Below are 288,358 nucleotides of genomic sequence, written 5' to 3'. Positions count from 1 at the left end.
TTTGGATCCCACCATCAGAATTCTCAGCTCACTAAAAAGATATAGCAAGTAATCCAGCAAAAACAAGTGGAGAGCTGTCAGGCTGAACCCAGAGTCTGGCAGGTGACAGAATGAGGCCAGGGAGGAAAACAAAATAAGGTGCAAGCAGGCTGGATAAAAACTTTCCCATTTTGGTGCTGTACAGATGTAAGACTATCTTAGCAGTAATATGCAACTTCATCTTGAGGGGAGGAAGATTACAGGAATTAAGACAGAATGCTCATATAAGGATTTTGGCAGTTTGGGCACAAAGGAGGAAACTTGCAAATATGCATAAAATTAATGCATGATTGGTGTACACCTTCAAGAGGGACAGAAGCTTAAAGATCCTTACTAGCTTTTAGACTCCCATAACAAGGTTGACAGTAGTTATACAAACAACAGCAGATCAGTTTTGACTCTCAAATTTCCATAGCAATAACAGACTAAGGAAGGAAGAACTTGGGGTAACTGATAAAAAGGTGATTAGCGAAAGCCATGATTAGTACAGGCAAAGGAAAGATGATTATGAGGCAATCAGGAACTAGTCCTTCTGACTGCTTTTCCATTGACAAGGTAACTTCAGCACCTCAGTTGGAAACCAGAGGAAATCTGGGACATGAAACTACAATGGACAAGATTTCAACAATACGTCCGTGGGTTGCAGGTGTGTTTTTTAAATATGAATCTTACACATATTGATCAAAAGTATTCCTACATCTGTCGATAATCTCGAGCAAAGGAGGTGTGCACCTGCATATTTGTTTACTACTTATCCTGAAACCTAAAAACACCAGTGTATATCAAAGTTATTAATTATTTCACAGGTGATCATTCAGACAAGGTTGTGAAAAACCTGAAACCCATAAGCCAGTCACAACCTGTAACAACACCTTTCTGGCATTTTCTCTGTTATTGCCACATGACACTAAATATGTATATTGCATAGCCCTTGGATTTAAAGAGAAGCCACCAGCTGCCAAATGTAGCTTCAAGCTGCAAACTGTTTCCTGCAGTAGTCTAGGTCCCCAAACTGAGTTTCCCTTAAGCAATATCCTGCATATATCAACTAGTACTCATCAGCTTTTGGTTACCTACATACATCAATGCAGCAGACTTGAAAAAAACCCTACGATCTAGAAACAATATGGTACAAGTTCTGTGAAAATAAGCAATCTGGCTGCCAACTGTGCTTACCTTCAAAATAATCACAAATCTTTTAATCTAAATATTTACAATCATTCTTTGCAGAGCATCAGGATCACCAGATCAGCTGAACTGCAGGCTTCAGGGTCTCTGCTGAAGAAGTCCCCATTATCTGAAGCAACACGACTGCAGTGGGAGCAGGTGAATTACAGCACCCTCTGCTTTCCGTTTGTATTTGATAGAAGATTTTATGACTTCTGAGGCTTCAAAGTGAAGCATAAGCAGAATGACACTATCTGAAAGAATTCAAGTACTGAATATTTTTGAGTAATCACTGAATCTATACTCCCTAACAGCAGATAGGTTTTATGGGTGTTTGTTTGTCTGACTATAATCAAAGAGGTCTGATCTCCCACATGAAGGTTGCCCTGCTACACTTCATCTGCTCTAAGTTTTCCTTATTTGTTTACTGTAGTGCTTTCAGGGATTGTTTTTGTGTTGCTTTGTTTTTTTAAACACAGAGTACATCTTGGTTTGGGTTTTTTTTGGGTTCTCCCATCTCCTCTCTCCAGTAGTGAAAGATTGGACGAAAGGAAATAGGCTCAAGTTGCTCCAGAGGAGGTTTAGATTGGACATTAGGAAGAACTTTTTCACCGGGAGGCTTAATAAGAATTAGGACAGGCTGCCCAGGGAGGTGGTGGAGTCATCATCCCTGGAGATAGCTGAGGGACATAGTTTAGCTTACTGATGGGCTTGGCAGTGTGAGGTTACTGGTTAGACTCAATGATCTTAAAGGTCTCTTCCAACGACAATGATACTATGATTCTATGAATTCTGTTCCCTGTATGAAGTCAGACAACACTCACCACCTTTCTGAAAGAATGAAATGTCTAACTTGACCAGTCCAAATTCTGGAAGGGTCAGTCCCAGATGCTGTCCCATATCAAACTTGTGCTGGTGAGGAATGTGTGCTTTGCAAGCCAGTGAGCAGCATGCACTTCAGGTAGAAACACACTCGACTGCAAGATATGGATCAGAAAAGCCCAGTGTCCCTGGACTAGATTGTATCACTTCAGCCTCAAGAAATACTAGAAATCTCAATGATGATTCTACTCAGATTTTAGAGGCCTGCTTAAGCAAGGTAGTGATTTTTTTTTTTTAATGTTTGGGGTTTTTTTTAATTGTTTGGACTGAGCTTGAGTGTCAGCCTTTTGACCCGTGTGGTAGGAAGAGAAATATGGCACAAAATCAGTGGGTGGGTGAAGAGGAGGAATTACAGTGAGGGTTCAGTGGACTGAACAATTTCACTTCTTGGACATAAATCCATTTTTGCTATTGCAACTTGTCTGATGTATGGAAAACAACAAAATTTTTAGTAACTAAGAGCTCTGCAGGATACAGGCAGGCCTCACAAAGTGATCATGGTATCAGTTAAATCTCTGGGTACTATGGCCACACTCCTCTCTGTGTAACTCAAAGAGGGGAAAAGAGTATGAAGTGAGATCTATAGGATATGTGGCATTTATGACAGGTCTCATTGCCTGCTATTTTAAAAAATCAGGAAAAAGAACACTGCAAAAGTTATGAAGATGAATTGAAACTTTCCAGTAGAGTGACTCAAACTGCTGTTGCTGGAGGATTGCTTTGGAAAAAAGGGTAATTTTTTTCACTCCTAAAAAATATGAATTAATTCAAAGCCGTTTTTTTCAGTAATACATTCTGCTGACTTAAAAACTATGTTGTGTGTCTATTTTTGAAAGAAAAAGACAAGTCAGATCTTCTCTAAAGATAATTTTAGGATCTATAGATAATTGTCTCAGTACCTTCAGTCTTCTCTTTTCTAAGTTAAACATTCACAGATATCTCATTTCCATCACCTGAAAGCCATATATTCCTGCTGGGAGGACACTGAAGAAGCATTGCTACAGGAAGCAGCTCTTGGTTCTCGATAGCAGGGGCCTGTTGCCACAGGCTGCTGGTCTTGCTATATGTCAGCACAACAATGCAGGAGCCAGCCCCAGTTTTCACCTTGGCTTTCTGCTGTCACACTGAAAGCATTTTATTTTGAAGATTAATCATCTCACCCTACACATTCACTACTAACGCAGGAATCTACTTCTGTCCAGATAGAAATTGTTCTCCATCAGGAAAGAACAAATAAACACTTCCTTTCCAGGACAGCGGTTTGGTTTTCAGATGTTGCTGCCCTACTTTTCCTGACTTCCAGACCAAGTAATATAACATTAACTGTGGGAGTAAGTGTAAAGAAGCACTAGCATGTAATAACATAAGACTTTAGTGCACAGACACTATTCTGAAGCTTTTCTTACATGGGGGGAAACTACTCAAGGAATTAGTTATCATTGATAGATTAATATCTGCTACCACCAAGGACAATGGCTCATTGCACACTTTGAGGACAACTTTTAACTCACAACAAGTATATGCTTGGTTTGGCTTTTTGTGGTTTGTTTCTGTCTGATTTATGTCATAGTTATGCTGCCTAAGCATTTATACTCTGTGTACAAAAGCCCATGAGAAAAACAGTGCTTTTTCCAAGGTTTCATTTTCAAATGCCCATACAATCTTCATCTTCTTCAGTGACAGAGTAAAGAAAATGTAGCTGTACCCTCTCAAAAAAGGATATGCAGGTAGAGCTGAGATTGCACAACCACATAGTGATCTTGTCATAGGATTCCTGCTGCACTGAATGTTTATTGACTCACTCAATAGCTATTCCCAAGCCTTTCTTACAGTGCACCACTCAGCCTTTGCACCAGGGGCAACATCAGCCATTTCTTTCTGAAAATTTTATTAATCTGAGTACTGTTTTTCTTGATAACTGAGTTGAGCAGATACCATTTTTCTATTTTATAGAAAGTATGTGAAGCAGGGAAAGATGAAAGCCATGATTGCTGAGTTTAGTAGATTTTTAGATTTCTGACTGGAGATTCTGAGCATTTGAGCATCTTGTTAGTGAATTTTGCACTTTGTAGAGCATTTCTATGTCCAAAATATACATCCCAGGGACTGCAGTGCCTTCTGTGAGTACCCAGCAAGTATTGCAACTGTATTGCAAGTTCCACATTCAGAAACAGTTGTTTTTTGAGGCAGTTGTCCAGCATTATACAATTGTAGTCGCATAACAACAGTCGCACAGCATATTCAGAAATATCAAAATCAGGTCTTTGAACTTAGCTCTTCCCATTGTGAAAACAGATTTACAATACTGATTTGACAGATTGTTTCTTCATCCTGAGCGGGGCTACCAGCCCTCACTTTCCACAAACCTATGGCTATCTCTATACTCCACCACCCTGCTTTCCTCATGGAGACAGCAGCAAGAGTTCTCCTAGGCAGGACAGAAAGCTGAAGGTTGTTGATGTACACATTGCTTTTGGCAGATACACAGCTGGTCAGCTGGGCATTAGGTTCACTCTCACCTGCCTCATAGTCATTAATCCAGTTTGACATAAAGGGGAAAGAGAGGGAGAGTTCCTCTCATCAGAGCAGATAAAAGTAAAATGTGCCATACAAGTGAACTTTCCTTTGGATGGGGAATAGAAAAGAAAGAAGTGCCTCTAGGTAACAACCTTCCTAATTAGATCCTATACTCATGGCAGATTTGCATCAGCCCCTGTATCTAGAGCTGCTGATCATAAAAGCAAAGAACCTTTGTTTACTCCTAGTTGTTTAGCTATCTGCACTTCTTCATGATTAATGGCATTTCTATCACCCGAGGGTTAAAAATTGCCCTCAGAAAACTGAGGAACAATAAATGTACAACTTTCAAGCATTTCGCTATTGTCTAAAATTAACAACTCAAAATACTTATTGAATTTGTTACACCCATTGTCATTCTTTACACAATGAAAATTTTGCATGTTATATGCCACTAATTCAAGGCATTATATGCAATGCCAGTGCATTCTTGGAGCTGCTGCTCATCAGCTTTTAGGACACACTCTTAATTATTAAATACCAAAAGTCTTCTGGGATCATTTAAAATCATTTTAAAAAACCAGAAACTTACTTTGGAAAGCAGGATGAAAGTCTGACCTCAGCAAGTTAAATTTACTTTTGCATCCTCTAAAGTACAAAAACAGATCTCCCAGAAGTGCTTTGGCATGGACGGGAAGGGGGAGGCTTTTTTTTAAATGAGTTTTGTTCCCCTGAGATGACTATCTCATTTTAAAAATAAATATGATTAAAGCCAACAAAACAATCACTATTACAACATGACAGGAAAATAAAACATGGTTCTCTGCTATGAGATACATGCAAAGTTGCTCTATTAAAAAAGCTACCAACTTAAGGAAGATTAAATAGCTTTCTGGAGGAGAATGAACACTTTAAGAGTGGTTGCAGAAGTCAGCACTAAGGTGCATCTAACCCAGCCTCATGTCTCCTTAAGCATTAGCCCAGATCAGAGTGTAAAGAACAGTGCAAGAACATATTCTACTTCTGCCAATACTCTCCCTGTCTCCAGACACATTCAGGGGCTTTTTGGACTGGATGTGGCCTCTTCAATATTAGAAGCCCTTAACAGATTTCCATGAACTCATCCAGTCTCTTTGATCCACAGGAACTTTTAGAAGTCACAATATCCCTTAGGCAAAGAGTCTAACCATTCAATTACCCATTCAATGAAAATCCTCTTCATTTTGTTATTTACTGTTTTTAGCCTGTTTTTTACTAGTTTCATTTGATGTTTCATAATTCCTTTATGAAGAGAGCTAATATAATTCCTACTTCTCATTTCCATACAGGTATTACTTTTACCATGTTCTTCTCTGCTCCCACCTCTTCTCAAAATTTCTCTCTGGAAAACTGTCCTTCCCATTCCAGAGCCATAGGCACATACAATATGGTGGCCCTCTACCACAGGAAAACTTGGTTGGACAGGTTCTCAAAGTGCAGTTACATTGCATCTGACATGGGGGGTATCCATTTTTCTTTAACAACTGGCCCTTTAAAAGATCATAGAATCATAGAATGGTAGGGGTTGGAAGGGACCTTTAGAGATCATCTAGTCCAACCCCCTTGCAGAAGCAGGTCAACCTAGATCAGGTCGCATAGGAACACGCTCAGGCGGGTTTATCAACACAACCTCAATCTAATTGCATTATTCTATTAGCTCAAAGAACAGAGATTTATCTTGCAGTAATCACAGCACCAACAGTCTGGGCTTCATGAAGGATTATTGACTTTAGGTCTGTGAGGAATAGGTTTTCTATCAGCCCAGCATACTCTCCCTAGACACCCAACCTCCATGACCAAAGTTAATCACAGTACACGCCCTCTCTTCTTACAGTATTCTGAGTAACTGATTTCCCACAGCTGCTTCTGCATCTTGTTTAAACCCTAAACATCCCTGAAATCAGGGTAAAAAAATTGCAAGGTGTTTTCCTGACAAGTTTTGGGCCCAGCCTTGTTTCCCCTGTGTAGCATTCCTCATGGCCAAGCTCCTAGCACAGCACTCATCTACATAAAAGCAGGTATCTACATGTAACCTGATCACTCAAAACTCCTCTCACTGTTGGTAGAGATCCAGCCAGCAGCATCAATTGCATCTCTGAAGCATTTCTTCTCTGAAAGGAGACAGAACAGCTCAGAGGAAACCACATAGTACCTACTTTTTCCTATTGACTATACAAGAACAGGAGTGGCTCAGGTGCAAACATTTGTTCTTCACACTTCTAAAGTTGTCTCATAACATCAAAAAAGGATTATATATGCTGCTAAAATAATGGAAATTTTATCCAGATAAAAGGATCTATTAAATCAAATCCAAAACACGAAGTTTCAAAGTTTGTTATTAAGTACAAAACCACTTATAAAGTGCCTACTCCATAAAACAAAACCTAAATCATAATACTAGAAGGGCCTTGCTTTCAGTAGAGATTTAGAAAACAACTGAGTGCTATAAAACAACTGCAACTATTCTGCAGCTCATTTAGCAAGACACAAACAACTGTAATTTTATTTAAGACAAATAATCTAATTTAATGTTGATCCTGTTGTATTTAACATCTGTAAAGGACAAAGAACAAAGCCCCTTGGTGTTCTGTGGATGTTCCGCCCAGGCACCTCAGTCAACAGAAATTAGAAACAGTAGAGGTCTTCTAGTTCACTGAACTCTGCACTTCCCAAATGCCTCTCTGAGTTGTACTTCTTATTACTTCATATGTTCTAGTTTTAAGTATCCCAAAATGTTTGGATGCTGTTTCACAGTTTGTTAGAAATCACTGTGAGGAAGGTTTTCCTCACATTCATCTTGAAATTTCTTTAGGTCCACGCAACCATCCCTTAGTGTACATTTTTTTTATACCACTAGATTATCTCCTCCAAATATTTTTAAGTCAAAGCATATCCCTTGAAACCAACAGATGCTCAAAGAGATCATCCACACTCCTATAGCTCTTCTATCAGACTGCTTTGGGCTCAGGTGCCAATCCCTTATGTTATTGCAGCTGACAGTCATCCAGGAGAGCCACACCATGCATCAAGGGAGGCCTTCCCCAGCAAGGCTGCACTATGGGGAGGAAATCCTACCAAAGAGCAAAGACAGGGAAAGAGCTTTGTCTTGCATTAATGTTGTGTTATCAATAGTTCCAGAAAGAGGATGGGTTCAGATACCACCATAGAGTCTTCATCCACAGCAAGAACTAGCATACTTGTTTTCTGGGGGGATTTTTTTGCATGCTGGCAGCCGATACTAGAGGCCATGCCTGACTCATTATGACCATCTCCAGCTGCCAGGGCTGCCACTATGGCTTTTTTCTGCAAAAAGAAACACCTTGAGGAGTAAAGACACTCAGGAGTTGCCACCATGCTCCAGGTCACCAACAGGTACCTGGCAGATCAAGGTAATTCATGTTGTAGTAACTGGTAGATTTTTCTTATAAAATTTTTGTCATTTGCCTAATAAGTTTTTCGATTGACACCTGTAGGCCAATTTCACTCATCTACTAATGTGTTTCCTTTTGGCCTGGCAAATCTAATGGTATTCATTCTGTCATTCAGCTTCATTCTCTCTATTTCCCCTTCAGCACCTCTAAAATAGATTTTCATTTTCTCATGCAATTTTATGCATGTTTATTTCATTATGTTTTCTGAGTATAATCACTGGCTTCAGCCTCATGAACTAGATGCAATTTACTCACAATTAAAGCCATTCCTCACCTGTAAGGCTGCATACATGGCCCTGTAAAACAGATTAACATTTACTGGAACAACCTGAAATGTAAACTATGCTGTCCCACCTCGTATTCTCAGACAGCTTCATATAACTTCAACAACCTACTCTCATACTGGGAGACCTATTATTATTAGTGTTACAATTATTGCTGAAAGGCATTGCAAGTGCCATTGAATAACTGCTAATAAAAGAAGCCAGAAGTTGAGGTTGCACTTCTTCAGAGTTTTAGATCTGTTTCTAAAAGCTTGCATTAATGCTAGCACAGATTAGGCTCTAGTGAAGATGCACATACCATTGCCTGTTGGTAGTGCTGAATGCACACATGTACAGGCAGCCAGTGCAGGCAAACCAGAAGTACAGAAGGGTATGCTGATTCAGCTGAACCCATAGCACAGACAGAGGTGCAACACTAAAAAAGTGTATTTGGGTGGAAAGGTTCTGTGGATCAGGGTTGTGAAGAAAGATGAGCACGAAGTTTCTTAAGAATCTGAAGGGGAAAGAAAGAAAATACATGACTGGAGTGGGGTAGAGTGCAAGGAACTGGCAGGTAGCTAGGATCAGCAGTCTTGTGGAAGAAGGCTTCTGTCTTATTTTCCCACCTGCCCAGCTTGCTGAGAAGTGGGTGATAGACTACTGTGGTGGGCACCTGGCATCCAGCCAGGGTCAAACCACGACATGTGGCCAACACACTCGTCAGCTAACATAGACCTACAAGGAGCCCTGAAATATTGCTTTTGATTTGTTACAGCTTCCAACTAATATCAAAGCATCCAACTAGAACAGGCTGTTCTCTTGTCAGTTCCCTGTGCCACCCCAGTCTAAGGCTTTGCCGGTTTCATGTTTGCGTGTGTTTTAGTTTTAATAATCATGTAAGAGGATTTCAGATATTTTTCTCCTGGTCCTTTCACTCCATTTAGCACTGTGAAAATCTCTTCTGCTTTGTAGCTCTGCCTAAGGTTTGTATTTTGCACACTCTGATTGAATGAGGGCACTAATCCAACCATGGAGTTGCCCATGAAAATTTCTTTGAGACCTTTACTGCATGTTATCAAGAAAAAAAAAGATCTCAGCTTCTCACAGAGATTAAATTTATTAGGCCAAAGTTTGTTCAAAACTAAAATGTCATGCCATATTATTAAGCTAAATCCAACAGGGACAATAACTGTGATCTTAAAAGTTCATACACAGAGGCACCTTATTTATTTGATTTTCAGATGTTCCAGATAGGTAGTGTCTCATCTCTGTGCATGCCCAGAACTGCCTCAGCCTCAGCACGGCTGTACAGCTCAGCACTGCAGCCTGAACAGGCTCCAGAATCTGCTCAAGTTCCCTAAGGGGCTCAGTCTGAGAGTTGTTTTCAGAGCACAAAAGATTAGGCACCCTACAAAGTGTATTGATAGCAGATACTTCATTTTAAAATAGAGCCACAGGAAGCCAGCAACATTCTCACCTACTCCTTTTACATAATAGCCTGGTGGTCAGAATTTACACCCTGAAGGAGAAGACTTGAGCTCAGATCCCCACATTGAGCCTGGGGTAATTCAAATCAGCCTCTTGGAGACATGTTGCTAAAGGTTACTCTGGGAGTGAGCCCTCTCTGCTCCCGTTACTAAAGCCCACAGGAGCCCACAGGAACTTGGGACCCCACCAGGCCGGACAGAAAAGCACACTCCTATTTCTTGCCTAACTGGGGCAAGCCTTGGCTTCTGCTCCCAGATTCATCTCCACAGTACACCCACTACAGTGCATACCCAAAATTGCTTTGTTCCACAACATGTTCCTGGATTAGTTCAAGAACTGTTTCAAGCAGAGCAGAAGACGTCAACTGGAAGGCAAAGTGTGCATCCAGGCTTGAGCACTCCTACACAACCAACCAGCTCACCAAACTAGGATCCCTTCTTCAAATCATATATATTAAACTCCTATCAGCACAGGACATTAGCTTCCACGGGACAAGTATAAAGTATTTCCTACTAAGTTTACTGCATCTGTTGAGGGCATTTTTCTGAGAAGTACTTAGCATCTATATACAATATCTTTGTTAACACTTCTTTTTTTTTCAAGGAAGGCAAATGAATATGTGTGGTTTGACCTCAATCAGAATGCAGACTCCACATTTCACATCTCATTCATGTGCAGTAATGGTGAAAAAGTACAAAGTCCAAGTAAAAATAAGTAAAGCTTAAAAAAAGCGCCAATCTACAGTAAAAAACTATAGCTAATAATTGTTCTGACATAATAATTACTGTTATCTAAAAAAACTTGGATAATTAACTGGCCATAGGCAACTCCAGAACTTCCTTTAGATATCTCAACTTTGCCCTAGTTGGACTACGCTACTGAATGTTTTGAAGAAACAGAGATGGGTTTCTTATTGAATTTGAAAAAACATGACTAAATGGATTTTATTTTTAATTCATTTCAAAAGTTAACTTATTTTCTACTTAAGATCTTGAGGATTAATGTTCTATGAACCCAAATATTACTAGACAGTATTAAAGTCATATTTCTTCTCCTCAGCAAAACAAAAAGAAGTTTGCAAAATATATAGCTGATGTTCTACCTGAAGGTTATTAGTCCTTAACCTTACACACAAAAGGCTCACAATGTCAGAGGTACATTGTCTAACCACACTCGATTCGACATCTCCTTCACACAAGCAGGAAACCTGTAGCTAAGTTGATTTTGTGTGGATACTGGTAAATATGCTTTCCTATGTCAACATTCAAAACTCTGGAAGCTATTTCAGCCAGATTGAGTTGAAAAAGTAGATAATTCAATGAAAACAAGTACTCTGTAACAGAAATGGCTAAAATCTTTACATTATCTCACCATAAATTTGTTCTATGTACTCTAACCAGATTATGAGATGCAGGCATTTAAAACATTTCTTTCTTAAGATTTCCCTCTGCCACAAAAATAGGAAAAAAACAGCCCAAACCCATAAAGACATTAAAGGGAAACAGCTTCCTGACAGAAGGCATTAAGGAGTCCAGTGCTAGCCTCCTAATAACAGGATTTATCATATCCATTTTCTACTGTCACACCTACTTCCCTCTATGACAATTACTTGAAGTCTATTTCAAATGGTAAGACAGGTACAGATTCCCTAGCTCCATTCCCAGTCTGTTCTTCTGCTTCCAGGCTTCTCCCATTCTGCCCACTTGGGACTCACATACAGCACTGCTAACCCGTTTCAAGAAGTGTGGCTGCACCTGCAACTCTCATTGCTTTTACTATTTCTAGCTTCTTCCTCAAATCAAGTTTAGATCCCACATTTTACTCACATGCATTCTCCTCAAATGAGAAATCTTTATTTTCACCAAGGCTTTAAGAACTCCTACCATCAAGATATTCTACACAAAACTCAAAAGAAGAAGATTTGGAGCTGAAGAAGCAGCTGACAGGAATTCAAGGAGAAAAAATATTAAGGGAGTAGTAAATTATGAGGAATCAAACATGAAGTTTCTCATTTTAACTGTGGTTGTGCTAACAAGCTGATTAACTGCAGAACTGTAGGTGAGGGTTTTCTCCTGCTCTACATAAAACTGATGTACCATACATCAAAACACAGTACGTATTTCCATACTGCTAGCTGTATATCTGGTTTTCTGCTATTTCATACACCCTTAACCCACCACAAACTGTTTCTTATCCCACTTTCATAGAGCCATTCTACTATAACAGTTATTTGGCTGCTGAACAGCTTTACACTCATCTTGTTTTGCAGTCTTTCTCTCTCTGTCTTGGAAAAAGGATGATCAATATCTTTCAAAAGCTGCAATGTCCTCTTCCTATGAGAACAATGGTCATCTTCAGCCTGAAAGATTCTGGTGGAAAAATGAGATATATTTTTTTCTGCAAGATGTAGTGTCGTTACTCAGAGAAGGTAGTTTATTGGGATGAAAACCACCTCCCTGTTTTACCCTCCCACTCAAATGTGTTAAAAGGTTGCAGCTGTCTCAGCAGAAAGGCATTCCACCAGGGTCCTAACCTTCAATCTCAGCCCCAAAATTTTAAGAGCAAGGCACCAGCTGGATCCTCTCTTCTCAGCTCCCAAGAGTGTGCATGTAAGGTTCAATTTGTTTCTTATGTCTTATGCCCTCTAAGCTCTCCTGTTCTTGCAGGTCCCCATAACTAGCTCATCTTGCTTAAGAATCTGCTAAGCACTGACTCCACAGTGGAGAACATTTCCTGTCCTGAAACGTATTGTTAAGATGAAGAGACGTGCTGCTGTAGAAAACTGGCTTTGAAACCAGCTGAATCCCAGCAGCCAGGAGCAAGTGACAGAGGACCTGGTGAGGGCAGGGAGGACAGGCAGGGCTGAGGAAGCCTCCCTCTGCCCAGTTCAGCTCCCGTAGCTACCTCTGCTGGCAGAAGGCTGCAGTGGGGCCTCCGCTCCAAGATAGGCTCATGCATCCAAAATACCTTCATGCTAACAAAGGAAAAACAATGCATTTTAATTTAATATTTGTTTTCCCAATATGGCATTTTTTCAGTGGAATGTGCTGTCACACTGCTCTCCCCACAGTCACCAGGGCTGGCAAGTCTCTAACAACAGCAGAGATTCTGCTGTAACAATACATTTGAAGGAAAGCATCCACATTATCACACAGTTACAACTGAATCAAGAGAGTAATGCTGCTGCAGAGCTAGTAGGAGAATCACATTGTCCTTGTGGCACCAGGAAGGATAAGAACAGGTTGCTGACAGTAACTACCCCAAGCAGGTTTGATAGGTTCCTGCCACCTTCCCCAAATTTTCCCAATCAGTCAATGACTCACTTGAGGAAAGAAATCAGCAATTCCATTGTGTGAAACAAGAACAGTGGAAGGATCTCTCCCTTCTGTGCTGCAACTTTTCTTACAAATAGGGATTTCAGAGCAGTTGTTATTGAACATAACTACTCTAAAATCTCTGAAAGCCTTTGTAGCTTCCATGGACACAAAAATGTCTGGTCCATCACTGCAGATGATGGCTTGAAAAGGAGTTTGCATTTATGTTATCCACACACTAGCTAGTATGTAGCTAAGTGAAAGTTTTCACATTTTACACAGAAATTAACAAAACAACCCCTGAAGGATTTCTAAAAACAAAAAGTTATTTCAAAATATTACTCTCTAGCACGTAAAGCACTAGTTGATGATTTGCAGTGGTCTGTAGAAGGGGTATCAAAACTCTAGTTTTGGACAGGATCATGGACAGGATTTATTAGGATTTTTAGTTTTATAATTGGTGTTAAAGACAGCCAAGACCCTTGGCAAACTGAATGAAACCTGGTTTAAGTATCTCAGAGCTCTCATGAGCATGACAGTAATAAAATCATGTTCTGAGGAAGGTTAGGTCAAATTGCTTGTTACAGAAGCAGACATAGGAATAGAAACTTATTATGTACTTTCGTAAGCACAGATTAAAAAAAGAAGTTTTAAGGTGCTATGTATATACAAAATGTACTCGCTAGACAACAGAGCCTAAAAGGGTATGGTAAGAAAGAGGAGCTCAATGCAGTGAGAAGGTGCACATGTCAAGAACCACACCTGGAAAGAGACAACTTTCTTTTGTCTGGACCAACCACTGCCTCAGGTGTGGAACAATACAATGGCCATTTTAGACAGCGTGGAGAAAATTGTGGAAGATGCAAAGCCCAGAGCATGCGTGAGCAGAATGTCTGAATTAAACATCTCACAAAATCCCCTCGAAAATAAACTTCCTGAAGATCTACTTTCCAAAGTCTGTATTGTATTTTACAAAGTGACTTATAAACCAAGAAAAAAATGAAAAAGCAAATCTGTGCATAAAGCAGCAACTTCTAATATTTTCACTCTTGTCATTGCCTATGACGCATTTACCCTACAGCTTCCTCAGCCACCTCGGATAAAAAACTATTAAGAACTTTATCCCATGCTTCTTGGCATTTTTATACACACAAGTTTATGAACTTTGTCCCTGTATTACAATGAAGTGCAGACAGCTGACACTCTACATGGCCACTTGTGTCTCCTCACGCCTCCTTGCTCCCAACTCTTCCTCCCCTGCGCACAGGCAAAGTGCTGCCTTTCCCTACCAACCAGCTGGCAAAGCAAGGCTTGTCCAGGCACGTAGCCCCTTGCACTCACGGGAGCTGCACAGGGAAGGAGTAGATATTCCAGCTCTGCCTGTCAAGTCTGCATTTCAAAGGTTGTGCCTGGGTGTGGGAAAGAATAAAGAGGGTCTGTAAGTCCACATGCAAACCCCCACACTCCGACTCCAACCACCAGGCTCTCGCTCAGGACCTGAATGCATGTTCCCACTTGCCCCACTGAGTTAATACTAGCCTCAGTCAGTGACACAAGCTCCATTTTTCTTCCATCCTATCTTGTCAAATGATATACATGTTTTCTAAAACACATATTTTAAGAACTAAATGCCCAGTGGGAGGGAATCGAAACCTGGCAAGGTTACTGACTTGAGGAAGGAGGGCTGAGGAGCAGCTAGTGAAATTTTTCAATTACCTTACTCAAAAATAGATGACAGGTATTAATTTGTGAAGTCTTCTCAATGGTTAAAAGTTTCTTAAGGCTAGAGTCTACTTTTGTGCAGATGGAAGGTTTCCTTAGCTCAAAGCAAGACTTACTGTTGTTCTCAACAGGAATGTAACACCTTCCCAAATCTCTTTCACCAGCTTCAACGGGCACATCTCTGATTCACAGCCATGAGTCAGATTCTAAGCACTGTATGCTTTGTGGGTGTAAATCTATTCCCTTCAATTTGTGGCTATGGTAAGGCTTAGATATACCATTACCAGTACACTCAAATGTGTGGCAGCAGACACCCACTCAGGGATGGGAGAGAGAATTTGACCTAGAATCGCTGAGATGAGGTTGCAGGTGAGACTCACATGACTCATTGTGATGGCTTCAGATGGCTGTCAGGCAGAACATGTGTGCAAATCCAAAAAGGTAATGGTGAAAGTCTCATTTCCATGTCTTTCTGAGGCCCCAGATGGTGAGATGGCCCCTAAACTTAAATGTCCACATAATGATTCATTACCAGTAATGAGATTTCTAGCTATCATTGAAGTTTATTATAGTTATCAACACAGAGCATGAAGTTTGCAAACAGAATTTTGGCTGCTGGTGCTTTCTTCGTGCACTGAGAGGCAGATGGCTCATCTTTAGCATACTAAGACATTGATTGAAACCCATATCCACACCCGCAGCCCCAGCTCCCACCAGAACACCCTCATGACCAAGTTACAGATTCCTTGTCCCAGTTGACGATTTTTAGTTGCTCTAGTGTTGCAATGAAAAGTACACAAAAAGCCTTGGGAAGCAGGTAAGAGTTCATCTCTTTCGACTGACTCACCTTCAAGATAATTTAAGCTTGTGCACATCCAAGAGAGGGAATAGGCCTTGCTTGCCTTATTGGTTAAGACTGGGGCACTTTTCTGCTAGAGGAAAGAATGGTCACAGACTAATCAAAGAAATCAGGCCTTCTGTCTATTGAATGCCCACTGCTAACAGTGCTTATTCCCTCTAAACCAGAACAAAACCCTTAGGGGAATGTGTAGTGTGCTAAATCCTGTGCACACAGACACACCAGATATCTTCTAAAGTGTAAGAGCCCATAAACCACTCATGCCCTTCCACTGACAGTTGTGGTTAGTTCTAGGCAGCACCTCCCTCCGTGTACCTTACCACTTTCTATGAGCCAAAGACATTGCTTAAAACAAAGCCCATAAAATATTCTGAGCTGGCTTCCAATGTACAGATGACTACATAATATCATGGGCTTCAGATATATTTTTTTATTCTCTCAGACTCAAGTTTTGACAACTAGGAACTCTATCAAGCTGGTGGCCAGAAAGAAAGGGAAATGGACCCATGCATAGAGTTTAAGAAAACAGCCCAAGTACATCTTATCAAACTGTTCAATACAATGTGAAAAACAACCTGAGAAGTGTTACATTTCTTATCATATCTACCTAATAAGCTGTAGATTATATGATCAGGACCAAAAGATAGGCAACAGTAACAGTTCCAAAACTGTCTTCAATTCTCTCCTCTTTAGTAACCGTTGGCAACTATGCTGCTACTGTTCACAGCTGCTTGACACACATCAGAACCACCAGCTTCCCTCAAAAGGTGATGCAGTTTACCATTCAGTGATTATGCTAAGAACAAGGCCTCTTTAAGATGAAAACAAGCCTAACAATCTCCTTATGTACCTACAGTAATATATCAAACAGGAGGCTGGAAAGAGTTGATGCCTTGGCTATACAGACCATTTCATTCATCCCACTTTACTTTCTCAAGTCCCAAAATAAGTGATTCTCTGTTCTCAGTATATACCACTACATGAGTCAAGATTAGGAGAGCAGTATTTATAGAAACATCAGTGTATGGGGTTTGTTTTCCTCTCAGTTGAAGAATGGAAGGAAGGACACACAAAGTTAGCACAGCCCTCCCCAGCACAAAAATACCAGAGGAGATTTCTAGCTAGTCCAGAAGCTCTAGAAAGGGCTCATACATAGCCAGTTCGAGTTTTTACTTTGTACTGTAATAGACTAGTAATGCACACACCTAATGCTTTCCCTGGCTGAGGAGGAGGAACTTAGTAGGTGTTCATTACTCCAGTCAAAGCAACTAAACCAGTGAGCATTTCAGTTCTGCTTAAATCCCCTTTGACAGGTTTCAAGAGTCATAAAGAGCATGTGGAAACAAACGGTGGAAGGAACTCCCTAAACTACTAGAACTGTTTTAGAAGTGACTAACAATACATTTTCACTTGCTTCATATACTTCTCAGGCTTAGAAAAGTTCTTTACTTCTCAGATATACATATGCAAGACTGGACTTACTGGGGAGACTAAGGGAGCTTTCAGGTCTTGTGCTGCATGCTCCTAGGACAGTTGTTAGTGCTGCTCCAACCATATGTCTATGTCAAATGCATTGTTGCTTTGAATACCCTAGCACAATTCTTCCTCAAATGCCTGACAAGTAATCTTCAATACAGAACCAAATTGTAATATTGTTAATGAATATATGCATGTTTTAAACTATTCAAAGATAAATAACACAAAAATACAACTTCAGTACTAGCCAACAGGCTGGCCTCCTCACCTATCTCTTTTTGCTGCCTGCTCTTTTCTTCCCTTAGTGATGCAATTGTAAATTCCACAGAACGGAGACAAGAAGAAAAGCACATCCAAGCTACACAACTCTGGTTACTTTCACCAGACATATTTGTTCATCCTCCCTCTTTAAAAACCACCCACACATACACAAATGTGTTTAGCAAAGTCGTACACTGTTTTTAAATTATTATAGCCAATGTTTTGATCCTTCCACTTGCCTGAGAATGTGCAAAAGTCAGTTGTTTTCAGCTAGGAAGGGTAGTACAACTTAACATAAGCACCTAAGGACAACTTCAGATTTGTAGTAACAGAAAATACTCAGTGCAAGAAACAATTGTTCCTGTCTAGTATGTTTTGGTAGACTCTAATAGATTAATTAATTGCAGGTACTTACCACATTTGTAAAGAACGGACAGGCCTAACATATTTGCCCTAGGGTACAAAGAATTTTTTCTGCTCAAGAATCAATACTCTGTTTTAAAACTTGATTTTAAAATTACCTTTTTTTAAGGATAAGCAATGGCATTCTAAGCATAGCTGAGAGATACCGGCTCATAAAATGTAGTTATGCTTTGAGCAATTCCTGTACTCTGCTTCTCATTTGGAAAGGTGATGTACTCACTGAAAAGTTTCTTAAAAAATAACTCTGCTTTGAGAACTGTTTCTCATGTTAATGGTACTTCAACTATCTTTCATAGCTTCAGCATTTCTACATGCATGAAAACACTGAAATACAAGTACATATTTTTCTTTCCTAGAGTAATAAAATCAATCTGAAGACAAACTAAAACACCCTAGAAATACACTTTCAGTTAGCATAAGAATTACCAATAATATTCAATACTAGAAGTAAAATGCATTTTGATATTAGAAACGAGACATATGAAATCACCGTTTCCAGACTCAGCTGTACAGCTCCCAGTAAACTCCCAATAGCAGGTTACACATGTCAACAGGTTTGTAATTAAAAAAACCCCAAAACTGTACAACTAAACAGCTTCTTTTAGTGAAAAATTAAAACTATACGGCATTTTTGGTCTCCTTTTTTTAGAATTTCCCCCTCCTGTTAATATCAGTTAGCACTTACAATTTGATGCTTGCCACATTGCAGCTCTACACTACAAGCTGCATCCTTGTAAACCCTAAACCAGCTGAATCTTTGCATTAGTTTTTTCCTTAGAGTGAAGGTATGAGTTATAAAATATAATTTAGGGTGGTGATCAATGGTGCCAAGTTGGAGGCCTGTGGCCAGTGGCGTTTCACAGGGATCAGTTCTGGGGCAAGTTGTATTCAATATCTTCATCAACGACCTGTATGAGGGGACAGAGTGTACCCTCAGCAAGTTCCCTGATGACACCAAACTGGGAGGACTGGCTGATTCCCCAGAAGGCTGTGCTGCCATTCAGCAGGACCTCAACCTGCTTGAGAATTAGGCAGAGAGGAACCTCACGAGGTTCAACAAGGACAAGTGCAGAGTCCTGCATCTGGGAAGGAACAACCCCATGCACCAGTACAGGCTGGGAATTGATTTGCTGGAGAGCAGCTCTGCAGAGAAGGAACAACCCCATGCACCAGTACAGGCTGGCGATTGACTTGTTGGAGAGCAGCTCTGCAGAGAGACCTAGGAGTCCTGGTTGATAATAAACTAACCATGAGCCAGCAACGTGCCCTCGTGGGCAAGAAGGCCAATGGCATCCTGGGATGCATCAAGAATAGTGTATCAAGCAGGTCAAGGGAGGTTCTACTCTGCCTTGGTGAGGCCTCATCTGGAGTGCTGGTTCCCCTGCTCAAGAAACAGGGAACTTCTTGAGAGTCCTCTGCAGGGCCACCAAGATGATCAGGGGACTGGAACATCTTTCTTATGAGGAAAGGCTGCGGGAACTGGGGCTGTTGAGCCTGGAGGAGACTGAGGGGTGATCTCATTAATACTTACGAGTATTTAAAGGGTGTATGTCACAGGGCAACAATTTTTTCTATAGAGTCCAGTGACAGAACAAGGGGTACAGGGCTAAAGCTGGAACACAAAAAGTTACACTTAAAGAAAAACTTACTTAGTGTGAGGGTGAGGAAGCCCTGGCACAGGCTGCCCACGAAGGGTGTGGAGGCTCCTTCTCTGGAAGTTTTCAAAACTCACCTGGTCACGTTCCTGTGTGACCTGATCTAGGTGGATCTGCTTTAGTAGGGAGGTTGGACTAGATGATCTCTAGAGGTCCCTTTCGAACCCTACCATTCTGTGATTCTGTGATTCTGTGAATTCAAAATGTTTCCCAAATATAGTAACGTTTCCCAAGAGGCACTGAAAAGATGACTGAATTTGTGTAATTGTAAAAGACATTGTCTGGGGTTGCCAGCCATGCTGAAATATATGAATGTTTTTAACTTGCTAGACATGTCTCAACTCAGCAGCATGCTTATCTAAAAAGAAAAAAAAATACTTTTGATGGCTTAGGTATGCAAAAATTCAGAGATAAGGTAATGCTAAAATCTTACACGTTTGGGCTAGAGCAGTTAAGTTCTTGTTTTGTCTATGAAACAATTCTGAAAATAAATTTATTAAGGCTTTTTAAATGTCATCTTATAATTTTTCTACCGCAATATATATTTAAATAAAGCTTTTATTAACCCTTTTATGGAGAAACAAGCTTAAAATCTGTTGAGTCACACACAGGTTACAAGATAAAACACATTTGCTTCCAGAAGCTTTGGTGTCACTGTTAAGTTTGTTTTCTGGAGAAAGGATCTGATACGTCAATGTACAGGCAATATTTTTTGGAATTTTTCTATCGTGTCATGGAATAGTCCTTCTATGCTATATTTTGTCATAGGTAATGAATTGCTTTATAAAAAGCACAGAAACATTTTACACAAAGAGATTAAGTAAAAATCTATGCTAATGTGTCTCCTATGTACTATACCTAGTGACACTGTAAGCACCTTTGCTGTCTTCCAACATGCACATACAACTCTGAACTACCACTTTAGACAAGAACTTACTGCATCATACTACACTCCATTAAAAATCCCACATCTTTAAGACATAAATCCATTTTAAAAAATCTAGATCTTAGTGTAGTGGGATAAAATACAACAAATGTGGAAGAAATGTTTAGTGCCCTTCATTGTTTATTGTCCTCTATTCAGCCACAGCAAAATCCACACAAGGAAAACATATTACTACTTCTTGATGCATTTCCTAGTTAACTATAGAAAGTTTACTATACCCTCCAGATAGCTTATGACTGTGATGCCACTTAAGAGACAGTAATAACCTCAGAGTTGGAGAGAAGTCTTTCATATAGCAAAGAACTGGGAAACGAATAAAGAAGGAAAAAGCTCATCCCAAAAGTTTCTTTTCCTTTAAAATTAATTTTTGATCTGTGGACTTTTAGTAGGTAATGAAATATCACACAATCTAAAAAAATATTGCAAATAACAGATTTCTATATTTTTATATGCACACAAATATGATTTGGCAAAAATAGAACATTTAAAATTAACTTAATATTTATCCTGTCAATGATAATTGCAGATATAGCCATAAGGAAGCTCTTTCTGCAGTAGGCATTCAGTATGTTCACACTCTTAGTGCTCTTAAACACCATTCACTTCCAATGGTAGCGTTAGTACCTTTTAAAATTATACTTTATGTGAGAGTGAACAGTCACCATGCCACCCCCTGATGAACAATGCAAGACATGAGATAGGACAGGGATTTCCTGTCCTGCTAGAAATCTAATGGGGGCAAAGGAAAACAAAATATAATCCAACCATTTGAGTCAGGAGGGAAACTAAGAAAAAAAAAAGGGCTTACATGGAAGCCAAAGGTACCTATTGATGTTGTGTTTTTACCCAATGGTGTAGTGAAACAACATTGTTCAGTTATCAGTCTGCTATATTCTTTCACATTACGAGGGTGGTTTCATAAGCCACTTACCTATATCTTTGATGTTCACGGTAACCATTCCTAACTTTGTGAACTACACTACTTAAATCCCCTCAAACGTCTGTTTATCTTCTCTTGTAATGTATTCCTACAGTGTGAGATTAACAGACACAGAGTAGGCCTTCAGGCACTAAGAATGTAAGTCCACCTAATCTCAAGAAAACAAGATGTGCACTTAACCATAAATATTTTTGTATAATCACATCAAACGTAACATACTTGGCATTTAGTTTTATATAAATTAGTTCTTACATCAGATCTACTTCTGAGGTTATCCAAAACCCAAACACATAACATTATTTTTACTCTTCCAGGTCTGAATAATATTTACAGACATTAATGCTATATTCATTTCTACAATCATTCAAGACACATTATATAACTTTATTTTTTTATTTGACAAGCAGCAGTATCATGTTCATTTTTTTTACATTTTAATGTAGATACAATTATTAGGTTATCTGTCATATTACAATATTTAGGTTTTTTGTTTGGTTGTGGTTTGTTTTTTTTAAGTCTGTCTTAAGATACATTAAAAAACATCAACTGCAAACGTGAAAGGGGAGGGGGGGGGGGGGGGAGTTGGAAAAAGCATGGTACCCAACCAATTTTCCACATTTCAGCAATACTTCACTCATTCTTTTAGTAAAGTTTTAAGAAATGTCAAAATGACATGAGCTTGAAATATCTATAGGCATTTTCATTGACGCTCATGACATGGCACTGGTGATGTTGTAAACAGCAGAAAAACAGGGGCTGCCAAGTGACCAATTACGGAGGCACAGGCCTGCCTCTTCCCACAGGAACACACCAAACAGTGACAGCAATGATCTCCTTACAATCATACCTGCAGGATTGCAACATCATGCCACATAACTGTATTCATCTGCAGAGGCCTGGCTTCGCTCTATGTACTGTTTGTCTATAAGAACTTCAATACACTTCTTAATCATGCTGATACTTGGGTTAAATCTAGCTCTTGATTGGCTAATTACCTGCAAAAGAAAGACATGGTTTCTGTGTTATTTTTATTTATGACAGTTAAAATTGCTATAGAAACACCCACTATGGGCTTTAAGGCAAATTCAGTATATTTATCTTTTCAAGTCAGGATTAAATCAACCTGGAATAGTTCATTTATAACAATCAACACAGCAACTCTATACAGTAACATCAGGACAGTTAAACTGACTGCTCAGCTCATTGGTTCAGTTTTGTCTGCACGTTAACTAGATCTTTTCAGTCCTCTTGCAATCTTCATCAGGTTAAAAAAAGAAGTCACTATTATTAAAGTTTAAGCAAAGAGAAAAATCTGTAAAACCATAGGTGTCTTTCCATGCTGGCTTTGCTAACAGACTTCCCTTTCTAGACTAGGTCTCTTTTACTTCTCTATCTACTTTCACCGTTCTGGAATATTTTATTTCTGGACTGGCAAAGTCATAGTAGTCTTAATTGGAAATTAAATGCCTGAGAAATGTGTTAATCTTTGTTTAATAATAGTTTAGACAATTCTGAATGCTTAAATTTCACTTGATTGTATGTATCCGAACTACCTCTGAACACAATTTTCTTCTCATCCATCACCACTTTTGTTATGATAAAATGATACTTTTTAAATAAAGATTTGTGAAATCTGCATTTTCTTTATGGCATTAAAAAGACATTTAAAAGACATGTAAGAAGGTATACCACAAGTTACCAAAAACTCTGTCTATAATAAGAACTTACTCATTGAAGCACAGTTTAAATATACCAAAAATGCAACCTATTTTCATCAGAGATTCTACTGCATTAGAGACCTAAATTTGCAAGAAAAAAAAAATTTCTTTATTGGGAAATTTGCTGAAAAGCCCTAGATGACACTTTTCATCACAAAAGACCCAGCTCAAGTAGCAATCATTCTGTAAAGTAACACTACTTCATTGCTGCTGTAGCTGCCAGGGTATGAGATGTGAGCTGGATTTGCTGCATTTGATCTAAGTTCCAGCCCATGTAGTGCTGTATTACCTGGTCCCACAAGGCACTGAAACTGCTCAGCTGCCTGGAAGGTGTAAATGGAGTCCTACCACTGAGCTCTTTTCCTATACAGCTTATGACAATCAGGATGAACCTCTCCTTCTTCAGTTACGAATACAAACCTATGATTTGGTGAGTTCCATCAGGCTATGCTGGAACTTTGCAATACATACAGTAGAAAATTTAACGTAAAAACAAATCTATATGTATATTGTGGAAGAAACTGCCACTGCAGACAAAACTTGACATGTCTCTTAATAGTTCTGTTTTGCCCATTCTCTTGTAGAAAAAAAGAGAAGGAACTGTGGTAACAGAAATCTGAATATCTGTTAACTTGGAAAATTTTTCAAACAAAAGATCTTACTATTCAAGTATCCCAATATATTTTGCCTCTAGTTTCTCATTTGTTCTGTAAAGAAAGTGATTTTTACTTTATCTGAATTTCCTGTTTTCTCTACAGCTTTTCATGGCTGGCTTGGTCCCAGGTCTACAGATTGTTGGAGCCAAACAGAACTCAGCAGGTAGAACTCACCCAGCAAACCAAACAAAAAGCTCAAAAGACCGAGTTTTGTTGGGCTAGCAGCCAAGGGTCTGACACATTCTCCACAGCAGTACAAATGAGAACAAACCTGGTGCTAAGAAACTAATAGATGTGCTCAGATTTCACCTAACTTCAGTCCTGCCCTCAAACTGATTGTCTTCATCATCATCCTCAATGTATTTACTTAGGGCAGGGAGTTTGTTTTGTTTTGGTTTTTTTTTTCAAAGATAAGACAAATAAGAATGATGGATAGAAATAACTCATGGTCAGGATAAAAAATGTTCTAGGAATGACTGCATTACCTTTCCCCTCCCCTACTCCCACTGGCATTGTTCATTTTAAGTGAAAAATCTACCTCTTTCTGCAGGTGACTGCAGCATGGAGCTAAAACTATCAGGGCACATCCAACACAATGAACAATTTAGCAAAGATCACATGCTGACATATACAGGTCTACCAAGGACCCCGAGTATTTTCTTGGACACCTCACCCTAAATGAAATGTGTGGTGCTGCAGTATAACTGTTAGAACTAGAGCTAACTAAATTAAGGCTAGGAGTCTTTCAATCATCTCCCTAACAATATTATAATCCTGCCTTTCCATCTCAGAAAAAGATGTTAATGAGGTGAGAAAATATTAACCATTCATAGTAAACAGACCCTCCAAAAGACCCATTCTTACTCGTCAAGAAGTTAGACTAGAATTTTGCAGTGAATACATTGCATATAAAAATTCTAACAACAGTAAAAATGTCACCATAATTATGAAAAATGTTACAAATGTACGTTTTAAGAAATAAAAAGGCTTTCAATCAAATCTTACTACAAAATTAAAAGGGAAAAAAAGAAGTTGAACAGCCAAGAACTTCATTATGCATACCCTCAAAGTTTAACAGAAGTGATGGTTATTTACTTTTTAATAAAGGTCAGTCAAAGGTCAGCTTTTTTAATAAAGGTCACACAAAGCTGAACAGGTCGAATTCAGAACCCCATGGCAGTTTGGCCTTGTTGATACAACATCAAGGAAAGCCAGTTACTAAGCTCAGTGCAGACATAACTAGGTAAAATTTCCACTTAACATGAGATTCTCATTTTTATGTTTCAGCATTAACTATACAAAAACCATATCTCTAAACAATTTGCTCTAAAATCTGGCAATAATTTATGAGGTGCCAGTATATCACAGACTGATATCTGATTTCACTGACTGAACAGACATCCAACATTTTTAAAGAATCAAGTTCAGGTCCCAGTAACAGTTTAGCTGAGACAGCACAGAGACTGGCATAAATGAATTCAGAGTATAAAAAAGAAGGAAAAATTAACCCTATTGGATTTTCGTAATGCTTCACATTACTACTTCAGGTTTTGCAATTGCTCATTTAAGGCTACATTACATTCCCACACTATCCTGCAGCATAGATACAAATTCTTAAAAAGTCTTCAGTTTAAAACGCTCTAATCCATCTAAAACATTAGTATTTACAACTGAGAACTACAGACTAAATGACAGAGAATATGATCTTAAAAAATGCCATAAATTTACTTAAAAGTTAAGGTAAAAAACCAAAACAGGTGGATGTAGCTGACGATAGATAAATATAACACCAACATTACTCTCTACCTAGTTTTTAACTGAGTAATAATCAAAATATCCACCTTTCTTGCAAAACATGAAAAAGCTCCTTATATTAATACACCACAGTATTCTGCAAGAGCAAAATGCTGCAGAGGTGTGTCAGATAGTGTCTCCTGAGTTCAAGGAAGAAGCAACGAAAAAGGATTTTTTATTTCTGAAGCAGGGCTTGCCTACTATTTTCTAATTTGAACGGTAAATTATGAAAGGATTTCATCATACTTGCATGAATGATTTAAGTAATGGGAAACCAAATAATCAAAGATTTTGAGAATAACCTACACTGCCTCATCTTTTAAATATCTTAAATCAGATAATTCTTAAACTTGTTTTCAGAGCATTTGTGTACAGGCACTATTTCAATATCCAAAACCTTTAAAATGTCTCATGTTGTACGTTTTGGGCTTACAAGCTCTCCATAGCTGCTTTTCATTTCCTAAAAAATAAATACAAAGTGCTGGGTGTGGTACACGGTTTCCTCCATCACCACAAGACACCAAACACACAACAGATCTCAAAATGACTGAATGCCTCTCTGACTCATGTTCAAATTGGTTATATAATGCAAGAGTCTCTCCCACCAGTGTGCTCTGAGACTATCCAGCGAGGCTCAGGAGACAAGAATGAGTTAAGGCTGAAGAATTAACATCTTGGAAAGCTGAGAAAACTAAAACTGAACTGGTTGGTAGGCAGAAAGGTTAGAATAAGAAATATATTCAGGCAGGCAACTAGCACAGGTGAGAAAGTGGGAGATAAGTGAAGGAAATAGCACTTCCTTCCTTCCTAGATAGTGTGTGAAAGTTCACAAATGATAATCTAGAATCTCAAAAATCTAGACAACTGTACCACTTAATGAAAAAGAGAGATTAAGAAGTACAAGTCTACATATTTAAGATAACTTTTAAAATTTGAGCTTTGATCTAGAATAGAATTACATAAGTCAAAATTGCCTAGGTGGTTCTGTGCAAACTCCATAGCTTTGGCAATTACTCTTACAGGATGCAACATCCCTCAGCATAGAACCTGTGCCCACAGAAAAGAGCAAGCACAGGTTCATGCTTTAGTGCTAAGACATATTTACAAGACTGAGAGATCACAGTTAGTGCTCCAGTACTGTAGTTCAAAGTAGATGCTAATGACAAAGAAGAGGATTTTATCTTACCTCCTGAATAAGAGCATTATGTCGCAACACTTTACGTGCCTTCATGATACGGACTATAGCAGCTTGAAGATACATTTTTCTGTCTTCATCTACAGCACTTCTGGTCTGCTCCATCTCCTGCAACACAGAAACAACAAAAAAGCTTTGAAATATAGTAAGACCAATAAACACTTCATAAAAGTATCTTGAATCTATACTTTTTACTTTATTAAAAGTGGTCAATTAAAAAATAAAATAGGTGCAGTTCAATTCCAGACAAAGTACTTCCATAAATCAAGAATATCAGGTTTCATGAAATGCAGCAGGAAGGTAGGAGAGAGACATTTAAACCAGTGTTTTTTCTGAAGAGAAAAACAGACAGAATTTACTGTGGCAGCATATATGTCCTTTGTACAAAATCCTATGTCTTAGGAGATAGAGAGGGAACAACGATTCAACACTGGAGTTAACTTTAGTTGCCAAAGGACACAAAACCACAGGAAAACAGAGTTGATTTGTTCTGCTGATCCTGGAATAAGTTTTTTTCATAAACGTCACCAACAAAACAGTCTTAGGTAAGACAAGCTAAATGTCGATTCGCTTGGGTACAAGAGGAATAGCTCTTGCCTCTCTTTACCTTCCACTTTCTCATTCTCTATTCCATCTTCTTCTGCCTATATTTTAAATACAAAAAACATCTACAGTGCTTAAGTTTTGAACTTAAAACAATTTCTTCACAGTGATGCAGATCTTACACAGTAACTCTTGCATCTACTTACACCAAAATAATACAATAAATTCAATTTTAGAACAAATAAGTTTCCTGAGCTGTTCAAGACAGAAACACCAACGAATACTTGCCTGTGGTGTGTCTTTCTGCATTGATGTAGTAATTTTAAATTTTGTTCGTTTACTGCTGAAGTTCATATTTAATGAAAATGTAGACTCTGTCTCTATATCTTCCTGCAATAAAAAAATCTTCTTTAAAAAATCAGAAATGGAACCAAAAACTGTCAACTTTGAAAAAAGTCACTGTTAGGGGTTTGCACACAGACAAACAATTTCTGATTTGTAGTTTGAAATACTAAAATGGCACTTGAACCAGGTAATTTTTGAAGCTACAGTTTAACTAAGTTAGAAATAAAGTCTTTTTTAGGAAACACTATAACAAATATATATATGAATCTTGTTAGTGAGTCAGTAGGATTAATGAGTTTCATTAACAAGTCAGTTCAATATTCAACAGATTATTTAGCTGCAACCACTCTCCATACAAACTCTTTTTCTCCCTTATAGGTGGCAGGATTTGCATTTACTTATGGTAAAACCTCAAGACAGAGCTGTTGTTTTCACAGCTATCACTAATATTGCCGTCTGGAACTTCACAAAAAGCATCTAAGCTTTTGTTTTTTAATAGCAGAAACAGTTGACAAACTGCAACTTCCACAGTTCCACATCTATGTGTACATTTCTAATATTGTTCCTGATAGACGCAATTCTTTTCCACACATAATAGTCCAATTATTTGACTAAATGGTAACTATTCCCTGCAGTCCAAACACCTCCACATTCCAATAACAGGTTGACCTGACTGATCTTTGTAATTTCCAGAGTCTGTACAAGTATTACCAATTACCAGCAGAATGAAGTTACCGGGTTTCTTACATTTTGGAATCTTGACAAACCATGGTTGTCTCAGGTGCAAACACTTTGATAAACATAGTTAGTATTTATCTAAATACATACTCAAAGCAGGGTTAATTCTCATTATATATTCTGCAACAAAAATGATCTTTTATAATATCCAGGCATAGTATAGAAAATTTAACATGCAATATCAAGAGCTTAAAAAATATAAGCTAACTTTAAATGTTTGCATTATTCTGCTTACATGGTTGAGCATAAACCAAAATCAATTGTGTTATATGCATGAACTCAAAAAGCATGGTTATAATGGACCAATAAACATTTTGCTAAAAGTTTATTTTTCTCTTTTTTTATCATTTAAAAAAAAAATCAAATAAGCAAAAGCAAGCTACATTATTTAATATGCTGTATTTTCCTGTGTGGCTCAGGTACACGTAAAGAGAAGTTAGTGTATTAATTTCACTGCTTAAGCCACTGAAGTTCACTGGCTTATTTATTAAGTAAGCTGATAGATTGGCTACAGATCTGCTTTCACATTGCTGGATGGACTGCAAACAAAACAGAGATATCTGAATAGAATAGCCTGGAAGTTAAAGAAGCAGAAAATGCATTGGTAAAGATTAAAAGGGTTGGAAAGTTGTACCATTCACTCCTCAACGACATATGCTTCAAGAAACCGGGAAAAACCTTACATAACAAACAAAAAAATGGAAATCCTTTAAATAATGGGAAATCTAAGATTATGAAAAGTCTCACTGTTTTCTGTGATAGCTCCCTGAGTTAAATTTCACCTATGGTTTAGCAGGCATCTTCCCAGCCATTGTTCCAACCTGAGCTCATTTCTAGATATTGGAAGCATGTCCTGTGCTTCACCCAAGCATCAGATCTTGCTTGTGATTTCACTTTCCATTTTCTAATATTTTACTGGTTAAAACAAACAAAAAATCAGCTATCAGAGCAGCTTTGGACTTCTCTTAAGTGAACAGCCTAACTCAGTTTCTTCTGCCTGATACTGTCTGAATAACAGTTTGTGAGTTAGCTGAAGCACATCCTAAGGTTTCTATGGTATACATAAGCACTTCCTAAGTGTTTCTTAGGTAACAGACATGGGCTTGGCAGTGTTAAGGGAGTGGTTCGACTTGATAATCTTAAAGGTCTTTTGCAATTGAAATGATTCCCCGGTCTGTACTCTTCACTGTATGGAAAGAAAGGGTAATTGGTTTCATGTGAGTTGTACAGAAGTATGAGGTAGAGACAGAAACAGAGTTTCTATCAACCATTGCCTTAACCACAAACAAAGCTCAAGATATTACTGGAATTCCATAAAACTCATGAAATGGTTAAGTTCGGCAAATTGCACCACAAATCCTTTCAACAAGCTCTCCTTGCTCTCTCTTCTCCTCCTTCTTCCTCCTCTTGTAATCTTGTCAGCAAGGAAAAACACAGTTGCTGTTACTTTTGGTCTCTTAATCCCACAAATATTTTTTCTTAGGATCCCCGTAAGACTCTTTGGTTTACTGCTTGGGCTCCTTCCCACGACTGAGTACAACTTTAAAAGTGGTGTATTAAAAGAGTATCCCCCTACAACAATTGCAGTGAGTCTAAAGCCATATGGATGAAGTGCAATAGGAAAAGTAAACAGTCCTAGCGTTGTTACTTTTACAGCATACCATGCTACTACAGATAGAGAAAGCCTATATGACATAGTCTGCTTCCTCCTGTCTCTTAAAATATTTAGGAAGAAAAAAAGCAAACAGCAGATTCTTTTATGTTAAAAAAAGTCTTCAACTTCTATTAGAATCACACGACTGAAAACATGAAACTTTTAAAATATCAGGATTGCATACCTTGTCTGAGTCATGGTTGATCATTTTGACATCAAGTAAAGATTTGATGGTTTTTGTCAATTCCTTCTCGTTCATTTGTGTACTGTCCTGAAGCTCTCTGTAACTTACAGTTTCGCTGTTGTTGAAGGCAAGCAACACTGCCATTTGGTATGTTGTGACCATGGCTACATAAGGTTTGCACAAATAATTCATTTTTACTTCACCTGTAATGATACAAGTAGTATTTTATAAACTGGTGGAATGTGCTGAAAAGTCATCTGAAACCTAACTCCTAGTGCTCTTTGAACATTTCCAAACATTCAATTCACACCATTTAACACTTGGAACCGGAAGATGAAAACCAATGTCTTGATTTCTACATACATACTGGGATCTGCAACAAAAACTCCTCTGATTAACTGCAACTACTAGCACAATAGTGTTTTTAATATAAAAGGAAACCTACAGAGTTGAATTTGAATAATACAATATAATGTATAGCAATAAATATTTAAATAGTCATAATGGTAATTAAATAAATAAATAGTAAAAAAAAATCAGTGCACTGCAGTGCATAAACTTCAATTACTAATAGCTCACACAGAATCACACAACACTGACTAGAGGAAAACTGTTCTAACAAGATTTATGAACAAAGTAGAAGATTTGTTCATTATTTTTTTTTTCACAATATTCCTAAAAGCTTTCAATTCCTCTGAAATTAAAAAAGCCAATAAAAACTCCACAAAAAAACACTCAACAACAAATCCAAAAAAAAAAAGGAATTAAAAAAAAACCTAAAAAAAAAGACTGAAGAAATCTATATGCTGGTTTGCTTTTCATCTCCATGTAATATGTTGTGGTGCTTAGCTGTTGAAGCCTGATACTGAAAGCACCTGAAATAACATACAATGGACTGATATCAAACTAAGCTACAATTTAGGTATCTCTTCTGGTTTTTAACACATATGTCTATATAGTAAATATAAATGTAATTAATTATTTATATGTATTTAATTAGATACCTCTGAGTAAAATAGCATAATATGCACTCTTAAAATTACTTAATTTTCAGGAAAGGGACATCTGAAAAGACTACAGAAATCATTTCAGAGCAATTGTTACTAATTCAGCAGTTCTGCAGTGCCATTTTGTAGTTAAAGTACAACTCTAGTTTTACTTGGATTTAATAAATCACAGGCAACATATGGAAGTTTACAGAACAGAAATATTGGAAATACTAAGCAGAAACTATTAAATTATAATACAAAATAAGTCTATTGACTTTACACATGACAATGTTCCAACTCTGAAATCTGTTGCCATTCAAAAAGGACTTTTAATGAACAACTGTCAGCTGTATAGAACAGATGTTTAGCAAAACACTTATTTTACCTGTACAAAGATAATGTAACCACGTAAGCTTCCTTCCACTAAAATGCTGACTGTAAAATAATTCAAACTGCAAAACAAAATGAACTTCAATTAGTCACACATATAACTACTTACAACAGGTTATTATCACACTAGCACCCTAGTGAAGAAACGCTGGGTTTATAGTCACCATACTGGATGCAAACACTGCAGATCAATTTATGACAGCATTGTCTTTTTGAAAATGGGTGATGACTAAACATCAGTCATTTACAGAATTACTTGAGCATGTTAATATTAACTTATTGCCCGATAACTACACCAAAAATATTGTTGATACATTCATACTCTCAAAGTATAAAAAACTGTAGCTAAACAGTGTTCCAAAGAAGTATCGACTCGACTAAAATTAAAATAATTTCTAGAAGGTTTTGGCAATTGATCTTGTTAAGTCTTATTGTTCTGTTCCTTCCAATTCCATGTAAAAACAAATGTATTCTCTTAATTTTTTCACCTTCGTGACATAAAAGTCATATTCCGTGACTTCGATATCCTATGTAAAATCAATTAAAAAAAAAATCAATTGTATAGATTTGGGTTTTTTTAACAACAGCCTTCAAAACCCACAAATTTTTAGTCAATATTATTTCCCACAGTCAGCTACACATTGACTTTCACAACGAATTTCATGTTACATTGCTGAATATAATTTTAGAGTGAATTCCAAAACAATGAACTTGAAAATGGGTCCAGTTTTTGGCACTCTCCGATCTGGATTTCGGGGTAGATGCAACTAGATAGTTAGCAAATCTCAGAATCAAAACATGTATACAGATCCTCACATTTCTGTTAAAACCTTCAAAAACCTACTTTCACAAAGCGGCACATATTTACGATTTGGGAAGCAACATTTCAAAGATGTGCTAACATCCAGAACTGAAGCATTCCCTCAAAATCAGTATTTAAAAAACTTTATATGCAAAATTAGCAGTAGTAGTAAGGCTAATTCCTTCTTTTTTTGATTTTTACATGAATTTCTTGTCATTGAGATGTGCTAAATCAATCATTCTGGAAAACATTTTTCCTGATACTTAAATTACATAAAGACATATAAATACACAGCAGAATATGAGCAAAAAAATTACCTTTAAGCAAGAAAATGCCTTAAACTTTAAAATTGCTCTCCTTTTTAATAAAGAAACAAAGATTTTAGGTATGTGCAAGTGAAAATTAGCTATGCAGTTAGAAAACTGGCACTGAACCCCATGAATCTGGCTACTGTAAATTAGATCACTTTCCAAAACTCTAGATATGCTATTCCTAGAAGACTCTTTCAAAGCTGTATTTATGTACCATTTAAGGTCATTTCCACTAACAGAGAATAAGAGATAGGCAGGTATAAATGACCTTTAAACACCAAATTTAAATTGAAGCAGCAAAATCATCTTATTCTTGTATCAGTCATCAATCCTGTCATTCCTGGGAACTAGAAAGCCAAGGAGAATCTTACTTATTCCATGGGCTAAAATGATGTAGAAAAGTTTCTCTGATAGGAAGGGAAAAAAACAAGATTTTCTCCAAAGTCTAATGTGAAAGTTTATGGCAAGGCTATGTGAGCGTGATAATTTTGCTTGTAAGGTGAAATATAAAAATGTGAATTTCTGGTAGCATTTTAGTGGCTAGGGCATTCTCTTGGATGTCCTCTGAAAATAACTGAAATTTGGCTGGAGATTAAAATTGAAATCTGACCTTCATCATATACATTAATCCTGTAGCCAAGAGGAACAAATCAGACTGTATGTAATGGCAAATGCCTGATAAACATCAGATTTAGTAATTAAGCTTTCTTTTTTCTTTACAAAAATAGTAAATAAATCAGAAATTCTGCTCTCATACTTCCTATCTGAAAGAAACAAAGCTTGCAAACTAATCCTAATCTAAGGCCTAACTGCCTTCTGATAGTGACAAAAACTTAAGCAGATTCAAAGAACCTTTCCTTAAAATGCGATCAAACCTCCTTAAATCCCATGTAGCCAACACTGCACATCAATTTGGCTTACTCTTGATTTGGTCTGGCAAGTCTGGTTAACACTGAAGTAAAATATAAAAAAGTGGACTTTTGACCTCTTTTTCTTCACCCGTAAGATCACATTGTATGAAAACAAGTATATCTATAGCATTCAAATATTAGAATTCACCAGCAGTTCTCTAAATTATTTGTCCAGTTACAGAAGTACTCCTATACTTTGGAGTGCAACTGCAAAATATAGGGTTTTTCTCTCTGAATCCTGGTCAGACTTCAAAGAGAAATGTCTCTCCACAGGTCAAATCATCAAATTTTACTGTAAAGATCTGCATCGTCAGTTTTTCAAAGACACCTCCAAGGTCATGTTCTGTCTCCTCACTGAACTAAGTATTACTTAGAGCACTAATTCTAGACAGGTGACACATCAATAAGTTTGCTCATTTAAACTGGCAGAACAGTGAAGTTAGGCAAGCAGACTCTGAACTGCCTCTGACATGCAAGTCAATAACAAATTTCCAACTGAGGAACAAGTGACTACACTCTGATTTTAAGCCCATAAAGAACATCAAAATGTCATTCATCATCTTCTGTGGATCCAATAGTATCGCTTGGAAACTATTATATTCCTAAAGTCAGGCATCACTTAACTCAGCAGAAATAAAAGCAGAACAAATAGTTCTAACACTTGGTAGTAACACATGGAAAAGCTCCTTCAACACGAAAACAGGTATTTGCCATTATAATTTCTGTAAGATAGTAATTTAAGGTATAAAATCTGCTTAAAATATATCTTATATACAAAAACATTAAATCTTTATTGCCTATAATGTACTTCACCATTAAATACACTTTAGCAAAGATCAATACACATATTCTGTATTTTATCACAAACATTGTATGTGTAATATTGTGGTTACATTATTGTGTTCTAGAAGTAATAAAATATTCCACCTCTACAAAGCAGGAAAAAATCACATAAAATGAGAACATTTGGTCAAAGTAAAATCTTTACTGCTCTGAGAAATCTTAAAATTAGCTTTAAAGAAATTGGCATGAAGTTTGATTTTGAATGGCTCCTATGAAATACAGGACAAGAAACCTGTATCTGCATTTTGGTCTGCTATTAAATCTGTTCAGATTTAACATTAGAAAGAAAATATTTTATCTAAATATTAGGAATTGTTATTAAAGCTAAGAATCAACTCAGTTGATTTGACTGTATTTATCATTATCTCCCTCATCAATCACAAGGTAGAGAAGAGAGATGTGAAAAATAAAGCTAAGCTATGCAAATATGTAAATGCAGTATGTCATTCGGGTGATCCTTCCAAATTTCACATAGGTAAGAAACAGGATAGCCATGATTTACAAACACAATGAAGTAGCTCAGGTTTTTCTCTGCTAGAATGATCATCTTTCATTTGGAGTTATTTTACATTTTCCACATTTACAAGAAGCCTCCTAGTAACCTACCATCTGTACACTTTTTTCCAGTTCCTGAGGAATTGCAAAGGTAGAAGAAGGAGCCTGAGTTAGAGGCCATGCACCAGCCTAAAGGTATCAAGAAAAATAAAAGCATTAACATTTTCATACAACAGATACAGATTAAGAAACAATAATACTATTAAACAGATCTACAGTGTGTACTATGCTCTAAGACAATCAATTTATACCACAAGTTAAACAAATGTACTTCTTTCTTTGAGAAGAAAAGAGGTTTTACTGCTCAGTTTGATGGCTCATGATGCACGCCCCACTGAGGTATTCATTCAAGACAAGAACACAGGGCATTTTACATCAGTGTTGTTCAGTGTGCAAGTAGGCTACATTTGAAAATAAGGAAAACAAATTGCTCCACAATGACCACGAGGTGTCAGTTTCTGTATGAGAAGCATTTGTAGTTACATAAACTGCCAACTTGTTACCAAAACATAAAAATTAAGTACAAATAACTCAATAGTAATAAACATACATTAGTACCTGTAGAACGTATATCTGAAAACTAATTCCCAAATCTATAATTGTGTCCTGGTTTTTGATAAAGTTGTTGAATTTATTGTTGAGATCAGCGCTGACACTCATGTCAGTATACATTCGATGGAGCTTGCTGGTAAATTCATAACCACAGGCTTGCTGTGAAGAAATATATTAACAAGTTTCACGGTAAAAACAGTACTTATTATATAAGTTATGCACATTCACTACTAAAATATGAAAACCTAGTCAGCAGAAGTGGTGTTGCAATATTTACAGAGAACACTAGTTACAATGGAAAACATTATAAAAGAAAATGATCAGATTTCTCTTAGTTTCACTTTCTATACATTGATTTATATGAACATTATTTTATAAAACTGAAAGACGGAGCTAGTTTATGAAAGTCCATGATACTTTTGTATTGCAAATATGAATCACTTGAACAAACTTAGCAGAAATCTCATTAAAATCTCAAATGTTAGGTGATACATGGCCACCTATCTTTCTTAGACTACCGAAACATTCTTTCCTTTCAGCTCCTGGGAACAGGAGATCTGTGGATTGCTAAGTTATCTCTGGCACCCTCTGCTGCTCCCTCCCAACATTACATAATCTTATCCTAATGCAGAACAAACAATTACCTTCAGTTTATTAATCATGGCTTCTTCAGAATCCATAGACATAGACAAACCATGAATTAATCTTTTTGCCAACATTCTAGCATAGAACTGCATTTAAAAAAAAAATCAGATATGAGGATTTTAAAAAGCATAATCACATTCTTCAAAGACATTTTAAATTTAACATTTTAACATTTATTGAATATCAAGTTACCTTTTGGAATACATCTTTGTCATCAATGTATTTGAAAACAGTAATGAAACTTGTAAGTTTGTCTTCTACTTCATTCTCTGTCATTCCTTTTGCTGATTTCTTCAACAAGTTGTCACAGTACTTGGCCAGCTCAAGTTAAAAAAAGAAAAAACAAACCCAAACCTACTTGTCAAGCTTCAGAACAAACGTATGCCAAGGTATTCCAAACTTCTACACAAAAGCTAAAGCATTAAATAAGCCAAAGTCTATAGTCACACATTCTATTACAAGGACTGTATTAATAGGTAGCTAATACACACTACCTCCACAGAAAACACAAGTTCTATATACAAAATTACAACTGCGCTAATTTTGCACACCCACAAATACTGTGTGTAGGTTATTTATTACTCCTGACCTACACACCTGAGGCTGACTCAGTGTGAGAAACAGATATTCATGTGATTAAATTCATTTGACAGTTACGAAAAAGTATTATTACTTTCTACAATAATATATATATATCACTTACCAACTCAGGTGCTTTGCAGATTGACTTGGGTTCCCTATAGTTAACTACTGATGTCAAAGCCTACATAGGAACAAAGAGCAAAGAGAAAAAAATGTAAATAACTTAAAACTTTTTCTTTCCTGGAGTTTGAAAAAATGGAAAAAAGCCTGTCCAGGGCAAAGGGATCAAAAAAGAAACTACAATAAAAGGAGTTGAATTACTGCTCTGTCAGAATTTGTGCTGAACTTCTGTAAGTTGAGATTTAAGTGAAAGTGGAAAGAGTAGAAGAACACAATATCAAGGAAAGCAAGAGAAGAAATTGAGTTCTGATTAGAAACTTAAATGCAAAAGAATGAAGATTTTGGTATACAGCAATATGTATGTCCAAAAGTTTGGATGGAAAGAAACTGAGGAATAGTTGTAGATAAAGCACATTTGAACAGCAGCACATAAACAGCAGTGTACATCAACAGCATCTACCCTTAGCTGAAATACATACATGATGTGTTAATGCCAGTAAGAGCAGAAATATCTTTTGCTTGTTGGATTTTTTGATAGACTGAAGAGGAGAAAGAATTTTGAAAAGCAGAAATTTAAAGCAGTAAAATAAGGTAGTAAAAAATAAGGTAGATGAAGGAAATCAGAAAAGGATAGAGATAATGGCAATTTAGAATTGGAAACTGTAAACAAAGATATTAGAACCATCAAGATTAGTTTCTAAACTATGTATCACATTTGTATTAACATTTTTAGCTAGCATTGTATCAGACACATTGCATGACCACAGTTCCTAGGAATTATAGTTCCTTCTAGGGAAACAAAGTATCATTATTATTATTATTATTATAAAGAAGAATTGACAAACAACTTATTTGTACAATACTTTAACATTACAATATTTGATAACAGAATCCCTGTGAGAAACAAATGCACAACTTGACTATACATCTTCAGTTCTTTGAAGTTTAGAGTACTTTTGCAATAATACTGGAGGTATCAATAGCAGTTTTGATACCCATCATGGAAAACTGACAGCAGATTAAGATTTGAAATATTTACTGCAATAAAGATCACTGAAGTGAAGAACTGATGTATTTATGGAAAAACTACACTGTCTATGTGCCAGCAAATGTAGTTCTCAAGTCTCCTACCACTCCACCTTCTGGTACATGACATTAATTGCAATTGAGACAGAAATTTATTAGGAGACTGATAAAAGAATTTGTTTTAAAATACTAAATAATTATTTACTCAGTGTTACAAATACAGAAGGCTAACTACCATTGGTATTATTATTGGTACCTTCATCATTATGTCTTCCCAGATGAACTTTAGCTGAAATTTATCAAAGCTTAGACTATGACCCTAACTACAAACTGCAATTACTGTAAACAACACAACAGAGTAATGAAATGCATGTATGCATACTATGGCAAGAAATTATAAAAAAGAAAGTACTAAATGTACTGTCTCGCAAAAAGATACAAGAATACATGGGAAAGAGTGGGAAGTTCACAAATGGATTAGATAAAACATACTTCTTTGAGAAGCAGTCACTCAGTCCCTCAAGAGCCCGGGCATGTTTTGCAGAATTTAACAACAACAATAATATTAAAAAATATTTTATTATCGTCTACATATTAATTTTACTCTAATTAAAATTTATAACAATTACAATTGTTATCTTGAAAACCTTCATGGCTATGAATTTCCAAGAAAAGAGCAGCAAGCCTATTGTCCAAAACAGGGTTAACTTCAAGTGTAGTCTCTCCTGGAAGAAGTTAGCTATTGTGACAGTGACTGAAATAGCATAAGTTTCCAGATAATTCTTTGTAATCAACTTGAACAACATAATACTATCAGAGTTTAACCATTATAGCAGTAAGCAAATTCAAGTTCAAATGCATGTAAGACTCACAAAACTTGCCAAACCCTACAATTTGTCTATTATCTGCACTGAAATTTACATTAAATGGGTCAGCTCCATTTCTGTGTTTTGAACTATGATGAAAAGAAACATCTGTCTTTTGGAAAACACTGTAGTATTGACGTGGTTTCCTTTGTACATATCTTTTTCCCCCAACATTGGATTCAACTGCATTTCTAAACTAGAAAAACTGAAGAACTCTAGCTTTCAGCATGTGTTGATGCCTTGAAAAATGTTGGTGAGCCTGAAAAAGGGTCCCACATTTTGTTTTCCAATCTTTTTTTTTTACTTAAGTAGAAGTTACCTTGTCAAGGGCACTCATAAAATGCTGATCACCACTCAAAACAGTGTTGATGAGTTGAACAAATTTACTATGTACTTCCAAAACTGACTCCACAAACTGAGTTGGCATCTAAAAAGAGACAACATGTAAAACAAGTTAATGAGAAAAGTAGTATTATCTACACATAAATATTTTTACATTAGCTGTAAATTTTTCCTAATTATTCTTTTTGATAAAATTTAAAATCATAGTGATTATGCCTTTGAGAGGACTGATTCTGCATTGTTGTATTCTTACACTACTGTACTTGAGCATGTGCTGGAAATAGAAGAGTCTATGGCTACATTTACAGTCTAGCTATCAAACATAAATTTGAGTCTATACTGCTTTAATGTAATCTAAACTCTTCCATCATACCATAAAATACTTTATTAGCCCTGGAAAAAAAGTCATTAATGCTAACACGTAAATACAGCGATCAAGCCAAAAAATTAAACTGCTGCTGCTGCTCCTATAAAGAGACTTGAAAGACAGAAAATCCAGATGAAGCCTTTGAATTTTCCTATATAGGACAGTTACCAATCAAATGTAGTGCATCACATTTCAGCATAACATTTTGTATAGAAATATGAATTAGAAGAGTCCCTACACAGAGAAGCTGATAAGTAGCAATAAAGAGTCTGAAATAAACTGTCTATATCACATGACGCTATAAATGCACTCTCAGGTCATACATTAAAGATGTTCTGATGACTAAGTACTTGATCCACACAGTAGATCAAATATTTCACATTTTGAGTTTGTTTACATAAGGCTGTGAATTTATATAATCCTTCATGGCTCTGCATTCATTTCCCTGTGTAGACACTATTACTTTGAAAGAACAAGCTCAATAAACTTACAAATAATTTGAAATCAAACCATACTACTAAAGACTTCAGCCCATTTTCTGTATACATATAAGTCATAAAGGAGAAAGCACTCCTGTGCAGTCAATAAAAGAACAAATTTACAACAGTTCAGATCTATGTGTTATAGACAAAAACACTGAATGGCTAAAGTTACCATCCTAAAGTGAGCACAGATCTAGACAGCAAGATGTATACATGTACAAACACAATGCCAAATGAAAGCTCATTTGTTTGTTTCTGAACAAGCAAGGCTAGAAGAACAAAAATGGAAATTATTAATGAAATATATGGAACTGAAAAAATGTCACCACACTTTAGTAAAATTTTGGAAACTTTATGAAAATATGAGACTACAAAGCTAGGAGTGAAAACCACCACACTGGAATCAGGACAAGATGTCAAGTCTTTACAAATAACATATAATTCAACTAAATGGAATCATTGGTTCCTAACATACCAGTCAGCAAATGTCATTGATGTGGAGAAATTGAGGAAAAAAAAATACATACATGGAACAAAAAGGATCTACTTGCCATAATAGCATTAAACAAACAACAATGAGAAATAACTAGCTGTAGTTGATTCTGGTTAGATCACAACAATCAACTCTCAGGATAGATATGTGTCGCACCACTAAGGGTGCTGATTAGAAGTTACAATTTATCCGTAATGTTCCAAACCAATTTCATATAGACAAAATTAAAAAACCAGAAGAGACTAAAGAAAAGGGTAAACATTACATCAGGATTGTTAATCAACTAAGTAATTTCAGCTGCCTGAGGAAACTCACATTTTCCTGAGAAAGATTGCTGGTTGCTCTAAGGCCCTCATCATGGATATGGTTTTGTAGTTCCTGAATCATATGAGGTAAACCACTTGACACAGCACGAAGTAGAGTATACATATTTGCCATGTCTGTAACAGAGATACATTTTTATAGAATATGCTTAGAAACACTAAAAATCAACACTTAATATAGTATCATAATTTCACACAGAACTTTTGAAAGACTGAAACAAGACCAACTGTTTTGAAAAAAAAAAATTAACATACACTGGATCACTGACAAAAGAAAAAGAGGAAAGAGTAGAGCTAACATCAGTATGTACTGAGTACTGCCATTGTGACAACTCACTTTTCCAACAGTGCTTACTTATGAGAGACTCCAAGAGGAGAGGTGGGCTAGTAAAGTATCATGCCAGCTTACTTTAATACTTAGCCTCCCTCCCTGTATCTGTCTTAGCAGCATTTGACTAAAATCAGTTTAGATACCTTGATTTGTTCCTCCAGGGGTGGCTTGAAATTTTTCTCAGGTGAGAAAAGCTATGAATAAACAACTACTAGTTTAATAATTTTTTTCCTTCAAAACCAGGATTCAAGCTCTGATCAAATTTACAAAACTCTCTGGAAACTAACACCACTAGCAGATACAATTTGAGTTTAACTGTGAAAAAGAATTTGTTTCACTTAATAGATACCATCTTCCATGCAAGAATAAGCATTCTTTCAATTTTAAGAGGCATGTAGTCATCAGGAAGCATTTTTTTTTTAGTCAGGCAGGGAATACACTAAAAAAGCATCATCTTCTATAAAAAAAGTATTTTGGGAAGAGAAGTCAAAAGAGACCCAGGACAATAAAGTGGCTATGAAAAGAAGCCAAAATATTTTATAATCCTGACCTGTCAAATGATGATGAAGAAATCTGTAAAGACAGACCTATTGGTTTACAAATGAAAACACAAGCATAAAATGTGATCAGTTCTACAGGACACAGGACTTCAGTGTGGTTTTAAGCCGACTAAGACAAGGAAAGAGGAAGATTATTGGTCAAAAGAAGGGTTGTTCAAAAATCAAAAGAAGGGTTTGATTATATATTTGGAAGAATGAAAATGAATTACATGGTAGAAGAAAGATGTCGTATAGGGTTTAATTGGACTTTCAAGGTAAGTAACATATTACCTGAAAATGCATCAGCCCATAGAACATCATAAAGATAGTAAATTGCACTGCTAATTTAATAAAACAAAAACTACTTCACACTTTTTGTGACCACTGAGACTTACCACTTCTTTTCTCTTGTCTGATAATATTGTGACATTCTGCATGTAGAAACTGCAAATGATCAGCTACCATTCTCTGTTGGCATTCATGAATCACTTTGCCATATGAGCTGGGATGCAAGTATTTCCGACACCGCATTTCTTCATCCTTTAGTCTCCCTAAAACCTACAGACAAGTTTTTAAACTGAGAGCTATGAAATGCTAACAACTAATACAGAATCATGAATATACAACAGTACTTGTAAGCAGAATGAGAGATACAAAATTAAGCATCGAAGTTAAAAAAAGAAAAGGATTGGGATACTGAAAAATTACATTTGCTTTTTTGAATCAGGCTGTTGCTGAATAAATATGATCTTCTATTCTGAGTATTGACTAGGCTAAGTCACTACTAGATGTCTAAGAGCACCTAGTAGTTCCTCAAAATTGCTTCTTTCTTTCAATCTTGTTACCAATTTCTTCCCCAATTTCTGCTACAACACTTAGTTTTTCTAAGAAAGTTTTACCACATAACTAATTATATGACTGTAAGAATCACTTTAGTGTTCCAAATTAATCTGCTTGGATGTCAGTGTCTAACTGCTCAACAGTACAGAGGTACATCTGAGCTACTAATAAAAAACTTTCTTTATAATTTCAATGAAGGAAAAAGGCATTATTATAAGTCACACGAATACTGACAAAAAAGGTACTTATATCCAGAGACTGTAAGTGGAACCTAGGGAGAGTAGTACAGCTGCTGAATGCAAATGCCAAACAAATCTGCATTTCTGTTGGTTTAATTGAAGTCCTGGTCAGTCCTCAACTTTCATATCAGGTGTGCAACCATAAACTTACGCTCCTTATGGTTAAAAGCAATCACACAGCCTTCTCCTCAACTCTTGTATCTTGTTACTGTGGATAGTATAGCAACCAGCACTGCCTCCTAGCCTTGTATTAATCTTTGCTGTCTCAGGCAAGGTATAAGATAATTACTTCATATATCATAAAGCAAAAGAAAAGAAAATCTACTGCAGTGTAGGTGATTTTTAACAATGCTCTGTAATAAATCTAGCAAATAGTGTTCTCTAACCATCATACTGTTAAAACTCCCAACATATGCTACTACAAACGAAAGGAAGAAAATGAAGTGAGGAAGCAATACTGAACAACCTGAAACATGTTTCTGTTTTTGTCTTTCCCTCCCACACACACTTATCATGTGATTGATTTATCATTTATTATTAAATACCATGAAGCTGACAGCCCATCCATAGAAAAGTTTTGTAGTTTATATTCAGATTAATCATTGCACCAAAAATTATAGTTTAAGCTGCATTGAAGCATACAACAAAGAACAACTACACGAACTGTACAGGAAAATGTGTATTTCAATTGCCGGTAATTTGATATTATTAGATCTTAGTTATTGTATGTGTACAGAAGACTCTCTTACCTTCTCCATGTATTGTGAGCAATTTGACTCTTGCAATAAATTTGAAGCTTCTTGTTTATAATACTCCCCTGTTTCATTCAGAAAAGGACACTCAAAAATTTCCTGATAAAACTAAAAGAAAGATTTTTTTTTTTGAAGGACAAATAATACAAACACTAGATTAACATTCCAAAACCAAAAAAACCCCAGAAATGTTGGTCTACCTTTAGGGGGAATTTTTTCTTATACTGTTCAACATGAACAAAGGAGTTAATAACCCCATGGATTACTTTCTGGTTTGGGTCTTCTCCACAGCGATCACTGAAATAGACAAAGCAAACATTCATGAGAATGAAAGTATCTAGTGTAACTCACCAGATAGTGGAATGAAGTAATACTGGATGAAAACATTTTCCAGTACATTTCCCTGCTTAGTTTGGCAAAATTGAAAAAGATAAATCTCAGAATAAAAATGCACTCTTCTTTCTCTCCTATAGACATTTAAATTGTTGAGATAACAGCTCAAACTATTAAAAAGCATTTGTAGGTCATGATGTTTCCAAGCGTTTGCTAACGACATAAGTATTCCAAACTACATACTCTAAGCAAGTACATTAAAAGTTACAATAAATTCCATCTCGCATCTGTAGTCTTTATCAAATAGACTACCACTACTCACACTCCTGTCCCTGCCAAAACAACCTACCATTTTTGCCAACACTGAATCAAAAGGCAGGCTATTTTATTTCCCAAATATCCCCTGTTCAACGTGTAGATGCCAATTGGAGTGTAGATCACTCTTGTGCATTGTCACAATTTTTATCAATACACTGTAAAAGGAAAATCTTATGTTTTCAAGTCAAGTTCGTAGCTTCAAATGTGTGAGTTCAAGTGAAGAAAATATTACCTTTAGCCTCATTAAGTTGAAAAAAATGGAATTAAAACAAGCATTTTGCATGCTTTTTAAAAACATTATTGTTCACTCCTTTGCAAAGACTGGAAATAACAGAGCAGCAGAGACTTTCTTAAAACAGTTTCGGATACACTTTACGAGAAAGTAAAAAATATTCCTTAACTCCTCTAAGGTGTTAAACAGAACTAAGACATGATTTATAGAAATACATTGTCACTTAAGCATCAGCAGTTGTTGGTGTAGGAAAATCATTTCCACAAGAGACTTCGAAGAACTTAGAGAAAAAAAAGCCAGCAAAAAGACTTCAAACACAAAGATTAACCATATATCCATCTAGACTGGGGTAGAACAAAGGAGAAACAATTTTGCTTATTTCATTCATTTTGGTTTGGAATTGATAACAACTCCAGAGGATGCCCATGAACTGGAAGGTTTAGCAGGACAGCCACAGTAGCAGTCATAATATTACACCAAATCATATTAATGTGTTCACAACACCGTTAATGATGTGTACCACATTTAAATACTGCTGTGCTCTAAGACCTGAAAACTTCAGCTGATAACAGGTGGAAAGAACTAGCTCTCTAACATATGACTAATGATTACATGGTTCATGCAGCTTGGTCAGCTGTTACAAACCAAATGACCTAACGGGTAACTGCTCTAGCAGGGATGGTCTGATGTTTATTTCCCTGAGCAACAGGAAGGTTTCCTTTGGTTCTCGCAGCTAAACCAATGGACTAAAACTGGATTTGGGTACATGTAATCCCACCCTGCACTCTTGCCAATGTCCTTTCCTCCCAGAGAGACCCAGGAAGATGGTATGCTGCAGGATGCATGCAGCATGGAAATGTAGAGCCATCTTATGAAGCGCAGGAAGCTACATAACTGAAAGTTAAACAGAGTACAAAGCAAAGCTCTCTCCAGAGACAATCCAGTCAACAATCCAGTTCTTGATCTGGAAAGATATTGGTGACACAAATGCAAGAAGCATTGCTGTAATAACAAACAAAGACTCAGCTCCTCTCTGCCCAGTTCATAGATCAGTTCGGGCCTTAATCCACATAGATTCAGGAGGAGAGGAGGCTGCAAAGGTCAGGCCCAGGGGATTTAAAGGTCAACATATAATTACAAAAAAGCTGTAAAAGCACAGGAGGCAGATGCTCCATGGAAGAGCTGCAAATGAGAAAACAGGTTTTCAAAGCAGAGGCCAGACTGCATGAAGGCAATAGATGAAAAGGAACACAATACACAATCAGCTGTCCCTGTCTGCAGAGGGCTGGTATTACACAACAAAAAGAAAGAATTTAAATCCCCCCCCCGCCTTTTTTTTTTAAACAGTTACCCACACCTCATGTTTTCCCCTCACATTTGCAGCATTTTTATTAGCTTAACACAAGTTTCCTCAGTGGTATTACACATATACAGCAAAGTTGCCACAAATTTTATTGACAGCACTGTGTTAGGTTCATGAACAAGTTCATACCTGAAAAGCTACTGTACTTAAATAGCATATGTCACAAAGCTGTCACAAAAACTATCATACTTTTCACTTTGGCAGCATCTTCAGGTTTTTATTTCCATCAATGGCACTATGCTCCCAAGAATATGTTAAACATATGGCTAGTTTAAACAATATTTAACAGAAGTTTCAGAAGTTACAGTTTCAAGAGTGACTTTCAGGAAAGTTGTATTAATAACAGTATCTGCCAAACTGAGAGGAATTGGTAAGCCCATCAAGGTGAAAGCCTATTAGCTGTGTATTTTTCTTCCTGGCAGGAGGTAGTAAGCAATATGGATACACACAGCTACAGAGCAGCGGCTGCACAGTTTGAAGTAGGGATGTCACAGGACATCTTGGAAGGATAGAAGAAAGTGACGGTGGTTGATGAGGTATCTGGTCAAAAAGATAAAGCACTAGAAATACAAGTTCCACTAACTCTGATGATGAAGAGTTTCCTTTTTTCAAAAGAAACAGAGAAAACTACAAACATCAGGCTCAAGGATGTTCATCTGTTTCATATCAACTCCATTCTGTTCCTATCTGTAGACTAAGGCTAACAGTGGAAGTGTAACATATACTTCACGGTGTACTACTCTAGCCTCATATTTAAACATTAGAGAACAACAATGAACACTGTATTTATTAAAAGAAGATTCCATCATTCAAAATAAGTGCTATGCTCTGCCACACCAACAGCCTGTCATGATCAATTAACTAAAGAATGCACTGAGAACTAGAGAAGCCTGTTTCAAATACCTTAAGAAGTCAACTTTGAATAGCTTTTCTATCAAACAAATAGTATGAACAACATATTGGCTTAGACAGGACTAAGTTAAGTTCAGTTAGAAAGTGTTAGTTATCTTCAGTAGAGAAGCCTCTCCTGGTTAGTTTTTACTAATCACACTGTCATTTGAGATAGCACCTGAATAACTTCCAAATTATTTCTGTTTAAGAATTTCATAGACGAATTTTCTCACAATTTGAGATCTTCTTGACTTCCTGTTGTGTTGAAACAAAAATGCGCAAGTTGATATTCAGCTTGCCTTGCAGGAGGAGTGCTTGGGCTAGAGGGAGGGGGAAGAAAGTGTGTTATATTCAGAACTCTATATTGAGAGGAGTGCAGTCAGACAAGACAAGCTTAAGTGAGTCAACAATTCTCTGCTGTTCTAAGGGACTAAATCACACTCTCTTTTGCTCAGTCAAAGGCCTTTGTATCTCTTGCGTTGCTTTGGAACTCATCTAATTCTTTGCTGAACTACCTCATCAAGCCAATCCAGAGAACTATTAGCCAAGACAGTTTTCCGTTGTACTAGCATTTGAATTGGTTCACTGAAGGACTCAGTGAGCACTAAATTCAGCACAAGGAAGGTTGTAGAGCGGAGTCTGCTCCTTTTTGGCATCAGCAAACTCTTAGATCAGTTTAGTCATCTTATTCAGCTGAACCACAAGTCATTATTTGCATGTATTTATTTTTCATGTGCCAAAGAAGTTTGTTGTTCATTTTAATATAGACTGTATTGTACAAGCTTAAAGATTCTAAAAGTAGATATGCTCAAGATTTTAGTCAAAAATCTCTTTAAAATTCCAGTTAAGTACATCAATAAAACAAACCCCAAAAGCACAATTTGTGGCTCTATTACTCCTACTTTTTCCAGTAGAATGAAAAACTGTATTTTTATATGCAACCAGTTGACTACAATGTTGATTATGAACTCTGCATATACTATGGATAATCTTCTGGTTATAAGAAATTCAACTGCCTGATCTATTTAAACTTTCTTTCTTTTTGCAAAGTGTTTTATTAAATTGAACTATACATACACTTACTATACTTAAGAAGGTATCTGTGAGGTTTGTAAGTGCATACATATATTAGTAATTGGATTAAATTTTTTAGATAATAAACTTCCCATGCATATTCTTGCTCCTCTGATAGATGTAACTTCTTGATATCCATTTCTTCAAAGACATTTTTTAATCCCTGATTACTGAGCTCAATGCTAAAAGTTATTTAATAGCTGTTTGCAGCACAATCTTTAAAATTGCCTCTTACAAACGGTACTGACCACTGGAATCATAGCCTCCAGTTACATGCAAAGGCCATCCTCAGAATACCTATAATAAGTCCTAAATTTCACAATACCAGGAAGAATAGCAATAATCAGCTCTCTCTTATATACTTCATTACATTATAAGCAGATCACAAAGTGGCTAGAACAAATTTAAATTTTTAGATGTATATGTTGAGAAACATACTTGAATTAACTTCTTTGAGATCACATAGAAGAATCTCTTAAATTGCAGGGGGGTATGGGGCATATACAGACACAACAACAACATACAAAGACTTAAGTTTTATTTAAAACTTTCCAAATGATTTAAAAACTAGTAACATCAACTTCTTACAGGCTCAAGATATGTTGTCTAATGGAGCGAATGATAATCTGTACCTAAATAATCCTGTAAGGTTTCTAGTCCATCTCAATACATACCATTACTTTTAAGAGGAATTTTCTGTTTAAGAATGTTTTAAAGCAGCTTTCCATTCCTAGCCACCAGTGAAATATAAAGATTGACTAAAATGAGTCTTTGTTGCCACTGTGCTTAATGTAACAAAGTAGAATTTTCTTCATCATGAATTTGAGATTCTTCTTTTAGTAAAAATTGTTATAGTAAACATATGGATAAAGTACTATAAGCACTCGTTAAAAAAGAAGCTTCATTCCACAGCTGAAAGCAAATAAATACTTCCTGGCTTCAGAAATGTCATGTCAGAGGGACATCGTGTCAGTTACGCAGTCGTCAAAAATTTAATTCAGGAAGGAAAAATAAAGTTACAATATTAAAATTATGTTTTTAATGTCTTGTAAGCACAGTTTTTTGGCTGACCACATGCACGTCCAAGGCATCTCAATCAGATACATTACTTCACTCTTGCAGTTTTTCTACATTAGCCTGGATCACCCAAATCAGGCACACAATCACTTAGAAAACTCCGCTGTCATTAGGCAACTCCAGAGCTACTCTGTACAGTAGTAAAAGTGTAGAAATTGACAGAACTTACAACTGCTTACAACATCTGCAGTATATTTCAAAAATTCTGTTTATTCATAAATAAAAAGATCTGTAGGTGGAAAATAGTTTAAAGGCTTTGAATAAAAACTTGGAAAAAACCCACAAGTCCTGTAATTACCAGGGCCTTTCTTTAAAAGTAACACAGATATTCAGAAAGAAAATAATAAATTCCCATTTGAACACCAGAAACCCAGATGTTTAGTCTTCCTTGCAAACAGGCAGGAACTGGTTTGGATCCCATGCAAAGCAACATCGCTTTTCTGGCTTCCAACAAATCCTTGCTTAAGTTCTGGTCTTTATGTTTATGCACAGCACAGGAAACCATAAGCAGTCAGCAGCTGGAGAACACTAAAAGCATTCTATGAGACCTGCGGAATTATCCTAGTTACTTCTCAATCTCACTGGTAAGAAGGGTTGCTGAAACAGAAAATATCACTACCCTTGGGTTCGAATGAATTGTTTTCTTTTCAGAATCTTTTTCTACACATGCAAAACTAAAATGAGACAAGCTAATAGAACATCATCATTCGTTAAGATAAACCCCATGAAATAATTTGGTCAAAGTCTCAAGATTTTTCAAAGTAAAAAAAGTACAATACCTTCACATAGTATACAAACAAAACAAAACAGAATCAAGAACTCACTTTTTTATTTCTCGGAGGAGCATCCGAATAAGTATTGACTGCAGTGGCTCAATCATTAATTTTCTCCACATATCAAGAGCTAGCTGTCAGGATACAAAAGTTAACATCAATAAAAATGAAAGATAAAAATAAGCTCATAACAATACCAAAGATGGCACAATTCCCCATCCAGGATTTTTTAAAGTAAATTGTTAGATCCCCTCTTCTTTCTTCTTTTAAAATTCTTTTGTTTGCTTCCCATCCCCCCTCCCCACATTTGTCAACATATTAATACTTTCAAATTTTTTTTCTAGAGCATCTGACTGTATTTGGATGAAGAACACACAGATCTGTGCACTAGCGGTGTCAGACACAAAATTTCTAGTCAGACCATGGCTGGACACATGCTTCCCAGTCTGTGTGCCTCCTACAAAGCTAATCAGACTGATTTATTCCTTGGTTCCACTCTATCAGGGATTCTCAAATGCATGTAAGTATCCTAAGCAAGCTGATTATGAGGGCAAGTTTTGAGTGTACATATAAACAAAACACCTGCACAGTAATAGGTAACTAACAAGTGCTTGAATGTGTACAGACACCAATATTTCTAAAAATGATAGCAAAATAAGCCTCAGCTGACAAAAGGGAATGTCTCTTGTCCAATTTGTCAGAGGTCAAAGATACAGGAGCTTGATATCCAACACACAGCATCTCCAAACTAAGATACATACGGCTTAGACAAAGTCACTGGCAAGCTAATATTTGACTTAAATAGAATTCAAAACATTTTCAGATTAGGAATACGTCACCTCTTGCCTAATAGATCATTACAGGGACCAGTCAAATGAACTCACATATCTTAAACTCTAGTGGATAAAGTAATTGCTCCGAAAAAATACCCTTTATAAAAACACAACTACAATAACTCAAAGGAGTTTTTACAAAGTCAAAACTAGACTTTAAGTCTCAAGAGGATAATACGATCCCTTACATGGGGGAAATATATACATTTGAGACCTTTAAAAACACCTACCATTGAGTGGCTGTGGAAAAAAAACCAACCCCAAACCAATGAATATTGCTGCTAAGAAAGCTTTGACAGTACTAACAGCTTCTTAGCTGTAACAAAATATTGATCAGGTATGTCTTCACTGAAAGCAGGCATTTAGCTATCAACTAAATATTCAATCTGATCCACTTGGTGAAATAAATCTTCGTTCTGCACCTATGCTGCAACACCAGCTGCAGAAGTCTAGGAGTTAGAGCTAATCCAACTGTATTATAAGTAGGTTTGAAGAAGAGGTAAAGGTTTGCTTATAAATCCAAAGACATAAAATGAAAGTTGTCTTAGGAGTGATTTTCACTGTCTTGCCTTGTGAAGAGTAGTAGAACAGTTAGAACAAAACACTTTTGCCAATACATTGGGAACTCATTCAGCAGAAAATACTGAAAGAAGCTAGTTCTGGAGAAAAATGAAAGAACTGACACAAGGTAAAGGAGATGAACCTCAGGTGACTCTATTTTGCAATGTGGTCTCTGAAATGTGGTCTACAACGTGGTCCCTCTCACATCTGGATTGGTAGGTCATAACAGCTTCGAGTTGCCTGTTGGAATTTTCTTGTAAACTACAGACACTTCAATCTAACAACTTGATGTATTAGTTCACAAGACTTTTTCCTCCTTTGCGACAGACGTTACTAGACTGACACCATTAAACATGCCAATTTCCTCTGTCTTCCAGAACCTGTTGCCCCATGATGGGGAAAAAACACAAGGCACATCATAATTACCTTCCATCTCCAGGTTCCCACAGAGTCAACTCAAAACTCAGAAGTCTGAAATTGGTGATAGGTGCTTAACTCAGACAACTAGTATCCTTCACCATGAATTCATAACAGACAGAAAAAAAAATTGTCTCTTGCAAGCACTGGCAAACTACTTGCATCAACTGATGTCATCCTGTATTTTTCCTAGTACAACAATTACTGAATGTCTGGAACCCTTATCAGGATGCTAAATTGTTTGAATCCATGCCCATACACATCATATACGTCTCCAGTCTCTTGTAGGTACCTACTGATACACACCCTAGAAGAACTAAGCAAGCATATACTTGTTCAAAATTTCTGAAAAGCTCCCAAACTTTCATTAGCACACAGGAGTGATGTTGAGATAGAAACTTTAGTACATAGAGAGTATAGTTCTGCTTCTACAAATACTAGGCATTTTTTCTCTAACTTCATGCTGAGACTGAAGAGAACTATATAAAATAAGCATGTTTGCTTTTGTGTATATAAAGGACAGATGACCTCAGACATCTAAAGGAGGATAAATATAAATTCTTTCCAGTCTAAAGCAATGAACAACTGGAAGGCTTTTATCAAAGCCCCTAGTGCAATCCAAAGAATAAAAGAGAGAATCCTAAACAGGAATAATAAAACACTTTCGAAACAAACTTTTGATGAACTTGGAGTGCCTTGTAGGTCAAGAAATGTGAGCTACTTTTATTTCTCAGGAAAATAATTGACAAAAAACAGTGCTGCCATTTAACGCATTACACTAGTTGAGTGTAGGACTCAAGTTTCCCTTCCCTTTCAGGGCATAGGAGTAACTGCCATAAACCTAATCCTACATCAGTAACAAACAGAGTTTAACTTTATTGTCTCAAGATCCAAAATTTACCTCCCCCTACTACAGATTACACATTATTTTTTATAAAGAGAAATTGGAAGGAGTCTTGAAGAGTGAGATAATGAAAAACTCATTAGTAGAATTCTAGACACCACCATCCAAAGATCTTCAACAAAACACAAAGGCTGCTTGCTGGCTACAGTTTAAGCATCTTGACCCTACCTAAATGATGAGCTAGGAACATAACATCCTAGGAACAACTGTTGGGAAGCTTGAAGAAAGTGTGCATCATTGTTCTGCCCTACTTATGAACACATAAATATAAGGAAAATAGAATACTCAAAAAAACCCTCAAATTATCAGGTCTGCTGTTTGTTCTCTGGTAAACATATCCTAGGAGAGAAAGCAATAGGCAAAAGTTTCCACTACCATCCTTTGTGTGATACCACATTGAAGAAAGGAAAAAAAAAAAAAAAAAATCAATACACCATTACAGACAATGATAGAATAAAATTCATTCTCTACCTACGGTGTGTTTACATACAGATACAAAGCAAACATACACAGAAAAGCATTCAAAAGTTTCTATTCAAATGTATTTCAGGATTGTGGTTTTGTTAGGATTCAGACTGAAAAAGTGTTTTCAAAACCTTTAAGACCTACTGGAACACCTTGTTTTTAAATATTTGAAAGATTTTTTTTTTCCGTAAAATTGTTATTTTAATTCTTTATATGATGTAAAGAGTAGCCATGAAGTGACAGAAATGACGTATATTCCACTTCTGAAAAGCTGAAGTACACAAGGTGCTGTCAGAATGTAGCCCTACTGTTGACCTTTTTTTCCTCTTAGAGATTTTAAAAAATTACTCTCTGCCTCTCCAATTTACATTATTAACTGTGTCAACACCCACGTGCTTGTCCCAAAGTACTTCTTTTTAAAATACAAGCCTTTTGTGCACAGAATGTCTACTACAACAGAAATACAAACAGGGTTGCACTGGAAAATACGATGTACAGAAGACTAATCTCAAAAAAGATGTTATGCTTGTGATAGAAGAACAAGAAATAGAAGCCTAAAAGTAATATTTCAAGGGTTTCCAAAACCAAAGTATTGCTTCTTCAAAGTATTTTCTTGATAGTAGTGTCATACAATAAACAAAAGGTTTTTTGCAAAGTGTTATCACATTTCAAATTGATACTACCACTTTTCATATTGCCTTTTTCCCCTAGATTACTTTTTTTTTTACAAAACAGTAAACTCATTTTACAAAGGGCTCACTGCTTACATCTTCTACCATATTTAACTATTCAGATTCTGTGATGCACTGAAGTCAAAATTTAACAGGACAAAGCTGAACTTGTAGCACTTCTGAATACAGTTTACAGCCACTCCCACTTGCAGAGATACCTACCTCTCCTATTTCCATCAATGGCTCATTCATATCCACTCCTCCATAACCATACTGAAGATCAGCTTCAGTCAATTTGTTCTTCTTAATAAACTGCGTGTTGAGATACCTAGAGAAATAAAGATACCCTAATCAAAGTGAGCAAAAGTTAAGCTTTTGGTTTTTTTTACATCAATTTTGAACTGTGGTATGTCTTCCACATCACAAAAGATAACCTCATTTAACCAGTGTCATTGCTCTGTAGAAAGTTCTTAAAATACAAATTACTTCAATTTAAAAGATCTTATGACATATTAAAACAGTACAGTGTTAGTAACTGAGATATCTAATGGCAGCCTGATATATTACTGTCAGCATTTTCTTAGTGTACAATAGACTTGTGTAAGAATCCAACCTTTCAACATATGCTGCCATACTATTCAGACCTGTATATACAAAATAGCTGCTGATTTCTGAGCAGCTGACTGGTATTTGACTGAGAGTAGCTTATTTTTAATAACATAAAAACATTCTGAAGTATCAGATGTTTTAAAATAAAATTTATTTTCTTCTGTTTGTACTGCTTGTTATTTTGCACTTAGACTAAAACATAAAACATTATCAGCTTTTACAGGGCTGGCTTTTGACAGTTATCATCCCTTGAGTCATGATAAATAGCAAACAGCTGTATTATAAATTTCAAAGATAAGAAAAGATTTTTCATAAGTCGTTTTAATTAACAGCTGCAAAGAAAAAATGTTACAAATACTTTTTCTGAATTTTTATATGTAGCATTTACTATTGTATGTATAGCTTTTATAAAGAACAGAATATACTTTGTAAGACTTGATAAAATGTCCTTTTTAATTCTCAGTATTCCCCTAAAAGAAATACAATAACATTTTTAAACAGAACTATTCTCCACTTCTTTCCCAGATAACTGGGAAAAATTCTAGTATCTTCTGTAACTACACTAAGAATTTCTGTTACATTAGTGGTTAAAAAGAGCTAATTATGATTTTTCTTTTTAAATTCCAATCCAGCTAGCAGTTTTAAGATGCCCAGTTTCAGATACTGAAAAGAGACAGATTACTGAAGTACTTAAAAAAATTCAGGCTTCAGTGGCTGCACCAGACCAGTACTGTCTGAACACTTTGATCAGGAAGGCAAATGACAAGCAAAGAAGAAAAGGAGAAACACACTATGGAAACCTGTGAACTTGAAAGAATTTATGATACCACCAAGTCCAAAGAAGGAAGGCTCGTGATTAGTGCAGTGGTTACAAACTAGAATACTGTGGCCTAACCTACTTTCAGACTCCAGAGTCTTGCAGAATACTGTAAGCTTCCAAGCTACCACCAGCAACCATCATAAATTAAAATTGCAAGACTGTGTAGAAGGCTACAGGCTCGTCATTTCATATAAAACTTCTGTGGATACCCAGAACAGTTAGAGCACAAGCCTTAAGCAAGCATGCTGCTCAATGTTTCCTCCTCAAGCACTGAACAAAGGCAGTAGCTGCTATTCTGCTTTTACCTGTTAAGCTTGCTAAAATGGAAATTCCTGTGCTCTCTTCCTTCAATACATGCCTTCAATAAATCCAGACTGGGCACCTGGCCCATCTTGAAACTAATGTAGCCACACATAAACGAAGTTTAATCTAGATCAAGTAGCCCTGGAAAGACTTGCCTTATTCAAGCAAAAAGGGGGTGGCAAGAAGAGGGTAGGCAGTGACCACTCCTGGCAAGAGTGTACCCACACTCTGCCTCAAAACTAAACCCAAATTTGCTCACATCTCTCTCCTTCCTCTACTTTTACCATCAACTTCCAGAACCAAGCACAAGCAAATACCTGCAAAGGATGTGCAAACCATATGATCTCAAATCAACTTCTCCACTGGTCATAAACTATTTTTCACCTTAAATAACTATTTCAAATACTTAACCTGTATGGATTATCTTCTACAAGTAAGAAATAAGGTTCACCTGTAACTTACTGCAAAGGCAGTCATTGATTGGTAATAGCCACAGACTCTTGCTGCTATTGAGATAAAACTTCCAGGTGAAAATTTGCAATACCTGATCACATAGATTAGGTTCAATTACTTGAGAGTGTACATGTGCAGGCTTATGCTATCCTCCACTATCCGATGGAGAAAATGGTAAACAAGATGAGAAAAATCAAGATTTGTTTCCTTTTAGAGTATTATCAAGGCAATATGCTTTTTGGTACCCAAACCTCAAAACATACTCACCAAGCTTCCACATCAGAAAGAGGTTAAAAAGTTGGGAAATAAGAGTTACAAGCCTCATTCAGACAAAATCCCACTTTCCAGTGAAATACTGGAAAACAGTATTCCATCTAAATTGGCTCTATCAGGAAAAAGTTTAGTTGATTAATATTTTTGTGGGCAATTTTAATTACCACGTCCTTTATATAAGCAAACAAAATAAACTGCAAAACTAATTTAGCAATTATCAAAGTAGCTAATTATTGGGACATGTTAACTATTAACTTTCAGGTATTTGGTACTTTTATATCTACCAAGGATAATATTTTGATGACAGATTACAATTCTAGACATAGCAATCACATTTCCAGAGCAATGCTTCCACATCTCAATAGGCCACAGTGTCCTGTCAGAAGGAGAACACACAGACCTTGCAAAGCCTTGTCAAAAGGCTTAGATGTACATTTTCTCTTTAACTGTTTTATTTGGTTTTAATAATTTGAATGACACACTCCTGAATAAGAAATAAATATTAGCATTGACAAAATAGGCACTGTGGAATTTAGTTTGAATGTAATAAACCTAAGAGAGTACCTGCTCAAGCCAGCTCCTGGTTATTTTCTTATGTTTTCTATGATAAAGTCAAAATAATTTACCTCCTTTGGGTCTTTATCCATCCATGACATGACACCACAAAACAACACATGTGATTATATACTTATCTAGAAGTACCATACTGTTCTAAGTAAAAAGAGCAGATAGCATTATTCACACTTTTTTCTCCTCTGAAAGCTCTTCAAAGATAAAGATTTTTTTTTTCCCCCTGCTCCTTCCTCTCTTCTAGACAGGAGAGCTGTGTTTTTGCTAAAGTACATGGATAAGCTTTGAAACCATGCTGGTTCAACTAGACACTTCAGTACAATGTCATCCTTGTAGAAGAACACCCAGGATTATGAGCTACTTCACCGAAGGGTTGATTAGCACTAATATCTTGGGTGCTGCATCACCAGAAACAATAGAGGTGCAATATATTAGTAGTGAAAGAATAGAAGGAATACTCTTAGATAACCACTTCAGCAGTAAGGAGTAGTGCATAAAAAAAACTCTGTTGGAATATTCTTTCTTTCTCATGTTCTACTACCATAACTATATTCTCTCCAGACTTACCTGGGGTATATTCTAAGCAACGTTCTTAGACTCAAGTGGAAAATTATTGTAATAATTTCTGAAGTGCAAAAAATCATTTGCAAAGCTTACCTGTATAAACAGTCCATATAGTCTGCCCCTTTGCTATACTCTTCCCAGTACCTGTGATACATAACCAGCACTTGCTCTTCAGCTTCCAGAACTCTCTGTGAAGGAAGACCCACCACTAAAATCAGTATGAAAATAGTATGCATACACAGAAAGCTATAACAAGATTATCAGTTTGAAATAACAATCACATAATCATAATTAAGACCATGCAGATCTAAGCTTTAGATCATCTAAAAATAACACTGCTGCAATGACCAGAAAACTAACAAATATTTTTACTATGAAGTTTCGGAAAGCCAGCTACAACACCCTTATTTTACCTTCAAATAGAAAAATCTCTATAATTACTTATTTTCTATCTGTCTTTACAATAGTACTTGTTTGAATAAGCATGGTTCATGTTCTCACATCATACTGGTGGGATAATTCCCATAACTATTCCCTCACTGACACAGATGAATTTTAAATTCACACAGCCACATGCACCCCGGAGGAAATGCCTAACTATAACCACTTAAAATCAGTATGCCTTACTGGTTTGACAAGCCCTTATATTTTTCAAGAATCCTCGAATAAAGCACAAAGCGCAGATATGTGCAAACTTAAAACTTGTCTGAAGTTCCGCAAACTTAGGTCCAAATCTTTTAGAATTTAAGCAAACTGTCATCTAAAAAGTGGCTGATGTACTGAACTTCTCAAAATATATTCATACTTCAAAGGACTAAGTTCTACAATTTAAAATAATTAATATGATTTGTGAATGAGGATGAGATCCTAGGAATTCAAGTATAATTCTCTCTAGAGTATGTAATTTTCATCTCCTGATCAAGCAGTAAAGAAGTCTATGCAAAACCAATGTAAAGAGGAATGCCAGTAGACGAAATAGAACTGAGTACTTTACACTGCAGTATGAATTTGTTGAGGGTGTTCCAACATTATTTCAAAGACAAATGGTGGATAGCCAATGGTAAAAAAGAGATGTATGCTTTCTGCTGCTTCCCACAACTTCTGCTGTGCTGGCACCTGTCCGATTATCCTAAGCGAACTCATTCAGCTCACTAGATAAACAAGGAAGAACTTTTTTTGCTGAGTTGTCTCCCAGAGGTATCCTCTCTGCCACCAGCGGAATTACCCATTAAGATATCCAGCCAACCTTGTCAAATAAACAGGTACCTTAGCTTAAAAAAATAGCACCAAGCCATTTAGCAATACCAGCGAGAATTTGCAATTCTTTATTTCCTATACAGAGACCAAAGGCATCTTACTTAAATCTACTTTTCTTTTTTCTGAAGTACAAGCAGACACTGTTCATCCATCTTATACATTCAACATGATAAATCATGGTTCTATTGAAATTAGCTGTCTTACCCAATGAGACAGAAGTTAATTCACAGCTATATAGGTGTACAAGTATTGTTATTTGTCATAATAAATAATTTGTCATTATTTTTCAAAGGCATTTCTGTTATTTCCCAAAAAAATCAGAAATTGTGTTTAGTAGAGTATATACAACCCGTTTCCAAGACACTAGAGTTTATATTTCTATGTGGTAACGGAAGGCTAATAAGAAATTGTAGCTTATTTGGAAAATGAAGATATTTCTGTAACTTGTTTGGTTATAAGCATTCAATTAAAAATAAAGAACCAAGGCAATGAATATTTTATGTTGTAGCTGATAGGGTTAGGGCCAGTCAATTCTAACATAATACTTGGCTTAAAAAGAAAGTTCTCTCTTCTGAGTTGCATATAGTCAGATATCTATAGATCTGTCTGTATCATGTTGTGTGATGCGTGCTGCATATATCAGATATCTCAAGCTATATATATTCTGTCTCTGGAATTCTGTCATCTGTGATTTAGTCTCATAAGATCTGCATACCTTCTGCATACACACAAAATCCCTCCCTGAAGTCAAAAACCAGCAAGCAATACCTACGTGTACATCAGTAACTGTACAGCTTACCTTGTGCAAATGGCGTACATGATTTTCCAAAAAAATTTTAGTTTCCGTATAAAGTCTCTCTCCAAGAGGTTCAGGATAGGCCACACACAAAGCATAAATGTCTCTGGGCTCAGAGTCAAGGTCGGTATCTGCTTAAAGCGTGAAAACTCATCAACAAAATTTAATATTTACAGAACATTTTTTTCCTCCTACAAAAGCATTTTAGATTTTATTTTTTTTTACTGTTGAGCCACAAAAGAGAAAACGGATAATTTTCTGAAATTAGTTTAAGTCCCAATTTGTGAAGAATCTAGGTTTTCAGCATGAATAATAAATTTTAAGTCATGGAAGGTGTGGAAATGTTAGAACCAAGATCCTGGAATTTGATAGCCCCATGTTGACATAGCTTCTACCACTTGTTTACCATTTATGAATAATATATGATTATCTCAAAGTGAAAAAGGAGCTTTCATCCAAAATTCTGCCTCTGTATTTACAGCCAGTCTGAAACTAAGACTCTTTTTGGCTACTGGAAAGAAGCACTAATTAAGTTAAGAATGTGATTAGTCAAGCATGAAGCAGAGTAAACAAGAAGTGAAACTGTCTCAAGTCTTCCTCCCCCAAGTCCAAAACTGACCCTGCGTATTTGCCCCAATACCAAAGGTAAAAGAAATTTGCAGGACACTGGAAATCAAGTCATTATTATATTGTTGTGGATGCAAATCCTTTTATTTTTAACCATTATTATAATTTCATTAATTCTGTTTAGACCACAGTCACACAAAATAAGCTGTACACTTAAATAGGCAGCAGCAACAGGTTGTTTTTGTCTCTGAAGTATCTTCCAGAGCTACCTTCAGTTTGTAAGGTTCGTATTGAGTTTTTTAAAAGTTACCCAGTACTTTGTCAGGAAAAGACTCCATGATTACAAACTTTGTTTTCAGACAAGTTAAGTAAAGATTAAGTCAAGCTTCAGGGGAACAACTGTAAGAAATGAACTAGTTTTGCAAAAGTTATTTAAAAACATCATGCTTATCAATTAAGTCCAGGCACTTTATAAAACCAGTCACGCCAGAAATAATGATTAAGCATAGATTATTTAAAGAGTTTACATTAAAAAGTAAAGGAAGACACAAGACCTCATTCCTTTAGTCTACCTTAAAAAAAGACATGTCTGTGTAAGAGGAGGTAGAAAGCATAAGGACACTTAAAAAGTCACCTGCTTAAGCTACAGAACGGTGTCAAGTTTTCATCACACAGTTTTTCCCAAAAGTATATTTCATTTTTTAAAATAGAACTACTACTCAAAACTGAGGAAATGCTGATGTAGGACAACTAAAAGGAAAAAAAAAAAGTTTTCTTTTGCATCTGGAATCTCAAAGAGACTAATCAGAGTCTAACCTCAAGCCATTTCATCCATATAGATCATCTTTACCAGAGTTCTCCTTGGAACCGCAAGAAGCATTAAAAACCTGACCAAAAAAAAGGCAAAAATCACTGCTTTGTGGCAGTAGCTAGCATCACATTACACCAACTTATGAAGTTATGATCGATAAAATATCAAAACAATGAAATCAGTAGTGAAGAATGAAAGGTTTTCATAAACAGATTGTAAAGTACAACTGGGGTTTTTTTACATATCTAACAAAATTTGGCAGTCTAAGAATGGTCTGTAGTTAAGCACACTGTTGGTATCACATAGATCACAAGCCTCCTCAAAAAGCCTCCTGAAAAAGCAAATTCTACAATTAGAAATCTCCGTAAGCTACTCACAAGCAAAGGTGACAGACTTTTTTTCCTCTTTACATTCACAACATCACTATCTGAATCACTAAAGCTATTACAGATACCTGCTACAAGAAGAAGTTACTTCAAAGTTAGAGGAAACAGGCAGCCTTCACCATAACAGCACAAGAAAATAATGAGAGCATTTTATCTAACAAAAGTAGCAAACAAATATCTCTGAAATTATCGAGCCTCTATGCCCTAGGCTTCAGTTCAGAGTTCAGTCGACCATTGTAAACAAGTTTTAGCTGTAATACACTTATTTTTAAATGAAAACAGTACCTGTACTCCTTCATGAAAATGCACATCTTCCAAACATACCTTTCGTTCTTCTAGGACAGTCATATTTGCTTGCAAATGAAAATAAGTTGAGCCTAGTATTCTTCTTTGACATATGACACTCAGTTGACACTAACAGCTTAATTACAGAACCTCTTCCACAGGCACTTTGCCCGTTTTCCTGTGTCAACCAAATTATTAAAGTCAACAACAAATTCTACTTGCTGGATACTAAATATCTCTGGATTTCTACAAAAGAGAGCTACCATTAGTCTCAAAAACACATTGCGGAGTAGTTTTGCTACAGAAAGTTCAAATTCTTGCTTAATTTATACTAGTTCATCTACCCAACTATATCCTTCCATCCAGAACTCCAATTTTATTATAGTGTTCAAAATGTTGTGAATCTCTTAACAAAACAAACCAAACCCACACTTTTGAAGTAAGATTAAGCATTAATCATCACTGGTACTTTACTCCATGTGCTGTGCTGTTGTCTCTTAGAATATCAGGAAGAAGCCTGTACTATCCAGTAGTTTATCCTTAATGGTGAAAGCCCTCTGTCCTTCCAGTTTGGCATGCAGTTTTGCAGGCTGAGAATAGTCTAAGGAAGCTGAAGTCAAAATGCTGCTTAGAGGCCTTCGTGTTGAGAACAAGAACATCAAAAGCTTTGCGCAACTGAAGTGCTCCAGTGGTTGCTATTTGAGGGACACTACCCAGCAATGGGAAACCAAAGCAATTCCTAACTAAGGTAACAAAATAATTACCACCAACAAGAAAATACTGTATACAAGACTGTAAAAGTTCAGAAATATTGTCCTCAGGGTTAAAAAAAAAACCCATCTAGTTAAGACCATACATTAACAGAAAGTTTTGGATATATCTTCTCTAAAAGAACAAAGCAGAGCTTTGGAAAAAAAATTCTGTGATTTTCAGTCTTCCTCTGTAACAGAATCAAAGTTGAGAGAAGACTTGAGGAGTCACAGTTAGAATTATGATCATATTACTTCTCTTACGGCTGTTTCTTATGTCAAAGATATATGTTTCAAGTTTCTGGTTCATCATAACATTGTAGTAAAAGGGGGGATTAGAGGAGAGAGAACAAACATGTAGAAAAATGGGAAAAAGCAGGTGGCCATGTTGCACACTTGCAAAATAATTCTGTTTGCAGTACAGTTTCCCTCCTCCCTAGGTACTGGTCATCCTATTTACCTGCTTAGTGTGAAACCCAAGACAACAACAGAAAGATCCTGATAACTTATTCAAAAAGTTTTACTTTTGAATGGTAGTTATCAAAGTATATACTACCTTCCTCCCTCTAATCAGGTTTGATAAGTCTCTTTAACTTATAGAGCACTCCCTAGCCTACAGAACAGTTAGAAGTCAAGTCCTGAAAGTTATACAAAGCATTCATAATAACCAGATAAGTCATCTCAAACATAGACAGAATTGTCACTCATTTACCAGACAATGAAATCAACTCCAGAAATGCTTCTTTCTGCAGAGAACCTTAAAGTAAATCTGAAGGTCAAACATGGCTCAAGATGACTCATAGTTTAAATAAAGTGACATATGGTCTTTAGCAATCTTTCCAGAAGGTTTTAACTCTTAAATCTTATACAATTGTGGTTTTCAGCTCATTGCCATTCTAGCATTTCCAGTTTGAGCTATAAACATAGTTTACTTTTAAAGATAGTTGAAAAATAAAATTACTATCAGGGTTACAAAGAAAACACTATATTTAAGACAAATAATTTCTGGAGAAGTAGTGAGGCAAAAATTACTTCTAGAAGTAGAATATATGCTGTACAAGCCTCTCACCTCTACCATTCCATCTCAGCTGTCTCAAGCAGCACAAGAGAAAGAAAACACTTCTTAGAATACTGCTGCTTTGGACTGAAATCATGATTCTTTGCTGTATCTTGTCTTTTGTTTCCACAGTCCTGTTTTGACTATAGACTACAAAGACCAATAATCATTGTAATAATCTGTATGAATTCCATTAACACACAGTTCAAATAATGTCACCTTTTTATTGTGCTTATTAAGCAGCAAGAAAAACAGAGTTAATAAGACATTTCCTTTAAAATCCCTGTAGATGTTTAGAAACAAATTACTCCAATTAAAAAGAATTTAACAAAGAAAAACTAACAAAGAAATAAAGTATGTATTTTTAAATGCCACATGTTCCTGTAATTTCATTAATATTTCGTTTTCTTTATATATATAAAACTTAGAAAAAGCTTTTACATCTTCTGTATAGAACTACTAGTTTCACCAAGTTGTTGAATACTCAGTGAGCAGTTTCAGCTAAAGTACAGAAATATGTTAAAATACAAAATATATCAAACGTACTAACAAATCTACATTTAAACTGGAAATTACAAGTCACACAAGCTCCTTACGCCATTCAGCCATAGCAAACAAGCCAAAAGACTGTTTCCTGTGCCAGATCAGGCACTATCAGTGACATTTCACTCTTCAAGGAACGTGATTAAGAGATGACAGTAAGGTCGTAAGAATTACATGCCAAATGATTCTTCGAGGGCTGCTTCCCAAGTCTGCTATTCAAAAGTGTTCCTTTTCTGATATTCAATAAACTAGACTAAATCCCAAAACAAGATTAACACCAGACTTATATACAAGGCTTCCTCCTAAGAAGTTCTAAGTGAAAGGACACTACATGAGAAATCAATTCAACACCTCCTTCAACTTTCTTTCAGATGTAAATTTATTTTACGTGCCCTTGATTTAATACTTAAGACGTTTAAGCTACAGATGTTAACTGCTTGTTGAAGACTGAAATACTCAATTCTCAAAAACTGCTTAGAAAGAATGACTACAGCATAATTTGTCAGCACATAAGTGCACAACAAATTGATTTCAGAAGTCTGTAAATTTTGGAGTAATTTGAACGTGACTCCAAGAAAAAGTGAAAAGTCATTTGCCCAGAAATTAGTTACAAAATTTAAGATGAAAGGGATCCTTAAAGATTAATGCATCATTGAACAGAGCTCCATAAGGCCTACAAGCAACTAATTTTTCTTTTACTTATTTATACACATGCACATAGGGAAAACAAAAACACAGGCACATGGGAAAGCAATTCTGAGAACAGTAACATGGTCAGAAAGAGAAGAGACTTTAGAGCCTAGCTGAAGCACACAGAAAAAGCTTATCTTGGAAAAATTGATGTATAAGAACTCTCTCAGGAGCTTCTTTTGTCACCTGGAAGAATTAACAAATTAATAAATAAATCTGAAGTCCAGTAAGTCCAAACTATTCTTTCCCTCTATAATTAAACTGAACTCTGTCAAATTACTGCAAAACAGCTGCAAAGCCTCCTGAAACTCTAATCATTCACCACACTATAAGGGCTAATGAATGGATACACACAGTAAAACTGGTTAGAACAGTCACACTTCTTTTACAACAAATTCACTGAAATTTAAATCTTGTATAAAATTACATTTTCCATGCAAAATTATCTTTCACTACAACAATGTCAAGTTGTGACTTGAACAGAAAGACCACCTGATCACAGACAGAAAGAGTAATTATTTTTAAACATAGCTTAACTGTTGGGAATGCAGTAACAATGGAGGGAAATTAAGGTTTTTTTTATAAATCCATGCTGCATTTCAGCACACTTAGAAGCAAAGAGACATCTTTAAACAGAATATCACCACAACTCACATCCCCAAATATCTGTCTTAGTTCTTTCTCCTGCTACAAACACACTTAAGCACACAAGAAAAACATGGGGAAAATCAAAGCAGGTACTTCTGTGACCAGGTAGAGCATAAGCTAAGTATTAAAGCTACTAAGAGCAAGCAAAACTCAGATAATTTTACTTTTTGTTACCATGGTTATTTCCATATAGACTATTTCCCAAATATACAGAATTTCCCATCCCTTTCAACATAGCCACTGACCCATGGGCCTAATAACAGATATAACACTACAGCAATCTTCTAATTAAGACCACAGAAAATGTTCCGTAACACAGTTCTACTCTGTGCTAAACACATAATACAAATACATTGTCAGATTTTCACTTAAAGGATACGAGAAGCGATCATTCCACGTTGCTCTTTCAACATAATCCAACATAACAACAGCTTTAATTGTTGTCAGAAGTTTGTTCCATGTTTCATCGAAGTCAACTACTCGTGGTTTCAAGGACATTGTGGGGCTTTAGTGTTAATCTGTAGAACAATCCAACGTTTATGTCAGACAAGTTTGAATAATTTTTTAAAAATGTTTCCTTTGAATTTTTAATTGAAACTTTGTACACTGTTGCACCACCATGATACACCAACACCCTCGCTTCCTCAGCCTCCAAAATCAAGCTCACAAGTCTTTAATTTTATGGAATGGAACATTAGTGTTTCATGAACAGCCTATAACATTACACTAATTAATCCAACGATATCATGCCTGAGGAAGTTTGTCACCTTACCAAGCTGCTCATTTAACAGTGCCAACATCCATATAAATTTTTATTACTTCTTTGCAAAGGCCGTTTCAGCTGTATTAGAGAGAATTTTGGGCAGAAACACACTGAACATACTACCAGAGTGTTTGAAATTACTATTGTCAGCTTGTAGCTTGTGTTCACCTCAAGCTTTCATGAGACATTTTTGGTGTTATACTGAAAAAGCCACAAACCCCAAAAGCATTGATCAGAGTAACAAAAAGAAAACGCATTTAAACATATAACATTATGCAGAGCTTGTGCAGGTTACTGCACTGTGCAGAAAGATAAATGGAATTCTTTCAAATATGACCCAGCTTGAAAATACAGCAGCTGCGTTTGTAATTTCGTATTAAAAAATACTGGAAGAGATTTATTGAAAGGAAAACGTTACTCAGATAAAATATGAAAAAAGCTAATTAAAAAAAAAAAGAGGTCCTGAGAGCCACAACTGTGAAGGCCTCTTTTTTGTTTCTATTTATCTCTGTCCTGTGTACCTAATCTAGAAAGGACCTGATGTGTGACATTCCATGCACAAAGCAAGTCTAGTTCATGCTCAGAGACATGACATTGTAAGGCTAAAACAAAAAGTGGAAAGAATACTTCTAGTTCCATTTAATATAAATGGACAAGTGACTTTTAACTTGTCTTCTCAAAGTCAGAAGAAGAAAAAAGAAACCTGGTGACCAGGTCTTAGCACAAGAGGCACACCTCCATGAGGGACAAAAAAAAAACCCAAACTATCAAACCTCATGCTAAAAAACTAGGAACCAGTTTGCTACCTTTTAGTCACTACTTGCTTTTTATTTGGCTTGAGCAGATCAGTTCTCTCAAACTGTAGGATATACAGCTTCTCAGTTCAGAGAAGGAAGAAAAAAAGATATAATAATAATTAAAAAATCAGATGCAACTTTTATACCATATTTATGTAAAATGCCATTCTGACTAACAAAGCTCCTGAACTGTTGTGAATTCTGTAATCGTGGAGGTTTGTTTTCCTGTAGCTGCAACACAACAGTTTCCAGTTAAAATGTCATCAATGTATTGCCCAACCCACTTTTGCTTTGACTTCATACAGAAACTGACTAGCAATTATGTAATATCACAGAAGTGGTACTATCCTAGTTTTTATGAACAGGAAACTTTTTGAAGAACAACTACAGCTCAGTAAGTGGTGTATAAATATCTCCAGTTCAGTTGAAACATTTAAGTTATTATATTTGTAATATGGTTATTACCACTTTTGGAAACAAAATTCTTAAATCCACATATGTCAGCAGCAGCTTACTACACAGAAAATGGGCAACAAGAAAACAAACAGATATCCATCAAAGAACAGAAGTTTAAAAACGCAAACTGATTTACGTTTCAAAGAAATACAAGCCTCAGTAAACAACAACAGAGTTCACTTCCAGGAGAAGGGGAAAACAAAAGCAGCAGTCTTCTAAAAGCTCTAATGTTCCTCTTCTGGAAAACACAAAAGTATTTTGATCTGACCCCAAGAAAAAAAAATAATCACTGTCCCAAAAGATTTTAACAACTGTAAAACACTCTTATAGTAATGAAGTTACACTTAGTTGAGTGTTACGCTACAGGTTTCTCTCCGAAACACATTTGATACCTCCAAAGTAAAAGAACCACTCCTTCACAGATAAGCAAAACTGAGGAAGAATGAAGAAAATTGAGGGAGGATGAAGAAAAAAAGTCCTCCTCACAATACACCCACAGAATGAGCAACATTGTGTTTAGTTTCTCCAAAATCTAATAGTACATAAAGTATTATGTATCCAATATACTCATAGATATTCTGGAGAGAAATAGTTTAAGAGAGAGATAACTGTTAACTTGACATTCTCTTACAGCTTCCATGTCAATGTAACTTTAAACTTGTTTTATAGACATGTCAACAAATGCAGCATAACTTCTTCTGTAAGACAGTACAGCTTGGGGAGTTTGCTGTGTTTAGGTGTCTGCAGCATACAAGCTTACCAGCTTAGGAGTATGACATGTCCTTGTACTGATGTAAGTAAACTCCATGGTAAAAATTAAACCAAAGCAGAATATCTACCCTAAGGTTGATACTGGTCAGGCAGTGGGAAACCATATCTGTTTGACAAGCCCTAAGGTAAGCTGATATTGTTGAAACATTTTACACAAGTGGACAATGAAATGATGTTGTTTCCATTTTTTAAAACATAGTGTCGTCATATCAAATATATTGTTCACACAAATAAATGTAAGGTTTTGACTCGTATCAAAATATTGTCCAAATTTCCAGTGTGCGTAACCAATTCGAGAAATATTACAAGCTAGAGACGAATGAACAGGCAAGGGCAGAAGTATCTGCGTCAAACATGTAAAAAACGTTGCCTGCCACTGCCCCGCCGTACCCCCGAAACCCCCGCTCCATCCTGCAGCGGCGGGTGGACCCCGCTCTCCACAGCGCCCTCCAGCAGGCCACGGTCTGGGGACCTGTGCTCCCCCCAAAACAAAAGTGAAACTGGCTGAGACAGGGAGCACAGATGACCTGTCCCGCCGCACCCTCCCCGCCGGGCAAGGGCAGGTCTCAGGGCAAGACCCGGCCCGGCCCGCGCCACCTCCCGGCGTCCCGTGGGGTCAGGCGCTGGCACACAAACACCGCCGAGGGACTTGTGCTGGGGTCGGGCCCGCCGGAGCGGCAGACCTCGGCGGGCACGGGACCGAGAGACAGGGCCTCGGCACCCCCACACGCCGCCGGCCCGGCCCGGCCGCCCACAGTGTGCAGGGACGGGGACCACCGCCTCCCCCTCGAGCGCGAAGCTGCCTTTCCTCAGCCCCGCGGCGGTCCCGGCCGGGCCGGGCGAGGGGCGTTACCTGGCGGCAAGGGGCCCGAGTCAGCGACGGCCACTCGCCGGCCTCGCTCGCTCCCTGCCCAGCGGCCGCGGTCCCTGTCCCGCTCCGTCTCACAGCGCTGCCATTACCCAAGCCGCTCGCCCCTCGCGCCCCGCCCCTCCGCCGGCGCTGCCACTGCCGGGGGCGAGTGACGGCTCGGTCCCGCGCCCTCCACGCTGTCGCCTCACCGCTTCCTCACCCGCCGCGCTGCACGCCGCGCCCCGCTGCGTCCAGGTTCTCCCCGCGGCGACAGGATGGGCGGGAGCCGACAGGTCCTGAGCGCACCGTCACTTTCCGACCCCCCCCCCCCCCGCCTGAGGAGATGAGCTTGGTACAGCCCACTCTACGGCAAGCACGGGCAGCCGCAATTCCCCGCAGCGAGTCGGCCCTGGGCCGCATGGCGCATGTCCCATTGGACCCCCGCGCACGCGTTGCTCCTCGATTGGTGACGGTTTCCCTTCCGCGCATGCGCGCTGCCCCCCGCGGGGCTCGAAATGGAGTCGCGGGTGGGCGGTTGCGCGGGTGTGTTGTCCTTCTGAGCCCCTCAGTAGGCGGTGGGGAGGGGAAGCCTTGTGTGGCGCCCTGAGGCGGGAGCCTCAGGGGCTTCTCTGAGGAGATTTGTCCTTCCACAGGATATCATGGTGGTTCTGTCACAGTGCGGCGAGAGCAGGGGGTCGCCTGCCCTGCGTTCCCAGCAGGGCCTTCCGGCCGTTAGCAAGCCACTTCCAGCACCAGCTGAGCTGAGAGGGTCCCTGTGCTGCCGAGGTGCTGAGGCCTTCCGGGCCTTGGCCGCCTGCTCGTGGCTGGGCGTTTGCTGCTGGCTGTGCCGTCTTTGGCAAGCAACAAAAGAGTTTTTACCTCGAAATCAGTAAAATCCCAGTGGGGATTGCCGTAGTGGAAATGGCAGTAGTTTAATGCCTTAACATCCTCTAAGTGTAGGTGTTTTCCGTGTCATGAGATGGCCTATATCTCATGATGCAGACACCTGAGGGACTGAAGAGCAATCTGTTGCTCAGTGTTCACAACTCCCTCCCTTCTCTTTGCTTGCAGTAATAAAATGAAAATGTGGGCCTGTTTCCCAATGCTTGTCCCAGAGAGAAAAGGAAAAAAAACCAGATTCTAAAGCAGTCTCTTGGTGGGACTGATCAACAAGAGAGAATGGTTCAGAATTGCACCAGAAAACGTGTGAAACCATCAAAAGTTAGGTGCAAAAGTATAACTTCTATTATTGATTTACCAGGGCTTTACAAGCTGTTTATCAGAGGGATAACTATTGTAATTTCTAGGAGCATGAGAAAGACCTGAATCCCGAAGCCCGTTTCTTCTACCCCTCTCCAAATGAACCATAAGTTTAATACACAGCACAACAGAAATTCATGCTTGTGGCAGTTTCTCTTTCTTCTGAAAATCTGTTTTTCATCTAATGCTCTGAATCCATCTAGTCTTACTTAAACAAAAGTATTTTTTTAGTAACTGTATCCCACCTATGGGTGAAGACTGCTCTTAAGAGACCCTGAAAAAGACAATTACTAGATTATACGGAAATATGTAGTATCTCTTTAAGCTATTATATAAACTCTGTACTGTTTTTCCCTTATGTACATGTGTACTATTATATCATACAAAATATTTTAAGTAGGTGTTTTTAATTTCCATTACAAAAGGTATCTGTGTTCTGAAAATCTTAAAAATAGTTCACTATAAATTTAACTATTTTGATTTGGTTAATTTTTTTCTTAGGAATGCAGGTATGAGAAGTAGAAGGACAATATGAAAATTAACTGTTATTCAGAGAAAATACCAAATTCAGTGTAGTAATGACTAAGATGATTGCTGCGTCACTCAATTTAACACATTTATTAATAAATTATTATTATCGTTATTATTAATAATAATAATAATAATGCGGGGGGGTCCTGTTATTTGGAGTCTCTCCTGACAGAGGGCGATCTGTGTTTGATTTCAGCTCACATGTTCATTTAATTACAGAAATGTCACATAACTGCTTTTATTATGCAAGAAATTGTTTATTATTTCCTACCTGCATCCTCCTTTACATACTGTTCACTATTCAAATACTCCCTTTTTTCCTTTCCAACTGAAAATGGCAACATTGGAAATAAGACAGCTGGTACAGTGAGGTTTTGTTCTGAAAAGCGACTCGAAATTCCTCTACAGTTCTCCTCAGTTCGAGAACAAACTTCTTCAGGCCTAGATCATAGCCAGAGATCTATTTTTACGTGTGTATGTATAAAAACACTGACTTTAAATTCTTAAATATATTTTTTACCTTTGTTTTGGAAAAATATTACTTAGGCAGCTTTTTTATAAGTCAAGTTCCTCAGTTATGCCAAAGCAAGCTTAAATATGATTTGAATAAAGAGGCACTTTGTTATAAAATGGAAAATTGAGTTCTGAAGATGTGTGATGAGTGTTAACTCTATAATCTACATTGAATAAGAGACTGATGTGCATATTTCTGCATCTTTGTAAAACCAAATGAAGGCATCAGGTTTACATAATTGTGGTACTCCAAAATATCTTAATTCTGTGTATATTCAAAAAGTATCACATCTAACTGACCTTACATTTTCAAAATTAGGAGTATTTTAGGCTCTCAGTTTGGCAGTGGTCTTCATATGGACACTTGTTAAAAAATATGTAATAATCAGTCAGTTACATCAGCAGGTGGTCCAGCTGATCAGCTGTTAGTGTTCATGAGATCAAAAGTCTGAAGTCACACTGCTGAAAGCCATACAGTGTGGATATCAAGTCTTCAGCACCAACAGTTCTTTTCTACAGATATGTTGTTACAGAGTGTAGATACAGCCAGAGAGCATCAAAATATAAAAATGTTTATAATGTGATAAACACCCAGATCATTCCATCTATTCATTGCAGAGGTTATTCAGTGTGCTTCAGTATGCTTGCTTTCAAGTAGTGAGCAATATTATGATGACTTTTTTTTTGAAGGTGCAGCAAGGAGATTCTAAAATAGGTTAATTCTGCCTCTACAAAGTAGATTCCTAGAGCTGAGCTGGTCATTTTAGATCCCCCTTTTATATTGAGAGAAACAGGCAAGTCATTTACCTCATTTAGATTTCTCCATTAGGATGGAATAAATAGCATCCAAGGCTCTGTTATAAAGGAAACCTAGTGAGACTGGGTCAGATAAACTGTACCTTAAGTGCCTTGTTTTAAAACATGTATAGTGTCAACTTTAAATTTGACTACAGATGGCCACTGTGAATATATTTCTTAATACTGGACAGATTTTAGGACCCTTTAGTACCTGCTGCTAAATATAGCTGCTCCAACTTTGTTCTTCTCAAAGTGGAATAGAATCTTATGCTTCATCTTTGAAAATTTGAATTTCAAATTTTAAAGTATTGGGGACAGTTTTTCTGGCAGTGCCTAAGTGACACAGAAAAACTGCTCTTGGATTTGAATGTGTTTAGGGAATAACAATTTCTAAATCCCCAAACTTTGTAAAGTCTGGATACTTTTCTCATCAAGTTTCTTTGTCAAGGCTGGCCAGAGAACCACCACCTGAAAATACACAGTGGGGTGTTGCAGGAGTCTGAGATGCACAAGCTGTGAGCCCTACTGCATGTGCTGCTAAATTTATCCCATGACTCCCACAGTGCCTGCATATCCAAAGGAAAGGAGGGCTTCTCCTACAGTCCATTAAAAAATCACTCTAATGCATCTGCACAGAACAAGGCTAAAACTTGTGTGTAGGCACCAGTGCTTTACATAAGTGGTACCTGATTTATGCATCAGCAAGTTTAATTCACTGTTAACTCTACAGTGAGGCTGCTCCTACTTCCCGAAACCCAAATGTTCATCAGGTGAATTCAGTCTACTGTGCAAACATCTCCAAGAATGCCAGCTAAGAAACCTGCCATTTGACAAAGCTTAACCAATTCATGCAGTGTTCAGCAACCTTAGCTGCATCTTGCTATATTTCTTGATGACAACCAATATTCAGACCTGCTTTAAATTCTGCTTTAGCTGGGCTCGATGTTCTTTTGGCAGCTATAGTTAGTGGAGTCACAGATAGAAATTCTGCAAGTTTTCATAGGACTGTCATTTGGAAAAGTCAGTTTGGTAATCAGTTTGTTATCAGTTGATTACAGTAGTGAGCTACAGAGGTTAATTTGTAGCACATGCATATGCCACCTTTAAACTTTGCCACCATGTATACAAATTTAATGTTTCTATGATTACATCAGCTATCCAGTCTGTTCATAATTCTAACGAGTACTGCATTATTTCCTGAACTCCCTCTGTTGTTTATATGCATTTGTTTTCACTTATCTAATACTTCTGTTGCTCTGTTTGTATTCACTTGTGTTCTTTTATATAATGAATTCATTTGGCAGGAGGTGTCTATGTTTATGCTACATGTAACACTGTGTTATTCTCGTGCAAAATTAGGAATCCCACAAGCCTAGGATAATACAGACACTGTTATGAAATATGCCACTATATTACCTACTGCTTTATTTAAACATTGTTTTACAGATTGCAACCTGAACTGACAGTAAATAGTCCACATTCCCCCTCCTCCACCATTTCAATTGCAGATGCCTTCCATCTTAATATCTGCTCTTTTTACCTCCCATTTCAAATCTCATTTAATAGGTCCTTTAGCTTTTTTCATGTGGAAAAAGAGAATATTCACTAATTTCTGAGCAAGTTACTTATCTCTTCTTCAGCTGCAACCACATTTTTTAGTTTGTGCACAAGGTTTAGGGTGGATTATTGATGTTATATTAATTTTTCACTAAATGAGTTAGTCTGTGTTATTGGGGCAGTTATATTTTTTTTCTAAAAACAAAATCGTTGAAAGCATGAATGAACCTTTATTTTCTTACAACTATTTTTGATCTAGACTTTTACTATGGCTGTTGTTGATGCGGTGACATACAAAATATGAGTATTTTAAGTGTATTAAGTATACCTTTTGTGATTATAAAAATTAAAAGTATTAAAGTATTATTCTTGTGGCTTTCATTTTTTAAAGTTTTTGAAGACTTTTAACTATGTGATTATTTTATCTGCTCAATTCCCTTTAATTCTTGGTAAGAAACAGAAGCTTACTGCAATCACGTCCACTAGATGTCAGTGGTGTATACATTAAAAATAGTAGTTGAGTTTAAACGTGCACAACTGATGCTAAGACAAAAAATAATCTGTATTAAAAAAAAAAAAACAAACAGAAGTTGAACTCTCCCAAACATTTGTTAGTTAGCCGTCAACTGCTTAGTTCAAATCCCAGATTTGTTCTGTCCTGAGACTGCTTGATGTAATTTTCTTCCTTCATTATTAGAAGGAAGAACTTACCAACTTACTTTCATGTCATTGTAGCTAACCAGTTACGTTATCTGTATTTATAAGCAACTCTACATAGGTTTCCTTTCTTATATTTTTTACCCCCAAAAAAACTTAAAAATATGTTCTCTAACAAGTAAAATGCATATTTAGAACTTATATTTAAAGACCTTTGAGTTATAAAACTTTTGTTAGTGGTAACTCTGCAATGTAAATGATTCTGCTTAGAGGACTTTTCAGGTGTGAAATAGTGTCATGGTAAACCAGGACAAATATCTTTATACGTGAGGCATCAAAGTAGCAAAAGCTTCTGGAGCTCTCATTTGTTCCATTACAAGGTTGTGTATCTTTCCCGTTCAGTGATCAAATGCAGACAGCTTAGCTACTTGATATGGACTGGGTGGAAATAGCTATAATAATTTGCTAACAAACAATCTATCATTTAAAAGGTTTAAGTATTCCTATTCATCACATTGCTAATCTAAGAAAACTTGGAAAAGGAATAAAGGAGTTTCCAATGAAGTTCTTCTGTGACTTTTTATCTGACCTGCTGAAAATGGAGGAGTCCTGTCTGGGTCATTACTTGGCTAGGTTTTAATTATTGGGATTTTGCTTTTGTAGTTTTAATTTGAATATGAAATTACCCTTGAAGCTTACTATGGTTATAGTTATTGTTTGTAGTTTTAGTGCTTTAGCTTACATGCACAAAATCACAAAAATACTTTGTGTTACAAACGTGCAGTAATGGAGTTGAGTATACAGAACGGTTAAAACATTCTATATCATCTCTATCTGTTGCAGTAAGCAAATGAAGAAGCCATATGAGGGCACAGCACACAACAGGAGGGAAGTTGACAATTTCCACAGTAAGCTCTTGTACCTCTACTCATTCACAATTAAAAAATACTTTTGTTTACAGTCTAAGCATTGAAGCCAACAAAACAGTATGCCCAGGCCAATATTATCAGAATCTCCTTCTCCATTAATTCAGAAATTGTTTGATTGCCTTCAGAAAGTGAATCAACCCCCTTTTTTAGTGGTTATGACTACTTTTCTTAGGAAGATGCGTAAAGCACGTGCGCCATAGTAAAAGTAATTATTAAATTATTAAAGTAATCCTCACAAGGAGATGCTTGTAACACAATGAAAAAACATTGCTCAGCAGCTAACCTGAAAGAGGTACACTTCTTTTTGTTTGCTAGGCACAACATGTTGGAGAAAAAAGTCATGTAAATAAGTGGTTCCAGCACTATACTAAAACAGTAAACCCCAGCATAGTGCTTTTTGACATCTGTGTGATGCACAGATTGTTGATTGTACAACCTTGAGTGATGATGACTTTTAGACAATCCAGTTTAGTTTTGAGACAAGGTTGAATTTGCATAGTTGTTGTTTCTAGGAAAAAAAAAAAGAGCAAGCTATATCTGTCTTCACTAAAATATGATACATAGGAAAGATCTAGTGCCCATTTCTAAAACATTATTTTTCAAATTAAACTAGACACTCCACTGACACTCTCTGTAGGTTTTTTGAGGAATTATTTTATAAATATATATATTTGTCTCTCAAATAGTTCAGTAAAACACATTTTTCGTACTTAACGGAGACTGAAGCCTCCTGTAATATCCAAAAATGGTAGATAAATAGAATGAGAAAAAAACAGTCCATAAATATGTCGGCTGGTTAGATAGTGTCATCAAAGAGATCGATTAGTTGGGCTAGCATTACAGAAAAGATACCTCTTCAGGAAAAATATATTGCTTTAACCATTGATTCTATTGCTGGCAGATTAAAAGCTAACGGCTCTTGACATGAAAGAAATACAAAAGCTCTGTCACATAAACTACACTGTAAATAGCCTGTTAATCTCCTCTTACACTGAATACTATCTCCTATAATTATTTTTCACTTATATCTCTTCCTTCTCTTTATAGTTCCTGGACACCTTTACTTTGCATCTTGTCAAATTGATTTATTCATCTGCTTTTGCTTTTCATTTTTTATTCTTCATTCTTCCTCATCAATGTCATTTACAACGACTTACTATTAACAAAAAAATCTGCTCTTCCATCAAAATCAACCTACAGGTGCTAGAAAATCTGGTCTACAGATATACTACTAACCAAACACAAACACTTCTTAGTATTTTTTTCATATGAGATCTCTATATGTGTTTATCTTTTACTGCATTATCTGTGTGGTTGATGTTATTCACCTTTGTGTGAAGTAATCTCTCAGTGTCTTTTTAGTGGCATTGGCTTACCTTCTTTACAGGATAAATCTTTTGCAAAGCAGGGTTATATGCAAACAATTTGTGGTATGCACATTCCTGTGGTACAGTATATTCATATACCTGAGCCTTTTCAAACATTTGAGGAGACTTCATACTGGCCAACTCTGTTTTCTGTGTCCTTTTAACACAGCCTGTTCAGAAGAATTTTAATAGTAGAGTTCATATGTTTAATTTTTAAAAAGAACTCAAGCAGTTGTTTAGAAATTCTAAGAGTCTCTACAAACAATAATAAATTATAAATGGTTAAGAGTAATGTGAGCTACACATTATGTTCATGTTATAAGGAAACTATTATATAGGGAAAATTCATTATTACAGATCTCAGTCTTTTTTTCTGCTGCAGCATAAATACCATCATGCATGTAATTTGAACTCGCCAGTCAATTCTTTAAACATTTCAGCCACCTTACACTGTTACCTAGTCTGAATATTATTTTTCCACTATAACAATTTCTCTCATGAAATGAGTGACAAATGAGTACACAGCAATTCATAGAATTCATCAGTTATTTGCCAAACTATAGGTTTCCCCATTTTTCCATTCATTCTGGCTGCAATGTGCCAGCAGACAATAGTGCTGGAAACCTGATCTAGGAATGGTAGACAAGAAAACAGACACCATGAATCATATAAATTCTTCTCATAAAGGTTTTCTTTCCAACACCATACCAAATATCTAACTACATGTTCATGAATCATTGTAGTTTTTCCAATTGCTGTTCAAGCAGTGATTAATAATGTGCCCACAGTTTAGTTGCAAGTGTACTCTGGCTTACTTTGACGTGTCTTGGTGCATCAGCTAGTCTCCCTCCTTTCAAGCTACAGCACATACCAGATAGTAAGATATCACTTTTGATCCCTGTTTAATATGTATAAAATTAGATTTCTGATGACAAAGCCTAAAAAAAGTTAAAAACACCTGAAACCCCCAAACCAACCACACTGAAATGTCATATTTTAGACTGTACATCTGTGCTCTGGAGTGTAAAATATTGTAGCGTTACTGAAAGTTGTTATCCAAAATCATTACAAACCCAGGAAAATCTAAATAATATTTTTAAACAATAGAACCAGATTGATACTTGATACCTCTTTCAACAATAATAACCTCCAAACCTTCCAAATAAAGAAATCCTGTAATTCACCAGTCAGTGTTGAGCTAGCTGAGGTACTGTAAAGTGTCACAGGTGTTAGGCCAGACTTCTCATTAAGCCATACCTGGGACTCCTCAAGGTTATTGCTTCTTGTGCTTTTGTCTTATGCAATCCACTAAACTCAAGGCAGTACCTTAGCACGGCACTAATTTAGGCAGTGATGGGCAGTAGCAAAAATAAGAATTAAAAAATCAGTAATTTGCTCATATTAGTCACACAGTCACTCAAGTCTTACTTCGTCTTAATATAGTTTATGAAAGGAAACATAACTAATTACTGTTGAGGGCTCATCTGGAGTCCTGTGTCCAGTTTTGGGCTCCCCAGGTCAAGACGGACAGGGAACTTATAGAGAGAGTCCAGCAGAGATGGTCAGGGATGGTCAAAGATGATCAAGGGACTGGAATATCTTATGAGGAAAAGCTGCGGGAACTGGGGCTGTTCAGCCTAGAAGAGACTGAGGGGGGACCTCATTAATACTTAAAAGTATTTAAAAGGTGCATATCAAAAGGATGAGGCAACACAATTTTCTGTTGTCTCAAGTAACAGGACAAGGGACAAAAGCTGGAACACAAAACATTCTGCTAAGGAAAAACTTCTTTACTGTGAGGGTGAGGGAGCCCTGGCATGGGCTGCCCAGGGAGGGTGTGGAGTGTCCTCTGGAGATTTTCAAAACCCGCCTGGATTTGTTCCTGTGTGATCTTCTAGGTGGACCTGCTTTGGCAGAGGGGTTGGACTAGATTATCTTTAGACATCCCTTCCAACCTCCACCATTCTATAATTCTGTTTTTTAAAACCTGTATACATGTGGGAAAAAAAACAGTTTGCAAAGCTTTAAACTTTTACAATATTGTTCAATATTTACCTTTTTAAAGGCCTGCCATTGCTGTTCCTATTTGTAAGCCAACAGAAATGCACATTTTTCTTGTATTGCTAGCAGTTTATAAAAAAATAGGCAAAGGAAATTAGTAGTTTTATATTCTAATGTTAATTACAGTATTTTATATTTTATATGTATTACAGTATTCTTCTAGGCTAATCTTGTCTCTATTTCAGATAGATCACAATTCTGTTGCAGCATGAAGATATTGGTTACTTCTGACTTACAAAGTAAGTTGTGAAAACAGTGGCTGTATGTTGACTTCACTTTCCTGTGACTGCTCTGCAAATTGTGCACTTGTTCTGTGTCTTTAGAGGCAATGAAAGAGTAGAGGTAGTTATTGAAGGACGATCTAAAACTTGAGTGGTCTGCGAAGAGATCTGTGGTGCAATTATTTTACATTAATCCAGTCTCTTCTAGGTGCATATATACAATGAAGAATTAATTTGACCTATGGCAAAAATTATAAAGATGCAATCTTTAAGGAGACAAAGATGTAGAAATCGAACATCCGATTGCATAAGTGATGCTGTTAGAAAACAGCATCATTTTCTAATAGGATGCTATTGGAAAAGCTTAATAGTGAGCTTTACAAAGTGTTACATGAGACTACATTTACAGAATATCTTTTAGCTAAGCATTTAGTGGGAATTATTTCTAGCATAATAAACTATCTATAGGTTATATTTATATATAATTTATAGAAATAAAATTTAGATCCTTTCAGACATAATTTGAATAAGGTTTTTTCTTTAATCTAAAAGTTATATCTCATTATTCCTAAATGTTTAAGATATGTAGTTGTGGAATGGGCTGAAAGGAGATACAGATATCATATCAAATGGCATAAGATGAAAAAAAAAATTACACAGCAAACACATATCAGTCAAGATGGCAAGGTGGACCTGCTTTAGCAGTGGGGTTGGACTAGATGACCTCTAAAGGTTTCTTCCAACCCCTACCATTCTATGATGGCAAAATTATTATCTAACAGTACTATTTCAAATAGAACACCAGCCTATTTTTCTGTCAATCTAACCTATATTATCTTGAAATGTCTGAATTCTAATTAAAAAGATATTCACACACAATAAGTAGCATCTCCCTTTTTCTGTCTTATGCCATGATAATCTAGGCACTTTTTTAAAAAAGAAATATACATGTGATTCATAAGATAACTGAAATGCACCAAGTTATTTTCAGTCTATTTCTCTAAAAAGAAAAAAAATCTATTAAAAAGATAGGTTTGAAGACTCAATATGTAAAATAAGTTTTCTGAAGATTATAGAGATTGCATTCATATTGATGTAATATGTATCGGTGAAGTATTTCTGTTCTCTGCAAGTGCATCTTATTTCTTTCAATGTCAGTGCAAACTGAAGTTGCTCCAACTGCTTCCCTTGGCTGAGGTAGGACTTCTCTCTGTGTGGTGGTGCAGGAAAACAGACTTAGGAATTGCTCCAGATTTAAAGAAACTTTCTGCCTTGATATGTTGTATCTTACTCAAATGACTTCCTCTGACAGCATTCTGGGTTGCCTGAGCAGCAGTATCAATGTAACTGAGTGGGTGGGAATATGATACCAGAGGCAACTGTGCGCCATTTAAATTGAGGTTGTTCTTTGAGTTACACTTGTAACTTCTCATAACAGAACTTGTGACTTTGCCACCACAGAGGAAAAAAAAAATTAAAAGTAATTGCTACCGAATCCTTGGTACTTCCATAAATCTGCAGGACATCAGGTTGGACACTTCAGGTTACAGAGAAAAGGTGGCCCAGGCAGTCACACTTCTGAAGGCAGCAAAGTGCCTGGATTTCAAACTTGTGTTCAGAAATGTCTTACTTAAATAATGGCAATCATAAAGAATCTTGACCTGTTTGGTCCTCTTATGGATTGCTTTTGGTCTTAGCATTTCAGATTCAATTGCTTCATAACAGGGATTGATACCAATTTAATTAGATTTAGTTTAGTTAAAGTGACTCACAGTTGTGGCAAAGGTCATTTTGGTCTCAGTTAACAAAGGCCATATCCCAACCCTGCCACAGTAAGAATGAAATATTTCCTCTTCCAGCCCACCTACTTCAGTAAGTCGTGTCAAGAACTGAAGCTGGTTAGTCGCCTCTATATCACCAAAGACTGAATCCTTTTAGCAGTTTACTCACTGCTCTGATACACTTCATTAAATTATCAGAGAGAAGAGATCTAAATAGGAATAAATTATTAGTTAAACATTTCAAAGCTGCTTATGACTTACTTGAAAGCTAATAGAAAATGACTGCTTTTCCAAATCCACACTGGAAGAGTTCCATGGAAAGTCTCAGCTTGTTTATAAATAACTCACTCCAGTGGTTTCCGTTAACACACTCATTCAAAATTTCTTCCTGTTTATAATCAGACCTCTACCTTAAAAGCATTTTTGAGGTGCTACTACTATCACAACAGCTCCTTTTAGCTTTTTAAGTATACTGAGCAAAGACAGAAGTTCTTCCAAAGGCTTCAGTAGAGTTATTCTCAGTGGTTTTACATTTGCCTGCTCCTTTGATTATCTTGTTAATCTATCAAATATGTTCTAATTGACCAGAGGTTTTCTAGTAAAGCACACCTTTTCATGAATGGGCATAACAATTTTGTACCTAATGGATTAGCTGTCAAACCAAAAGTTTATTAATTGTGAGGAGTGAAACTCCTATTTAAAACTCTCAAAAGACACATAAAATATATGTAACAAACAAAAAGAGGGAAACAGAACTCAAAACAGGAAAGGGGTGTTGTTCAATATTTCAACAAAGGAAACGTAGGATGAAAACCAAAGACTTGCATAAGCAATAGGGGCATGAAAATTTTTGTATCCTTTACACTAGATTGTGATTTTGATAGTTGTGTTAAATAACTTCTGTGAGTTATTTAAACTTTTGTTTAAGGCAAAAACCTTTGCAATTAAGTCACCTTTTACAAAGATAGAAGATACTTGTTTGTTTGGGTTTTTTTAAACACAGGAAATCAATATCTATGTTCTCCTCACTCTGTGAATACGACTGAATAGTTGACCTGTGCAGACTTATTACCAATCTTGACACACACATCCTTCAATTCTTCTATCTCAATGAGTCACATGAAATAACTTAGGTTTTTCATTCTTATTTAGCACACTACTGAACAGTTTCTCCTAGTCAAAAAAAAAAGTGTAAATATGTGACATAACTTAAGAATATAAGTGGAGTCATGTATAGGTATGTAATTTAAAATATACTGTGATATAATCCCTTCTGACGCTTCCTTGTAAAATACCAAACAGCAGTAAGACATGCTGATGTTAAAACAATACTAGTAACAGAGTTTAAGACCTAAACGTTTATGGCATTTAAATATTACTAGAACTGAGAATGTGACCCTTATACTTCCTGGAACAAGAAATACTCAAACATACAGTACCAACCAAACATGACTCATGACATTTGAATGTATCCTGTGGCAGCCAATGAGAAAACATGCACCTAACTCCTGTTCGTTATCTCATGGCAATTTCTGATTTCTTTAGCAGACTAAATACAAAATAGGTCATACTTGAATGGAAAACCATGCAATATTAGGAATAACTAATGTGAGGGATGTACTTTCAGTAAATAGAACTTAAAAGCAAGCTGTGGGCACTATCTCTGCTGCTGGCTGTGCCACCGGCCAGCTGCCCGCCGGTCCCTCAGCAAGATTTCTTGTACCTCACTACTCCGGCACCGCCAAGGGGACAACCGGCCGGGGACAGCGCGGAGGCTGCTACAGCCTCGCCTCAGCTGGGCTCTGCAGAGCCAGGCCGCTCCGCCGAGGGAGAGGACGGCCCAGCCAACCACTCTTATCGGCAGAGGCCGGCCGGCACGGCGAGATGGCCGGCACCGCGCCCTTGCTATCGCACACTTGTGAGTGCGGGCCCGAGCCCACGGCCGGGGCCAGCAGCGCGGCCGACGGCTACAGACCCGCGCCACACGCTCCGCAAAAGCCACGCGCCAAACCACCCCCAAACCCCCCTGGCCAAGGGGAGGTGCATCGCTGCCGCCCACCAGACGGCTCGTCCTGCCCCCCAGCCAATGAGAGGCGCTGCCGCTAGCCTCGCCACGGTGGTTGGCCAGTGCGCCAAGCGGTGGGCACCCCGTAGCCAATCAGTGAGTCCGCCCGAGCCCCGGCTCCTCCTCCTTCCGCGGCCGCTGGGGCTGGGAGTTGCTGCAGACGCCATTTCCTCAGCGCCCCCGCGGCGGCGCGGCTGCATCAGCGCTGACGTGAGACCGACGTGCGGCTCCGCCCGGCCCAGTCCCCCCCACCCCCTGTGACGGGGGCAGCACGTACAGGGCGGCGGGTGAGTGCGGGAGGGGGCGGGGATACGTGTGCGCGCAGCCCGACCCTCTGCGGGCCGGGAGCGGGGGAGTGCAGAGGGCAGCGGTCGGCTCTGTTAGCGTGGAGGGCAGAGCAGGAGAGGACAGCGGAGGGGAGGGGAGAGGAGGGGAGGATAGGGCAGTGCAGTGCAGGGGGCGCTGTGCCGCTCGGCTGAGCCCCTGCCACCGGGAGCGCGCAGGAGCGGGCTTAGGCGAGTCCTCGCTGGCGGCCGGGAGCGCGCCGTGCTCAGGAAGGGACTCAGAGGACCCGCCTGCCTCGCTCTGGAGTCTCTGAAGCTTCTCTGCAGCCTGGAAAGGGGCGTGCGGAGCTGCCTACTCCGTTGCAGTCCGGCAGCCGAGGTGCCCGACGAGCCCTGGCAGGCTGCGGTTCGGGCCATTTCTGCGAGCGGGGCCCGGGAGGGAGACTGGCTCGAGTCGCCTGTCGGCCATTTGGCAAGGGACAGAAGGAAGCAGCGTGCCTTCCCGCTGCAGGGAGGTGGTCCCGGGATGCCAAGTCCCCGAGGCCTCCGGGATGCTGCTCAGGCTGCTGGAGGGAGCGCAGACAGGGGGGAAAGCGAGTAGGCCCTGGTGCCTGGTAGCTTTTCACTCCGTTAGTCTGATAGGTCTGATTATAACCTTGCATCCACCACTGTGATGTCAGCATCTTGCTTGGTGCTGAGTGCAGTAGCTTGTCTTGTAGCCGTTAGACGATTCCACAGATATTGGCATTTAAATGATCCTTTTACCTATTTAGGGACTGATTGGACTCTGCTAAACAGGGAGCAGTGGTCCTCTTCACAGCAGACTCAGCACTGTCTTGTCTGGATTATTGAAGTGGCAGATACAGAGTGACCAGTAGCATGCTTCAGCTTACAGTAATGGCAGGTCGTTTTTTGAATGTTTTTTGAGATTTTGTTAAGATACTCTAGGAAGAAAAAGATGAAGAAGACAGGAGGGAACACATTAGATTTTAGCAGACACGAGAAACTTAGAATTCTGCTGATACTGAAAACTTAACAGAAAGATTGCACTGTCTGCATCTGCTCCATTGGACTGTTGTTCACTTTACATGGCTGGATGCTGTCACTACCTTGCCTAGATGGTGTGCTTCATGAAGCAGTGTAGTAAAAGAAATTCTAGACTTTATATCTGAAAACACACAATGCTCTTCTGAAACTAGTGCATTCTGACAATTTCTACACTCACCACGCGGTCATCAATAAATGAGAAATAGGTGTTTGTAAGTGCACATTCTTGCTTTCTAATCATTCCCTGCAAATACAAGCCTTCAAAGAGGTGTGGAGCAAGAGGTCAAACATATTCTCAGCCCCTCAATTTCTTTTGTAAGAAAGCAGCTCTGTAAACTCTCTCTAACGTATAAAGTATTGTTGAAATAAAATTCTCTCCAAAATGTGTCTTGATTATTTAATTAGGCAGTCACACATTTTCCATTCTGTGAAATACTGTACCACTTTATTTATGCAGTTTAAATTCAGTCAGAAATTAAATATTTATATTAATATTCATTTATGTAATTGTAAAGCAAACATCATTATTGGGGGAAAGCAAAAGGATTTTTTTTTGTGCTCTTGATTACACAAGAACTTGATAGGGATGCTATCCTTCACTTATGGGCAAAAAGATGAAAGAGTCACACCTTTAGCTGGAAATGAATTTCCATTTCCTAGGTCACTTGGGCAATATTTTCCTGCAGCTGATGCTGTCTATCAGTATTGTCCTGTTAGGGATGCTCCTACCGTCAGCTGAAGAAGCTTTTGATGTGCACTGTATACAACTTCCTGAATCAGTGTTTACCTGCTACTGACCTACTGTACGTTAATCTTAGTGACTGTAATAAAAATGTGCTAATAGATACTGAAATGTTAGCTAACCTTCTGCCAGATCCTGAAGATTTCTTTGCTATTTTGTAGGAAGAAGCAGGTATCTCTGCCTACATCATGGAAAGCTATTTTCTTCCCCTTTTTATGAGAGGGAAGAGGTGTAACTTAAGTATTAGTCTGGGGTTTTAAATTAGTAAAATTATTGTTCAGTCATGGTAAGTAACCAAGGTGGAAAATGTAAGAAATGAGCATATTAATACTGTATAGAAAACTAAAGCTTGTGTGTAATTCATCATGCAGTGAAGAAAAAGTTACATAATTTAAAATGGGATCTAAGACTTTAAAACTCTTTGCTTGATTTTCCTTTAAGGAAGATAATGTAAACCTTAAAGTGTGAAGTGTGCTACTACTGATACACTTTTATAAAGGACTTTTAAGTGCTTGTAAATTTTTTTTCTTACTGTGAAAAGTAAAAGCAATAAGTATGTTACAATTTCCTTGCAGTGTAGACTGTGTGTGATACATGTGGAAACTATGTTGGTAGTTTCTGGATTGGATTAAGAACTGTTTCTTAACACAGTCCAGTGGTTTAGAAAAAAAAACACACCATAGTTATGATCTTGCTGTGTATCTTTATATGTCTTTATTAAAAACAGATTTATGTATTAATGTTAAAATGGTATATGATACAGGAAATACAAAGCCTGTACAATTCAGGATATAGGAGTCAGAGAGTTTAAGAGAGTGCACTAAAGATAGTGATAACCTGGACTGGACTGTCACATTCAGGAGTTTCCTAGTATGTGTGGTCTTGAGCTATGCACAAGCCCCCTTGAAGTGACATGGCCCTATGTGGCGATACTACTTCTAACCCAGTGGGCTCAAATGGCTGCAAATGACCTTCACCTGCAAGTTTAGTCTACAGTTATGTCTACTGAAGATTCATAACCTTGTACCATGTCTGAATTACTACACCAATGTGCTATATTTTGTCCTTAGTCATCTTTCTCATTTAAGTTTTATGCTAAGATAACTAGTATGTCTTTTTAAATTACTTACTTTAAATTACTTTTGTTACTTTTGTTTTGCTTTTATAGGCTATAGTTAGGTCTCTACATTTGAACAGCATTTTTAGTCATGGTTTGTTTATAAACATACTAGAATTATCACATTGTCAAAAATAAGTGTATTTTAGCTTACCTAGAAAGGATATTTTTCTGTGTTCTAGGATAAAAGTTGCATTTTATGGCAGTAAAAAAAAAAAAAAGTGCTACTTAAAAGCAGTAGCAAAGTGGAGTCAAAATCTGAGAATTTATCTAAAGATTTCAGAGGCAATCATTTTTGTTAAGAGTAAGAATATACACAATCATAAATGGAAAATTTTTTAGTGCTTGAGTTTTTCATGTATGTCATGAATCTTGAAATGACATATATGTAATTTCATTGGCATGTGTTATACTTGTTTTTCTGTATTGTTAACATAGGAAATATAAAAATACGATGCTTTTTACCGTATCTTGTAAAATACTATGAGTAACTTCTTGTTAGATTTTCTGATGGGCTGATGCTCTTTTTATGGCTATTTCTTAATTCAGTTGCTGGAGCACAGCAGATGAAAAAACTTTGGCATACAAACCCTGATAATCAAAGTAGTATAATAAATAATTTTTAAATAGTATTCTACAATCTGTGAGGTATTTGGAGGTGAAACCCTATTTTTTTTACAACACAAAGAATGCCTCATTACAGGTACAACTTCTGTGGGATGCATTCAGTGGGAATAAAAGTACTTGTGCTTATTTTAGTTGTCTGCTTTTTTGTTTGGGTTTTTTTTCCCAGTAGTGGATTATCTGTGATAAGATAGCCTTGGATAAGAAAATACTTAAGGGTCAGTATAAAGTGGATTGTTACTGACTGTATCTGCATATTTAGGAAGAGATTGCAATGAATATGTTGTCAGCACCAAGGTGTTATTTCATCTTCCTTGACATGTGAGTTCTGTTATGAAGCTTATGGAGGTAGTCTTACATGAATCAGATAGAGTTTACATGTTTGAGACCCTATGGATGTTCCTGATTTACTGAGGATTTCTTTTTCCCTCCTACTACTTTATTATATTGAATGCCTATGTAAAACTGTAATGATTTGATAAGATAAACATCTATGGTGGAAAGCTTGGTGAAAACATTTCTCTCAGAGGTAATGAACTGTGGTTGATTTTGATAGATCTTTAATTAGATTGTACTGTGTCTAGTTTTGGGCTTCCCAGCTCAAGAGGGTCTGAGAACTTCTGGAGAGTCCAGTGCAGGGCCACCAAGATGATCAGGGGACTGGAGCATCTTCTTTATGAGGGAAAGGCTGCGGGAACTGGGGCTGTTTAGTCTAGAGAAGACTGAGGGGGGATCTCATTAATAAGTATATAAATGGTGGACGTCAGGAGATTGAGGCATCCCTTTTTTCTTTTGTATCTCGTGACAGGACGAGGGATAATGGGATGAAAGTGGAACACAAAAAGTTCCATTTAAACATAAGAAAAAAAACATTTTACAGTGAGAGTGAGTGAGCCCTGGTACAGGCTGCCCAGGGACGGTGTGGAGTTTCCTTCTGTGGAGGTTTTAAAGACCCTCCTGAACATGTTCCTATGCGACTTGATCTAGGTTGACCTGCTTCTGCAGGGGGTTTGAACTGGATGATCTCTAGAGGTCCCTTCCAACCCTACCATTCTATGATTCTGTGACCTGATCTAGGTGAACCAGGGGGGTTGGACTAGATGATCTCTAAAGGTCCCTTCTAACCCCTACCATTCTATAATTCTATGAGGGTAACTAGTGGTGACAGGACAGGAATGTAGAAAGAAGGCAAGTGTAAAATGTCTCCTAACGAATGTCATCTGAATTGATACTGGCATAGAGTACATAACTTCTATTGGGAGAATTACTAATGTTGCCCATGAAGTCATGAATTGTGTAAAGCTTGGCTACCACTAGCTATAGTACTGTTAAATCTGGTCAGTAGAATACCATTGGAAGAATGTAAGATAGAAATATGCCTCTTAACATAATTTAACTGGAATCCTTTTTGTATTTTTGTGTACTTAGGCAAAAAGGGTGATTTAAGAAAAAATATCTTCTCAGAGATTGTTGAACATTCTGTTAAATAGTGTGCAAAAGGAGTTTTCTTTACATTTAATATGATTTAATGTAGTTAACTTTTAACGTGTGGGACTAAATTCAGGAGTCTCAGGAGTCTGGCATATAGCAGACTTCCCTCTCTCTCTCATGTCTCAATGTAAGACCTGAAAAGAAACTGCAGTAACTATCAGCCAATTGAAATACTTGACCTTCGAGTTCAGACAGGCTGCTGTCCCCTAGGTACGGTAACTGAACCTGAGGAAGTGATATTTGCTGGCTCCTAAATCCCTCAACCATATCACATCTTTGTTTTGTAGCCTCAATTCCTTTAAGTAAGATGTAGGTGGGAATGTGCCTACAGGACATCTCCCTGCCTCTGCCTGACTATCCTGTCCCTGTTCTATTTGTAAATTGACCTGTTGCCATGGCAATATTTCTAACATCATCTGTTCAATGTTGCACCTTCAGTGCAGGGTTTGATAGGAGAGAAAGGGAGCTGAAGAGAACCAAATTTTGTTTTAAAACACACCATCGGTTATGACTAGGAGTACCAAGAAAAATGGAAAGGCAATTATCAGGTAATTGCATTTTTATGTAGTAGATATATTTGGAAGTTTTCTCTATGAAATTTAAACTCGTAGTTTGAATTTAGGGTCAGGGACTTGCTTATTCTGCTATAAAGCTTACCATACTTTTAAACTTGCAAATGGCGAAAAAGCATGTGGGTTTTGAGCCACAAGTAGTTTACGGACAATTCAAGTGTGGATCCCAGCTGGTATCTTGGAAAGTTCAGGAGGGCTGTAGCAGCGTGTAGCTGCTGGTCAACTTGAGCCCTATCCAGCAGGAGATATGAGGCATGAGGAACCTGCTGTGAGTGGTGCTGGTGGGCCACTGTGGAGTACTGCACACCCAGCCCTGCTGTTAAAACTGCACAGGACACTCAGACTTTGTTCCTCTCCTGAGAACCATTTCCAGAACTGTCACTCCTTGCAGCTTTACAAAGTACTTGCGTTAGAGCTCCTGGATATACGAATTAATATTTTAATATAGGGGAACAGAAGGGAAAAACTACACTTAATCTGACAGTTTTGAGAGAAATCTATTTATTTTCTGTTAGTGGTCTGCTCCAAATATAAAATAATCTGGAATTGGTTTTTTTTTCCCTAGGTGCGTTACATCCCCTTGTACTGCATTATTTATGTGTTCATGTACTTACTTTTAGACAGATGACCATGGAAATGGTTGAATCACAACAGGATGACAATGTAGTGGCTTCTGTGTCAGAGAGAGGTGACAGTCACCTTCAGAATCGGCCAGGCCAAAGTCAGTTTTCCTCAAGATCTGAGGTAAGTCGAAGTGTGGAAAGATGAGAAGAATCAATAAAGTGATACTCAGAGCTACTATGATTTTGAAATTATCAGTTTATATGGTGTTCTCATGTTCTATGAGTCTTATTTGTTAATTAGGAGTAAGACAGCAAAGATATACTGAGAACTGTATCTGTGGTATTTAACAAGGGATGAATATAACATCAGGTCTGTTAAAAGGTAATGCTTTTAGGAGACCAAGCTTTTCAGAGTGATCAGTAGGTACTTTACACCCCCCCCCACCCCCCCCCCCGAGTTTTCCGAGACAATTATGTTTGTTATGGATATGGGAACAGAGTTTTGAAGACTTGAAGTGGCTAAAAGATCAATCATAATTAAAACATGTATGTATCTTAAAGATATGTTGTAAAACAAGAATGAGAAATAAACAAAAGTAATCATGGTTCTTTTCTAGTTCCAGTTTTTGTACAGAATGCATTTAATCTTCTTACAAATCCTTTTTAAATGTGTGCTTGTTTTGTTTCATACCTGTGCAAACAATGGAGTTCTAAAAATATGCTTTACATGCTCTATATGATAGTTGTACTTGAATTCTTTGGTAGTTAATAAATAACAGATGAGATAGTAATAGTTTTCAAACATTAAAAAAGTATACACTGAAACATTCAGCACTTGAGAGAAATAGTGTTTTTGTCAGTACTAAGATGTATAGCTTCAGGAAGCTATATAGGTTCCTTAGAAGGATCTTCAAAAACCTTTTGTGAAGTAAAGGAACTTATTTTACAAAAATATATTACAAACTGTCTATATCATCGGAAGTTAGAAGTTACTTGGTAAGATTTGATGTCATATATTTGGTATGTTAGATGCTTGATTTACATTATAGGTGTATTTCCAAGACTGAATGCAGCTCTTTTTTGTCAGGTTTTCATACACAAAGCTGACTACAAAATTTTTATGAATGCTTAGTTATTGGTTTTGTTAGCTGTAACATTTGCTGTAGTTTTGATACCTGCAGCATTGAGAATACTGTTTGTTGGGTTTTTTTTCTTTTAGGGTTGGTGGGGTTTTTTTTATCTTTAGGAGTAAAGCATGAAACCAATAATTTTGACTTTCTCTGTTGATGTCATCCCCTCATTTCTTCTATCTTTGATAGTTCAGTTCAAATTTTATGTTTCAACTTGATAGGATGATTTACATGTAAAATCTATTGGCTGGTATAATAGTCTCTGAAGAAAGCACCCATGAATTTGAGATTTTTTTGATATCTATAGTGTTGATCTAGAAGCAAAGCTGTCACTAATGCTGTAGAAGAGCTTATGGTGGTTTAGCCAGGTGTCTGCCAAGTCACAATATCACTCCCCCTCCTAAACTGGACAGGAGAGAGACAGAAATATAATGAGCAGTTTGTGAGTGGAGATAAGGACGGAGAGATCACTCAGCAGTTAGCACCACGGGCAAAACAGACTCGACTTGAGGAGAAAAAGGTTTGATTTATTAAAGGAACGGTAAGAACGGGGAGACAAGAAATAAAAGTGAATCTTAAAACACTTCCCCTCCCTATTCCTGGGACTCCCCTTCCTTCCCCACCAGCAGTGCAGGGGATGGGGTCAGTTCATTACAGATGGACCTTGCCGCTGCTTCTTCTCAGGGGGAGGCCTCATCACACTTCCCTCTGCTACACTGTGGGGTCCCTCTCCATGGGAGATAGTCTGTCATGAACTTCTCCAGTGTGGGTCCTTCCCATGGGCTACAGTTCCTCACAAACTGCTTTGGCATGGCGCCTCTCACAGGGGCAGCTCCTCACACCCTGCCCCAACATGGGTCATCCACCAGGAGAACGGTCCTTCAGGCACTGACTGCTCCAGCCTGAGTCCCTCACAGAATCGCAAGTCCTGACAGCAAACCTGCTCTGGCATGGGATCCTCTCTCCCCACTGACTACCATGTCGTACCAGGAACTCACTCCAAGGTGAACTTCTCACGGAGCCTCCTTAAGGCATCCACCCACTCCAGTGGACTACACTCCACAAGTTGCGAGTAGATCTCTGCTTCCTGGTGGCCTTCATGGACTGCAAGGGGACAACATGCCCCACCATGGTTCTCACCACAGGTCACAAGGGAGTCTTTCTCTCAGGGCCTAAGCACACTCCTCCCCTTCCTCCACTGACCTTGGTGTCTGTGGAGATGTTTTCAGATTCTCACTCCTTGTTGCTGTGGCAGTTTAGCAACTGAGCAACAACTTCTTCCCCTTCTCTAATATGTTATTCACAGAGGTGTTACCTCAATCACTAGTTGGCCAGGCCTGGGTCAGGTGTGAGGTCCATCTTAGAATTGACTGGCCCTAGCCCTGTCAGCTACAGGGGAAGCTTCTGACAGCTCTTTGTTTAAAGAAGCCACCCCTGTAGCCCCCTTGCTATCAAAAAACCCACTACAGAGCTTCTGCCAGGTCACCAGTGAAAACATTTTTTATATTTATCTGAGTTCTGTATGTGAAGCTTAAGCTATACTGGTCACAGGCCTCAAGTGTTAAAACCAGTAATTCTGAAGTACTGATGGATCTCTGTGAATTAGTGCCAAGATGAAAGATGTGCACTTCAGTTTGAAGACTCGGGATAAATCCAGAATTTCTCTCTAGGAGTCCTTCCTTTTGGTCAGATGGCCTAGAGAGCTGGCCTGTACTGGTCAGAGCTGCTCAGCCCTCATAGCTGGAGTTGATGTCCCTCTCCTGGGCTCTCCAGAAAAGTGGGGTTGGTGCAATTGTTCCACTATGGAAAAAAAAGGTGTATCTGAGAGGCCTCCAGCAGATGGGCCTGTCACCTTGGGCCTGGCTGGCCATTCCAGTTGCTGCAAATCCAGGGCCTACAGGCTGAACTGTACTACCACACTCCCTGCCTGGGACAGTTGGGAGTCTGGGCCCACCTCAGCGGTGCTTTGTGGTTGAAGTGCCACAGGGAGCCGGCCTCGAGGGAGAGCTAACATTTTTTTGGCTTAAAATGAGTAGGACTTACTTAGTTTATGTCCCTACCTGGCAGGTTCAGAAGGTGAGACACTTTGTCATGATGAGAATTAGAGACCAAAGTTGAGAGGTTAACTCCTGTGTGAGGCCGGGAACTCATGTGGGACATCTTCCAGGTGATGGTACAGGATCAAAAACTCAGTAACAGTGTTACTGAGGAATTCATGGCTGTGCTGCTGATCCAGTCAGTGTCTGTGTATTTCAGCTATTATAGAAGGGCACAAATACCTCCTTCTGCCTCTTTGGTCTCTGGAAGAGTGGAGTTAAGATAAGACAACCGCTTAAAGTGACTGCAGTGTACCTTGTGTCAGCTTCCAGTCTTCTACTAATTTTCTTGCAGATGTGCAGAAAAAAGAGAAAATAATGACTTAGTTATTATTGAGAGGTGAAATGCCTGGTCACTGAAACAGAGGGCTCCTTGTCAGACTAGGTTTTTTGTATGGGGTTTTTTTCCAGCTAAATATTTGTTTGGTTTTGTTCAGTCAGAAGTAAAGCATCTTAATACTTAGTTTGTGGATTTCTGTATATTATCAAACAATCACAGAGTGGTTGAAGTTGTTAGAGACCTATTGAGATCATCTGGTTCAACCTACCTGCACAAGCAGGGTCAGCCAGAGCAGATTGTCCAAGACTGTGTCCAGTTAGGTTGTGAATATCTCAAGGATGGAGTCTCAGCAATCTCTCTGGTCACCTGTGTGAGTATTTGACTGCCCTCACATTTAAAAAAAAAGTGATAGTTTCTACATTCAGATGGAAAATTTAATGGGATTTAATTTTCTTTTTTTTTTTTTTTTGTTTTATTATGACTTTGGTCAGGGAATGACTAGCAAAATGCCAAGAGATACAACTGCGTAAGAAATGATGGGAGTTCAGGCTTTTTAAAAAAAAATCTGCCATTTACTTTTAAAAAGGTAGACAAGTTATTCATTAGAGTGAAAATCCCTAGAGGGCAGACATTGTTTTACGCTGAAGCATTCTTTATGTCTCAACTGTTAGAGGGGAGGGGAGACATTAAGAATGTCTGCACTGGAACGCTGTGATGTGATGAGATAACCTCCAATGCCAAGGAAGATCTATGATACAATATTAATAGAGTAAAGGTGGCATTGTTTGTTTTCTCTGTCTTGTGTGATAAATATTGCTTTAAAGTCCTGCATCTTTTTTGTTACAAAGTAAAATTACTTTTCCTGCCAAAGCAATAACTTAAATTAGAAACTAGCAAAAATGATATGCATCTTTAATCCACTGAGGCAAAATTGACAATTTCTGTCTTTAAAGGGTTACTTTAAAAATTGAATTAATTAATTGTAGAATAAGATTGCATTTATAGTTGAAAATGTTGCATCTCTCTTTTCAGTCAGTTAATGAATTGTTTTGGTGATCCAAATGCCATAAAATTTGGTAAGAAGAAATTAATTTATAAACATGTTGGTGGTTCAGAAACCACCATAAACATGTTGGTGGTTCATGTTGGCTTCAGAAGCTGTTGGAAGTGTACAGAGAACACCTATATGGAAGCTTGATGTGTTTAGGCAAGAGTGAAGATGCAAGGTGGAAAATTTGTCAACCTCTTTTGAGTTGAGCTTCATGTGTACTGTCTCACATACACAGATCTTACATTAATATGTATGGGTCTGTTAATTTTGATTGAAATATTCTGATAATATTGACAATAGTGAAACTAGTGGAACAGTTATATCTGCATTGGTATTCAAAAAGAAATTAGATATTCTTTTTCCAGGAATTCTAGAGGCCATGTATTGTATTCTGCGTTGCCATTTACTCAACTACCCTAAATAGAACTATAAAAATATTAGAAAAATATACTTAGACCTGTTTCAAATTTGAAAAAAGGTGGACCTGCTTCTGCAGGGAGGTTGGACTAGATGATCTCTAAAGGTCCCTTCCAACCCCTACCATTCTATGATCACCAATGGGTTGTAAATGTTGTCATGTTCGGTCTACTAGTAGAGCTATCTGCTGTCTTGATCTGAGGTACCATCTGTTGACCTCTTGGTCGTGGGCCTGAACTAGACATAGGTCAGGATTTGCAATATAAGAACTGCTGTCAGGGAGAGCAGAGGGCATCTTCTGGAGCCTGGAGTGCATAGTGATTGCAAACTGGGACTGGTCTGCTTTAGCACTTAAGGGATGGGCTCTCAGCATTAAACTTTGTCTTAAATCTTGATCCCAACAGGTTGGGCCCCATATAAGTTTGGCAAGTGATTTTAAATATGGCTCTAAAACCAGCCTTCCAAATACAACTTCAGAACATCAGCCAAGTTGATGATAGAGCACTGTAAACCTGCACCCATATCACCATTTTGTGCTTTTTCAGAAGCCACCTGTCACAAGATGACTGAAATCAGCCTTACCTTGTCTTCATTAAAACAATATGCTGCTCTTTTGGCATTAGCTTTGGAATTGCCCTAAACTTTCCTGTCTTCAGCTTTTCCTTATAGAAGCTTCTTCGTGTCTGAGTCCTTTGCTCTTTTATTAGGTGAATCCAGAATGAGATTACCTTGTTTTTTGGTTTTCCAGAAGTACTTTTCACTTTACTTGTGGAGTCTTTGTAGTGTTTAGATTCTACAGCAGGGACAGAAATGAGATAGAGCTGTGCACTGCATACTTCATATCATCAGTATTTGAAGTATGAGTGTGAGTGTAACCTCTGTAGTACTCTAACAAAAAGTTATCCGACCTTGAGTGACAGGAGCATGTACATCCTCAGCATAATTGTTCAGATGAACAATACGTCTTAAAGTCAGATAACTGATAAGTAACCTCTTTCTCTGAAATAGTGTGTATCTCAGCGTGAAGATAGTTCATGGTTGGGGTTTTTTTTGCTGGCTACTTTTCTCTCCTTTCATGGAGGAATGAGTACTTACATTTCCAAACATGAGAAGTATGGAACCATAGTGGTATGACAGAATGTGTGGTTGATATTTGTTGAGGCTGTTAGACTTGACTGTTTCATACCTAACAGGTTAGAACCCAAAAGAGCATTACAACATCTGCGGTCTGTTTACCACTGCCAGGGATATAACCTTTACATTGCTTAACCAGGTCCTTAAGGTGTTAAGCATTTATGTTCCTGAGTTGCTTCTGTGTTATTTTTGGTCATCCTGCCAATCAGCCCTTGAAGTAAGGATGCTAAAAGTAGTGTTTCTCATCACTGTTGTCAGAAAGCGACTTTTTTGCCAAGCCTGTTTCAGTCACCATTTATGTGTGATGGCATCAGAAGGTTCTAGTATTTCTATTAACATGGGAGTATTTGATTTGAAAACAATGTTGGTTTAATGACTTCTAATACCTGTAAAAGAGATCCAGAAAATGTTTTTTCAGTCTTGGCTACAGAAAACAAACCTAATACAAAAGAATCACAGCCATTTTAAAGTAAAGTTTGTAGGTAACATATCGTGTAACCTCCATATATTTGTGAAAACTTGTCAAATCAAATAAAACTATTCAAAATGGATATAAATAAACAACCAAACCACTTTTGGATTAATCCATTTTTAAAATACTACTATCACCTCTTCCCTCAACCCTACCTCTTTATTTAATCTACTTGAATTAACGGGAACAAAACAGTTTTTCCTGTAATACTGTAAACTTTAGTCTAAGAGAGTATTAGCTGAGTGTCATTTTCTTTTTTTCTGGTATGATCCTTCTGAATAAGTAGCTTATAAATGAATGTAGTGTTTCTTAAACTTGAGTGCTGGATTACTTCCTGATTGTATGTGTGTGACCAATTGTCCTAAAAACAAGCTCATAAACTGTTTACCTTGTACTGTTGTGTAAGTGTTGTACTTGGAAAGCTTTTTCTGATGCAGAGAGTATTGTATCAGATTGCAGCTTTCACAAAAGTAGCAGTAGATTGAAAGGTTTGATGAAATTGCCTCTGTAATGTTTTGAAAAATTAGTGTGCTTTGTAAACATTTAGACTGCTCCATGCTCTTTCCTTGAAGAGTTTAGGATGACGCTAGCTTTGACACAAAATAGTTCATACCTTCAGCTCTTTTAAACTTTCTACATCTCAATCTCAAATATATATTTCTGAGACATTTCTGATAATATTTGGTTTATAGATTGAGAAAAAAGGTTTGTGTGCCATTTAAGGAATGAGTGTTTCAGTTTCAGGCTTACAAATATCCTCAATTGTTCTATTTCCTGAAAAGGAGCTCCGTTTCCTACAACAATTGAACAGTTACGTGGTCAATGTTGACAATATCCTGTCTCTGTTTCCTAGAAACATTGTTTCTTCCAGCTAATTTGAGCCAACATCTGGTCTTTTTGATACTAGTGCATCTTAATAAGTTAAAATTTTCATCTTGCCTCTAGAAAGGAACATTTCCCAGACAAGCAATGGCTTATGAATCAGGGATGAAAGCTTCTTTAGTAACTGAAACCTTCAGTGTAAATGCATAAAAATGCAAAAATTTCTTTAACGTTCATTTTTTTATATCCTGTATTCATCGTATTTTTCCTGCCATTGTCATCTTTTTTTTTTTTTTTTTTTTTTTTTTTTTACCTTAAACTGCTTTTAAGAGACATTTTTGGGTCTGGAGAATGAAGCTTGGAAGGAAATAATACCAGAATTTTAGATACAAGTCTGGATTATTCTTGTACATGCAAAACAGAGAAATGAGTTTTTCAGTGCAGTTTACTTTGAAAAAACACATTATCTCTTCTTGTCATATGACTTATGTTTGTCATTCCCTTCCTTTTCTGAGTTTAGAGCTGTTTCATCACACAGAATTTGAGATCAATCATAGTGTTTTCCCTTTGCTTCAGTATTGGTTCCTGTTAATAGACCCAACAGTTACAACATAAATATTGAACTATTTCTTAGCCTGTGTAACTGTTTCTTAACCCATTCATCCTCAGTACTGATGGTTGAGAGGCAAAGGCTGAGGAAAGCCCTATGTGCTTTAAAATGTCGTCAGGAAAAAGGATCAGATTATTCCTAAACAGAACACTTTCTTCATCTGTGCTAGGCTTAAAGAAGATACAGCTGTTCTGTATTGTCTTATTGAAACACTGATGCACTCAAATTCTGTTGGAATAAAGACAATTTGGTAGGGGTTCATTGTAAGCTTTCCATACCATTTGGAAAGATACACATCAAACTTTTATTATTAAAACTAGTTTATTTCTTTGTGTGATTATTACACACATCTAAGCTATTCTAGATATGGAACCAAACCCAGTTTATTTCAGTATCACTTCTAAAAGCATTTGCTGACATCTTAAGGCATGTTACTTAAACATAATGATTGTAATTTTTGCAGGTTTATGTAGGTGCATCAAGTGCTGGAAGAGGATGTCCAGCTGTAACTCTAGTGCAGTTGCGTTCTGATCAAATTGAGCATGTCCAGGGTGTCATTCAAGCCACACAGCCCTCAGTCATTAAATCACCACACTTACAAACTGCTCAGGTTAGCTCTTCTATTGTTACGTTTTCATCAATATGTGGTGCCTTGTAACTCTTTCCCCCCAACCCCATCCTCAGTTTCTCTTCATTCCTACTAGTGCTGCAAGATTTACTCATATGGTGTGGGAGAGGGGGAAGGTGGCAAGCTGTCAACCAGTAGCAGCCCTACAAGCATTGTGTAGCAGTTCCTTAATGCTTCCTGTTTAAGAAATTGCGTATTGGAACCCTGTACTTACACAACAGCAGATTTGTGTAATAATGTGGCCTTACTTGAGCGTGTCTTGAGGTTTTTCTGTTTTGTTAAATTGTATGAAGATCATGTTTCTAGTGAGACTGCAAACTTATATATTCAAAAGGATCTCGTACTGTATTTTTGGAGAGCATCTGGATGTAATGGAAGTAAACATATTATGGTCAAATGATTCCTTGTTTTTAGCAGATGTTGTTAGAGCATCTGGTATTGCTTTTTTCTGGATGTGGATATATGTAAGACCAAAACTAAGGGCAGCCTCAAAATAAATGTTTATTTCACAAATGTTCAGAAGTTCAAAAGGAACTGGTGCAAAATGCTTAAGAGCTTTCAGAGCTTTTAAATAGTGAAAAAGACTAGAGAATGAATTTGCGGTGTTTTGAAAATGACCTGACATACCATTGGTGTTTTTCTCATATCTAGGAATGCCTTTGCTCTAGTTTTCTTTTAACCTGATTGTGAATTGCTTCTTACAAGCAGAATTGGTGTCTCTGGTAAGAGAGGCTGTGTGCCTGTTAAGTGTGAACTGTTTTACCTGCAGTCCTTGCAAGATGTTAAGGAAAAGACACGCGTTGTCAACCTTCTTGAGAAGCCACCTTTCATGTTTGAGACTTAGTAGCTTTCAGGTATAATAAATAAAAAGGCATACGAAAGTATGGTTTATCATAGGGATTAGAGAAGATGACCTAAACCTTGGCCAGATATTGAATATTTTATTTTTAAGTGATAGATGTAGATGAGGGCAAGGTTTTGAAATTCTAGACTGTTGAAACAGGTGCAGTAGGTGTCAAGAGACTTGAGTTTGGTCAAAGTTGAAGTAAAATCAGAGTATTAAAAAGAAATATTTTTAAAACGTAATAATTTTGAACTGTAGTTTTCCAGAGTGAGCTTTATGAGATAAGCATATTCCAGTCATTCCCAGTTTCTGTCATTACTTTTCTTTAAGTCAGTATAGTCAGGACATACATGTGAAAACAGAGGACTTGCTCCAAAGCTCAGAAAGGGGAGTTTCTCAGGAATTTATTGCCAGCTGCTGCTGTGCTGTCATGGGGAAATTGAGTAAACTCTGGCTGCTTTTCCTTTCCCAAAGGAGCAGAGACAGGAAAGCTGTATCCCAGTTAGTACTGACTAGTTACTTACAGGGTTTTGCTTTGGTTCTATTTGAGCATGCTAATGGCAAATAAGGTGACTCTACAAGAAGGGCTGGAAGATGCTGTGAAAGACTCCATTACACAGTGGTGGTTGTTCAGCCCTTCTGTGATCCTCTTAAGTACTTTATCCTGCCAGCTGGCGTTTCCTCCAGATCATTTGGCTTTAACTTGATATCCTATCTCTGGCAGACAGTGGGGAACTTGGGAAATTATTTCAGTTTAATTTAATTTAAAAAAAAAAAAAAACTGTAAAAATGCTGAAGGCTGATGTTAAAGCTTGTGTGGCCTCTCCCACAAACACCTGCAGCTTTAAACTGGAAGGTATTAAAATTTTTTTCTTGTAATGCTGTTGCTTTTGGGATGAAAAATATGCTCGTCTATATCATCATCCTTATAGTTTAGTTAATGTTAATTTACTTGTAGGAAGACTGGAAGTTCAGATGGTTCTTTGACTTTTCTACTTGCTCCTTCCTGTAACGTATCAGGTATTAGCAGACTAAGATGAACTTGAAGTTAAATTTGTTCAGAAGTGTGGTTAAATTGAAGTCTGAACAGTGCCCAGGAAAAAATGACAATGATATTCATTGGTTAGAACTGTGAATGTGGTTGCTCGGTTTTAGAACAAACTGAAACATTAAACATATCTCTTTGTCTCGATGAAAATTCGAACTTTTGAAATTTCTTGCAGAAAATTTCCTCTTCTGCATTATAAACCTTAAATAGTTTTATTATTTCCTTCTTCCCAAAGTATGATTCTTGACTTCTTTGGCCATCTTCACAAGCTAGGAATGGCTGTTGATAACCCTTAGTGAAATGGGAAGTTTTTCAGTTTTCTATTCCGTTTATAGAATGAGAGTTCTGCTTTGAGATAGAATGCCCAGGCTCTTAGATGTGTAATACCATCCTAGTTTTGAAGATTTATGCCAGAGATCTCTTTATACCAATGAGCTCTTTGCTGGTCAGTGTTAGTCTATCCTACAAAATGCTGAATACAAACATCCCGAAGTTCTTTTATCTCTGCCCGTCATCTCTGAAGTATGATTTGGAGCTATACATCTGTAAATATGCAAAAGTACCTCTCATTATTTCTATATGGTCTTTTCTTAGTTATGCAGACGTAGAGTTTTGATGACATTTCCTGTTTATTACTCAGCAGAATGAGGCTTCCTTAAATATTTTTACACAGAACTGAAATGTAATAAACAGGTAAATCATACGATTATTCATAAATAAATGTACAAACAATGTATGAAAACGTGGAAGGAATTTTTACAAATAATCCTGTTGCTACCTTATTTTTTAATGAAGTTATGAATTTCAGAAACTTTGCTATTACAGGTAGCATCCATTGCAGATAAATCTTCAGAATCAGAAGGCATAACTGAATCTCAAAAACGTAGGGAAGTACTTGCAAGAAGGCCTTCATATCGGTAAGGACCTTTCATTTTGTTCTTGCTGGTTTTTAAAGGCAGAATATATTATAGCAAATCTGTCTGATAAAAGCCAACGACTTAGATTTCTCATGGATGAGGTATTTCCAATACATTAAGTTGTTTACATTCTTTTTTAGAAAAATTTTGAATGAACTCTCATCAGATGCTCCTGCAGTACCAAAGATTGAAGAAGAAAAGTCAGAAGATGAAGGAGCGTCTTCTGGGATTTCTGCAACGGGTGTGCTAAGCAGCCTGTACCATGCTAATGCAGGGCAATACAGTATGTTTGCAAAGATACTATTTGACATTGCAGTATACAAATAGGAAGAACCTTATTTCTAAGCATTCCTTAATGAAGTAGAGATGCTGGATTTCGGTGAATAAGAGCTTCTGTATTTCTAAATAATTTAAATATTTATATTTAATTTTTATAACATGAGCATTATAGATTTCGAGTTTATTTCTTGTAATGCATGTTGATTGCTAGATTCACTGTTTCTAGAATTCCTGTGAATTAAAAATGTGGAGGTGAGTCTCAGGTGAAATGAAAAGTGTTGATGCTGTTATATGAATGTTCAGTTTCAAATTACCATGGTTTGCTGTGTATTAGTGCTAATCATTACATGAAATTAACTGAGTTAGAGGTTTTTAAAGTGTAAAGTTGGAATTTGAAAATTTTTCTTAACTTTGAGTTTTCTTTCTTGAAGGAACTATATCTTCCTCTCCAGTTAACAAGCATGAACACTTTAATGGCAGAAATAAGCTAAATTGTCATCTCCAACATTCGGTGCTTCATCCAAATGCTAGTTAAGACTCAGATTCACAGTTCTCAAGATTTCATAGAATCATAGAATGGTAGGGGTTGGAAGGGACCTTTAGAGATCATCTAGTCCAATCCCCCTGCAGAAGCAGGTTCACTTAGATCAGGTTTGGTTTTGTTTTTTTTTTTTATTCCTGCATTTATGTTAAAAATGTTGCATAAATCACTCCCCCTAGGTTCTTTGAGCTTAATGATATATAATCTAAGATACAACTTTTTAATAGCTTTTTTTGCAATTATGTATTAGGTAAAACTTCACTCTTACAGTGTGTAGACACATTGAAATTCAGGTATTTTTCTTTTCATGTAACAACAGGAAAATTGCAAAAGAAATGTGCGGGTTTTTTTTTTCTTGAAGCAAGAGAACAGAGGAAGTATCTTAAAACTTTGCAGTGGTATATAAGAGGATGGATTTACTCTCTAGTTATATTCTTGTCAGCCTGAGGATTCTTAATATTTTTTAAAAATTTATTAAACTAATTGTTAACTCTGAGAACACAGAATTTGTCTACAATATTATATAGAAAATTATTTTGCTTGGGCTCTTAAGCTGCTTTTCTTACTCTTTCTGTAAGGCGTTAGACCTAGGTGGATGTCTGCTTCATTGATGTGCAGCATCTGAAGTACTCTTTTTTGTTGATTTGTGGCCATGCTAAATTACAGTTATCTGGTACAGAATCAGAGAATCTGGTAGGTATTCATGAGCAAATTAAATTATTTTCTTCAGTTTTTTAATAGTATTTTTGATTTGGCTTACGTTTTGTTAAAAAACACCACCAGTTTCAGGGCTTAAAAAGCAGTGCTATAATGTCTATACTATGTTGAAGTGAGCCTTCAGACATTTAGAATGTCTAAGAAATTAGTTTATGCTTCTTAATACTAGATTCCTCTAGGAGACCAGATTTCAGCTTCTACTAGCAGTATCTTACAGGAGCTGATTCTTAATTGAGAATGTTTTAATTTGTATATAGCTGCAAATTAAAGGGACAGGGAAGTGTTTAAAAGAGTAATGAAATTCAATCAAACATTAAGTTCTGATAAAGAGCATCACGTGCAATGTGCCTGAATTAACAGAGTTCACAAAAATTAATTGAATATCACTTAATTTAAGTTTGTCTTTCCTGTGAGGCAAGCATAGAAGAATTTTGGTTTATGTTGCTTTGTCTTTGAATAAGTTATAGCCATAGCCTAAAACATGTGCTGTGTATTTAACTTGCCTTATTAGTCCTAAAAGCCTATTTAACATTGCTTCAGGATACCATGTCAGCCTTCACAGACTCTCCTAATTCCGGCTCAAAAACTTTGTTTTGAGAGCTTCAGCCTCCTGGAAAGAGTATTTCTTACCTGGTTTGTTAGCTTTTTATTTGATTTTTTTTTATCTAAGTTCGACTTAAATATCACACATCTTTTGCTTCACTGAAGTTTATGGGTTCTCTCTAATTAGGGTTAGCAAAAACTGGTACCAAGTGGTAGACAGGATGGTCATCTCCATGTAGTAAGGGGGAAGTCTTAATTGGGAATTTACCAGAGAGCTTGACTGCTGACTTCTAGTCATAAAGTGTATAAGGCACAGATTTGCAGCATTTCTGAGCAGCCATCCTGTTGGCTGAGGAACTGCTGTTATATGAAACTGGGAATACTGTGTGGGAATGCAGCATCTCCCATGTCCATTTCGGTTTGGATATGATGCATAAAGTCACTACATGTATCTGTTTTCTCTTTACATCTCCTGTCAATATTTCTTTGATTATACTTATCATTATTGTATTCAAGTACCCCTTTCTTCTTGGCCAACATTGGTTGCCTGGATTCTCTTGTGCAGGTATCTAGCAGTTTATGCATTAAGTTTGTGCAGTGTCCATACCAGTGAAGAACTCATCTCACAGTGTCACTACAGCCGTCTGCACTATGCCCTTGTTTTAAACAGATACTGTATGCTACCACATTTGCTGATTCCTTGTTTTCTCTCCTGTTCTTTCTAATCCTGCAATAGGGAAGGCAGTGAAGTTGAAAAAGTAATTTTGACTGTATGTTGGTGTCTGTACATCTGGGAAGACTGTTTTTATTAGAACTGGATAAGTAAATTTTTCAGAAAAATTAGTGTATTTTTTTCCATTAGCAGTTCTGGCAGTTCTTTGCTTACTTTTTACCAACCAAAATGCTATGTTGCTATGGTTTCCAAATATCTTTTTCTTCAGTTTCTTGGCTTTGCCTTATGGAAGCAGACAGACAGACAGGTGTGACAAGCTAGATAAAATGTCTTTCACAGTTAATTCTGTCAACTTATATGTTACCCTTCTGTAAGGGCAACGGATAGTTTTGTGTAAGGTGGTGTCTTAAATATGAGCCTTGTAGCCTGATCTGACTACAGACCTACTCATTTAGCCAGAGTATTGTCATATTGATTGTTGAATACTGACAAGAAATTGGTTTGCCTCACCTGTGGTGGTGGTCTAACTGTGCAAGAATTGTTTGTTTGGTTGGAGTGTGTGAATTGACTGTGTTGTCAGCTCCCCAGGCCTTTGGCTACTTGTGCATACCATGGTGTTCTGTCTGAAACAATGCAGGGGAAATAAAAATTTCTAGTTCATTTGCCATATGTTTGAATTGCTTGCTGTCTTTGGACAGGTTTTTAACAATTGAAGAATTAAGAAGTGTGATGTAAGGAAGATCCTTACTAGGATCAAATCATTCTTGCTAGGTAAAGTCCTGGATTGTGAACAGAATGAATAATTACAGGACAGCTGTGACATAGCTGTTTACTCAGGCTCACTGTGGAGACAAGAACTTTGTGTAATTCTCTGCTGGTGTTCTACTGCTCAGGAACCTAAATTGAGTGGTTTTGGTGTAATATGATACTGTGATGGTGTAAACATATAATTTTTGGTGCTAACTCTATGAGAGGCAGGATTTGGCTGTGCTTAACTTCCTGAGATATAGAGTTGACAAACCTTGCTTTGAAAATCACATGCAACTGAATCTTCTGAGGTGATATTTTTTGCTTCCCTCTCTTTCTGCCCTGTCCCAAAATAGGGCACTTTGCTTTGGAGGCAAAACTGAAACATCATTTTGCTCATTTTTATTTTTCCCCTCTCTTCATGCCTTACGGAGCCTGGGAACTGTACCCAGCTAGTTCCTACATTACACATTCCCCATTATGAGGATAGGATTTGAGGTCCATTCTGAACACAGTTCCAGTAACTGAAGACAGGACTCTGTGCTTCATTCAGCATAAGGAATTCCTTATTTTAAGAGAGTTAATATTTCTGGAAACACGGATATAAAACGTGGAAAACTGCACTTTATCTGTTATGCATATGGCATGTACTATACAACAGGCTTTATATTAGTGAAATCGGTATTATGTAAGTTTTATTTTACAATAGACCTTTAAGCAAGAAGGAGACCAGGACTCCTATCAGACAATGTTTATTTTAAGAAGAGAGAAGTGCTTTTTAATGTATGTTATTCCCCTTTCTATTGCCTAACTTTTCTTTTTCTTTTTTATATTTAGTTACTTTAACTCAAAGCGGTGCAATCCAGATTTCTGCTCCAGCCTCTGATGTTGTCCATGGTCTACAGACATTTACAATGACAAATTCGGGAGCTCCTCAGGCAGCTTCTGCCGTTGTGCAGTATACAGGACATTCATCCGACAGCACACAACAGTTTTTTGTTTCTGGAAGCCAAGTTCTTGTTCAAGGTATATTTTGTTAGTCTACTGCATTTTAGTTTTTTCATATAAACATTTTTTTCTTAAAAGGCTTTCTATTTTGTGATGACATTATTGCACTGTGCAATTAAATATTTATGTACAGCAAGATGAAAGTCTTAGAAGGAGACTCGGTTTCTCTGCTCAGCAAAGCAGCTACTTCTTTTGATTAAAATAGTTACGAGGAGGAAATAACAGTATGAAATCACTTTCTGCTTTGAATTCTCTTGTCTAGACTTTGAGAGATATGTTTAATTGCAGTTAAAGGTGCTGTTACAGATAGAAATGAGATGCTGAGGGTGCATCTCATTTAATATGTGAAACCAGTTTATTTTTTTCAACAATTAATCAAGCTTAATAAAACACAAATTCTGAAGTTCTTTGAACATGTTTAGGGCAGAATTTCCTTGCACTTTATGAATCTTGTCATTATTAGAGAGGAGATCCTTTACTGAAGCTAGTTTTCTCACAGAAGAGCACTTTGTATGTCCTATAAAATGCACACATGTGAATTAACTGTGAATAGTGAATTTCTGAACCTTACTGTGGTTTATGCAGTATTTTTGCCCTTCTGCTGTTCCTGGACTTCTGGAAACGCTGAGGGAGATTGAGAACTGAAAATATTTGGGTTTTTTATTGATACCAGTGAAAGTAGGGTTGGGATTTGGGGGAAATGGGGGAGAATTTTTGTAGATAGAGACACTAATGTAGCAATTGCCATGGAGGATGTAGGAAAATTAAAAAAAAAAAAAAAAAAAAAGAAATAAAAAAGTCAAAACAGAGGAGTAGGGATGGAGGGCTGTATGACTGCTTTCTAAAGCCAAAACAGCTGTCTGAAATAAACCATGAGCAGAGCTAGGAAGACTTTAAAGATGTGTTCATAGAGTAGGTAAGAGTCCTCAACTAAATGGAATCACAGATATCTCAAACAGTTGGTGAAGTCAAGGTTGAGGTGATTTTTTTGCCCTCATATGGGTATTTGAAATAAGTTTGGTCTTTAAGTGACTGTTTCTCTCCCTTTGCTGGAAAGGAAGCCCAGTATGTAGAGGAAGCTAATAACAGCTTGTAGATATCTGAACTTGTTGAGACAATGGTACCAAATTTGAATTCAACCATTGCCTCTGGCTAATTCGTTGCTGAGATACATTGTATTCCCAAGACTTTCAGAAGCATTTCAGTGAATCTCTAAGACTATTAATACAAAAAGCTCTTGGCCAAAGTATTAGTTTTCATAATGCAGAGAGTACTGTTATAACTTCCCTAAATATTATTATGAATGTGTTCTTAGCGAAGTCTTACGGCCCAAATGTATCTATCCCCCAAATAAATTTCTGACTCTGGTAGTGTGTGCTTTCTGAGTGTGTGTCTAATATGTTTTCTATGCACATGCATACACATTCCTTAAATTAGAGGACTTCTCTGTCTCCCTAGTTGACTGTAGTATTTTGTATGTATTGCTTTGATTCCTCAGAGCTGTGGGAGTGGAGTGGAGGGGTGAGGGCAGAGAGAGAGACAGTAGCTCCTCAGTTGTTTCTTACAACTTCTCCAGTCTGTGAAGCACAGAACTTAGGAATTGTATCTGGTATCATTCTAGTCCTTGGGAATTTCATTTGACTAGCCTTCCTTTACAGACCCACTGTACACGATTGTCCTCTTACAGGGCTGTCCTCTAATCTCCAGATTCAGCCTCTTTGATAGGATCAGCTACTTGATGGTATAGCCCATTAAGTGTCTTGCATCTGAGAACTTTAAAAACAGATTAAGAGACAGTTACTGAATACCTATTACATCATATTTCTGGAAGCTTCTAGTGTGTTAAACTGAATTAGTTTGCTCTCCATCCATGCTCAGAAAAGTTGACTTCTTGACATTCTCTGTTCCTTTGGCCCAAACAAAGCACAGTGCTTTAGTGATACCCATAGTTGTTGACACAGAAGAAAAATGCTACATAACATCTATAGGGAAAGATACAAAGAGAATAGTAAGTGAACATGAACTCAGAGATGATGAGAAGATAAAAGGTTTCACCTTAAATAACAAGTTATTAATACTGGAAAGTCTTAAAAAAGCCTTTAATAAAAAAGAGTTTTAATAAAACAAGTTTAATAAAACAAGTAAGAAAGCACCTGAGATTTCTGCCCTAGTACAGATCTCTTTATGATAATAGTTGTATATCATCAACAAACATGAGTTCAAGATGGAGTGAGACAATGAAATTGGTTGGATAGACAAGTATCTAAGATGCCCATACTACAGACCATATTGCCTATGCTAGAAAGTGTACAGGAAAATACCTTATCAACTTTTATAACTTAGGTACACTTTGCAATATGACTGTTGTACACACACTTTGTAGCACAGATTATAGTAAGAAAGCATGATTCTGCTCAGTAATCTTTCCAGTTACATACATGTTTGTAATAATTATGGGTAGACTGCATATACGCGTTGTTTGGAATAATCATAGATGAAAAGAAAGGAGAAACCCAAACAAAAAAATCCCACACAAACAAAAAAAATCCCTCCCAAACCAACCAAATAACAGTCCTAGGACAGAAAAGATGTGTTTCAGAGCCTTTTAGATAGTATAGGTATTTATATTTTTCTAAAATATTTGATAATGAATCTCAGGTAATAATGGAGAGCATCATATAAACCCTGTGCTTGATATTTTCTGATAACCTGTGATGGGGAAAAAAAGATTAGTATAAAAGTGCCAAAGATGTTGATCCAACTGAGTGATCATTTGTTTCCTACAGGTTTGCATTCATAGGCAAAACAAGAGGCAGTTCTGATACTCTTAATAGCTTCCTAATACAAGTTAAGGGTTTTTTCACTAGCTGAAGGAAAAGAAAAATTTTATCAAAAATCCTTCCAGATCCTTGGAATCTATGTTTGTTTTCATAATATGCTCAGTGAAATGAATGGTGATATTTGAGATCTGAAACTTGAATATTTAAGACCTGTGGCTTGAATTTCTTGTGTGCTTCAATTGTGATCTTATGTTCATATGACCCTGAAGTGGTCCTGTAATCACAGGGTGCTCCTTTTTAACGCTGATGCTTCCATTATTGCTGTCCTTGGCATAGTTTCACAGTTGACAAACCAGCCCTCTGAATTTATTAGACAAGGACATCACAAGTTTGCAATGCCCTACATACAGACCAGTGCCTGGACTGCTGGTCTCAAATGAATTTCATTTCAATTAATGTAAATAAGGACTAACTCTGTAAGTTTTAACAAAAACATCTGCCTAAAAAAAATCTCCGCCCCAAGTCAACCAGATCTCTTGGACTTACTTTGAAAAAGGAGAGAACAGGGGAGAGGTAGTCTTTACCCACAGTTACTATTCTGCCTGTTACAGCAACTGAAATCATTAGCTTTAGGTTCAGTTTGTTGCAGTTTTGTTCATTCTCTTCTGAAGCTTTTAACTGAATTAGTGGGTTGTGGGTTTCCCCCCAAAGTAAGGAGCTTTAACTGCTCCAAACAAAACAATTGTACATCATTTTAAAACTTCCCTGTTTTCTGTCCAACCATGAGTTTAACGTTTGTATTCATTCAGGAATTCTAGAGCAACCTTTTAGTTTCTGTCACTGAGTGCTGTGAATTTTCAGGTCTTGCTTTACAGCCAGTTTTGTGGTGAGTGCTTTCTCTAGCTTTATGAATAATTCAGGGAAAAAGAACAAAGGTAGGCTTATGGAAATATGCAAGAGGAAGAAAAAAAAGTTTACTGGAAAAGGAGCTCTTTGGGCTGCAGTTTCAGTGAGCTGTTCCAATGACAGAGCATATTAATGACAGTGGTAAGCAAGTGAGGTCAGTGTGATGTCAGTGCTCTCGCTTGTAATCCTGCACATGCTTGCTAGTTTGGAACAGTTCATGCTGAGCTCTGGTAGAGGAACAGGAGAATCCTGTGTGCAGAAGCTGATCATGGCTGTAACAGGAGATGAAACAGGTAAAAATTTTGTAACTCTGACATTTTTTTCATTTTTAAGCAGTGTTAAGTTAGTATTTGTGACATTTTCTTTTGAACCTGTTGCTATAACTCTTTAATCTTTCAAAACTGGTACAAATAGCTTCTAGCTATATCTAGTCAGTGTAGGATATCAGGGCAATTTTAACAGTTGTATTTGGGGGAAAATAATCACTGTTAGTGCATGAGTTCTTGCACAGATTAATTCAGATAACTAAACTTTACTGTTTGGTGCAGGATTTTGCTGAAAAATCCACCACTTTTCTTTGAAATTTTTCTTTATTGTGGACAAAGTCATGCATGTTCCTGATTTTTATTTAGTAAAAATGACATGGCTTTTTTGTTTAGCAGTAAGCACTTCAGATCTGATAGCTAAAATAGGGTTAAGCCTGGCTGCAATAGAAAGGTGTGCATTGTTTCTGTAGTGTAAATAAACCCTGTGCTTTCATTAGGAAAGAAAATACTGAATGCAAACAAATTTGAGAGAGCAATAATCTGAAGTATAGAAGCCAGCTTGTTTTCTCCTCCGTTCTTAAAATGGTCTGTTCCTCAGCTAATTGAGTTCAAAAGGCTGACGTCATTAGATTTCCTGGAATCATGTTGCAGTAGGGAACTGGAAAAGTTAAACTCCAAACAAGATACACATTGACGTCAGCTCCAAGTCATGCTGCGATTTAGTCAGTTCCTTTCTGCTTCGTCAATTGCCTCCGGCAGATCTGTAATGTTAACTAGTTCACAACCGGTACCTACGTGCTGCTCCTCCTTGCTCCTGCATACTGTTTCATTAATCCGAAGATAAGGATCTTCTCCTAGTCGACATTTTGGGGTGTTTTTTTTCTAATGCTCAAAGGGATAATGATTCATGCCTTGTTTAGCCAGTTTAGTGGCAAAGTTAAAACCCCTTTGATAATTATTATGACTCACAAAAGGGGAGAATAGACACACTAATATATAGCATACATTAGGCTTTTTTTTCTCCTGGACAGTCACTGAAAGAACTTAGGTGCAGGGATGCTCTCTAGAGTTCAGCAAGTTATTTTTCTGAGAACCTGCTGATACAAGGTCGTTGGGGTTTTTTGGTTTTGTTTTGCTTTTAGTATTTGTCTTTGATTTCTCAGAGAAATGTAGTTTGATTTTGTTGTTGTTATTGTTTTTGTTTGTTTGGCTTCATGTTAATAATTTACTTTTTGTAAATCTCAAAGCTTCAGGGTCTCAGTGAATATTTAATCCCCTGGAATTTTAAGGAGAAAAATAAAATGACCTGGGGCAATATATTAGAGAAATCTACGATTTCCAGGTTTGTTGCTTTGTTATCAATCAGTCCTACATCTGCTATGATAGGAATGACTTTAAACCTCCATTGAGTTTCATCAGAAACAGCCATAGAGGTTTCTCAATCTAGATCGAGGTGCATGGTCTCAGATGCTGAAATGAGAAGTACCCTTCTCTGTAATACGTAGATACATTACTATATGTAAACTGTGATTTTTTTCAAGAGTATTTTATCCTCTCTGCTTAGAGCCTCTTTCTTTTTTCTCAGCCTCTTTTTTGAGGGGAAACAGTATTTTACTGTAACTTTTTGAGATCTTTAAATATATGCAGACTCCAAAATAATTTATTTGCCATAACCTATCATAAAGCAGGTATTACTGCACTACTAAAAGATACTTTGTCAGTGTTACACTTTGCCAGACACTGTGATGGTTGGGTTCAAAAGGTCTGTTCCACCAAAATGTTGTTTTCTGTCTGTTACCACACTGGTAGGTTTATAAGTGAGCCGACTGTTAGGGACAGACACTACTGGAACCTGGTCAAACAATTCATGCAACATGTTGTAATTACAGTGTTGTTTGCTGATCCCAGCTGAGATAGGGACTCACTTTTGTTAAGCCCTGTTGCAGGTAAATTAGCACACAGAGTCCTCTTGACAGCAGCAGCTTTAAGTCTTGTTAGCTAACATCTGAGTGGAAATCAAACAATAACAATAAAGTGGTTGGTCGTGCCAGGCTGAGGTGACCTAGGTTATGAGTCTTTCTCCATGACTTGGTGTACAAAATGGTTTACTTGGATTGCTAGTTCATTGTAGCTAGTACAAGTTAAGATAACATCTCTTTCTTGACCAGAGACAAAAGATAGTAGTTCTTACCATAGAGTCTATAAAACATATGTAATGTGGCCAGCATAAAGATGAACCTGAAGAGTGTCTAAAATTCTGTTTTTATAAATAGTGATCTGAAATATCCTCCCATCAACATAACTGGGACTAAGAGACATGGAGAACTTAAAGAAAGGGTTAAGTAATTATCTCGTAGATGTACAAGACCAAGACCTGTGTTCATGGAGGCTGCCTGTTTGTGTGCACAGAGCTGTTCTGGACTGATTTCTCTTTCCCTCCCCCATCCTCAGGGGATTATCCATAACCCAGGTCAGTTCACTGGTCCAGTTCATCTTGTAATTCCACAAACACTTTTACCCGCAGGACTGAGAGGGGGGAGGTGCAAAGAGTTTAATGATTTCAGGAGGTGGCTGTGGAATTGTAGTCTAAACACAGCTTGATTCTCTTTTTAAAAAAAAAAATTATTGAAGCACCTGCATTGGTTTAAGAATAATAGTCTTTTGTTTTAAAGTGAAGAGTTTGGTTTTGTTTTTCTCTCCCCCATATTTAACTGATGTCTCTTTATTAATCTACTCATCAGCCTCCTCAAAGTATTTATGTCTAGGTTTTATTTTTTCAAGTTGTCCTGGTTTCACGTGGGATAGAGTTAATTTTCTTCCTAATAGCTGCTGCAGTTGTGTGCTTTGGATTTAGGATTAAAATGATGTTGGTAATGTTTTAGTTACTGCTGAGCAGTGCTTATGCTGAAGTGAAAGGACTTTTCTGCTCCCCACCCCACCAGCAAGTGGGCTGGGGGTGCACAAGAAGCTGAGAGGGGACTCAACTGGGACAGCAGACTGATCCAAGGGATATCACACACCATGATCAGCATGTAAACGAGGGGGAAAAGTGGTGAGGGGGCCACTATTGAGGAACAGGCTGGGCATTGGTTGGTGGTGAGCAACTGTTTTTCATTTGCATCATTTGTTTTTCTTGGATTCTGTTTATCTTTTGTTATTTTTCCTTTTTAAGAAATTTAAAAAATGTAATTATTATTATTATTGTTGTTGTTATATTGCAATGATGAAGCTGTTCTCAAACTTTGAGTTTTCTTACTCTTCTGATTCTACTGGTGTATGGGGGGATGGTAGGTGCTGGAAGGGAAAGAGTGATGCAGCAGCTCTGTGGTGCTTAGTTGCTGGCTGGAGTTAAACTATGACACAAGTTTTTCCCTCATTTGAATATTACTTTAAAGAGTAAAAGAGTAAATTATGTGTAATGTAACAGCCCCTGAAATTTCATCTTCTGTCATAGAATCATAGAATGGTAGGGGCTGGAAGGGACCTTTAGAGATCATGTGGTGCAACTCACCTGCAGAAGCAGGTTCACCTAGATCAGGTTGCTTAGGAATGTGTCCAGGTGGGTCTTGAAGACCTCCAAGGAAGGAGACTCCACACCCTCCCTGGGCAGCCTGTGCCAGGGGTCCGTCACCTCAACAGTGAAATAGTTTTTTGTTATATTAAAGTGGAACTTTTTGTGTTCCAGCTTCATCCCATTACCCCTTGTCCTGTTGCAAGCTGCTATAGAAACCTCCTGACACCCATCCTTTCGATATTTGTAAATGTTAATAGGATCTCCCCTATATTCAGTTGCTTCAATGACAAAAATTGAAGTTTTGTTCTGTGAAAATATAAAGTATTTATTGAAAGGAATAGGTACATACTTGATTATAATTTGAAGAGGGATGCATTTTTTGGTGGTTTTTTTTTTTTCCTGTGTCAGACAAGACTCAAGTATTTAGGACTTTAACAGTGTTATAAAGTTGGGAGACATCATGTAGGAACAAAGTAGCTCAAATGTAGAGATGAGATGAGACTATCAGAAAAGTATGGGTTCCAAATAACAGATTTCAGATGTGTTTAGCGTGGGGAGAGTTCAAAATTGGTAGGCTCAGGACCTGAATCTAAACTCGTGCATTCTGATTTACTGTGTAGCTACACCCCTTCCTGTGTAACTGCCACAATATCCTCTTGCCTCCTGACACTACAGCATCCTATTTGTGGTCCTCTTGCTCAAGGAACATACTCCTGTTCACTATGAGCACTTGTCTATTCCTTTTCATTTTGGTAACAGCAGCTCTCATTTGGATTACCAAACTATTGCTGTCAAGGGACGAGAGGTAGTAAGGCAGTAAGGTCCTGTTGCTATTTCAGAGAAGGAGGAAAAAGTTGACTTCTGAAGCAAGCTGACTTCTGAAGCCTGTGTTAGAGGACAGGGGTAGCATAGAAACCTTGGTGGCTGCAACAGCAGGACCATCTTTACTTAGGATTGTGCAAACAGGAAATAAATGTGGATGCTCTGACAGTGTTTCTCAGACAGCTTTCCCTCTGTTATCTGAAAAGAACCATGTGGCCACGTGGAAGCTTTCACAGGCTTCAGTCTGGCTGGCTAGTGCAGCCTTATGCTGGAGCAATTTAGGTAAGTTATTTTACAGAGTGGAAATATACATTAGTAAGATAACAAATATAGTTGTGATATTACAGGCCTGTGACATATTTTATGTAGCAGGGATCCTGGATAACTCCACAGAAATCTTCTCTTTTCCAGAGAGGCTTTTGCATAGTTGTTTTTTTGCCATGAAGTTTAAAATACAGTTCTTTTACACAGCTGCCACTGGAGACATGCCAGCTTACCAGCTTCGAACTCCCACTACTGCCTTACCTCAGGGAGTGGTAATGACAGCCTCACCAGGGACTTTGCATAGCCCTCAGCAACTGGCAGAGGAGGCAACACGCAAGAGAGAGCTGAGACTTATGAAAAATAGGTAAGACTACACAACAGTTAATAGTCAGTGTTGCAAACCCTCCCCCCAACCATTTAATGAAGTTTTCTTCTTAAGGTCATGAGTCTGCCTGTGACTGATGAAGGGAGGGCAAGAAATTCTTTGTCAGTCATCCCACATCCTTATAGCATTGAGTATTGGCTGTTAGCTGTGGAAAGTTAGAGTTGACCTTTTCAGCATGGATTTTAGTTCTAAAATAATATGGCAATTCAGAAGTCAGTATTGGTCCCTTTCTCATTTTTTTTGGTGATGATCTGGAGGTATATTTTTGGTTGATGGTTTTAGTTGATTTTTTAAATTATTTCTTTAAATTATCTTTTCTTCCCACCCCACTGACAGTAAAATGACCTGGATGGGTTTGTTAATTTTGAAACATCCCAGCAAAGGATTGTTTAGGAAAACATCTGAGGATCTCATTAGCAGTTGTCCATTAATGATGCTGTGAAGGAGACTTATTCTAGGGTGGAATGATAATTACAGACTTTCCTAAATACTAGCTACTGGAACAAGTTACTGTGCAGTGCCCCTGTCATTTTGTGAGGCATATTGTATGAGGTGACTGTATTTTTTAATTCACTTGACTTGACTGTATGCTGTATATATCAGTCTTTGTGCATTCCTGCTACTCTTAGGAGTCTCCTTTTTTAAAGTGGGATTAATGGAAGAAATAGTGTGCTGTGCACATTTCTAATACATTGAACAGCCACTTGCCTTATGATTGAATTCATGGTATTGCTTTGCTCTCATGCCTGTCCTTTATTTTAAATTACTCAAGAAGATCACTGCACTGTTGTGCCTCCTTTTTTTCCTTCTATTTTCGTTTTTATAAGTACCATCTATGCCATCTTTCCTATAACTTGCCGGAAAGTTACATTCTCACAATTTGACAATTTATCATGTTCCAAGATGCCAAAGGATTAGACTCCAAGTACTTTTAAAATATCTTCTGAATTTGAATGATTGTTCAGTTACATACATATGAAAATACTATCCAAAGTGTTTAGCTTCAGTGTAACAGACTTCTGAACAGGGCTATGAGAAGGGCTTCAGACTGCTATTTGCCAGCAACATAAAAAACCCAGACAGATGGGAGTGAAATGTGCTCAGGTGAACAGTCCGAAAAAGCTAATAAATTGTATTTGTTTGGAGTTGGATTTTACTGTAGATTGTTACATTAAGGTAAAAAAAAAACCCAGCAGCTCGTAGGCTTGGTATCTAGCTTTTCACCTGAAGAAAGTGGTGTTAGACTTCTTTTCTTACAGTTAGTTCTTTGGGTTTGGTTTTAAGATTTTGATTTCAGAAGCGAAGATTACTGATAAACACACAAAGTGGAATGTGACTGGAAGAAGAAATGCTACTTTCAGTCTTAATGTTTGGTACAACTCAAGTCAATACATTGTCATCTACTGTTTTTCTGGATTGCTCTGTGTGTTAATTCAATTTTTGTCTTTGTTGATGCTGAATTTGTTTCAAGTTCTATTTGTTTTGAATTGTATTGTAACCATGTTATTGCTTATGGCTGTTATCTGCTGTTCTGTTCATGCAATCCAACAGTAGTTCTTGTTGGTATTGGTGGTTGTTGTTGTTGTGGAACCACAGGGATTGCAGGTAATTTCATTTATCCAGTTTTTGCCATGTTGTGGCTGTTCCTGTAGTCATTTGCCTTGTGTTGGTTCCAGGGAAGCTGCCAGAGAATGTCGCAGAAAGAAGAAAGAATATGTCAAATGTCTTGAAAATCGTGTGGCTGTGCTTGAAAACCAAAACAAGACTCTCATTGAGGAACTCAAGGCCCTCAAAGATCTTTATTGTCATAAAGCAGAATAACTGTCTTTCATTTGGACCTTGTTTATTATGAACTTTAATCAAGGCATGAGAGGAAGCAATTCTACAGATTGCCATATGAACTTGAGAAAGAGACACTTGAGGCCCTTGTGGAACCCAGTTTTGCTTAGTGTTTTCAGACTGATTTGGGAGATATTCCAAAATTTGGAATTCTGTCTTAGTCTCCATACTCTGCTGAGCTTTCTAATGGCATGCAAATGGCTTTTTTGTTTGCACTTTTTACTTCTGCTTTTTGCAGGGAAGCTGCTAAAGAATGTCGACGTCGGAAGAAAGAATACATAAAATGTCTGGAGAGTCGTGTTGCAGTGCTAGAACTTCAGAACAAGAAACTTATAGAGGAGCTTGAAACCCTAAAAGACATTTGCTCTTCTGAAACAGATTAGTAAAAATATTTATTATACTGTGAACTGACTAAAATGTGTCCAGTTGCTTTCTAAGGCAATACATAGCCAACATGAATTACAACTTTCTGTTTGTGTCATTGATGTTATATTCCAACTCCTAACATTCCTGAAATGCTTTCCTGCTTTTTGTAAATTCATAGCTCTGATTTCAGGTTTTTCACATTCCTCTCTTCTGCTTCCCAAGGAGCCAAATGTTAAAAAAAATGTATCAAACTAAAGAAGTGCATAATTTGTACAAGCTGTTTCTTTGCCATATATTTACATACTACTTTTTACGTGTTACTGAGTGTCCTGCACATACAAAATATTTTACAAAATTGTTTGAGATGAATCGTAAAGATAATGCATCCAGTGATATATAACAAAGTTATACATAAGAAAATCAAGCCACCCAAGGTATCTCAGGAAAGAGTTTATAAAAGAATGTTATGATTACATGTATGTACTAGCATACTAGTCTACAGAGGACTTTATGGCATATTTTTATATTAGTTGCTTTGTGGAAAAAAGTATTGTATTGCTGTCACTGAGTGCCATGGTTAAAGATAGTTTTTAATAGAACCATGTTGTTTAACATGTGTAGTGTCTGATTTCCTTTAAACATCTGGTTATTTGCGATGCTTTAAAACCCTCAAGTATCTGGAAGAGGACAAAGGAGAAAAGCACACCTAAACTCATGACATGATGCTAACTATAATGTTAATACCTGAAAGAAGCTGTCTTCTATATGGCTGCTACTTAAAATTTCTTTAAGTCTTTTGATTTGTTAGAGATCTACGTATAAGAAATACCAGTTTTGCCTCCTAAATACTTCATGTTTAAGATTCTGGACAGCTGTAGGCAGTTGCCTACAGCAAAGATTGATAGTTCTTTTCACACTTTCTGCAAAGTAGTGAGAGGAAGTAAAGGTAACTTAAAGAAGGAAACTTTCCAATAAACAGTAACTATCTGCTGATTCACAGGATTGTGGAATTGCATATAGGTGAGAGCTGAAGAATTTTAAAATAAACTCATGCTTAAACCAGATTACAGCTCTAGTAAATGCAGTACCTGCCAGCTTTCCATTGTGCTTTGAAAGAAAATACTGCTTAGGCAAAATTGCTTCTGGTTATTTCTTTAATTCAGGAATGATCTAATTGTTTGGCCAGTACAGTGTATAAGCAGAGTATTCAGGAGCTTTGCTGAAACTAGCAGCACCATTGCCTTACTGATGTGGTAGGAAGAAAGGTTTAGTTCCTACTTAATTGGCTTTAATGCAGGGAGTGTGTTTGTGTGTGTGTGTGTGTGGAGGAGGAGGGATGGAATCATAACATTACTAAAGTCATGGAGACTTCTTCACCTGATTTAAACCGAATTGAAGTGAGATCATTCGTAAGACTTCCTGCAGCCACATCAGTTGATTTAAAAAGGAAACAGGTTGCCTTTTGGACCCACAGGCTCTGCTGCAGGTCTGGAACAAAAGTAAACTTTGAAATATCTGTTTCACTGTGAAAATACATTTTAAGTGGTAAACTCAGCAGAAGTCAAAAGTTCTGTTAAAGTTGGACAGGATGAGTGCAGTCTGCAAGTGTAAAGAAACTTGGGTGCATGGTAGATAATATTGCAAGTAAAAATTTATCTTCCCAGTAGTATCTGGTGCTAACTGTTGTTAGAAATTTAACGGGAGCAGTCCTTGTCTTTTGCATATCTATGTAGTCTACAGTCATTGCTTTGCTATTACTTGCAAATAGTAATCAAATGTTTTAATTTTTAATTTCAGTGATTATTTGTAAGCATATATGTGGGTGATTTTGTTAATAATGGGAGCTAAACGCAAATGCTTTTGGTCACTCTGGAAAACTCGCAAATGCTTTTGGTCACTCTGGAAAACTCCATTTCACCTGTTTATCAACACTAGGGCATAGTACCTTATTTCAGACAAGTCGGCTTCTTTAGGATATGACTAGGGGAAAAAATACATATTCTTTCAGTAATTCAGTTTGGTATGGCATTAATTTTAACAGAATTAGCAACATACATTTCTGTATTGTAAAGGGAGAAGGAATGAGTTCATTCATGAAAAAGAGTTAAGATATATGGTCAGCAAATTAGAAGCAAGATGCATCTTGTGGTAAGGGAAATAACTTGAAAATGAGCAAAGGTAGATCTGCACAAATGCCAAGAACCTTTTGACAAATTGCTACTGTAAAAGTGACTACTTAATAAATCCAGTTCTGAATTGGTTTGAGATGTACATTGAAAACTTTGTGAGAGACTTCCCTGAGATGAAATGAAGACTTAAAGGAAAAGTCAGTGTACCACTGGGATTTTTCAGAGAAATAATACCAAAATACTTATGTGAGATGAGACTGATGGAGTCTAGGTCTCTGTCCAAGCAGTGTATCAGGGAATTGAAGTGATAGGTAACATATATGCTAGTATATACAATTAGTTTAGATTATAAGGCAAAATAACTAATGTTAAGTCTTCCTTCCTCAAGTTTTAGATCACTTTTTTAAAATCGGTGTCAAGTTTCTGAATGTATGTCAGCAGTGCAATCCAGAGTAGATGGCAGATGTGCCCTGAATGAGAATTTTACTTTGACTTGCCATCCTTCAAGCTTTAGTTTGTGAAAGTAAATCCTGCACTTGTTACTGCTCCTCTCCAGGTGCAGTAAAAGTGATAATGGCTGGAACTATTCATCATTAATTTTTACTCTTTATGGAAGAGAATTTAAATTTGACTTGTATCTCAGTTTGTAACTGCCAAAGTTCTTGGGGGGTGACACTAACACATGTGCAGTCTTAACAGTCCAAGCACAGTGCCTGTGCTTATGTAATGGCACTAACATAGAATAAAGTAGAATTATTATGATTGGAAAAGATCTTTAAGATCATCGAGTCCAACCACTCACCTTACACTGCCAGGCCCATCAGTACAGTAAACCATATCCCTCAGTACTTCCTCTGTATGTCTTTTGAATATCTCTAAGGATGGGGACTCCATCACCTCCCTGGGCAGCCCATTCCAATGCTTAATGACCCTATGGGTGAAAAAGTTCTTCCTAATGTCCAATCTAAACCTCCCCTGGTGTAACTTGAGCCCATTTCCTTATGTTCTGTCATTCAATACTGGAGAGATTGACCCTCACCTCACAACAGCTCCCCTTCAGGTAGTAGTAGAGAATGATATATATCTTCTCAACCTTCTCTTCTCTAGATTTTTTCCTGAGGATACATTTTGATGGGAGAAACTACTTTCTGCATTTTGTCCATCTCTTCATACTGTGACCACTTTTGGTTTGTCCAAAGGCCAAACAATCTCTGCAAACAAACTCAAAGTGGTTCCTTCAATGGCAATGGCTGGAAAAGCTGTCTCTTGAGTTTCGTCACACCTCATTCTTTGTGTAAATGATAGCTCCCTCCCTTTTCCTGAATGTATTAAGATCTAAAATTGCACAGTGCAAGCATGCAAACTTACTGTTTATTTTTGTGTAAGGTCAGTGATGCGGCTGTTGATCACATACCTAGGGAAAGGCAGTATCAGTGGCTGTTGTGGTTGATATGAGTACTGGGACTTGCCATCTGTCCTTTTTTTACTACTTTGCTTCTCAGTTGAACCAGGCTTTGAGTTCAGTGCTCTTTTCCGAAAACTTCTTGACCACAAGATTAAAAAAACACCTTTTGTCTTGTGGCACATATTTGGTTCGATGCCTTTCCCATAATTTGATGCTCTTTCTGCTCTCAACAAAAGAGGTTGCTAAGAATGTACAAATAGCAACTGAAGAGGCGTTCAGTCTTAATTATCTTACTTGATGGCTGTGTCACCCTCTCACTTGACAATGCTGGGAAGCACCTATTTCTGTAACAAAAACATAGGTCTGAGCTTTGAATATCAATATAATTTCCACAGGAATCCAATTCCAGTTTGGATTTGTGAAGCAGAGTGCTTGATGTGGCACAGGAAAAAGGCCTTTTGAACACAATGTTGTCCTTAATAAAGAAAGATTAAATAAGTCTGAATTTTTGACAACAGAATTTGAGCACTGATTTAGCAAAGCCAAGAATTTTGGTTTTTCAGTACTAGAAAGAGAGATTGAATTAATTGTGGTTTTTTTTTCTGTAAGAAAACCTTATCCCTATGATACAAAACCCTTCTTACTTGCTGAAACCGTGTAAATGTTTATAAATTTACTGGAACCAGCTAGCTAGAGGATCTACCTTTACAGGAAGATGTACACAAGACTGCATGAAAGTTTTTTGTTTTTTTTTTTTTCAAATACAATTTAATGTAGCTCAAGAGAAATGGTACTCTTGAAAAATATCTTCAACCTCCTAGAGTTGTGGGTGGTGAGAAATGTAGTAGTCAGCTTCCTCTTAAGGTATGGCTTTGAGTCATGCTGTTTTCTTCCCCAACTAAAGGGAGCTGGGAGCAGAGTTATAAAGAGAAACTTGGCTCTCCAGGCAGAGCTGTCTCTTGACTGTCTAAAACAGCTTCAGCTGTTGTGACCTGGGGAAAAAAGAGATTAAAATAAATATGTTGTGTGGGTTTGATTTCTTTGGGGGTTTTTTTGTTTGTTTTTTGGGGTTTTTTTTGGGGACAGAGGGAGGTGTGTTGATAGTAGATTTTTCTGCCTGCACTGATACAGTCCTAAGGAATGCAATCTCTGCAGTCTCCCACTTGGTTCTCCAGGGATTTTCTTCCATTCTTGTCAAACGTAATTGCTGTTATCCTGCAGACATCAGTGTAATAACTAAATCCAGCGTGCTCTTTTTTTGCATGAAGTAGCACTTCAAAGAAAACAAAGGGGTCTGTTCAGCTTGTGGCTTTGATTGACTCATTTTACCTACAAGTTGGACTTTTTTTTCTATTTTATCCACTTGGTGTTTTGGGAGTGGGTGTGTACATGACAAGTATATTGGATTCTGAGCTGTATAGCAGCCAATAGAAGTAACTGCATTTTAACTGTCAACATTCAGTGTATAAAATATTAAAAATATATACAAAAATATGTATGTAAAATATTGTCTTATGAGGAGTGGGTTTAAATGTTTTAAGGCACTGTGAAGCTCTTCTGGATGAGGGATAACAATTTCATTATTCCAGGAGAAGTTGTGTTAATTCTAGTTATTTGCTTAATTTAAAAAGTGAAGAAAATGAGTTAATTTCTAGGGCAATTAGATAGTATGTCACGCAGACTGGCAATGGCAGGTAGCAAGAATCACTATATTCTTCTGTGTCTAATGAATCATTTCTGGTCCATTTTCTTAGATCTCTGTTTTTGCCTTTTTTGGGGGTACAATTTCCGTCTTGCAACTTGCTTGTTAGTTGTAGTTGAGAGGCAGAAACTGTGTATGTGCACAAGGTCTCAAAGAGAAAGAGAATAACGTGAGAGTTGAATGCTGTGTGCAGACAAAGGGAAAAAATAACTACATTCTATTATGTATGACTTGAATGGAAAAAACAGTGAAGGAAGTATCTTTGTTATGGTAACTGCTGAGGTTTTTCCTCTCCTTTAATAGCCATATCAGTGGAATGAGGCTTTTAATGGTATAATTTTCATGATTTTTTTCCCCCCCTACATGTGATTGTGTTCATACCAGGTAAAAACTGTCAGAGAGTTGTTAAACAAGGCCGTAGGATCTCAGGGTTGTTATCAGCAAGGTATTTATCACATTCCTGTCTTCCATTAATTCTTACAGAAGTGAGAGGTGCAAACACATTTTTAAGTTTAATGCTTATAGAGTTGTTGTACTTGATGCAATGAGTTTTGAAGATTCTCAAAAATCCTGGTTGTATGAACTTTTAAAACACCTGCCTCTGTACCAGTGAATTTGTCAGTGGCTTCAAAGATCTGGACATGAGCCTGGAAGTGCAGCCACAAGTGGGCAACCAAAATCTGTTGAAATCTGCCAAGTAGACATTCTGCTGTTTCTGTCTAGAAATGACCCTAGCATGAAATATAGCCAGAGAGAAAAGGAAAAAAAGTCAGGATAGAGTGAATGAGGTGTTTGACAGCTCCAGAATTAGAGTAACACTAGCAGGCAGGTATTGTCAGTTTTCATATTGGGCTTCATTTTGCTGCTGTGTAAGAAAACAAGCATGCAAGGATGAGAGCTCTGCTGTATTGAGCACAAGATAAAATCATAAACATTTCAGAATTGCTTCTAATTTCTATTGTTGCATCTCATATAAATTGTCACCTGCATCTGTCTCCTTCATGCTAATAGATCTGTACCATATGTGGTGTCCTTTTTCATAGATTACTTTGATTTTCCCAAAATAGTCATTTTGTTTCCTGTGAAATGACAGTTAGACATTCATGCTTTTGTCCAATTTCTTCTAGTATGTTTTGAACCTGATGGTCAGTTTCAATTAAAGTTGATAGATGTGTCAAAGAGCTCTCAAAAGTTCATGAAAATAGGCGGTTACCAAAGATGGCATAGATTTACCAAAGTAAAAGCTACAATATAAGCTTTGTTAGATATAAGAAAACTTACTTGCATTTTACTCCTGTTAGATTCCAGAGAATTCACTGATTGCAGGGGAACCATACTAAATGACATCTCATTAGTTTTATTGCTAACAACTATTTGTATTTTTGGGAGGATGTTCTAATTTCTATGAACTAGACCATAGTTATTTATAAGGACAATGTATTGATAGACAAATTATGTTTTATTAAAAAGATTAAATACCTTGTAGACCTAAGCTGTGGGTCTGAAGTTGTTCTCTGCTTCTTCACTAAGCGAGCTAATAGTTAACTAAAGGGCAGTGGAATGTACCTGACTAAATACTTTCTGGATGCTGTCCTAGATTTAAAGTTATTGGCAATTTTGCACACTTCAGTTGAACAAGTTAAAAATAGACAGCTTTTGAAATATACTATTTAAAGGAAAAAATAAGCACTGCCTTTACTGTTTTGTTGTAGTAGCTTTGAGTAGACAGTTTGGCAGTTAGTTCCTGTTGAATTTGATGTACTAGTCATTGCTGAAATTTTGGGTTAAGTTTGAAACAAAAAGACATGGTTTTTTGCAGCTGCTTTAGAGTGACACCTTGTGGAGTGTAAATTTCTACACTTGATGTCCAAACCGATTAAGCAGCCAAAAGATATTGCAGAAGCAGAGAATTTCTTGTGTCTTGATTAGGGCGAGAGATGGCAGGTGAGATGCTCTGTGGCTATTGAGAACACAAACTTCTTTTTCCTGCTCTCCTGTATTAATATGTAGTTAATAATAAATGATTTAGAATTTGATAGCCTTCTACCAGGAAAAAAAATTGTATTTATGAATTTTCAGTTTATAGAGTCTTCCTGGCTGATAGTCCCATTTCATGAGAGACAAAATGAGAATTATTTCATCTTGATTTAAATAGGGAACATTCAATGCTTATTAGAATTTATAAGTACTTTAAAAATGATGTTATAGATAACAGCTATTGAAGCACAGTAGTTACTAGTTCTAGGTCACAAAAATGAAATATAATAAAAAAGTATCTTTTGAAGTATAATAGAGTGCAGGGAAAAGGCAGTAATGCAATTTTAATCCAGGCCTATGAAAGTATCACTTTGGAAATAGAAGAGAGTCGGAGGAAGTGGGAGTACTCAAAATAAGAAAAGACAAAGGCACAGTGATGACGAAGATCCATTCTTCAAGCTAGAGAGATTTCACTTTTCTAACAAATTTTTCTCTTCTGCATTACAGCCATGAATATATAGTATTCTGTACTATAGCCATGTCTTCAGGTGGCTTTCTATGCATAGATTATGTAGGACTGTGTAGTGTAGACTTTTTCTGTATTTCTTTTGAAGCCTGAACTGAGCACCAAAACAGGTTCTTTTTTTTTTTTTTAACTCATTCAAGAGAATTAGTCAAATACCTGAGGTGCTCTCAAGATCTAGAACAACAAATGAATTTCATTATGGTAAGTTAATGTGCCTGTTCTTTGCAAAATGAAGATTTGTGGTTTCTGAATTGTTGTTAGGATATCAATTTAAATATTCATATAAGTTCATTAACAGTTAAAATAGTTACTGATACCATGCCATTTCTAGTCATGAGTGTAATGCTAACTTGGTCACAGTTTGAAGCTGTTCTTAAAGTCTGCATTGCATCTGCGAGAATCTGGAGAGGGTTAGTACCTTCGTTCACTGTGATGTTGGACTGCAAAGCTTATAATGTTGATTTGCTGTCCCATCTGTTTTCTATGTAGCTGGTTTGAGCTTCATCTCGCATATCTGCCCTTAGTGTCCTGGGGATGAGAAATGGATTTTCCCTCATAACCTGGCTTTGCTCTTCCTCTACTAACAGCAGAGGTCTCACCATCTGACTTGACAACATGAGAGAAAGCAAAAACAACATAGGCCAATATGCACTGCAGTGTCTGCAGGCCTTGGGTCACTGCTATCTCATAGTGGCACACTCTTCATAAATGACTTGACAACAGGACCTCTGCTCTCTACTGAGCACTTGCTCAAAACCAGATGTCAGCATACTTGAACTTGAGTTATTCTTATTTCTGCAAGTATCACTTTCTGTCAACTCCTGTAGCAGAGTTTGACCAATCTGCCTCTAGGTAACAATGTTCAAGTTAGAATTTTTCACTAGAAAGGTTGTCAGCTTCCACCTTTGGCAATGGAATTCGCTCTTCTTTCATACACACTTTGCACTAAGGAAATGCCTACAGACCTGTCAAAGAGCTTTTCCAAGTGTACTAAAATAAAGGAGTATGCTCTAATTTGGAGGTAGGAAGTGCTTCCTCTCCATAACAAAATTGTGCTCTAAAGGTTTATAACAGACTTTAAATCTGGCCAAGGCATTCCCTACCCCCTCCTTTGCCCTCTGCAAAGGTTTTGAAGATATTAAACTTCTGCTGTACAGTCAGTCTAGAGTCTGAGATAATTGCTTTGTAGCAGATTATGTAAAAAATGTGATTCCAATGCCTACCTCTGAAATTCTAAGTAAATAAACCTATTATTTACATGGATTTATTATGCATAAAGACTATATTTAGGACAGAAGAAAACGTGATTAACGATGTCCACATCAACTTAATTTTTAGCTAGGGCGTGGGGCAATTTTGTCTCTCTGAATGACTCTTTCTATAATTGAAGATTTTTCCAATTGACTAGTTTGTAAGGATTTATGCAATTGCACAAAAGAAATTATATATAGATTAAACAAAAATATGAATCAATTAATGTCTTTTGGGAGCAGGCACAATGGTTAAGTATGTAGGTCACTTTTTAGAGATTAGTTATATGTGATCTTGGATAGATGCCCAGTAAAGTGAAACACACTGAATGGAATTGCTGTTATAAAAATAATCCTATTAAAATAAAACTCTAACATTGCAGTAATATAGAGAAGTAGTGTAAAAACAGCAAGTGTGGTTTTAAAATACATACTTGATAAGAAAATAATCCTCTTGAATAAAAACTCTTCATAAGCACAATGACTAAATAAATTTAAATGTGATTAAAGATATTCCCGATGAATTAATCTGCTTTGAATCTTCAGCAATATAAGGAAAAGGCTTTCCAACAGGAAAGGCTGTGGGACCTGGGGCTGAGGAGACTGAGGGGGGATCTCATTAACACAAGTATTTGAAAGGTACATGTCAACAGGATGAGGCGGCACTTTTTTCTGTTGTCTCCAGTGACAGAACAAGGGGTAATGGACATAATCTGGAACACAAAAAGTTCCACTTAAACATAAGGAAAATCTTTTTTATTGTAAGGGTGAGGGAGCCCTGGCACAGGCTGCCCAGGGAGGGTGTGGAGTCTCCTCTGGAGATTTTTAATGTGCCTGGATCTGCTCCTGAGTGACCTGAGTGAGGTGAACCTGCTTTAGCAGGGGGGCTGGGCTAGGTGATCTCTAGAGGTCCCTTCCAACTCCTACCATTCTGTGATTCTATAATGCCAGAAAAAAGATACTAAAAATTACACAGAATACAGCTGATAGGTGATCAGGTGATACTTGACATGTGACATTTAGCTCAAATCAGCAGGTTTAGTTTGCTCATGTCACTCAATAACTATAGCAGATAGCCTAGCTGGACCTGACAGCAGCTTTTCCATGTGAACCAACAGATGCCATACTAAAATTGTCTCTTCTTTAAGTTACTTATCCAAGAAAAAAACCCAAAACCAACCCCTTACCCCAAACCCAAAACATCCAATCAACTCTTTCCCCAACAAGAAAAACCCCTGAACCTAGTACTTGAGCACCTGGGGCAAAATGATGTTTACTGGAACAAATGGAGTGTAAAAAATAGTAGCTACCCTCTTGGCTCATTTATTCAGTAGGAATGGTACAAAATTAATCTGGAATGCTATGCCTGGGACTACTTCAGCACTCATGAAGCTGAGTATAACTGAATATGTCCACTTAGAAGACAAGTCTTTCAATAGCTAAAGTTACTCAAGATACACCCAATAGCGTATTTATTGTCAGAACAATGGTGTACATACCCAGATTAGAAGGGTGGTTAACCTTACGTCTCCTGGAAGAGTATTTGAATGTTCTTGAGCAGAGGAAGAACTTGAATGCAGATCACACACCTCTGGGAGAGGAATCATGATTTTGTGCCACAGCAGGTGCTCTGTAAACATCCCAGATGTGGATTATGTAATTTTAAAGGGTAGTAATAGCTTTGTTAGCTTCTTATGTCAAGTTTGATCTAAAAGCATGAGGTAGGTTTTGCAACTTTGAGGCTCATCGAAACCCATAATGGTATTAGGCCTGCATGCTGGATTCTGGTTAGGGTGAATGTAAGCAGCCCTATAAGGACAGAAAAAACTGCAGCTGTTAACAGGAGTAAAATTATAGTTGTGTTAGGAGCTCTTAAGAACCAAGATATCCAAGTTCATTCATGTCCCGTTTCAGATAGAGAAACCTTTATTTGGATCTTACCTGTTCAGTATGTTTTATCAAATACCGCATCATATTCTCATCATTTTTAATACCTTGCTGAATGTGGATGTAAAGAGTTTTGTAAGTCTAAAGAACAAAGGTATCCATGACCATTAGAAACTAGACAGTATTAAGGATTATTTTCTCTTTTCTTTATCAGCCAGCATATTTTCATTTATTTGACATAACCCATGGTTTAGTATAAACAATTATTTCTGAGTAGTTCTTTTTCCTTTGAATGCATTCTAGAAATATTTTCATAGAATCATAGAATGGTAGGGGTTGGAAGGGACCTTTAGAGATCATCTAGTCCAACCCCCAACCCCCTATTTTATGGATATTTAGAGTTGAACAATTGCATAAGAATACAAAGAGGGCTTAAACTAATGTGTGATTCTATGATTCTTGCCAGTGACTCAGATGTTCATTTGGAACTGAAAACAGAAGAAGATTTTAGTGTTGTCAAGTTCTTTTGTTAAAATTTGAGTTTTTTCAGTATCTATTAACAGTGGTACATGAATGAGAAATTGTTCGTCTCTGAAACAGTCTCACTCTTCCCTGTTTTTTTATGCTAGGGAGGAAGGTTTAAAATTGATCACTATTGCAGTATACAATTTGTATGTTGTGTGAAGTTCTCCAACCCATATCTCTCATCTAACCTAGACGGTTATTTAGTTTATTTGGATTCCAAGTGCCAACTTCAAAAGTTTGTTATTCAGATGAACAACATAAATTAATAATTAGTGCAGATCTGAAAATGTTTGAAGTTATTTTTTTGTCTTTATTTGCAGTGCCACTTGCCACTGATGCTGGCAGCTTTAGAACAGATGTGATTACTTCTCTGTGCAGGCAGAAGCCTGTTAGTTGTCCTGTATTGAAGCATATGCTTTCAGTCTTACCAGTACCTCACAAAAAACTCTTGACTTAGAGTTGATCTTGCTTTCACAATTCTGTGTGTCTGTGACCTATTCAGTCCCACCTGGAATCCAGTGGCTGTCTTATGTTCTTGCAGTTTCTGTGTGTTATCCTCTGCACCTCACCATTCTGTTTACTTAGTCTGGCAGATTGAAATTAAGTTGTTATGCATTAGTAGGTAGGAAACCAGTGTCTTGAAATGGTGATCCCCAACACAGAAATATGGATCAACTTGTTGAAAGAAGACTGTTAAAGAAGTTTTCCCTAAAAATAGGTGGTGTTTTGGTCCATATAGTTAAATACATATTCATAATACCCTATACATAATAGAGTTCCAACATGTATGTGAACTATAGGATTCCAGGATACTCAAATTGATGGTGGAAGTAACAGAGCTATCAAGAATTACAAAACTGAGCTCCTTACTTGCCAAAGAGAAATGGGTTTGTACACCCATTTCCCCTCAAAAAAATCCCACAGAGTCAGCCTCTACTAGCAACCCATCAGCCCCTCAATACTTTCTTCAGCACTGTTTTTCCCAATTAGTGACAAAGGCAGCTGCCTCCTGCTATTGTTATATCTATTTCCTTTAAACAAACAAATAACAACACACTCCCAATGAAAATGCACTAGGCAACCATAAAAAGCCATTGAAGGCTTCTGACTAGATAGCCCAGAACTATGAAAGCCCAGGATGGATATAGCAACATTAAACCTCCTGGTGATTTTTTCCATTGGCCTCTTGACCTTAAGAGACCAGTGGATGTGATGAAGATACCATCTGGTTTATAGCTTTTCATAAAAATTAACTCTGGACAGTATAAAATGAGGTGAACGTGGTACCTTTGAGTTGGAAACTGGCTTGATACCATGAATACCATTTAACTTGCATCCAGAGTGTACAGGATGTAGGAAGAGAAGGTGAGTGGTTACAGTGCCAGCTCTGTTAAGACAATTCCTACATTTCCCTTGGATGTGTGATGCAAGAATAGGGCTGTGCAATTAAGATGCATTTCAAAATAAGAGATTGAGCAGAACAGAGTAGTGTGCACTTCCCCGTGCTACATTCATTACAAGCAGAAGTTTAACATACGTGTGTATTTGATAATGCTCAGTGAATGGCACAAAGGCATCTCTCATTGTGATGTTTACTTCTGTGATTTCAGAATCTCAAATCTATGAATCTGTAGCCTAATTTTTATTCTTACTATATTCAACAAGTTCTTGAATTGATCAAGAGAAAGCTCTAAATGCTACACTGGTGGTGAAATCCTGATGCCTTAGTTTGTTGCCTACGTTTCCTGTACAATGCTTAAGAAGAGTCTTGCAAAGAAAATTCTACAAATCTCACTGGCGTTCCATTGAGTTCAGTGGCTGGTGAAGAAGGCACGTGTTTATGTGTGGAAGCTTGAGCTTGAAACAATGTTCTGCCATTGGTCCCACATCTTATGTATGGATAGCATGTGAAAACTGCTAATCTGAGTTGTGCAATGCTTCTCTGTTTCAGGCCTTATTAGAGCGATATGTTTTGTTCTCATTCAGGCCAAGTGTTTGAATCCACTTTTTCCACAGTCAGGCTGTTTTGAGCCTGAGGGCTTACATTCTAGTCCTTACTTGGTAAAAAAAGAGATTTTTATTTTGTAGGAGAGTGACACAGTCTTGTTTCCTTTGACTTTATTCTGGTCTTTGCTGGGGTAGAGTTCATTTTCTTCATAGTAGCTACTATGGGGTTGTTTTGAGTTAGTGCTGAAAACAATGTTGATAACACAGGGATAGTTGTCACTGAGCAGTGCTTACACATTTCTTACGCAGTTTCTGCTGCTCACCTCACCAGCATGGGGTGGGGGTGCACAAGAAGCTGGGAGGGGACACAGCCAGGACAGCTGACCCCAACTGACCCAAGGGATATCTAAGGGCATATGATGACACACTCAGCATATAAAGCTGAGGAAAGAGAAGGAAGATGGGGAACTTTTGGAGTGATGGCTTTTGTCTTCCCAAGTGCCCGTTAGGCGTGATGGAGATTTGCTGTTGCGTATCTAGGAAGGCTGCAATTTCTGACTGAACACCTGCCTGCCCTTGGGAATCGAGGAACTAATTTTACTTTGCTTGCTTGTGTGGCTTTTGCTTTACCCATTAAACTGTCTTTATCTCAATGCATAAGTTTTATCACTTTTACCCTTCTGATTCTCTCCCCCATCCCACTGAGTGGCTGTGTTGCTGTGCACAACACACTCGATGGCTAATTACACAAATGAGGCAAGGTATTGTATTGTGTTCCCCAGAGATCTGCCCTAAAAACTGGATGAAGACTGAAGTGGTGGACTCCTGGAACATATGCAAGGATGGGGTTATGCCTATGTTGGGAGTTCTTTCCCAGGGTTGTTGACCAGCCTGTGCCTTCAGCAGCTTCCAAGTTCTGCAGCAGAAACTGGGCTGTGAACTTGGCTCTTAAATATTCCAAAATTGCACTGCAAATGAACATTTTTTTCAATTTTATTTTGTCAAGATAATATTTTTACTCTCTTTTTTATTCTGCTTCTCTTAGTTTTTATCATCTTTCGTGTATATACAGGATATGGTGGCCAAGACAGCCACTACTCAGCAGTGTATATACTGTGGGTGAGGGAAGCTTCAAAGATGTGAATGATGTGAAGACGAATAAAATAGAGATAGTAGAGAGGGGCTGTTTCCTTCCTGTTTAAAATGAAAAGAATAATTGGAATGCCTTGAGAGAGAAGAAAGTAGACTTCCCCAGAGCTGATGGGCAAGAAGAGGCAAGTATACTTGTTATGAATGCTGTAAACATATAATGCTGTGGAACTTGTCAGGAAATGAGAAAAATTGATGTATGTAGAATTCATAGGCAGATGAGATGGACAATGCAATAGTCCACTGTAGTCTTAACTATGTCTAGAAATTTTGGATAAAATCTGCAAAGCCTTGACCTCTGTGTATGAAAATGTTTCCAGGGAAAGTCCCAGATGTGTATATAAAAAGTGAAAGTATTAAGAAGATACTCGGGACAATGGGCAAGTATCCTTATCTCAAAAATGCCCAGAATTAAAACTGCCCACTCTGAATCTGAACTAAAGGAGTAATCTTTTTCTTCTTTTAGGTGGAATTCAGTAAACTTGGAGACAACTGAAAGGAAGATAAGATTTAATTCTGCCAGGCTGTGGTTGTTCTACGAGTATGTGAAAACTTTTTTTAGGACTCTCATGCCAATGCTTCTTATAAAAATAATACTGTATAATCTCAAAGGCATTAGTAAGAATTGAGAGAGGTTTGTGCTTTCAGGCCTCTTCTCAAAGGGTAAGTCACCTCAAATTTATTATAGCTGGTTATTTCTGAATGTAATATATTTTTGTTGTTTTTCTCAGGGGAGCAGCCAGATAACATCCTTCTCAATCTTCACTATTGCATTGCCTACTCCTAACACTGGAGCCAAGCGTATCTAGGAAGGCTGCAATTTCTAGTCATATGTTGTAATGTGGTTTTATGTTATTTGTTAAAACTTAATTGTTGAAATGTGTGACAGTTCGAAGTTCCTGGAAAGTAAAAACCTAGTGCCTCTAATCTTTTCCAGTTAAGCTTTATTTTATTTTTTTATTTAGTTTTAAAGGGACACTTACCAACTTGAGCAGTGTTTTTTAACTGTGGCACTCAAGTGCAACAAAAATTATGCTACAGTAAACCTGTCCATGCAGTGAACTGGGTCTAAGAAAATACCTGCTACCTAATTCTAACCCCGATATTTAATTTCCTCTACTCTGCCCTCGTGTGACCGCATCAGGAACTTCGTGTCCAGTTCTGGGCCCCTCAGTTCAAGAAGGAGAGAGCTGCTGGAGAGAGTTCTGAGCAGGGCCACCAACATGACAAAGGGAGTGGAGCATCTCCCTTATGATGAAAGGTTGAGGGAGCTGGGGTTCTTTAGCTTGGAAAAGAGGAGACTGAGAGGTGATCTCATTAATGCTTATGAATACATAAAGGATGGGTATCAGGAGGATGGAGCCAGGCCGTTCTCAGTGTTGTCAAGTGATAGGACAAGGAGAAATGGGTATAAGCTGGAACAAAAGAGGTTCCAAAGAAACATAAGGAAAAACTTCTTCACTGTGAGGGTGACAGAGCACTGAACAGGCTGCCCAGATGAGTTGCTGAGTCTCCTTCTCTGGAGACATTAAAAACCCACCTGGGTGAGCTCCTGTGTGACCTATTCTAGGAGATTCTGCTCTGGCAGGGTGGTTGGACTGGATGATATTTCGAAGTTCCTTCCAACCCTTAGGATTCTGTGATTCTGTGATTTCCTGTAGCACTCCCCAAGGGGTATTTTATGAGTGACAGGGGTCTGTCAGCAGAGGACACTTCATTAAGGCACTAGCTGAAGAGTTCCAGCAGTGAAGGGCAGCATTAACTTAGAAGGCAAACCAGCAATCTAGATCCTTGTTTTACATAAGAATGTCTTCATTAGTTATATTCTCTTTAATTTGTATAATTCAAATTGACTAGATTCTTTCCAATGTTAGTCAGTAGTTTTCTACAGAAATTACTGTGCCGATCCTCCTTTAAGCACATGTTGCTAGATGCAGTGGCAGAACACAAGGCTGCCAAAATCCCAGAGCTGCCACAGGGACTGCAGGATAGTGAAAGCAGATGATCATATCCTCATGACAAGTTTTAAAAGTATTCTCTGATTTATATTTTTATTAAAAAGCAGCTTTAAATGAGTCATTTTGCCTTTTGATGATTTAGAATAATTGCAAATAACTATTAATGTCTTTTTATTACTTGTACTTCTTGCATTTATTTTCATTTTTGCTGGAACACTTTTTTCTTTATATTACCGCATGATCCTGATTCTTTATCTACTTTAGTCCCTGTCACTTTTAACCATGAAATGGATTCCCAGGCATCCAGCGGGAAGTGTTTGTAGGTCAGTGACTTATTTTCCCAGTCCCATTTTGCAGACTCTGGTGATTTATACCGACTCTATTTATAGAGATGACTTTTTTAACCTATGAACTTACCATCCTTACGTTGGCATTTCTTTTATCGGCTGATGTTTCTGCTTGTTGAGTGATGATGACAGCAAAGTTAATAAGCTACACCAGTGGTAAAATGCATTGCAACATCCAAGAACTCATTGCCTATTTAATGACAGGTATGGGCACTGTCTGTATCAAGTGATATCAAGGTGCACAGCAGAAGTGCCACAATAAGATAGCATGCCCATAATTAACAGAGCCATCTAGCCTTTTTATTTGATCCCCTTTCTTGTCACACCTGAACAACTTGTTGATTTAAAAGATCTTAGTCTTAAAAATACCCTTTCATATAGTGAGATGATATTCCCATTTCACTGAAAAGGATCTGAGAAACAGGGATAAAGGAGCTTTCGAAAGTTTCTGCACAATCTGCAGCAGAGCAGGAAACTGAATTGAGTTCCTTGGGTCTGTGCAAATCAGTGGGTGGTTATTCTCAAAAATAAAGCAAGTAGTACTACTACTATCTCTGTGATGACATATTTTAAAATATAGTAAAAGAACATGCAGAAAGAGTTAAAGCTTTCCCTTCGGATCACTTACAAGGTACAGACTGAAAGCCTTCTGATGGCAACTGAAGTTAAAACAGTGAGCTTCACCTGATTCAAAGAGAAAGCTTTCTCTTCTTTCTTTTGGGGGTTTTTTGTGGGTTTTTTTTTGTTTTGTTTTGTTTTCAAAGGAATGGAAATTGATTCTGAGGATCATGCCAGCTTTTCCTATATTCAAAGGGAAATGGTTACATATACATACAGGAGCCTCAAATTTAATTCTGTAGGCTTCCTTACATCCTGGGTACCTTTTCACTGGGAGGGAAATGACTTTGTAAATCATACAAAGAGGTTAATGTTTTTCTTACTTTTGTAAGTCAGTCTTTCTGCTCAAAGGATGTTGTCAGCAAGTTCCATAGTGGGCAGAATTCATTGTTTGGATAGAAGATAAACTTTTGGCCTGTTTAGGTTCATAGTTTTGTCTTAGATTCTTTTTCAAAGGACAGGGTACTGCCTAATACCATAGAGAACCTGAGGAAGCCAAAAAAAATCTTTAAAATTTCATATATCTGCTGTTCAATTGTTAAGTGCATTAATTAATCTTTGGTTGTTTGTTTCCAAGAACTGTATTTCCATTTTCTGTGTTTTCCAGGCATGTACACTGCCTTATTGAAAATTTGACACTTGAGCTTTAATTTTCATACTGAGAATTTCCTCACTTTTTCATTTCACTTCTTGATTTGAAAATTAACTGAGGAAAGTCTATTTTCACGCTGTGTAGATGTTAATACTTAGCATAAAGCACACTTTACTCAGTTTGAAGTCTCTTTCATAGGAACAGTTCTTGAGATTAATCTGTCCAGTTCACCATATTTAGCTTGATTCCCTGCCTCTGAAACCTTTAACTTCAGAGCTGTTCTTCAAATAAAGCCCTCTGTTATTCAAGTTAAAAAGGCCAGTCTTCTAGGGAGCTTCAGGCTAAAGTAATAAACTTCCCTGATGTACTTCTTGATATAGACAGCTCAGCCTGAGCAAATGTATCTACAGACACATGCTTTTTGGGGGAGCTATGTTTGTGAATACTCGAACCTTGCACATTAACCTACATTAGCTCATATTACAGGACTTGTAAGCTCATACCACATGTGAGTGTTTCTAACTGTGAGCTGCCATGACTGATAATCAAAATTGCTAGGTATTGAGAGCTGGGTAAATGTGGGTGTTTTTATTTTCTAAAGATGAATTTCAGAGAAAATAGTTCTGTCTGAACATGCTATCCCAAATTGCTGAGCCTGGTTCAGATCTTATTTTAAATTGGGTATAGCTTCACTGCAACTAAAGAAGTTACACTTGCCTAGACTTGTATGAAATCAGAACAGATTAACACATATCTCTTTATAGAATGAGCAGAAAAGACTAAAACACAGTAGGCTCTTATTCATACTCCATATAGACTCTCTAGCTGGCAAAGTGCTCTGTGGCTTACACATTATTTTGTTTCGTTTAGTTAGGCTTTTCCCTACAAGGGCTTTTATTGTTCAAGAGGGAGCATTCCCACCCTTGCTTGTAGTCATCAAGCCATACTCTTGGGTAATTGTTGCTCTTTATGTGCCCAGTTATCAGACCAAGAAAAGGCAGCCAATCCTGATATGGGAAGACACACACTGGCACAAAAAAACTCCAACTAGGGAGACAATGAGGAGAGAAAAACAAAGAGGGAGACTGTATGGGCTTGTGCTGTATCTGCCTATGCCAGTAGCATCAGGAGCAATGTTGTTTTTCCCCAGTAGTTTTCCAATATAGTCACTCCATTCACTGATGAATTAAGAGTATGTGAAACAGTGCCAAAGCTAATCCAATCAAATTCCACCCAGCTGGTTAAATCCAATTGCCTGTGCCTTGCTCCACAATGCAAGAGCATCCATGGTACAATTTCCTAAACTGACTCCTTCCCTCTCAATTCTCATTGCAGATCTGTGCTGTATGGGGGATCGTTTCTCATATGCATAATGCATGGGTTTCTGGCAGCTTCCAAGTACAGATCTTAACTTCTTCCATCCCTGAAGAAATTAAAAAAAATAACATTATTAATAGTTCTATATAAATATTCCAGCATAGTTGTTCTTGAAGTGATTCACCTAAACCAATAAACAAACTTTCCCTAGTTGAGGGGAAATGGCCTCTCTCCACAGTGATTTCAAGCTGGTGAACAATATATCAAGAATAATATAATAAGATTTACACTTACCTGGGCTATGGACTTTAAATTCTAACATCTGCTCTCCAGTGTACAACCTTCCTTCTTGAGTCACCTATTTCCTACTATACAGAAAATGAAGGCAGATGGGATTCTCTAATTGCCATGTGCTTCAGAGCAGGACCTTGACTTGTGCCCAGAATAGTATCTCTTCAGCAGCTAGAATGTGATTAATACCATGATTTCTGCACTAAATGAACTAAGCAGCCCAAATTTCTCCTTTTATCTTCAAAAGAAATCTTGATTTACTCTTTACATGTTGTTCTCTGATTCAAATAAAGTGCTTGGTTTCTGAAAAACAAGAGTGCCATTCACCAAAGGAATAACTTCACTGATAACACTGGAATATTTCTGTAACACTAAGCGGCAACTTCCATCTCTTACAGAATTTTTGCTACGTCTTGATGTCTTCTCTGTGAACAGCAGCTGCAGCTATCTGCTAAGTACCACAGAAACTGCCAAATATCTCTGATAACTGCACAATATTTGGCGTGGGCATAGAAAGGGTTTTGGATAACTTGTGACAAGACTGAAAGGATGGTTTTTTGGGCAAGAACTGGATTTTTCCCTCCAAGAAAGACTGCCATATCCTAAGAAAATCAATACCTCAAGCAAAGGGGAAATTTGCCCCTTTGGGATGGGAATCTAAGACATGATCTGTGAATGCGTTCTCTTGAGCACGGTGAAAGACTTTGCCATCCGCATTAGGTCAGAAGCAAGTACCACACATTCTGAACTTGCCCGGGGAAGAAAATCTTTTACTGCTGCTGAATTTCGGCTTGTAACAATAAAAGTAAGTAATAACAAGTAAAATTATCAGAGGGATCATAATTAACATTTCTCAGGGTGTGTTCATCACTGTGGTTGATTTGGAATTGAATATCATTGTCAAAACAAATGTAGCTATTGCACTCATCAGAGCTTAGGGTATGATTCAGTTGACCAGCCAGATCATGTTTTACACAGGAATGTTCATTGGACGCTTTTATTCAAACTCCACACAAGGATGAGCTCCCTGATAAATTTGACAGAATGGCATTTTGGAGCGAATGCATACCCAAATTGCTGGCAGGACTCTTGTTAAACATTAGATGGCGGTGTGGGGAAGGTAGTGTGTGACACAAGTCGGACGGCAGCTGAGAGGAGCAGAATCATAAGATCTGGTGGTCACACCAATCATTTTTCTTAAGAATTTTTTTTAAACTGTGTTCAAGAAGCTTTATGGTGCTCCTCAAATGATGCATGAAGTTGCTCAGGAGGGCAAACTTATTAAAGTCCATAACTTTAAACATCAATAATAGAGTGGTTTCAAATCAAAGAAAGCCCCTAAAGACGTTCTTGGCACATACATCACATGTAAGCATGTCAGTAAGGTACAGTCAGCTGTTCTGGCTTTACAGTACCAATGTTTATCAAATAATACAATTACATTTGCCTCACAGACTTGATATTGCTGAAGTAAAATAATCATAATTGAAACCCAAATATGCTTTTCTGACATACTCCACTCACGTAATTTTCTCAGCTCTTAGATACCAGCAGGAGACCATTACTCTTCAGCAGTGTTGCTTTTATTTTTCTTTAAATATGTACTGTCATTATAATGTATTTCAGCAAGCTGTTAAGAGTGAAAGGAGGAGGAATAAAAGTACATAAAAAAATCCAGAACAAAAGCTTGCAAGGAAAATAGGTAGCTACATAGTGATTGCATGGTAATAGGTGATGATCACAAGTTTTAAATACTTTGTATTTGAAAAACATTTTAAATGCTTACTTTTAGTTTAAAAAAATGTTTTAAATATAGACCAAAGCTTAAATAACTTTTTTTTTTTTAATGAAGAAAACATGTCTTTAAGCTCTGCTTATTTACTCAGAAAAACAGACTTTGCAGTTATCCCATCTGCATCTTTATGTTGTTGCCTGTTTTGTCTCAAAGCTTGTGAAAATCGTGGAATAGGTATAAAATGTAAGATTTGACCGAGGACACTACAATAAGTTTAGAGCTGTTTAAAAGTTTCTAAATAACTAGGGAGTATGAAATGTTTGCTCTGTGTCTAAACAATTTAGTGGGATTGGTACAAAGGAAGGGAACACAATGGCTTCCCATTTAACATTACCCAGGCATGTAGTTAGTGAAAAGACAATGGCACCGGCACCCTAAGAGTAGTCGTGCTGGAAGACCACAGGTCAAAAAAGCCATAAATGGGTAAGTGTTCCTAATTCCTACAGGAAAGTAGAATTTATCAGGGCAGGTCATGGAGCCATAGCAGGCAGGCAAACAGGTAATTCTTCCACACAGATGTCTCCAGCTCTTTCAAAGTCCTCCTGTGAGATGTGGTAAGCTAGGCATTTCAGTAACATTTCATTGTTCCACTGTATATAAAGGTGATTTGATTCTTAGCCAATTGTATTTGACCTCTTCTGATTACAGCTTATGCTGGTTTGAGATTCAATCAAACCTGCCAACAAGAGATGAGTTTATGCCCAGGCCAGGTCTGAGCCCAAGAATGGGCTGCAAGCAGGTTGAGCTGACGGCTGAAGAGCTGGTTCTGCGTCAATGGAGAAGCTGAGGTACCCTCAGCAAGCAGCCACCTACACAGTGGTGGAAAGTGCTAGTTAGCATGATGTCCTATGAGAGAACATTTCTAAACCACAACAACAGCAAACATTTAATTTCCTTTTGTTTGGATACAAGCTACTGAAGACACTAAAGCAGAAAAGATGCTAAACACAGTCTTACTCATCTTAAGTTACTCAAACATAAAGAGACCATGTAACTCACAAACTGCTGTCCATTCATGCTTGGGGGAGTTGTCACAAAGTTAGTTACAGGAACGTCATCAAAATGGTTTATAAAAACCTCTCTCCTTATTTTTCTTTCTTGTTTCTTTGTGCCATACTACGGTACATTTGCATCAAATAAACATTTAAAGATAGTTGAAAATTAATTTTGCAGTGTGTGATCTGAAAAAAATAATAGGATGAGAACTTAAAAGTCTTGAGTGTAATCATCTGACCTGAGCACATCTTAGGAAAGCATCAGCTAGTTGCCTGGACACGGCGCTATAAGCACTTTTTGTTTCAAATGTGGCTTTCTTTTATCAAATAAACATTGTAACCAACTTCCATGAGTCAGTAGTCATAAGATTTGCTTAGATTACAGAGGTATTAAAATGATAAAACTCCCAAACAACCTAATGGAAAACACACACAATCTCCTTCTTTAGAGTTACAGTGATAGTGGAAAAGTAGCTTTTGAGTGGGAAAGCTCTGAATACAAGGAAAGCAATATGTAGGAGCACCTCACACCCTCTCCCTCATTCCTCTTTAGCCAATTATCTGGTTCACTGTCAACCAAAAGAAGTTCCTGAGTTCTCAAAGAATTTATACATTTAAAAAAAAGCTAAGGAACAGCGGTGGATGACAATTTCCTGCCGGTAGCAGCACGCAGACTTCTCACGAGAGGGGCACCCATCCCTTTGCTGTCCGGGCCGGGACAGGAGGGGAATCTGGGGAAGGCCGGAGCCGCGCGAAGAGCCCCGGGAGGGTGCATGTGGCGATGCCGGCGGGTCCCCGAGGCCGCGCCGCGGCCTCCGCCCTCAGCACGGGCAGCGCTTAGCGCCCTCCCGGCGAAGCCGCTGCCCCTCGCGTCCTCCAGCAGTCAGCGCGCATCGCAGTTACAGTATGCAGAAACACGCGTCCGTGTGTGCGGGGCGGTCAAGGCGGGGGGCCGAGCTCCCGCGGCGGGCCGCTCGCCCTCAGTGCCGCGGGCGGCCCAAGGGCCGGCGCGCCGGGCGCCTCGGGCAGCGTCGGCGGCAGACGGACGGGCCGGACCCGCCGGCCCCCCGGCGTGGGCACTGCCGCCCGCAGCCGCCGCTCGCGAAGCCCGCCCGGCGGGAGGCGTTACCGCCCGCTTGAACCGGAACCGGTTGGCGGGGGCCGCCCGGGGCGGCTGCTGCTGCTGCTGGTGCGGCTGCCGCTGCCGCGGAGGCTGCGGCGCTGCCGCGTGGGTGCGTGCGTGGAGCGGGCCCGGCGGCTGCGCGGGAGCGGGGGAGGAGCGCGGCGGCCCCGCCGCCGGCGATGGGGCTGTGCCTCGGCGGGCCCTGCGCTGCTTGCCCGCGGAGGAGGGCTTAGCCGCGCCGCAGCCCACGCCGGCGGGCCGCGCTGCGGGGCCGCCTCCGCGGATGAGCCGCTGGTGGGATCCGCCGGCGAGAGCAGCCGCAGGGCGCCGCAGCCGCCGCCTCTTCCCCCGCCGCTCCCCCTCGTCTCAGCCGCTGCCTATGGCTTCCCGCCACCCTTGCTGACCGGCTGCCCCTCGCCTCCTCCCGCCCCGGACCGGGCCGGGGCCGGGCAGAGAAGATGGGGAACACCACCTCCTGCTGCGTCTCTTCCAGCCCCAAGCTGCGCAGGAATGCCCACTCGCGGCTGGAGTCCTACCGACCCGAGGCCGAACTGAGCCGGGAGGACACGGGCTGCAACCTGCAGCACATCAGCGACCGGGAGAACATCGACGGTGAGGGCGGGCGGCCTGCTTGGGGAGCCCCCGCTTCCCTTCCCCTCCCCTCTCCTGTCGGCGGCCGGGCCACGGGGCTGTCCCGGGCGGCTTCTACCGCGGGTGGGGCCGGCTTGGCCGGTGCCGTTGCCCTCACGCCGTGCCCCTTCTTGCCCGGTTTGGTTCTCCCCCCTGCTCCTACGGGGCCCACTGGGGCGTTATGGGACGTCTGCACGGGATTTAGTTTCCAGAGCTACTCCTTTCCCCCGGGAGGGGCGTGTGGCCGTGTATGGGACCTTTCCAGCGATTGCAGGGTATTGCATCGCCCCCTTTCCCCCAGCCCCGCATCCTCTGTCAGAGTGCATATGTTTTGGTCCCAAGTCTGCACTGCCAAGACCCTTTTCCCATCAGGGTGGTATGAGATGGCATTATTGACACTCATCAGCACCGCGGCGGCCCGGCTGACTCAAACACTGATCAGAGGGGTCAGTTATGGCCCAGAGGAGCGTTCTTCTTCTCAGGGCTGAGCAGTGCAGTCCTTGCTGTGCCCAGCTCACGTCACTTGCTGGGTATGTCACCTGCCAGGCCTCTGCAGGGGTGAGAATTTAAAGGACAAACCCAGCCAGCAATAAAAGTGGGAGAAATGTTTCCCATGACAACCTTCTCTTCCAGTGACTTTTCTTCCCCTGTTGCTGTCAAGATGAGGCAGTGCTCGTGTGAAATCATGAATACCTTTTTCCCTTCTCGTTCTCTGCAGTGATATTTCAAAAAGAGCTATATTCCAGTTGGTTTAGCAATGACTGAATGTGCTGCTATTTTGGCGAACCAGAATACAGCGTAAATTTAAAGATGTGGTTTAATGTGTACATGTGATCTAGTTTTTGATTAGCTGAAGTATTTAAGTCCTAAAACTTTACTTGGTAAAAGGTCAGCTATCTCATGGATTAATTTACATGAGCTGCCTTTGGTAGAAAGCCAGAAAGAAGGACTTCGGTGCACTTCAGTTTGCCTTCCATGTTTTGTTTTCATAGCTTATTTGATTGAGATTTTATTACAGAGTTTTACGTGAAGTCAGTTCTTGACACTGGCAAGTTTAAGAAGCCAATAGAAGTAGATAGGTTAGTACTCTGATTAAGATTATTTATTTTAATGACATACATTTTGGAAATACACATTTTTTATCTGTCTTCATGCAGATAAAAAATTGGAATGTAACAGCATCAGTAGATGGAAAAAATACATAATGGTCCGGTTTGAGAAAGTCAGGGAGATGAAAGACCCAATTGTTGATCTATGAATGATTAATGCTTCCAACAGCAATGTTGTCCAGCATAGCAGTTCTCCCTGATGGTACAATTTTTGCCGTCTATACCAATACTGTCTGCAGTAAAGTTTTGTGGGTCAGAGACATATGGGTTTTGTGCCTTGTTATGATTTTTTTTCTTCTTCCAAATGGAAAGAAGGGCATAGGTGGAAATACTAAGGGCATGTGCGCTTGTTAAAATGGGCACGGAATGCAGATAAGTTCCTGCATCCTAGTAGTTATTTGCAAAAAAAACTGGTTGGCTATTTCATTTGTTTAGTCAAGGCACATGTATGTTGTCTCTCCTTTAAATTGTAGCGTGTGGCAACCTGTTGTTACAACACAGAAAATATGTTTTGGGTTCTTTATTTTGAATTTAGTTTTTGTTTTGATCTATGACTATTGTCAGTGCAATGCTGCATTTTCAAATAGGCGAACTGTCTGAAATTCTGAAAAAGAGCAAACAATTTTGTGGTCCTTTTTGTGCCTTACTCTACTCTTGCCCATTTTAATGGCTAGAGTCAGAGAAATGAGTTTTCACTGGAGAGAATGATGGACAACAAATGCTTGTACTCAGAAAACAACTGAACTTACTTTGGGTGAAACAGCTTTTTTCAATGTGCTTTGTTACAGGTCTATTAACCTGGAGTCACATTCCCTGAAGGTCAAAGATGATTGATTACTAAATGTAATCAGGTTATACTGTATTTCTGAAATTTCAGTTCCTGTTAGACTAGCTGTTATGTTTCTGTTGTTAGATTGCTTGGTATGGCATACAGATGTCCACATATGAGAAGTTAGGGTGGGGAAAAGCCTTCGCAATAGAGAAGTCTAATGATATTTTTATCGTTTCCTTGCAATGAAAGAACAATAGTCTAGCTGGGTCATGAAGAGAAAATGCTGGATGTTGATTCCTTAGTGTTATTGCAAGTCATAGAGTATTTCCAGGAGTTTCTTAAACTACTGTGCTGCCAAATTCATGTTTTAATTTTCCTTTTTTAAAAAATAAGTGATGAAAAAAGACTGGAAGTCTTTAAAGATATGTAGACATGGTGCTTAGGGACATGGTTTAGTGGTAGACCTGCCAGTGCTAGGTTAATGGTTGGACTCAGTGATCTTAAGAGTCTTTTCCAGTGTAAATGATTCAGTGATTCTATGACTGATGCACCGACACGTGACTTTTGTTGATAATTCAAAATTATGTTTCTCATTGTTCTTCAAGGAAGAGCCTTTCCTTCTGGTTCAGTGTGTGTGGCATTGACAGGCGCTCAAAGTGCAAATTCATGTCCCTAGCAGGCGTTCACCTTGTGAATGGTAGTTGATGGGACTGTAACAAATCATGACGTGCAGTGTCTGAGGTAATAAGTTTCATGTGGAAGTTGCTTTCACGCTCTCATTGTTGGAAATTCATGAAACATATTTTGGAGTAAGTAAAGCTGATTGAATGAAACAAGAACATTTAGAACCTTTAAATCAGCTGTGGACTGTTGAAGCTTTTAAAAGAGACAAGTGGTTTTCACTGTTGCAGGCCCCATTTCTGGCAGTATGAGAGTCAAACTGTTTGACATTTGCCAGTATTCCTTGCTTCATAAGGAAGTATTCATCAAATATGCCTTCAAGATCATGCCTCCGAATTGTTCCCCGAGATCCAGGTACAATACCCAATGTAGTAGTGGTTTTTCGAAGAGCAATTGGACAAATTCAGTAGGAACTGATTTTATAGCAAGATTTTACCTCTAGTGGTACTTTGACAGAAAATCTCAATTTCTGTAATATTTCACAACTCTATATGAAGTGGTATCTGAAGGAGGGAATTCTAGAAGAGACCTGATTGGGAGGAATTTATCAAATTACTAACTCCGGAGGATGATAATGGTGAGTTTCTCTTGATTACTCTTTTTGCCCCCTAGAGATTTCTAAGGCGGCAATAGACTTGTATAAAAATCCACATGTAGAAAATTGCCTCTTTGAATCTTGTACAGTCACCAGAATGCTTTTTTTCCCCCTCTTTTTTTTATGTAGGTTCCTGATAATGAAGAACACCTAACAGATTTTTGCTACTTGATTTTTCAGTGATTCACGTTTTAAAATTAAGACAATTGTGGCAGTGGAGTCAAGACTTCCAGATTCTTACCTCTATCTGTTTGCTATCAAGACATTTTTTTACAGCAGTGTTAATGACAACAATAAGTAAAAATGGTAGAAGCCTTATTGTGTCAGATTCTGTGTCTCATTTGCATATAAACTTTTATCTGTGCAAGTTGAGTAAGTATCTTGGTGTATGCATTGTTTAAATCCTGGATAGCTGGACTGATTGTAAACTGGACTCCACTTGCTCTTTACATCAGTGGGTCACATAGGCAGACTCACTGTTGGTTTAACTTGTGAGAAAGCAGTGTGTGCTGATGTGCTCAAATGTGATTTCTCTGAAGTGTGATTTCTGTAGTAAGCTTTGCAAATATGGAGCTGTAGAAAAGGGACCAAGGGCATGTCTTACCACAAATAAAATGATGTGAAGCAAAGCTGATATCCTATAATGAAATTGGCCCCAAGGCTGCTCTTGATATAGGGACTACATGGAGAGGTCCTAGCCTATTTGAAAGATAAACAGTTCTTAATGAGTGAAGGAGTTTTTCTTATGTATCTTTGGAACCTCTTATGTTCCAACTTACACCCATTGCCCTTGTCCTGTCATTGGATATGATTGAGAAGAGCCTGGTTCCATTCTCCTGACACATGCCCTTTATGTATTTGTAAACATTAATGGGATCTCACCCCTCAGTCTCCTTGAAGCTAAAGAGCCCCAGCTCCCTCAGCCTTTCATCATAAGCGAGATGCTCCACTCCCTTAATCATCTTTGTGGCCCACAATGAGGGGGACAGGACACTGGAATGGGCTGCCCCGGTGGGTTGTTGAGTCTCCTTCTCTGGGGACATTAAAAACCCACCTGGATGAGTTCCTGTGTGACCTACTCTAGGTAGCCTGCTCTAGCAGGGGGATTGGACTAGATGATCTTTCAAGATCCCTTCCAACCCATAGGATTCTGTGATTAGCCCCTTCCCTGTCTTGGGCCAGTTCCCCTGCAAAAATCAGTTTGATTCCCCCCCCACCTGCCCTGACCTTTGTCAACTCCTGTGAATGTCACTAGATCATTTTTCATTGTTAGCTCAGATAATGTCATCCTGTGCAGCTATGCCTTAGCGATAAACATCTTCAGCCCTTTTCATGATGAGCCAATCCTGTTAAGTTTTTGTTGCATAATGCACAGGCTCTGAAAAATGGACAGCTTTTTAAAAAGCCGTTTATTTGTTCATTTACATTTTTTTCTCTCCACCTTCTTGAAACTGGCATATGGGAGTCTCTGAAATGCGATTAGTATTTGCGTATCGCTGTCTTCTGGGTTCTGTAAGAATTATGAGATCATAGCACAGTGCAGGAAAGTTTTAAAATGTCTGCCCTATATACCTAATGAAATTTTGCTGAGAGGGAATACTGATGTTTTCAAGAGCTGGGGCATGACGGGTTGCACATTGTGAAGGAACTGACCTATATTCTTAAAAGTTAAGATGTAAGCACTTCAGAAGCAAATAAAATATCTGATATTTCACACAGTCTTTACTGATAACACCTGACTTGTAAAAGAAAGCCCTTCCTTTTTATTTATTAGAAAAAAAAGGAGTACATTTGATTTACAGAAATATCTCTTTCAAAGATTTTGTGTTCCCTTAGCCAGAATTGGTGCTTAGAGGAATGTGCTTTTCTGTACTGTTGTTTGCATTACCTACCTAAGCATTTGTCAGAGGTCATGTATCAAGGTACCACTGCAATCTTGTGCATCAAAAAATTAAAAATAGATTCCGCTGTGGCCTACATCACTGAACTTCATCCTATACTGCATGCTGCTAGTGATGCATATTTCACAGCTTGCTTTTTTTCTTCCACTACCAGCTTCATCTGTTTATTCTGTGCTGTGCCCTGTTTCTCAAAGAGGCCATGGTGTTCTACAAAGCTTTCCTAAAACCTCACTTTGTCGTTGTTCACATCAAATCACTAAATTTATACCCTTTATGAAGTTGGTATTTTCATATTTAGTTGTAGAAGCTTTCAGATGCACACATCCTAAGACTGATCATATTTGAACTTATAACATGTTTTAATAGTGCACTGACACTTGATTAAGGCTTTTGTTGCAACTGGTTTACACCAGATCAGCACTCCTGGCTGGATAAATTGGTACTTGAAGCAAAATGACAAGGCTTAAGATGATAGGTCTCTGAAAATGAGAGGACTGCTGTCTTTTGAGGTAGGGTTTTTTTCCTTGGATTTTACGTGCAATAAGAATAATGTATTTAACAGGAATGGAAACCTTTCCTCTCTGCATTCCTAATGGTTTTACCTGATTTTCATGGAATCATAGAATTGTTTTGGTTTGAAAAGACCTTTAAGATCGAGTCCCACCACTACACTAACACTATCAAGCCCACCACTAAACCATATCTCTCAGCACCTCATCTACATATCTTTTAAATATCTCTGGGGATGGTAACTCTCCCACCTCCTTGGGCGGCCCGTTACTAACAACTGTCTCAATGAAGAAATTCTACCTAATGTCCTATCTAAACCTCCCCTGGTGCAACTTGAGGCTATTTTCTCTTGTCCTGTCACTCCTTACTTGTGAGAAGAGACACCTCACTACAACCTCCTAGTTGTAGAGAGCAATAAGGTCTCCCTTCAGGCTAAACACCCCCAGCTCCTGCAGCTGCTCCTCATCAGATCTGTTCTCGAGACCCTTCACCAATTTCATTGCCCATCTCAGGACACACTCCAGCACCTCAATGTCTTTCTTGTAGTGAGCGGCCTGAAACTGAACTCAGTACAAGATGTGGCCTTGCCAGTGCCAAGTACTAGGGCATAATCACTTCTCTGGTTAAGAAACCATAAAGTACCTCAGCCTTTTCCTCATCCTTGGTCAGTATTGCTACTGTCTGCATTCATTAAAAGATGTGCATGCTTACTGGAAGTATTTCAGACTTTCAGGGTATGTTTACTGCATCTTTGGGCCTTGCTCAAGGTCAGATGGTAGAAAAACCAGTCTTAAAGTTTGACACCCACATGGTGGATGCAATTTTCTGAAATGTCAGGTGGAGTTTGCTGCGCACTCATAGCAACCTATTGTGAGGCTGGAAGGGGAGTAAGTGAGCAGTGCATAGTGCTACCTAATAGCTGTCCTTGTCCTGCCAGCCAGCTGCAGATTGGACATAATCTAAATATTTTCCTTGTTTAACATCTTCGCAAGCAAGTGAAATACACTTTGCAAACTGAAAATATAAACAATATGTAGCTTTTCTCTGAGCTTTTGAAGTAGAAATGAATCAGCATTACTTCTTCACTTTTCCCTCAAACTTAGGTAACTAGAGCTTTAAAAATGTGTTAACCTTCCTTGTGCAATCTGACATACGGAGTGATCTTTTTTAGTTCATACTGTAGAAGATTTTTGTGCCATACATCTCTAAAATGTATGTGAAGAGCTAGTCAATGTTAATAAACTTTTTTAAATTTAGTAGTTTGTCATTTAGGTAGAATACTCCCAGCAGTATGCTTTGGTGGTGCCTTCACTGAAGTAGTTACCACTTCCTCCGTATCTTCTGTAATAGTTTTGTCTCCTTACAATCCAACTTTAAAAGAAAATGTTCCAGAATTGCTGAAATAGACTGTTAGGATTTTCATGTTTCCCAAGCTGAAACTCTTTGTAGAAGCTGACAAAAAATTCAGAAGTGGTTTTACTGAGCTCAACTTAAACTACTGTTCTTCCTGATTGTGTAGGTCCCATATGTCATCATAACCCATCCCCTCAGCCATTTCGGTTTGAGCATCAGCAGCTCCTGCGAAGACTAGCTAAAATTTAGACTTCTTATTAGCCTGAACTGGATGAAGAATGAACTTAGAAGCAGCAGCAGCAGCATTATCTTGAAGACTAGTCCTTAGCTGATACAGAATATGTCCAAGGAACTGTAAGTGACAGAAATGGGAAATTATTAGTGAAAGCTGGTTGGAGAATTAGCATGAAATCCTTTTCCACCTTTTGGGATTTTTTTGTTTGTTTTCTTTCTTGACATGCTTGTAACCTTCTGGGCTGAGAACTGTAAAGAATTTATTAGCTCAACTATCATTCAGCTAAGACAAGTTTCTCAGATCAGCAAGAGTGTAGGTTTCCTTGAACTGGTGTTATTTACTCTCTTTCTTTTCAAAATAATTGTATTTCTTTTTAAGTCAGGCTACTGTTGTAACAGTTTAACTGAAATACATTTGCATACATTTGCAGCTGAAATACATTTACATCATAGATGCAGTTTTCACTGAAAAAAGTCCTGTTCTTGTCCTATAGCTTTTGATAGTTTGAACAAAATGCATCGATAAAAGCAATGTTTTTGTGACTGTGAGTGGCACTTCATTACTTTCTTTGCTGTTGTAAAATGTTGCAGCAAACTGTAGTACTTGAATGCCAAGACAAGTTTATAGAGTAGAGCTAATCCTAAGATTTTAAGTGAATTGCTGTCCACCTCATGTAATATTTCCCACACTCTTCTCCAGTGGGTTCTTAGAGAGGAGGAGCATCTGCACTACATCTGTGTGATGTTTTTCTTTTCAAGGAGAAGAGTCAACCTTCAGCTACTCATTCATGATTTTCTTTCAAAAAAAGAACCACGTAACTTTAAAAAAAACCCAGGCTTTTCTGCTTACTTGTTTCTTGGTCTGCAAAAGGATTCTTAAACACCTGAGGCTGAGATCCAGAAGATATCAGATGGGAAGTGAAAAGGTTTGCTTTCAACAGTATTGAAACTAATATGAGACTGCGTTGAAATGTTAAGCTTCTTTTATTTTCTGTAACTGTATTTCATTAAGAGTGGGAATTGAATCAAAAAGTTGAATTGTAAGAACACAAAACTGTTACACAGGAGAGAGAGGAAGTGGTAACTGCACCAGGTTTTTATAAAGCCAGGCTACCCAAAATGCCATGATAAAGTGCATTGTTACTAAATGAAAATGTGAGACTGGTGGTACAGGGATCCTTTCCTAGATTTGAGGCAAAATTGGCATGTTATTGACATGCTTGAAATTGTTTCCTGTATGCAGTTTATCCCTGCATGTTACTTTTCTGGGAAATGCTACTTTTTTGTTCCCGTGTTGTTATGTGCTATGACTTATTACTGAATGCTTCCAACTGATCAAGAAACTTATTGCCATCTTTGTTCTTGGGAAGAATGCATTGATTTCAGATGTTGAAAGTAATACTGCATGAGAAAGAGCTGTACTTGGTCAGCAAAGATGCTTTGAAATACTGCCCTACAATTTCTCGCTTCTATGTGAACTCTCTAAGGAGAGGATGATTTAGGAATTGTGAGTATACGTGAGGCTGTGTATGTGAGATGACTGGCAGTAGTTATGTTTCTGTGCTTGTAGCTGTTTTTTTTTGTTAGGTATTTATCAATAGTGTCATTTTCCACCTAAATATACTGAGGTTTCTTTATCCTGTTTTCTGACTTTCTGAAGGAAGGAGAATGTATTAGTTGAAGATCCAAAGTTTGGGAATTTTAACTGAATAAGGCAGGACCTACTTCCCTGCTTTGGCTGGAAGAAACATTCGGACTGTGGTCAGTGAGCTTCACAAGCAGTAATTACGTGTCTGAACTGCTTTATGAGATGTGTTATTTTATACAATGATGCAAGTGATATAAGGACCTTACAGAAGGTCTTTCAGCATTTGAAATTAATTCAAACCCTCAATTCCTGGACTGATGGTCAGAGTATTAGGTCTCATCTGTTTTTCTAGCTTCAGAAAAGTTGTCCATATGTTATACCATGATATATACAAGTTTACACTGAGTAAGCTGTAGTCTCTACAAATTTGGTTTATGTCCCCAACGCTTCTTCCTCTGCAAAGAATTCTGTTAAAATAACCACTGTGAAATACAGGTTAGAATAAGTTAGGATTGAGAGCATGCAGATAATCCTCATAGAAATTTTTATTTCTAGATGATTGATTTATTATAGGATTGCAGTCTTCTGTGTGTCTGAGAGATCATATCAAAAGTGTTATGAATCAGTCTTATAATCTCATCTGATAATTGATTATTTAGTTTTCCTTTTGGAGGGCTTCAAAGGACTAATTTTGGTTTTGTTAAGTTTGCAAAACTATGTAAGTGAAACCAACAGAGATAAAATTCATAGTAATAAGTCCAGTTACTGCAGAATGTTTTGTGTAATCATTCGACACATTGTCCTACTGTGTCTGTACTTAGGAAAAACCTTGGAATTTTAGATTCTAATAGAAAGAATTTTATTTCTAGCTGCCAACACAGTTTCAACAGCTATAGGCAGCATCTTAAAAATATTGGATCTCCAAACTCAGTGAAGTCTGTTGAGGGTGGTCTTACTTTCATTTGAAATGTTCTGCCATTATTACTATTAAAATAGGGAATGTCATTAACCTCTTGATATCATCGTTTCAATATATGATTTGTAATTCTAGTGTTTCAAATATTAATTAATACACAATTACAGACCTGTCTGCATTTGGAATGAGCCTTTCCTGAAAAGAAGCTTTCTTCTGATTATTATTTTGGTATTTCTTTCTATGGGGTCATACATAGTAGATTTGAAGTCCAGCTTCACAAGTGAATGACAGGGTCTTTTGCATATGCCTCTACTATAAGCCACGTGATGCTCCCTATGAACACAGAGGCCTCGGCAGCACTTGGTTCTCAAAGCTTTTTGTTGTGACTATCCCCACTTGGCAGAAATCCCGATGCATTTTATTCTGTCAGTCAGTGGAGGTGGAAGGGGGATGAAGAGTTTGGAAATGCAATTGTATTTTAAGCTTTCAAACTATGCTTCCCACAGCTAAATGTCCTCCTTTTTTGGATAATTCATTTGAGAGGATAAGTATCTAGTATACTTTATTATAGACAATATGCAGTTACCCTCTCTGTATAAGACATAGAAAGAAATTGAAATAGTAATTTTACTGGGGAGTATGTGTACTTTTTCAAGGATTTAGGTGGGAGAAGGATTTCATTAGCTGAGGTGGTCCTGGCGATCCAATCTGTAGTAAAAAACACAGTAGGAGAGATCTAACTGCTTGTTCTGTGGAGAAAAACGCCTCAATACAGCCTGTGAAAGCTACAGCAAACAAACAAATTAAAACTACATATGTAAGCAGTGATGTAAATTCTTCATCTAGGAACATGTTTCCCCTTGGCAAAATGGGTATTTAAGTGAAAGGGACATTGCCAAGTTAAACTTAACTGGAAATTAATGTTTTGTGAAAAGTAAACTCCCAACCTGAAGTCACATTTCTTTAAAAAATACTACAGTAACAGTTATTTTTATAACAGATATTTGAAGGACAGTTTATGCAATCCAGTCACTGAAGCTTAGTGTTAGTATGTGAGAACCTGAACTTAAGTTGGACAACTATATATATATATTCACGTATCTGGTTGTCTAGGTTCTTTTTTTACTCTTATTTTCTTTACTGCTTGCTTTGATTTTTTATTATAAATTTGCAGTTCAACAACAGTGAAGTTATGCATGGGTGTGGATAGAAGAGCTCTCAAGGAAGCAATCAGTAGTTCTTTTGTCTCTGATTTTGTGTGGGTTATCTCAGAATGGGTTCACACCGATATCAATGTATTTTTTAATAAATAATGTTGGTTTTATTTTCTAGAATTGTAATGGCTTATACAAGTGGTTATTCAAGTGGATTCTGGTGCTACTTGTGAGTTTTGCCAAGCATCATGTGCTAAAGAGAAGATAGTTGCTTTCTGTGGGCAAGTCACTGCATGATGGAACCAGCATCTGTGGCAAGGGCTTGGGCATGGTGCCGATGTCTCTGTTTCCATCTGTTCCTGGTGGCCAAGGTTAGCTGAGGGCCTTTTCTGTTAATGGGTTACTGGATAACTGTGTGATGTAAACGCAGCATGGCAGCTGTCCTTGGGATACCAGTGAGCTTCAGGAGTCTGCAGAAGTATGGGCTGGACCTCCTGGCTTTGATGGAAATACAGATTATGGTTAGGTAGCAGACTCCTCCCTCCTTATCCCTAGTTTTTTTCAATGTGTGTTTTCTTGAATGAAGTATTTGTACCTAAGAGTTTGTAGTGAACATATGTTTTTGAAAGTGGCAATTTTAAAGTGAAATCTTATTTTCTCTTTGTTTTTGCTCTGTTGCTAGTGTTGTGTTAAAACTAGCTTTGAAAGGGAATATTTCTTTTTGATTATTGCCCTCCTCAATCCCTTCAGCAAGTTTGTTTGCTTTTTCCCTCCTTCTCCCCTCCACCCTTTTTGGTATATCTCTCTCATAGTCTGCCTTACTTGCCTCCTGCCTGTGCTTCTCAGCACAACTTTTTTCTACCCACAACGTACAGAAGTCTCTGATCTCATCACCTCTTATTTGACCCCTTATGTTTTTCCATGCTTTTTGAGTGCACAAGTACACAATACATACAGTGTATTCTAGAACAGGTCTGTGTGATGACTTCTGGATGTCATCATGGCTTTCAATGTTGATTTCAAAACCCTGTTTTAGATTACATTATGTTTGCATTTCAACATTTCCTTCACATTCCTACTTTCCTGCTCTTCTGCATGTTTTACAGTCAAGCAAATAAAATAATCCTTGTTCTCTCATATCTGTGTGCCAGTCTTCCACATATTAGTAAGATTTCTGTATTTCTTCTCTGTATCTTTGGACTTAAAAGTAGCATTGAATGTGGTTTTCTGGATCTCTATAATTTTCTTCATGACTTTTGGAAATGTGTGCTTTATGTTGAATTTATGTCCTGGATTACAGTTTGAGATTAAAAATAAACCACAGTGCATGAGCTGTAATTCTTGAAATAGGTTCTGAGGCTGTGTAGTTGGGTTTTTTTTTAAAGATTAGTGGAATGTGTTTACACTGCTTTCTTCTAAATAAAAAGCTGGGAAGAGATTGAGTTAGTAGCAGTATTAAGATTTGCAATTCATGAAAGAAATTTCTTGGTAATTACCATCTTTGTAATTGATACTCTGTCCATGCTTCAATGTGTCCAGCTGTATGTAAATCTCCTCTAACTACATATTTTTGCATTTCTTTCCTCATGTAAATGAGGAATCTCCTTGGTTTCTATGTGGAGACTCAAGTCTGATTAATTTGTTATTGCTTGATTGAAAGGCAGGATCTGTTGCTGAAAAAGGTTTTTTCTTCAGTCGACTTAGTAGGAGTGTGTAACTTCTGAGCTCAGAGGTACTCGATGGGGCTGATGACTGGCTTGTTCTGGCCAGGCTTACCTGGCAAGCCTGGTGGCACCTGGGGAGTTAGCAGGATGAAAAGAGCTGTTGTACTCCTGCTGTTGGGTTACTGGGATCCAGCTGCACGTGCAGCCCAGCCCTGTCCTGAGAGGGAATGGTGTAGCCAGGAGGGAGTCCTCATCTCCCTTTTGTGGCCCTTGATTTTGTTAGTCTGTGACTCTTGTCCATGTTAAAATTTTAGTTGGTGATTTTAGGTCAGAAAGGTTCTCCAGCCCTGCTGTCTGTTTCTTCTCTTGAAGTATTTCACAGAAAGTTGCTGAAATGGTCATGAGTACTTCCTGTGCCCTACTTGCTGGCCATGCCCTCATCTCCACAAGCTACTGCTTCTGTCTAATCACACTGTGCTAATCAAACCTGTAGGGAATGTCACATGTTAAGTTAGTATGCTGCCAGATGTTGCTGTAGCTGTATAACTTGACTTGTTTTAGTTATATGACAAAACTTAGTGGAGACACCTAGATCTCAAGAGAATGTGCTAGATCTCAAGAGAATGTGCAGACTTCCTTGAGCCATTATCATTTTTACATGAAGATTTTAGCTGTGTTTTTTGTCAAGGCAGAATAGTTTTGATGCAGGCATAACAGAAATAATTTTTTAAAGGTAACCTATCAAATAAGAGGGACATAAAAGAGAACTCTCGGTATAATCACTTGGCAGGAGCACGGCAGTATATTGAGTATTGTGAAGCTTCAGTTCAGCAGTGCACATAAACTGTATACTCAAGTTGTATACTGCTAGTTGTAAAATACTTATATTTGCCGTGATAGTAAATCATCTGAGCATGTTCTTATCTTGCAGTTAAGTCCTGTGATAATTTTGCTAAACAGGGCTTGTATGAGAATAATGCTTGTTAAAATAATTCAGAACATGGAACTTGCTCTTGCAAGATGCTTAGCATTCAGTTGTCTGTTCAGCAAAGCACTTGTTGAGAGAGGATATTGCATCTGACTTATAAATAGTCTTACTAACTTCCTGCTTCTTACTGCTTGACAGTTATCTTCCCTCAAGTAGGTTAGGTACTTTAAAAAAAAATCCATTAGAAAATAATAGGGAAAGTATGTGCTCATAAAGTTTTATTGTTGATGTCTTCTAGAGAGCTGGTAATATCTAGATGTAATCTGGAGAATGATTTCACCTAGGAGCCTGGTTGGTCTCTGGAAAGATCTTTGCAGCATCTTCTAAATAAGAGTCTTGACAATATTTACTTATTGTTTATGGAGAAACCCAAGATTTTGTTTAAGAAAGCAGTTTTCTATCATTGCTAAATGTCTGCCTTGCTGTAATGGGTCTTGTTGCTTTGTTCTCTTGCTGTATTTTTTTTGTTGGATCCTCCTCCTTTGTTTTCTATTTATCCCTTTGTGGCAAAGTTTATTATTCTGCACCAAGTAAGCTTTCTTCTTCCAGCAGGCTGAAGTTGTTATCCAGGATTCAGTCATGATAGCATTTTTTGATCCCATAAATGAACTTGTGGTTAATGTGTTTTCTTAATGGAGTTAAAAATAGATGGGAGGAAAAAGTCAAGAGTTTCCTTATAATATGTAGCAGTAAGCCCCAGGCATATGCCTATGTATCTTAAACAAGTTGCTACTACATTGGTAGTTACCATTAATTATTTCCATTAACTGAATTCCTTTGATTAAAAGGAACCATTATAATCTCCATGGTGGTCCATTGACACAGTAAACAATGGAGAAAAAGAAATTATTTGCGAATTAAGGTTGTGATGAACAACACTGTTTATGTATTCATGCCTGTCCTTATTAATATAATATATTAATAATGGGGGACATTGTGTTTTCAAGCTCATAGATCAGTAAAGAATTGTCTTTGGCTTTCTGTTTACCAGAAAGATGGATTGAAACAAAAAGGATTGATGAGCTTTACAATGAGAGCTGAAAGTGATATGGATTTTAAATATTCTTGCAAATACTGTGCCTGACTCTTGGGAACAGAATTTATTTTGAAGTTAATATATGTCCTCTTCCCTTTAATGGATAGGAACTACGTCCCCATTATAAAAGATTTTTATTTTTTTTTAAAAAGTGGCTTGTGATGCCACAAGCCAGCACTAAAAAGAACAGTAGGCATCTTTCAAGAAAAGCAATCTCCATGTCAAAAAGTAATATTTCTGAGAGAATTAAAAGCTCCTGAAACACATCAGAAGAAATATGATGAGTAAGAAAATACTGTTTTATTTCAGTGTCCCCCAGTTGTTTGTTTAAATACCTCTCTTTCAGCTCTAAAACTCATCTAAGGTTAAATACTAATCTTTTATAAGTAAGCTTAACTGAACTCAGTGGAACTGAATTTAAGAAAATGTATCTCTCTTTTTCCAAGGTGATATATCAAGGCATTTTGAAGTCAGACCCAAGTTTTGAGAGTTCCTTTGGACATTATTACTTTGAGGGCTGTAAGAAAACAGAGAGATTTAGACCAGGTAAAAAGTTAATCTAGTCCTTACAGTAAAATTGCTTCCTTGAAAATAAAATAATGCTGTAAGATTTATGGAATAGATTTTGATTTAGTTTTGGGGTTGATTTGGTGGTTTTGGAGTGTTCTGGGTTGTTTTCTTGTGTGTGTGTGTGTACATATATATACTTATGTATGTGTGTGTCTGTGTATATATATATAATATATAAACTCCCACAATTGAAACCTTTCCATAAAGAAAATCAGATGTTCTGTATGAATGTCGAAGCCATTGGAACATAAGTTTCTTCCAGTAACATATAAATAAATTAGAGCTGGTAACAGCCAAAGACCTCCCTTTGCTAATTTCTTTATGCCTCTGGTACCCTGTACAATAGGTCGGTTTGACTTCTATTGTTTGTTCTCAAAAAGAAAAAGGTGAAAAATAACCTTCCTGTTTGCACTGAGTATCCTTCTGGATTTTGGTCCCTAGTTCATGGCTCACATAGGAGTTTTTCAGTCTCACCACTCCTGGCTGAAAACTTTTCTCTGTGCCTACTGTTAAGATGTGAAGGACATGTGCTGAGAAGTGCCTTATGGGGCATGCAAGGCGAACAATATGTGGTGTGCTCCTTGGAGTGGTCAGTTGGGACACTCCTGTGTTTCCCAGGCAGAAGGGCACATGCTGGAGCCCTACAGAAAGACCCTGGTATGTTAAGAACAGGCAAGATATTTGACACTTCAGTTTTGCTGGGCCTAGGCTCCGCTGAGGGTCTATGAGGTTTTTGTTTGCCTTTTTGTAACAGAAAAATGTAATTGTAAAAGTTATCTGATATTGATGCAAATCAAATTAGATTTTCACTGGGAAGTATGTTTGTAGTGCTTATGCATTACAATTGCATGCCCTTACAGACTGATGTTTACTTTTGGCCTTAAAGGGAAGAGCAAGGGGTCAGCTTTCTCATAGTCAACTATGGAAATGGCATAGGCTTTCCAAAACTTCAGTTATTAGTTTACTTTCAGTCCTCACCTCCTAATTTCTGAAGGAGCTATAGTCAGCTTTATAGTGTCTATACTTCTTAACTTTTTTTTTATGTAGATTGCAGGGGGTATTACACAGCCTATAAGTCCTGTTTGATTGGAATGTATTGAAACCAGGAGCCGGGCTTCATAGTCTGGGATTTCCTTGCCTAATAGCAGTGTGCAAAGGGGAGAGGAAACTCAAAACATGAAATTTATGTTAACAGTTACATTTTTTGTAGCAATATGTATTAAGACTTGTTAGCACACAGGAAAGAAAATGGAATTTAAATTGAGAAATACATTTCTACTGGATAAAAGGAAGTGTTTTCTTCTAGAAAAGGTGCCTTCCACAGTATACTACACTTGATTATATAGACAGCTTTAGTAAATCTGGAAATTATGTATTTGAAAGGTAAGTAAAATTCAGTGGTTAAACTAAAGTTGAGGACTAGCCACATGGTAAAAGTAGATGTATGTATAAAATCTGAGAGTACCTTAAACAATATCAAAGGGGGAAAAAAAAAATGAACCCTCCTCCCTCCCCATTCTGTACTGCACTTATTCACAGGATAGATACTCAAGGAGGAAGCAACATTACAATCTCAGACCACAGTCAATTGTTTATGCACTTGTGGTCTTATTGTTTGGATTCTGTTTCATTTCCAATGAATGGACAAAGATTGCATTTCACAAAAGGTTAGTGTTCAGAGTATTCAGTTTAGGATAGTCAAGTGACATTGTGGACCATAATTTTAATGCATTTTATCTAAAGCCTATCGAGAACACTGATTAAAAAAACATTTTTACTTTTACCTTATACCCCAGCAATTTTTAGCTAAAGAAAAGATGTGATTTCTGTCCATGTCTGTTTACATATGTTAATTTGGAATCTAACAAGGAACCCAACAGATGAAACCTACAAAATACACCATCAGTATTTTTGAAACTGCCCCTTAGCCAGTGCAAATTCTGAGGCTTGAAATCTTGTCCATTTTTAGTATAGCTTCTATCATAATTGTAAAGCCCTCCCCAGTAATTTCTGAAATTGCAATAAATTCTCTATATTGTCTGAGGCTACTTTACAAAGTCTGGATATGAAAGTAAATAGGTAGAAGGTGACATCATTCTATCATTGTTACTGCTTGCGGTTACCTACTTCTTGCCACTGTCTCTGACTTCACTGATGTGTCAGGAGCTCCTTTCTCCTTGTTTACTGAAAGCAAAACTTTATACAGGTAATAACCCTTTGGTGTTCTGCAGTTTCTTGAACGTAAAGATAAGAGCAAACAGCTGATAAGTACCTCCAGTGCAAGTGTACAACGTGACATGGGATATTATATGCAAAACTGGCAATTTAGCAGAGTATCCCCTTCCCAATGTTGGTGCTCTCAGTTGCATCCTGTATCTTACATTCATTAGATGTGTTCAGCAGCAGTAGCAATGTCTGGGACAAGACAGAGCAAACACTTGTTCGGTTTCTGTTTGTACATGACTGTATGTATCTGGTGGATGAACAGAATCCACAATCAGCTTCAGTCCTGCTATTTTTTTTTTAACTGGAAATTGTTCAGTGAGGAGCACTAAAACTCCGGCTAGGCAGATGGAAAGGCAGCAGAAGGCTTTTAGATGGCACTGAAACTCCAGCTAGGCAGATGGAAAAGCAGCAGAAGGCTTTTAGATTTAATAAAAATTAAGTCTTTGCTTTGGCATTTTCCATCTCAGTTCTTTCTTCTAACTTTGTAATTATAAACTGGAAGAATGTTGCCCTAATTAAAGAAAAATATTTGCAACCAGTTGTTAATATTAATTGTGTTTTGTGTTTATCTTTTCAACTATTTACTAACCAAGATATATATATTCTTTGTGAGAGTGTTTTTCTATCATTTTCATAAGAATAAGTTAGCTTTTAGACTATTAGTAAGTGGTTCCAGTTTTAGTTGCATCACCACTGAAATATTCTTTATCCGCTCATTACAGATTTTTATGCTTAAAAGAAAAAGTTGTTATTCACTAACACTGCTTATTTTCTGATCCAGATGGACTGCCTTAGCTCATGCTGATTGATTTGTAGAAATCCCTATGGACTACTAAAGAATTGTCTACTTTCTAGATGACTCATCATGTTTTTTCCTCATTCTGAATAGTTAATTATTCAGGTTTTGAGGTGAATGTATTTTCTGAAGCTTCTTGTTACAGTTGAAATCCTATGAATAAACTTCCAACACTTCTCATTTCAAGTGATCCTTTATAGTCCTCTTGACTATTTTCTGTTGTTCCCTTTTCTCTGTTGCTGTGTGAAAAATGTTCTTCTGCATGGGGTAAATTCACTGTTTGCTGATATGCTCAGCTATGTTAGCTCATTCTTATTTTTTTTTTAATTGAATAATCCTTTTAGTAACAATGTCAATTCTCACATATACCTTTATGTGTGAATATATATATGTACACATACACTTATGGAGAATGATTTGGGACTTTGATTGCTTATACACTGCAGAATACTTAGAACTGTAGGATTCATACAAAACACAACAAAGTGATACAGAAGCCAAAGATCATGTGGAATGTGGAGGATGTAAGCAAATACAGCATCTATGTTCCTCCTTCTCTGTTTTATTTACTACTCATTGCTTATGTTTGATACTAAAGTTAGTGTGGAAGAATATTTACAAAATAGATGCATCACCTCTAAATGTAAGTGTGCTAGAAAGCCACATGACTAAGATTTAAATGTTGTATTAAGAAACTGATCTAAACTAAGAAAAAATATTTTTCTTACAATTTTGATTAAATCATTTTTGCCTGATGGTGCAAATTGACTTCTTCTACAGCTGTGAATCTACACTTTTCATTACTGTAATTTTGATGTGGTACGTTATCTGAAATTAAAACTCTTAAAAATAGTTTCATATTTCTAGGTTGAAATGGGGGCTTCTCAAACATTTAGGAAAGGCCAGGTACATGTGACATTTGTAACAAGTGCTAAATCAGAGTAATGGGGAGGTCTCCTTTTTTTTCAAATACAATTTTTCATTTTCTTCTCTTGTGCATCTCAGTCCATATGGTAGATATCCACAAAGAGAAGAATCAAAATCTCTGCAAGGGGTGAAACTCAGTGTATCAGTGAGAACAACACAAGTCTGTATTACTCTCAGAAGTCAGAGGGGACCTGCTGTCTTAAGAGACATGCTTATTATTATGTTTAAATAACTTGCCACTGTGAAATTGAGATACAGGAACTCAATCTTTAAAACCTCTGTTAAAGCATTTAAGTGTGTGAAAAATTTGACTGTTATTTTCCTGTCCCCTTTGAAGAAAGCAAATGCTTCAAGTGTATAATTGAACGGCATTTTTTTCTAGGGAATTTCAGAGAGGTTATTTTTAGCAAAACACCAATGATATTTGTATGCCTTAGCATTTCAGTATTTAAAATGTTAGTTTTGTATTGATTAACAATATTACTGGAAAGTATGTTTTCCATCACAAAGAAGTGGAGTTTCTCTTTTTCTCTTAAAGGCTGCTTTAGGCCGCTGCTTGGTGCTGTACATTTCTTAGTGAAACTGAAGTCAACAGAATTGTGAGAGTGCTGAGAGCAAAAAATACTTCAGGGTTAGCTGTGTTCTCTAAGGGCACATTTATGCCTTGGAAGGAATATCTTTGTGTGTTTTACTAGCTCTAATCTTTACTTCTGTGGTGGAGAAACTTAACCCTCGACTGTGTAATGGAGTTCTTTAAAAGATTATTTTCCTTCACTAAATTCACTTATTCACAGACTTTTAAACATTCTAAGTTCTAAATGTTCAAAATCCTGATGCTAATTCCAGATAAACCAGTGATACCTGTGCTCATTTATCTCAACACTGTAATCCCTTTTAAGGGTTTGAATTTTCCCTTTAATCTGCAGGCTCATGTCACAGTGTCTTCTTTCAAAGCCACTCATGCGTGACTGAAGTTGATTGCTATCATCTGAGGCCATGGCAGGCTGGAGCCTGATGGGTTTTATCTCTGTGTGCTGTAATGTGCTCACAGTAGGCAAAATTTATAATATTTTAATGTTTGTATTGCTCAGTTGTTTTCTATGGAACCAGTACAATAACCCTTGAGTAGCCAACACAAAACTATAATTTAAAAATAATATTTCTTGTGCAGTTGATACAAAGCTGCCATGTAAATACTGGACTTGAGAAGTGTGTGAAAGACTTCAAATTCTATAATATTCATGAAACGATGATGCCATTTATCAAGCTGTAGTACTGTGGGGAATAAAATGTGAAGCATGCTTTGGTTTTGCCATGGGAGAGTGCGTGCAGATTAGGGTGATGTATTTGTTCCCACAGTTTTATGTGACAAGTGAGATGGTGGACTTGGGACAGTGATTTCTCCATGGAGTAACAGACTCTAAACCTGTTAGGACAGAAATACCAGAAATTCACATCCTCTCTGTTTGTGTTGGTCCTGCGTCTTGGAGGTGAAAGGGTCTTTCAATCAATGGAAGTATTACTGATCAGAGCTGGCCTCAAGGTCTTGATGAGATGAAAAAGGTATTTTGGTGTGCTCTAGGAGAGAAATTAGATATTCTTCCCTTACTCACATTTTCACTGTGAGGGTCACGGACCCCTGACACAGGCTGCCTGGGACGGGTGTGGAGTCTTCTTCCTTGGAGGTCTTCAAGACCTGTCTGGATACACTCCTATGCAACTTGATCTAGGTGGACCTGCTTCTGTGGGGGAGTTGGACTAAATGATCTCTGCAGGTCCCTTCCAACTCCTGCCATTATGTGATTCGATGATACTCTGCAGTTGAAAGCTCCTTTACGTTTGTCTGTTAAGTCACTGTGATGCTGTTGAAGGAAAAGAGCAACTATTTTCTCTTTTTTGCCACTATGAGTGTTGAGTTATTGCTACTTCTCCTCTGTGAATCAGTTGGGGGTGAACTTGAAGTAGAGATACTGTGAAGGTTCATGTTTAGGGTTCCTTGTGTCAGCCTTTATTGGAAGGGAACTATATGGGTTCTAAAGTTCATGTAAAACAAAAACAAATCCTAAACCAGTTATACTTTTTCAGAAAGGTGAATGGATAACTAGTAGAGGCTGTGTCTTATGTTGTAAAGCAACACTCTTGTCTAAAAGAAGGTGGATAAGTAATTTCTAACAGGTATGCAGCTTTCAGATAGGAAGTGCAGTGTCCTGCTCAAGGGCAAAAGTAGATACGATGGAAATACATGGTAGATATGATAACCAAAGTGTTAAAAGTTGTTGAAACAGTCCACTGTGTTTGGAGTTTTAAAAAGCTTTTTCTGCATTTTTTTATTTTGGGACTTGTAAAAACAAACAGAGGGATTCCAGAACTTTAGTATGCAACTGCCTCTGAATGAGGAGCAGCATGTTCTGCATTTTTTTTTACCCCTAACAATGCTGTTAAAATTAAGCAGTGAACTGAATTTGGAGTTCCTATAATCTCCAGTCTTGCTTGCAGATTTAGCTGGTTTCATGCCTGAACTAGTTTAATTCTGAGATACCTCAGGAGTAGGACCCCATTATTCTTTCTGTTTCAGCATCCATGAAATTTTTAAGGGTTTCATTCATCATGCTTATATTATGGTGTATTGCACATTTGGAGGGCTGAAAACTGCCATCAGAGAATTGACTGTAAGGAGTTTTTTTTTAAAGTAATTCATATTACAGCTGAGACTGCTGCAAAGTAAACCTGAGTTTAGCTGGCACTAAATTACAATGTTGGAGCTCTGTAACAGTCCAGTTTCCAGCTTTGTGCAAATAAGCATGAGTGACTACTGAACAGGTGCTAAGAAAACTATCTAAATCACAAACATCTTGCACAAGTGTAGTGTGTTGTCTTACCTGAGAGTAATGAATTTAGTGTTGTTTTTATTTAGTGTTTCTGACACCTATCTTCTGATATGAGGTTTTTAACTTATTTATATGTTTTTCTTGGTCATTGATTTGTGGATATCTGGAGTGCATAACTCACGCTTGTCAAGTTTTATCAGGCCTGATGGGACAGGTCATGTTAACCTGAGGTTTGCCTTTGGCTGCCCTCTTTTCTGAGGACTTTGTGAAGTCTCTGACATATTTTGACCTTTTTGGATAAGGCCACATGATTTGTATGTGCTCTGGGGTTCCTCAGATAGAGTAGTCCTATATTTAGGACATTTTACTGCACCTGTACAGAGAAACAGGAAATACTGTGTGTGTCCTCAGCGCTTAGAAACTCAGACTTTGTTCCATATGTGATGCTTAAAATCAAATTACATTACTCTAACATTTTTATTTACTCATTGAGTTGTACTTAAGAATATTTAATATTCTCTGAGCTAATTCAATTGATGGGAGCAATTTCTCCTCTTTTTCCTCTGATTACAAGGTCATTGAAGTAAAAAACTTGCCCCTGAATCTTTTGCTATTTCATTGGAATCCACTGGAAATACCTTTAAATTCTTATTCTGAGTCACGTGTACGTTGTCACCTTTTAGTTGAAGTTATTTTCCTTCAGTCATTCTGTCTTCTGAAAACTGAAGTGCTACATAATTGGACTTCAGGAATCATCTAATGGAGAACCCTGTATAGCTTATTCTTTAAATTTGACAAGGTTATAATTTATAAGAATGAACAATTTGAAGCTAGGATCTGTTCTGTAGAGGCTGGTAACGTTAAGAGGAAAGTGACTCAATTCCAGCCTCTTTGTTGAATTTATGTTTTCTGTATGTTTATATTTCAGGGCAGAACCAATTTGTAATTATTTTCTGGTTGCAGAAATGCTTATGTTTATGTAAATTAGTCTAGCTTTTTACCAAATGACTTTCAATAGACTTCCTCCTTCTTCCCTCTTCCCAAGTAGCCTCTCTTCCAAATTTGTTGCATTTTAACTTTCTTTGATATCAAGATTTGTACAAAATCATATTAATATCTGTGCTACAGAGACAGTAGTGCTCCATTTTAACTTACGGGTCATGCTTCCCTTGACTGAGTATTTTGTGAAGGGAAAGAAAATGTGCATAGCTGATCAAGTGTGCTTAGCCAAAGTGGACTCGTAGCTTGAGCAAGCCATATTCTTCTCTTCTTTCTTAGGGATGTGCTAAGTGCTGATGCAAACCTTGCAGATGTCTATTACAGGCTAACTTTTGTGGCATCACAAGTTTACGTTATATACACTTGGAAGGTTGTAAATGTATTGCCTTTTCATGAGGGAAGGTGTCTGGTAAGTGGGAAAATGTTTGCAAAAACAAAGTGTGTGTATGTAGAGCAAATTTGTTCAGATGTCTGACCTTTTTTGCCTGCAAATGGTCACCCTTCCCAGTGTTTGCTCTTCCCTGTATTGAAGTTTGTTTTTCTTTTGGGCTGAAAGAAAGTCAAGTGTTAATTTGGCCTTGGGTGTCTTTTTGTTAGAAGTTATTTTACGTTTGTCTTTTCCTCTAGTTTTTGTATACAATTTCAGCAGTGTGTAATGTTGGGGGGAAAAATAAAAAAATAAAACATTTCTTGCCTTTTTGTCTGTAACATTACAGCTTGGATTCTTGCGTTGGAAGCACTCATCCCTCTTTTGGTTCTCTGGTTAAACTCACTGCCAGTGGTGGATGAAGAACGTTTTGCGTGTCTGTCAGGTTAGCATGATGAAGTAGAGAACCAGAAATGAGAAAACGAGTAAACTAAAATTTTAGCATTTCCTTGTATGATAAAGTTTGAAAACAAAGGAGGAATAAATTTGTACTAGGAAGTGAAGCACTTATATCCTTGTAGATTATGTAGGGCATCTTACTGATAAGCAAACAATTGTGCTTGTAGCTTGAGGGCTGTATATGGCATAGTGTATTTTTCAGTCGATGCTAACTAGTGAAAATCACTGTCACGGACCATCCAAAATAGAATATAGAATGTACTATGTAATACATAATGCAGCATCTTGTTTCTTGTTTTGTCATAGCTAAAGTGGTCTTTGGGATAGTTTTGCTTCAAACATGGCCTCACTGCATACCAACATTCTCCCATGGGCAAATTACTTTTTATTTCTTGTGGTTTAACCATAGAATGTGTAGTGAACTGGACTGTTAGCTTGGTTTCCTTCATACTTAGATAAATGTACTGTGAATATTTTACCTGCAGGTTACCTGCAAATGAAGAGATGAAGGCTCCACAAACCTTTCCTGTTCCTTAAAAATATCTACAAGTGGGAAGTATTTGGTAGAATTGTGTTTGTACTCTCTCTGGAAAATAGTGATTTCTGTGAATCTCTGTAAGTGTGAATGTCTCCTGGCCCATCTTGAGTGGGAAAGCTGAACAAACTTGAAGTCTTCTTGTTTGTCAGGCTGAGGTATTCCTAGCTTGTTGCAATCATTCTTCTTTAGACAGAGCTTTGGTATTTACTGAATTCCTGCTGCTTTCCCATATGCACTTTAACTGAAATGGCATTAGTTATGACATGAGACAATAAGCATCCTGAAGGCAATGAGATAGTTGTTCTTTGTTCCTTAAACCAATACAGATGGAGACCTTCTTTGTGACCATCAGCTGTGCTGTGAAGTTGTCAGTGCATTGTTTTTCCTACTGCCAGTCTTATTCAGAGAAACTCAATTTCTTCTCATGCATCCTACCAGAAAGTCAACTGGTCCAGATGAAATGAGATGAGTTTTAGCAGTGTTTGGAGGCACTTGGGCTGAGACCATCACATTTACTCTGGACTTCAAAGTAGACTCTTAGAAGTGCAGTACCTTTTTTCAACTCCCACAGCTCCTCCCATATAGATCAATAACATTGGGCTTTTCAATTCTCGGGTTAGTCCGGAGGAGCTAGTTCCAATTATGTTTGTCTTTCGGATGGCTGATTGCTCTGTTTTCTGTACTGGGAATTGCAAAGTGGGTACTAACGCACCTTCATAATGTGAGGGTGAGTAGCACTGGCACAGGCTGCCCAGGGAGGTTGCGAAGTCTCCTTCTCTGGAGGTTTCAAAACCTGCCTGGATGTGTTTCTGTGCAGCTTGATCAAGGTCAACCTGCTTTGGCAGGAGAGGTTGGACTTGATGATATCTACAGATCCCTGCCAACCCCTGCCATTCTGTGATTCCATGATATCAGAGACTGCTCTTCATACTTGAAGTTGGTTTTCTAGCATTTACTTCTGTAAACCTGTAATTTGGGGTTTGTAACTCAGGATTACATAGGGTGGATTGATGCTCTTTAGTAACTTCTTTCTGTGGAAGCTGTATATGACCAACATATTATCTCTTTTTGATTTAGGATGCTAATCTTAGGAAAGTATCCAACTCTGAAGCAGCTTGTTGTGTTAGTGTTTTAATTATAATGAATGGCAGACATATTTTTGTTAGTATTTTTGAAGTTTTCTTTCTGATGAAGCCTTGAATTGTTTCCCTTGCTTTTACCTAGATTTGATAATGAATCTCTAGATTGATTGGTGGAATCTGCTTGAATGTTTGTGTGCAGCAGTAGTAATATGTGTGAACTTTTATAAATGGTAATTTGTAGACAATGTCAGGGAAACATAGACAGATCTGTTTCTGCTGAATGAGACCAGGACAGGTGGCTAATAATGTCTTTGGTCTGCCCTCAAGATTACAACATAAATAACTCCATTAAGACAAAAGGAGGAATAGAATTACAGCATCTTCCGTCTATTCACAGTAACATAATTTGGCTGTTACAGTTCTTTCTTAATGTACAGTCAACTAGGAAAGTCTCCTAATGCCCTCTGCAGCCTGGGAATGTTACCTCCTGTCCTTTCTCATGATAGATTAATGGAGATGGGCTTTCTAAGAGCTGTGAAACAGATGTCAAAAATGCAGCGAAGAACAGTGACAAACTCTGCCTTCTGTGTTTCTTGTTATCATTGGATCTCAGTGTGGTTTCAAATTGGGATGAAAGGAACCATGTCAGTATAACAATTCCTTTTGCTTGTGGTGGATGTTCATTGTAAGTGTTGCCTTGCATAGCTGGAGCAGGCTGAGTTATCTTTTGCCTTACAATCACTAATGTGTGTGGTAGTGTGTAACAAAACAAAATGTCACCTCTAGTTCTCCAGCCTTCCCTTCTCCTTGACTCTGGAAATTAAAGAAAAGTTTCTGGTACTTTTGAAAATAAATTATTTCTAAATTAACTTCCTTTTTTAATGTTTGTTAAAATCTACTGTATACAAAAAACCTAAAGATAGAGCTCTGATTTATTCATCTAGGAATCGGCAGTTTGGACAAGGTATGCGAAGTTTGAAAAGTACGCTGCAAGTTTGTCTCACCATTAGAAGATGCTTTTTACTTACATCCTCTACAATCTCTATTCTTTACATATTATTCTGAAGCTAATGTTTTTAGGACTTGGGGAAGAGGAAAATAAATAACACCATACAAAGACTGAAATAAAAACAGCCTTAAAAAGTACTCAAGTGAGTTCTGTCATGAATAGCCTGAATTTGTACAGTGTCTTGATTTGTGGAACATTTGCATATATATTACAGTTACGGACTACATCACTGAAAGATATTTTTATCCTTAGAGTCAATATTTAGTGTCATGTTTCTCTTAATAGTATTAGAATAGGTGAGTCGTTGCACTGAAGTATATCTAAATAGAGAATTTCAGCAGTTGCTGTGTTACTTTATTATGTTACAGCTAAAAGCAGCTCCATTATAATTACATTTCTTACCACTACTCTCTTCTCATTTACATTTTTAAAATTTATAGTTACAGTGCAACATTTTCTGAGTCTATACAGTTTATGAGTGGAACCTTTTGCCATTTGTATCAGTCTGAGCAGGCATAGGCTCTAAAGTAGTGTTATGTTTGAAGAAGATTATATTTATGTTAATTTATCAGGAAGAAAAAAAATGCTGCAGTATTTACCACGCATGCTGACTTTCTGTAGCCTTTAACTGACACAAAACCATGCTACTAATAGGTTTGCTAAGATTTTCAGAGAGCCTGTAGATAAACATCAGGTCATTAAACAAGTTGTGTCATGGAAGTCAGCAGTTGTGGTCCTGCATTGACAGTGAGGCAGGTGCTCTGTTTCTTCGAATAAAATAAAACATCAGTTTGCATTTATAGTATAAAGAAATGTTTGCATCCATAGCTTGAAATATCTGTAGATATATTTCTTAATTAGTTTCTAAACTTGTGTCTAAAGAAGTATGATTTTGAACATGTGGCCCATGGGAAGGAACCTCCTGAAAGCATCTGTTGTCTTGCTGTTGTATTTCTGAAATCTGAAGTCTGTCTATAGGACTCACCCTTGCTTAGTTTTTGCTGTCAGGGATTTGACATAGAGATTACTCACTGCAAATCATTTAATAATTCACTATTGCTATGCAAATGGCTCAGGTAGTTTAAGATGCTTTTCCTTCAGGCATCCTATGCCATGTGTCAGGCTCAGATGTTTTGAGGCAGTGTAGGACATCACTCCATCAGCTGACAGGTCAGAAATACACATGTCAACCCCAGGTATAATTCACCAATGTGCAGTTACAGAAAAATACTTCTAAGTTCTCATTATTTGAAGGAGGAAGATTTTACGGAAACAGCATGTTCAGGTGAGTCCAGAGCAAGAATCTTGGTCAGGTAGAATAATTTATTTTAGTACTGTGCAAATCCAGACATGTACCCTGATGTAGTCCCTTTTTTACAGAACAAAGTGTTTACCCTTAAAATATATTTAGAGAAATTCAACTTCAATTCAAACACTTAGAAGAATCATCACTACATCAATACATTGTTAATTCTTAATTATTCTCACAGTTAGATGTAAATTTTATCTAAATGTATTTATCACTGTTTCGAACTATTAGGTTTTACTATGGCTTTAATAATAATTTATGTTACATTTACTATCTACTTATGTGCCCTTGCAATTTCCACTTAATGTTTTTTCTTAAGCATTTAGTGCTCATCAAAGTACTGCTGTCAGTGGTTCTTGGGCACTGTGCTTTCTCACATACCAGCTGTGACTGGTAAATTTAATCATTACCAGAGTGGTAAATTCTATTTTTATTTCCTAGTCTTTTATTGCATTAAGTAATCAGTTTGAAATGCAATCAGTAATCTTTACCATCCAACCCATTTGTTCAATCCAGGAGCTGGCTGTATCCTACTCTTTTTCTCACTTTTTTATGTGCTGCTGTGATGATAACAGGAGGGAAGTTGTCTGTTATATAGCCTGTGGGACGTAATTTAGCTGTAGTAAGGCTTTTTTGTACTATGGCTTGTGACAACCTGCACTTTGTGTTTGTGCATTATCTCTACTGGGTATGCCATAAACCAACAAAACCTGTGAGAACCTTGACAGCAAGAAACCAGTCCGATTTATTACTTTCTAGTTTTTAAAATAAAGGGAGCTGAACACAGTTCTCTAGAAGAATACTTGTAAAGGGCTTTGGAGAGATCATGGAGACAAAGTTGTGTGCATGGTTTGGGATGGAGCAGCCTATGTGCTGCTTGCCCGGCTGCTGCCTGGAAGGGCTGGCACTGCCAGAGTCTTGCCATTTGGTGTTCAAATCCTATTTGTCGTGCAAAAGAGCTCTTGTCTGCCAGGAAATGCCTGGTAGTAGGTGTTACAGGCATCCATGTCTTGTCTGCATCAGGTGAGCTTCAAGCAGCAGGGTTCTGGGCAGCAATTGTGAGGCAGCAGTACCTGTGGCGCAGCTGGGAAAGGAAGAGCTGCAGCTCTTTGTGCCTTGGGGAGCTACTGGCTCAGTTCAAGCAGTGAATGTTTCAAATGACTTGGTAAGGCAAGCTGTCAAGGATAAGACAGGGTCAGTCATACCTCTCAGGAGAGCCTGAAGCCATGCATGATGTTTCCTGTTGGCTCTATTTTCAGCAGCAGTTGGGAAAGTGAGTAGTGTAAGTATGCTGCCCAACACATTTCATCTGTGGTTTTGGGGATGCCAGTGTGCCACAGTCCTGAGATGGGAATACAGAGGCAGCGCACTCTTGCTTCTGTTTTTACACATTCAGGCAATTGGGAAGAAATCCAGACACTGGGAGCTGTTTTCTGGCAAATTGCCCAAAAGGGAGGTTTGATATTTTAACAGTGTTTCTGCCTTATTCTGGAGGGAGGTTGTATTTTTAACAAACTTCTGATCAAGTGGGAAATATTGCACAATTAAATGCAGCAATATTGAGATTATCCAGCTCTTAAAAAAAAAAAAAAGAGTAAAAAGTTGAGGACAGATGCAATGCTAATTTGGCCATACTTTTTAATTTCCTCAGGTGTGGGTTTTTCCCTGGTTATTTGTTTGAGATGCTTTCATTTTAATTTTTTTTCCTAACAAACTTTGGTGTAAGAAGAGCATGCAGCACAGACAAGGCCAAAGCTTCTTGCTTTTCCTAACCCTGCACAAACTTATATTTATGCTTTAGTAGAGCTTTGGGATTAATTAGTTTTCTTCACAAAAAAAAGCTAGGTATGTTTATTACACTAAGTTTGAATTTTGTCCTGAGGTTTCATTTTAATAAGGTGACTAAGGTGTAACAGAAAACATCTCTGACATCTGTCCCAGCTATATTTTCTTAAAATGTAGTTTTCACAGGGCTGAGCTATACATTAAGGCAACATGCAAGTTGTATCTGCTGTATCAGCTATATCTTTTTAATTTAAAAGAAAGAATTTAAACCATAGCTATGCTTTCCTTGAAAGCGAAAACAAACCTCAGCATTCTAAACATAGTTTTAAAATATCAAAATGAAACAAAAACAAAAAAGACTTTTTGGTTTTATACTGATTTTCAAAAAACTTGTTACACATGATACTTCACTGTTCTGTGATTCTGTAGTCTCTCTAATATGATGCTAATTTGTAGCCCATGATGATGATGTTTTAAGATATGTTAATGGCAAATGGCAGTAGATGGTGGTGGTTTCTGTTACTTTTCTTGCAAACATCACCTGAATTGGGTATTCTTTCTTAAGATTTCTTAGTGTCACATTGTTGCAGATGAGAAGAGTGAGGAATACTACTCCTCTTGTGCTGTGAATTTCTGTCCTACTTCACTGACTGTGCCTGAGAGTAAGGAGATGTACCTAATTGTTGAGAAATGTTTGTCTCCTGTTCTGTTGCCTTTCCAGAAAAATAGATGAGGTGGTAACTCCTGAGGACCAAAATCTGCCGTCCATTAAGATCTGAATAAATGCTTCTAAGTGTTCTTGGAAATTTAAAAAAACAAAACAAAGCAAACTCCCCCCATTGTTGAGCTTTGCTTTAGATCTTGCTGGGAGATCTTGACTGGTTTATGTCAGTGATTGTGTAACCTCTCACTTCAGAAACTTGTTAATAGCAGGCTAAGGGAAGGATGAACCTTTGTTGTCTTCAAGGATGTATAGACTTTAGATTTTAGCTTTTAATGAGACTCACAGCAAGAATTCAAAGTAGTGTTCCTTCTGAATTTGGTTGCTGGAAGCAGAGGGACTCTTCATCTGAGTAAGTAATAGTTGATTTATTTCTCCCCCCCCGCCCCTGATAAACTGTGGATGGGCTGAAGAGTCTTCTAAGAAAAATTCAGGGTCTGAAACTTCAAAATTATTATGTTTTCTATGTTATAAAGATAGGATGACTTCTATGGAGGATAGTTGACATAAAGAATGGTTTCCAGCCTCTGGTGGTTGAAGTTTAGCTGAAAGAATGAGAGATCAAAACGACTTTTGTAGAATTTTTACCTACTAATTGTTTACTTTGCATGGGTTTAGATTATATACGGTATACAGCCTAATATTAGCTATTTTAGAAGAACCGGTGATAAAGGAAATTTTAGTTGTTTCTCCCCAACTTCTACAGTACAGGATGTTAAGTCTTCCAGGCATCATCTTCTTTGAGAAATGCTAATTAGCCATTTATTTATTTGTTTGTTTGTTTGTTTGTTTATTTATTTATTTATAAAGGGTTTTCCCCCAAACATCTCCAGCTTTCCCTATACACGAAACTTCTATAACTTAAACAGTGTTAGGAGTTGCCTCCAAGATGTTTTTTGGAATACATTGTAGAAGGAAATGAACTCCTGCAAATTACTTCATAACTATATGTCTTTAATGGTATAGGAAGTAGTGTAAGATGTGATTTCGAAGTCCAAGAAGACACTACATGAATTGTTGCATTTATTACTTTTAGATTGATTGGTCCTGTGAAATGCAGACAAGGTGATTGGTAGTAGGGAGTTCTGGAGTGGGGAGTGTGTGTCATTTGTGCTTAGGTGACATTTAGTATCCTTTCTTTTTTTGTTCAGGGGAGAAGTCTTTGCTTGCATAACCCAGTTGCACATGAAAGCATCATTCCTATAGAAATGCACTTATTGTATTCTTGATTCACTGCAGATTTGTTGTTGTTGGATTTTTTAAAAAGAAAATATTTAGCAATGTAGATATATTTTTTTACCTTGCAAGACTGATAAATCTGCCACTGATTCTTTGTTGAATAATTCACTTTCTCAATAAGTGTTACTTTTTATTTAGTTTATGCAATTTGTCTAGTAGAATACTTGCATGGTAAGATACTTTCTAATATGAATAAACTGGCAGAAAGTAAATACAGTTTCTCTCTGACTAAATCACTTTGTGAAGTATTGCTTTCCCCAAAACAAGTGTGACCTTTATCTGACACCCATAAATAAATATTTTATATGTTAATTATAGGCCTGAGTAGATACTCAGTTCCCTTGGCTTTTGTCTATTAGTGGTAGATTGGCAGTGATGTTGTTTGTTAGCTTCAGTGCACTGCCAAGGAACAAAATAGACCTGAGGGGTCCTGAACTTGTGTATTGTTTTCTTGTGAACTGCTGTGTTCTGTACTTTAATGAAAGTATATGTAAGTAAAGTCTTGTATAAAACACGTGGGAGAAGAAAAAGCATGAGGACTTAGTGGGCTTCCTGAACATTTACTTCTGTCCATCAGTTGCCAAGAAAACAGTGTTGTTAATGGACAGAGAAGGGGCCTGTACAGTAGTGTCATGTGTCTGTGTGAATCCTTGTGTTTATAATGTTGAGTGTTACAGCTAGTATGTGGGTTTGGGGGTGTGGGGTGGGTTTTTTTCATGTCCGTCTCCTCTCTGGAGAGAGTTGTGCCTGTTGCGAGTTTCCAGCAACTGTTTCCTATACATACTTAATGTTGTGTGCAACCAGAGCCCTTTTTATAGCTGCTCTTCATTCTCTGGCTGTGACAAAAATATACTAATCTGTTTTGGCTTTGTTTTGTCATTTGTCACCATATCTTCTGTATCTTAATTAAGTGGTTTTAATAGAATTGGATAGTCTATGCCTTGGCATTATGGATTTGGAGTCTGAGAGGTGACGCATCTGTTTCCCTTCAGTGTGACTGCCTTGTAGGAGAAATGTGTGTTTGTCTAGAGAGATGTTCTCCTGGAGAGGCTGCTGTTGGGCACTGCTGCCAAAGGCACTCTACTGTGGGGAGTAGCTACATAATTTGGTAACTAACTGTGCTGATAGAATGAGCCAAAACACTCGGGTATCCGTTTGATGCCAGTTACTACTTTAAAATTTTTAGATTTTAAAAAAAAACCCAAATCACCTACAGTGTTTTCGCCATTGTTGTTCTGAAGTCTTGAAGTGTATTTATCTTCATTTCCACCAGCAGACTACCACAGATGGAACTATTTCTTCAGGGCAGCACAAGGCTCGGAAACATTACATTAGTCTCCAGTTGCCAATCTGTGCTCTTGAGCTGATCCTTTTCTCCCCCACCCCCTCTATTTTTCCCCTATATCTGTATATGTGGGCTATTCTTTCTATTTTATATTCTCTATTTTTTCATCAGTGCTCCTGTCTCTGTGGAGTGGGGCTCTGCAGAGCTGGTTGTAGAGAACTTTCTGGTTGTTGGCTCTGCAGCTTATTGCCACAAATATATTTTGAAGTGTTTACCTTTTGCTGCATTACAAGTTTGCTTCCCTTGGGCATTCTTCCATTATTAGAATGTTAATGGGAAACAGTTCCTGTCCTCTCCTGGTGAAATTGGTATATCCAGAAGTTGTACACATCATTTGTTCTTCAGGTTTTAGTAATAAAAGGTTCAAACTCTCTTATACTGTGCTGCTTAAAAAGGATTTGCTGTGCTACCCTTCTCTACTTTTTCTTACATTTTCCACTGCTAACATTTGCCCTTTGGACTTGATAATGTAGCTGTGTTTTAATAAAAGTGTTCTCTTCTACCAGTAGCACCAGATGATTTCATCTACACTTCTTTCCTTGAGAAAAGGATCCTTAATTTTGCATCAAAATTATTCCTAAAATAAGCACCAAATTTCTATGCATTAATTTGTTCCCTTTCTTGCTATCAATAGTAATTCTGCTTACATAAGATGTGAAATTGCATTTTGTGGTGGTGTTTTTCTCTTCTGTTATAATTTTAATGTTGCACAAGACTCAATATTTTGCTTTAAAAATTTATCAAGAGACTTCTATGTATGTCACCTGTCTTTTTTTTTACTATTCAAAGATGACTTTTCTTATTATTCAAACTCTTCCAAGAAGGGGAAAGTTAAATATATATCTCTGACAAAGATCTTGTGCCTGTTTGCTTTAGTTAAACTGTGGCATCCTATAGAGTGAGCCGTAGTGCTTGTCAGGTGGCAGAGAGCTATGGAGGTTCAGTGATAACTATGATAAAATTCCTTCCTGTCTTTTAAAATTGGCATCTAATTTGTGTATAAGTGTGTTCTGTTTTCAGCTGAAAAACTTTTCAGAGTCCCTTTGGCATCGTGAAACAACTAAGCTAATTAAATTTGTTTTCTTCCAACTTCAGAGTCACTTCTAGCTCATTAGGGAAATTTTTCAGTGGTTTATTTTGCTCACTCTGTTTTGAGCAGCTGGCATACAGAATGTGCATCTGAAGTAACGTTGGTTCTTACCTCCATAGAAGAGCATGTTTTGTGGTTCAATAGTTAAGAGTCCAAAGAAAAACAAATTTGCCATTTTGAGTAAAACTGATGCTGGGTATGACAAAATTGAAGTAGTAGGTTAAATGTGCTAAAACTACTTTTGTTTGTTAGTTGGTTTAAAACAGCAATAAAAATGATTTAAAAAAAAAAACAAAACCACAAAACACTTCAAAAAGGACTTGACTAAACATCAGTACACTCAAAGTGTGAGTCTCCAAAGATGAGTGCTCTGAAGCAGTAAGTTTGTCCTTGCTGTCCATATTTTTCACTAGTTGATGAACACTGAAAGCAGATAGCCCGGCTTTTGTAAGGAAAACTAAAGATTAAAGCGATTGGTAACATGTGCAAAGTAGTAACAGAAGATGGATAGAGTTAAATCAGAGTAGTACAAACAAAAAATATTAATAGGAACTTCTTTTTAATATGGTCTGTGAAATGCCTACCTTTAAGGCTTCTGTTTTTCTGGTTCAGGACTGTGTTTATTGTAACTGTCTTCTTCAAGTGTTTTTTGAGATGAAGTTTTTAGCTCTGTTTATGGGACACAGCTGTCACTGAAGTGTTCTGTCACCCAACAGCAGAGAGGTAACATTATTTAATTTTGACACGTTGAATTGCTGCTCTGGAATGTAAAAAGTTGAATTGAAACTACTGAAAAATATATTTGATGTTGCAAAATAGTATTTTTGTTAGTTGGAAATCCTCGCAGAACTAAATAACCTTTTGATCAGTATATCAAAATGTCATTTGGCACTGTTAAATTACAATGGTAACATAGCTTATTGCAGGTTCTTTAGGCAAGCTACTGCCTTTGTCCAGTATTTGCTGTCCTGTTCTGACCTTCATCTGCCCTGTAAGGGGTTTTCTTTGCTTTTTTTACTCACTTTACCCTCTTCTTGCCCGAGCTCCCAGCTGCAGATAAGCATCCCTGGGTGCCCAGCTGCAGGGTGAGGTGTGGTGGAGGGGTGTTCATGTGGAGGCCTTACTCGTCCATCTTGGTTTGCATATGGGCTCTGTTTGTAATCCATTTGGCAGACTGAGGTGAATACCATTTTCTATTCTGTAGACCTTGCTGAACAAGCATGTTTTGCTTTCTCTACATCCAAGTCCAGTTTGGTTTCACTGTGTGGGCCCAGGGTGTCTTCCCCATGGTTGGCTCTGAGGGGCCAACCTGATGGCTGGGTGGTACAGCCCTGTCTGCAATTATCTGTGGGGCATTAGTATTCTGCTGAGCTTCCTCAGTGTTGTAGGGAGTATTTATTGCAGGCGAAGTCTGTATGTGTACTGCCTCCTATTTAAATGATAATACTATTTAAAATCTGTTTAAATAATTTTGCTTCTCCTTCTAGAAGCAGAGAATAAGAGAGGCTTATTGGGGGGGGGGGGGGGGGGATCTCCTGTACCTGAGTCCAAGGTGTCCAGATGGTGTTTCCTTTTTGAAGTTTTCAGCATGAGAAGCTGTCCAGGTGAGATCTAGTAGTGAAAACTAGTTTGGGAAGGCATCCTGTGCTGACATGCTGTTTGCATGCCTGTCAAAGGCACTTATGTAAAATCCCTAATTGAGCAAGTGTGACTTCTGGTGTAGCCTTTTGCAGCCCAGGAGGAAGAATATAGAATGAAAACTGATCTTTGGCTTCTGGATGTACATTATAAAGTACATAAATTTGCCTCCCAGAAAGCCAGAAGAGAGACTCTGGAGCTGTCAGCTCGTTGTCACAGTCTCAGGGTCACTTTGCACTTGCTCTTGAGTTTTTCCCACAGGCTCGCAATGGATTCTACCTTTGTACCTAGGAAAATACTTGTGGGACACACTGTCACTCAGTCACTGCCTCTGTCAGTGGCCTGGCACAGGGGTGACAATTCGGAATAGCCACTCTGTGGTGTGAATATTCAATCTGTCCACAACTGGCATGAGGTGAAGGGCTGATTTCTTGACTTCTTTTGTGATCCTCTCAGTAGGGATATCCTCTTCATGTAGTTCCCTGTGCCCCTTTGACTGAATGAACAGCCTTCTTCTGAGTATAGATGGCATAGGAGTGGTCCTGTTCTAGTTTCCTTGAAGCTTCTGACCAGCCACTGCAGAGCTAACAATTGGGATTGAATGTGAATGAAAGCCAAATCTTTCTTTCCCTCATGAGTGAGTAAGATAATTTAAAAAAAAATGTTTATTTTTAAAGGAAAATCAATAAAGGCTAAATGTTTTTGTGGTTTTGGGGGTTGGTTTGTTTTCTTTGTAGCCAAATTTTGCCCTACTTAGTGGAAACTACAATAGTTAGTTATATGCTTGTACATATTTTTTTAACTTAATATTTTGAAACCAATGGTAGATAGATCACCAGCATTACATCTCTCCATTTTATGCCTCTGTTATGCATCATAATGCAAAACTTTCCCACCCCTTGGCCAGCAACAGGAGAGATTCATAGGACAAAAATGGCTTAGAACAGTAATTCCTCTTTCAGATCTGAAGGTCTTTTAATAGGGTCTTGATCATTGTTTTATTTGCTCTTCTATATACAGAAAAACATTATTATATTACATTTAGCTCAAAATTCATAACTCTTAAAAATAAATTGTGTGAACTGTCCTTGCAAGAGATTATCAGCCCTGAATTCATTCCATCTAGTGAGTTTGCATAGATGCCTTTGTCATCCCCAGCATTATCTATTTTTAAATACACATCTTGTGCAGAGAGTTTTTCTTCTCTCCTTTTAAAATTGTTAGCAAACATTTCAGTCTGCAGAACGTTTGCCATTTTTATCAGTAACAAAGAATTATGTAGCATCTACATAATATCTCTTCAAAATTAACTACTAACTTAGTAACAAATATTGCCTCACTAAGATGTGTACATTTTCTAATAAAGGTATTGTGACCCATTTGAGTCATTTTGAGGAGTGGCAATATGGTCTTAAAGAGAAAATGAAGTTTGAAATATGTATTTCAGTATTGCAGTGGTTATTTCATCAGGGATAGTAGAGTCTGTCCCCAGGAGAGCTTTAAATAAGGTGTTTGCTCTTCCATCTTTACAGTGATGTTTAATGAGCTTCTGTAAGTACATTTTTTCCTGTACTTAACACATTACAGACTAGTTGTGAATTCATAGGCAGCAAGTGTGATGTTTATTTCCCCCATGCTAAGAATGGATGATGCACTTGTTAGCATGCAGAAGAAATGGCAAAAGACTCATCTCAAAGGCTTATGTTTCTTAGTTTGTTTTTCTGATTGAAGGTTTTGGCATTATAATATGCAGCTGAAATATTCTACCTGAGCATAAGTTTTAATTCTACATATTTTGTGGTACAGAACAGGAGAAAGTTTCTGGAAGTTTGTAATTCAAGGCTGAGTGTAGGGCATGTAACAGCTTAGAATTCTTGTAGGTGCAACATGCTGTACTATTTTCTTTCCCAAAACAATTAGTTGTAGAGTACATGTCTTTTCAAATGTGCCCCTGATGACCTCACAGGCTGTCTGCTGTGTACATGTGAGTCCATCTTGTTTGTACCAGTCATTTGTGCACAAAACAGAGAAGTCAGTAACATAATGTGGAACTTGAAGGATTTTTCAATGCCTGCACTTAGGTGGCAATATTTATGTGTGTTCCAGCACAGAATAAGAAAGCCTTTGGAAACTTAAATAGGACAAAGATGGGTTTTTTTGATCAGAAGATCCTGCAGTGATAGATACAATAGGAATGTGGATTCTGCAATTGTACCTATCACTCAGAAAATTGTTTAGTTCTGCTCATTCAATGGTGTATAAACAGCCTTAGTTAGACTGAGATTTAGACTTGCATCTTGAATATACTATGGCTTTGGTTTAGCACTGAGAAAATCAGGAATGTTCTAGTAAGATGACAAAGTAACAGTGAGTTGAAAACTGGCAGTTTGGACAGGAAAAAAGTTCTAGTGCTTTGCTGTTTGACATCATTTCTTACTTGAATGATGCCAGTGGAGGTGAAAACCTTCGTCTATCTACTCTTTTATTTATTTCTTCTCTCTTTTGTCTGCCTCTCTTAACTTTCCTGTGAATTTTTTTATGCTAGTATCTACAAGATGAAAGTTTTGGTGTAAGACTTGGGCAGTGCATCTGATGGTGCACAGTGGTTCCCATCTATAGGGTCAGATATGTAAGGAGGGGAAAAGCACCTGAAATGTTTCCTGAGTCATCTATGTGGAGTTCTGATCAAGACAGGAGAAAGATGATAATATTTGTATTACCAGGTGATAGTAATTTTGATGCTTATTTCCATTTGCGTGGGATATGAATTATATGAAATGTATGTACATAGTATCCACATTATTATATCAAATATGTAGCATGTCACCATATGTTATAAATGAAACATCCCCATAGCTCCTTATATATTCTTAAAATATATTTTTTAAATACATCAATGTTGTTTGAGTTATGGCATAGGACATGTGAAACAGATACTATGCAAGTTTGGTGACTGTGTTGTCCTAGCTTACCAGGATCTATGGTAAGACTATAGGCTGTGTGAGGATGCTGGGAGCTTGCTAGAGAAATCAGAGACAGGGAGGAGGGAAGGATCAGTCAGATCTTCTGGGAAGAAAAGCAAATATGCAGCCAGCTGTATAGGAGGAATTAAACCATTTGAAGGGCAGTGAGCATGGGGAGATCAGAGAAGCTGCAAACCACATGTGAGAGAGAACAATGTGCTTAGAAAGGCTGGAAAGCAAATCCAGTTGCCAGCTCCATGCTATTTCAGTTTTAAACACATTTAAAAAAAATGTGCTCACTGTTGTTTTGCTATTCTATGAACACACCAAAGGAATGTAGCAGTTTAATTGCATGTTAATGGATTTTTTGGTGTTGGTTTAGGTTTTTTGAGATATTTCTTCTTCAAATGGAGTCAATTTCTGTTTTGTATCTGCATGTTGAAATGTGTGCAGAATAACACATGGACATTAGATTCATCTCTTTCAACTGTGCAGGGAGGCTGAGGTAATTAATCCATAGTTTTGGCTTTATTTAGCAATATGGGTTGAGTGTGAGCAAAGTAATTTGGGGTTGTTTTTTTTTGGGAATAATAGTGATATTCAAGTGCAATCTGTTATTACAGTGTTCTTTCTTCTCGTCTAGTTCTTACTGTTCTCATGCAAAATCTTCTGTTTTTTCTGGGCCGCAACCCTCCTTGAAGATGCTTTATGCTTCAGCACATTTCTCCTACATAACAGTCTTGTCTTTTAAGAACTGCATTTTTTCCTTGTGAAAGAGCTGATAAGGCTTCCCTTGTGTCACCCAACTTTGTCATCTCTGAAGTTACAAATGCTCCTGGTTTCTTTTTTTTTTCTTTCAGAACCCATCATGGTATTCTGGGTCATTTCCTCTCCTTCACCCTGGGCCTTTTTGGCTACCTGAAGCCATCTGGCCTATCCAGTAAAGGCATTACCTGTGTGTGTCTCAGCCTATGAGTGCCTAAGAAGTCATTGCCATTTCGCCTCTTGCATGCCATGACTATTCCTGTCATTCTTCTCAGCATTGAGGCCTTGGACTGAGCCCTGTTAGTTTAGTTCAATCTGATTTTGTAATGGAGTACTGGAGACCCAGGTAACCCAGCTGCTGTGGAGTGGGCAGCCACTTGGAGCTGCTTCATGTTGGTTCATTGCTATGTGTATTTCTGGATGGATGAAAGTAGATGAAGAAAACATAGGAAGTAAGTGAACTTAGTGAAGAAATAATGAATGTTCAATATTGATGTTAGAGGAATAGAGAGAGGTAACATTGTCTCTTAGTTTCTCTTCAGCTAAGGAAGAGGAAAGAGATAAAATGTAGTAAACATAAAACCAAAGTCCTTAGGCAAGAGAGATAAATACAAAATAGGGAAAAGATAAATAATGTAACTTAGAAAAAAAATACATCTGGAGAGGAAAAGAATCGAAATCTGTGACTACAGGGCAGGAAACCTAAATTCAGGAAGAGAGATGTATAAATAGATAATACTGTATGTTACCATAACATTAGAGCTCATGGTGGAAAAATATAGCATATATAGAAAGTGAAGGAAAATTTGCAACAGCAGCAGGTTAATGGGAGTTGACACCTGGTGGTGTTACTTCCTATGTGGTGGTACAAGAGAAATTTATGTCAGTTACCAGTTTTAAGGCTGCTGGTGTAGAGGAAAAGCAGATGCTGTTAGACAAGTTCCCTCTGACGTTGTGTCTCATTGCATCTGGAGGTTTTGTTAAGACAAATCACCTTTATATCCTTTTTCCTACAGGATATGAGAATAAACGTGTAATTACTGCTCAGAATGAACATTTGTATTAAACAGCCTAATGCAATTTACCTCAATTTTTTAAATTTGATCTGGACATAATTTAGCCTTCATCATAACATTATTAGTGCCAAGGGACATATTTTAAAGATTGTGAGGAGCACTTAGGATAAATTTAATCAGGAATGGGTAAGTCCCATTAAACAACTGAGCTAATTTTCCTGCCAAGCCAGAGCATAGCATGCTGTATGCAGATATATGTATGGTGTTTTGTGAGCAGCAAGCCGAGTGGAGTATCTTTTTTTCTTTTCTTAATAGATGCTTATTACTTGCACCCTGTACTGCTGTGCCACATCTTCCTCCTGTTTTCCTATTTCTTTCTGTCCCTGGGCTGAAAGTGGCAGAGTGCTGGTCAGCCACCACACCTTGGAGTAAACCATCACTCCCTCTTTCCTTTTAACAAGGTCTTTAATATACTGCCATTTCTACACCTAACAGCTTTCCCAAAATGTGCAGGCAGGTTGTTTGAGATATCTAGCCTTCTATCAAAATCTTTTGGAGTTGGTTATGGACTTCAAAAATGCTATGAGAGAGGATTGTGTTAGCACAGTTGCATATGCCTGATTTCCTTAGGAAGTTAGCTAAAAATAGTATTCTGCTTTAACATTTATCTACAAGCCAAGAAGCTGACATCATCTATTGTCTCTGAACCCTGTTTGTGGACAACAAAAATAAGCAAGTATAGCAATTCTGTATGTGTCTAGTTAGAAAACAGAGAGCTGTAATTTCCTAATTTAGGTAGTAAGACTCTATGCTTTTACACTTATTTTTTTACTCAAATATCTCCCATCTTTTTCTTTTCTCTTCCCCCTCCCCGTCTTCTTTTTCTTTTTCTTTTTTTTACCCCTTTTTTAATCAATAACTGCTTTGATATAGGTGAGTACTTAGGACTTGATTTATATGATAAAAATATGTTAATGAATGATCTGATGTGCAGAAATTATGTGAGAACTAATCATAATACACATGGATTTAGAAACACCTAGAAAATGGTAAAACACGATTGAATGAAGAAACTGTTGCCTATATAAAATACCCTGTTTATTTTTGGTATATTCCTTAGGCCTGTGGAGTAGGCAATGTGCTTTGCATTTCAAGCAGTACTTTGCCAAGTGGCCTGAGTTTCACTGAGTTTTGATGAAGTCTCCCTAGGGCGCCCAGTTTTAGCAGTGTTTTAATAGTAGAAACTCTCTCTGTAGGTAATTCATATCTCTCACTGTTTGCATTCCTCAAAGCCATAACCTCTTTATCTGTATGTGCTTGCTTAATTGACAAGGTGGATGAAGACAGTTGCTGTTTGCGCAATGGCCTTCATACAAATGTTTAGATTTCCATGTAATGATACTTTTTGTCCATTATCCTCTATTAAATATCTGCTAGTTAACTAACAGTCAAAAAATCGATGTCTTCAAGGGCAGCTCTACTAGTGTGAAATGTAGCACTTACTGGAACAAGCAATAATGAAATATTGTATGAGAGACAGATTTCTTATTTGAGGGCTTATTTTTATGGCTTGAATATTACCTGCATTATTTGTTCCTTTTTTTTTTTTCTCTCTGTTGTCAATATCTTTTTAGATCATTATGCAAAACACTTTTTTGAAAATAGTCACATATTTTGGCTTTAAGCCTTAAAAGAAAATGTGATAATATTGTTCATGATTTTAAGTGTGATTGCACCTAGAAATCTGCAGAAATACAGCACCTCTTTTTCTCAGAATGACTTAGTTGTTGGTTCACTCTTCTGATGTACTTTTTTTTTCTTATAAATTCTCTCTGCTATTAATATTGCTTAACTGTAAAGGTGGGGCAAATAAATTTTAGCTGTTTAACCCTATTACGGGCAACAGATTTCTAATTTCATTAGAGATGTTTGCAGCAGAACTAGAAGATGCGTTTAAAGCCCTGTGTGTTGCCGTTCAATCTGTCATTCACCACAAAGATGTGAAACAGAATAGTGATGGTCTTTGTAGGCTTACAGATGTGTTTACATGATATAATATTAGCAATGTTGCAGGCTCTGCTGTGCTCTGAGGGTATGGGATGCCAACATAGTCATAAGGTCCCTGGAGATGAGTTTGAGCAATCTTGCATCTGCCTAAAATATTCTGTGTAGGTAAGCACAATTTTTAGTGTAACAAAACTCACAGGGAAATTGGAGATTAATGAGATCAACAGCTAAGCTACTTTATTTACTTGGTACATGCACAGTAGTATAAGAAGGTGTGTATTGATGGATTTGAAAATACAGCATTAAAAACTGCTCTGACAGCTTTATGGTTTTTGTTCTTTGTTATGGACCAAATGATGATGGGCAAAGGTTTGCCTATCTCGGTTGATGCAGAGAGTTGATTTACTGAGTGTTTATTCAGAATAAATATCTGTGTAGTTACTTACCAGTATAGTATCTTTTATCATTTACAAGCAAGTAGTTCACAGGCATTTTGAAGGACTGTCTCATTTATTGCATGCCTGGGAAGCTGACAGTCAAATAGCTTTTGTTGTAATGTTCTAACTCCAAATTCTAGAGCAGGAACCACTTGTTCTCTTGAACATCTTCTGAAGTCTCACATTAAAAAGTATATCTTTATCTCCTAATTCTTGCCTTCTGGACACAATAAATAATCTAGAACAAAATCAAGTTAGTAAAACTTCTTTAAGGGTTGCACTTGTAACGAAAGATCACAAACTCGCAGTAACTGTTAGAAAAAAGGATTTAAATTATTTGTTAGTATTGTATGCTCCATTTTTTTTCATAGTGCAGTGGGGCTTTATTTATGTGTTCATTTGCATTCTGGACTATTTCTTTTGTTCCAGTGAATAATTTATAGAAGAAGTTGCTCATCTGGAAAACCAAAAGGGAAGAACTTGCTTTTAAAATGATATAGTGGTCATCTATGAAGCACAGTTCCTGTTCCTCTAAATTTGTTGTATAAAGCAAATACAGTATAATATTTCTTGAACATTTTATGAAGCAGATGGGCAGTAGGCATTCTGTGTATAAATTGTGTAAATGGTGCATTCAAAGAATATTAAGATCCAAAAATGAAACAAAAAATAGGAAATCTCAGAGGTTAAAGCTGCATTTCAAACTTAATTCATCTTGCTAATCCCCTCATGCTATGTGAATTCCAGAACCATAGACTCTTTCCTGCCTTATTCAGTAGCACTGGTCACATAATGGGCAGCATTTCAGTTTCTCAACCATTGCTCACTTTGTGGACCCAGGTCATATTCTTTTTGTGTTTCAGTTCTATTGCAAGGTAAGTCACACAATAGTGGTTGGGAACAGAGTGTATTTCTAAGCCTTTTGCATGTTTTATCAGGTTTATGGGGCCCTGCCACAGGCTGCCCAGGAAGGGTGTGGAGTCTCTTTCTCTGGAGGTTTTCAGACCCACTTGGATGCATTTCTGTGTGACCTAATGAAAGTGAACCTGCTTTAGCAGGGGAGGTTGGACTAGATGATCTCTGGAGATCCCTTTCAATCATAGTATTTTATGATGCTGTCCTTACACTGCAGATAGTGAGTTGATACACAGAGTAATTTTGGAAAGGCCTGCTAATTTAGTGCTCATTTTTCAGTTCCCAGGAACTCACATTTTGGGGGGATTGATCATTATGTTCATGTTCCTAGCAAAGCTGTTACTATTGGTTGAGGGTTACTCTGTCAATCTTTTAATCAGACCTGAGGGAGAGTTGGACATACAGAATATGAGCAACTTGCTGCTAAGACCTGTCTCTGTAAAGCTTGGGTTTTTCCTAGCAGCCAACAAGTACTGTCTGGAGGCAGAGGAACCATTTTTTTCTGCCATCATGAGAGACTGGTTTCTACTTTTCCAGTCTACTGCACATCTTGTTTTCTGTGATAAAGAGATCCTTCAAATAACTTATCTTCATTCAGTGCTGCGGATTTGTTCTGCCGCTGGCATATTTTGTGCATTTTGTCTAGTGCTCCTGTAAGCACTGGGGAGAGTGAAGTTTATATTTGGGATAACTAATGGCTGTCAAAAAGAAGGAGACCTGGTTAAAGTTGCAGATAAATCAAACTGCTTTGGCTGAACTTCCCAAAGTCTGAGAATTGTGCTGAAAGCTTTCTGATCACTTAAAGTTTTCCAAAGTTGTAAGCAACAGGTTAAAGTCTGCATATTAGAAATATAAGATGATCAGCTGATAATGTTGGGGAAGCTATTAGCCTAGCCAAATTTAGAATACAGTACATTAAAAAAAAATCATATGTAAACCAAGATATGCCTTGTATATTGATTTCAGTTATGAGACTGTACCTTCAGTTGTCCAAGTGGTGAATGTGAAATACCAGGATATCTCAGGATATTTAGGGTAATAACTTAAAATATAATAATAATTAGGATAAAGATTCAGGGTATTTCAGGATAATAGAAATTAACTTTGAGCTCATGCACCTATGTATCTTTCACTTGTAGTGCCAATTATTTCTAATCCTGTTATCAGACATTTTCTTGGCATCCTTCAGAGAGAGAGGCTTGATGTGCCGTGAGTTTGGATCTGCAAATGCACAAAAGAACTTCTCAAGGACAACTTGAGAAGTAGTTCATGAAATTCCCCTTGTATATGTCATATGAGTTACATCTGAGGTCTTGAAAATCACATATGAATGATGAGTTGGGTATTAACCATCCTTACTCTGGAATATCTTTCCCTGTCTGTGTCATAACTGGCAACATGTAGACCAGCCATTCATTCTGTGGTCACAGAATGGCAGAGTTTGACTCTGTTACACTTTCCTCCAACCTGGTAAGAATTAGTTTCTAAATTCCTCCTTTTAATATTTTATATGAAGAAAATAGTAACTTCAGCATGGGGATGTGAAGAAGTGTAATAAGAAGTAGGCAGAGAAATTGTGAACGGAAAGCAGAATGGAAAGAAGCATTTATGAGTTTTGGACATCCTCCTAGTGAAGAACCCAATTTTAATAATGAAGGCATTAATCCAAAAGTTACACTCAGTACTGTAATATTCCTTCTTGATAGTTTCACTATTGAGAAACAGAAATCTTGGCTTAGGTGATGTAGACATCTGAGTGATGACTTTCTCAGAGTTCATCAGCATGTCATTGCTCCCCTTGCCTGGCATGTTTGAGAACTATATTTGCTGTACCATGCCATACCATCAGTCTTGGGACCCTTCTTCCACTTCATCTGCTTAATATTTCAGGATTCAGAGCAAAATGAATAAATGCGCTTCCCAGTAGAATATCTGACAAGTCAAGGGGAACACTGTCCTGAATTTATGTTCTGTAGCATGGTACTTATGTTTCCAGCATGGCATTCATAACTGTAAATGTTATCAGAGTATTCCATCTGCCTAAGCCATGCTGTATTTCTTTAGTTTAAATAGAAAATTTCAGTGATTATGTCATGCAATAGGAGGATAAATTGTGTTTGAAATTTTGTTACAGTAGCAGATATTAAATGTGATTGTGAAATGACCCTTATGGACTATAAAAAATATTCACTTTTATTTTCAACCAGTGAAATTGGTATCATTATGGTGTACTAATACTTACTCAAAATGAACACAGAATATATCTGGAGAAATCTCAGATGATACTTTCGCTTGTAAAGGCAAAAAGGATCCAGGTCCTTGCTCTATAAAATGTGGGGGAATAAGAAAATTAATAATTTCTGTTAGTCTATCAGCTCTGTCTCTCATTTTAGAACAGAACTTTGTATTCTGTTACACTTTTGACAAATGGATATTCTTTGGTTGAGTCTAACACGTTCCACCAGTAGTGTTTGTTTACTTCATTATGGAATAGACTGTTTATGTTGCCTTAAAATCTTTTAGCAATAGGGAGAAAAAAAAAATTATGAGTTATTATACGAGATACTTCTAATGTCAAGCTGTTAAATTTTAACTCTCTTATGGAGATAAGAAGTACAGATAGAATAGTGACATATTGTATCTCTGTAATCTAGAAAGTTGTTTCAGGCTAAGCATTTAAGGAGTATTTTCCTACTTTGGCCTGAAGGAAAAGGTCTTGCTGCCTGCCTTATAGTTACAAGTAGAAAGGTAGCAGCTAAAAGCAGCAAGCTACTTTCAAAGCAGCCAGACCAGCAGACTGACTTTTTATTCATTATTCAAGAAGAGTACGTTCATGTGAAGACCTTCATTGTCTGAAGTGTCAGACTTCCTGCTATTTCAAAATGAAATATAATAAACCTCTCAGTGAAATGTTTCTATTTATATACCTTCAAGTTCCAGAAAGGATGATAGTGGTGAATAAGATCCAGTGTCTCTTGAATGCCCAATTTGTTATTTTTTTCTGAAATCTGGTTTGTAATTGTTTTCCCTGATGTACTTTTTGTCTTTTCATCCTTCAGCTAATCAACCAAATGTGTATAAATCTGGAATGACTATGCTGAGATTGTTATTTAGCAGAAAATTTTTTCCGTGATGGATGAAGGTTTTTTCTTTTCCCTCCTCTCTTTTTCTTAAAAACAACCGACCAACCCTGCTACAAGACAGTGAAATCATGTGGTTTTTTGTTGTTTCAAAAATACTTTGTCTATTAGAATGGTAATTTGAACTATTTTTACTATCATTTTTGGTCACACTACATTTCTTTATTAACATTATCAATATTTGAACTTCTTTTAATATTGAAAATAATTAAGTTAATTCAGATTTGTTTTATCTATCTATCCTCATATAACGTAAAAAGGGTAAAGGAAAAAAGTAAATAAAGAAGGAAGGAAAGGAATGATGATAGACCTCCAGGTTTACCCCTTTCCACAGTGACCGACTGTCCTTATTGCCAGGTTACTTCTAAATTCTACTGTCTTGGTCCTCTGATACGTTTGTCTGTGGTGCTTCATATATTGTCTTCCACTGTCTAAAATGAGAGACGAGGAGGGGAGGTGAGATTTGGTCAAATATTGGTTTCTTTGAATTTGCATTTCAGATACCAAGGTTTTGTTTTCTCAGAAGCAGAAATGGTTTCTGACATACAGGATGCAAGCTTTTCTCAGACTTCAGGGGAAAAAAAAAGAAAGTTTTGATTTGCATGGTGTTTAGAAGATGGATGGCAATGTTTAAGTGAAATGTGTAGTGAGTTGTTGGCAGGATGAGGAGTCATCCTGAGAGAATGACTCAGGAGTAGTCCAATGCTCTGTCCCTTAGGGAGTCTTTTTATCTTTGCATTCCTGTTTGAACTAGTAGACAGTGGGCCAAGAACAAAAAATTTAATTTCATTAGGAGAATAGGTATTGTTTTATCATTTGCACTTTCAGTCACTGCATCCTATTGCCAGCTATCAGGATAATTCTGAAAATCAAGTATTAGAGAAATGCTTGGTGAGAGGTACAAATCAATCTCTTTTTTTCCTTTTTCCTTCACATGCTTCAGTATGTCTGTGCTCCCTGTTGATTTTTTTCTCCTGCTGTTTCTGTAGACACAATTTTCCTCTTGAACTGTCTTTGCATGGTCCTTGTGAAAAATAAAACAGAATGGAGAATGCCCTCTTCAATGCTTTTTTTTCCCCTTATCTTGTAATTTAATATGCTATTGTTCCTCAGAGCTAATAGACTTGTGGGAATCTAAGCAAGATGAAAAATAGAACACCTACAGGAAGACTATGTTATTTTTAATTGAAAAATCTTCCTGAACGACCTCCAAAATGAAATGATAGTCCTATTTAAAAAAACTCAAAAGGCAAAACAACAAAACGAAAGCAAAGCAAGCAATAAGGAACATCTTTCACTGACATCTAAATGGTCTAAAATGTCTTGGCAAAGGAAAAAAAGAAAACGGATCAGGATACCAAAGCTGGAAAGTGAGAGAGATATGTATTCCTGTTCACTTTCACTAATACTAGGTGACATCTCCCTATGAAATAGTAAAGCCTCAACAGACGTTTTTGTGATTTAAAAATATAACTGTTTGCCAGTCTGATGACATAGTCATTCATGCTATTGATCATTGTTAATTATAAACAACAGCCTATTCTCTAGCCAGTGTTGTATTATGGCAGAATGATAGTAGAATATCAGTTCATTTGATGCAAATTAAAATTATCAGGGAATTTTACTGTGCAATATTAGCTGCAATGGTCCAGTACAAGAATTAAGGTTGTAAATGGTAAGCTTTATATTTTCAACTGTTTATTACTAGAAACATGATTTTTGGAGCAATTTTGCAGCAAAATGTCTTCCAGTAGCAACTATAAATAAGGTATAAATGTTTGAATATGCTTTTCTGTAGTAGTTCTGAAGAAGGAAGGGTGTCATGATTATTGAAACTATGTTGCAGTGAACTTCTTCACAGCTGGAATGAAGTCTAGAAGGGAGTAATAAAAAAAATGAATGCCACGTTGAATAAGGATGTAACTTATTCCTTATTAAAAGAAGAAAATGGGAAACTTGGATTAAATTAATGTTTTACATTTTCTGTTTTCTAAAGGAGAATAGGCTGAATCTGTTTCAGTACTTAATTCTTTTTGTTCGCTAGAGAAGAAAGATCTACAGGTTAGAAAAGCAACTGTATCGTTTAATCTTTGATTACACACATTAGTCTTTATATTTGAAGATGCTAAATGATTTTTAAAATTCAGGTGAGAATAAAGTTCTCCAAACTGTATCACTAATGATACTCAAACTGCTTCAGAGTGATAAGCTGTCTGATGGAAGGACAACTATTAGTGGTATTTTATGCTGTCTTTCAATGTCACTAGAGATAACTGTGTGTGATAAAAATTAGTACTTGAAACACTGTGCTAATCCAGAACTCACTGTTATATGTGGTGATTGCCAGGCTCTATTGGCAAAGTATTTACTAAAAGATTTAAAAGAAACAGACAAAACCAGTTAAAACTGTCTTATCTTGCTAGATTAAGTAACCCATCTACTAACAATGGCAAGAAAGAGAAAGTATGAATGTATTTCTTTTAAGTAATTAAGGAGGAAGATATTGTTGTACTGTTTACAAACCCTTGATTTGTCAGAATTTTAGAACTAATGATTTAATTTCTACTGGTTTTATTCATAGAGTAATCAAGCTTCCACTTTCAAATCAAATATGACTTGTTAACTCTGTTATGCTAATGAAAACAGCTTCTGCACATGCAGAAGAAGCCATTATTGACACAATCTGGTTGAACATTTGGCCAGCAGTTTGTATCAGTTGAACCTTTCTAAGGTCTCAGTAGAAAATGTACAGGAAAACATAAGCAAACACCGTGAGGGATAAGCCTGGGACAGACAAAACTCCCAGGTTACTTAACTATTATCTTTTAAAAAGGGAAAAACATAATGTAAATACCTTCCTTTGACTCTTACTTCCTGTCTCATTCATTATGCATAGATTTCTGCCCCAGCTTTAACTGGGAACAGCAATGCAGGAGTTCATTGTGGAACAGACCTTTGGCAGTTAGAGGAAACTAATATAATATTACTCGCATACTTCTGAAAATAGAAGTATGGAATTTGTTCTTTCCAAGCACTGGTTCCTGGCTTTAGAGCTCTATTGAGAGCTGTGTTTCTAGATTTCTATCTAGCACCCGACAGGAGCAGTTTTATGTTTTGATAAGACTTTTTTTCTTTCTGTTAGTCTCCCTTTTATTCTCATTTGCACCTAACATTGAATTTGTAGGAGGATCATGGAGTTTCCTTCTTAGCCCCTTCTCTGCAGGAAGTCTCTGTGAGGGCCTGTGCTAGAGTCTCCCATCTTGCAGGCAGCCTTTTTGCAGAGCCATGAGTGCTTCCCCACAGCAGCTGAGTAGAAATTCCTGGAGAAACCTCCAGGACTCAGCTGCTAGTGGAACACCGAATTTTTCCAAATGCAGTCATATGCTGTTCTCTGGCACCTTTTCACCATTTTCAAAATGTGTTTTCTACCAATTTGTAACTGCTTACTGGTTTATTTTTCTCATTTTTTTCCCCTGTACAGTTAAGTCTGAAGTTGAGACATGAGGACTTGCAAAGCACACATATTCTGCTTACAGAGTGGCTCAGATTTTCTAGCCCATCATGGTCTAGACAGTGTTTAGAGTGACATTCTCCAAATGTTTTTTTAGCTAGTAAGATGTGATCAGAAAAAGCATTCAGAGCTTGGCAGCATTGGAAACTATTGTGAAAGGATGTTCTAGAGCACATGCTTGGATGGAACGAGACATGTGTAAGGGGGGGACAATGGTAAAAAAAATGTCTGAATGAAGCAGTAGGGTAGCAAGTGATGGATAATCACTAGCTGCTAGTAGTTAGACAAACTTCATTGGAAGTTTGAAACTTCTAAGTTTCCAACTTGGCAATAGGGAAATGATCATGTCTGTTGCAGAAGAGGTTACTCTTGATACTTAATAAGATCGTTCTTTTAACATTTTTTTTCTGTGATTTACTGAAGACCAAGTAATGGAGTCTTGTTTGAACAGTAATGTGTCCAAAACATGTTACAGTGTTCAATTCTACACAACTGAGAGCAGAAGAGTTAATTTTTCTGACAGTGTGTTAATATTTCTGCTTCCCAAAATAACATGTATATACAAATGTCTTCAATAAGAGGCTAATCATCTCCTCAAATAACAGAGCAGGCCCTTAGACGGAGGATAGCAGCTGTGTGGACATCAGACTGCACCAGTGGTGTTGAGAGTGTAAATATTTGCAGGAGATGCTTAAGTGCACTAGAAAAAAGGTATTCCATAGCAAGATGTTTTTTCAAGCTCTGCTTTTTGCCTGAGTAGAAATTGACTGAAGAGGAGCCTACCTCATCATTATTTAATTTAGATTTAATCAAGGATCTTTACCAATAAACTGTATGTCTAACTTTAATCTGCCTACAGATGATGGCTTGAGATAACTGACAGTGGTGGAATTCAATTTTCTGTGCAGTAGTCGATCCTTTCTTATACCAGTAATGTTGAGTTCTTCCCCTTATGAACAAAAACTTGTTGAAGTGAGAAAGTGGAAACGGGTTGGATTCCATGACCACAGTGAAGACTAGTCCAGCCAGAATTACTGTTAAGTGTCATTTACATAAATTGACAATATTAGCTGTCTTAAGGCTTCTATCCTTCATTTCCTGATGTGTTCACTTGTACTTTTATAAAACTTCTGGTGAGAGTTTTGTTGGACAGAAACGCTTACACTTTAAGGAAGATTAATATGCAATCATCTGTCTGTAAAAGATGAAATTTATAATGCTACAGAGGTTATACAAAACCTATGGCAAAATCTTGCATTCCTATGGGGTTTTTTTTTCCATTTCAGGAAATACGAAGTTGACTTGAAAAACACTGTGGTATTGATTTTTCTTTTTTTTTTTTAGAGGAGAAATGTAATAAGAAAAATTTATCTTGGTAAAAGAAAGGGAGGTAAATAAAGATAATTTGCAAGCTCCTATTTTCCTCTAATAGTTGCTTTTTTTTCCTTATTGCTTTCTGTGGTTGATTGAAGGGAATATTTTCAACTTGATTGTATATATGTTAGCATATGACAGTTGGATACATACTAATTTACTGCAGAATGGATATGAAATTTTTCTAGTGATGAGAAGTGGGAGGGAGAGCATAGGGAAAGATTTTTTCTTATGACAGTTAAAAATGAGAAAAATCTACATAAGAAAAAACATTTCTAGAGAATTTTATCCTGTTTTGAGAGATCAGCTTCTGTTTTCTAGAGTGTTTTTTAAGGTCACCTTAGAGTCAGAAGTGAACAAAGTGGTGGCTTGTAAAGAATGTCTTCTGTTAGTAAGATTATGATTCTTCTGACCTTAGCTAATGTGACACAATCAGAACAAAAGTGAAAAAAAAAAGCTTATGGCTTATCAGAAGAAAGAGGTGTAATACTGTGAGATTTTCATGGAAATAATGAACAGTTTTCTGCTGTCTGCTGGTCTCACAAATATAAAAAAATGAGAGCAAGCCAACATGGACTGCATGTATGTTTATGTAAACCATAAGAGCAGCTCTTTGCATGCTTGCTCATTGCAAAGTGTCAGCAAAACAGAAAGTGGAAACTTACTCATTTTCTGATGGATTCACCCAATGGCAAAAATGCAGGAATTTTGATCTGTAGTGTCCTGCTTTTTCCAGAACTGATCTGACTGGTAAAATCTGTGGAGCTGACACCAATCTTCTCAACCTGCTTTCACTCTCAGGGCCTTGGCAGTGCTGGGACATCTACTGTAGTTTCTGTGTCCTAGGAGCCCTTAGTATTGTTTCCCTCTTGGAAATCTTGATGGATTTCAGGGGTTTAGGCTTACTGTTACCCTGTCAACAAAGTGGAGCTCTACATCACAACTGCCTTAGACTTAGATCTGTACTGTTTGGGGTCTTAAACACAAAGATCTCCATCCATATTGGCTTTCTGGGGCATCCTCTGCGTTTATAGGTGTATCTTATGTGTCACCCTACACTTTTAAACTGTTTTAGGACATTACTGCTCTTTACTTAGTAGTACAAAGTGCATACAGGTTAGACAGAAGTGTATACTCTGTTCTGTTTCCTCGTCTGGAACACAGTTTTGGCTCACGATGAAGATTCAGGGTTCTTTTGTAAGAGCACCCATGTCCATGTCTTTCTGTCTCAAACCTGCCCAAATCCTGCCTGTGCCAGGTCTGTCCTCTTGCTTTATTTGATATATTTCAGTCCTCAAACTCAGTTTCTTAGACAGCTAAGAAAAGTGGCTTTTTAAACCATTCTCCTTAGTCCTTTAAATACTTAAAGTACTGATGTTTTAGGCATCTTAATTTGGTGATACACACTAAGGTCCTCCTTAGAAAAGATCGACTGAGGTACTCCCAAGATACAACAGCTTTCTTAGTAGTTAGTGACTTAAAATGTGAATGTTTTCATAAGCTCTTATGTAAACTTTTCCCCTTGCACATGACTATGGATTTGAAATTAATTTACATTGCTTTAGTACAGACAGTCTCTTAAGGACTGCTATATGAGCCTTTAGGTGCTATGTGACATACTTACAGCAAGAAACAGTCATCCTTCTGAAAGATTTAGAAGTATGAGTGAGTTGATATACAATGGTTAGAAACCCGGGAGAATTATTCATGCAAATTCACATAGTAAGTCTGTGGCAGAATTGAGTGCTTGCCCTGGATCTCAGGAGTCCTAGCCTTTTGCCTCAAATGTAATGACAACTTTACCTTTATCATGCTGATGACAATGCCAGAATGTGGTGGTTGAGCCGTGGCTGGGTGCCAGGTGCTCACCAAGTAGTAATATCACCCCCCCCTAAACTGGACAGGAGAGAGGAGGGGAAAAAAAAAAAAAGACAGGTTTGTGTGTCAAGATAAAGACAAGGAGATTGCTCAGCAATTAGTGTCACGGGCAAAACAGACTTAATGTGAGGATGAAAAAAGTGATGTATTAATAAACAGGGAGATGAGAAATAAAACCCAACCTTAAAACACCTCCCCCCACCCCTCCCTCTTTCCAGGACTCTCCTTCCTTCTGGAGGATGGGGCTTAAGGTCAGTTCATTACAGATGGACTTTGCTGCTCCTTCTTCTCAGGAGGAGGCCTCATCGCACTTCCCACTGCTACAGTGTGAGGTCCCTCCCACGGGAGATAATAATCCCTCATGAACTTCTCCAGTGTGAGTCCTTCCTATGGGCTACAGTTTGTCATGAACTGCTCCAGCCTGGGGCCTCCCATGGGGGCAGCTCCTCACACCCTGCCCCAACATGGGTCATCCATGGGGAGAACGTCCTTCCGGTACCAACTGTTCCAGCCTGAGTCCCTCATAGGATCACAAGTCCTGACAGCAAACCTGCTCTGGTGTGGGCCCCTCTCATCCCACAGGCTCCCAGGTCCTCCCAGGAACTTGCTCCAACACAGGTCTCCCACGGGGACACAGTCTCGCTCCAGCATAGTGTCCTCCACAGACTGTGAGTGGATCTCTGCTCCCCCGTGGCCTCCATGGACTGCAGAGGGATAGCTGCCTCACCATGATCTTCACCACAGGTCACAGGGGGGTCTTTCTTTCAGGGCCTAATCACCCTCCTCCCCCTCTTTCTCCACTGGCCTTGGTGTTTGTGGAGATGTTTTCATGTTTTCCTTCCCTGAAGCTGCTGCAGTCTAACAACTGTGCAGCAACTTCTTCTTCTCAGATACATTATTCACAGAGGCATTACCTCAGTCACTGAGTCAGCTGTGGGATCCATCTTAGAACTGACTGGCATTGGCCGTATCACCTACAGGGAAAGCTTCTAGCAGCTCTTTAACATTTAAAGAAGCCACTCCTGTAGCCCCCACCCCGCACTAGCAAAAACCCGTCCCGGACAAAACTACTACACAGAAGTACTGGTAACTGATGGCCTGCTGATGTCGTAGAACACAGTGTATGTACCTGAAGCCAAGATCTGAGACACGTTGCAAACCTTTGAGATGAGTGTCCCAAAAATTGTTTCTATTCCTTCAGTCATCCTGGTATTTTTAAGAAGTGAAATACTGTTAACTTGCAGAATGTACTTCCATATTCAGTTGATCAAAATAATTTAGGGCATCTCTTGTCAGAGCTGGTGAAGAGTAACTAAAATCTTAGAAAAATACTTAAGGAATAGATTAACTATTTCCCAGTTATTTATATAGCAGCAAATTGGTTCCCAGTTTTAGGAGTTTCATCTTCATATCTCAAAGAAGAAATCTAAGGTAAAAACCAACAAAATTAAAAACACTCATGAAACAATCTTTAGTATATAGATCTAATCATATTGAGGACAAATCATCTTCTGCTTTTGAAGTTGGACAGATTGTAGACAGCATCAAGTTCTGAAGGTTTAAAAAAAGAAAAGAGATGATGCTAATGATTTTTCAAAGGCTGTTACCTTTCAGCTATATTCAACTTGCTAGTACTTATGCTGTAAAAATATGTTGAGTTGAACTTACCTCTTTTCTATACTTCAGTTCTGTGAGTCTTCAAATAGAGTAATTGCAACTTTCCATAACATTGTAGAAGTGAATTTTAAGACTTGTTTCTGTGGTATTTTTGAAAATCTTAATCCATTGCTGGTAAGTGAACACAGTGTGGCTTCATCGATACCCAGAAAACTTCCATTTGCCTTAAGATCAAGGCACGCTGAGGGGTGATAGATAAACAGGAAGACTTGTCTAGCACTGCTGTCACTGAACTAGTGATGTGCTACATGCCTGAGTGTTTATCGAAAAAAGGCAAAGGTTCAGCCAGTCTGCAGATTCTCAGAAGAAATCTGGCAGCACCACTGACGTCAATGTCAATTCTAGTGGCTGTATTTTACAGTGACTGATCTGTGGGTATTTGGACTGAAACCACTGAAGTTATTTGATAGTATAAATTGGTGTAAATCCATTAAGTGCATTAGACCTCTTCTTGTTTACAGCAGGGCTAAGCCCAAGTTAATTGAGTAGATGTCTTGTGTGATTTTATGTGTATTTTGTTGGGGTTTTTTTATATTTTATTTTACCCATTTGCCTTTGTGGCTTTTAGTTTTCTGTTAATGTTTTTGATGATATAGAGTGAAGGAACTCAATTGTGATTTCAGCTATGTGCATATGTACTTTGGAAGAACATACTGTCGAGCTTTTGAATGCAGAAGTGGCAGGTTTTTAGGCAAGCCTCCAAATCCCTCCCACATATCTGGAGATTATATAATAAAGTCCTGTGTGTGTTTCATATCGCTAAGACAAAGTACAAATAGCAAAGTGAAATCTTCTCCTTATATAAAAACAGGCTGTGAGCTTCCAAATTTCACAGCATTTTTACAGCAAAAGTAGCAGGGAATTTTTTGTTGAGGTGGTGAGGGTGAAGTACAGGTTAGACCCAAACTGAACATAAGCAGTAGGTAAAACTGGTCAATCAAGTCACTTTTCTACAGAACTAGATCGTGAATGAGGGGCAGGCAGAGGAGGTCAACGACGTTGTTTTTGTCAGATGGTAAGAGGCCAGTGAGATCTTCAAATCATAAGACAACATTGTACTTTCACACATTTTTGAAGAAATTTCAGACATTGGGAGAACACTTAAACATCATCAATTAAGAGGGTTTTTAAAATTTGCTTTGTTGTGTTACATTTGATATTTGTCTCTCTAGCTGGCAATGGTCAGAATTCACAATGTGTGGGGAATCTCTTTTTAAAAGTGTGTGTCAGAATGAAAGCACTATATTGAGCATTTCTCTGCATCCAAAACCTCTTGATTTTTAGAAATGTGAACTTATGGTGTTTTGAAAAATACCGACTAAGAATATTTCCAACAAGGTCTTTAAGTGTGTAAAAAGCAGTAGTAGATTTGGTCTGCATTTACGGGGGTATCGTTTCTCTGGCTTTCATTGAGCAGTGATGTGCTCCTGGTGTGGCAGGCAGCCTGGTGTAGGCACTTTGGTGGAGTCAGGATCCAGTCCCTCCTTAAGCCAAGGGTTTTTCAAAACCTCTCTTTGTTGTGGTAATGCATTGTAAGTTATGTATTGCATAACGTGTTTAATAAATGTTAGGAGGGTTCAACAAAAGTTATTAGATGGTAACTCACAAGACACTGCTTTGCCATCCCATGATTTAGTTGTCTCCCCTGTGTGTTTCTGAGGTGACTTTCACATTTTAGATGTTTTATTTTACTAGTTGTTGCAGCTTTTCTTTTCTCTATGCTTTATGCATTATTACCTGTCCAGTAGAGTACCTCTCTTTCTTTCCATTTCTGATTTTACATTTCCCTTCAGTTTATTTCATACTGTGTTTTCCTGTTTCTTATGCTGTTCCACATACCTGAAGCAGCTGCCCACTGCAAAACCTAAGGACGATAATGAGCAAAGCACCCTAGATGAAAGCTGAAATGCCTCTTGTGTTCCTTTCACAGATAACAAAAGCCTACAAAATCCTCTGCATTTCATCCATTTTCAAAGGGGCATGTGGAAGAAAACTCGAAACACCAAACACCAACCCTAGAGCCTCTGTTCTCTCTACCCAAAAGTACTGTTATTTTTTTCCTGCTGAACTAGCAGCTCTAGTCACTGTTTCACAAATCAGAGATGTATGTTTTTTAATATATAGCTTCAATCTAGATATATACAAGTAGGAAAAAGAAGGTTAATGACCAATTCTTCCCAGACTGGTCCAGATCCTATGCGATTTGCAGTGGATCAACATATATATAGAGTTAGATGGAACAGAAGCATTATTACAACCAGAACAACTGCAACATGGCAATCCACTGATCTGAGAGTTAACTAGAGTAGTAGCATGGCCTGTAGCAGATGAATAATTGGTCACTTACTGAAAATTTGGTTTGGACTCGCTTCACTTGTGACTCATCTGTATTTTGGTTCCTGTGATTGATGCACAAATTAAGCAATACCTCCCTTTCCCACTGCTTTTCAGAACATTGGCTACCAGAAAGACAACTGCATGTCTGGTTGGTGCTCTCTGAGGATGAAAGTCCATATGCTGCAATAAATCTGATGCTGGAAAGTTGACAAAACTACAACAGTGGACAAAAGTTAGTTAATGTTAAACTACTAAGCAGTGACAGCTTTTCTCCTTGCTGAAAAAGTACGTAATGTTCTAGTAAATTCCCTGCTTTGGGTTTAGTTAATTCAGATATTTTAGTAGCTCCCAAAGATAAAGAACATATTTGGTTTAATTTCAGGTATGTATTTTGCTAGTTTATCAGATTACAACATAACAGGATTTTAATGTGAGCACTGTTGTTATACCAGGGTTTTGTCCAGTCCTCTCTCCTTTCTACTGCAGGAGCCAATGCCAGAATAGAAACCAGAGAAACATAACAATACTTCTTCAGGATACCTGGTTGCCCTGAAATTGCACCCTGGGAACTTGTGGAGCAGTTACTATGTACTTTGCAATTCTTAGTGAATTTGTCTTCCAGTAACCTGTCTAATCCTTTTTTTAACCCATTGAAAGTTGTAGGAACTTCAGTGTTGTGTGGAAAGCAGTTCCACAGCATTCTTGTTGCTGAAGAGCCGCCTTCTTTTGTGTGATTCCAATCTGTCCATACTAGTATGCATTTCTTTTGAATTCCTGCAACATATTTCCTGAGTAGGAATATTTGAAGCTCATCAGTTTGAAGGTGAATTTAGATTTTTTTTTTCCTATGTACCCCATTTGTTTTTTTGCATTTACCTACATCTGCTATTTTGTTGGCCAGCAACTAAGACATTCTTCATAACTCTTGCTGGTTTGCTATGCTATGTCCTGTCATCTGCAGACTTTGCCATTTTATTAAATTCACTTTATGATTTTGAATGTGTTGAAAAACAACAGAGAATAGCTGTTGGGTTGTTTCACTTTTTAAGGGCAGTCAGGATTTGATTGCATACCTGCTTGTATACATACCCCACTTGCCAGTAAAACCTCTCATGTGATGTCAGCGATCTGTTGTGTTTTAATGAAAAAAGCTCTGATGAGATTTGAAGTGAGAAACTGTTTTTTTATGAGTGAATTTACTCTGTTTTAATTTTTTTATTGACAGATTAGACATCAGCCTTCAGATTGGAAAATTTCACGTCTGCTTAACAATTGCTTAAACATTTAATCTGTGGTGTGACTAAATGCATTCCTGACAGGAGTACAAATTACTAATGAGATGGTTATTCTTTCCTGTCAGTAGATTCTCTCAGTAAATTGTCTTGAAAGAGACTCGATGAAGTCATTCTGATTAGTGTGCTGCATTAGGTATTATCTTTTCTGGTTTGATATATTGTTTTTCTGATTCCCTTTTGTCATGGCAGCTCTGAAAGCAGTGTTGTAGATCAACATGAGGTGATTTTTAACTGCTCTGTGGTAGCAATTCACCTTTGTTGCTTTCAGTGTATCAGCCTAATGGATTGAGCTCAGGTCTGACTTTGGTAGTGACCACTGGAAAGTGTTGGGGTATTTATGACAAAAAAAGCTCAAAAGGTTTGAACTTGGTGAGTTAAATTAACATTTCCCTCACAGGTAATAATATAAAGTGTTTGTCCAGAAATTTTACAACACATATGGTCTGACATTTGCATGTATCTTTCCAGTGACCTTGGTACATGGAACAATTCCCATAGTCTGGAAATAGCTACTACTTAATAGAGAAGCAGCACGTAGTGTCAATGTGAATGATCAGAAGCAGACCCTAGCAAACTATGACAGGTTTAGTATAGTGTTTTATGTATATTTTGAATGAATTTCCCTGATACCTTTCTCAAAAAACATATCAGGAAAGATAAGGTGAGTCATTTCATAATATTACTTGGCACTTAAGGTCCTCTTCTGACTCTGATCTGAGACCACAGCTTCTGAGGACAGCAATTTTTCCTAAGAAAAGGATCCAGATATTCAAGCAAGAATAATGTGTTCTCATGATGTTGAGAAGACTTAGAAGATTAAGGAGGAAAGACCAGTTCTGGAACTTTCAAGATTAGACAGAATCCAGTTTTCTCAGTTTTCTTAGATTATGTGACCACATGCTGATTTTCATCAGAATTCCTACCTCAGCCTGTACCAAGAATGGACTGGTCCAAGTAATGCATCAGACAGTGCAGTGAAGGAGAGATTGTCTTTAGGAATGCAGACTGATTTGTTGGTGAAAGGAAAGATTGTGTATGGGTGATGTCAAGCAAGAGTGGGATGTGAGGGCAAGGAGTCCAACTTCATTCCAGTGCATAGTAACAGTCAACAGCCTGTCCGGGGTAATGCGGTCAAGTCAGAAATTTCATAACCAAGGGAAGAGCAATTTGATTTAACTTGAGGTGGCTGAATCTTGATTCAGTCTGTTACCACTGGTTCAGTGCGGAGCCAGTGGAAAAGAGTCAGCATGTCCAGAGTGTGACATAAAATCATAGAATGGTAGGGGTTGGGAGGGACTTTTAGAGATCTAGTCCAACACCTCCACAGAAGCAGGTTCACCTAGATCAGGTCACACAGGAACGCATCCAGGCAGGTCTTGAAAACCTCCAAGGAAAGAGACTCCATACCCTCCTTGGGCAGCATGTGCCAGGGCTCCCTCACCCTCACAGTAAAATATTTTTTTCTTATGTTTAAATGGAACATTTTGTGTTTCAGCTTCATCCCATTACCCTTGTCCTGTTACTAGATACAACAGAAAAAAGGGATGTCCCAGCCTCCTAACAGCCACCATTTGTATCCTTATAAATATTAATGAACGTGTCTGTTCTCTTGCAAGTGTTCCTTTTATGATTAGAGCAGTAATCACTAAACAAACTCTTAAAGTGTGTAGTTTATTGATTGTAGGACAACTGGATGACTAGAGTTTATTGATTGTAGGGCAACTGGATGACTAGCTCTGAATTAGACTTCTAAAAGTAACAATATTATGTTTATGGCTAGTATAATGTGTTCTTTTTCTGGTTGTCTAGATTGAGACTTGGACTCAGATTGGCAGACCTGTGGAATAAGTCCAGAATGGCACTGAGATTTTAATGATGCATTGACTTTATTCCTTTGCCTCCGTTCCTTAGCTGTAATGGAAATACCAGAGCTCCTTTCAACCTTTTTGTCTGTACTGTACATAATTTAACCTTGTGTGTGTTCTGTGTGACGTGTCTCTGGATTGAAATTTCACAGTGAGCTTGTCACCCATAACACAGGAATCCCTCTTCTGGGTTTGATATGGTAAGGGTTTATCTGCCTGAATTTAGAATGCCTGCATTATTTGTGGCTAATCAGATCAGCCTCGGGACTTGAATATTTTATATGTAGTGGCCGTGTTCATGTGACTGGCAAAAAACCAAATAAGAAGTTGCTTTTGTCCCCTTTTCGGTTGCCTAAAGCTTTTATTAAGAGCTAGAGAGTTGCAAGATACTGGATCTGAAACTCATTACTGCTCTGAGACTGGATGTTATTTGTCCTGGGCATTGAGCCGAAGTAATGTTGGGAATAAGTCCGTGTTTAGGGCAAGAACTAAACATTTAACTATGATTTTGATTTAGAAGTAATTTTAAGACTTATTGATTTTTAGCTATTCACATATTCAGATTAACGTGGTAAATCACAATGAAGATGGATGGCATTGTTTTAGACAATCACAGCAAATAACAAGAGACCAATATACTGCTTTTTTATCACTCTGGAAATAGTGCCTCCTGTAGTGACAATTTTGCACCATATTCAGATGTTACAAGATGCTTCTATGAGATCAGCACTTAATCAGTCTGAGCTCACTCTTCTGAGAAGTGTCAATTAAAGATCTGCAATTGTTTTCTTCATGTTTTAATGTATCCTTTTCCATCTTGCTGGATTTCCTCTGCCTGGTGTACAGGACACGTGATTGTGAATTAACACGCTTTCAAGGACAGAGAGAATACCTGGAGGTCACATGTTCTTAGGTTTCAGAAGCTATAGTTCTGGAGTCTGAGCAAGAATTACATGGCTGCATCTGAAGTGGATGTAGGTTGAGCAAGCTATGCTGTAAGTCTTCAAGGAAACTGAGCCTTAGGGACAGCACAGTAATGGATGTACTCAGTAGCTCAGATGGGTGTATATATACATGCACATGGGTTTTGCTCTGTGTTTATGGGCTTTTGCATACATGCACAAATTTGAAGTTTTAGTGGTGACAGAGGTTTTTAATTTAATGTCAGTTCATTTAAGTTTTAGGTGGCATGTAGTACTGATTTTAACGCTGTATCTTGGGAGCATGTTAATGCGGTTGCCATGTGAATACAAATCTGCAGGGGAAAAATTGAAAGCCTGTTATTATAGTTTACCAAGTATCCTGTGGTGTTCCTCAGAAAAGATTGCAAATTATATTTTTGCGTATTAAAAAAGCAGCTGCTGCTCTTGAAGTTGCAGATGTACCTTTACAAGAGTTTTGTAATATACTTGCACTAAATTTCTTCAGAAACAAGGATAGATTTTTTTTTTTTCCCTTTTTCTGTTTGTGTTTCATGGATAACCTTTTACCTGTGTGATATATACTTTAACTTTAGGTCACACAGCTCAGTAGCAGAGCAGAAGGAGAAAGAAGAGATCCTGGGAAGATGACATTTTCACTGGCATTTATTAAAATCGCTTCTGTAAGGGAGTGAGGAAGGGTAAGCTTGTCCTGATCTGCTGGGTCGGTGTGAGGGCTCCTCAGAACCTGAGTCACTATCATGAAGTTACTTTTTTCCACATGAAGAGCTGAGCTCCTGTGTCCTGGTTTGCAGAACATAACACATCCTTAAGGTCATTCCATTCTGTACTGATTCGTGTGGCAATAATGCCAGTCCTTTGAGGAATACACCTGGGTGCAAAGCTGCAGATAACGCTTCAATCTAAGATTCAAGTTTGTAATGTCAGTTCCACTGTGAAGTGATGATGATGCTTTGTATTGATCTGTGTCTTCAAGTAAAATCCGCTCACTTTGCTTTAGGTTAACCCAACAGTTCTGCTGACTGATATTGTGTATTTGACTTAGTGACAAATAAATCCCTGCCAGCTGCTTAACTCTGGGTTAAATTTGTGTTGAGGGTTGCTGGGATCACAGCCACCCTCACTTGGGGCCTTGGTGGCTTGATGCCTCTTTTGGTGGAAAGCATGGTAATATATATACTGTACATTATATTTGTAAAAGATTTTGCATGTATCACGTTAAATGATCATCATATTGAGTGGTAAGTGAATCATAATGTATTTAGTTCTGATACATTTATGGGGGGAAAAATAATAATAGCTTTTTAAGAAGTCTTTCACAACTATTTATATTCCATTCTGTCTACCTTTGGATCTAATATGGCAGAGTAAATTAATTTTGAAGTGGTGTATAAGTTCAGAAAAAAAATGCATTAGGGAAAAAGCGTTTGTGGTTCTCAGTGTCACCGGGATACTAAAAACATACATAAACTTCACTTTGAGGTTAATAGGATAGTTGCTTTGGTTATTTTGTTGCTACACAGGCTGTAAGTGGGGCAGGAGTGACACTGACAAAAGCAGGAGGCAGTAGTTAAAGTGTTAGTAAAACCCACTGGAAACAGGTGGCGAAGCAGTCTGGGAGGTATCATCCTGCCACCTTATGTAGAAATGCACTTCACTTGAAGAGATGCTGGCCCATGAATCTGTGGGGATACATTCCCATGTGGTCACATCTTAGATATGGCATTTAATAGAGAGAAATATTAACAGTGGAACTGAGGACCTTGTTCTCAAGTGCCAAAAAGTCATGTTGAATAACAAAATGGAAGGTTCAGTAGTGAGAAAATGAGCAATAATGGGAGATACACAACAAAGTGTCAAAGTACAAAGCAAGTGTGTGCTGTAGTTTCTCTTTCTATCTTGTCATTACTTGAGGACAGCCATATGTCATGATTTAAGCCTGTCTAGGAACAGAGGACCATAGTCAGCCATAAGTATCAAGGGCCTTTGGAATGACCTGAGGACAGGGAGGGCTCAATGGCCACTTATGATCCCAGGCAAAACAGACAAGACTACTTGGGGAAAAAACCTAGAAATTAATTTAATCCACTACCAACCAAAAGCATAAAACCCTAAAACATAACAGACAGAAAGCAACAGAGGGGTTCGATGATGAAGAGCACAACCAGCCCTTTAAGACCACCTTCTCCACACTCATCCCCTCTTCCCAGGCTTAGAGCTCTGATCCTGGTGTCTTTATCCCCTCCCCCCTGAACAACTCAGAGAGGCAGAGAATGGATGTTTCAGTCAGTCTTTTCCTGATGACTCCTGCCACTTGTCTCTCCTCAAGGCAGAAGGGTTCCTTGCCAGTCCTTCCTACTTCAGCTCAGGGTCCATGACATACCGGGCAGCCCTGCACCAGCTGCTCTGACATGCGTTCATCCCGAGGGCTGCAGCTCCTCTCTGTCTCCTCTGTGTGTGTGTCTCTGAGGCCCACAGGCTCTCAGGCACAGTATGCACCATGGCTGCCTCCTCACACAGTCTCTGCCCATCTGGGTGCACTTACCCAGAGCTGCTAGTGGCTCTCAGTCAGGCCATTGCCCTTTATGGGTTGCAGGGGCACAGTCTGCATTCTCACCATGGGTTGCTGAGGGGTCTCCGGTACAGTGCTCCTCCTTCCTTCCTTCCTCCTTCTCTGACTGTGGGGTCCTCATATTCGCCTCCATCTTGTATCACTCCTCCACCTTCTCTGCAATTTTCCCTCCTTAAATAATGATGACAGAGGTGCCAGACTGGCCCGGTAAGTCTGGAGGTGGGTCAACCTCAAAGCCAGGGGTTGTTTCGAGAACTACTTATGGGGACCAGCACTGCAGTTCCCTCACCCTGTTACCAAGCAAAAAGTGACTCCACACAAACCCATGACAACCATATCACATCCAGTTGTTGATGAAAAAAAAGACATTGTGGGAATGTTCTCATATTATTGCTTGTGTTACTTGTAATATTCAGAGCAGACCATACTTCTGCAAAAATTATGACAAACATTTCCCCATCTTTGTATTCCAACAGCAGAACTAAAATGTCAGGTTCATTTCCTTGCCTTTTGGTGAGAAGCTTTAGACCAACTTTGCTTGGCTTTGTTTTCCTGTTCATCTGGATGAGCTGTGGCAGGTGATTGTTTGACTCTGAGGGAGGCTGCTGGGTCTTGCTCTGGGTATTAAGGAGTCAGAAGCAATGTGAGCTTATAGATTGAATGGACTTGCAGGGCTCCACTTGCTGTCCTAATGTAATAATTCCATTATTTTATTTTACTGACACTTCAGATGTTTTAGGATACCATAATGAAGTGTTAGGCTTTGTTACACTCAAAAGGTGGGGAAGCAGTATTTGAATATAATATAAATATATATGTGCAGCCATATATTTTTGCATCAGACATTTTTTACAGTAGATAATTCTATGTAAGGATAGGGATCTTTTATGTTATAAATACAAGATGTTAAAGAAACCGTGTTATATATATAAAACGTAATGTCAGCTCTTGAGATGTGTCTTGGGAGAGGCTGCTGTGAAAGGGAAGGCAAATACTGAAAAATGAGGGAAAACTAAAAGTCCTGGATACAAACCTTTTTCAGCCTTGTTCTGTGAGAAATTCTATATATAATTTTCCTTCTAGAGAAAGTAAATACAGCCATGTCTGTGAGAATGGCTCTATGTTGTAACTTGGCTGACTGGTCAGGAACAACTGTACAGAAACAAGCATTATTTGCCACAGAGGGCTCCTTTTATTGATGAAGTATCTCTGTGTCTCCCTCGAAGACTGAGATCAGAGCAGAGCCTGGAACAGAGTCACTGCGTAATTAGAGCTTGCTGAGAAACGCTGTGCCTGTCGTTTGCTTGGAATGCTTTGCAGAGAATATCGTAGCTCCAGGGTAGCAAAGATCACATCCAAGTTTTTCCAGTGACCTAGCCAAACCTGAAGGAGTTTACCCTTCCAGCCAATTGCCTCTTGAAAGCCTTCCAATTTCCAACTTTCTTTTCATAATCCCTGTTAAAGTGTACTGGAACATCGTCATTAACATTCATTCTTACAGGAATACCGCAGGCAGTAACACTGCTGAGAGATGTTTTCATTGGGGTAGGTTAGTTGCTGTTTACACTAGACATGAAATACTGTAAAAAGGTACAGGTAAATCTTGTGGTATGATACAAATAAATCTATATACTGTGATTGTGTGATGTTTGAAGGGCTGGAAATTCTAGTAGTTGATCTCACATCTCAAAAGCTTTATTGTAAATGCTGATGCAGTTATAGTTATTACCTAGTAAATCAGCCTGTACAATTCAGTCTTGTATTGGCTTGAAAGCTATGAAAACTTCTGAACAGGAATAATCCCAGTGCTTTATTTATAATCCACTCAGATGAATAAATTTTAGGGCCAGTACTTGGCACATCCCATGTTTTATAGACATTAATGTACAGAACTCTCAAATGGGAACTTTAGTACTAGACTGGGTTTTCCAAATGTAAAATTGTGCCATGGCTCCTTTGCATAAATTATGGTGATTTAGAATAAATTCTAAGAAAATAATGATGAGAGATTGCTTTCTTCAGTCTAGTTTCTTTGCTTTCTGTTTTTATATCTTCTTTTTTTGCTTCATTTGACTAACAGCAGGTGAGGGAGATGCTCTTAGCTGAGGTATCCATTTAACTCTTCCCAACTCCTGAGGGAATTGTAACAACATAATGATGTTTAAGGGAATATTTTCATTCCTGTGTATTTAAATGTCTAATTTCTGTTAACAGAGGGGAACAGTCCACCAGAGTAAAAGAGAAACAAACAGGCATAAATTGTAATGAAAGTTTCGAAATTTATTTCAGCAGATTTTTTTATGTTCCATTTTAGGGAAACTTAGCTCACAGTATGTGCCTGGAGAATATTGTTGCTGTTTCTTTTCCCCCAGATGACATGCGCATTTGTATGGGCTGATACGCTGAGAGCTGGAGCAACAACTTCACCCTTTCTGACAACCAGAAAAATATCTCAGGTCCTGATGGTACTAATGGAGGATGGTGTAGGTGAGGGGGGCACAGCCATGCTGTTCCTCACCCACATCAGGGCACACTGAAAGCCCTGCCTTTGATGTCTAGGTGGAAGCCTTTCCCTTCCCTTCTGTCTCCTGTGCTTACCTTTTCCTCTGCTGCTGTGGGGATTGTTTTCTTTCCTGACATGCTTCTTAGAAACATGTAGGGCTTAAACATTGCTTATAGGTTGTATTTTTTTAAATTTCTTCATAAGCACTTTTGTGGTGTGTTCTTTGGTTGGTTTTTTTTGTTTTTTTCCTGTACACCCACCAGGCCCTGCACTATAGTGGCAGGTTGTGAGTGGAGAAAAGATGGCAAAGAAGTAGTTTCTGTAGTGCCTGCCTGGTCAGCAGCAGTTTCTGTGGCATGCCCTGCACATGTCTGTTCTTTTCGTAGCTGAAGTCCCCTTAAATACCTAAAAATAAGATCATTAAACTAGTATGTGACACTGTCTCTTTCCTTAATGACAGTGGTGATTGTGCAGTGGCAGTGATAGCCTGTGGTCCCAGGGGTGAAAGGAAGGAAGGTAATTTCACCAGATGATTTCAGAATTGTTTAAATCTGAAACAAATGTTTTACCCAGTTTAACTTCAGTCCATACTGAAACAGCATCACAGCTTTGGCAGTGAAACTTACATGACTTTCATTGTTGGAAAGGAAGGAAATAACATTTTTCTGATAAACACGTTTTCAGACCTTCTCTCTATGCTGCAGCCCACGTGCATTGTTATGAAAGTCATGATTGTTGTTTTTTCCTGTTTGTGTCACAGCAGAAGCTTTGATGCATGTTGCTCAGAAGTTAGTTGCTACAGCACCCATCTTTCATCTTCTTGTGCCTGTTTCTATCTCAATCAACTCATGAGTTGAAGAAACAGGGGTGTTTTTTTGTTTAGAATTTACCATGAAAGATTTAGTCTCATCCTTTTCTGTTTTTACCTTGCATGATTTATTCTGACCACAGGTCTGAAAATGTAGCTCTTTCTGAATCATTTGGTGCAGTTTTAGAAAGTCTATGAGTGTGCCACAGAGATTTGCTGAGGTTTTGTGCTTAGTAATTTAAATATTGCTATTTCTGAAGATTTTATAGAACTTAGGCTACAGGCCCCTGGGATCATCTGATCTGACCTGCATATGAATCATAAGCCCGTAGCTAGCATGTAGTTACTCTTAAATTGAGCCTGAATACTTAGGCTGAACTAAAACCTAAAGATGTTTGTCTGAAGCAATCTTCTAGAAAGGAAAAACACCTAAATAAGTTGAATGCATGTTTCTTGGGTTTGGAGCTTCAATACCTTATTATCTTCCCATTTTTTAAATTCCAAGTTAATAATTAAGGATTTTCGACTTTCATTTTTCACTTTGTCGTGTGCTAAATTAGGGAGAGTTTTTAGTACTTAGCCTTTTCCCCTTGTGAAGGCACATGTGAACTACAATCACCTCTGAGTTTTCTTTTTTCATCAGCTTAAACAATTTGAACTCAGGCCCTGATTTGAAGGAATTTTCTCCAGTCCTCCAGTCATTGTTGCAGCTTTCTTCTATGTTCATCTGAACTTGACTCTTCTCCTTCTAAATGTGCAAACTGAGGCTGTATTCAGTATTTTTTGTTTCAGTAATGCTTTTTAAGATCTCATTTTGAGATTTAAAATCTTGCCTGGGTTTTATCCAAAGTCTGAAATGGAACTGTTTTACAATTTGTTTCTTTTTATGGCCATACATGAATACAGCTACTATGACTTTAGGAACTAAGTATTTCACAGTGTACAGGGTGAATCTCATTGTGGTCTTCCAGTGATTGTCTTAAAATTTAGCATAGTTACATACTGAATTAAGTTATGTGCAAAATCTAATGGGTTTTTGTTTTGTTATTTTTTGTTTTATTTCTATGTGATAGAATACCCATTATAATAACTGTTATTTTGTCATGCTAGTAAAGGAAGAGAATGCAGTCTTATGTATATTTGCATGTATCTTTAACTGTGGTCTTCCCCAAATCCTCCAAAATTGTGTGAATTCTGCTAGACACGTGATTTCTTAGCTGAAGTGTACCTGAGGCTGACTTTGCTTTGGCTAGCCAAAAATTTGTTTTTATTTAAATATACATCTATGTAGATACTATGCACAGGTATGTATACATGTATTTATAGACAGACACCTTTGCTTCCTAATCTTGAGAAGACAAAACCCTTGAAGATTTCATGGAGTATCACATGTTTAGGATGGGAATTATATTTTGCGTTACTTAACAGTTCTTTAGTACTGAAAAAAACATAATCTTTGACCTATGAAAAGATGTAGGAAAATATTCCACATCTGTTTAACTGGAAGGAACATCTACAGTAAAGATTTTTTTATTTTGACTGTCTATGAGACAGCAACTTTGTCTTAAAAGCTGATTTTGGAATGCAGGGTACCTGTTGGAAGAAGTAGCCAATTTAAGTCTTTCCTTTGTAAGGCTATGAGTCACAGAGCAGACTTCTAGCAATGGAGAAAGTTTTTATGCAGTTTTCAATAATTGAAACTTTGGCTCTCATTTTCCTCTCTTGAATAGTTAAGTATTGCTTGTGCAAGTTTAAGGATCTCTGTCTTTTTGACTGTTCCTTTACAAAATGGGTCAAGCTTTTATATTATGACTGATTTCATTATACTTTCCAAATACTAGAAAGACATACAGGTAACACTAAAGCAGAATGAATATATCATCTTATTTAGGATGGGGGTAACCTTTTGATGGATGTTCCCCTTTGTGAAGAGTTACTAGCTTCAGATATTTAGAAATCGTTCCATGTCTTTCTTCTGTAACAGGGTTTCTAGTGACAGACTTGTAAGGATTAATTGTCATATTCAAAAAGGCATTTATTTTCAAGTTTTTTAATAAATTAAGACATCTTAGATAAACCTGAGACACAAATCCTAGTCGCATGTTGTGAAACTTCATGTGTACTAGTGCCCCTGTATGGCAGCAGTGGCCTGCAGTGGTGTGGTCCCAGAGGCCACAGGGATGTTCGGATTTGCCTCGTTCTTTTTCCTGGAGGAGATGAGAGTGATCAAGTTGTCATTACACACCAAACAGTGCTTCCTTCTGTCTGCAAGCCCACGAGATGTATGCTGTTCGTCAAAGGGAGGTGAGAAGCTAGCCTCACTCAGCAGTGCTTTTGTTGTCATCTGGCCACTTTATGCTGGGTAACCTGCATTGGTAGGCTTTGCAGCTCCCTGTACTTGTGTTCTCCTTCTCTGATTTTTGTGCAGACAATTTCAGACAGACAGTGTTTGGTGGCTGCTGTTGCTGGGGAGGAAATGAGAGAAGGAATGTGGAAAGAAGAGATATGTGGTCCTTTGTGGGATCTGTGGTGGGATGGAGCCACAGGAACTGCCTGGCTTTCTCTCCCAAATGTTTCAGAATCCTGGTCTGGCCTCTGCAGCTGCTGAGACTGGATTTTGCTGGCCTCCTTTCAGCTTCTGTCAGAAGAAAAACAATTTATCTGAGAGCCAGTGCTTTTTGGTAGTTCATGCATTTTCTCAGAAAGACCTTAAGTCTTCTGTTGTTTGACTGCTTCAACATAATACCCTTTTATAACACAGGAATCTTAAATAGTTGCAGCTTGACTGTAAGATGTGGCAATTGGTTTTCCTTTCTTTTTGACAATGCATGCAGACTGTAAGCCAGTATCTGGTTGTTATTACTCCACGAGCAGGTCATTTTGTAGGCCTGAAGGAAAGGAATTCTTGTCTGTTTAGGGGCAGTATTTTTTAAGTTGAGCTCAGTTTCATGTTACTGGTCCTATTTTGTTGACTGAATTTGCATTGCTGTATGTTAAAAGATTTGTAGAAAAATTGTCTGTAGTAGTTTAAAAAAGGTATTTTTTGTTTATGGTGATCAATTTTGCTGTTTGATAAAAGGTGAAGAGGCTGATGAAAGACAAGTTTTTGTAAACTTGACCATTTAAAACATTCTGTCCTTGATCTCACTTGTTTACATTAATCTGCAATGACTACTTATTTTAATCACATCTAATCTTAGAAAACCATCTATCTACAGAGGGTTGTGTATTTGGTTTATAATGCATAATTTTTCTGTAATTACATATGACAGTGTTTCTGTGCTTAGTGATAGCTTTGGGGCATAGTGGGAAGAAATTGATGGCAAATGGATAATTCCTGACTTCTTATGTACAAATTTCTCAAGCTCCTTTATCTCTTTTAATCCAAAAGCAACCCTTAGAACTAAAGTCTAATCCCAAAGCTGTGTTGATGCAAGTGATTTGCGTGCCAAAAAAAGCTACTCGTATGAAGGATAAAAAACTAGACCTCAAGATGGATTTTGTTTTAGCTACTTAAAAAGAAGGAGAAAATGTGTGCTTTTTGTTGAATAATCAGAAATGTTTTTATGCTATTCCTTCTTTCTTTCCAGATTTGAACATGGAATTCAACCCATCAGATCATCCACGGGCCAGTACGATATTTCTCAGTAAATCACAAACAGATGGTAGGTTACTGAATTTATTATAGTATTTGCTATTGTAGTTATCACTAAACTCTTTGCTAGAAAGCATGTGATAGTCTTTTAATATACAATTCCCTTCCCCAAAAAAGAGGCTTTTACAGACATCATGTTAAGAGTTGAAAGATGTCACACCTACAGTTGACTGTTTTGTCAGACTAATAGTAGAAGGTACAGGTTTGAGTTCTGTCATGTCCTGAAATTGTAAGTTCCAATGACTCATGTCAGAACTACAAATATGGATAATGCTTAATATAATTATATTTTTAATATATTTTCCCTAAATCAGAAATTTTGTATGCAACTTGTTGTTGGTGGCTTTTTTAAACACTGAATATTAAGTGTAGGGACTATTTTCCTGAGATCATGCCAGTTTACATTAGCTAAGAAGACAGTCTAGAGTTTCCTCCAATATAACTATTACTGTAAATGAGATTGGTACTAGACTTTCAACACAAAACAATCCTTATCCCACCCAAAGATTTTTCTCCTCTCATTATGGATTTGATATAATCATATATTTGTCTGAAGTATTTTTTTAATTATTACTATTTGTAGACAAAATGATCCCTCTGGGATGGTATCTGTTAACCAAGCCTCTTCGTAGAGTTAGAATAGAAGCCATTTATTCTGACTCTTTCATTCCCCATTGGACATGTATGACAGGTTGTTTTAGAAGTAGATGAATAATCAATGCAAAACACATTATTTTCTACCAAGACTTTCAAAGCAGTTTCTACATTGTAATTCTGACTGCTCAGTATGAATTCTTTGTCCTCCTTTCTGCTGCCAGTAAATGCTGATCTACATAGTAAATTGCAATGTCAAAGACATCACTTGAAAAATGATGTGGTTTTCACTGGCTGTATATTTTTTGCTAATTTTTAGCATGACTAGAATAAAGTGGATATACATTTAGACCCTAATTGAGGAGCCGATTATATTAGTATCTCTTTTGCTCTTCAGGTTGTCCTTCTGAATTCAACCCTGGTTCTGTCAATGTCTTATTATGTGGGTTTGGGTGTGATTTACCATTCTGACCTAGTAGTCTGTAGAAAGAATATAATAGTATTTCCATAGTACACTGTATTATGAATATTATTGTCTATTTTATGGTGTTTTGGTAAACCCATATGGATGCTGCCTGTTTCTTGTTACAGCTTGTTGAAAGAAAGGACCAAAAAAAAAAAATCCTAAGTCCAACAACACAAAAATTTTGACCAGACCTGGTTATTATTCTTACTTGTAGTAAAAGTGGTTAGTTGATTGCAGTATGGAGTTAACTATAAGCATTTTTTAAAATGGCAGTTTGCACTTTCACTTGAGTTAGTCTATGGAACATTGTTTTAGTTTAAGTAATGTGAGTAGTGTAGTTTTTAGTGAAAACAACTTATTTAAGTGAAACAATATAAAAACAATGCCAATGGGAGTGTAAGATCTGTTCAACTATCCTTGATCCTCCTGCAAAAAAAAATCAAAGGCTATTTTGCTTGTGCAAAAGAAAACAAATTCTGCAAACTTGTATCTACTGATGTATTGCCAAGAACCATCCTGTTCTGGTGGGACTGTAACTCACAGTAGTAAGCATTTTGCTTGGGTCTGCTGTGGAACCAAGTCAACTGGAGGTATTTTCACACTACTCAAGCATGTTGAATATACCAAAGTGCAATAAAATATTTGTAAAGGAGAAATATAAGAAGTTTTTAGGATAGGCTTGTATTCTGACAGCCTGCTGTGGAGTTCAGGGGACCCTAAGACTTCTTAAGACAATGTAGAAAGGGATAGCTGAGCTGGCAATACTGAAAACACCTAACTTGGGCAACTACCTCTCTCTGTTATTTGAGTAGTATTGGGCTGGAAAACTTTCCTCTTGACTATAAGGGAAAATATTTCTGTGGGAAAGACCTGCAGACAATTAAGATACACATAATGGAGAGTTAAGGAGCATCAGGACTCAGAGTTTCATCCATGATTTGGCTGTGACTCTTGAGTGTATGTCATATGTTTGTACAGTAGGAAATGGCCAAGTCCATCACTATGTGCTGGAGTGATGTAACAACATTAGTTTTGGGCAGTTCCATGTTTGGCTTTCTAGTAGACAAACTTTCGGCCTCACTGTTATTCTTGTAGTCTTGTCCTGGCACAGGAGCTATGCTTGAGCTACTTGTGATCAACATGAGTGAAGAGCAACAAGCTGACTGCCTCAAACATAAAGGAACAGGAGGTGGCATATCTGGATATTACATGGTCTGAATTTCCCATTCTTCTGTGAAGCCTGGATGCAAAGCATCTAAATCTGTCTTGTCCTTCTCAGTCAATAGTCTGAATGCATCTTTCAATGAACAAAGACACAGTAGATATGAATTTAATTCCTAACCAAAGTAGCTTTTCTGAATGTTTAAAACTCTTTGTGGGAATTTTCTAGGTGCGATATTTTACGTGAGCTAATTCTCACTGTTTAGAGAGCTAGTGAAGGATATCACCTTTTATGTCTTGAACTACTACAATTGCCTTATGCAAGTTCTCCCTTGTTTGCTGAGTTTGGTTTGTAAGCAAGATGGTTTAGGTGACTGAAAATCTATGCACTATTCACTGTGTAATTGTGGTTAAGCCAAGATTTCCAAACCTTAGCACTTCAATTATGTAGCTTCCTTTCCTTATAATAGCAAGAGGGCAATGGTTGCTACTTCAAGGTGCTGATATTGATCTTTTCTATAAGTGAGATATAGCTGTCCACCTCTCCTAACTTACATTAGGCTTTGCACATTCAATGTACTGGGTAAACTTCACACCATTAGTGCAACAATAGACTTGAAACAAAGAGGATTTTGAAATTGTGTTTATGTAGTGGATAGAAATGAAGTGACACTTGCTCTTTAGTATTAGCTAGGACGAGTCTTGTGTCTCAGATAAAACAAAAAGAAATTCTTTACCAGCTGCCAAAATGTGAGACTTTTTTATTGATGCAAAGACTTTGTCTTTGATCCTGATATGGGTAACATTCGGATAGACTATAGAAATTGCTCTGCTCAAAGAAAGTTTCCATTACACTCAATGAAAAATACATCCACACACACATACGTATGTCTATATTCATATTTCCTTACTCTCTTTTATTTCAGGATAATGTGTTTTCCTACTATTGTGAAAATTCAACAGTGACAGTCAAAAGTGCCTACAGAACTAGGAGCAGGTCATTAACCTAGAAATAAGTGAAACCAAGATAATTTGTCAGCATCTTGGTCTTTGTTCAAGGAGATCCATTGGAACTTTAAAATTTTTAAATGCAAGAAGGAAATAGAAGTTTAATTGTTTAAACTTGACTCTGAATCTGTTCAGCTTCCTTTTATCAAAAGCCCATGCTTGAAACCCAAAAGCTTGGAGTTGCAGTTAGGAGTTTAAGCTACAACATGGTAGTTAATTATAATACTACAGTCTGGTCTGCTGAAGACCATACTGTGCTGAATGAGCAGGGCAAAGCATCTCTAAACTGTAATTCCAAGTGATGGAATTACCTCTTATATCTTTAACTTTGCAGAAGTGGGCTTTTGCCTTTACAGACATTGTCTTTCCCTTGTTTAAAGGGAAAATTGTGATCACAAAAGAGAGCAGTTGTTACAAAATGAGTTTCTGCTATGCTTGATTCTCCATCAGCATATGTTCTGGAAAGAGTTGAGCCTTACACCATGGCAGAGTGAGCCAGAAGCAAAAAAAAACCAAACCCACAGCTGCCTTCTTATAGTCCCTCAGCAGAGAATCCAGGCTAACTGAATTTCTCTTAAATGGAGAACATAGAGAAAAGGCGTCAATGTGGTGCCTGGAAGAATGTGCAGCACAAGCAGTGCTTGAGCAGGGAGAAGTGAGAGGTGTGTATAAATACATTAATATATGCCTCTGAAGACTGGAAATAACAAATGAGAATGAGCTGTGAGTGATAATCTTACTTTGGTGAGTAGATGATTGTACAGTCATGGGGAACTGAATGCTGAATACAATGGAAAATACAGCAGAGCTAAGGTCGGGGAAAGAAGTGATTAAAGTGGGACTTTGAGTGTATATACAGGCTGTCTTTGTAGGATTTTGTCCATGAGAACTTTGTATGCAGTGTAACTGTGATTAAAACATTTGTTCAATATATAACTATGTTCAAAATTTTGCAGTTAATAGGTGTTTATTTTCAGTTACATACTCTATGAGGTTCACATGCAACTTATCAGAATCATTTACTGCCTGTACATTGCAGCATGCAATACTAGACAAATACTTGGCTATTCTTGGAAGTGCGTGTCTGTCATTGTTTTGTTGTTTCTCTTTGGATTACTTATGTTCCTTGCTGGTGATAAATGCAGAGTGTGGAACTTCAGTGTAGTGCAGTGTTTTAGCAAGATTTTAAGCAGTTTAACTGTTTATTAGACAATCAGAATTTTCCTACTATTCCTGTTTAATTGTGTTTCTTATACAATGTCCATAATTGTGGATCTGAGCATGTACTAAGTGACATGGCTAACATCTGTCATGTGTGATTCTCCTTTCTGCTCCCTGGGAGGAAAATTATGTAAGGATTTTAAAAAGTTTTTTCTTCCTTGTTTTTTTTCTTTTCATTTTATGTCTGCATTAAACACAATTATTTCACAGTATTCACACATACAGCCTTGTTTATGTGAAATTGCTTGCTTATTAAAAAAAATCACAAATAATGGCTTCTCATCCAACAGGGAATGGACAGGCTATCCCACCATTATGAACACTCTTATTTTGCTGAATGCATTGGATTGCATAGCTTTCAAATCACGGTGCACCAAAGTGCATTTACTCACCTCCAGCATGAAACCATTATTATTTTAATCCTGCAGTTTGATTTGTGTGTTAGTTGCCTCCAGGCTTGTATTCCAAATGCTGTTGATATTTTCACTGGAACAGAGCTCCACAGGCTCTCTATGGGCTTAGTTAATTGGGAAAGTGCTTTAAAAAATAAGTAAAGTATATTTAATCAGCTATAACAAGCATTTGCCTGACAATTAAGACCCTATACATCTGTCTCCCTTGTTGCTGTTTACTTTCTGAATGTTTTGGCTAATTGTGGCTTTGATTTGCAATCCTTGCTTATGGTGACTGGTTCATGCTCACCAAAGTAATATATTTTCATTGTTATATCCAACATGAGTAATAAGTTCAGGATTGCACTCGATCACTATAGAAGGCAGTGGTGAAATGCATATAGTTTCAGGGCTCCTCTATGGGAGTTAGTGCACAGTAAGCTATGATGAGAATTTGCTAACTCTGTGGTGTAGCTATTTAGGTGCTTTCACACCTGCAAAGTAGTGTAGGCCACTTTGCAGCGATGTACCTTGCACAGAGGCACTGGTGGCTCAGGAGTACCCGCTCAGAGAGCGGGTGAAGGATGGCTAATCCATTGCCAACTCGAAATGTAGCTTACTGCATATTAACTTTCCCATGCGGACCAGCGCCTGGCGAAGTACCCACATGGATGAGAACTTTAATCCGTCACCACGCTGGTGAGCGCAAATACCGTTATGCGTATGGAAACATGTTCCTTCAGTGTTTGATATGTCAATATACTTGGTTAGTGCAAAAGCAATTGTAATGTTGCACATAGATAGCATCCTGTTCTTTTTTTTTGTTATAAATGGTATATAAGAAGCTTAATCAGGAAAAATAGTCATGTAATATTTCTATCATATTTTGTGTTTTTGCAGTGAGAGAAAAACGCAAGAGTCTCTATATAAACCACGTAAGTGAAAATGTCTCGCTATGCAGCTTTCTCCTTGTTGTCTATATGATACAGCAAATAAGAGTTATCGCACATGGTTTCAGTGTTGGTGAGAGGGTGCTGATGCTTCGAATGTCTGTTCTGCATCAGGATCCAGAAGTATAGGCCTCAACTATTGACTTAGTGGAATGGATCTTTTGGTTTGAAGACAGTGTCATTCTCACAACCAGTGTACGTAGGTTGTTGGTACCTGGGACAAAGAACTGTGCACATTAGGATGACTTTTAAAATTATTACAAGAACTCTCAAAACTTTAAATTCCATTTGTATGCAAGTTTGCTTTGGCAGAGAGCTGCAGCATTTGATATTTACACAGAAATTCTGAAGTCCCTGACCAGTGTTGATGCAATGTAAAATGTGGATTGACTTGTGGTACATGCTGATTCTGGAGTTCTGATACTCTAGTGTACTCCCGGGCATTTTTCAATTTGGTTCTCTTCTGTTTGAATCAAATTCTTGGTGAAGCTGAGAGCAAGTCCTCTGTAGCCCACTTTGGGTGCAGGACCATACTCTTTGCCCCAGTTAGTATTGCTTGTACTGAAGCACCTGGAACCCAAGAAGTTCTCAATATGTTAAGCCTTGTGCTGAAATATCTGGAATCACATCTCAGTAAAATAGAGAAGGGAAAGAACTAATCATCTCCCAAATGGTATTTCACCTTAGGGTGAAACAGAGAGAAGTTCTTTAAACCTTGATCTATATGGAAATATAGGCCATCAGTTCATGAATCATTTTTAAGCTGTTACAGCTGCTGAAATAAGCAGATGTGGTTTATAGCCTATGCATCCCTTTGTGCAGCTCCAGGTAAACTGGATTGGGGCACAAATGCAGGTAGATTCAGCATGGCTAAAAGCTAAAATGGATCTGGTCCTAAATGTGCTTCACTTCAGGGCCTGCAGGAGGGCAGAGAGGCACGGAGGCAGGAATGAGCTGCCGAGTGAGGTGAGAAGGCAAGACTGATTAATTTTTTGGCATAACTGATTTGTGCTGAGTGTTTCTGAAACTCCTGGCTGGCTTCAAAAACACGCTGAGATTTTCAATTTCCCAAGAGTTAAGATTTTTGAGAAGTTATGAGATACTGTGAGGCTTATAAAAGTCTTAAAGTTGAACAAGTTAGCAGATATTATTCTCAGTGCTGCTCAACTTCTATTCCCCTCTAAAACATTTCCATTATTTACCAGTGCATGTGAGGGTTGTTTGCAGTACAATTGTATTGTTATAAAATTGCTTGTAGAGCTAATGCACTGAATTCCTGTAAAGAATGTTTAGAAATTTTAAAAAAAGGTATTAACTGAGTTTCTGGATGCCTACTTTTTGTGGATGAAATGCTCATGGGTCCTGAATCATTCCATGTAAAAGATGTGTTCTGATTGAGGCAGACTGTGAATGGGTTCCTCTGGTGGATTGAACAAAGATGACTGTTAGAAACACTACTGGAAGCACACTATTGCAAACCCTGCTATATAATATTTTTAGGCAATGCCGGGTTTGTTGCAGAAAATGGAAGGGTGATTATATCAGTGAGGAGTTGAGTTGTTGAGGGGCCTGTGTCGGAGTTTATGCAGCTGATACCCTAAGCCCTATACATCTTCCTGATTTCTTTTTGTTTTTCCCAAGTATCCTTCAAAGCACTAAGGTTGCAGCAATGTAAACTTCCCTCAGTAGTCTGGTTTACTGCTATCTTAAATCTGTCTTCTTCGTACTTATAAAGTGCTGGTAGCACTGAATTGTAAGGCTAAAAATAACCTTTATGAGGCTTTCTCTGCGTATGTCCTTACAAGTCAGTTAATTTTTTTAGCCATAGATGAGCTATATTTTTTAATGTGGCCTGTGATAGTGAAGTTGTTACTTCAGCACACCTGTGAGTTCATTCAGCAGAAACAGTGATCATTTTTTAAGTAGCTGCTGTGGCCTTTAACTGGCAGCTGTGTTTAGATTTGTAGACTGTAAGGAACCATTATAATATTCTTAGGCCACCTTGTTTGAAGAAATTTGAGGAAATAGATTTAACAATTGTATGTAAGAAATTATTGGTAGTATTTACAGGATAGGCAAATTTATTATAAACTTTGTTGGTTGATGAGTTCTTTGCCACCATTTTTCTATGTCTGCTAAGTGTATTTCTAATGAGCTATTGCTAGTCATCTGTTTCCTTGTTGATATGGATCTCCACATCTACTCTTGAGAAAACAAGCCAGAGGACATATATTTTGAAGCATTGTTTTGTCTTTCTTTTACAAGAACTCCTCACCCTAATGCAGCACTCTTCTTTTTTGTGGTTTTTCCATAGTGTCATCATTTTAAAAAAATGATCATTTTATAAATCTTTTATACTTACTGTCCTGTTTGAGATGAGCAACAGAATTTTTTTATCCTTTTGTGCAGTATCTTATTGGTTATTTTGCAGACAGAGTTGAAAATCTCTCAAGTGGTTGGGGTAGCTGGATAGCAAGAGAAGTATCGAGAAGAGTTCTGCTTTCTGAACTACTTGTCTAGATCTGGTCAGTAACAGTTGAGAATAGTAGTTTATATAAATACAGTTTCAGAATGATAACTATGAAAAAAATGAATTTAATAATGACTCTTCCTCACTTTAAAGTGCTCTTTCTCCATATGATCATGCTATTACTCTTTTGCTTGCTTTTGTTGATGAATATTTTGATTAGATTGATAGTTTCCTTTGATCCTCAAATACAAATAGTGGGTTCCTCCTTTGATTTATTGTGCTTTGTCAAGGGCTGGCAATTTGTCAGTAGGTGTGATGGAACAAGCTATCAGCAGCTATTCTCTTTTTGGTTGGGGAAAGAATGAAAGCAGGAAGTAACAGGGTGCTATGGAGGAGCCTTCATCTCTCAGTCTTCTTACAGAGCCCAAGGGGACAGATGATGACAGGTTAGGAATGGTATTAGATCCTTTGCATCCTTGTAGGTGCTCAAAGTTACTTACCTACAGTGTACCTGGAGTATTTGCTTTCCTCCAGTCTATTTTCATTTCTAAGCACTTGCAGCAGACTCTACTTTTCTTTCTTGTTGAACTGGCAGTTGTTGTTTTTTGGTTTGGCTTTAAAGCTGCTTCCATGTGCACTTGTCTTTTAATCTGCTTGGTCAAGATGCTCAGGGGGATAAAGATGCAGACTGAGATAGAGGTGTTTCCATTGTAAGAGAGGAGAGATTGCATCAAGGCCTCTGCCTGTACAAGGAAAGCAAACAGGAAGACATGTTTTAAGTTTTTTTGAGGAGGTGGATGGAGAAAGAGTGAATTTTTTTATTAATGTTTGAAGTTGCTGATTCTTCATACTGGGTGATTATTTTTTGCAGGAAAAGGGAGTAAGGCAGGAGAAGCAAAAGTTGTTTCCTCCATCAAGTTTTTCTAGAAGTGTTGCCTTTTAGACAAGGTGCTCTGTTTTCCAAAGTACTTTCTTCTCTTCTTGATAAATTATGCTCTTAAATTTGAATCTGTGTTTATAAGTAGTAATATACAGTAAACATAAAGGAAAATTTTGCCCGTTGGAATATTTCTAAAGGAAGATAAAGAGAAGGAAAAGGGAAGGAAGATGAAGGGAAATAATATCTCTCTTCTGCATTTTCTTTTTTTTTTTTTTTTATTCTGGGGACCTTTCATCAGCCTTGTAGCAACAGCTTCCTTTAAGGATCATCATGTTTAGGGATCTGGACATGGCTTCCACTGACTGCTACCTGGCAACAGGATGTTCAAATCCCAGCAGACTAATAACATTTTTATCACTCCAAGCAGAAAAACTTACATCAGAAGATGAAAATTTTTTCAGCATCCTGGGGGAAAGTTCCTGGGCATCATTCATGTCAGAACCTCAGTCCCTGTAACTGATGTGATTCACATCAGGTGAAGCTTTTTCACTATAACAATCCTGCTGTTGGGGACTAGCAGAGATCCGAGGGGTCCTTTGCTGCTCATGATGTGGCATAAGCAATTTCTGTAAGTCTTTTGCATGCTTGAACTGATGTATGGTATTTGCTCCTGTGTAGCCCTCAAATTTTCTTGTCAGATTGGATAAAGAGACTGATTTGCTTCCCTGTTGTAAAACTACTGCTCATGTGTCTAGTAATCAAGCACTTTCAGCTACTGATTGTAAGAGTAAATAAGATAGATGCTGAAATGAGAACATAATCTGAAAAGTAGTTTAGACTGTGAAAAATGTGAAGCATAACATAAAATGTGAAGTCTTATTTTTAAGTGTACTGCCTGAGGCTGACTGTTGGAAAGGTTTGTAATTGCTGTCGAAGTGCCTTAAGATATTTTAATTACCATGCCTTACTCTAAGAGAAGAACAGGATAAACTGGAAGACAGATTAGAGGCTTCTCAGGTGCTATTGAAGGTCTCTTAGAGATTGCTTAATTTGGTCGTTGTTCCTCTCTGTTACAAGATCACAAAAAACAGATCTAGAGGGGGCCTTTATAAGCCATCTGGCCTGTTTAGCAGATTCACTGTACTGATGCCATTCCTAACTGATGCTGTCTAAGATGCTTTTTCAGGCTCCTAGTAATTTAGAATTAACAGATTTTCTTTGATGACTTACCTAAACGTACTGGTTTTAATGTTTTGGGGGTTTTTTCCCTAATAACTTTCTGCCCCTTACTTCTTTTCTTGTTCTCTGGGGCGAAGTATTTTACCTCTCCTGATAAGTTATATGAAATAACAAACTTTTGTAGGAGGATACACAAAAGATAACTTTTAAGGTGGAATGAGAGTTGCAGGAGAGTTCTTTTACAAGCTTGCCATACAATCTTTGCTTTGCTGGGAGCCTAGTAAAGTCCCTCTGGTCAAATTGCACAACACTAGCAATTATATGCTATGTAAATACAAGCCTTTGAGCTGCTTTTTGTGTTCAAGGAAATATTTAATCTTTCAGGTTTGTAAAGCAGAGTGCTTTATCAGTGGTTAAGTAGGGACTGTGTATGCTACAGAAAACTTTACCAATAGTTACTGTACCCCCACAAGAGCTCAGTGGTATGTGGACATAGTTTTGTAGAATTGACGTGAGTAAGGACAAGTTTTGAGAGAAAAAAACTTTTGAGTATAGATCTAGTCAAAGACATTAGTTTTGGATATTATCAAACATTGGTGATACTAATCATCTGAGGACAAAGTTGAACCGTGTCATGGACTGATGAGATACAATAAGTATTACTGAATAGTGGTCAGACTGGATCTTTTTTTTAATTATAGATGTTGGCAGAGAAAGGTAAGCTTACAGCGATGCAGTTTCCTGTAGCATTTATTGAGGTGAACATATCCACATCTAGCCACTGAATGTAGGCAATTGTGCTGTAATATTAAATTACGCGAGATTACAATAAATGCAGAGCTTCACAGAGCCGTGCAGAGAATCATGTTGCGTGGCTTGCTTGATTTTGGAAGCTCTTTGTTGACCTGTAAAATCATGTTTCTTCAGTGAAAGGTGTTGTAAGAACTAAATCATGTCCTGAAGCAAAAGAAGATCCTCAAGATTAGAAGCCTCCCTTTTCCAATCAGCAGCAGTCCTGGCATTTTTGCTTGCTGTTGTAGTTTGTTGTAATGTGTACTTTTACATGCCAATTTTGCTTATTAGCGTTTTGGCCAGCCTCTGCTGCCTAGAAACTAATGGGCGTAGCTCCACAGATGAGTAGAAGCAGTCCTCACTTTTTCCATGGAGTGAAATACTATTTAATAGTACCTTTTAAAATCATGCAATAACTTGCACCTGATTTGATGGAAGAGACAGTGCTATCATTATTTAGGACTGAAACTGCCAATTATCTTTAGATGGATAAGTGCAAAAGAACACTGAAAAAGTCTGAGGTTCTTCTGCCAAACTGGAAGCTGACTGGCTGGAGGCCAGCTTTGATACAAAAGCTGTATAGCTTCATTAAGGAAGTGTTGCACCCAAATGAACAAATCCTGCTGAGCATCAGGGCAGAGTGCCATACTAGTGTTGCTACAGAGCTTCCAGGACAGAGCTGACTGATATCCCTTCTGGTCAGTTCTGGTTTTGGTCAGTATGCACCTATCTGTTAGATGTTACTACCCCAAAAACAGCCTGAAATTGCAATTTTAACAACCAAAATAGTAACACTTCTCCACAAATTTAGATTTAAATTCTTAGTGATGCCACAATGAAGGCTGAGAGAAATTATTTTCCTGTATTCTCATTGTAAATTAGTAATTTGTTGTAATTCCATTCATAGGAGGTACATAGAAGCAGTTTTGCAGAGCTTGTATGATTTTGGTGGCAAACTGGGCCATTCTATTTCTGCTTTATGTAAACTTCTTGAAAATCCTGTTTTTCAAGCATCTTAAAGCAAATGTGATTTGGAAAGTTTCAGGATGAAGCTGGGGAAAAAATAAAGCATGATATTTCCTTACTACTAGCTGTGAAAGATGGAAATACTGCTGGTTTTAAGGCATTAATGGAAGTACTTTGTATCTGGATCCCTTAGAGCTTGTTCTGTAACATATATAAAAGCTTAGCAAGTTATAAAGTTGGGATTTTTTTTCCCTGTAACATTTTCCTGGGAACAAATTGCACAAAACAGATATTATTTTTGTAACTTCTAGTGTCTGCATTTCTTAATGTACATATTTAGACAAAATAAGAAAAATAACAACTGCTTCTGGAGTAAAAAGCTAGAAATTCTCTCCACTGAAAGAAATCACAAAAAATTGATCCAGAACTCATCTCAAGAGGTTATTCAGTCTACGTTCTTGTCTAAGAGCAGAATCCTGTGTTTATGCTATTCCTGACATATATTTGTTTTACTACTACTTTACAACTTTCAGTGATGAAGATTCTATCACTGCTCAATTTGCTCAAGCTACCCCTGCTATTAGAAAAAGGTGATGGTTTGAGTTGGATTTTTTTTGTCATCACCTACTTAACATCAACTGCAAATTCAGTAAAAAAAAAATCTTGATTCTGTCATCAAAGTTATTACTCAATATTTTACATTGAGCAGACTGGTCCTCTGTGTAATGTGGGACAATTTGAAAGTGATTCCTGGGTAACCCAGTATAGTTTTCCTAGTAGATTTTACCTGAAATGTTTTCCTTGTTTTGCCCTTTGGGAGTTTTATGCAAGATGAAGTCAGAAGTTTTACAGAAGGTGAGAAGCCTGACATCTACTGAATTTCAGCTTGGGTACAAAAATATTACTACTGCACTACTGCATATTCAAGTACATATCAAATGAATCCCACTTCATATCAATGAAGTGCTTTTAATTTGTAAATACTAGTAATAGCAGAGATTGTCAAGGCTCCATGTGTCACGTGTTCACTGTTGTGTTTGCATATGAAGATTTACAAAAGGAGCTATACCAGTCCTTTCTTTCCCCCATGTCAGCCTAATGGTGGGACAGAACCTGAGAAGGCTGATATTAATTACGATGTTGATTAATTTCTTCAAAGGCTCAATATTCTTTCCCAACTCTTCTGATTTTTCTTGCTTAGAGCCTGTCTGACTTGTGTAAATGGAAGATTTTTGTGGTCAGTCATGATGGATTTGAAACCTGAAGAAATTAAACTCCTGTACCATTTTGGATATGGATTTATCCATTGAAATGGGCACAGAAGGAGATTTCTCCTTGGGACAGTGCTGAATACTGAAGTCATGCTCTGTAACCTCTCTTGTCCTTCACAAGAATAGATACTGTTCCTGTGCAGCAGAACTTCTCCTGTGCAATGGAAGTTCAGAAAAGCCTGTTTAACTAAATGATGAGACTTTAAATGCCTTCCAGCTTAGTCAAGCTAAAATATGAAACCGAGGGTGTTTGCCATTAATTTGGAAAAGTCTGTTTACCTGGCATACCTTATGGCCACAGTTGGACGTCAGAGTAGAAGCTGGGAATGTTGATCTACTGATAGGTTAGTTATTCACATGGCACAAATGTGTGTATATACCCAAGATAGCAGGTTTACTCTTGGCACTGTTCTTCAGACCAGGAGAGGCATCCCTTCCTGCCAAGTTGTTATGAACAGAAAGTGAAGCATGAGACACCACATATTTTTCTGAAGTGTGAAAAGTTCTAAGCCTATTGAAGTATGGCGTGGGTTGAAAACTATGGAGAGTTCTGTGATGTGGTTGTTTCAGAAATAAGGTGCATGGCTCTAATTATTGACATGTATCAAAGGTTAGAGTGCTGTTTACATAAGAAAAATTACATCTGATAGTGGCATTGCTACAGAGTTGTTTTTTGTTTTTTTTAATCATGCCGAGGATGAATCCAGTCCATTTATCTTAAATGTTATCTAAACCTTTAAAACATGTTGACAAGTAAAAGGTAGAATTAAAACTTTCCACATGCTTTTATTTTCAGCCACTGAACAGTCTCATTTTCAGCAGTTTTTAAGTTGCTTTGACTTTATCGTGCCTATGGAAGGTACTCAACAAACTAGCCCAGAATTTTTAACCACACTATGGTGGAATAAAAGCTATAAATCACCAGTCCCCTAGTAAATATCTCTGTGGGACAGTGAGATAATACATTTTTTAGGCAGTGCTTCCAGTGTTTCTAAATTTTCTGTTTGTTGCCTTTCTTTACATATAATAGCTTGGAAGGTAGATGGATTGTGAGCTTCCAAAGTATTACAAAGTAGCTATCCAAACTCCTGGGGAATTTTTGAGAGTGGATAACTTCCATTTTCTCATTAAACCTATTCACTTCCAAGAAAAGCAGTTCATCTTACCATTTTATTGGCCAAGTGAGGGAGATTGTTACTGAGTTCTCAAATAATTTGAACAGAATGTTTCTACAGTTGTAACAGCTTCAGGATTTATTTTTTTTTTTAATTAACAGAATTTCAATACTCTTTCACTCATGGCTCGGAAAAACAGAAAGATGACTCAGTTCCATGTAGATTTTAGCAGAAGTCTATCTGTTCTGTATCTAGTGAATGCTGCTTAGTCATTGTCTGCCTATGGAAAATGAAATGTTAGTGGCATAATGGAGTGCTGGCAGTTGTAATAGTGTCTGCTTTGGAAATGAGTCAGGGGAAGAGGACGGTTGCCTATATCAGTTGAGCTAGTAAATGCCTATAGATTCCACTGATGGTATTGACATTGGTCTCTCTACTGAAACACTGGAAACAACATTCTTTGTAAGGCAAATTAAAATTTCCATGTCAGTGTCCCAACTGAATTTTAAACCTATCCTGTTGTAAGTTAAACATGTACTTTAACTGGTCTTTACTTTTCTGATGGTTCTTGACCAAAGTTATTCACTAGTGTAGGTAGAACAAGCAAGGATAAAAATCAAAGAGCATTAGTGACTGTGACAGTTTCCTCATGTCAACTGCCAATAGCTGTTCTTTTTAGGCCAGTGAAGTGCTGTCTGTTCTGTTTAGCTGAAGGAGAACCTCTCAGCAAGAAATCTTCAGAAATATGTAGTGTTGTCAAATGTTATTTTGTGGCTGAGCTTTCCAGTGTTTTTCTACAGTAGTGCAGAAATAGGATTGAAATACGTGGAAAAATTTTTCTATTACAAGATATGTTTCTTTTTTTTATTTGCATATCCACTTTCTTTTACATTCTTTGGTCAGTTCTCTTCCTGCCTAATGACTGTCTGTTCTTGAATTTTCCCTATTAATTTTTAAAGGTTTTATTAGTTTTACTGTAAAGATCTCCTTCCCTTATTTCATTCTGTTAGAGTTTGGTTGGTTGTTTTTTTTAATTTTGCTTTTTCCTAAGCATGGTTTAGTATCTGTTTCTAGATCAATCTTCATTGTTAACATGCTTTCTTTTTCACTCTTCCACTTACTCTTTTGGAACGTAGACAGAAACATAGGTCTTGTTTGTCTTTGCTTTCCAAATGTGTGTATGTATTAGAGTAATTGTGCACAAAAATTATTGCATGGTTTTGAGAAAGGAGGAACAGAGGGGAAATCAGGACTTCTTAAGCATTAGTCAAGGCTCAGACAGGGATTGTTGAGACTTTTGCATTGGTAATTATTTCTGAACTTTCTGAATTGCTTCAAAACATGATCACATTGCTGTGTGCATCATTGTGAGAGACAGAGAAATTTGTTTTTTTCTGAATTCTTACATGTCTTCAGAAAAATGGTTGGGTATTACATAATTGTCATTGTTCTTTTGCATGTTTTTCATAGCATCCTCCTGGGCAGTTGAGAAGGAAGTACAGTTCCTGCTCCACCATTTTCCTGGATGACAGCACAGTCAGTCAACCAAACCTCAAGTACACCATCAAATGGTGGGTTTTTTGGATTTTTTGTTTTTGCTAGAACCTACGTTAAATAAGTGTATTTATGTATACGTATTCCTGAACCATTGCTAAGTAAGGTTTAAAGGTCTTAGTCTTTGAAGTGGTGCATTTATTGATTCTATTCATGCTCCAGAGGTAGTGAATAGACAAACAAGGGGTATTACACCTATGTCTGTGCAGATTTAACCTCCCAGTATGCCACATCTCAACAGAAAGCGGCAATTGAGGTTCTCAAATTCCAGCAGCAAAAATCCTTGTACTTCAGCGTTCAACTGAGTATTTGCTTTGGATGAGTCTTCAAAGCTTACTTGAAAATTTATTTATTCAGAATTTTGGAATTATCTGAAACTTTATAGAGTTCTTTTCTCTTTGGGAGAAAAAGCTCTTTGCTAACCTTACCTTGCATTTTTCAGTTTGAAATGGAAATTAATTGTCTCCACACTCATTTCCTTGTTGAGTACAAGGGCCCTGGCAGTTTCTTACCTAGCAGTGGGAAGCTTTGTAGATGGCACACACATGGGTTTACCCCTGGGTGACATCTCAGATCAACGTTTCAGGTTTCACTGATGCCTTTTTACATTGGAGAGAAATGAAATTTGTATTTCAAGAGTATTTTTCTTCACATTTTGTGCAATAAGGGGAAAAAAATAGCCAAACAAATGCTCAGGTATTTTATGCTTTTTGTTTATTACAATTGCTGATATATTCTCTTGAGTTGTTGCTAGGATGGTTGCCTTGGTGTACTCAAATGCAAAATTTATCATGACAAAAATCTGTGCTGTGGAGATACTTAGATGAGAGACAAATACATCCAGACTAACATTTCTAAAGGAATTTATAGTGTTCATGGTCACTAAAACTTGTTCTTAATTTTTCTGTTTAAGGAAAAAAGAGGGATGTGGAGAAGGGATTTGCAGTAATACCTTATCAGCTATTTCTGCCTGAAATACAGTCTTGCTTTTCCTCGTTTCTTTAATTAGTAACTTAAAAATTCAGGTAAACACTGGAAAAAGGTTTTTAATTTTTGAGATTTTCTTTTCCTCTGGAATCTCATAGTCTTCTGCTCTAAAATCCTTTGCATCAGATGATTTTTTTTCTCCTTTTTTTTTTTTTTCAATCAATGCAGCCTTTTGTGTGGGTTTTGGGTCCTTTTTACTATCAGAACTGACACTGCGTGTGAAAAGAAGAGATGACTTTAGTTGGGCTACAGGAGCCTTGTGAAGTAGTAGACAGAAACTGAGGAGGGAGCAAGGTATTGATATTTGAGAGAGACTCAGGATGCGTGGTGGGGGACAGAGGTGAAGGGAGGAGGCAGCATGTCTCAGGATGGAGTTGCTGGTGCTGGTTCTGGGTGGGAGAAGTTGTGCAGAGCTGGGGCCAGGCTGCTGATATTGGAAGAATTGGAAGCTTCAAGGGGTCTGAGGGTTTAAAAAAAGGTGATGTGAAGTGAGAAATTGAACCTGGGCACATGAGCCCTCAGGATGTGAGGAGTCTTCCCCCTCTCGTGTCTGGCTGCACATTTAACAGATTTAAGGGTGGGGAGGATTATTGCTTTTATAATACATCTTCATTTCTTGCTCCCATCCTGACAATCTCTGCAGAGATAAATGACTGTTGCACAGAGGTAAATCTGAGGGATTTATTTTGGCCAGCTCATTTATTTTTTCTGACTCCTGTTGTGCACTGCTGTTTTAAAATATTAACGCATCTACTGGAGATTTGCAACATTGGTGGGATGATGAGGGTAGGGTGATGGAAAGCTCTGTATGCTTCTTTATTGCATGCTGAGTGCTAGTTAAACCAGTGTATGAAAAGCAAAATGAAGCTCAAATCTCAGTTGTCTATTACAGCTCTAAAAGACTGTCAGATTTTGATGTGGGTTTATAAATAGTAAATATTTTCTAAACTTAATTTAACATATTGTTACAAAAGCAACCAAGCAAAGCTCTGCACATAGAGTCTTGCATTTACTTTCATAAAGTGAACTGCAGCTGCAAGGACATAATTTAAACTTAAATTGTAGAACTAATTATCTTTGTGAATAGCTTTCAATCAAATTAAATCAATTCATAAATGTGATTTTAAGTTCAGTGTGCACCATGTCTTTTAGATATTCACACTACACAGTATCTCTTAATTCCTTAAATATGTATCTGTAAATAAAAATCTAATTTAAAAAGCATTTGTGATACAAAACTTCACATGCAGCCAGGTAAAAGCTATAATACTCCTAGAAAGTTACTGTAATGTCTTTACTTTCAACTAAGAAAAAATACTTCCATTACACATCTGTTCAGAAAAAAAACCCAACCCAAACAAGGAAAACCCTAGTCTAACCTGAAATAGTTAACAATTCTACTAATGGGATAGTTCTAACATGCAGTATGGCAGTTTTCATGTTAAAAAAAACTGAAATAAATTTACAGAGGAACCAACTGGCTCTTCTAAAAGGCCTTTTATGGAAAAGAAAATGGGGAGGAATTTTGCGTCAGTATAAGACATAAGCATCTTACAGTGAATCACTGACAAGCCTAATTGTCAACACATAGAATCTGTGAGCTCCCTCCTCCTTCCTCTTCAGCTTTGGCTGTATTCTGTGCTGCTGGAACAAGTAAGGAGGGCACTGGTTCTGCTTTATCCTTCAATAATGCTCAGTCATGAGTAAAGCATGTGTGCTTCAGTAAAGCTGGAGTCATGAGTTAGAAACTGTAGAGTTACATTGAGAAGCCACGTCTTAATTTTCTTCAGTCTCAAATGTCAGTGAGATCAGTTAGATGTGTATATAAAATCAAAATCTTGGCTTTCTGTGAATATAAGGACACTTTATGTCTTTGCAAAGAACATAAACAGAGGTACATGGGAAAAGCATAGTGTAGTAAGTTATCCAGGGATTTGTCTTTCCCGACTTAAAATAAGTAACTCGATGCCATTAAACTGTAGAAGCCTGGTATTTGAGTCTGATGTGTGAGTAACTACATAAAGACAGACAAAAGTTAATGGATTTAAATGTGAAATCATAAGCTAACAGTAATGAAAACATTTCATGTTTGCCTGGCAGCATTAGCAAACAATGAAAGAGAATATCCAATGCCTGTGATGTTTATCTTCAGCCCTGGAAGTCAGTAGGGGTTTTATTCTACATTGGCTTTAGTGGACTAGGGCATTAATAGAAGGTATGTGCAATACGATTATTTTCGTAAGATGCTTCATTACTAGTTAAAAAGAGGCACTTGGACTGTACTGAACTAATATGGTAAAATTGTCTGTTTGCATCAGTTTTCCTGGTATCTAACAGTGATCAGAAGAAAACAAGTTGTTGAACATAATTTTTGTTACGCATTGTGCAAAGTTTTAAATTTACCTGTTAATATGACAAATAATATCATTTGACAGTCCTGAGATATTAACTCTGTATTTTTCTTTACAGTGTAGCTCTTGCAATATATTACCACATCAAAAACAGGTATGTGAATAATGAAATCTTGTGATTAAGGTATCTTTAATCAAAACAAGTGTACCGCTCAGACACTAAAAATCCTTGCTTTGTTCCTTCCAAAATGTTTTTTGGGTTGTAATTTTCTTATTTCCCATGCTAGAAGTGAGAAGCATATTCTTTTGTATTTTTATGTACTTTGCTAAGAAAAGATAAAAATTAGCAAGTACAATTCAACCTTGAAAAATTGATGATTTGGTGTTTTGTTTCACGTGCACTGGACACTTTTGCATTGTTGGGTATGTCTCCATTACATACAGAGAAATCTGAAATTTTCTTTTCTAGCTACACTAAAAATTGGTGTTTGTTGGTTTTTTTTTGTAATTAACTGATCATTGATTTACATGATTAATGGATTCTGAAATAAAATACATCAATTATACAGTAAGAATGACATTGTGAATAGCTGTAATTCAAGATGCCTCAGAAACAGAGCAGGTCTTGGCTTATCTCTTCTGGTGTAGTATGTTTTAGATCTCCACTCAGTCAAATTGATTGAAATTCAACAGATAATAGGTTCTCTGTAAAGTAACTTGGTATACAGATTAGCTTTCTTCATGTTGAATTGTGCTTTTGTATTCCCTGCCCTCCTGGTATGTCACAGCATCATAAAATAATATTTCCTGACATCTCTAAGGAGAGATTGTATAAATACTCTAAGTGACTTATGTGTCCATGGCTTTTCAGTGTGTCTTTTCAGAGAACTTGGCTTAGATCTCAATCTAACAGGCCACTTAGACAATTTTTTCTTATGGACTGTAAGAAGTCCAACTAGAACAAAAGTAATTACTCACAAATTTAAAGTTAAGCTGGTACATCATTTGAGACCATGTTTCAGGTCACTGGAACCCATCCCACTTCTTGAAACAAGGCTGGCATCTAAAGAGAAGCCTTTAGAAGTGCACAAGGGTAGAAGGGCTTAGCGCTTGATCCCTGCTGAAAGCTCTTAAAAGACTTTCCAAGATGTCAGTAAGCCTTGGACTGAAACATGGCAATATGTAAAGCAAAAGTTGGAGCAAAATCTTCTCGCAAACTTTTAACCTCATTTCCCAGAAAATCAGGCGTTAACGATCATGCTTTGATTACTTGTTTGTCCATCTGTGGTTCTCTCTTTCCGCTTTCCTCCATTGTCCCTGGTTTAGTTTGGATAACTATTCAATTTTTACCATGCTTGACTAAATAATAAAGACAGATAATCAGACTCTAAAGTTTTGTGGAAATAACTTAAGAATAAGTGCTCTGTTAAGTAGCATACCAGCTGGGAAACAGGCTCAGGAGAGTGGGGCACACTAGGGACTACAAAGGGTGAGAGACTTCAGTAAGAGCTCTCAGTCAAACAGGAGAAATCCAGAGCCAAAGTACACCAGACTTGCTCTGTGCTGATTGCCATGGAGCTGATTTCTGCCTGCAGTAAAATATGCTGACTCTTGGTCTTAAAACACTTGATGCAAATTTGACCTACAACTGGTAGAGAGCCTAAACCTTTATGAAACAGAGTCCCATGTCAGTGTCTTGAAAACAAAATACCTTCTGAATGTTATCTTCTTGGGAAACTTGTATTCTAGCCTTTTTGCTTTTGGTATGGAGAGCTGAGGTATTGAGGAAGAACTCGGTTGCTGCTTCTCCCCTCTGAAACTGCCTGAAGCAGGGAGGTGTGTTGTGAACATGCCCTCTGCTGCACTCAGGACAGATGGTCTTGGCAGTGATGCTGGAGCAAGCTTGTGTATGTCAATTTACAACTCTGAAATGAGGACTGTGGAATGACTGTTCTGTCTTCTGTTGTCCTTGATTTAGGAACGGAGGGACAACATGGTAACAGCATTCATTTGTGCTTACTGCTGAAACAGCAGTGGCAAAACGTATGTCCTGTTTCCTGCTATCATAGGGGAAAATAAGTTGTTGATGTATGTGGTAAAGTTCAGTTTTTTAGGGGGGTAGGGGGTGAGAATAAGAAACCAATGTAACTCTTACATAGACTCGAGATTGATTTTGACAGAAAATGAGTAAAGCATCTGCTTTGCCAGAGAAGAGTTCTTTTCAGACAGCATTTAGTTGATCCTTTTCTCCTGCACAGTAGGCTTAAAGCTAAATTATGTCGTAGTATTCCAAACTCTTGCCAATCCCAGTTTTTAAAGAAATTATAGGTGAAATAGAGTATTCCTTCATATATTTCCTACATTTCATTTGATTGTAACATTCTAGGTATCATTCTTTCTTCTCCCGTTGTCTCCTATCATTGCTATATTGATTTGCTTTCTTTAGCTTTTGTTGTGCATAGCTATTCAACAATTAAATCTACACCTGTCTTGTTTTCAGGGAAATGCGTAAGTATTGGGGAATTTGCTAAATCAATCAATCAATTAAATAAACCCCACCAAACTAAATATGAAAAATGCTTAGCTCAATTAGTAGATTGTTCATTTTTGGAAGGTAACAATGTGAATTTGTACTAATGAAGACAAAAGCCTATAAAATCTTTGTGTGTGTGTGTGTATGTAATAGATTTTTTGAGTGCAATCAAACGTGCCTTTGTAGCATGCAGCAGCTACAGCATGAAGAAATTAAATAGGAAATTCTTTCCTTTTCCCTTCTCATTGTGGAGGGACACGGTTTACTGTAGCACATCAGTGATTCCAGCGAGTCTGCTTGTGCATTAAGATACTAGGCTTTTTATGTAGGGTTACAAGAGTCTGGCCTGAAATCCTTGCTGATTAAGAACTTTCTAGTAATTATCACAATCTTTTTTTGTTACAATTTAGGTAGGTCTATTTTTAAAAGAAGAAACCAAAGGTGTTTGTTTTCGGTGTTAGCAGGCTTAAATAGCAGAAAAAATGTCACCTTCAGATGTTGAGGTTTAAATGTTAGCTGCTAAAAAGTACATTTTGTAGACAAGAATCCACTGTAAAACTTGTATTTGTGTGTTCTGAGAGACATGTGCTATTGAGTAAAGATAGAAAACGTATTCAGTGGTTTCTTTCTTAAGACCTCTATGTCCAGAGTACCACGAATGCAATAAATAAAGATGGGATTGTCGTAAGTTGGTCACATGGATGCATCTGTCCAGAAAGTGTGCAGTTCTAACTGGTACTCTTATACCACTCATTTTTATGGTTGTCAGTGTTCTTGCCAAGATTCCATACAGCAAAAATCTTACGCTGATTCCATACAGCAAAAGTCTTACAATGCATACTGGAGAGTGGGCTTATGAAGTTATATCAGCTTGCATGTTGATCTTGAGCAACAGTGATCTAAGAGAGAGACAGCAAGTAAAATGCATGAATAGGAATATTGTTTTGTCTGGTATTTTTTTATATACTCCTTTTCATTTTCATAAATCATGAATTGGATAGACATTTCCAAATAAATAAGAAATGAAATATTTTTTACAGTTATCCTTTAGTTAATACATAATTTTTCCTATCTGTAAATGTTCATGATGTTGACAGGAAAGGAGGCAGAAGAATTAAGAGATTGCAAGGATTAATGTGATGAAGCTGAGAAGAGGAGAGTAAGCTAGGCTGATTTTATAAGTTTCTAGTAATACTTCTTAGGCCATGGAAAACAGTAGAGAGCACAGAAGCTGTTTGTCTTGGGCATTGAATGCTTAAAATGTTAGTGTACTCCGTAATACGGATTTCATATTACATGTGAACCTTATGGAAGAATAGATCCAACTTGTATGTGAAAATACATTTCTGCAGTGTTCCTAAGCACCCCATAGCCTGAGGAGGATTAGTTTTAATGACGTGTCTGAGAGCCGCGTGCTGTCCTGTTCACTTAATGACTCTGCTTTCATTTTAATATTTTTTAGGGACATAGATGGAAGAATGCTCTTAGATATTTTTGATGAAAACCTTCATCCTCTTTCGGTATGTTCATCTGCCTCTCCTTCCCTTTCATGTGAATTGCCTTTCTTTCTGTCTGCTTCATTTATTTTCGTCACCTATTTGAAATTATTTCTTCCTTAGAAATCCGAAGTGCCACCAGACTATGACAAACATGACCCGGAGCAGAAACAGATTTACCGCTTTGTTCGGACGTTGTTCAGTGCTGCTCAACTGACTGCTGAATGTGCCATTGTCACCCTGGTGAGTGTCTGAAAGATGACATCAGCCATCTGACAGACCTAGTTTTGTTCTGAAAGCTTGGGCTTGTATAATTTAATAGATCTAGGTGCTGCCAGGGAATTTTTTTCTCACCATGAAGACCAAACGAGTTTCTGGATGGGAGGAGAAGCTACAGTTCATTTTCTTGGGGAGAGTAAGTGATGGAGGAAGAGGTTGGGTAACGTGCCAGAAAAGCTGGGGTTACATCTTGCCCTCACAGAGTGATAATGTTACAGGCCACCAAGGTGACTGCTAGAAAATGCAGGTGGCGTAAGTGGTCTTAACAAGAGGGAATGTTAAAAGCAGAAAGGCTTCCACTTGTAGGGAGTTTGCTGTGTATCATTGTAGCTCCCAGCAGAGACTCAGGAACAGCTGTAGGTAATTTAATAGCACTATTAAGAATTAACAGGCACATGAAGGATTTGGTGAGTGACTGGGACATGTTGGTGATGACTCTTTTTTACTCGCACTGTACTTGTCTTTCAGGACTGCATCAGAGGATTGAACAATTGTACTCAAGGCTGAAGTTTAGCTACTTAAAAATAGCATGCCAAAAAAGAACATTCAGATTTTCAGCTGGTGTGGATCAGCATAGCAGTGTGGATTAAAGGAGCTAAAGTGATCTCCACCAGCTGAGAATTTAAAAAATTTCCTAAAATCGTAATCCTGCCAACTTTAACAAACCTCTTCAGCTTTCAGGCACAATTTTGGCTGTGTTCTTGACTCAGAAATTTTAAAAGAACAGAACAAGATTTTTACCACAAAAACATGTGGTTTCATAACAGCTTTTTAATACCCTTTACATGGAAGTAGAGGAATTGGAGAAGGTGGATTTTGAAGCTCAGACCTACCCATTTCCTCGGTTAATCTCTCTCCTTTGGCTTCTTAGATTAGTTGGAAGGCTTTCTTTGTTCTGACAGTCAGAATGAATTGTATTAGCCAGTACAGAACAGCAATATGAGAGAAATAGGGCAAGAAATACCCTGCAGTGCTCCACCCTTACATTTTGAAGTACTACTCTACCTTGTTCCTTGACCCAGCCATTACTTCTTTTCTGAAATTATATTTTGTCTGTCTCTTTTACATAATTGCACTAAGCATTTGTCCTTCTTCCTTTTTTTCCTTAGTGTTTTCTGCTGGAGGCAAGACGTTGTCTGAATCACTATGTTCTTCTGTATTTTAATTAATGTACTATCTAATACAGTGGAACCTTGTAGTTATCTGTAGTTGGATCTTAGATTATTTGATCAATGAGAGTACTGTTTAGTAGAAAGGAAGAGAGTTTTTTTTCATAACAGTATCTTCATGTTACTGTAATGCATGGAAAGTTCTTCCCCAGAAATCTTGTTAACCTAGGCGTGTATTTCAGTATCTTTCATTTGTAACTAAGTCCTTGCCTCTTCTGGTTCTTATGTGATTTCCCTGCAAATAACCCTTTTGGTGTGATCTGCAATGAGGTATCAATGTTTGTAACTCATTTATTTCCTTGTAGAGGTAGTTTCCATAGTTGTTAGTGATTAAAAACTTGAGTGGCTTGGTTTTTTCACCCAACACGATGATAAAAAATAAACTAGCCATGCAGGTGTTTGTGGATAGATTTAATGCTGGTGATCAGTGTTACTGTTCTTGCCCATTTTTACAGGATAATAGTACCTGCCTGATCCTTATTTCCAGAGACCTTAAAAGTTTCCAGAGAAATAATGTTTTACAAGTATGAAATTGTGCTACTGTTCTCAGTTTTCTCTGTACTTCTAGATAGCTTTTTGTTTATGTCATTAGAAGGGGCCCCAGAGACAGATCATATTGTTTCTGAAATGTTCAAGTGTGGAAATGAATCTGTTAAAAAGCAATCAACCCTTTCCCCCTGCCCACACTCCTGAAATCTTAATAGTGTTGATATTGCTATTTATGAACCTTCCAAGTGCTTTCAATTTTGATATCCTGTCTGGAGAAGAAGACAGCAGCATTCCCTGCTGAAGCTTATGTTCTGCCATAGTCTGGCTGTCCATCGAAGAGCAATCTGATAGCTCTGTCTGCCACTTATTCTCCTGGGAGGGTTGCCAGAAGGCAGGAAGTATATCTGTGGACATCACAGTACATTTTGAACAAGATGCTGCAACTGTTATCTTTCTTTCACTCGCTCTAATTATTTTTAACACTCCTAACCACCTCTTTTTACTGCCCAAATTATTAACGTGATCCAAGCTGCACGCACTATCTTTGATTTTTTCTTTTGTATACTGTTAACCAGGTAGAAGCAGCAGTTGCAATGGGTTATAGAGAAGTCTGTATGTTCAGCACAGGAGCTGAGTAAATGTGAAACTCCAGACTGTTAGATAAGCTACTCTCCAGCAAAAAGACAGCATTGTGTTGCTTCAAGCACTTAATTAAAATATTTCAATTAAAGCCTCCACTGTTACTGCAAAACCAATTTATAATTAAACAAAAAGTTTAATTTTCACACAGCCTCCAGAGCTGCCAAGAGATTTCCCATCCTGATGGGGGAAAAATTAAAATCTCAGGTTGAAACGATTAAATACTAATTCGCATTATTTGTTTATAAAATAATACCACAAGAATAAAATTAGTTTTAAGAATTAATTGTGCTGCTGATCTAAAACCTTCCGAATAATGGGGTTTTTTTTGTCCCTGTGAACAGCTGAACTGTACCCTGTGACCTCACTTTGTGAGAAAAATAATGCACATGTGCTTCACCCCAACCCAGAGTATTCCCACCCATACTAAAACTGAGAAATGCCTGTTTCTTCAGTCTCAAGTGCAGTGGTGACAAGTTGTCCGTATGTTAATCTGTTAATTGGATAGCAAGTCAGAGTGTGAGCAGGAGCATTATGCATATCACAGGAAAACAATACAGTGTTTGCATGTCATGAGAATTAAATATTTATGCTTTGTTCTTTTGCTCTGTAAAAAGAAAAACAACCCTGTTAAGTCGACCTGAAAAGGAGAATGGTTCAAGTTTTCTGCTTTACCTTGGCGTAACTTTGTGAGATTTGTGCAAATAGACCAGGTCTAAGGCTCCTAATATACTTCACTATCCATAGTACTTTCAGAAGGGATGCATTTTGCATTTGCAAATATTTAAATTGGCAAATGTGCTAAGTCTGTATGCTATGGACTGATCAGATACAGTGGTATGTAAATAGAGTATGTAAGATGGATTATTTCTGTGAAGTTCAGAGGAGCATGCTTTTGAAATATGTTCCAAAGTTCATACTGTGACTGAGAGAGTTTGATATTGGGAAATTTGAGATTTGAAGCATATAAGAATAAATTTGAAAGATAGGAATTTAATGAATCCAGCCAGATGTTTCTGAGTTCTTATTATGCTCTCCAGTCATATTTTCAGCAATTAGGCAGCAAGGGAGAATGTTGTTGAACTGTATCATGAAAATTATAGTATTTGAGAAGAATTTTGTTTTCTATGTGTTTCAAGGAAAGAGGAAAGCTTTTAATTTATTTCCTTTCATGGGGATATTTTTATTTCTAAGTGCTATTTTTTTCATATTTCAATTGAAGTATAAAAAAAGTCTGATATTTGTTTAAAAGAAAACAAAACCACGAAAGAAACTGATCATCAGAGTCCATAGATATACATGGTCTGCAGCAGCAGAGGCCAAGTGTAACTACTGATCCTTACACAGCCAGTGGAAGATGCAGGTTGTTCTGAAGGCTGCAGAGTATGATGTGAGGTATTGTTTATTGTTTAGTTTGTAAGCTGTCACACTGCATCCAAAGCCTATAAGGAACTGTGAGTGTAGATGGGTGTGCAAGGCAAAGCAGTGAAGCCAGGCTCCATCTCAGATAAGAAATCCATGTGAAGAGTTGTGTGTATCCAGTGTTGTTGGTGGATGCTTTTGTCCCAGGCTTCAAGCATTCCCTGGGAGGTGGATGAAACCTACCACTTTGCCACATCTGAGGAAGGTCTCCCAAGCACAGAGAGAAGGTGTCTCCACCTATGCTGTGGATCATGAGCCCTTTGGCATAGAGGCATGGACCAGGGAGTACTCTGGAGAAGGAAGGGCAAGAGAAATAGGGCCTTTGTGTCTGTGCTTCAGGCACTGGTGGGAGCAGAATACTCAGATTCCAATCCCTGATTTCAGGGCTATTCCCAGCTTTTGACTACAGCCTAATATATAATACATATGTCATTACCAGTTAGTACCTATATGTCCCTCACATAAATCTTGCATTAGGCCTACTGGGATATACACTTTATAAAAAGAGAACCACCAAGAGAAGACATTCATTTAAAGAATAGGTGTCTGATTTTTCATCTCTTAAGGGATTCTGTGTGTGTAAAGAATGAATACTGATCCCAGCTTTAGATTGACTGAATTGAATTAGATTGACTGGGATTGACTGAAAAGTCAATGTTGCCTAACAGTTTGAGTGCATTTTATATTATAGATATTTGTCTTAAAATTAGTAAATTGAGGGCAAACCTGAAGATATGTGACTTTTCTCTCAGTTCTATTAGTGCTTCCTATAAATATCTGTGATAGTACTTTGCAGTTGTTCACATTTTAAGAGTTTTGTGACTGTATATGCTACTGTTTTTCAAAATTAAGTCTTTAAAAATGTATGAATTTGTAAGGACTGTGGTGATGTGATGTCCTTTTCCACCAAACTGATGACACCAGACCTTTGTGGAACATTTTAAAAGCCCAGCTGGGCAATTGCGAAGTACAGTTATTTCTGGAGAGTCATGGTAGGGAACTGACTGATTGCTTAGAACAGAGCATATGGCAATTTACTGATTGGATTACAGACATACTTTGGTTATATGGGACCTATTACCAATTAAATTTTTTTTCATACCACTGTCTTTTTAGTTTTGAAGCATTGTGACACACTGAAGTTTTCTCATAGAAGAGAGAGGACTCTGTATTTTTTCATGATATGTTGAGATGGAAAAGATCTTCATTAGGTATTCCATGCTCTTGCAACTTAAAATGTGGGTTACCACGTGGAGTTTAAGTGGGAGAGGGAAGGAATGATGGTTTTGCAAATACATGTTCATTTGTAGATTCTTGGTTAAGGTAATTAAAATACCAAAAACATCATCTCCTTTCTGTCAATGTAAATCAAGTGAGAAATAATTAAAGCCACTAGAGTTTTATCATTAAAATAGAGATAGAACTTGACACATAGTGATATAAAAACAGCCCGAGAATAGATAATATTTTACTCCTGCTGCTGCCTCAAAATTTGGAGTTATTCTAGTAATGTCAGTGACATTCCTTGATGATCGCCCATTTCTTTAATGTCCCGAGACTCCCACTCAGCCTCCTTGGAGGCAGTGCACAACTTCTGATCATTCCATGTTGCACCACATGAAATTCCAGTACTGCAGACATGAAATCACAAAATAATTTAGATTGGAAGGCACGTATGGAGGTCCTGCCTGGTCTGGCCTCTGCTGGTGTGCTGTGTGACCATCTGGATGAGGATGATCAGGGCCTTCACACTGAATTCTGAATTTCTCCAAGGATGAACATTTAATAAACTCCATAGAAGACCTACTCATCTGTTTTAGGGAAGCCTAAAAAAAAGAATTATGGTGTTTTGAGTGCTTAGACTGTAACTCAATTGTAAGAGGTATCAGTGAGATATTGGAAGTTAATGTTGAACAACTTCAAAATGAAGTAACAAAGAGAAAACTTCTATAGGAAGCCCATAGTAAGATCTTAATAAAAATTGAGTGTTCCTTCGTATTAAGTATTGAAATGAAACTGACACTTCTATATTTAGTATGTATCCTCCTGAAAGAGAAAAAAGAAGAGAAAGTAAATCTCCTCTAGTTAAGTTTTCTTTCTGCTTGAGAGTATTATATAATATAGAATATGCCATAATGTCCTCTGAGTTGGAAAAAAAATATGAGATGCTGTTTCACACTAATTAAAACTGAACTTTTCAGTGCTATCTTTGGTTTTCAGTTGCTTCAGACAGACTTACATTCTCTTGATTTGAGATATTGTTTAACCAACTCTCTGCTATCCAAGATTGTAGGAGGTAGGACATTCTAGATGACTGGGACATCGGACACTGTGGTTTCTATTAGACACTCAAAAAAGCCCCTCAGAACTAGTAATGATAATAGATGGCTAAATCCTTCTCCATCGTGCTATTGCAAGTTCAGGTCCTGGGAGTTAAGATCACAACCATCCAAACTAGATCAGCATGCAGTGTTTTCTGGTCTGACAGATTTATGAGCTGAAGATATGTACTAAAACAAACCAGGTCTGTACCTCTTCTGGCCTGAAATGGCTTTGGAAGCCATTTAACTACATTCCTGTGGTGCTGTGTCTAAGTTAATTTACCTCTCCGGAGTTCAACGAACTCAAAGCCAATTTCGTGTTATCTATACCCACAAAGTGGTGATTTTATTTAATTGATAAAATTAAATTATTTTTAATACAGGTAAATGAATTAAACAAAGGCATATCACCCAATTGGTTTCACTTATGATTAAATAATAATTTGTTGATATTTCAAGTGTAAAGATCAGTCATTGCAAAATCTCAGTGCCTGTCTATGGGAAGAGCTGGAAAATAACAATCCAGTATTGCTTTTCTGAAGTGTTAACTCTGTGCAGGGGATCTTGTGACATATGCTCAAGTTACTAAAATGTCTCCAATGAGGTACAAGTTTTGTCCATCAAAGCTTCCTAGGCTGACAGTCTTGTAAAACCATGCTGTTCATTCCCTAACACAGTAAACTAATAATGAAGGTATTTTCCAGGTCAGAATTGCATTTCCATTTCGGCTAGCAATTGAGTTATGGCACAAATGGGTTTTGAAGATTGTAGTGTTGTTAAACTTGTTCTTTGCAAGCTAGGAAAAATTCAGAATATATTGTTTGACGTGAGAGTTTCTGTTAATGCCATGTCGATAACTTCAGTCTTTTATTTAAATAGTCTTGTTATCATCCTGTAAAAAAATTGATAAGCTTAGAGTAAGAACTAAGAAGCTAATGATAGGTGTGATGAAGATGGCTCTTGGAAGCAATTAAAGTGTTTGAGAGGAGCTAGGTGTTGAATTAAAATGTTAATCCTTTGTGGTTTTGGAATTCAACTTTGGAATGTTTAATAGAGAAGTGCTCAAAAGTTTTGCCACAAAAGCTTGTTTTCAGTAGAGGCACTGCATGAAGGAATTAATTTGAAGAAAAGTAACATTAGCATAACAGTTTGAATTTGTTTTAAGCTTCAATTCCCTTCTTAAGCATGAATACAGCTGTTAAATTGGATAGAGGGAAATCACAACATTTATTTCAACTTATGTCTTCTAGATACTGAAAGCTTGTTTTGTCTTTTATTAGTTCTGGTTCTGTAAAGGAACACCTGCCAAAATAATTCAGAGGAGATGATATTTACAGACTTCCTTTTAAAAAAAAAAAAACAACAAACAACAAAACAACTCCAAACCTCATATAATTTCTTCTAATTTTTTTTTTGTCATGTAACATATAAGTAAATTTCTTCCACGTTCTGGGAGGGGAATTAAAATATTCTTTTCTTCAATGAGCTTTTAAAAGCTCGTCCTAAAGAAAGTGTAGAAAATGTTTTGCTTTTGAAAATTAAGCAGTGGATTACATTACAACATGAGAATGTACTTGACTACATAATACACATAATCCCAAGTCAGTTTGATACAAAACCCATATTTAAGAAAATGACTCCTATGTTTAATACAGTATTCAATGTACAGACATAATTGCCTATAAATGGCATTTCTGTATGGCCCAGGGTCACCATTTTCAATGATTGATTTATTGATTTCTTAAATGCGGTGGAGCATGCCTGCCTGCGTGTGGGAAGTCTCACTTGCTTTTGCCAGCAAAAGCTGGTGGCATTCTCCCACCAGCCACAAGTTTGTTTGGGATGAGTAGTGTAGTCAGTAACCACCCACTAGCGTTCTTCAAATAGGCTGAGAGCCACCTGGCCCTTCTCCAAAAGTCTGTACTGATTCAGCACATCTTTGCAGCAGCCAGAATCCCCCTTCTGTAGTACAGGCTGCTGAGTGCATGGCAAACTCTTCTCCTTCTTACATCCCATCAAAGTCACAATCTTGGTGCTTGGATTGTTACCATGGCCTGTCCATAATATATTGAAATGCTCTGAAAGTAAAACAGTGGTGGGGAGCTCCATTTGTCAGGAATAATGAACTTTCTCACATTTGCATAGGAGACAGAGCCCACTTAGCTATGTGTATACTGATGTTAGGAGGCTGACTTACATCAGTACGGTGAGAGCTTAAGTGTGTACCAGCCTTTGCTGATACAGAGTTCACTATCTGCAGAGTCAAAAAAACCCAATGGAGTACAAAACAGAGCTAGGGAGAGCTAGAAGGAAAACTGTGTGTGTGACTGAGTGGGCTTGATTGAACGTTGTAGTAGTACACTAATGTGTCAGCATAGACATATCTTTGGGAGACAAGTCCTAGATTACAGTGAATTCCCACATTAGCTGAGGACCTCAGTAAACACAGATGTTTTCTGCAAGAGTCTTGTTCTTTTCCTGTCTTCTCTTACTTGAACACATTCACTGAAAACCCAAGACTGATTGAGGGAGGCCACAGCAAGTGAACAAAAAAAAAATACTCTCTTTTAAAGCATTTTCAAGAAAAGAGCCTTTCAAGGAAGCTCCTTTCTCCTGGTGAGGTATCTATGATCTCCAGTTTTTTCAGAAGATGATACCAAGCCTCACCCCACCAAACCATTTATCTGGAGTTAAGCCCAAGTTATCACCAAGAACTCAAGAGTGATAATTTCAATTCTTTAACACATTATTGGAAGATGCTCAAATACGGTGATGAAGATAGTTTAAGTATAGTGTCTTATGATTTTTAAAGCTGGTTTCTCAGGTATGAGAAGGGAAGTACAGTGGGAAGGTAGTAACAAGTTTGTCTTCCCTTTTTGCTTAGGTGCGAATTCGTCTATTATAAATTACTCTATGTCTTTCCTTGTGATATCATTCTTATCTCTCCTTATTAGTTCACCTTTTCTTCTCTGAATGCCTTTGAATTTGAGCCCCCAACAGAATTTTACTTGATTTTCTTTTTTTTTCCCTCTCCCTTTCTACACTAGGGCTGCACATAAAGGAGAATGTCTTCTGATTTTTGTATCCATAGATGTGGAGTTTTAATTCAAAGTCTTCCAAAACCATGTGTGGGAAGTAGAAATTTAAGAGACCTGCATTATCAGTGAAGGATCAAATTCAGCAGTGACAAAAAGCAAATGAAGTTCATTTGCTAATTAAGTGTGGCATGATATTATGGCTTCCATACGCTTTCTGCTTATGAAAGTCCCTGCATTAGCATGATGTCTTGTTTTAAAGGAGTCCTCTGCTTCCTGGGGACAATTCCAGGGACTGCTGTTTGTCCATATTTCAGGGAGCAGTTCTGCTTACTAAGTTGAATAAGTTTGTTTGTATAATATAGTGTGTAAAGAGTTTGTTTACTTGGCCTTTCTGGAAAGCAAAAGGCAGCCTTCTAAATAAGAGCCATCAGGTAGCACAGACTCAATTGAGATCCATATGCCACATTTCTACTGAGCTTTTTGTTTCTGGGGTAAGTATTACTGGTCCACTTAGAGGAGTCATGAGTCTCTCATCATACACTTTTCTTTCAGTTTTGGTCTTGAACTCTTACATTGGAGTGACCACTTGCTTATGTTTAGGGACTTAATTTTAGTTTCTTAAAGCATTTAAATTGTGCTATTTATTTTGGACTCATACACCACTTGGAAAACCTTCATAGGCAAACTAACAATACCAAATTTTAGACATCAAAATCTTATCAGAGCAATGCTCTAACTAAAAAGTTAAAACTTTGGTTTTTAATAATGGGCTTAACACATAATTTGAAATTTGTAATTTTGTATTTAAATAGTATTTTGCCTTCCCTATGATGGAAAACAAATTTTTGAACAATGAGTGATATTTTGGTTTTTACAGTATTAAAAGATGATTTTATGGTTTTCTTCAGCATCAGAATGGTAGACAGGAGCAAATAGCTAAGGAATAAATAATACATTCAGGAGTCTGGCATCTGACCTTTTGAAAAATTCAGCTTTAGTTTTATGATATCTTGCTACCTACATGTTTCTTATTTTTTAAGAAAAAAACCCCCAAAATGCAGCAGTTTTTTTTATGAGATCTCAGGCTTTAAGTGTTCTGACTTTATAGCTGAGTATAACATTGTTTTTATTTGAGTTTTATTTGATTTTTGAGTTTTTATTTTGTCTGTCTTCTTGTGCCTACTGACATAGATTGAGTTCAACGAAGTGTCTAAAACAAGATTAAGATTCATTCCGCATTAACACATGCAAAGTAGAAAACTGTTTGGGGAGTGAGAAAGCCAAAGGTCCTTTACTTAGAATTCTATTTGACCCATATGTAAAATACTGTAACTGTTCAGACTTTTTGAGTGTTCTGTAATTTCAAAAATTCCTTGAAACTGTTTTGGCACTGATAGTATCAATGAGGTGCTTTTTCAGGGAAGAGTTCCATTCATCCACTATTTTTGTATGTACACTCCTTTTGTAAGGTAGTTGTTACTTATTTAAAGTTAGTCCAATATTTATTTGAAGGTACAAATATCCCCAAAACTTGGGACAAATATTTTCTTAATGTTTTGTGAGCTTTAGTAAATATCCATAAAGCAGTCATAATCCCTCTTGATAAAAGTTTTAAATTATTAAGCAAAAAACTTCAATGTTATTTTAAAACATATATCTGAAAGGAATGTTTTCCGTTTTCTTAGCAACCGTATGTTTCTTCTGTTAGAGCAGAAGTGAGTTTCCTTCAGCAACTGTAGAATAATGTCTTTAAGGCATTTAAAATCTAAGCCGAAATATTGGTCCTCCAGAATCTCAAGCAGTGTTTTGGTTTTATATAATGTGCAGCCTTTCAGATAGTTGTAATATTTTGCATATAGATATTGTGTTTTCCTCAGAGTGTCTCATAAAATCTCTTCCTAGTTTCTGTCAGTCAGTGTAGACACTTCTAAAAGTACTAGCAACATAACTAACCACCAGATTGCTTTTTATGACAATGCAGTGAAGAGGATATTATAAGATCTATTACAAGACACAAAGAATAGATGATTCTTCAGTAAATGCAAGCCTGTATTTTTATAGAGTAGTATATTGGGGCTAATTGTTGGTTGTAGTAAACGTGTCTCAGCTGTCGTGTTGAAGCACTTCCAGTTTCAAGTTCTGCGTCTTTGTGCATGCAAATGGTTCCACAGATGAGAAACAAAACTGCAGAACAAGTTCACTTCCTCGGTGCTAGTGAAGGCAGTAAAAAAATTGTTTCTGAATCAGAGCAGAATTACTAACTTAGTAAGTGACTGCATCTGATTTTCCTTAAATCATTACCAGAAGAGTGCAGTGAAACCTGTTTGAAGCAACCTCACAGGGGACCAAGGAATCTGTTGCTTGGGAGGGGTGCTTTGTTAAGGCGTGAAAAAGTTATACTCCTTACGTGTGAATTAATTGCAGTATGACTGTATTAGTGACCATTAGAACTGCTGTAACTTGAGTTTTATTTTCCTTAACAAAGAGTAGGAAGCAAAGAACTTAGACTTTGTGTTGCTACTTTGAACAAAAGCTGTCTAATATTGTGTGGTTTGCATTTTTTCACATTATTTACTTGTTCAGTATGCTGTTTATACTTGCAGAGTGTGAGAGTTAATTTTGCAGGCTGAATATCTGCACATGTATTTAGATTTTGTCATGTTTTCATAAATATTTTTCTTTTTTTTTCTATAAAACTTTATGTAACAGCTGTCTGCTTCTTGTCTTGCTGCCAAGCTCTAATTACTTGTACATGTCATAATTGTAAAAATTCATGAGCAAAATTATATGAAGGATGTAATCAGGCTCAGTGTTATTGGTGTCTTGTAAAAATACACAAGCTTCAAAATATATTAATTATTATTTTAAAGTATGTAATATTTTCTACTAGTGCTCAGCCTTTCCAGAAGCACTGAAGGTTCTCTGTGCTTGTATGAGTGTGCATCCTTAAGGGAGATTGCAAGTGAGCTGTTCTGGGTTTTAAAGTTTTCCCTCCCATGTCTCCTCTTTCCTCTCAAATCCTTACCAACATGTGTTGAATATTTTTGATTAGGTGTTAACTAACATTAACTTAGTCAAGTTGCAGGAGATTTAGTATGTGTTATCTTGGCTGGTATATGAAGTGGTTACAAATTGTGGATTTCAGAAGTGTTCAGTTTTGTTCACCTCCGTAGTAGGTATTTATAATTGTTGCAATTTCCCTGCCCTTACAGAGGATACCATAGGGAGGCATACAGATCACCCACAACAGGTATTTAATAGAACAGATTTTGTTTATAAATCTCTAATTAGTGATATAATTGAGCTGCTGTCATTGACAGCAGTTAGCTATTCACATGGCATGTTGGCTTGCTCACTCCCATAGATCTGTCGCATATTCACCCTTAGTTCTCTGGCTGGAGCATCAGTTCCTAGGGAACAACCTAGCTCTGTGTTTAGAAACAGAGGGTCTTAACTGCACACCCCCTTCCTCCCTGCAGCTTTTTAGTAAGTGTTTGGAAAGTCCTGCCAGGGTCCCTTGTTTCATCAGATGTATGTATATGATTTTTGATGGTATCTAGCAACAGGACAAGGGGTAATGGGATGAAGCTGGAACACAGAAAGTTCCATTTAAACATAAGAAAAAACTATTTCACTGTGAGGGTGACGGAGCAGTGGAACAGGCTGCTCAGGGAGGATGTGGAGTCTCCTTCCTTGGAAGTTTTCAAGACCTGCCTGGACACATTCCTGTGTGACCTGATCTAGATGGACTTGCTTCTGCAGGGTAGTTGGACTAGATGATCTCTAAAGGTCCCTTCTGACCCCTACCATTCTATGATTCTATGATCTTGTAGTCTTTGTAAATAGCACCCACCACCTGCTTGGATGGGGTCTGGGTTACATCAGCTCGGGTTGATGCTATCCTGTGTTGATGACTTTGGGCAGATTGGGCCAAACTATAGTTCATGAGTTTTTCAGTTCTTTGAAATCCAACAGGATTGGTTACTTATCTTTAGAGCTTATTGATCTGGAGAAAACTGTTAGGAATTGCCTTCTTAGCATATACTTTTCCTCTTTGTTCAGCTTGCTGTTACTGTGGTACCATCCATCCTATAGGTGCCTATAGAACCTCTTCACATAGCTCATCAGAAGAGCCTGGCATGACCTGATGCTGATGACTGATTGTAAATTCCAACTATTTGGAATTTAAACTATTTAAGTTGTGTGGTGGCTAGGAACTACTATTGGTGTCATACCCTTGCCTTCCTCATTACTAATTAGCATTTTATTTATTGATACTATAATTTATTTAAACCATTATTTGAATTCATTCCAACGTGTGGCTGAACGTGTTATTACCAACAGTTACAGATAGAAAAATAACAGTTTTGTTTCTGGTAATATGATCAGAAGGCAAAGGCCAACTAAAATATGAATTTATCACATCCAGTCTTGAGCTTGCCATAAATGTATGTACTTAAACCCACAGCTTTGATAAAAGATTCTTCTTGGGAGAAGATACCTGACTTAAAATTACTGTAATTGGAAAATAGTTTTCTTGTTCATTCTACTTAAGTCTTGATTTTAATGTGTTTCCACAGGTATATCTTGAAAGACTTTTAACTTATGCAGAGATAGATATTTGTCCAGCAAACTGGAAGCGAATTGTGCTGGGTGCAATTCTCCTAGCATCCAAAGTTTGGGATGACCAGGCAGTGTGGAACGTGGATTACTGCCAGATCCTGAAAGATATCACGGTGGAAGACATGTGAGTGCAGTATATTTATCTTTGCCAGTGAATGCCAAGATTTGTGTGTATGAGTAGGACAGGAAGTTCTCTCATAAATTATATGAAATTTGTATATCTGCATTGTATCTAAACATGGTGGATGCTGAGAGACAGCACGAGGTCTGCTTCATGGTTGCTTACATAGAAGACATGAATTATTTTTTTCTGGTTTATTTCACCACTAAATGCTCATGCACAGCAATAAAGACAGACTTGCAGAATATTTAACTGCATGCCTTCACAAAAAGCCCCACATCCAATGATCTTGTATGTATTCATTTCAGCAACATTTACTGTCATGCTAGTTCCCTATACAAACAACCAATGTGTAAGCCAGGCAACAAATTGTGATCCTAATAACAGTTAGCTGATAAACTACTTATTTATTGCTGTTATTCAATATTAGTGTTTATGGGGTTTTGTTGTTTGTGGTTTTTCCCCTGTATCCTGCTGAATTTGTTTCCAAGATGTAAAAAACTTAGTATTTTATCTTGCAAATTGAGTTTTCCATTTTTCCTTTTTTTTTGTGGCAGCATTCCTAAGAAGTGCATATGTAACAACAGTGAAAGAACTGTAATAAGAATAAATGTAATTAAGGTCTCAATGTTTACAAATACTAAAATGAATAGTCTAGGGCTTGTATTAGTTGGTTGATTGACAGGTATTACATGTAGTGGCTGGAGTGCCTGGGGTTGGTGTCATCCATAAGTTAAGGGCCGAGTCCTGTACCACGCGCACATACCAGGGTGGCTGTATATGTGCAAGGGCCACGGTTGGAACTGGTGCTGGGATGGTGGTGGGTGATGGCTGGATGCCTCGACAGGCAACTGCATCTCCTTTCATCAGTCTACCAGCAGATCCCTTTAACTAATAAAAAGATTTTTTTTAGTACTGTATCTGTGTGTTTCAGACCTCTTTTAAGCAGAGCTAAGTATCCGTAATGAGAAGCATATAGACTTGGCTCTGCTTTAACTCACTGGTGTCATGATCACAGCCACTGAAAAGAATTTGTTGTGGGTAACTCTGGGAGGAGGGAAGTAGATGAGAAGAAATGTTTATATAGCCAGAATGTTTTTTGAATCTCAGTTTACAATCTCAAAGCAGTCAAAGGCCAAGTGTTTTTGCTAAAGCAGCCCTAATTTAGTTTAATAGTTCATTGTTTGTCAGATTTATAGGTGGTCTAAAAATGATCTATGAGGGAAAGGATGAATGTTAGGAGTCAGCTGATTGCTTTAAATTAAGCATACTCGTACAGTTAGATAAGACTTATAAATTGGAAGTAGTTGTCATTGCTCAAGTATTAGAAAAATTATCTCTAAATCTTGTGTTAACAAGAAATTTGCAGTAAGACAGATTTTTTTTTTCCTTGTGTCGAAATGGAAACCACAAAGCTTGCATTGCTGTATGTTGTGAGTACTTTCATTAGTTTCAGAGGAAACTATTGTTTCAAAATAAAGGTATGAAATACCCAAAATGCCATTTCAGTATCTGCTGTAAAATATGTATGCTGCTGTAAGGATGGTTGATATTTCTTTTCTGACATAACCCAGACATAATGAGACTTCTGAAAAATAAGGGGGAGTAGGGAGAACAAGAAGATAAAATCAGGCTCTTCACATTTGTGTGTGCAATATTATTCCATGCAGAATTTGATAATGCTTCCTTGACTGTTTTGAGTGTGTTTCCTGAATGATTTGGGTAAGCTACTTTTCCTGTGATCCTATTCTCATGCTCTTGGGTATTCAACGGCAGTGAGGGCCTTCCTCTATTCACTCCTCCTCCAAGGCAAATTTGGGAGCTTTTAAAGTATTTCCAAAGCTGGGGCATGAGCTGAGGTAGAGTGCTGAACAACATGAGTTAGACTAAAAGGTTTGGCTATGCTGTATGACGGTAGTAATCAGGAATGGTTATAAATATGAGTTTTGAAATTGCTGATTCTCAGGGGTTTTTTTCAAGGCAGGTGATGAGGCATAGTGGTGATGTGAAAGGAAACAAAAGCGGTTATTGTGTTTGACAAACACGTGTGACAGTGCTACTCTTAGAAGTTGCACTTGAGCTATGTAACACCATCATCAGCCTTCTTTCTTCACTGCATATTCCTTAAGCCAAACTGTGATGAGACCTTGCCCTCAAAGGTTTTAGCTTCTTAACTTTTTCTTAAAGATTTTAGGCTTCTCAAGCTGCAAAACCAGAGGCCTTTGGGGAGCCTAGGCTCTGGTGATCTGGCTCACGGGTCTTGTGAATTCTCCAGCAAAGATTCTGGTGGTTATTGACCTGTTATTTATATTCTTGCTGCCAATTTTTTTTCTTTCTTATTTTTCATGTAATTGAGATGATACACTGTTACAATTTTGAAGTTTCTAGCTCTGTGCAAGACAGGGACTTTTGCTGTTTCTGTTAGTGAGGCAGAAAAACTCTTCAGCTGCTGTGAATTGTTCCGCATAAGTGTATCTAGGAAAACATGATGCAGACCTTTCAGTGTTTTGTAAGTCAACAGCAGTACATTGAACTGTGTCTAAAAGCTAACAGAGGACGTAGGAGGACTGAAATGCAGTATGCATCTATAGTCAAGAATGTAATGTTACCTTGAATTTCTGTATGTATTTGAGGAGTGGCCACAGGAAAGCATATGCTAAAGCAGTATAATGTAGATGTACGGGGAAAGAAGAGTGTGGTGTGTTAGTTAAATTATATTAGTTCAAATAATAACTATCTGGGGTTTTTGTCCTTTCTCGGCTGTAGTTAGTCTGCTGATCTGACTTTCAAATCTGGGAGACAGGAGATAATAAGAATCTGAGGTGATATGTTTGTTTTTAAAATTTGGAGATGCTCTTCAAAAAAGGTACAGCCAGTGTCTTTCTCCATTAAAACAGACTTTGTATTAACCATTAACATAGATGTTTAGGCTTAACTTGCAGAAAGTAAAATCTTGGCAGTACAAAAGGACATTTGAAGATCATTTTCTGTATTTATTGATACATGTCTTAAAGTGTAAATTTTTTAATTTGGATTTTTTTAAAAGCTACAGTCTTCAACAGTGTGAATTCGTGCCAAAGAGTCCATATTCAGCTTTGAGATATTTTAAAGTTAATTAATATTTATCGTTATGTAAACATAGATTTTTGGCAGAGAGAATGAAGGAAGCACACTGATTATGACATCAAAATGGTGTAAGGGTAAAGGATGAGAAGAAAAGTCATTTGGTATTGAAAAATTACTGTATCAGTACATTTTATCCTTAGATCTTTCCTATTCTATTGACAACTGCCTGCACATTCTTAAGTTACCATTTGACTGCAGTTTATCATAGCCAGTCACTACCTACTGGTAACACAGCTGTGCAATCCTTGTACTCTTTGGCAAATGTACAGCTTTTGGCACTCATTCATGTTTGTATTTCTCAAATCTTGAAATCCTTGTTTTGAATATGTCATATCACAGAATCATAGAATTGTTTGGTTAGAAAAGACCCTTCAGATAAGGTCCAACCACTAACCTCACACTGACGAGCCCATCATAATCCATGTCTCCAGTCTAAACCTTCCCTGGTGCAACTTAAGGCCATTTCCTCTTGTCCTTTCACTTACTACTTGGAGAAGAGACCAACTCCTACCCCTCTACAACCTCTTTTCAGGTAGTTGTTGGGAATGATCCTGTCTCCCCTCAGCCTCCTCTTCTGCAGAATAAACAACCTCAGCCACTTCTCATCAGACTTGTGCTCCAGACCCTTACCAGCTCCCTTGCCAATCTCTGGACACGCGCCAGCATCTCAATGTCCTTCTTGTAGTCAAGGGCCCAAAACTGAGCATAGTATTCAAGGTGCATATGTCCTGTTAGGTAGGATGTCTAGTTACAATGCAATTTATGAAAATTTCCAGTCCTTTATTTTGTTGATTTGTTTATTTTTTAACATATATTTTAATGTACCGATGTTGGTAATAATGTATTGTTATACCAAAGTTTTCACAGGCTGAGAGCTTCAGTAGGGCCTTGGTTCCTATTAGCTATTTTGCCAAACACTTCTGATTTAGTTACTGAAAAATTAATGATCACTGCTGTGTATTTTGGTTGCATGTCCTACAGGAAAATTGCTTCGTTCTGTTCGTAAACATTAGTCAGTAAGGTGAAAAATTCAGACTAGCTCTAAATGATAGATTGTGAAAGGCTGAAGAAAGTAAATAAGTTCTTCAGTAATTTAGGTGTTAGAGTAATTTGCAGCATTTCTGAGCGATGTGTGACAAATTGAGGGCATATCAGCATTTTGTGTTTGCATAGCTGTGTGTGCAGATCCACCTAGTGGACGTACCGCAGAAACGACAAGCATATTTTTTCTTCTGATTGCTTTTGTTTCCCACATCGTATGAGCTAAACTGGTAAAGGTGCCCTTGTGCTAGCAAAATTTTGTGTCTGGATTTGACTGGCACTGCAGTAGCAGCTGCGAAGTGCAGCATCTTTCATGTTCCTTGTTGGTCTACGTATGCCGATAAAACTTGGTAGTCGAGGTCAAATCTTAGGCCAGGATAGTTGCATTTGGCAAGAATAAGAAATTAACTTGCTTTATGTCATTTGCAATCTGAAGTAAATTACATTCAGAGTGCACAGTGTGAAATATGTTTTCACATTTATCCTCTTTCTGCAGGAATGAGCTGGAACGCCAGTTTCTTGAGCTGTTGCAGTTCAATATTAATGTTCCTTCCAGTGTTTACGCCAAGTATTATTTTGATTTGCGTTCCCTGGCAGAAGCGAATAACCTGAGTTTTCCCTTGGAGCCCCTCAGCAGGGACAGGGCATATAAACTTGAGGTAAGACATTTTATTTTTAGATTGCTCAGAGTTGAAATATGTATAGGGGGATTTGGAATTTTTATGTTGTTTCTCCCATCTGTTCCAGATATTCCCATGAGATGTTGAAATGGGTTTTTATGGACATGGGGACAGCTTTTTGGCCCAATTTGCCTCATACCTTGTCTTGCTTTTCATTTCTTTTTCAGTTCCAGTTGTCTGAATTTGCCTTGTGAAAGTACAGACAAGTTTTACAATGAGTGTTCATGGTCTGGTTTTGAATGTTCATTTAATTTCTTAAAACTGAATATTAACAAGTACTACTGAAAATAAGTGTTCCATGTGTTTATTAACTACTGCTCTTCCACATCACATGGATCCTATTCTTTTATCTCCTGTAGTGTTTTTCTTAGTAATGGCAAAACAGAAATGAGCACGTGCCTTCAGTGAATAAATCATGAATGCTTATGAGACCTGAATATACCATATGCAGAAAGCACTGTGTCAGGTGTACACTATATGAAATGTAGGGCACTGTGAATTCCTACAGAGACAGGAGAAATTTAAAATCATCAGTCAGTTATGTGCACTTTGCAAATCTGAATCTATTTTTCCTGAACTTTCCAATATGAAGTTTTTCAAATAAGGGCATTGCCCAGGTGTATATACATTCTGTTACTCATTTTGAATGTTGTTGTTAGCATCTAACTGCTTTTAATGTTTCACGTCTTTAATTATGCAACATCTTTACACTGGAAGTTGTTTGCCTGTGGGTTAGAGTGAGCTTTACATATTCTGAAACTCCTAGTGCTCCTGTAAAACAGACAGGCAGTACTACACATGTTTTTGTGGGGGGAAACGGTATGTGGGCAGGTTAATTGACTTGTTTGTGACTCTAATGGGAACAGAAAGTGACGGAGAAAGAATCAAAGCAGATTTCACTAAAACTGTGTGTCTGCTTCTTCCTAAATATTCTTTCTAAATTTCACACATAGTTCCAGTAAGAATATAACTTAATTCTGTGTATGGAGTGTGATGTGAATTTTCATTGGATTTTGTGTCTATTGAGGAGAATTTTTGAAAGAGAAAATTCATTGGATTGTGATCTTAAATGAGAAGTAGTTTACTAAGTTACAAGATGATACCTCTTCGTAAGAACTGCAATTACATACATCAAAATTGAGTGAAGTACTTTTTGAAGATGATTTAGTGCATGGTATTTCTGAACACTGTCAGTCTGTGACACACAATGTGTTAACAATGGGTTACAAGTGGAGGTAACAATGGGAACAGCCTCAGAAGAAATGAAAATAGAAATGACTGTAAATACCCACAGAACACTGCTGGTTCTTCTGTACTGACTGAAGAGAAGGCATACTTAGAAAGAAATAATAGACTATTATAGCAATAAATCTATATTGTTAAAATTTTTCCCATGTTGAGGATGCATTGTTGCTGCTAGCAGGAGTTGGCTGTAAAGTAACCCTGCTGGCAAAAGGTGACATCTTTGAGGAAGAGGAAGAGTATCTGCTGAGAAACCAACTTGGTCTACAAGCTCCTTGCCTCTGTTCTGTGGCCAGAAGGAAGGAAACATGATGGGGACTACCTTGTTCCCTTATAGTACTTACTTGTCATTAGTGTGCCCTTGAAACTAGTTGACAGCATAATTTATAGCATAGTTCCTTGAGCACAGCTTTTAGCTTGCCAAAAGTTATCAACGTGCGTTTGCAGCATTTTCCTACATCTCTCCTGTGCTGTTCAGCCCAGAATTCTCTGGTTTTAAAACAGTTGCCTGGATTGTCAAGTGGAGTAGATGTAGTACCACACAGACTGTGATATTTTTAACACCGAGAGAAATGCTGCAGTCTGTGATGAAAGACAGCAGACTCATAGTGAATGTATGTATGCAGTGGAAGAATTTGCGATGTCTGGTAAACTGAGAGGACCTTACTCAGCCCTAAGATTTAAAACAACTTATTTACTGACATTTGAGACCACGAGAGGTCTTGCACAGAGAAATGGTTATAACACATTTTTGCCACTTTTACACTTCCAAACTATTTTTCTGTGTCTAAAGCAGGAGTATTAGATCTGGCATGGCAGAATCTGCATTGCTATTTCTATGAATATCATGAGGTTGACATGTCCATGAACGAGACAACCCAGAACAAGACTAGTAAATACCCTTCCTCATCAAATGGAAATGCTGGACAAGATCCATCATCTTACAAGTGTTATAAGAGATTATTGTACTTCTTGAAAATGACACCCCTTTCTGGAGCATCTGCAGTGAATGTTTTTCTTTATTTAATATTCCCACAGCTGACACTTAAGAAGCAAGCTTGTCTTTTAAATGAGTAATTGAGAGTAATTTTTTCTTTCTTTGCGTCAACCTGTGGCTTAAAGTGTCCTGAATTTGTTACCGATCCATCTAATAGCTAGAAACCATTTTCATGACCTCTCCATTTTTTCCCATTTTATGGAATCATTCAAGTTCAAAACCTTTCATTAGATCACCCAGTCTCCACCTGCCAACGTTGTTTGTTCCAACCAGCATATGTTGTGGCATGTTTTCCTTTAAATGGTGTCAAACGTCAGGCCTTCCTTTGCTTCTCTGGAAGACTATTTTCTAACATGGGAGATTTTTCTGCCAAGAAGATTGTTGACTATCCCATCTTAATCCACTATTTTGTAATATCCTACTCTTGCAAGTGGCTGTTCTCCCTTGTACTGAGCTAAATATGACTCAGATCCTGCTCTTTGGGGGCTAAGTCCACAAAATATGCCTACTCTGTTTCTGCTTGTGATCTTAGCACTGTGCTCGTTTCATGGCTAGATTTTGTAAGGGCGTTTGTTAATGCACACCCAATTTAACTGAGCGTGTGTTATCTGAGCTTTTTATTGTTAGGATAGTGCTTGGGCACATAGTTCAAACCCTTTGAACTACATGTTGAAATTTCTTGACCCTGAGGAGGTACACTCCCATAGGTCAGACATAAAAGAGGTGAAAAATATGTAAGTTACTTGTCTTTATATCTCTCCAGCTTCTCAGTGTCACAGCGATTGACACGTTTTGTATGTTCAAAACCCTCTCAGCCAAGAAGTGAAGGGAGAGCAAATTTCTCATGCTGTTTTGTCAGGACTAATCTAATTGCTCTTTTTTTCATTCTCCATAAATTAGGAGAACCCCCATCATAACAATTTATAGTTGTTCTAATGATTGTTTAAAAAAGCCCAAACCAAAACATTTTCTTTATTTATAATCCTCTCAGACCTAGTGTTGTCTTTCCCTGCTAAATTCTCTCTGGCTTGGCCATTTTTGAGAGTGTTGCAGCACTCAAAGGTGTGTATGCAGCTGAAATTTATGCTACCTACTACTACTGACTTTTGCCCCCCTTCTTTCTCTTTACCTGCCTCATTCATAATGACAAAGTCTCATCATAACTTGATAAAGCAACTAACTCTAGCTGGTTACAGATATTACAACCATGTCCAACAAAATTTCCCATGATTGAATAGGGTTGCTGATTTTAAGAATGTTTTAATTTCATATGAGAATTGGACCCTTGCAACTGTCAAAAATTGATTTCTTTTTTTCTAGCAATAAAAGCAACAGAAATATTAGATTAGAGGTGTTTATAAGCTTTGCTTTAACTGGAAGATAATAATATTTACAATTTTCTGCTTTTGTCTTGTTTCCCCATATATTATGCCAAAGTTAACTATCTTGAAAATAGTCTTCAAATGTTAGTTGTATAAACTATTTGCAAATGAAGGGTCATCTTTACATACCGAATTGCTTTAAACAGCAGCCAGCATGTATCATATCCATATGATGCTTCTGCAGGGGGGTTGGACTAGAAGATCTCTAAAGGTCTCTTCCAACCCCTACCATTCTATGATTCTATGATTAATCACCAGAGACTAGAGATGCCAGATACTTAGTGCCACTTCCAAGCAAATTTTCATTTTGTCTGACCAAGTGCCAGAGCACAAATTTTCCTGTGAAGCAGACAATTTTGAAATGATTACCATCTCTGGCTGTTTGATGACAAAGGTAATAGCCTGATCTGGCAGCTGAAAGAAGCTGAGCTCTACCTCAGTACATCTATTTGTCAAGCCATGCCTTGGCACATTATTTCATGATGAAATGCTTTTCATCTATTGGATTTTAAATCCAATTGAATTGCATAAACTTACTCGAGCCATTGAGTTTGTGGCTAAATTTAAATGTTATTAGGCAGTTTTAAGTGAGTTATGGCCTACAAAACAACGGGAATCTTTGCATTATTTTATTCTGTTGTTTACTTCATGTGCACCCAGAAGTAAAAACTGTTCAGAAATGGTCTTAAAAGAAAATTCAGTTTCCAACCACAAAGTAGCAACTGGTTTCTTGTTGATGGTCGTAGGTTTTGTGTTGCTTTCTTTTTATGTCTTTTTTATTTAATCATGTTTTATGACTGGCTTGTCCAAAGTGTTGGGTGAACTTTTCTCAGATGTATGAGTTGTGTTCTTCTGTCATACCTGCCTCTGGTCTTTGCAGAACTTATACAATTAAAGGACTCTTCACTGCTACAACTTACTGTACTATAGGTGTAAAGATCAAGAAAGAAAATGATCAGTGGAGTCAGGCTGTTTATTTCTATTGCCTTGTTTTATAATCAAACATTTGTACTGATTTTGTCATACAGTAGTTTTTATTAAACGTCCTAAGACACTATTTAAAAGTATCCCTGAGTAAGTAAAGGTATAGATTTAGTTAATCTTATTTTTTAATTTGACTTTGAATCCTCCTTGCAGTGAGCTTTCTCTGTGTTTGATTGCCAGAGTTAACATTCCTACTGATGCTCACCATAGCCTGTCACAACCATATGAACTCTAATAGACATGCTATTTTAGGGCATAGCATATTTGTGCATGTGAGGTCCATAATAACTATTTGGTTTAAACTTGGTTAAAAAATGTAGAAGAAACGTAAAAACTTAACCCCAGTGTAATATAATAGGAATGTTGGAATAATGTTTGTCCCTCCCTTTAAAAGATTTAAAACATTTCTATGTGTTTTTAATGCAAACTAAATTATTCTGAATATTGAGTTAATGTTTCCCACTGACTCCATGTAAGATAGTCTCATCACATAGAAATCACCATCTCCTTCCAAAAGGCAAGTAATCATCAGCTGGGTAATCAAAGCAGGGCCAGTATTCTGCCAGACCATATATAAGTAAAGAAAAATATGATTACTACATAACTTTTTAGGAAATAAAATAATTAAGAGCCATCCTCTTCATAAATTGTCCAAATATATTTAAATTTCTGTAATGGTTTTATCACATTTTCCACCATTTTTCACCAGTGAAGTGCTATATATGAGTTACCATGTAGCAGTAGGTAAACGTTCTCAGCTACCTTGGTGAGATTTGTGATGGCCAGCCTGTAAAGGAAAGGAATGGCATACACTCACTGAGCCCTCCAAAAGCAGCTGTAGGAGTGCAGTGCAATGTTGATGTGTTGTTGCTTTAATGAAATGAGAAATTTAGGGAGAATTTAGGGAGAATTTAGGGAGAAGCTCTTCAAATGTTTTCCTTAGTGAAGTGACTTGTAAATCTACTTACGTGTAGAAATCTGCGTTCCGTTTTCTGTTACCTGAGCAGCCACAGTCAGTGCAACTGAGGTTTTTTCATTCCTTTGTCTTACAGGCCATTTCCCGCTTGTGTGAAGATAAATATAAGGACTTCAGGAAAGCCGCAAAGAAACGGTCAGTCAGTGCTGACAATCTGACTGTGGTTAGATGGTCCCCTGCTATTATCTCCTAACAGAGGAGACTGGAATATTCCTATGGACGTACTGTTTCATCCATCCATTTTTTGGGGGGTGGGCTGGGGGTGGGGTGATAAAGGAAAAAAGACTTTTGATTTTTTTATTTTTGAATCTGTCAAGCTGCCTTTACAGTGCCTCCCCATTGTGTAGCACACGAGTGAAATAGCCGGTGGAAGGAGAAATGGAGAAAATCGGTGTTCGGGAGAGAAGATGGGCAACTATTTCTTTTTCTCACTTTCGCTAACAGCTTTACCTTTTTTATGAGGCAAGAGCAAATCAAGTGCTTGGAAGAAGAAACGAAAAATGAAGTAGAGGCAGAAAAATAGTCCAGAACTGTGCCATTTTCTAATATGCTGTACTCATGAAGAGAAACGTCAGCATGAAAACAAACCATGTAGTCAAGATGACTGTGCACTAGAGGAATGAAGTTAGGAGAGGTCCATCTTAAAGGTTTCTCTTAATATCTTTTTTTCTTTATTTTTTGTTGGCTTTTGTGTTCCTCATTGCTGCTTCCTAGGATAAATTTCTTCCCCTTGCACAGCAGCAGATATGAAGTCTGTATTTACAGTAGCACAAGCCCCTGAATAAATAGTGTTGGGTTTTTTCACTGCACTTTTCTCTGTAAGCTGTCTTATTAGCATTATTCTTCATAATTATTATGCATATGTTATATTTCTTGTATGCCTTTTATTGTATTTCAAAAGAGAGAACTTGACCATAGTGCTGAACCAAAAGCGTGTACAGGGATCAGAAGATCTTCGTAATTTCATGATGTGTTTTATTTATAGTATACTTGGGTGCATGTGCCTTCCTGAGTTCTTGGAATCATTTGTTTTTCCTTGACAAAAAGATACATTTATTAAAGTATTCAGATGATGATGATAAGACTTGGGCCAAATCTCTGAAATTTGCAACAGATCTTGTGATCCTTTTTGCAGATTTTCATAGCATTAGAAGTTTAGCAAAATTCATTTTGAGGGAGGTTGTTGTGTGGTTGGGACTTTTTTTTTTGTATGGCCTGACTAGTTCATTCCTTCACTTCCAGGTCCATTGTTGCAAGCAATATTCTCGATTTTTATATGTTTACTTTAAATCAAAGTGAGTCTGTTTGTATAAAATGAAAAATAATAAAAAAATCATTCCAGTGAGAAGGCCTGTAGAAGAGCAGAGTGGAAATCTTAACAAGGTATTTGTCACAAGTAGATTCGATTTTGAAGCTTAAAGTACAAACCCTCATGTTTTTCAGCATAGGTGCTTATAGACTTTAAAAGTAACCAAACTGTGAACACAATTCTCAGCTCTGATTATTCAGCTCTTCTATTGTTGTTACTAGTTCCCTCTTGCTGTGACTGTTGCCCCCTTGGAATTTGTAAGACCATTTTATAGAGAATAACTTGTCAGTATAAGCATATTTACTCTCTAATGCCCTAGGGTGACACACCTCCACAACCCCTCTTTTCTGTTTGGTTTTTTTTTTGCACAGTTTAGAAAGATAAAGCTGAAAACTCTCAGTTCCCTGAAACCTTTTCTTTGTGACTATCACTGAAATGACTGACAACACAAGTCCCTGATTTATGCACTACTGTGGTAAACCATAAAGATTCCATATTTGTTTTATTAAGCCCTATGGGCTTGTAGCAAACCTAGGGGCCCAGAGATGCCCACTGACTTCCAGTGCGATGCTCATCGAGTGCCTCCGGGCAGAGAGGTGCTGACGGGACTGAAGGAGTAATACCAAACAGTTTTCTGTTAACTTTCTAATGTGATTTGTGTAGTTTTAGACATGAAGGTTTTGTCCATAAATTCTCCCGATATCCTTTGGGCCTTTAAATCTAATGATTTAATCTTCATCACTTCTTGTTGTGCCAATGAATCGGAACTGTGAGTGTCCATTTTCCCCTTGAACATGGAATGTAAGGAAAGTGTTTATAACAATACAAATGCAAATGAAACCTCGTTACAGACAGAATCAAAAGGAGCATTTTCAGAACATTTAAAATTCATCCTTTATAAGCATAAATTTAGGCTTTAAGATGTGTAAAATGTTATGATTTATCAAGACTTTGCTAAACTATTTTCCATTTAACTTGGTATCAGGAATATTGGTTTTGTCCATTTCTGAACGATAGAGATAAGAACTTTGGATTATGTAAAGATCTCAATGCATCTACTATAATTTTTGTGAAGTTTATTAAACTACTTTAAAGATTGTATAGTCTATTTATTGTATGTATGTACATACAGTCTGATACTTTAAAAAGTGGATTCCGTAAAACCTGGCTCAGTCTTGTTCAGACTATTGAATATTGTTTTAGCCTTGTGCACTGGACTCTACCTCTGTATAGGAGAATTTTCCATATTCTTAATTAGTACTGATCCTGTGATTAACTTGGTTATGTTTCTTGCACTAAGAATTAAAAAAAAAAAAATCTGCTGTAAGTGTGGATTTTTTCTTTAGTTTAAAGTTTTGCTGTATGGTAAATCCTCTACATTTAGGTGGATGTTTCTTTCCCTCATGGTTATAGAGTAATTCTTTGCTTTTTGTTCTGGTTTATTCCAGGGTTGCCAAAAAATACAGTACCTGTCAGTAAATCTTATTGATTGTCTTTTGTTTGCAAGGTATTCTATACCATGTAATTAAAAACTGATTATTATTTAGGATTATGTTGTGTTTAGTGTAGTTTTTTAAGCGTCACTGTACAGAAAATGCCATTGCAAGGTTAGAGAATCATTCGGGGTGTGAGAAGGGAGGAGAACCAAACAGTATTTTAGTTAAAAGCACAAGTATGTTGTGTTTTTCATTTCAGAACCTGAAACTAAATTTGCTGTAAATGTTTTCTTGATTAAAGTTTTCATTATTGCTTTGGTCACCGGCTCAGAAATGAAGAGGTGTAGGAGATGTAATAAACCTGTCCCTTTAAGCCTTGTTGTCTTAATGAATTATTTTTGTATGTTGAGCCAGTGGGCAATTCGTTTGGTCATTTATGCTTTGGTAATTGGATAAATATTTGAAAAAGGAAACTTGTGAGGGTTTTTATTCATGTGTCCCTCTGCAGCCCAGAGATGTTTCCCTGGTTCTCTCTCCATCTGCAGACTTGTTTATATTTCATTGTTTATTTAGATCTCACTTTTGGTCAATGATCCTTAGAGCCACTGCTCTTTGGGACTGAGAACACTGCAATCACATGATCAAGTATGAAAGGAAGAAAAAAGTCAAATCACCTTTTCCGCCTTCCACAAACCCCATCAGTCTTTCAAATGGTACACATTTTCTGTTGATAAAAACATACTAAATCCTGACCTATAGCAGGGTAACAGTATCCTTTTCAATACTTGCATATTTTGTTTGTTTTTATTTTTTTTTGAGAGAGAGAGTGGAATATATAGCTTAATTTCCCTTAGCTTGTGTAGATTAGTTTACCGGGTAGACTAAAAACATGATGGAAGAACTGCTTATATTCATGAAGTCTTTGTTCAGAGTTTGGTTTTTGACACATCTTTCTCTGCTTCCTAGCTTTCCTAATGCCAGAATGGATATAACCTAAAGATCAGAAGCAGCAAAACCTTCATCAGAAGAGGGTGACTGTGTATTGGTGGCAGATGAGTGTGATATCTGGTAGTATTGGCTATATATAAAAATAGCGGTATGTGGGAAGGGATAGAAGAATCAAAAGGACAGAACCAGAAAAAAAGCCTTGACAACTGAAGCAAAACGTTATTTACAGTCGTCCTTTGTTGGTAACAAACATTGCATTTTCCAATGACACGTTTAAACTAGTAACTGAAGTGCTGCATATCTCCTGCAGACTCATATCGCGCTCTGCTTCTGTGTGGCCTTCATAAGGACTTGACCTAGCTTTTATCACTTTCCTTGCTTCTGTTTTGAGCACATTTCTGTAATCAGAATATCATTATGTTTTTTACTTGAATTGACAGTTGGTGAAAGCATCTACCTGCTTCTGCAGTGGGGTACCCACTTGGTGTCCCTGACAGTTCTGAGAAAACAGCTCAAATATAAACACAAACATACCTGCTTGAATGAGACCTAGATGTAGACAAAAGAAATGTTAGTATCTACACCCAAGGTGCAGTAACTGTCTTTCTACTGTTTCTCTTTTTCTCTTCAACTGAGCTGCATCTTGAGGAAACCACAGGACTGATGCAAGTTTGAGTTGCATAAACTAAAGGTAATGACAGAAAATGATGTGTGGCGACCACTGTTTGGAGAAAATGCTTTAAAAAGGGAGAAAAAGGATCAGAAAAAAAGCTGCTGATCATAAGGAAACCAAAAGTGATAGCAGACACAGATTATGGTACTGAAAATTGTTTCATAGTGTGTATGAACCTGCTTTTCTGTGTCCTCTTAAGTGAATCCACAAAAAAATGACTAGAGAATCCCAGAACCACAGCTTGAAAATGACTGATGGTGTTAGCCAAAAAAGTTGTGCTTGTTGCCTGGGCTTGGGTCATCAGGTTCTTCCCATTAAAGAAAGAAGCAATGGGATGGCAGACTGAAGAAAGGCAGGTGCCAGAGCAGTACAAATAGACTCTATTTCTTGTGCTCCTTCCAGAATGATCTGATGTAATTTGTTGTGAAAAAAAAAAGAGGTTTTTTTTTTCATGCCCTTTACACCACGTGCAATGTGCATCAAAAGACAGATGAAGACACTCGTGTGACATGAGGGCTTTACTAACCAGACATTAGACCTCCTTTACATAAGACATTCTACAGCACACTTCAGTCTAGAGATAATTCTTCTCTTATCTGTATGTTTTCTTGCTTCACTGCCTCTGGGTGTTCATCCCCCTTTATTTTAGACCTAAGTACAAATTGTTCTCCATGGAAACTATCTTGGGAACTGGCAGCTGTGATGGTCTTGCTGCCTTATATTTAAACAATACGGATCATCCTGTGACCACATACTTCTCTTTCATGTATTTCAAGAAAGCTAAGCATTCTTCTATGGAAAAAGGAGAGGTCAAGAAAATGGGGATTATGAAGCAGAAAGAAATGTGCGTGGTTTTAAAATATACCAGGAGATAAAGACTGGTGAATGTATTTTTGTCTTCTGTGCTGTTAATACCAAAAGGCATTGTTGATACTTTAAGTAGCATGATAACATTCAGGTTGTTGGCAAGGAGTTTGAGGGATAATAGTCTCCCTTTGAATGGACAGGATATTATTGTATTGCCATAAATCTTAAAAGGAAGACCAAGTTGTACTGAGCAAAATGACACAGAAACAACTGTAAAATGCATACACCAAATAATCTTGAAGCTCATGCAGTAGAATTGCAGGACTGTCTTCGTGTTGGTACACAGTCTAGCACAGTCTGTTTATTTTGTGGACTTAAAATGTCATCCAGTGTATGCAAAAACTTAGCACAATTTATCAATTACTAGAATATAATCAATATATTTGGAAGTAGACGTTTCCAAAAAAGCTCCATATATAGGAGCTTGTGTTAAAAGCTACTGGAAGTTATTTTGTGATGCTGTGGAGCCTCATCAGTTAGAACATTGTGTAAAGATGAGGCTAAAGAGAGTCTTCAGCTTGTGTCACCTCTCAGTATGTGCCCATGACACTTTTGAAATCACAGGGTGGAAGGATGAGAGGAATTGCAGACACTATCCCCCCAAATAAACATCCCAACCCCAAGTCCATCATTGTAGGTGCAGTAGTTGAGCATGAGCACTAGCAAAGTTGTGAGAAAACAAAATTATCATCCAGCTTCTTTATGTAGTGGAGTTGCACAGAAGTGAGAATGGTTTAAATATCCAAGTCAGCACTGGCATTTCTATCATTAAATATTTAACTTTGTTATTACTACCAACAAGGATGCACCTTATGTTTAGCAGGGGAGTGGGACCACAGTTTGAACATGTGCTTTAACCGTGCTTTATAGGGCACCACTTCTAAACCTATCCTCCAAGAAACTACATGAACAGTTCTTGTAACCTAGGAAAAATAGTGAATACTGTCAGGGAAAGTGATCTCCCAGATCTGCCTGGATTTAAGTCTTTGGATCAATGGTTTCTTCAGTTGAACAGGAATAGACACTACAAAGCATAAAGCGCCAGTTTTGACTTCATCTCGGGGAATCGTGGTCATGTCATCCTGACACTGAGCTTCAGTGAACAAAGGACTGGCCTGATTCTTCTGCTTCCCCATTTAATAATGAATCTGCTTCTGAATCTCAGTGAAAACATCTTCAGTGTTTCTGACCCGTGAGAAATCTAGCCCACGAAATCATTGTTCCTCTCTGGTGGCCTGTCATTACAGTACATCAGAAAGGCCTTTTTATATTCTGCTCTGTTTTGCTGGCATGTGGCAGAACAAAGTTGTTCTGCCCTTTAAAGCATGCAGATAGATAAACCATGCATTAGCTAGGTCTGTGTGCTTAGATACCTGATTCCCAGCTGCAACATTCTCCCTTTAACTTTTCTAAAAATATTAAAGCTTACTTTAGTAAAAGAAACCAGGACAACCATCAGTTGTGAATTTTCTCTGAAATACACATATTGCAAATCAGCATCAATTTTTTCCATTCATGTTCTTTCATGATTTCAGACTGGAGCTGAGTTTTGCATGATAATTCCAGTATGTGAGTGTGCGTGAGAGCATTTTTTATTAATAGCATTAGATAAGGAACTTCTACAGCAGTTGCTAGTAGAGGAAACAATTATTTTAAATGTCATTTGAAACTCTTGTTTGCCCCTCTGAGGAATGCATTTGTCTGGATTCTTTGACTTGCTAAGAATAGGTAGATCTGATGATACGAGATGGCAGGTTTTGACACTGTCCTCTTCATATTGTAACCTGAACAATAAACCTCTTACAAATGACAGTATAAACTGAAAGCTTCAGAGGATTGGGGGGATGAGGAACAAAGAAAACTGGAGCTTTAGCAGAGTCCCTCAACTTTTCATGTCATGAAGTGTCCATATGAGCAGTTTCAGCATCTATTGCTGGATATACTGTGTTCTCCTGAATGCAGAATTGCTCAGGATTTGAAGAGAAAACCCCATCAACTCATTTTAAGACTTGAGGTGTGCTCCCATGGAACTCGGGCTGAAGTGCAATATAGCACAGAAACACAGGGAAGTGGGAGAATAGGATCTTCAAGGAAAAGAGTTCAAGCTTCCCCCAAGCACAAATTTGCCACTCTTGTCCTTGCAGTTGAAGTCCTGAGTTGCCACCCAGCTCCCTCTCCTGGGCCTTGAAAACATCTAATTCTGCCTATCTGTGATGGTTTGTGTTGTCAGAGTGTGTACACAGTGCATTTAAGTGAAATTGGGTCTGTGTAACTAGGGAGCCCCAGTGCGTTTCTAACCTAACACATATTTGCAGCTGTTTCTGCATTGCTCTGCAGAGATCCTCTTACACACACCTGCCCTTCTCCTGACATTTTTAAGCAGACCTAATCTGGCTTCCTTCATGCTCCGGTAGCTGATATTTGCATTAGCAGCAATGCTGCTCTCACTGTTAGATTACAGAGATCAGTAGTAATTTGAATTTGAAGGTCATGCCAGGAATTGGGAAATCTTTCTTTTGTATTTCAGAGCAGAGCAGGCTTGTTAGCCAGTGAGTTTTCTTTGGTTTATTCATCTCCTGATACTTCATTAAATCAGTGAAAGACCAAGGGAGATGGAAGTCTCATCAAGAACAATTGTGTAACAACCACCTGCCCCAAGAACAAAAGAGGGCTGAACTGAAACGCCAAGCTCACCTCAGGCACTGTTAGGTACTTACTGTTAAGATTCTGTGATTCTAAGGGTTGGAAGGGACCTTGCAAGATCATCTAGTCCAACCACCCGGCCACAGCAGGATCTCCTGGAGTAGGTCACACAGGAACTCGTACAAGTGGGTTTTGAGTGTCTCCAGAGAAAGGAGACTCCACAACCCATCTGGGCAGCCTGTTCCAGTGCTCCCTCATCTGAACAGTGAAGTTTTTCCTTAAAAAGTTTTTTCTATTACTTTATCAATATTGGAGGAGTTGAAACCTCTAAACCTGGAGGATGAATCATGTAATTGCTGAAGGTAGGAAGAGTAAGAGGAGTACATTACTTGAAGTGAAAATTACCATTGCCTGCTCTGAGCATTGCAATCTGGGGCAGGAATTCCTGCAGCTCAGAAATGGGTGTCTAGGGGCTTCTGCCACAAACCACTAAATGGACCATTGGTCAATGTGTAATCATAACATAAAATAGTAAGTGAAATCCTTTAAGTCCTCCTGTCTTTGGTGTGGAGAAACAATGGTGTTACAGTGGCAGAATGCAGTTTAAACACATCCTGAAGGACCCATGCTGTTTTTCAAGTGTAAGATGTTATAACCTTTTTAAGTTCTGTATTTTTGCAGATAAATTATTTTGATCATTCAAGGAAATATTAAATGTCTAGATCTACTTTAACATAGCTTGTCATGTATATAAGAGAATACAGTTATGTTCAGGAATGCAGGTATTTGATAATTTATAAGTTTGATTTCCCAGAAATTAAAGTATCACGAGCAAGTTGAGTGGGTGAAAGTACTTAAAACAGCTATTCTTTGAGATGTTGTATGAGACTTTTTTGGGTGACCTAAATATGTCTTCCCATGAAGGGAAATAAAGGCAGCAAAATGAGGAAACGGAAGAAGTGAAAAAGGGACGCTGAAATAGAACCAGCAGTTAGAAGACGCAATGCAGTTCACGAGGGAATATACCCATAAATATCTGTGGCCAGTGAAAAGAACTAAAACAATTTAAAAATGTGTCAGAACACAGTAATTGGTGGCAATTTTTAAGTTGAGATTGAAATGGCAAAGTGCCTATCATAATACAGAAGAGGGAGGCAAGAGAGATCGAGCTAATCCTCCTATTTTGTCTTTGTGTGCTGTGTTCTTGCCTTGCCCTACTAATGACATTTCATTTCTATCACTGGTACTAAAATAATTTTCAGCAGGAGATATTTGATAATTTTGAGTGTGCAAAATCACTTTACCCAGGTTTTGCTGAGGCAAAGGATTGGCCAGAGACGTGTCTCAGGTCTGTCAGGAAACTACCTTTGGAATGAAGCCCAAGAAGGATAAGTCTGGAGATGTGAAGCTATCCAGTCTCCGTTTGTCCTGGGCACAGTTAATGGAATGCTGAAGTGCCTTGTGAGTAGTGGGTAAGTAAACAAAGCATTATCAGTCACCCTGTGTCATGGAAAATAGACTGTCAAAGTGTCATTTAAAAACAAAACAAACACATTATTAATACAGTTAGTAGGGAAAGACTTCTGACACACTTTTATGGGTAAGGCTATCAATTATTCTGTTGAATTACTTTCAGTGTATTTGCTGTACATTTTCTTGCATATTTTAGACTAGATTGTCTCCAGGAGGTGTAACGTTTCTTGATGTCCTCCAGTAGCCTGAACCATGTAGGGCTTCAGGAATCCCTCGCTTTTCCTCTCTATTAATAGAATCATAGAATGATAGGGATTGGAAGGGACCTATAGAGATCATCTAGTCCAATCCCCCTGCAGAAGCAGGTCAACCTAGATCAGGTTGCACAGGAACATGTCCAGGCGGGTCTTGAAGACTTCCAAGGAAGGAGACTCCACAACCCCTCTGGGCAGCCTGTGCCAGGGCGCCCTCACCTCAACAGTAAAATATTTTTTTCTTATATTTAAGTGGAAATTTTTTTGTTCCAGCTTCATCCCATCACCCCTTGTCCTGTTGCTAGCTACTATAGAAAAAAGGGATGCCCCAACCTCCTGACACCCACCCTTTAGATTTATAAATGTTAATAAGGTCTCCCCTCAATCTCCTCTTCTCCAGACTAAACAGCCCCAGTTCCCGCAGCCTTTCCTCATATGAAAGATGTTCCATTCCCCTGATCATCTTGGTGGCCCTACACTGGACTCTCTCCAGCACTTCCCTGTCCCTTTTGAGCTGGAGCCCAGAACTGGACACAGGACTCCAGATGAGGCCTCACTAGGGCAGTATAGAGGATGAGAAGAACCCTTCTTGACCTGCTGGCCACCCTCTTCTTGATGCATCCCAGGATGCCATTGGCCTTCTTGGCCACGAGGGCACATTGCTGTCTCATGGTTAATTTATTATCAATTAGGACTCCCAGATGTCTCTCTGCAGAGCTGCTCTTCAGCAGTTCAACCCCCAGCCTGTACTGGTGCATGGGGTTGTTCCTTCCCAGATGCAGGACTCTGCACTTGTCCTTGTTGAACCTTGTGAGATTCCTCTCTGCCCAACTCTCCAGCCTCCAATAATCAGCTATTGGGAAATGTCTACAAACAACAATGGGTTCCCAAGAGCTTTTATAGGTAAAAGCTAAATAGCTGCTACCAATAAAATACTTGCTACCAGCTATGTGTACCAGCACTATTAGTCAGCAGCTCTGTGGGAGGCTGAATGCAAGAACAGGACAGGTTGCATTTTATCTCCCCCTGCCTAAGCAGAACCTCCTGTCGTGGTTTAGGCCCATCAGGGAACAAAGGCCACGATTAGCCTCGAGTACCGAAGAGGCTGAGGATTGCTCGAGGGCAGGGAGGGCTTAATTGCCGCTTAAGGTTCAGGACAAAACAGACCAGGCTACTCGGTTTTGGGGAAGAAAACAGAAAATAATTTAATGCAAAAGCAACCAAAACATAACCAAAATGAAACAACCCAGAGTAATACATCAATGGAGAGTCCAACCAGCCTTTTTAAGAACATCTTCTTTGCCACCCCTCCCCTCTTCCCGGGTTCAGAGCCCTGATCCCGGTGTTTTTACCTTGCCCCCCCCTGAACGGTTCGGGGGGGCAGGCAGTGGGGGGTTCAGTCAGTCGGTTTCCGAGAGCTTCTGCCGTTTGTCCCTCCTCAGGACGGGTGAACTCCACACCAGTCCTCCCTGCAAGTCCGTGGGGTAACTCACAAGCATGGCAGACTTGCACGGGCTGCTCCGATGCCCACTTATTCCAAAGGCTGCAGCTCCTCTCTGCCTCTCGTGTGGGGCTGCTCTGCGGCGCGCAGGCTCTCCAACACGGCCTGGGCCATGGCCGTCTCCCCACACAGTCCCCCGCCCGTCCGGGCTCACCCACACGGAGCTGTTGGTGGCTCTCAGTCCTGCCACGAATCTCCATAGGTTTCAGGGGCACAGCTTGTATTCTCGCCACGGCTTGCAGAGGGGTCTCCGGTCTACTGCTTCTCGTTCCTTCCTCCTTCTCTGGCTGAAGGGTCCGCGTGGTGACCTCCATCTTGTATCACTCTCCACCTCCCGACTCGCATTTCAAATTCCCGTCCCCTAAATAGTGATCGCAGAGGCGCCAGATTGGCCCAGCCGGGCCGGAGGTGGGTCTGAACCTAGGAGCCGGGGGAGGGTCTTCACTGCAACCCGCTCCCCCTGTTACCAAGCCAAAAGCTGCTCCTGGCTAAACCAGGACACCTCCCCATCCATTTATGCTCTAGTTTACCTTCATGTTAGAATATCCCAAACATGCTGTTTGATGTGTGAGGCTTCCCTGCCCCTGGCTGGCACCAGGAGCAGGCCTCAGGAGGGGAGTGGTGCCCGTGGGCTCCCAGCCGCAGCCTGCTTTGAGGATGAGGTGCTGAGGGGAAATCCACTCTCAATTCTCTTCTGTTGTCTCTTGCTCTCTTAAACATCAGAATAAGTCCTTCAGGATCCACATTAACCTTTTGGGGTTATGGTAAAAATTTTCAATGGTGTGAGAGTTGGATATTGAACTCCTATTAATTTTGTGAAAGACTGAGCCATAAAACTGAAGTTTATAATGCTTTTCTCTTTAAAGCAACAAATACTGCCTGTACAAACGCTACTGATGTTTAACAAGGGAATTTCTCCTGTGTTGCCTACTGCGTTCTGAGTTCACTGATGGTGGTTATTAAAAGTGCTCTTTGGGAGAAAAAAACCAGAAACTATGGAAACTGCAGGCACCTAACAAAGTAGGTGTGGGTTGTAAAGCAAAGGTTTGGGGGCGGGGGGAATTAAAATCCTGAAATTATAATTTGTTTTTTATCCTGATGTTGTGGAGGTTGGCCTAGCTAGTTTGTTTAAAGCACTTTTTACAAGGCCACTTTAATAAACAGACTATTACCAGGTCACAGATTAAGGTCAAAACAAAAACTCATGTATCGTCCCGCAAGTGATATCCTATGACTAGATGTACATACTTTAACTTAAGCATCCTGACATTGGTACAAGAAAGCTATTTTTTTTCCCCTAGTAAGTTATGATTAGCAACTGTGAGGAATATTGGATTTTTTCTTCATTATTCCTAAAACACAGCTGAAGATCAAGTCTCGTGTTGTGAAACAGTATGATAAAAGTACACACTCTTTTAAGGAAATACTCCCTGGGTAAGGGTTGTTTTATGTACAGGAGACAGCTTTTGAGAGATTTAAAGTAATTTTTCAAGATGTAGATGAACTGCAAAAGAATGTAACTTTTCACTTCTGCTTAGAAACAAATTTAGCTTGAAAATTACATTTCTTCACATGGAAGTGGAAATCCACACTCAGTACTGTCTGCAGCAATTCCCAAGGTTTAAACTCTATGTGAAATGGAGGGAAAAAAAAATCACATTTCTCTTTTCAGCCTCCTCCTTTAATGTTTGTGTTAGTTTAGCCTTTCCTCTATGGTTGCAATGACCATATCGTTACAATTTATCTGTCCCTAGTGAAAGAAAAAGCAATGTCAGTGTTCAGTGACAGACTTAACACTATAGGTTTTGTTTCTTAAAACGATTGGCCATGAAATGTAAGAAGGTGTAAAGAACTCCTATTGTCATTCCACAGCGGCTGCCTGTATGGTAACTCTGAGGTGACAGATTTATTTACTGATATCCAGAACCAGCATAATAACCCCTTTTGTTGTGCATGTAGAAAACAGGGAACTATTTGCTCTCCACAGACCTAGCAATGTTGATACTGAGAAGCCATAGCACAGAAGTACTAAATTTAAACATAATCAGCCAAGGATATTCTTGCCATCGTCTATTTATTATGAAATCTCTTTCCTACTTACTTAAAGCATTTTTCTTATTCAAAAAGTTTCCATGATATCAGCACACAATGCTTTTTGCCTGCCTGACCACTGTTAGGTTTGGATCCACTTGAGCCAAGAACTGAAAGTCTCCTTAATGTCAGGTGTTGGGGACTAATGAAACATGCATTCACTAGCTTCATCACAAAATAGAAGGTTCCAAAACTTTGCAGACCTTCAGATTTGCATCTGTACTGTGCAAAAAATGCAAGTGTAAAATTTGATATCAAATGTTGTGTGCAAAATTTAGAAAAATAGCTGTATTTTTTGTGAGTTACAGTAGAAAAAAATCTAATAATGTCATGTGCTTGTGTAGCTGCCTATTTCAGTGGGATTAAGCAGATATTAATTACATCCTTTTGAAAATCCCGTGGACTCACTTGGTACCTTTACTACATAAGTACTTCTGAAGGTACTGGCCCTGAGCTCTTGAATAAGAATATACTTCCCATTACTTTATTTCCCTTCAGATCAGTCTTGAAATATTTAAAATTCTTGGTTGAATAGCTTTGAGGTTATTGAACCAAAGCCTGAAGGAGAGCTGCCTTTTCCATTTGTTGTCCTTTTAGAAGCAGTTTCCCTGTAGAAAGATGACCTTTCTGAACCTTCGGATATTTATAGTAAGGAAATCTGTTTGAGGCAAAGTAAGAGAACAGTCAAAAACCTTAAATGCATGCAGTAAAGCACAGAGGTTTTCTGGATTTACTGAATTAGCAGAGGAAGATAGAGACAAGGTGTATGCAAGACACTATGGGCACCAGAGTTAAGCTTGGTCATCTCGAATACTTGTGTGGAAAGTTAACAAGTTCAAGTATTAATATAAGCAGTTAAAAATGAGCTGAACTTCACGGCTCTGGATGTCCTCCTGGACTGTTTCACACACACATGCATAGGTATTTCTATATATTTGGGCACACGTGTGCATCTCCTTCCTGTGAGTGGAAGGTCTGAAATGGAAGGGGAAGAGGTACATGTTCTCTGAAAGTTTCCTGAGAGATCTGAGCTATGCCACTTCTGGGGACTGAGGGGTTTGGAGGCTGAGCAGTGGGCAACAGGACCATATTGTGTAAGCTCACCATTGAATAATTCATGATGGGAAACCTTCACCACTCCTCTGCCTGAGTATGTGTAGGCTTCATAGCCCGGAGTTACTATGTTCTTGCTTTCTCCGTGTCTGTATAGCTAGGATAGCTGGTCTCGGGAGAGTCTGCTCTTGAACATGTTCTGCCTGTAGTGATATCTTGAGTGACAGAAGGACAGAGGTCCCAGGGAATGCAAAGTGTGCAATGCTGTGAGTGCCTGGCTAAAACAAGGGCTTTCCACACTATGCTGGCTCCTTGGCTGTATGTAGGCTGCAGTAGGCTTTCACACACATCAGGAGGCTGCTTTGAAGATTGCCTGATATATTTATGTGCCCTGATATATGCATGTGCCCTATGTATGTCTTAAAAAGAGCATTTGTTCTGGGAAGATCCTCTTACAACTGCTTTGCTGTTGCCCTTCATGGCTAGCTTGTTTCCCTTCTCTCACACTTCTGCTGTATTTCACTAACTTAGATAATAGGATTAGTTGCCTTTTAGTGCTTAATGTCCTTTCTGAATAGATGATTTTTGTTTCCTTGAATTTACAGACCACCTCTGAAGAGCTAGATTTACAGGATAGGTCACTAATACATCACTTTTGCTAACTAGAAAAAATCTAAATAAATTTAAAAATTGGACTTTAAAATATTAGATAGGCATCAGTGTTTTTTCTTTCTCAAATAATAATCTGCCAAGGAACCTGATTGCAATGACAGATCCCCTTAGGTATTAGGGAATGGCTATGCTGAGACATTTTGCCTTAACATTAGTTAAATTAGTAGAGGGAGGTTGCTTTACTGCCAGGTGCTGTGTAGGGTGCAATCTCCTGTAGTAACTCCCCCTTCACTGTACTTACACGTTGTTAGTGTAGGTGTTGACTGTGTGAGACAGATGTGGTTGGGATTTGCTATACCAGAGGAATGCCTCTAGTTTCTGGGTTGTCTTTGGCATATGATGGAGACTGTGGCATCCTTCAGGTAATTGATTTGATCCTGGACTGAGAAGCCTCAGAGTGGCTTCAAACTAACCTTTGGATGTCATTCTGAGCTAAGGTGTATGGGAAGTGTCTTTGCTGGGTTTTGTGCCACATAACCCAGGTCCATAACCTAGGGATGGGTGACACAGGTCCACAGTGAAATGCAGTTCCAGTAGCTCAGAAAGCTCTGGTGGGTCACTTAGTGATGGGAGTCACATCTGTGCTCAAGGCCTGGATCTGTAGTAAGGGGTTAGAAATGTGAGCAGCCGTTGTGAATTTTAAAATAGACTTTAATTGCATCATCTTATATTTCACTGTTGCTCTCTGGAAGTTTTCCAGTGGCTTTTAGGACCTCTTCTAAAATCAGACATATGAGATACTGCTGTGTTTCAATGTTTAGCTTAACCCAAAACCATGTCAGTGTTTTCTACCTGACTCTCTTATTTAACTAGAATTCAGTGCAAGTTCCTGGATTTGACAGCTTTATAACCTGGGAATAGTTGTCTGTGAGGTTCTAGTAGTGGAGCATGTGTGGAGGGATGGAGCTGTGCTCCACATGCCTGTCCTGTGATGGGGAAGATGGTGCCACACCAGCCTGGTAGCACTGTGGGCTGGGGGCTTCTGCTTCTCTATCTGTGTCTCTCCATGTTTATTTACAGTCTTGACAGACAAACAGGTAATACAAGATACAGCTAGAGATTAATAACAAACAAGAGGACTTGTACAGTGAGGTACAATGTTGAGTATTTTCAGATGGGAACCCTGACCTGAAAGATAGTGCTGAGTGACACTGTGAAGGAACTACAGATGTTTTGTCAGAAACCAAAATCTTTGCAACAACTGTCTCAGCCTGTAGCCCAAAGTTGGGCTGATGCCAGGGACTTGCAGAGCAGAGCAGGCCCCTCACCTGCATTTTTGACCTTGTACAAGACACACTTCAAAGGCAACTTTTGTCACATTAGTGTTCCTGAGGGCCATGCTCTGACATCGCCTGTATTTGTGTTCCTTGCCTTTCTTTTACCAAACTGTTCAAGGTCACAGCCAAAGTAGGGCTTGAGGTGTCTTGGATTGCTAGGCAGACTGGATCCCTTACCAGTTTGAACCTGGGAAGAGCACACACCAAAAAATGGAGACGTGTTGGACTGAAGTAAGATATGACCTTTCTGGAAAAGCTGAAATAGAAAGCTAATGTTGTCTGGATTAGGCTTTCTGATGTAAATCCAGCCCTAGGTTAGGCTTCACAGTAAATCTGGAGGGTGATGTTGCTTGCCTTGTTTTAGAAGAAAACAAGCCACCCTACCTCAGCACATCTGTGCTGTGGGATCAGATGTCGTTGCCCAGTATAGTTCTGCAGACAACAGTTTGAAAGCTTAAATCCCTAGCTGTTATTCTTTGTTCACAAATGGTAGAGGTCTCACAGCAATGACAAGCAAAGATATTTTAACTGGCAATATTGACAGAGACAATTTATAGTCTATTGTGTGGACACAGCTGCTGAGCATTCATATTCTGCCACCATCTTGGCATTCCTGACTATTTTTGACAAAGGATGTTTAACCAGGAATACCTTCATATCTCAGCATAATTTATGCCTTGGCCATTTGCACCTTTTCTCTGTTCTCTTCCTCCAGCTTTCCTTCCTTCCCATACTTCTCCTCACACACACATATCTCTGGAAAAAAAACCCAAAAAACCAGCAAAAGTATATGTGTGAAATGAAGGTGAAAACATTGTCACACACTGTAAATACATCTCAGTAAGAAACGGCTGTTTGGCAAATATTTTGCATAAATCAATTCTGAAACTGAGAAAACTTCTGTATTTATTATTGCAATTAAAAATCCCTTTACACAGTTATTGCATAAAGAGTTTTTCAGTCCCATCCTTTCAAAATCCACCTTTAGGGTTTTCTCAGGATGGGGCTTACTACAGAAAAGATGCTCAGTGTGTTCTGCCAAGGCATTGAACACCCTGTGAGCAAACAGCTGGGCCAAAAGTCTTTGTACAGTTACATTTTACTTTATTGAATTATAAGTTTAACCTTTTTTTTGGGGGGTAAAAGGTGTTCAGTCATAAAGCTTAGCCTAGTCACACTGACCATAACTCATGATAACTCAGTATCAGCACACAGTAACTCACTTTGCTTTCCCAGGAGCAGCCGTGGGTTGAAGCGCGTGAGGAGGGTTGCAGTGACAAGCCTGTGCTTCAGCTGCCAGCACTCTCAGGTGTCAGGTTGTCACGACACCGCTTTTCTCCCTTGCTATATCGCTCACAGACTCTTTTTTTTCCCAGCTATTTCTCTAGTTACTATTTCCTGACAGTAAGATTCAACATTGTATTTGTTCCTATCACAGCACAGACTGAAAAGGACAGAGTGACATCACATAAGTAGTGGAACAGTGGGTGGAAAATGGTAGTAGATTATTTTCTGCAAGGGAACTGGGTATAGTGAGGGTGAGGAAAGGAAAGATGAGAATTTTATTTTCACCCATGCTTTTTTCCTGGGGTATGGTGTCAAGCACAAAGCTGTGCAGTTTCACTGAGCAGTCTGCCAGGCATCCTGCTCCGAGGAGGCAGCTTGTTCCATCACTGCGACAGAGGCTTACTGGCCTTTGAGAATGATGGACAATTAGGATCTTTTGAGTGATCTCTAGAGTCCCAAACAGTTTAGGCAGGAAGAAGGGACATAAATGACAAGTAAGTGACTTGTGGCATCATGGAAACTGGCCCCCACCCTTGGGGTTTTTATGTTTTTAAAACCTTCCCTGTTTTTCATCATGCCTGCAGGGAGCCTTGGTCAGCTAGCTGGCTCAGCAGAGAAAATTGGTGTGGCTGTGATTGACAGGGCCATGATGTCCTGTCAGGGAGGCTGTATTTTAGAAACAAGATTACTTTGGGAAATCACATTGCGATAGCTTCCAGTGAACTAAATGGAAATTGCCTTTCAAACACGAGGATGCTCATCTTTTCCTGTCCCGCTTCCTTGTATAACCCATCTGTAATTCTCATGGGGAGACAGAGAAGTCTCTGTTATTTGGTGGGCTATGCTTTTCCTCCCTCTCTCTGCCTTTCACCACCAAAATATCTCAGCAATGCCAGGGGCTGGTATGTCCTGGGAGGGTAAGAATAGTCTACAATGGCAGAGATCACTCCTGTTGTTGTTTGTCTACTTGCAGTTGTCTGGACAGAGGATCCACACAAGAGGTAGGAGCAACTGAATCTAAGAAGCTAGAGCTTTTGCAAGACAAAAAGTTAAAACCTTAAGAAGATTTGTTCTGACATCCATAAGTAACAGTCCTGTTCAAATCATCCAAATAATCCTTCATCAACACATTGTTGTGGCTGGCTTTCTCATTTCCATCCTTGACCCTTACAAAAAAAATGTATTCTTTCTTTTCTTTTCTTTTCTTTTCTTTTTTTTTCTGTTTTCTTTCTTCCCTGTCTAGGTCTAATCTTTGCAAATTGTTAGGACATCAGGAGCTGGAAGTGTTGTGAGCCTGTCCAAACATGGAGCACTGGGACTCACTGGGATTTTTGATTGTCACACTCAACTATAATGTGACTATTGTAGGTAAGTACTTTCAAATATCTCCCTTTTTTTCTTTTGCTGCTCCATATCCTGGAGTTACCCAAGTGCCCTACTGATAATCAGCTTACATGTCTAGCTATACCTCTGTGATTCTTATGATGCTGTTGTTTAGATATGTGATATGAGTGGTTAATGTACTTCTTTTCTTGTTGAACAGATTCCTATTACCTCTCTAACAGATATTTTCTGACCTTTATGTAACATATTGTGGCAAGGTTTTCAAATTTGTCTCTACTTGGTGCCTGGGCTTCCAGTAAGCTCTAATGGCTGTTGTAGGGAACTTAGTGAAACACACAGAAGTTATTTGTACCACATAAAGTGAATGGTAGAATGAAGGCAATAACTTTAGTGATGAATGAAAAAAATTAAAGAAAGGAAAAACCAAAAGCCTCTCTTTTACAGGAGGAAGTTAGTGGTTTATTACCTTTGTGGTTAATTAATATTGCTTTTCATTCTTTCTTTTTATAAATGAACAAGTGTTCATGTGCCTTTAAAAAAAAGACCAAACCCAAACCAAAATACAGTTGTTTTTCCATCAGCTAACAGTTTCCTGAGTGCTCCTTTTTTTGGTTGTTATTTAAATCAGCCACTGTTTCTTTCTCACGAGCTACTTTGAGCAAAGTGTGAGCCAGAAAAAAACTTTCAAGGGCTTTTGAAAGACCCTTCACCTCCAAATGTGGACAATTGCTGCAGTTTGTGGTGGACATTGCAGGGACCATCCAACTAAACTGCAGTGGACTGGTAAAGGGGTTTGTTCTCTTATGTTAAATCGAGATCAAGTCACTAGGGAAGGTGATATATGGAGAGGTTATCTCTAAAGCATATGTCATACTAAACTGCTTCCTATGGAGCCATTGATTTTTCTTAAGCAGCACTCCCTATTGTACATGTACTAATTAAAAATTGATAGTCAGAGAGCATGTACTATTTTGAGTTTAATTAACTAATGTGCTTCAAACACTTTGAAGCCCTCACAGTGAAAAAAAAATTACCTAAGGATGAAACATTGCCAGCTGAAGAATGGCTGACTCTCTGCAGCTGGTGGATTCTGTTGACTCACTCTATATCAAAAAGAGAGTAACGACACAGCTTGTGACCAAAATGCAGGAAGCTGAGGACACAGCAAAACCACTGCTAAAGTTCAGGTGATTGAAGATAAAATGGAAAGCCACCAATTTATTTGTGGTTAGATGATATATTACTTTAACAGGAGCAGATTTCTCTCATATAACTCATATATCTTTAACTGTTTTTCTACCTGAAACTTTTCCACTTCAGAGTGCAGTTTTACTGTTCCAGTCCATAATAAGCCCATGTGCCATAAATGGGTTTGTGTGAGGCATTCAAACTGCATAGTCAGTACAGTAATAGTGTTGCAGAAATATTTGGCTATTTAAAATTCACACCAACTACAGGGAAATAGCTTTATGGGAAATGAACAGCAATAATGTTGTTCCAGACAATGCCAGTAAATAATTGTGTATTTAATAGACAAAATGCTTTGGGATCTGGATTTTTCAAAAGCCTTTAGAATGTGCATCGCTGCTGTTTCACAGACAGCCTTTAAAACCTTGTGTGCGTGTGAGATGTGCAATCACTATTCATAATTTGAGGTTTGCAGTACATTTCTCAGGCCTCAACTCCATATAATATGCATCTCTTTAGTCACTGAGTCTTGATGTTTGTCTGTCTGTGGTTACAACTTGTCTCTTAACCACTCCTTAAAACAGAGGATTTTTTTTTCTATTTTCTTGCCATGTTATAAAAATATGTGAAATTAAAGCAGAGGATTATTAAATTACTTTTTCAAAATCTTATAGGGAACTAGTGGCAGGACTAGAAAGGAAACTTGAGAAAATCAAATGCTAAAGTTAACTTCAGATGTTGAATTTTCAAAGTGTTTGTACAGAATATATTTTTAATTTTTGATAATTTAGCAGTATATCTTTAGGCATTACTATCCTGCCCAGGAAAAGCTTCCCCTTCCCCTTCCCCTTCCCCTTCCCCTTCCCCTTCCCCTTCCCCTTCCCCTTCCCCTTCCCCTTCCCTTCCCTTCCCTTCCCTCCCCTCCCCTCCCCTTCCCCCTTCCCTTCTCTTCTTGTTAAATAACTTTATCAGCAATACAGTGGTGTGTGTAACTTTACAAAAAACTTCTTAATAAAAACCTACCCCATCCAAAAGTCCTGCAAGAAAATATAGAATCATTTAGGCTGGAAAAGACCTTTAAGGTCATTGAGTCTAGCACTGCCAGTCCACCACTAAATCATGTCCCTCAGTGACACATCAGTATGTCTTTTCAATACCTCAATACCTTAACCACATCTCTGGGCAGCCTGTGCCAGTGCTTGACAACCCTTTTGGTGAAAAAAAAAATCTTAATATCTACTCTAAATCTTCCCTGGTGCAATTTGATCATAAATAATACATTCTCATTCAAAAGATATAATATGTAGGGTACCAATGCCTGATCTTTCACTGCTGTCGGTGTAACAGAATAAGGAATAAGAAGAATATCTAATCTTTCCCACTGAAGTGGATGAGACCAAGCCCTGCCTAAAGCAACCATATATAAGAATTCAGGGAAAGAAGGAGTAAACAATGTATGAAAATGTCAAACTTGTAAAGCTTTACTTGGTGTTGATACCAAGACAGAAGGGACTTTTTGGTCTGAATGGAGAGAGAGAAGCTGAGTATCAGAGTGACCAAAAGTTTGAAGACCTGATCATGATGGGGTAACCAAAAAGCAGCAGGCAGAAATGCCTGGGATACACATGTGCACACACAGATGTACATCTGTAGGACATTTTACTTATACTTGCTAACAGCACCTGTTCACTAGCTCAATACTAATACCAGTTTAGCTACAACAGAGAGGTTTTACTGGCTGTACTAAACGTTATGTACAATTTTATGGCTAAGACTAAGAATAAATATTATGTCATGGAACAAACTTTAGTATCTAGAAGAGTTTCATAAAGTGTTATCTGATCCATATTACTGAAATAGGACAAAATTCAGGTGCAGAGGTACAAACCTGACAGCAAGAAAGAACCGTAAATGAAATGGGATTAACAACTCAGTCTTTGTAGCAGATTTGGACATGTTCAGAGTGTTTTCTGTAGGCTGAAGTTTCAGTTGGTATGGCTTGTTGTGCATCAAACTCCTACACTGTTAAATCTAGGTGAAGGTTATGGAATGTGCCAGCTGACACATTTTCATGTGAGTTTCAGTCCCAGTCAAAACAAAGCCAAAGAGCAGCTTTTGAGAGGGGAGACTGATTATAGAGGCTACTTCTTCAAATGTGTTGTGTATAGAGAGAACATCTCTACCTATCTTTCTTTCTATCTCAGTGCTCTGAATCTTTTTCTCACCTTTTCTTTTCTTCTAGGAAAGATCTGGCTCATGCTGATAATTCTGCTGCGAATGGCAGTGGTGGTGTTAGCAGGCTATCCTCTCTACCAAGATGAGCAGGAGCGCTTCGTCTGCAACACTCTACAACCAGGATGCTCCAACGTTTGCTATGACTTGTTCTCTCCTGTATCTCACTTTCGATTCTGGCTCATTCAGACTGTGTCCATCCTGCTACCTTATGCTGCCTTCAACATTTATGTTTTGCACAAGGTAGCTATGCACATTGTAAGAGTGCACTGTTTGGTGCATGGATGCAAAGGGAATAAGGGTTTGTCAAGTCCCAAAGACTTGAAGGAGCTCTGTAGAAGTGCTGTTGCCAATAGATTAGATTGTGGTGCAGACAGCCTAAGTGTCCTGAATTTTTCTGGAGCCTATACTGTTCATCTTTTTTTTAGGACACTGCTTGAAGCTGCCTTTGCAGTTGTGCAATATTTCCTCTTTGGTTTTGTTGTTCCTGAGCGCTTTTCCTGCTACCATTCACCTTGTACAAGTGTGGTTGACTGTTATATCTCCCGGCCCACTGAGAAGTCCATCATGACGATTTTCATCTGGGGGGTCAGCAGCCTATCATTTCTGCTTAGCCTTGCTGATCTCGTCTGTGCTCTCCGGAGAATGACAGCAAGAAACCAAAAGAAAAAGGTGCTTGTGAGCCTCCATGAAGAGAATGAGTGTGTTTTAAATTCTCCCTCAGGACAGCATTGTTCTCCACCTCAGAATCAGGACTGTCCAGTATCAAATAGCAGCCAGACCAGTGATGGCTCCTGCTCACTTCTTTCTGAAGAGGAAGAAGAGGCTGTTCTTCATCCTGAAGCGATCTCTCAGCAAAATGAGAGCACTAACCTTAACAGCAACAGCAATAAGCCCTGTATATCAGGAGACTTTGCTGTTAATCAAGATAGCACTGAAGAACCCTTGTGTACCAGTGACCACCAAGGAATCATGTGCAGGCAGCTGAGACCCAGGCTTCAGCAGGACTTCATTAAAGATACTGCCCTCCCTTTGAGACCTCAGGTCACATCTGACCTTGGAGTTCCTTCCTCTGTAGTTCAGAGCAAGCTTTTAGAATATTACCCTTCAGCTGAGATAAAAAACCCTGATGCACAATCAAATTATAGCAGTACTAGTTGCTTGAGGTCAAAAAAGTCAGAATGGGTATAGAGCCCTGAATGAATGCTACCCTGTGACCCTAGTAGAACATATCATCGCTCCACTTAGAAGGTTTCAAGTAGTTTCAACTGGAAAAAAAAAACCCTACTGTTTCCCCATCAAAGAGGAAACAAAACCTTGGATAAGGATTTGAAGGATATTCCATTAAGAGAACTGTTCTTTAGAAAATGCAATATTTTAATGTTTTTCAGAGTGAAAGGTATGGGCTGTTACTGATGTGACTGATCTGGTTTTCCAAGAGTACGTGTGAACACTTGTTTACTCTAACCTAGTTTTATTGCAAAAGATTGAGCTTAGGAAAGATGTGACTTTTAAAAACAGTTGTACATTGTCTGCTGTCAGAAGGTCGTTTTATCTCCTGATACTAAATTCTATGAGTTCACTCTAAGAAAGGATATTCAAGCAGGAAGAGTAGACAGTGAATAAATGAAACATTCACATTTTGTGATAAGATGTTAATGTGTAAAAATAAAAGCCGTGGATCTTACTGATTGGAGCCTACATCTATCCTAGTTAGCAACACTCTGGCAGTAACTTTCTTTAACCCCATGGTCAGCAGGCACAGTCTGACCACATCGGAGTTATTCAACTCAATTAGCCTCCAAAACAGTGGCTACATCCAGATTGTCTGTTGGGAATGACCCTGTGCTGAAGAATAGCTCAGGAGATGATGAGGAGGTGAGGATCAGAAGGGTGCCAGAAGGATTATTAAGTTATTAAGCATTGGAATGTGCTGCCCAGGGAGGTGGTGGAGTCACCATCCCTAGAGATATTAAGAAGACAGATAGAGGAGGTGCTGAGGGATATGGTTTAGTTTAGTGATAAGCCTGGCAGTGGAGGTTAGTGGTTGGACTTGATGATCTTAAAGGTTTTTTCCAACTGTAATGATACTGTGATCCTGTGTGAGGGAGTGCTCTGGCTGCTTGACAATGCAGGGGACTGAAGTGCAGTGCCCATACCCTGGCACTAGTGTAGATGTACCACTGACAGGTCTACAAGGTGTTTTCTGTCTCAATCTGAAACTGTTACGTTAGGCTCTTGATTTCAGTAGGGAGAATGAGTCACTTGAGCTGCTTTAAGCATCTCTGAAGGTAAGATACATCACTTTCTAGATAAACCTGTTTCTCCCACACCTGATTATCTCACACCTAGGCTTAGGGAAAATGGTTTCTATCCTGGGGGAAGGATAGAATGGTAATGTCTATATCAAAGTGCTCACCCTCTTTGTCTGACAGACTTGTAATGTTAATCATTTGAAAACGTGTCTAAATTGAGTGAATCACAGAAGATTTTATTACTGTCATGCTTTGTGCTTTTCTTCAATGTAATTCTATTGCATTTACATAAGCGTGATCCAGCTCTGAAGCACAGCAGTACTTGAGCTGAATTTTCTTATAACCACAAGTCAGTGGGGGTTGAAGGTTGTATATACCTCCAGATCATCAGTGGGAATGGATGTGAAGAACACGTGCTCAGAAAAGTGTGCTGGTGGTAGTGCCTCAAAAACCAGATCATTTGGAGGATGGCAAAAGCTGGTATCTGTAGATGCTGCTTGGAGCTGGAGTGGCTCCCTCTGTTCAGATCCATGCAAAGGAAAAAACAGGCACAGATTCAGTCTTACTCTGACATGACAAGTTTCTGTAATGATTTAGTGGCTGGCTCCTCTGGGCAGAACATCAAGGGACAACTGCTTTCACGTTGTTCTTTTTCTCTGCTGTGGGTGCAGAAGTCTTTAACACAGTTTGACTCCTAATGTCTGTGTATTATTTCCCACACATGCAGGGCAAAGACTAGCACTTAATTATTCCCTATCTTCTGCATTCCCTCAAAAATTAAGTAGCTTGGTGGACAGAACTGCTCTTTGGATGGAGAGGCAGAATTCACTTCTGCCTGCAAAGTAGTTTGGGATCCTAAGACATTCTACAGAGGTTTTTTTAATTACTATCTTCTAAGTAAAGTTTTCCTCTCTATTAGCTGTGTTTGTTTCTTTTATCAGACAGACTTGTTGTATGATTTGTCATTTCCAGGGTAGGAGCAGCATTAATTATTAAACTTATCATAGGCAGAAAAACATGAAATATTTAAATTTCTCATCCTCCAAAGCCTCTTTAACGGGGTCTGTGCTGATTACACATACCAAGACAAAACATTGCAACAATGAAACCTTTTATGATTCATTGCATCTTCTCAGCTGCGAGAAGGAATGCAAGGAACAAATGTGGATTCAGCTTATTGCCTGCATCCCTCAGCGTGAGATATAAATAGGGTGGGATAAATAATAAATGCGTTGTGGCTGGACACAGTCTGCTTTTTTGTGTTTCTAGCTAGACATCTTTTGATGACTAAGGACTCTCATTTCAAATCAGAAAGATCCTGTTTGTGTCTAAAATGCAAAATGAAAATAGTAGAACTTCTTCCTTATTCTATTTGCAGTTGCTTGTGAGACTGTGGCCTTTGGTTCATGTCACTCAGCTGCAGACCTGGCTCCTTTTAGGATTTGTGGACCCTTCGACTCGTAATTCAGAGTCAGTGTAATAAGCACTTAATGTGTTTATTAAAACTGCTTACTAAAAGAGCAGAATTTGTATGGGCTTTTCACTGGGGAGTAAATAGAAGCTTCTGGCATCAACAGCCTACTCCTAAGTGAATGTCTCTGAATTTCTTTTAACAATTATTTCTAACTCACATTTATCAACGACAAAGATATGGTTTTACAAACTGAGTGTATCTACTAGCGAGGGAAGACCAAGGGCACGTGAGAAAATGTGTTTGAACTTCCACAGCTCAAGCAAATGAGAAGACATCATTCCCAGGGGCATCTGCAGTGAGGAGGAGGAAATTGGAAAGAAGATACGTTTGAAAGAACAAAGATAATCACCTCTAATTTCCCCTTATATTCAATACCACTGAATGTGAAGGTACTGTGAAGATGTTTAGATGTCTCAGAGTAAAAGAAGTAATAGATATTGAGCAAGGAAGCAAAGATTTAATCTGTTAAACTTGTAAATTGGATTCACAAATCCTTCCCAGAACATATTTCATACTCAGAAAAAAAGTGTTACAAAAGCTGCTTGTTGAGTTTGCTGGTGTGTCGCTAAATGTTTTCTTAATTCATCTACTTCAGAAAGGCATTTCTGAAGATATGTTGAAAACACAATAATCATAAGCCTGCCCTCAGGAAGCTTTGTCTTTCGTTCAGACAAGGCTGCCATAGCCATGGCACAGGTACTGTTTGCATCCTGAGGTGGGTTTACAGAGCAATATGTAAGATAAACACATTGCTCATCCAGTCCTATGTGGTACTGAACGGGAGACTATACAGAAAGGAACTTAGCTTCCTGGAAGTAAGAGTTGGAACTGATCAGAAACTCTGTAATAATATAGTTTTCACAAGGGAAATAAAGTTTTTATTGAAAAATTATAAAATACCTTAAAAAAATGTTGTTTTCCTACTATCTTCAATGGCATCATAGCACTTCTCCTGCTAAATAAGTATCTAGTAGGTTGCTGGAGATCTGGCATTTCTGTTTTGCATGAGTAAAATCAAATATCACTGAGAGTTTCTGCAGTATCATCATGATTTAAAGAAAAAAAAATCACTATTTACCTCTAAATCAGATATATTTAAAGAACTTTCTTTCCTAAATAATATTTCCCAATTTATTTTGTTCTGTTTTACTGTGGAATATGTTTTTAAAATATCAAAATATAAGTCAATCTTCAAGTTTCAGTCGGTTGTAATCACTTTGTCCTCTCCTCACACTCTAGGAACGATCATTTTGATTTACTCTCATCAGCATAACAGAAAGCTGTGACTCTCATCTCTTGTGAAATACACTGTAGACAGATGTCTAGAGAATGCATAATTTTCCACTAACAGCAGTTGTTCTCCATGAATCTCTCAGTTCAGACCAGAATAAGTATTCAATCTGAAGTTAACAATGTAGAGATCCTCACTGTATTCTTTCAAGTTATTAAAATTATCTGCCCTTGTGTGATAAATCGTTATTGCAGTGATTATCTTTCTAGAAGGGATCATTAAAGAGGATATTAATTGCACATTATTTTATATTAATGTCATGATAACAATGGGGAACAGATAAATTATTACTGCTTGTAGTATTTAAGGTTAATAGAGAAATGCATCTCCCAAAATAGGAAAGCAGAGTAGCTGAAAAGGCTGTTCTTTAACTTGTCTTTTGTACTACTTTTAATAGCCTGGTGTTTAAATGATAGAGAAGTAATTTTACAATGTAATGCTCTTACACTGTAATTGAGTTGTTAAAATGTTCTGCAAATTAAATGTTCTCTGTTCAAAGTCATAGCATGAACTCTTGGCCTGTGATGCGCAGCAATGCCAGTTCTGAAAAATGAGTTCACCAAGGCAGAAATCTGATTGGAACATATGAACCCCATCTCCACTATTAAAGTTATCAATCATTCCTGTAGCTAGATTACAATTGTTGTCTACTTCATCAGCTTTTGCCTTCCCTCACTTTCCCTTCTGTTTACTTCCATTTGGGTCTGACAGGCAGGATATCCCAGGCCGTCTCCACAACTATAATTTAATGATAGGAGTACACACACAGTGCAAACTCCAAGGACTGATTCAGGATGCTGTGCTGTTCACAACATGGAAATGCCAGGTGATGGAGAGCTGTCTCTAACTCAAGTTCTGCAGCTAACACTTTAAGTTGAGCAGTAGATCAGCTTTGAAAAACTCTCACTGATGAACAACGTAGTGACTGAAGATAATGGCACATTCTCAGCTTTTCTTTAGAAAGCAAAGTTTATGTACCGTGCCCTTGAAAAAGATGGAGGATTTGGGGTCTGCAATCAGAAGTAAGTCCTTTCACTTCTGTCTTTCCTATGTGTGCAACAGTTATTTTGCCTATGAGACTTTAGACATCACATATTGGAGTGTGCTTGGATATTTTCTTTCGCTGATCATGTTATTTTTGGCAAAGAAACGACAATAATGGAAAGAAAATATTTGACCTAGCAGAATGAATTTTTGCATTTTCCTCTGTGATTTCCTGTCTTTGATGATCGGCAATGTATTTTTTTAGGAGAAATGAGGATAAGTTGTTTTTAGAGCCCCACTAGGCTTGTTAAGCAGTGCCTTCCTTGTCCTGACAAATTAGACACCCACTCAGACACCCACTCCTTCTGCTCATTGCTCTAGAAGTCAATGCGAGCGATGTTACTTCTGACAGACCACACAGAGTGCAATTAGCTCCTTCTTTCTAGTACTTGGTATAAACCAAAGATCCTACAAATGAAAGATAAAGGCTTTGTTAAAATATTGGGCTATGCACTTTAGTGAAAATGACTGTTGGTACCAGTGGCTAATATTTTTGTTCTGTGAGGCTTGGTGTCCAGCCTGGTAGAAGGTGTCCCACACTGTTCTGACACCAAAGTCTATAAAGATTTTGCCCTTGTTCTGGAGTGTATGCATAGAGATAACAAGAACTGTTCAACCGGGGCACCAAAATGCAACTTTCAGGACTTTCCAGTCCCTACAGAGCTGCCCACTGCATTTCTGCAAGCCAATACACATTAAACACCTTAAACATGGAGTACTACTGTTGATTCAGGAGAAATTAGTAGATTAGTTGAAATTAATCCCATGCTATAGGGTTACACCGAGAAACTGTTGCAAAGCTAAGGCCACCTTGCAGAGCAACCCCTTAGTGGGTATGGGCTACATTTGCACGCACACCTCTGTGCTTGCAAAGTTAACCACAGATAAATTTGTTTGGACTGGAGAATCAGATGGATCTTCCTTGAAACTGGATTGTATGAAGAATGTCATGAGGGTATGGGGGCCTCAAGCAGTAGCTGATGGATCTTACCTACCATCTCAGTGAGGACTGAGGACCCTTCATTGAGTCTCCCTTGCACTGTGGCACACCAACATGCAATGTGCAGGTAAATGTTTGCTGCAGGAATTAGCTTGTAAAGACAAAAGGCTAGTGAATGTCCG

General features: G+C 37.9%; 4 protein-coding genes across 17 annotated transcripts; 3 read left to right on the top strand and 1 right to left on the bottom strand.

Annotated features, from left to right (window-relative positions):
• Positions 1 to 20,995: 20,995 nt before the first annotated feature.
• CUL2 (cullin 2) lies at positions 20,996 to 68,886 on the bottom strand. 4 transcript variants are annotated; one of them, XM_061996786.1, is made up of 22 exons: positions 68,700 to 68,886; positions 65,222 to 65,360; positions 59,110 to 59,212; positions 57,147 to 57,241; positions 53,684 to 53,789; positions 49,662 to 49,744; positions 46,920 to 47,006; positions 43,750 to 43,846; positions 43,547 to 43,657; positions 42,114 to 42,276; positions 40,841 to 40,965; positions 39,161 to 39,268; positions 36,951 to 37,010; positions 36,440 to 36,568; positions 36,247 to 36,333; positions 35,609 to 35,761; positions 35,102 to 35,179; positions 31,624 to 31,690; positions 30,250 to 30,452; positions 27,617 to 27,718; positions 26,777 to 26,893; positions 20,996 to 22,417 (listed from the first exon to the last, which is right to left on the bottom strand). In XM_061996786.1, the coding sequence occupies exons 2-22, from the start codon at positions 65,338 to 65,340 to the stop codon at positions 22,286 to 22,288; spliced, it is 2,325 nt and encodes a 774-aa protein (XP_061852770.1). In that variant the 5' UTR covers positions 65,341 to 65,360; positions 68,700 to 68,886; the 3' UTR covers positions 20,996 to 22,285. The 4 variants fall into 4 exon arrangements, with proteins under 4 accessions (XP_061852770.1, XP_061852769.1, XP_061852771.1 ...); XM_061996785.1 differs by lacking the exon at positions 68,700 to 68,886 and adding an exon at positions 68,483 to 68,637; XM_061996787.1 differs by lacking the exons at positions 65,222 to 65,360; positions 68,700 to 68,886 and adding an exon at positions 61,195 to 61,350 and having other exon boundaries at positions 59,110 to 59,237.
• A 13,475-nt stretch (positions 68,887 to 82,361) lies between these two features.
• CREM (cAMP responsive element modulator) lies at positions 82,362 to 116,372 on the top strand. 10 transcript variants are annotated; one of them, XM_061996530.1, is made up of 8 exons: positions 82,362 to 82,506; positions 88,717 to 88,840; positions 97,135 to 97,281; positions 100,017 to 100,108; positions 100,249 to 100,391; positions 104,446 to 104,634; positions 113,376 to 113,532; positions 115,631 to 116,372. In XM_061996530.1, exons 2-8 carry the CDS (start codon positions 88,721 to 88,723, stop codon positions 115,773 to 115,775), a joined length of 993 nt encoding a protein of 330 aa, XP_061852514.1. In that variant the 5' UTR covers positions 82,362 to 82,506; positions 88,717 to 88,720; the 3' UTR covers positions 115,776 to 116,372. The 10 variants fall into 10 exon arrangements, with proteins under 10 accessions (XP_061852514.1, XP_061852517.1, XP_061852518.1 ...); XM_061996533.1 differs by having other exon boundaries at positions 88,721 to 88,840; positions 115,230 to 115,799; XM_061996534.1 differs by having other exon boundaries at positions 100,249 to 100,349; positions 115,230 to 115,799.
• Positions 116,373 to 139,423: 23,051 nt separating this feature from the next.
• CCNY (cyclin Y) lies at positions 139,424 to 259,158 on the top strand. Of its 2 annotated transcripts, XM_061997188.1 has the most exons (10): positions 139,424 to 139,903; positions 210,945 to 211,019; positions 216,752 to 216,786; positions 226,945 to 227,045; positions 230,485 to 230,520; positions 234,362 to 234,419; positions 234,519 to 234,638; positions 248,333 to 248,499; positions 253,160 to 253,322; positions 259,001 to 259,158. In XM_061997188.1, the coding sequence occupies exons 1-10, from the start codon at positions 139,750 to 139,752 to the stop codon at positions 259,115 to 259,117; spliced, it is 1,026 nt and encodes a 341-aa protein (XP_061853172.1). In that variant the 5' UTR covers positions 139,424 to 139,749; the 3' UTR covers positions 259,118 to 259,158. The 2 variants fall into 2 exon arrangements, with proteins under 2 accessions (XP_061853172.1, XP_061853173.1); XM_061997189.1 differs by lacking the exon at positions 216,752 to 216,786 and having other exon boundaries at positions 139,889 to 139,903.
• An 18,554-nt stretch (positions 259,159 to 277,712) lies between these two features.
• Positions 277,713 to 282,363, top strand: GJD4 (gap junction protein delta 4). Its single transcript, XM_061997338.1, has 2 exons — positions 277,713 to 277,776; positions 281,183 to 282,363. Exons 1-2 carry the CDS (start codon positions 277,713 to 277,715, stop codon positions 282,361 to 282,363), a joined length of 1,245 nt encoding a protein of 414 aa, XP_061853322.1.
• The last annotated feature ends 5,995 nt before the right edge of the window (positions 282,364 to 288,358 follow it).

Source organism: Colius striatus, chromosome 5 (assembly GCF_028858725.1).
Source record: "Colius striatus isolate bColStr4 chromosome 5, bColStr4.1.hap1, whole genome shotgun sequence".
NCBI classification, from domain to species: Eukaryota; Metazoa; Chordata; class Aves; order Coliiformes; family Coliidae; genus Colius; species Colius striatus.
The sequence above is the reverse complement of the archived record's forward strand: the minus strand, read 5'-3'. Positions and strand labels throughout refer to the sequence as shown.

Bases quoted from the DNA above. Each gene is read 5' to 3' on its own strand.
- CCNY (XM_061997188.1), top strand. From the start codon at position 139,750: ATGGGGAACACCACCTCCTGCTGCGTCTCTTCCAGCCCCAAGCTGCGC. The intron at 227,046-230,484 runs GTGGGTTTTTTG...TTTTCTTTACAG, and splicing joins CTCAAGTACACCATCAAATG to TGTAGCTCTTGCAATATATT. The intron at 234,639-248,332 runs GTGAGTGTCTGA...GTGTTTCCACAG, and splicing joins AATGTGCCATTGTCACCCTG to GTATATCTTGAAAGACTTTT.
- CREM (XM_061996530.1), top strand. From the start codon at position 88,721: ATGACCATGGAAATGGTTGAATCACAACAGGATGACAATGTAGTGGCT. The intron at 97,282-100,016 runs GTTAGCTCTTCT...TTGCTATTACAG, and splicing joins CACACTTACAAACTGCTCAG to GTAGCATCCATTGCAGATAA. The intron at 113,533-115,630 runs GTAAGACTACAC...TGCTTTTTGCAG, and splicing joins CTGAGACTTATGAAAAATAG to GGAAGCTGCTAAAGAATGTC.
- GJD4 (XM_061997338.1), top strand. From the start codon at position 277,713: ATGGAGCACTGGGACTCACTGGGATTTTTGATTGTCACACTCAACTAT. The intron at 277,777-281,182 runs GTAAGTACTTTC...CTTTTCTTCTAG, and splicing joins CTATAATGTGACTATTGTAG to GAAAGATCTGGCTCATGCTG.
- CUL2 (XM_061996786.1), bottom strand. From the start codon at position 65,340: ATGTCCTTGAAACCACGAGTAGTTGACTTCGATGAAACATGGAACAAA. The intron at 40,966-42,113 runs GTAAGTCTCAGT...TCTCTGTTACAG, and splicing joins CAGACAAGAGAAAAGAAGTG to ACATGGCAAATATGTATACT. The intron at 37,011-39,160 runs GTAACTTCTACT...GTTCCTATGTAG, and splicing joins TTATGAGTGCCCTTGACAAG to GCTTTGACATCAGTAGTTAA.